Below are 228,473 nucleotides of genomic sequence, written 5' to 3'. Positions count from 1 at the left end.
CCAGGGCCCCGGCCCCTCCCTTCCGTAGTGATTTTACATAGTGGCCAGCTTGACTGGGACAGACCTTAAAAGTCATCAGATCTCCCCAGGGGAGAAAAAAATGTATTTGTAAACAAAGCATTGAAACTCCCCTCCCCTGATCACTGTTGATAACAAATCTCTACACCTTTGTGTCACAAGACCATGCTGAAACTCTGTTCTCACACCCTCCTTGTCCTAACCCTTATAAACTAGCCCCTGGCACCCCTTGCTTTTATGGAGCACTAACTTCCATCTTTCCTGGCTAGCTGCCACCATGGAACCATATCTCCTGTAAGTCCTAGCACATTCAGGTCTAACTCCATGTCTGGGATGTTGTTCAGTCTTGGGGCTAAGCTGGGGTAGAACAGAGTTTACTCCAGTGACTTCTACCACTGATTTCTGCCCTTCTGCCCACAAATGTACTCAAATCTCCCCTTTCCAGCAACTAACTTTTGTCTACCTTGCTTCTCTCTCAAGTGTCTTTCTCCCTCCTTTCACTCCTTGTCCTTTTTATTCTCCACTTTGAATTAACCCGCTTTGAATGAGTTTCTGCACCCTCTATTCTTCTGTACTTCTGCTGAGATCTCTGAACATCTTAAAGTCCTTGACTAGAAAGAATTGAGTGAACGCTGGCTAGAGGAAGCAGAAATGCGATTTATGGAGAAGGATGTCAGATGACTCCCAAGATTGAAGAGAAGCCTAGAAAAGCAGGCTTAGAAAACAAGAAGGAACCAAGAACTATCTACAGACTAGGACCTAGCCACCAGAACAGGCTACTTAGCCCTTCACTTCCTTTGAATCTCCTGCCACACCTCTGCCAAGATTGATCTGACTGCTCCAACTCTTAACGCCACTCAAAATAATCAAAGTGCTGGGTGGGAGCATCCTTCTGACTGAGCTTGGGTCATGGGTCTGTCCTGTCATCCAGGGGGCCAGGAAGAACTATTTGCCTCTATCACTCAGCTTTTTAGTGAGAGGCAGAGTTCTGCAAATCGGGTAGTGTTTGGATGAGTACAACCTTTCCGAACTGCCAAAACAAATGGCCTCTTTCTAGCCTTCTCCCACTTTACTTCTGCATCATTCATCTCCATCCAATCCCTCACTCACACCTTCTTAAATTTCCCTCTTAGCATACGCAACAGGGCTTTTTCCTGGGTCTTCTCTACTTCTGGCTACTCTACCTCTATCAGCCTCTTAATTGTTGGGGCACCCCAAATCCCTTCTTTGTTCCACTTTCATATTATACACTCTCTCAGGTAATTACATTCATTTCCTTGACTCTGTGACCCAAAGCTTTTTGCACCAGCCTTGACCCCCATTTTGGGCCTAAATCCAACAGGCGCTTCAAAATCAATATATTCCAAATGGAATTTTACTTTCAATCCTTGCAGGTCTGCTCCCCTTGCTGACCTCAAGTTACAATTGACTCATCTATAAACTCAGTCATCCTCATGAGCAGCCACCAATTTCTATTCATTCTACCTCAAAAATATCTCTTTACTTACTGAAGTCTTTTAAAAGTGTCTTAATGCTTCCATTCTGCTTCTCAATTAGCCCAAGCCCTTATCATCTCAGGCCTGGTGGCAGGATGAGGGATTGGGATGGGTTAGGAATGACTAAGAAGGTAAAGGATACAAATACATATTATTTAAGAGAGAGAGGGCAGTCTAGGATGAATCCAGGTTTCCAGCCTGAGCAACTAGATCAAACCAAAGGGAAAGAGAGGGACTTTGGGAAAACATTGGTTTGGAAGGTAGAAAAAGATGGTTCATGTTAGGGTGGAGTCATTCAGGAATCCACACAATGCAGCAAGTCATGGTTTAAGTAGAGAGTTTAAGGTTTATTAGATGAAGAAGCAGAAAAAGCATGTGGGAGCCAGCGAAAGAAAGAAAAAATGGCTCCGGCTCTCTAATCTGAGAGCAGCATTTTTTAAAGGAAAAAACCACATGGGGAGGAAGGGTGTCCTATGCTTTGAGTTGTGAGGACTTATCAACTTCTGAGCTGACTGGTTACTAGGGTTCTAACACACTACTCTTCTTTGATGTGCCTGTATTATCTATGTGGAGGAAGCAGGCCTTTTGGCTTGTTTGTGGTCATTCATCTTATGGACCTATCTGATCTTGCCCTTGGTCTGCCCCCTGGGGTCTAGGCGCCACTGTTACTGGTTTCTAAAACAGCCTTCAACCCTTAGTTTATGGTGCACCTGGTATCTATGAGATAAGCAGCAGGTCCCCTGGATCAGACATTCTTTCTATATGTTAGATTCTTTTTCTGGGATCTGACAGTTCAGTTTGGACATGTTATATTTGAGGTGGGACATCCAGATGGAAATGTCCAGCAAGCCTTTGATATAAGAACATGAAGCATGGGAGAAAGGACAGAGTTGGAGCCCAAAATTTGGGGGTCGTTAGATCAGATATCAGCCCATGGGTAAAATCATGAAATTCTGTGAGATTAACAACCGGGAGCAAATACAGAGGAGCAGTGAGCCAACCATTGCACCCTAGAGACAACACTATCAGAGGACAGGCAGAGAAGGAGAAGGAAAAGCCCCGGGAAGTAAAAGATAACTAGGGAACACAGTATATCAGAAGACAAGAGAGTGAGGTTCAAGAACAAGCTGCTCTGGAGACTTTCCCCTGTGAGGCTAGTTGCTGCAAGGGAGACGCTAAGCCCACTTATAATTGTGCCTAGGGGTCCCCCCTCTGCCCCCAAGAGATCCCTTTTATTGTTCAGATGTGCCCCGCACCCCCCCTTTAAGCCCACTTGACAGGTGAACTCACTGCCCTACCCCCTATGTGGGACGTGACTCCCAGGGGTGTGAATCCCCCTGGCAGCATGGGAAATGACTCTGGATGTGAGCTTGGACCCAGAACTGTGGAATTGAGAGGATGTTCTTGACCAAAAAGGGGAAGAGACATGAAACAAAATAAGGTTCCAGTGGCTGAGAGATTTCTAATGGAGTCGAGAGGTCACTCAGGAGGGTATTCTTATGCGCTATATAGATATCATCTTTTAGTCTTTAGTGTGTTAGAATGGCTAGAGAGAAATACCTGAAGCTGTCAAACTGCAACCTAGTGACCTTGATTCTTGAAGACGATTGTATAACCATGTAGATTGCATAGTGTGACTGTGAAAACTTTGTGGCTTGCACTCCCTTTATCCAGTGTATGGAAAGATGAGTGGAAAAATGGGGACATAAATTAGATGAAGAATAGGGTGGGATGGAGGGGATGGAAAGATTTAGGTGTTCTTTTTTGCTTTTATTTTTATTTTGGAGTAAGGAAAACATTCAAAAATTGATTCTGGTGATGAATGCACAACTGATGGTGCTGTGAATATCCGATTGTACACTGTGGATGACTGTGGGATGTGTGACTACATCTCAGACTGTATATAAAAAAAGCAAATGAACAATGGGAGGAGAGGAATAGGATGTTTGGGATGTTCTTTTTTACTTTAATTTTTATTTTATTTTTTGGAGTAATGAAAATATTCCAAGTTTGTGGTGATGAAAACACAACTATATGATGCTGTGAACAATTGATTGTACACTTTGAATGATTGTATGTTATGTGATTATATCCAATAAAATTGCATTAAAAAAAAAGAAGAACAAGCTGCTAATAGTAGGGTCCAGTGCAGTAAGGAGAACACCTTTGCCAAATGAAAGTCAGTGCAGCACACCTGCAAGAGCAGTTTCATCAGGGGCTAGGGCAGACTCAGATGGGAGTGAGTTCAAGAGTGAATGGGAAGTGGCTAGCAGTGAGTGCAGTCTTTTAAATGCCTAGCTGAGAAGGGGAAGAACTAATAGGGAAATAGCTGAGAGGAGAGTAGGATCAAGAGTCCCCTTTTCTCAAGGATGGGAAAGACTTAAACTTCTTTAGCATGAGATTGAAAGCATGATAGAGAGTAAGTTTGAAGAGAAACTGAAAACAGAGAAGTAGGTGGAATAACTGTTTGAGACACAGCTGAAAAAGACAGGGAAAATTCAAAACTCCTAAGCAGGAGCTCATCAGCTTCTATATTTCAGGGATCTTTGAGAGCATTTTATTTTATTTTTTCCCTTTTGTGAGTTTCATTTTTTATTATATTCACATAGTTCAAAAATTATAAAATGTGTACAGAACAAGCCTCCCTCTTACCCTTCATCTATCCAGTTTCTCCTCCTACCCCTGCCATAGGTGCCCTTCCAGAGTTTCTTTATGCATATACCATGAAGTACACGTATTATTCTTATTTTCCCCCTTTACCCCATATCTTTACCCCAAAGCTGCTCAGATATCCACTGTTCTGTATCTCACATTTTGTTACTTAACAATTTGCCTTGGAGAATCTTTCCATTTCATTTCACAGATAGCTGCCTTATGGCATTTCCTTAATGTGCTGGTGTCATGAATGCCTGGAAAGTGAGTTAGACATGTCTTTTCATTCCATCTGGTTGAACTGCCTGTCATTTAATACCAGAATATTCAGGCTTTTTTTGGGGGGTGGGGGGTGGGGTGGGGGGTACGACAGGTTTGACAACAACTTGATGGAAACAGTAACCAGCTTGGGTCTTTTCTATATTCAAAATCAGCTCATTATAAACCCAATCACTTATAAGAGAAACACAATTTTAATAAATATCAAAGAATGTTATTCCACAGGGGAAGACAGGACACTATAACATTTCAGAATAAACACCCTGTTGGGGGTGGGGGGTAGTGAGGAAAGTGTGAAGAAATCAGTCTTTGGGTTAACAGCAGGACATCAGCAGAAGTATAAGGCTAATAGTGGTCAGAACTTGGGATCTTGGAGAGATGAAAGCACTGATTCAGGGTTAAACAACTGGAAAACCACCATCAGTGAATAGCAACTGCAGAAATGGATATGGTGAGGTCTGAGTAAAAACCAGAACTGTCAAACATCTTAACTCTTAACTCTCACCTCCTAGACTGGAGATTTGTAATGATTTTCTTGAAATAAAATAAACAAAAGCATTAGCTACCTCTCCAGAAATGTTTGGATGGGAAAAGATTTATTTGAATTGGATTTTGTGCTTTGAATCAATTTATAGGATTATGTATCAATTTTAGCTATTGTAACAGTCACTCACAATTCAGTGGTCAGCTGTGGATTGGCTGAGCTAGGCCAGGCTCAGTTCGGTGGCTTTGCTTCAAGCTCTGGGCCTCTCTGAGCTTGATCTCCCTCATGTGGGTTGGACTCAGGTCTGCTCCACATGTGTTCTTTCTGGGGCCTAGGCAGAAAAGACAGCAGCCATGCAGGAGAAGCTCTCTTCATGGTGTTGGCAGAAGCACAAAAGGGCAAACCCAACCATTCAACATGTTTTAAGCCTCTGCTTGAGTCTAATATATTAAAATCCCAGTGGTCAAAAGGTCAAGCCCATAGTCAAGGAGTGGGGATGTATAATCTGCCTCCAATGGAGGAAGTGCAGAGTCACATGTCTAAGGGCATAGACATAGAGAGACATGAAGAATTGGAACCAGTAATTCAGTCACCCACAAATATCTTCCCTTTCTAGGTATCCTTTCTGTTAAGTGACCAGTGGACACACTCATTATTCTTCAGTCTGTTTCCTTCGCATATACACCATCATATTTCACTGATTCTAAGAAGTTATCTGTTATAATGCATGCCCTTGTTTTCTATATCATTAAAAAAGGAAAAATTCTGTGAAATAAACTATGATACAATACCTTAATAATAGTTCTGACATTTGGTGGTTTACTCTGTTTTTGGTTGCATTGCTTGGCATGTGACAGGCAATCCTTCCGTACATATTTCACTAACAAGATGTAATCCAGCTTCATCCACTTGTGATATCCTCCTTTCATAGGCTGGGGAAGGCATATGGTTCTTGCTTTGCAAGAAAATACAGAACTGTGATCATTCCTCCAACTACAAATTTTTGATTCACTAATTTGAAATTTACCATTTGCTCATATTACCATGACTTCCAGCTGAATCAAAGCACCATCTTTTTGAACAACTTTTAAGTTCCAGACAAAGTCAACACAGTGGTTAAGAACCAACAATGCAAATTTATATGCATTTATATACATATACACATTTGTAATGAAGTATGAAATTTGTACTTTTTTGCTCCAAGAGAAATTTTTACAAGAAAAATAATCAGAGAGATAAAAGAACAGTATTTCCCAGGGAGCAGAGGGGAACTCATATAAACTTAATTAAATGGACAAATTCCTGGAACACAACAACTTTACCAAAATGAAAACAAGAAAAATAGAAAATCTCAATAGTATTATATCTTTTACAGAAATTGAATCCAATATTTAAAAAAACCTTCCCACAAAGAAAACTTCAAGGTCAGATGATTTCACTAGTAAATTATACCATATGTTTAAGGAAGAAATAACACCCTGTCTTACTGTCTCACCTTTCCAGGCTGTTATGACAAATATCACACACTGATTGGTTTAACAGGAAATTATTGTCTCACAGTTTCAGTTTTAGTTTTCTAGGCTGCTCAAAGAAGAAACCATGGAATTGTTTTAGCTTAAATAATAGGATTACTTAGCTTATAAACTTATAGTTTTGAGGCTGTGTAAATGTCCAAATCAAGGCATCATAAAGGCAATGCTTTCTTCCCAAAGGCTGACTTTCAGCAATCCTTGGCTCCTTTGCCACATGGCAAGGTACATGGAAATGTCTGCTGGTCCCTTTTCTTCTGGGTTTCATTGTTTTTAGCTTCTTGCTTCCATGACTTTCTCTCTCTGTATTCATCCCATTTATAAATGACTCCAGTAAGAAGATTAAGACCCTTCCTAAATGAGGTGGGCCATACCTTAACTGACTGACTTATATGGGTTCCCACCCACATCAATGGATTATCTTTAAGAATATGCTCTTGTGGGGTACATACAGTTTCAAACCATCACAGTGTTGGAGGCTAGAAGTCCAAAATCAAGGCATCAGCATGGCCATGCTTTCTCCTAGAAGACTGTGGTACCCAGGCGCTGGCTTGGCGCATCCTTGTGGTTCCTTGGTTTGCATCTCTGCCTCCCATCACAGGGTGATCTCTTTCTCCTTGTATCTGTTTTCAGGTTTCCTCTGTGGCCTTCTATGGCTGAGTCTGTGCCAGTTTGGATATATTATGTCCCCCCAAATGCCATATACTTTAATGCAATCTTGTGGGGGCAGAAATATTAATCTTTTTGATTAGGGTATGACCTCTTGATTGAATGTTTCCATGGAGATTTGACCCCATGGGTCAAAGGTTGGTCTTGATTAGATCACTGGCATCCTTTAAAGGGAGCCCACACAGAGAACAGAGAAAACAAAATGCCCCAAGGGATGCTTGCTTATGCTTTAAGATGCTAGCCCAGAGTGTGCTCTGGAGAAGCTAAGAGAGACAAGCCAAGAGACATTTTGGAGGCCATTTTGAAACCAGAACTCCTAAGCAAAGGACCAGCAGATGCCAGCCACATGCCTTCCCAGCTAACAGCGGTGATCCGGATGCCATCGGCCATTCTTCATTTAAGGTATCCTCATGTTGATGCCTTAGTTTGGATGCTTTAATGGCTGTAGAACTTTGAATCTGTAGCCAAATAAATCCCCTTTATAAAATCCAGTCCATTTCTGTATTTTGCATAATGGCCGCATTAGCAAACCAGAACAGAGTCCAAGTTTCTTCTGCTTTTAATAAAGGACTCCAGTAACACAAATTAAGGCCCATCCTGATTCATTTGTTCTACATTTTAACTAAAAATAACATCTTCAAAAGGCCCTGTTTACAAGAGCGTTCATTCCTCCAGGAACACAGATTAAGATTAAGAACATGTCTTTGTTGAAGTACCTAATCGAGACTACTACCCTATTGCAAAACTTTCCAGAAAATAGAAAAAGAGAAAACATTCCCCAACTAATTTTATGAGGCCAGCATAAATTGCTTTCAAAATCTGACAAAGACATAAAGAGAAAAGAGAAAATAGAGACCATTATTACCTTATATGCAAAAATCTTAAACAAAATATTAATGAATCAAATCCAGTGATGCATTATGTATCTAAATATAATATGTATACATGTATGTATATATGTATATATTATTTATATTTCTGTGTGTATACAATCACAAACAAGGTAAGTTATTCTAGAAATACAAGAGTGGTTTATCATTTGGAAATAAATCAGTGTAACTCACAATTTTAATAGAAAGGAGAGATATCATATCACAATCTCTATGCATCTAAGAAAAAGCATTTCATAAAATTCAACTCTATGACTGTTTTAAAAACTCAGAAAAATATGAATAGAAGACAATTTTCTAAATCTGATAAAGGGTACATACAAAAATCTATAGCAAACACCATACTTAAAGATGAAAAATTAATTGAAAAATTTTCCACTAAGATTGGGAATGAAACAAAAGTGTCTCCTGTTCAACTTTATTCTTGAGGTCCTAGCCACTGCAGTAAGGAAAAAAAAAAAAAAAAGAAATAAAAAATCATAAGAATTGGAAAGAAAGAAATTATGCCAATTACCTGATTATATACAGAGAAAATACAAAAGAATCTATAGACAAAGCATTGGAATTGAGAGTGCTGTTGGAGGAAATTTAATACACAATATTTTAAAATCAATGGGGAGAGGGAAGAAGATGGAGGTATAGAGAGGAGTGGAAGTTAGTTAGTCCCCCCTGAGCAACTAATAAACAACCAGGAATAACTAGTAAATGATCTGGAATAACTGCTGGGGATGACCCTGACTGTCCACACATCATACACCAACCTGAACTGGGAGGAATGCCTGAGATCACAGAATGAAATCTATGAGTAGAAACTGTGGATCTGAGCTGGGAGCCCCCTTCTCCCACAGCAGCCCAAATGGCAAAGCCTTGCTGAGATAGAGAGCAGCACTCTCTGAAAAGCAAAGATACCTCAGTCCAGCTCCAACTGGGGTTCTAATTGGCAAACGTGGACTGCTCAGTTCAAGCTGCAAATCACCAACAAGCAAATAGAGGCTTTTAGTAACTGTTCACCTTAAAGACCCAGAGGAATTCTCTGTCTCAGGAGGGGGAGCCCAGAGGACCAGGTGCTATCTCTGGCTGATGGGTGAAACTGGGGGCCATAGACTAACTCTGAAAGAGGGATTTCTGTCCCTTTTTCTCTCTCTCAACCTGAGCAGCTCAGTGGAGAAAGCCTCAGCCGTTTTCAGCTCACAGTGCTCTGACCAGATAAGGGTGGAGACAGCAGAGTCGTAGAAACAAAGAACCTATTTAAATGAAAATGAAATCTCCCTGGGGGGGGGGTATCTTCCATAAGAGAAAAGAGATGGCACTCAGCTCTACTACCTGCCTTCCGTTTAAAACAAGACCCCAGAGCCTGGGGGCAAACAGCCATGGGCCACATCTCCTTACACCAGTCAGGAGCTACAGGCTGACAGGCACCACCTGCTGGGCAGGTTAGGAAAAGCACAGTGGCTTGAGGCCTCACAGGGTGCATCAATCTTCTAAGACACACCCTCAGGGAAACCAGATACTGAGTATTTCCTCCTCCTGGGACCTGAGCCTGTTCTGGTCTGGGAAAACCTGGTTGGGGTAACCAAGGAAACCAGATGCCTAACAGAAAACTACAACCTACATTAAGAAAAATGAAGTTATGGCCCAGTCAAAGGAACAAACTTACACTTCAAATGAGATAGAGGAATTGAAACAACTAACACTAAATTAATTCAAAAGTTTAGGGAAGATATGGCAAAAGAGATGAAGGCTATAAAGGAAACTGGGCATACATAAGGTAGAAATCAAAAGTTTGAAAAAACAACTGGCAGAATCTATGGAAATGAAAGGCACAACACAAGAGATGAAAGACACAAAGGAGACATACAACAGCAGATCACAAGAGGCAGAAGAAAACACTCAGGAACTGGAGAACAAGAAATCTGAAAACCTACACACAAAAGAACAGATAGGGAAAAGAATGCAAAAATATGAGCAACGTCTCTGGGAATTGAATGACACCATGAAACACATGAATGTACATGTCATGGGAGGTCCCAGAAGGAGAAGAGAAGGGAAAAGGGGCAGAAGCAATAATAGAGGAAATAAAAGCAATAATAGAGGAAATAATCAATGAAAAATTCCCATCTCTTATGAAAGACATGAAATTACAGATCCAAGAAGCATACCCCAAACAGAATAGATCTGAATAGACCTATGCCAAGACATTTAATAATCAGATTATCAAACATCAAAGACAAAGAGAGAATCCTGAAAGCAGCAAGAGGAAAGCGATCCATCACATACAAAGGAAGCTTGATAAGACGACATGCAGATTTCTCAGCAGAAACCATGGAGGCAAGAAGGAAGTGGTGTGATAAATTTAAGATACTGAAAGCGAAAAACCACCAACCAAGAATCCTATTAGCAAAACTGTCCTTCAAATATGAGGGAGAGTTTAAAATATTCTCTGACAAACAGACAATGACAGAGTTTATGAACAAGATACTTGCTCTACAAGAAGTACTAAAGGGAGCACTACAGACAGATAGGAAAAGACAGGAGTGGGAGATTTGGAACACAATTTTGGGTGATGGTAGCACAGCAATATAAGTAGGCTGAACAAAGATGACTATGTATATGGTTGAAAGAGGAAGGTTAGGAGCATGTGGGACACCAGAAGGAAAGAGGAAAGATAAAAACTGGGACTGTATAACTCAGTGAAACCTAGAGTGCTCAACAGTTGTGATAAAAGGGACAAATATGTTTTTGTATGAGGGAGAACAAAGGAATGTCAACCTTCCAAGGTGTTAAAAATAGGGAAGTATTGGGGGAAAATATATGTGGGAATACTATGGATAAAACATTTATAGTATGTGTTGCTTGCTGTCACTGATTCCTATCGCAAATGATAGGAATGTCACGTCTTTACTGATTCCCATCGCAAATGATGGGAACGTCCTGCTTCGCTATGTTCCAGCACCCAGCACCCACCGCTCTTAGTTTATCTACAAGCACATCGCTTCCATCATTTCTTTAGTATTCACAATGTGCTTTGTTTTTTGTAAACTTGCAGCACTGCATTCCCTCATGTCCCCGCTCTTGCTTTTTGATAATAAATACTTGAGAAACTGTGGCTCGAGAGGACACTCCCTCTGAGCTGTTCTCACTCTTGCAACTTGTGGTTCAGTCTCAAGCTATTTTCACTGTGTCACTGTGGGTCCAGCTGGTTCAGCTCCCACAAATATAATCAATGCAAACTAGAGACTATAATTAACAGAAACATTGTATTACGCTTCCTTTAGTGTAACAAAGGCAATATACCAAAGATAAATGCATATAATAGGGGGGCATAAGGGAGGAGTATGGGACTCTTGGCATTGGTAATGTTGTCTGATTCTTTATTCTACTTTAGTTTAATGCTATCTTTCCTTTTGTGCTTCTTAGCAATCATCTTTTTTTGCTGTTGTTTTGTTTTTTGTTTTTTACTCTTTATTTTTTCTTTTTCTTTTGTTTCTTTACCTTCTTTGACTCTTCCTCCTGCTTTGTGGAAGAAATGGAAATGTCCTTACATAGAAAGTGGTGAGGGTGGTGAATACATAAATGTGTGACTGTACAGGGAACTATCAAGTATTTACGGATGGTATGTATGGTGTGTGAACAAAACTGTCTTTAAAAAATGAGTTGATGAAGAAACCTTAAGGGCACTATATTGAGTGAAATAAGTCAGACATGTAAGGACAAATATTACAGGGTCTCACTGATATGAACTAATTATAATATGTAAACTCATAGACATAAAATATAAGTTATCAGGATATAGAATGAGGCTTAAAGAATGGGGAACGATTGCTTATAAGCACAATGTTCAACTAGGTTGAACTTAAATATTTGGAAATGAACAGCGGTGACAGTGGCATGTTACTGTGAGAATAACTAACACTGCTGAATGGTGTGTGAATGTGGTGGAAAGGGGAAGCTCAGAGTCACATATGTCACCAGAAGGAAAGTTGGAGGTTAAAAGATGGGAATGTATGAAACAGTGAACCTTGTGGTGGGCAATGTCCATGATTAACTGTACAAATATTAGAAATCTCTTTCATGAACCAGAACAAATGTATGACTCTATAAATAGAAGTTAATAATAGAGGGGCATATAGGGAAAAAAAATATACCTATTGCAAACTAAATACTACAGTTAGTAGTATTTTAGCATTCTACCATCAACAGTAACAAATGTTCTATACCAATACTATGAGTCAATAATGGAGGGGGTGGTGGTTACTGGTATGGGAGGATTTGAGTTTCCTTTTTTTGGTCTTTATTTCTTTTCTGGAGTAATGAAAATGTTCTAAAAATTGAAAAAAATATTAAATGTGGTAATGAATGCACAGCTGTATGATGGTACCAGGGGCAATTGATTGTACACTTTGGATCTTTGGATAATTGTATGGTATGTGAACAATCTCAATTAAAAAAAATCAATGGAATTTCTATATGCCAACAACAAACAAATAAAAACTGAGATTTAAAATAATACCATTTATAATAGCAACAAAAATATCAAATACCTAGGACTAAATCTAAAAAAATATGCACAATCCCTACACTGAAAACTGGAAAACATTATTGAATTGAACTAAAAAAGACCTAAATAAATGAACTGATACACCATGTTGATGAATTAGAAGAATCAAGATTATAAAGTTTTCAGTTCTCCTCAAACTGATTTGTACATTCAATGAAATTCTAATCAATATCTCACCAGAGGTTTTTTAATGGAAGTTGATAAGCTGATTTGAAAATGTATGTAGAAATATAAGGGTCGAAAATAGCAAAGGCAATCTTGAAAAATAATACTCACACTTTTATAGTCACTTGATTTAGAAGAGAAAGAGTGTGGGTCAATCGGATGTTCATATGAAAAAATATTAATCGTGACACCTGCATCATATCAGACACAAGAATCAATTCCAGGTGACTGTAGATATCAGTATGAAAAGTAAAATAAAAAAGTTTTATGAAGAAAATATATATGTTCATGATTTTGGAGTATGCAAAGTTTTCTTAAACAGAAAACAAAAAACACTTAGACCATAAAAGAAAAAAAGATATATTAAACTACTTTAAAAGTAAGAACATCAGTTAATAAAAAGACACCATTAAGAAGGTGAAAATGTAAGTCACCTAGTGAGAGAAGGTACTCCTAATACTTATATCTGACTTGTATCCAGAATATAAAAAGAACTCTTATGAATTAGTAAGACAAAGGCAGACAATCCAAAAGAAAAATAAGCAAAAGACCTGAACAAGTATTTTAGAAATATGCATATGAAATAACGCTCAAATAAACTTGTGCAAAGGTACTCAACATCAGTTATCATCAAATTAAAACCAAATGTGATACCACAACATACCCACTAGAATGGCTAAAATAAAAAAGAGCAAAAATTCAAGTGTTGGTCAAGATGTGAAGCAAATGGAATTCTCATGCCTTGCTAGCAGGAGGATAAACTGGTACAATTATTTTGAAAAACTATTTGGTATCATCTACTAAAGCCAAGCATATGCCAACGCTATGCCCCCACAATTCCACTTGAAGGAATATACCCAACATGTGTTCAGTAAATTTTTTTAATGTGTATAAGTAGCACTATTTGAGATAGCTAAAAGCTGGAAATACATATGCCCATCAGCAGTGGAATGGATAAATATACTGTGAAATATTCACATGATGGAACACTACACAACAGTGAGAATGAATGAACCACAATTGCTTGTAGCAACATGGAAAAATCCCTCGAACATAATGATTGTGCAAAAGAAGTCAGACACGAAAGTACATACTATGTGATTCCATGCATAAAAAGTTCCAAAACAGGCAACACTATAATGAATGCTGTTAAAGGTCATGATAGTGGTATCCTTGGCGAAAGGCAGTGAATGAAAAGGGGATGAAGGGAAGCTTCTTTGGTGCTGGTAATGTTCTGTTTCTTGATCTGTATACTGGTTACATGGGTGTATTCAGTTTGTAAAAATTCATTGAGCTGTAGATTTATGATATGTGTGTTTTTCTATGTGTATTCACATATCAATAAAAAGTATAAAGCCAAAAACAGTTGTGGGCTATTAAAGAATGAGAAAAAATAAGATTTTAGTCAAAGTTGCTCTGGGCTATTTACTTTCATATTCTTTATGTTTTTTAAGATAATTGAGTAAAAACTAGACTGCTCCCTCCTTGATAGTGCTGGACCCTAAATCATGCATAAGGTTCTGGTAGCAGAGGCCTGTGCTTCTTTATCCTTGAAAGTGGCATATCCTGTGGCATATACCAGTGCTCTAGAAGTGCAGTCAGAGGGCCAGTGCTAAGTCTGCAAACATTTTATTACTAGACCACAAGATAAAGAGCTAGTGCCAGAATGCAATCAACATACTGCTTACTACATTAAGAAAGTCTTGCTATGAAAAGATGTCAACCACCCTGTGCCAGTTTGGATGTATTATGTCCCCTAAACGCCATTATCTTTGTAGCAATCTTGTGGGGGCAGATGTATTAGTGTTGATTAGATTGGAATCCTTTGAGTGTTTCCATGGAGATGTGACTCAATCAACTGTGAGTGAAATATTTGATTGGATAATTTTCATGGAGGTGTTGCCTCGCCCATTCAGGGTGGGTGTTAATTGGATCACTGGAGTGTATAAAGGAATTCACAGACAGAAGGACCTCAGAGCAACTGAGAGTGACATTTTGGAGCAGCTGCAGCTAAGACAGGACAAAACACTCCAAGAGCAACATTTTGGAGGATGCCGTTTTGCAACACAACCTGGAAGCAAGCAGGTGCCAGCCACGTGCCTCCCGAGTTAACAGAGGTTTCCCAGACGCCAATGGCCATCCTTTAGTGAGGGTACCCGATTGTTGATGCCTTACCTTGGACACTTTATGGCCTTCAGACTGTAACTTTGTAACTAAATAAGCCCCCTTTATAAAAGCCAATCCATTTCTGGTATTTTGCATAACAGCAGCATTAGCCAACTGGAACAGATTTTGGTACCAGAAAAGTGGGGTGCTGGTGCTGCTGTGTTTGCAAATACCAAACATGTTAAAATGGCTTTTTAGATGGATAAGGAGAAGATTCTGGAAGAATTGTCAGGAGCTTGATAGAAACGGCCTAGACTGCTTTGAAGAGACTGTTTGTGGAAATATGGACTCTAAAGATACTTCTGATGAGGCCTTGAGCAGAAATGACAAATGTGTCATTGAAAACTGGAAGAAAGGTGATCCTTGTTTTAAAGTGGCAGAGAACATGGCAAAATTGAGTCCTGTTCGACTATATAATAATGTAGATTACAAGGGGTGACAGTGTGATTGTGAAAACCTTGTGGATCACACTCCCTTTATCTAGTGTATGGATGGATGAGTAGAAAAATGGGGATAAAAACTAAAGGACAAATAGGGTGGGATGGGGGGATGGTTTGGGTGTTCTTTTTTCACTTTTATTTTTTATTCTTATTCTGATTCTTTCTGGTGTAAGGAAAATGTTCAGAAATAGATTGTGCTGATGAACGCATAACTATATGATTGTACTGTGAACAGTTGATTGTATACCACGGATGATTGTATGGTATGTGAATATATTTCAATAAAACGGAATTTAAAAAAAAAATTGAGTCCTGTTGTGGTATGGAAGGCAGAATTTGAAAACAATGAGTTGGGATACTTAGCTGAAGAGATTTCTACACTAAATATCAAGTGTGGCCTGGCTTCTCCTTGCAGCTTAGAGTAAAATGCAAGAGGAGAGAGATAAACTTATAACTGAACTCTTGGGTTCAAAGAAACCAGAAACTGAGGGTTTAGAAAATTCTGAATTCCAGAAAGTGAAACCCCAAAGGTTACAGCCCTACCTGAGAATTTAACCAAACACGTAAACTGACGGCCATTCCAGTACAAGCCAAGATTGGAGATGGAATTATAAAGAAAGGATTTGTGGAAAGTCCTATTGTCTGATGGTTTTGACCCCTGTATGCTTCATGCCAAGCCTACAGAATTTTTACGTGGTCTGTATAGTTGGAGCCACTGCCGGTCTGGACTGGAGGGAATGGAAAAGGAAGAAATTGAAGGAAAAATTTCTTCAAAGACAGAGTCATGGATATTGAGGTCTGGAGTCAACAGTTCTCAGGCAGGGAGAGTGGAGCAGCCCATGCACGTCGAAAGGGTGAGTTTGCCCCAGAGGCAGAGCACAGGCCTTCCATGTAAACTATGGACTATAGTTAATAGTATAATTATAATACTAATGTTTCATCAATTGTAACAAAGGTACCACGCTAATGCAAAATGTTAGTAATAGGGAAAACTGCGCGTCCTTGTGGTAGGGAGTAACATGGGAACTCTGTACTTTCTGCAGGATTTTTTCTGCAAACCTACAACTGCTCCAATAAAGAAATTTTTTTTAAATGAACTGGGCATCATTGAACTGAGATAACCTTAAGTGACCTATTATATGTGTACTTAAAGTCCCTGAAAGGTTGGGATGGGTGAAGAAGGGCAGGGTGCTAAAAAAACTTTGGAAGAAATAATGACCAAATTTTCACAAACTTGGTGAAAATCTTAAACCCACAGATTCAAAGAACCAAACAAATCCCAAGCAGAAGAAACATGAAGAAAATGACATCAAAGTGATACAGATAAACTGCTCAAAACCAGTAAAAGCAGCAAAAGATACTTGATATACAGGGAAACAGAGATAAAGATGACAGCAGATTTCTTGCTTGGAAATATTTCAAGTGAGAAGACTGTAGAGGAACATCTTTAAAGTATTGAAAGAAAAAACTGTCAACCTAGAACTCCACTACAGTAAAAATATCCTTCAAAGCCAATGAAAAAATAAAGACTTTTTCAGACATGCCAAAGCTGAAAGAATTCATCACTAGCAGATCCACATTATAAGAAATGTAAAAAAAAAAAAAAAAAAAGGTCCTTCATGTGGTAGGAAAATGATGCCAGAAAGAAACATGTATCTACCTTAAAGAATGAAAAACACCAAAAATGTCAGCGATTCTTAAAATGTGGTTTGAGAACTCCTGGTTGTCCAGCTCAGATTTTCAAGGTCAAAATTATTACTTGATAATGCTAATATATTATTTCCTTTTCACTCTCATTCTCTCATGAATGTACTGTCGTTGAGTTTTTCCATGTGATATGGCAACAGATTGAGTGCAGAGGCAGATATGAGAATCTGGCTATCTTCTACTAAATCAAACATTTTAGAGGTTTGTCAGAAATGTAAAATAGAGCCACTCATCTCACAAAAATTTTTGTTTTGAAAAATATGGTTATTTTTCATAAAACATGTTATTTATGTTAACCCAAAATCTTTTATTATTTTAAATTAATAAATAAATATTTTAAACTTCTGTTTTAATTTCTAATGCAATAAATACTGATAGACAAAACCTGTATTAAAAAAAGCTCTATGGGGTCTGAATAATTTTTAAGAATAGAATAGAGGTCCTGAGACCAAAACATATGAGAATTGCTATTCTAGGGCAGCTTAGCATTAAAAGTTCTTTGACAAATATGGCTGAAAATAAGGAGGCTATGATGACACACAGAGATATGTGATAAAAATAAAGGATGAAGGAAGGGCTTTTGAAATGGAGGCAGAATAAGTCATGAAAACCCCATATGGAGGTTTATACAAAAGGCAGGAAGGACAAAAGCTTTGAGGAGATTGTCTCTGGAGTGTAAATCATTTACTTGTTCACCATGGACCAATTGTGCTGACAAAGATAATTACCAGGAAACCTCAGCTCTTAGTTGTCTGAGACACAGATTTGATTGAGGATTTATGGCTGCTTTTAATAATAATGCCATTTAACTTGCATCTGGCATGTAAGGACATTCTCCAAGGCCTGATGGCATCATTATTCAGTTACCTTTCTGCAACTATGTGCCCATTTTACTTATGAAGCAACTGTAAACTTGTAGAATTGAAAGAGTATGGGGCTTTGGATTCAGGTAGCCTTGGAATAAAAATCTTGCCTAATTCTGCCTTCATCCAGACATTGCTGTGTGTGATCATAACCTTTCCAAGCTCACACTGCTGGAGATACTTGCCTTGGAAGCAACAGTGTCTTCGCCAAAGTTACTGTGTCATGACTTTGGCTTTGGGTCCAGCCTACTATGTGAGTTTAATTCTCCAGCTTTTCCAATAAATCTTGCAGCCACTCAAACTTTCATAATAAATTCCTTTCCTTCTTACAGGATGAACGAGGGTTCCAGTTTCACCACATCCTTACCAATACTTGTTATTGTCCATCTTTTTTATTATAGCCATCCTAGCCATGGTTTATTTCTATTGTTTGCAACTAAGACACCTGATTGTGGATAATCTCAAAATGAATTAAATCATAAACCTTTCATGGGAAGCCCTTACTATATAGTGCTTTATCTTCCAAATTTAGGGAGTACTTTAGATTTGTGAGGACAGAGAAGTAGTCAAAATTGTTTAACTCCAGAAGGCAAGTAGCATTTGCCCATAAAGAACTTTCCACATTTTTGGAATGGATACTTCTTGAAAATATCTGTTTCAACTTCCAAGTGCTGACACTTGGAACCCTTTGTCTGAAGGCTTTCTCTGGCTCCTGGAGTCAACACACAAATCAGAACACAAGTTCCAGGGAATTAACACATCTCAGGCGAAGCCTTCAACCAATGACTATTGGGACTTGGTGGACAAATACTCCAGCTCCCTCACCCCTCAGGCAGGAAATTTTTTAATTATGGTTTTATTTTTTATTTTTTATTGAGATGTAATTCAATTACCAGTAAACTCACACATTTAAAGTATACATTTCAGTAGTTTTTGCTTAATAACTTGGTAATTCTGGGGGAGGGGTGGAGGAGAGAAGAGTTTGTTTGCCAATCAAACTTTTATAGTTCATTTGTTGAATTTTTCAACTCATAAAAAGATAGGTGGAAAGATTTTCACAAAATTATATGGATTAGGTATAGATGCTATCTAAAATTCTGGTTAAACATTGGGTACCTCACTATTTACCTCCCTCAAAGCCCACCTCAATTGCTTCTGATGAACTGAAGTTTTGGACTTTTCCACACATGTTCCATCTCAAATGTCACTTCCTATTTTAAGCCATCCTCAAATGGGTCTCATCAGAGTGAATTCTAGCACCTGTAATGATAGCTTTCAGCTTCCAGATAGGCTGGAGGCCTGGCACCTGAGAATGAAGCCAACATGGTGAGGAGAAAGGGAGAGAAGAGAAGTCCTGGGGACATCATTTGAATCCCTGGATCAAACTATGCCAAACCTTGCCAATCCTTTGACACTTCAGTGGCATGAGCCAAAATATTTCACCTTTTCACTTAACTTAATTTGAATTGGGTTGTTGATTTTTAAAATAAATCCAGAGCTCTAAGACTGAATCATCCATGAGACTGACTTCCAAGACATGGGCAGGACAGCTGTGGGGACTTCGCGTCCTACATTTCATCATAGTAGGAGTCCTGGAATGGCACAACACCTAAATCCTACATCAAGTTTCTTCTGGCTAGAACATTTTGTTAATTGAGTCAAATAACTTGGAAGTTTCTTTTATGTAATGATCCCTCCCCAAAACAATATTCTATAATGTTTTAACCAAGGGATTTGGCCAATCTAAAATTTTCTCAGTATCTTGCACTTAGTTGATATTCAATTACGATCTCTAGATAAGATTTTTCTACTTCTTAGAATACAGAATTTTAGAACTGGAGGAGATTGTAAGGGAGACAATGTCTGCCACACTCATTTTACAGATGATAAAATATTTGCTCAGAGAGGTTAAATGACTTTACTAAAGTCATGCAGCTAGCTAATAGTGGAACCAGAGAATAAACCCGGGTCTCCCAACTCCTATTCCAATGCCTTTTCACTATACTTCTACCCAAAGCACCTTTCACAGTAGTAAGCAAATAGTAAGTGCCCAGTTAATGAATAAATGATTGATAACCCACAGGGCCTGCAGCTCAACTCAGGTGGAAGTCTGAGAGTGTCAGCCTTGACTTCTCTAAAAGGACTGGATAAATGTTTGAAGGCCTTCCTAGCTGCGTTGATTGGGAGATAGCCATAGAAACAGGCAAAGGGAGCAGGTTCAGAATACATTTTTAGTGTAGAGACAACAAGATTCCCTTAGACATGTATCCTAAATCCTTCCAATAGCATCTCCTATGCCTTGATTTGTAATGACTTCATTATTTATCTTGCAAAGAAATTAAAGTGATACTGTCCAAATTCTCTATTAGTTTCCTATTGCTGCTGTAACAAATTACCACAGACTCAATGGCTTAATACAACACAGACTTATAGTTCTGCAGGTCAGCAGTCTAAAATGGGTCTTACTGGACTAACATCAAGCTGCCAGCAGGTTTGCTTCCTTTCTGGAAGCTCAGTGGGAAAAATCTTTCCTTGCCCTAACCAGCTTTCCAAGTCTGCCAGCATTTCTTGGTTTGTGGCCTCCTTACAGCTTCAAAGCCAGCACTTGCATCACTCCAAACGTTGCTTCTGTTGTCACGTCTCCTTCTCTGACTCTACTCTCCTGCCTCCCTCTTTCTTTTATAAGGACCCTGTTGATGACTTTGGGACCATCCAGATAATTTAGGATAATCTCCCTATCTCAAGATCTGTAATTTAATCACATCTTCAAAGCCTTTTTTGCCATGTAAAGTAACATATTCATAGGTTCTGGGGATTAAGATGTGGTCATTTTGGGAGACCATTATTCTGCCAACTCCAGTATTATACATTATCACATAACCATTGATAGACCAAACAAATACTATTTGCCAAAGTAGTGCTTGGAAAGAAATCCTTTACCTTAAACACTTTCATTTTTAACAAGAATAATGAAAATTAAGGAACTGAAAATATAATCCACAAGAAAGAACAATGAAATAAAATGGGAAAATAGAAGTTAAATTCACAAAATAAAAGCAGAAATCAACGAAATTTTTTCCCTTGTTGCTTTGCTTATTGTCACATTTAACTATCTCTAAAGTTCTGGAGTTGTTACAATTGTTACAATTAGTCCTCCCTTCCTTCCTTCCTTCCTTCCTTCCTTCCTTCCTTCCTTCCTTCCTTCCTTCCTTCCTTCCTTCCTTCTCTTATTCAACAACCATTTTCCAGACACCTCCATGTGCTGAGCACTGTGCCACGTCTGGTGGGGCTATATCTATGTATGCAGACTCTACACTCAAAAAATTTACACTTAGTCTTTCTGGATAGCTTTGTTACTGGTCCAAAGCAAAAATGAGCTACCCTTCATGAAAGGGTACTCTAAAGGGACAGAGGTCTTGCAAACAGCAATTACCATGCCCCACCCCTGCTGCTGCATTTCTACTGTGGTGGTCTTCACTAAAAACACTATCTCAAGATTCAGGAGGAAGCATCAATTGATTCCCCAAACCCTAACATCGGAAAAGTTAAGTATGGTCCAAGAGTTGAAATCCTTGTTTTCACAAAGCATCCAACTGATTGTCCTTAAAGTGGAGGCTAGGGCTCTAGTAGCTGTTTGCACATTCATTGTTTGCAACCCTTATCATCTCTTATCTTCATCAACTCTTATAATCTCTGACTTCTCTCAACACCTTCCAAATTAAAATGCAACTTTCTAGAAAACATCAGAGCCATTTCTTGGCAAATGTTCCCAAAACCAGTCTCAGGAAATACTTGACAAAATATTTGTTAATTTCTGGTGGGTATGGTAGGAACAAGTTCACAGAAATGTTACGATATTAGGTTATTGTCTTGGGGTAGAGTAGGAACATGTTGGAAGTAAAGAAATTATTTTAGGTTAGTTGTCTTTGTCTTACTCCCTTGTTACGGTTTGTTTGAAATTTTTTTTACTGTATGTTTTAAAAAAATTTTTTATATAGTTAATAGTTCATTTATAAAAATAGTTAATTAAAAAACAAAAACAAAAACAAAAACAATGAAAAAAATATGCAGAGCCCCCCTGAGGAGCTGGTGGAGAATGCAGGGGTGTTGGGCTTCCCCACCTCAGTGGTTGCTAATGTGCTCACAGACATAGGGAACTGGTGGTTTGATGGGCTGAGCCCTCTACCACGGGACTTGCCCTTGGGAAGACGGTTGCTGCAAAGGAGAGGCTAGGCCTCCCTATAATTGTGCCTAAGAGCCTCCTCCCGAGTGCCTCTTTGTTGCTCAGATGTGGCCCTCTCTCTCTAGCTAAGCCAACTTGGCAGGTGAAATCACTGCCCTCCCCCCTACGTGGGATCAGACACCCGGGGTATAAATCTCCCTGGCAACGTGGAATATGATTCCACGGGGAGGAATGTAGACCTGGCATCGTGGGATGGAGAACATCTTGTTGACCAAAAGGGGGATGTGAAAGGAAATGAAATAAGCTTCAGTGGTAGAGAGATTCCAAAAGGAGCTGAGAGGTCACTCTGGTGGACACTCTTACACACAATATAGATAACCCTTTTTAGGTTCTAATGAATTGGAATAGCTAGCAGTAAATACCTGAAACTATCAAACTACAACCCAGAACCCTTGAATCTTGAAGACGATTGTATAAAAATGTAGCTTATGAGGGATGACAATGTGATTGGGAAAGCCATATGGATGACACTCCCCTTTGTCCAGTGTATGGATGGATGAGTAGAAAAATGGGAGGAAAAAAGGCACCCAACATTTTTTTTTACTTTAATTGTTCTTTTTCACTTTAATTTTTATTCTTATTATTTGTGTGTGTGTGGTAATGAAAATGTTCAAAAATTACTTTTGGTGATAAACATACAACTACGTAAGTGTACTATGAACAATTGTACGCTTTGTGTGACTGCATGGTATGTGAATATATCTCAATAAAATTGAATTAAAAAAATGCAACTTTCTAGAAAACATCAGAGCCATTCCTTGGCAAATGTTCCCAAAACCAGTCTCAGGAAATGCTTGACAAAATATTTGCCGCCCCGCCCCTGAGAGTTCTTATCTTTTAGAGATACATCCTGAAATATTTACGGGTGAAATGATATGAAGTCTGGAATTTGCTTCTGAATAAAACAAGGTGAAAGTGGTTGGGATGTAGATAAACAAGATTGGCCAGAAGTTAATAGTTGTTGAAGTTGGTTGATGGGAACACTGGGGCTCATGATACTGATCTATATTTTTACATAACATAGTTAATTATTATATATCAATATATAAATTATATATTATTTTTATGTTAAAATTTTTCCATAAAGCAAGAAGTTAAGGGGGAAAAAGGCCCTACCTTTCACCTTATGTCATCAAAACAAAACTTATTTGGATATATTTTATTGACTAAATACTCAACTAGATTAGAAAATACATATAGGTATGCAAATATGTGGCAAAACAGTCATTTTCTGTGGTCACCGGAGTTACAGCAGGGATGAGAAAGTGCTAGATATTTTGGCTGCCGCTTGCCTTGAAACAAAGTGGTCCTGTCCTCCAGGAGAGGAACACACAAAACTCTTGAACATCATTCTAGTAATTGCATTTAAAGGGCTAAAGCTACCCTCTGGGAAAAAAACAGTTCAACTTTATTAAGAGATCACTGTGGTTCTTTATGATGGAGTTGATGAACCAGCTAATCTGTCTCAGAATTTTCATGTATTAATTTCCAGGCAGCATATTAGCACCAGAGTCCCTTCAGATCATGAACCCGTGGTTTTCAGTCTCAGTACAAATCTGAGAGAAACAACTGTGAAATGGATAGAATTTTGTTGGAAATTTCATCTCCCTTTTCAGCATTCCCTCGAGGTGACATTATATAGTATAGGGATTTTTAAAATTCTTCCTCTTTTTTAATAACTAAAAAAATTTTTAATATACATGAAAGTAGCAAGTGTAATGAAGTCCCATATACCCATCACCCAACTTTAGAGCCAAAGAAGTTGACTTCTCTCTCAAATACTTACCTGCTATGTGATGTTGGGCAAGTTACATAACCTCTCTGAACCTAAGTTTCTCCATCTATAAAATAGGCCCAATAATATCTACTTTGCAGCCATGCTGTAGGGGTTATGGGTATTACATATAAAATGCCTCTGCCATCACAGAAAATTAATGGTAACTCTGTTTATAATTGCATTTTCCTCTTTACCCCACTCCCCATATCCCAATACAGTGCTTGACATACAGTAAGAATGCATCAAATGTTTGTTGGTTAAATCAGGTTAAATTAAACCTTTGGATGGTAGGTAGAGAGAGTTAGAAAGAGGAAGTATTAAGACTATGTCAGAATCCTCCCTTGGCCAAGCACTCTTCCTCACGAAAGTTTCTCCATATAATTTCTCAAGCCAGAAAGCAGTGAAGTCACATTAGTGACTTCTGCCTCTTCCTCTTCCTCACATCTAATCAATTACCAAGTTCTATCTATTCAAATTCCCAACATCACTAGAACCTATTCACTTCCCTCAAATACTACTGTTACCACCTTAGCTGGAAACTTTATCTTCTCTCTCACCTAGTCTACAACAATGGCTGGTCTTCTCATATCTGTTCTTCCTCCTCTCCAATCCTTTCTCATCACTGTAGCTTGAGGGGTTTTCTTTTTTATTTTTTCTTCTATTTTAATTATGAAAAATTTTAAATATACACAAAAGTAGAGCATATACTGAACTCCCATATACCCATCACACTGCTTCAACAATTATCAATAATTGGCCAACTTTGTATCACATATACTCCACCCACTTCCTCCAATGTATTTGGATTATTGGAAGCAAATTCTAGATATCATAGCTTTTGGGGAGTGGGGGGCGGGGAGGGAGGATCTTTTAAGATCAAGTCACATCTCTGCATAAAACCCTTCACTGGCATTTCATGCAATGAGAAAAAAATTCTAAATCCCTCACAAGGCTTGCAGGGCCGCAAGTGATCCATCTGGTCCCTGTTGAATTCTGCCACTTCAGATCACAGTTTCCTATTATTCCCCCTACACAGTCCCAGTCAAAGCAGCTTTGTCTTAGTTCCTCCTATGTTTGACATTGTCTTCTTCCTGTCCTGAGGCCTTCAAGCTGTTTGCAGTGCCCAGTAAGCCCTCATTCACCTGCTTTGCTCAGTCAGCTTCTGCTTCTATCACCCTCAATATCACTTCCTCAAGAGGCTCCTGGGCTAAGGCTAAGTGCTCCCTTGTCTTCTCTCAGTACCCTGTGCTTCTCTTGCACCTCTCTCCCTCCCTCCCTCCCTCCCCACCCCTCTCTCTCCCTTACCACCCTGCTCTCTCTCCCTCACTGCATTATGCTAGATACTAGGATTCAAAGGTGAATAATACATGAACCTGCCCTGAAATAATTGAGAATCTAGTGGAAAAGAAAAAAGACAGTCATTTAATTATTTGCAAATTGGTAATTTCTTCATGCTATATTTTGGAACTAGAATATTTAATTAAACAGAGAACCTATAAGGAGCCAAACAACTAAAATAAATAGAAGTTTGCTATAAAAATAATAGCTAACATTTAGTAGGCTCTCCATTTGGACCAGGTATGGTGAAAAGTACTTCTCATACATTAAATCTTTATAACACCTTTTAAGACATGCTCTATTATTCCCATTTTAGAGATTTAAAAAAAAAAAATTACTGAGGCATTAAAATGTTAAATGATTTCTTCTAAGTCACCCAGGATTTGAAACCAGGATTCTGACTCCAGAGGGAGCACCTTTACCCTCTCTGCTAGGTTTGACAAGTAATATTTGAATACTGCTGCAAGAAAAAAAATGAAAGATCATATTTCAATTCATCAGTGCTTTCCACCTAGCATCCTGGTGTCAGAGCTATGTGTGCACGCTTTCATAGGAAAACTGATAAGGTCAGGTTCTTGTGTGGCCAAGGCAATAACCACTGAATTTGGACTTTGTAACAAATCTTTCCTATAGAGAGAAATAAATTAGAAACCCTCAAATTTTAAATTTACTGCTGTTATGGATTGGATTGTGTCCCCCACAATGACTTGTTCAAGTCCTAATTCCCAGTCTGTGGATGTGAACCTATTTGTAAACAGGATCTTCAAAGATCCTATTAGTTAAGATAAGACCAAACCAAATCAGTATGGGCCTTAACCCAAAGTGACCAGAGTCCTTATAAGCAGAAGAAATTTGGACACAGCAGTAGGAGACTGGGAGAGAGACAGCCTTGTGAGGGAGACAGAGATTGAGTGACAGATTGCCAGTAAGTCACCACCAGAATGTGGCACACTTCAGAGAAAGCACCATCCTGCTGAGACCTTGACCTTAGACTTAGAGCCTCCAAAACTGCGAGACATTAAATTCCTGTTGTTTAAGCCAACCAGCCTGTGGTATTTGCACAGCAGCCTGCCAAACTGAAACAACTGCCCACCATGAACTTAGCCTCTCCTCTTACCCAAACTGAAAGCTCACCATTGTTTTACTTATTGTAGTGTATCATGACTGCTTACCTACTATTTGTACAGATGGGTTCTGACTAAGAGGAAATGTATTATAATTTAAAGGGGAGAAATCATTAGGGTATGTTACAGGTGTGGAACCCAAACCATGAAAATCTGTTAATTTATTTTTTTAACTTTTTATTAAGGAAAATTTCAATTACATACAAGTGTAGACTGAATAATATAATGAATGTCCATGGGAGATTACCCAGCTTCAGCAATTATCAACTCATAGCCAATCTTGTTTTGTCTATTTGCCATCAACTTCCACCCATCTTATTTTATTTTGAAGCAAAGATGTTTGGGAATATTTTTAATGTTGGTTGGTAAAGAGTAGACTATATGGAATCAAAAGAATGTAATCAAAATGACTTGATCAGCAAGATACTTGGGGAAGCAGAACAAGAAATAGAAACAGACTGTGTGGTTTTGACCACAGAAAAGATGGGAGGACAGAGACATTTGCATAGACAGACAAAACACAGACTGTGAAAACTATCTGTAAAATCAGTGAAAGTGGTTTTCCAGATATGCATAATGAGTGGAAAATATGTTAGCAGTTCCTGAGAGGTTCTTTACTTAAAACAGATGTGGTAAAGTTCAGTGCCTCTAAACATTCAAATCCTGGTTCTGTTATTTACAAGCTGTGTGACTTGGCCAATTTACTTAATCTCATTGTGCATCAGGTTCCTCATCTATAAAATTTAGGGTGGTTGTAAGGGTTAAATGACATAATACATGTAAAACATTTAGAATCATGCCTGGCCCACATTAACCTCACCATAAATTTTAACCATTAGAAACGAAAACAAAGGAAAACCAACAACAACAGAATCGTGGGCAAAGAGGGAAGTGGGAACTGAATATGAGGGAGATGGAACTGATGATAAAACTGAATTCATAAATCAATTTTAGTTTCTCTGGGGTCTCGGTTCTGACTTAGTAAAGTTGTTTGGAGGTGGGAAAGAGAAGAAAGAGGAAACCAAAACTGGCTTTGCAGATGCTGTCTAGAGTCTATTACACTGTTAAACACAAAATCACTTGAAAAAACGCCTATTACCTGGGAATCTTTATGGGTCCCCAAAATATCCTCCTACCTAAGTGATCTGCTCACTTGGTGGGAGTTGTCCCATTGAGTAAAGTATAATATAGGTATTGTGGTTTGCTAAAGCTGCCAGAATGCAATATACCAGAAATACGTTGGCTTTTTCAATGGGGATTTATTAACTTACAAATTTATGGTTCTAGGGCCATGAAAATGTCCAAATTAAGGCATCAAGAGGAAGATAACTTCTCTGAGGAAAGGCTGCTGACATCTGGAGTTCCTCTGCCACATGGGAAAGCAAATGGCGATGTCTGCTGGTCCTTCTCTCCTGGGCCCTGGTTTCAATATGGCTCTCTCGGTTTTTGTGGGTCCTTCTTGCTTCTCCGAGGGTATTTTCTTTCTAAGCTCTCTCTCTCTCACCATGAGCTCTCCTAAAGGACTCCAGTAAAGGATTAAGACCCACCTTGAATTGGATGAGTCACATCTCCATGGAAACAACCAAAGCAAAATGTACCACCCACAACAGTTCTGCACCCACAAGAAAGGATTAAAAGAACATGGTGTTTTCTGGGATACATAATAGTTCCAAACCAGCACAATAGGTAACTTGAGGAGCGTATTCTGAAGCAGTATTTTCATTTTGTATCTGTCACCTACCCCCAGCTCACTCTACTGATCCTCTCCAAATTGTTTCTGAGCAAAAGGCAGAATCAGTTATAACTCTTCCCATATAGAGATGCATTAAATGCAGAAAGAATGCAACTTAAGTCATATACATAGCACAACAAAAGAAAAAAAGACAGATATAGAAGAGTATTTCAGATAAACACTTCGTTCTCAAGGAATTTTTAAAGAACCTATAGACTCTTTGCAAAAAAGCTACAGGAGGAAATATGAGAGATCAGAGATTAGAGAGGAAAATGAAGTAAGTGTTATCAATCAGCAGAGAAATGAAAGAAAACATTAAAATCATTTTGGAAATGAAAACCACAATAGAAGCAGTAAGACGTATCACAGATACTTCTGGAACAAATATAAATGCCATGGAAGATAGGCTTGAGAAAATACACAAGGTAGAGGAAAAGAAAAGATGGCAATTAAGGATGATAGAAATGCAGAGACAGAACTCAGAAAATATGCTGCCCATCAACCCTTCTTGGAAAAGTTAGTTGCAAAATTTAGACAGTCAAGAGACAAAATTCAAGATAAAGAGTTGCTTTAATGGACTATTGGTGAGCAATGAATCCATTTAAAGATGAACTAAGGTAAACAATAGCAAGAGTTGTAATTATAGGGCAGAACGAGTCGCAGGGTTGGCACTGTCAATATAAATGGGGTCTACGAGGGGAAGCTGGACATCTGGGCCAAGTGACCCCAGGTGTGGCGCCTTTGTTGGAGCACTGCTTAGGTGTGGTTTGGCATTGCTCCCGTCCGTGGAGGTGTGTCTGCATCTCTGCCTGCCCAGAGGTTCTGTGAGCTTCCCAATACTCTTTTAAAAAATCATTTTTTGGGGGTCTTTTGCTTAAACTAGCTAGAGTGGATTCTGTTGTTTGTCATTAAGAAATCTGACTGATAAACCATTCAAATAAAATTTAAGCAAGAGAATCTATGTGGTCAAAGTGGTGTGTTGTGGGAACAGCCAACACTTTAACACATGGTTGGTAGGAATGTTGTTCCAACCCTTTGAAAGGGCAATTTGGCAGTGTAGATTAAAAACTTAAATATGAATCCCGGTGACCCAACAATTCTACTTCTTGGAACTTATTGTCCAGATTTAAATGCACTTTCATTCATTCAACAAGTATTTATTAAGCACTCTTCTAGGAGCTGAATACAAAGTTCCTACCCTCTTGGAACGCGCATTCTGTGGTAGAAGAGTAGAGAGAAGACAGACAATAAAGAAGGTAAACACATAAAAAATACCATGTGTTAGAAGGTTATAAGTGCTAGGAGGAGGGAGGAAGCAGGGAAGGGGACCAGGAGTTGTCAAGCACTTGGTAACTTGAGATCAGGTGGCCAGGGAAGACTCACTTCAGAGTAAAGACCTGAAGGAGGTGAGGGATTAGGTCCTGTGGCATTTGGAAGAAGAGAGTTCCAGAGAGAAAACAGCAAGTGTAAAGGCACTTGTTAAACTAATGGACTAGTAATAATTCATGGCAGGTCACAACAAATCATGTACTTTTATTATTTTCCTTTTTTCAAAAAAAAATTTTTGTTAGAGTAGATAACATCTAGGAAATGAAGATGCTAATGAGATGCTAGACAAGTGGTGATTTTGTAGTGACACTTTCAGACTGACTTTGTTTTACATAGCATTTAAGATCTGAGTAGGCAAAAAGATTAGTTGAAGGGGTGAAACTGGGAATTCAATATGATTCTGAATCTATATATTGGCCAGGGATCCACTTGTGGGATGCTAGAAACTTAAACAATAATAGCCTAAATGATCATTTATTAAGCCCTCACCATAAACTAGCACTGTGCCTTGTGCTTTTAGGACAGTTTCTAATTTTACAATACATAATCTAATTTCACAAATTTGCCCAAAGTCATTAGCTAATATAAATGGAAGAGCTGGAACTCAAACCTGGGTTGTCTAATGCCAAAACCGCTCTCTTTCTGCTGTAACACCCCGTTTTAGGTAGGGTTGGCTAGATTGAGTTTTAAAGATTCGTTTGGAAAGGATGGTATATCTGTTAGGATTGACTTCAATCGCATGTAACAAACCCTGACCAAGAACGCCTTAAACAAGTAAGGGGATTATTTTTCCCATGTAGTAAGAAGCTTGGAGCGAGGCAGTTTGGGCGGTGCTGCTCCTCTTTCTCTCTGCCTCTCCCACCTTCCATATTATGAAGCTTTCTTCCTCTTGTGTGTTGTCCTTGGGGTCCCAAGACCCGTGTCCCACCTCCAGCCGCACAGTTATCTCACAGCAGGAAGAATAAAGGGGGAGAAAGGGGATGCATCAGGAAAGCAAAACTTTCCCCAGGACTCTCCAGCAGACTTCCTCATAAATCTCTTTGGCCAGACTTGTGTCACTTGACCATCCCCTACTGCAAGGTCGTCTGGGGAGCATTTCAGCTGGGCACCTTGCTTCTCTGAACAAAATCTGGGTTCTGTTAGCAAAGAAGAGAAGAATGCGTATTGAGGAGGTGGCTAGCAGTGTCTGCCGCAAGATTATCTGACAGATCAAGGATGTTGGGGAAGAAGCCTGCTGCCCCAGCAGAGCTGCTGGATCAAGTAGATTCTGGGAACTCTGGGCATCACTGTTGATGAATTGTGCTGCAAGGAATGCTGGGAAATGGAGTCTTTGTTCAAATCAGTCCTGCGCTCAGCTTCAATTGGATCAATTCTATTATTATAGAAGGAGAGCATGGCTATTGGAGACCAGCCAGACAGGGTTCCCCTTGGGAGGGAATCTGGCATGCTTCTGAGCCTTCTCTAGACAGGAAGGGTCTGAGGGCAGTTGTCAACACAGGCTTTGGGAAGGAAGAATATGCAGTGGGCACTCTGGAATACTTGGGGATGCTGGGGGCGTTTGAAGACAAATTCAACCTGGATTGGGCTGGCAAGAGGCATCAGGAATGCAGTCCTGCTCCCCAGAATCACCTAGTCCCAAACCCATCACTAGCAAGTTACCCCACCTCTCTGGGCTTCATTTTCCTCTTCTTTGAAGGGGAGTAACTGTCCCGGCCTGCGGGACGATCAATGGAAGCTCCAAGTCCTGCGAAGGAAGAATGGTATGGGACAAGAGACACGAAGAACGACAGCAAGACAGGTTTCTGATCAAGCTGCAAAATTTTATTGAAGAGGCAGGGTATATATACTCTAAGGGTGGAGGGAGTGGCTAGTAAGCACGGGTGGCGATCTAGGATTGGCTGCTGCTGTTGCTAGGGTGGAAGGCAGATGTAGGGGGATTGGCGGTTGCTGTTGCTGGGGATCTGGGATTGGTGGTAGCTGTTGCTGGGGTGGATGGCCAATGGGTGGCTACTGTTTAGGCGCGAACTAGCTACTGCTTAGGCGGGAACTACTGTTACTTCCTTGAAGAAGGCTAATTATAGCTTAGGCTGTTCTTGCATCAGCCCTGGTGGCCATGTTGCATGTTACCGGTATCGCTGAAGGTGAATATTATATATGCTACCTTAATTGTCCCCAACAATAACAACCCTACCTTTTAGGGTTGGTGTGAGGCTACTTTGAAATGATGTATGTCCAGCTCCTGTTCCACAGTCTATATGCCATTGATGGAGATAGCTATTTTTATTAGAAGAATGATCTAGCTTCTATGCCCCCCTGTTCCAATTCAGCTCCTACCCTTTCCCTCTCAGCTCTACTGTCCCACTTGCCATTCCTCTGTCAGAACTGCTCCCTCTGCCTGGCTATCTGCTTCTGACTTCGTCCGCAGTGGAATCTTGGTGGATCCAACTCACCTTCTGGTGAATCCTATAGCCCTTCATGACTCAGTTCAACCATCCCCTTCTCCCCGAAATCTTGTGACCTCCCCAGGCTGGGTGAAGCCACTCCTGGGTTCTCCTTGCAGCCCACATTTACTTTTATGAGGTTCTAATTGCACTCTCACGCCTGAGTTCCTTGCAAGGTCAGTCCAGGCTCTGTGGGAGGTTAAGAGGGGCCTAGTCCACTCCCCTTGTTTGAGGCTCCATGAAGAGGGGGAGGAGAAGGAAATTGTGCTACATTTAAAATGTTTAAATGACTGGCTAGCTGTAGATTCTCAACAAATAATTGTTGAATGAATATAAAAAACTATCACTTTGGACCCCAAAGCAATATAATTAAGTGCAAGACAAGTACAGGATTTATTTAAAAGCTGAATTCATAGTGCCCTACAGGAGGTTACCTAGTGCATGCAAATTTCAAGTTCTGTCACCCTGTGTTACACCCTCAACTGGGGACAACTGCCAAAAGTCTAAATTTGCGGAGGTTGGGAAAGGACTTGATCCAATGGGCCCCTGTCTACCCTTGCTGCTGGGGAGAAGGGACGCTCCTTGGGCTGAGACTGGGTCTTCAGAGCCCGACAAAGGGAGGGGGAGGGGTTTATCACTAAACGCCCAGCGGCTCCTGTTTCCCCCACCCCGCGTCCCGGAGTCGTCTGTCCTGCCAGTCTCTGCTCCGACCCTACCCGCAGGCCCTGGGTGGTGGCCTCAGTCACGTCTCGCCGCCCCACCGACAGGCGGCGCCCGTCAGCCGGTCTTTCGCAGGGGTCGCGGCGGGCCGGGAGCGCGCGAAGGCTGCCCCGCGCGGACCTCAGCACTTCCTGGTTACCAGCTGGCGGAGCAGCGGCGGGGTCGCCGCGGGGCCCCGGAGACCGTCTCCCCCGCCCCCACCCCTGCTCCGGGCAGCGCTCCGCCTCTCGCTGGGGCAGTCACCTGGGAGCGGGCGCGGCAGGTGCCGGAGCAAAGTCCCCGCTGTTAGGTCTGGCACCCGGGGCGGCGGGGACGCTGAGCGTGAACCAGGGCTGCTGCGCTGCGGGTGAGTGCCAGGGCTGGGGGGCGCGGCTGGAGAGCCCCTGGCTTGCTCAGCTCTTGCTTCCAGGTCTCTGGGCCGGGGTTGTTAACCTGTACCCACGCAGCTCGCGGCTTCCCCGGCTAGGCACTCAGGGCGCCGAGGAAGGAGAGGAATTACCCTTCCGGGAGTTTAGAGGCTGGGGCTACACCGTTGCCTAAAGGTCCCAAGAAGTGTGTATGGGGTGGAGTAGGGAGTGGGCTTGATTCACAGACACGAACGCTTTGGTTTGGGGTTATCGCTTAGCCTTAACCCCCGAAGTCTGGCGTGCTTTTGGAGCGGGGATGGGGGATGCAGTCTGGTGGCTCGGGTTGGGTTTATACACACCGCAAACTCGCCCTCCCCGTTTCCAGGTGAAATGATTTTTAAACATTTTAAAACAGGTGATGGTGGTGTTGCTGGAGCTCGGCTGGCACCTGTGAGCTCCGGTGCATGTTCCGATTTTCTTGTCTCAAAAAAGAATTCAGGGACAAGAGAAATAATAGCAAGCAGTGAAGTTTATTTGAAAGGCCGGCACATGCGGGTGGAAGATAGCAAAGGTTTGTAAGAAGGAGCACACACTTGAGAGGTCAGCGCAGGCGTGCCCAAGAGAGGGGACGCGCCTGGTTGAGCTATGCCCAGGTTTTATATCTTAGCCTGTTGCTATGCTTAACCCCTCCTTTCCCCTCCATCTGGCTATCTGAGCTGATTCTGAGAAACAGGGTTTGGTCTTCCTTTGCCCAGCCCCTCCTTGTTCTCCATCTGGCTATCTTGACTATTGATTGTCTGATGCTGACCCATCCTACATTTGGACTGACTGATGACGCCCCTGGCCTGCCCAGAGTGCCCTATTCTAGCCCTCCTCGTGGGTATGTGATTTTTTTTTTTTTTTAACTCTCCTTCCTGGTGCCGAGGTTGGTATAGCAGTCACGTACACACACGTGTATTACTTGGAGCCGACTTGCGTCTCCTCGCGCGCCTGGCACTGGGGTAAGCCGCAGGGCTTGGCAGGGCTGTTTATTCTCAGAGGCCGGGGCGTCCTGGCTGCTTCCAAATTCCCTCCAGATAAGGTGCGGCCGCCCTCCGGAATTTGGCGACTGAAGCTCCTTTTCTCACCTGGGCAGGTAGCCTCGGACGCGGTCTGCGGAGGAAGGTGCTTCGAGGAGGAAACGCTCCTGCTTTGTCCCCCACTTTTGCAAACGACTCGGGTAGGTGGTAGGCTTCGGTAAAATCCGGTGATAAACCAACTAACCACACCAATCAGAATTTCAAAGGAGGCGAGAATGAGTGTTGGGTTCTCGGGAGTGCTAATTGCTTCAGGTTAAAGATTTACTTTTAAGATTTTTTTGTTGTAACTTCTTTGACTACCAAAACTCCTTTGATTAATTTGATAACCTCTAAGACTGGAATTTTTTTGTGGTATCTCCAGAATTAGAATTAATTGGAAGAGTCAGTGGGGATCATCCTGGCTGCGCCGAGAGCCACAGGGCAGGGAACTTGTGGTTTAACAGCAATGTGGTGTGTACACCTTGGCTGGATCTTAATTTGATCAAAAAACGTTTTTTAAAAATTGAGATGATAGAGGAAATTTGTAGTGGTTATTTGATAGTATTAAAATTATTTTGTTTAGTTGGTTATGATAATGGTATAGTGATTATATTTTCTAAAACCCTTTATCTTTTAGATATACATATTGAAGTTGAAATAGAGGTTGGGGATTTGCTTCTCAATAATCCGATTTCGGAGGCGCTGTTGGGGGTGGGAGTAGGGAGAAAGAGATGAAAGGAGATTGGCTATAAATTGTTAATTGTTAAAACTGGGTTTATGGGTATGGAAGTCCTTATGCTAACGTCTCCTTTTGGATATGATTGACATTTTCCTTAATAAAAAGTAACAACAATAACAAGAACAAAACCTGTGGAGCCTTTTAGAAACCCAGAGGATGGGTACTGCAAGCACCACAGGTGAGTGTAAGATTTGTAAATTGGGTGTTAAGGTTGCCTCTCCATTTCTTTTTTCTCCCTCCTCGGAAAGCATTCAGTGTGTGCTGAATGTGATAAAGCTGTTGCCGGATCAAGTTGATGCAGGTGAATGCTTTGTCAGCTTTGTTCTATACAAAGGGTGGGGGTTGAGTTGCCTCCAATCTGAGCCAGTTGTGTGAAGTGTGTTAGCAGTTTTCTGAACTGCCCAAATCTCTTTTAAGTTATGCTCGTCGAAAAAACAGAGCTCAGAGTAACAAATACATCCATGTACATTTAAGATCTGAATATACTTCTGGATGTATTGTTTACATCAATAAAAAGCTCACATTATAAAAAACAGCACAAGGTGAGTGTGAGTATACTTATTACTTAAAACGGATCTTATCTGTGTGTGTGTTGCCTTGTTCGTGTCTACCTTGTTTGCTTCAGGAATTCAAGACATGTCTTAAATATTTAGCAAAGAACCATTTCCTAAAAATTTTGCAGTGTTAGCACCATTCTTTTCAAGAACTCTGCTTTGTGTGTGTGTGTGTGTGTGGACAACTTATTTTTGCCTCCTAATTTATTATATAATTTTTACTTTTTCTGTGATTTCAAGTTACTAAATTAGTAATTTGAAAAAGTAATGATTCTCAGAGACAGCTATGAATGTTCTGTAAAAGAAAGAGGATACATACTCTGGAAAGATAAACCCACGTTTCTGAGTGGCTTCAGTACAACTGAATTTAGTGCCTCTTTGATTTTAAGAGAAAACAAGCCAAGTAGATGATACCTATGACCAGTTAAAAAAGTTAACATGTCAGATGAGATGAATATCCTCTGCATAGACCTTTCCTGTGTAGATTTCCTGGTGTAAAAGAAATTGTAATGTCGTGAGGAAACACTAAAGCATGTCCCAATTTCACTGCAATATATGGGAAAATAAGGAGAGACGGACAAAAATCCCCATAGAGAGGGAAAAAGACTATCATATAGTGAATCATGGTCATATTTGAATGAAATTGTTTGGCTTGTAGTTTGGTTTCTTGTTATTAATCAAAGAAGTATGCAAAAGTATGGTGACTTTATTTTCAACCTCAGTTTCCTCACTAGTTCTCTGAAACAAGAGCATGAGGAGAGAAAAGAAGCTTGCCCTGCCCTCAGTGACCAGGCACCCACCCGTTGATTACTCTCTTCTGTGTGAGGCTGGAGGAATTGGACTCCTTGGGGAGCTGACTGCTGATAGCCATTTTAAGGAGTTACCACAAATACGACACCATCTTCTCCTGCCTCACGTTATTGAAGGGTATAAACACATTAGAAAGCAGATTGCTCTTTTGTTGGCCTAGAAATGAGAGGAGAGGGTGTTAGCAATCAAGGCAACCATGTTCTACATTTGTACAGTACTCTGCTTTCATCTCCATTGCCTCACCCATCCTGTTAGGTGTGGTGGCCGTGCTGGAGGACTATTTTGTTTTTTAACAGATAGGAGCATTAAAATCTAAAGAAGCTTGCCTTAAGGTCAAAGGGCAAAGGAAATTTAACATTTATTAAGAGTCTGTTGTAGTCTTCACACACTCATGTTTTTAATTCTCACAAATCTCTGAGTTGGGTGTTATTAACCCAATTTGCAGATGGGAATTGTTGCTTAGAGTGGTAAATAGTTATCCTGAGGTCTCGCAGCTAGTAAAAGTAGAGGCAGGATTCAAACTCAGATCAGTCTGATTTGAGAGTCTACATTATTTTCAGCCTCTGCTGTTGTCCGACCCTGTCTTCAGCAGATAGCAGAGCTACACTCCAGGACTGGTTAGTTATTCTAGGCAAGTGTGGTGGTTTGGAGCTGTAGGTACTCCAGAAAAACAGGTTCTTAAACTTAATCCATTCCTGTCAATGTGAACCCATTGTAAGTAGAGCCTTTTGATGAAGTTACTTCGGTTAAGACGTGGCCCAACTCAATCAGGATGGATCTTAATCCTATTACTGGAGTCCTTTATAAGAGAAATGAAATTCGTACATGAGAGGGAAAGGCACAGAGGGAGCAGCCAAAAGCTGAATTCAGTGGACCCCAGCTAAGGACCAAAGATTGCCAGCTGCCAGCCCCAGAACACCACAGTCTCTGGGGAGAAAGCACTGCCTTGATGATGGTTTGATTTGGACTTTTTTCCTCATCTCAAAAACGTGAGCCATTAAATTCCCATTGTTTAAGCAGACCCATTGCATGGTATTTTAGCAGCCAAGGAAACTAAAACAGCAAGCTATCTTTTCATCACACTAGTGCTATAGCCCGCATCCAACCAGCAGACATGTTTTACCAGGGCAGCATAGAGTTGAAAAGAAAACTGAGCCAGTGTTGAAAATTGGGAGACTTCTGATATTCTGCCCTTAAGAATTCCTGACGGCATTACCGGGGCCGCTGCCTCTTTAGAGAGTGCTGGTGCACTCCAGTACTCCCAGTCTCCACCCTCCCTAAAATCTCCCCCGTCCTTGGGGCGGGGTGTTGTTGCCCTCGCACTGTTGTTTCCCTTACAGTAGTAGACTCTTTCTCTACACATGTGTGTGTCTGTACTCTGCCTGTTACGTTCATTTTCAAAGAACTTAGGGGTTTACTGTCCCTGCCATAATATAAAAGTGGAGTACATGTGTGGGCAGGTTACAGTAGAGAAAAATCCCTCCCAAATCCCAGACCATTCACTCTTTGTGAGCGGGAAGATGGATTATCTGCTCTTTGGTGCTCTTTGGGGATGGGGCACCCAGATGCCCTTCTCTTGAAGCAGCCTGTCTTTGGGATCCACGTGGATTCAGAGGTTGAGCTTCAGCTCTCTGAGGCTGCTCTGACCTGGATCCCAGCCACCATGAGGGTTTCTTACCAAGCTTACAAAGGCTTCTTCCCCTGCTTTTGTCTACTTGCCCCTCTTCCACTAATGAAAGTGTTCTAGCACACTGCCCAGGCATTGCCTGGTCAGAATATTCTGTTGGGATGAGGAACTGAGACCTCACAAGGTTTCTGTGACGCAAGCCCAAGGGTGGCTTAATTTCCTCCTTATCTTGCAACTTTTGATTAAAGATCACAGGACAGATGTTCTCACCTCTGTCTATATGTGGAGTGGTCTGAGTTTATTACCGTTGAAGCTTCCGTTTAGATCTTTGTTTCCTTCCTCTTAATTCTGAGTGTTCAGAGCCCTGTGGTGGGGGTGGGGGTGTGTGTGTAGGTAATGACAGGAAAGAAGTACCGCAAATGTGGCCTGGTAGGGTGGTTTCAAGGAATCACCAGATGCTGTTTTGAGGCCTTTGTCACTGCATCTGTTAGTCTTGGTGTGTATGTATCCCAATGTGATAAGAAAAATAGAACAAACAAAGGCTGCAAATGGAATGCCTTGTTTTGACTGAAGTAGGTTTAGAGGCAGAGGTGTTTTTTACTTGCCAGACCAGCTGGTTGATTAGATCCTTTCAGGAGAATTCTGGGACTCAGGTTTGTGGGTGTGTGTCCCTCACTTAATCAGTAATTACTAACTCCCCGTGCCACATGGGCAGACTGCAAGGAAGAGTGGCTTGATTATTAGCCCAAGCAAACAAAGGCTAGGAGGAGCGGTGATGTGTGGGCTCTTTCCAGATCACTGACTTTTATTTCTGGTTCTTCTACCACCTAGCAGTGTGACCTTGGCCTGTTTTGTTTTGTTTTGTATTGTTTTAAAAACCTCTGTGCCTCTGTTTCCTCATATTTAAAATGGAAGTAGTAACAATTCCTACCTCATTAACATTAAGTGCTTATTACCATCCATGCCAGGGTGGGGTAAAGTTCACTATGGATTTGTTGTTGTTGTTAGAGCACTTTCTCCTTTACTTTTGCTTTTATTCAGGAACAAATTTTCCCCGTAAGTCTGGAAGGAAGGCTGCAGGGTAGAAGTGCTTTCTAGCTCTGACCTCCCTATTTTCAGAGTGAGCCATGGGCTGCTTGTCTCCATGACAAATACTAACACGGCATTTCATGTAGCAGCAACTTTGGAATTGATGAGGAGAGCTAGGACAGAGTCCAGGGCTTTGACTCTGTTATTTTGGGATTAAAATCTGCACTGACTATAGAAAGGAGATGGAAGCCCCGGGCATTCTGGTGTCAGCGTGGACTAGGAGTTGGACACAGGGTCCCAACCCCCGATCTGCCTCCGCCTGGCTGGGGCTAGGGCAGCAGGAGTTCTCTGGACGTCCACTGCCTCTTCTGTCAAGGGGAGGAGCATGTCTCGTAGGCCTACTGGAGCGGCTAACAAAATTTCGTGAAAACCCTAGGGCTTTGAAAGTCCAGTACAAACACAGTGAAGTCCTATGTTTGATTTGCTTCTCAGTGGTGAAATTATAGAACAGATGTACTAGAAGTTTACTTTTTAACTTGGAGAAGTGATACAGATGCTCTTAACTAATATTTATATAGCATTTTGTAGTCTTTAAAAGGGCCGTCTAATTTGATCTTTAACCAGTGACTGATTAAGGTTTTATACTCATCTTTATCTTGCAGAGAAGAAATTGGGGATCTTTCCCCAAAAGTTCAGGATCCCAAGTCATAGCCAGGGCTTGGGCTGACATTGGAGCATAGATCTTCTGATATGAGATCCTGTATTTATTTCCACTGACATTTGCTGCCTTCTGCTGCAGGTTGGGAGAGGTACAAAAGTGAACTTGAGATTCAGGCTAGAAATGGGAACATAGTAATGGATTACCTACTTTCATTTATCAGAGGAGGTAACTTGTCCTTATTCCTTACTTGCTTAAGGTATCCTAGGGAGGGTTGCCATCCTGGGGAGGGAAAGGAAGACATTGATTAGGTCTCCTCAGGAAGCTGAAAACATCCACTGTGTCCAGGGAGGCAATGAGTCTCCTCCAAGCAGCAGAGGTGGAAGTCTCTCCTGTTGACAGCCCCTGCCCAGATTCATTCATGGATGTGCCAGCCGGGGGTCCAGGAGGGGTAGCGGGGGTGCGGTGGGGTGCTGTTGGACTTCCCATCTCCGCTCCACCTGGTCCGCTCTCGGTGCCCTCACCCACAGCTTTATTGGTGACTACCAAATCTGTGTTTGCCCTGGACACCTGCCCTGAAGTATGGATCCATAGCTTTCATGGTTCAGCCAACCTTCACTAAACCCTTTATCTTTCTCCTACATTCATTCATTTCTCTTCTTCCTCCACTCCCAGCCATTTGCTCAAGCAAGAAATCAGACAGCCCCTCTTGCTGTCACTTCTCCTTAAACCCTCATCCCACCCACTCCACCCCAGCTAATGGGCCCCAAAGCCAGCTCTCACTTAATCAACCCTTGAATGGGTTTCTCTATCTCACTGATTTCCTTGGTACTGATCAAAAGTATGGGTTTCTCTGCCCAATGCACTCAGATGACCAAGTCCTGAAACAACAGGGTTTCGAAGAGAAAAAGAGTTTATTGCTAAGCATGAAGCTGATCAGGTAGCCTATCAGCCTAAGTATCTGTCTCCCCGAACTGCAGTAATTCTGATAGTTTTATAGAATCAAAAGATGGGCAGGGGGAGAGCTGGGCAAGATGGCAGCATAGAGAGGAGTGGAAGCTAAGTAGTCTCCCTTGAACAACTACGAAAAACCAGAAACAACTAGTAAATAATCCAGAATAACTGTGGGGGGACAAACGAGACCATCCACTCATCATACACCAACCTGAATTGGGAGGAATGCCCGAGATCACAGCATAAAATCTGTAAGTAAAACCTGTGGATACAAGTCGTGAGACCCCCTCCCCCATAGCCCGAGCTGCAAAGCCTCATGGTGCCAGAGAGAAGCTCTCTCCCAGCAAGCGAATATAGCTCAGCTGAGCTCCAACTGGGGTTTTAAGTAGCGAGTGTGAACTGCTCACTACAGGTATGAATCCCTAAAAAACAGACAGAGGCTTTGGGTGACGACTGACCTTGAAGAGCTGGAGGGTTGCCTTGGACTGGGTCTGAAGGGGACTATCTGTTTCTTTTTTGGCTCAGTGGAGAAAGCCCCAGTCATTTTCAGTTTCCAGGGCTGTGACTCAGAGAAGGGTGGAGACAGCACAAGCAGAGAGAGAGACCATTGAAATGCTAATGACCCCCCCAGGGGGTCTATCTTCTCTAAGAGGAAAGGGGTGGGGCCCTTTCCATTCAGAACCAGACCCCAGAGCCTGGGGGAACATGGCCATACCTCCTCACACCAGTGAAGAATTATAGGCTAACAGGCATCACCTGCTGGGCAGAAAAGCACAGTGACCTGAGGCATCACAGGGTGGAGCAATTTTCTAAGACACACCCTCAGGGAAACCAGATACTGAATATTTCTTCCCTCTGGGACCTGAGCCTGTTCTGGTCTGGGAAAACCTGATTTGGATAACCAAGGAAACCATGCCTAGACAACAGAAAATTACAACCTACACTAAGCAAAACAAAGTTATGGCCCAGTCAAAGGAACAAGCGTACACTTCAACTGAGATACAGGAATTTAAACAACTAATGCTAAATCAATTCAAAAAGTTTAGAGAAGATATTGCAAAAGAGATAGAGGCTATAAAGGAAACAATGGGCATATATAAGGCAGAAATCAAAAGTTCAAAAAAACAACTAGTAGAATCTATGGAAATGAAAGGCACAACACAAGAGATGAAAGACACAATGGAAACATACAACAGCAGATCTCAGGAGGCAGAAGAAAACACTCAGGAACTGGAGAATGAAACACCTGAAAGCCTACACACAAAGGAGCAGATGGAGAAAAGAATGAAAAAATATGAGCAACGTCTCCGGGAACTCAAGGATGAAACAAAGTACAATAATGTACATATCATTGGTGTCCCAGAAGGAGAAGAGAAGGGAAAAGGGGAGGAAGCAATAATAGAGGAGATAATTAATGAAAATTTCCCATCTCTTATGAAAGACATAAAATTACAGATCCAAGAACTGCAGCGTACTCCAAACAGAAGAGATCTGAATAGGCCTACGCCAAGACACTTAATAATCAGATTATCAAATGTCAAAGAGAGAATCCTGAAAGCAGCAAGAGAAAAGTGATCCATTACATACAAAGGAAGCTTAATAAGACTATGTGTGGATCTCTCAGCAGAAACCATGGAGGCAAGAAGGAAGTGGTGTGATATATTTAAGATACTGAAAGAGAAAAACCACCAACCAAGAATCCTGTATCCAGCAAAGCTGTCCTTCAAACATGAGGGAGAGCTCAAAATATTTTCTGACAAACAGACAACAAGAGACTTTGGGAACAAGACACCTGCCCTACAGGAAATACTAAAGGGAGCACTACAGGGTGATAGAAGACAGGAGTGTGTGGTTTGGAACACAATTTTGGGAGGTGGTAGCACAAAAATGTAAGTACACTGAACAAAGATAACTGTGAATACGGTTGAGAGAAGAAGATGGGGAGCATGTGAGACACCAGAAGAAAGGAGGAAATATAAAGAATGGGACTGTGTAACTTGGTGAAATCTAGAGTATTCAACAATTGTGATAAAATGTACAAATATGTTCTTTTACGAGGGAGAACAAGCAATGTCAACCTTGCAAGGTGTTAAAAATGGGGAGGCATTGGGGGAGGGATGCAATCAACATAAACTAGAGACTGTAACTAAAAAAAAAAAAAAGAGATGGGCAGGTTATAGGATTATGAACACAAAGGCTTGAGATGACAAGGTTAGAGATGATCTTATTATTGAGCATATGCAGATTGATTACATGCTTAGTCACAGAACTTATGTAAGAAAATAGCCTTAATATGAAGGGCGTGATTTTTGGTGTTATAATGAGGTATAGGTCACTTATGGGTTAAAGTTTAAGCTACTGAGCATGTCAGGTGGGCCTCTTTTGGTTAGATACAGCTTCGTCTATAAGATAGTTTAGAAATTGGGATGGGTTATTTTGGGGCTGACTCAAGTTTCTTCATTAATAAACATGAGGGGCTGTCTTTTGTGATCATAAGACTCTAAAGTTGAAAAACAGGATAAGGGGGTCCAAGTGGGACCAGTCACAAGGCTTTTATAATCACAAGATAAGTTATAGGGTTTTATGGTCATTATCAAAGATCTAGGCAGCTGGGTTATAATTCAGTAATTATTAGTACTTCCTTCTGGCTATTGTAATACACTAGAAAGTAAGAGCATCTATATGATTCATTAATCATAATTATTTGTTAATTCTTAATTTCTAGTTACATCCTTGCCTCCTGTCCCTCCTCACTCATCTTTCACAGGCGCTTTCTCTCCTTCAGCTTAATTTTATTCTGGAAAGTCAAGGGGAAAAAATCACTTAAGACTTCACCATCCGAGAGCCCCAAAACATTAACTTCTTGGCATATTTCCTTCCAATTTTGTTTTACCTTGCTTTTGTTTTTTTATAAATCTAATAAATTTAAACATTTTAAAAGCATTTAACTCTTTATGTTAACATTTTAATATAGTTGTCAGATGGTGATTAAAATTTATCATGGCATTTTCCCATGACTATAAAATACTGCTTTTAATGACTGCATATGGGTGTGACTTTTTTAGTCATTCTCTTAATATTAGAGAAGTAGGTGGTTTCTCATTTTTTGATATAGTAAATCATTCTAAGTTGAATGCAGTAAACCTTTGATGCCATTTCACATAATTTGGGATGAATTTCTATAAGAATAATTACTGAGTCAAAGGTTTTGAACAATAAAAAGTTTTTTCTTTGATTACAGAAGCAATCAATTTTCATTGCAGAAAATCTGGAAAATTTTCTGCAAATGCGCCTCCATACTCTGACCAATCAGAAGTAGTTGCTATTAGTGTGGCTGGCTCTCTCGTCCAGGATGAGTATTCTCCATAGCCTGGCTTTTTCACGTGTGGCCTGTGGACATGCAGCAGGGGATCACTTGAGAGCCTATTAGAAATGCAGAATCTCCATCCCACCCTAGACATCTTGAATCAGAATCTGCCTTATAACAGGATCCACATTCAAGTTTGAGAATCATTGGTCTACAAGGCCACAACCTTAAACCACAGATGGCCTGACATTAATTACCTCTGGGCTATGTATATACATACATAATTCATATTTATCAAGTGTTGGGATAATATTTGTGCCGGTTTGAAGTTGTAATGGACCCAAGAAGAGCCATGATCTTTTTTTTTTTTCTCATTTTACTTATTATTATTATTGTGAACTCTAACATATATACATAACAGTGATAGCTTTCCAAGTATGAATTCACAAGTAGTTAGCAAATTTCAAAGAATGTCATGGGTCAGAGTTCACAACTTCAGCCATTTCCATTTTGTAAAATATACATACAGACAGTTGTCATCTCTCGATGTACAGCTCAACAAGCAGTCATATAGATAATTTTAAAAATCATTATGGGTTACAGTTCCACACTTTCCATTCTTTCCTTATTATGCAAAACAAGGTATATACAGAAAGGTGAAGATCTTCAAGGCACAATTCAGTGAGCAGCTATAGAGCAAATCCCAAAAGATGCTATAGGCTACAATTCTACCGTGTCATTTACCTCCTTCCAGCCATTCCAAAACCCCAGCATCCAAAAAATATATATAATTATATAAAGTTTCAGTGTTCATAGACCTTTGCTAAATCTTATCTTGTTTGTTGTTGCCCCAGCCTCTCACTTAATCTTTCTCCACCTTCAGGGGTGTCTAGGCAGTGAGCACCCTAACTTGTTCATATTGAAAGGGGGTGCCGACAGTATGGGGAAGGGGGCCACATCCGAGAATTGATCTTAAAGAGGCTATTGCCTCTGGGTTTTAGGACTTGTCTGGTATAGGAACACTCTGGTGTACTTAAATTTCTGAAAGATAAAATGTAGTGAGTGCATCTTTTATAGACTCTCAGGTAGAGACCTGGGTATTTGGGGACTACTTTTGGGAAGGACATGGCATACTGTGTCATTTGGGTTATCCAGCTAGAGCTTGCATAAGAGAAACCTCTAGGATAGCCTCTCAACTCTACTTGGGAGCTCTCAGCTAGTTACCTTTCTTTTTTTCCCCCTTTTGGTTGAGTAGGCATTTTCAATCCCTCGCTGCCAGGGCCAGGCTCGTTCTTGGGAATTGTGTCTCATGTCATCAGGGAGATTCATGCCCCTGGGGGTCATGTCCTTTGTGGGGGGGAGGTTAATGAATTTATTTGCTGAGTTGGGCTTAGAGAGAGAAAGGCCACATCTGAGCAACTAAAAGAGGTACCCTGGAGGTGCCTCTTAAGCATAATTATAGGAGGGCTTAGCCTCCTATTTACAACCTTAAATTTCACAAGAGCAAGCCTGAAGTTGAGGCTTGATTTATTAAGTTGTGGGTTCTTAACTTCACTTAGTATATATTTTATCCTAAGATAAATGGTCAGTTTCTAACATTATCTTTACTTAGTTGTACAGTCATCATCACTCTCAACTTTAAACAATTATCACAACATAATACATCCCAGAGTTCTTATCAGCTGCTAATTATTCATCCCTAGTATTACTGTCGAGTTAGTAAAATATTCCTATTAAAATATAGTCATTACTATGTAATGGATAGTTTTTTCATACCACTTGGTTGTTAACACTCTGCACCAGCGTCACACCTTATAAGTGTATCATGCTAACACTTATTTAGGTTTGTGGTGCTACTCTGTGGGTTACATGGCTTTAAACAACGATTTACAAACATGTTCACCTTCAATGTGTCACTGATACTTATAATCCTGTTAACAAACCATAGTCACACCTGATCATTCACATATCATTAAGATCACCCTTATCATCAATGTTAGGTTATTGTTCCCCCTTCACTAGCTTCTAGCTATCTCTAGGTCTTCTATAGACTACATTATAAGACATTTATTTTACGTTTTTCACCGAGTTCACATTAGTGGTAGCATACAATATCTCTCCTTTTGTATTTGACTTATTTCACTCAGGATTATGTCCTCAAGATTCATCCATGTTGTCATATGTTTCGTGACCTCATTCCTTCTTACTCCCACATTGTATTCCATCATGTGTATACACCACATTTTGTTTATCCACTCATCTATTGAAGGACATTTGGATTGTGTCCATCTCTTTGCAATTGTGAACAATGCCGATATGAACATCAGTGTGCAGATATCTGTTCATGTCACCGCTTTCAGATCTTCTGGGTGTACACTGAGAAGTGAAATTGCTGGATTATAGGATAACTCGATATCTAGTTTTCTGAGGAACTGCCAAAACTGTCTTCCAGAGTGGCTGTACCATTATACAGTCCCACCAGCATGAATGAGTTCCAATTTCTCCACATCCTCTCCAGCATTTGTAGTGTCCTGTTTGTTTAATGGCAGCCATTCTTATTGGTGTGAGATGGTATCTCATCGTGGTCTTGATTTGCATCTCCCTAATAGTGAAGATGAAATTTTTCATGTGTTTTTTAGCCATTTGTATTTCTTCTTCAGGGAGGTGTCTTTTCATATCTTTTGCCCACTTTATAATTGGGTTGTTTGTACTATTGTCATTGAATTGTAGGATTTCTTTATATATGCAAGATATCAGTCTCTTATCAGATACATGGTTTCCAAATATTTTCTCCCATTGAGTTGGCTGCCCCTTTACCTTTTTGACAAATTTCTTTGAAGTACAGAAGCATTTAATTTTGAGAAGTTCCCATTCATCTATTTTTTCTTTCATTGCTTATGCTTTGGGAGTAAGGTCTAAGAAGCGACCTCCTAACACTCGGTCTTGAAGATGTTTCCCTACATTATCTTCTAGGAGTTTTATGATACTGTCTCTTATATTGAGGTCTTTGATCCACTTTGAGTTAATTTTTATGTTGGGTATGAGGTAGGGGTCTTCTTTCATTCTTTTGGATATAGATATCTTCCCATCTCTTTAGGTCACCTCCTATTTCTTTTAGTAAAGTTACATAATTTTCTGTGTAGAGGTCTTTTACATCCTTGGTTAAGTTTATTCCTAGATACATGATTTTCTTTGATGCTATTGAGAATGGAAACTTTTTCTTGAGTGTCTCTTCAGTTAGGTCATTTCTAGTGTATAGGAACATTAGAACATTACAGACTTATTTGCATTAATCTTCTATCCCGCCACTGTGCTAAATTTGTTGATTAGCTCAAGTAGCTATGTCATTGATTTCTCAGAGTTTTTCAAATGTAAGATCATATCTTCTGCAAATAGGGAAAGTTTTACTTTTTCCTTTCCAATTTGGATGCCTTTTATTTCTTTGTCTTGCTGGATTGGTCTGGCTAGAACTTCTAGCACAATGTTGAATAACAGTGGTTACAGTGGGCATCCTTGTCTCATTCCTGATCTAAAAGCAAAGGCTTTCAGTCTCTCGCCATTGAGTACTGTGCTGGCTATGGGTTTTTCATGTATGCCCTTTATCATATTGAGGAAGTTTCCTTCAGTTCCTACCTTTTGAAGTTATTTGATCAAAAAAGGATGCTGAATTCTGTCAAATGCTTTTTCAGCATCTATTGAGATAATCATTTGATTTTTCCCTTTTAATTTGTTAATGTGTTATATTACATTGATTAATTTTCTTATGTTGAACCACCCTTGCATGCCTGGAATGAATCCCACTTGGTCATGAAAGAAAAAATAGATGAATGGGAACTTCTCAAAATTAAATGCTTCTGCACCTCAAAGGAATTTGTCAAAAAGGTAAAGAGGCAGCCAACTCTTCTCTTTGCCATCTGGAACACCAGTGATTCTTCTGTTTTGCGCTTCATGTTGTCCATCATTTCCCTGATGTTCATTTCAAGTTTTTCAATTTTTTTCACCATTCATTCCTTGTGCTTTCATTTTCCATCACTGTGTCTTTGGGTTTGCTAATTCGTTCCTCTGCCTCTTCAAGTCTGCTATTATGTGTCTCAAGAATCTTTTAAATTTGATCAACAGTATATTTTATTTCCCTGTCTGCTGTGCACCCACGCGTCCCTGGGATTGGGGGAGGGCTCCTGGCACTGCCTCTGTGCTATGCACACTGCAGGCTTCCATGGAAGAAGGGTGGAAGCCATCACAAGCCTACTGAATCCTGAATTCCATCAAGGAAACTCTCAGCCATGGGGTTGTAAAGCATTGTATCCCAGCCAGCTGGGATGGCTGCATGGGGCATGGAAAGCTACATCCTTCTATGTTCATCTGCCTGCTCCAATGGCCAGTCCCTCACATGGGTGCTCTTGGCTGCAGGTCTTTGGAGGGTTATCATCCACACCAGGTGCTGAGGAGGGTGTCCAGGACGTGGAGGGCTGCTACCCCCTGGCTATCAGCCAGGTCCAGCTGCACATTCCCCACCAGGGTTCCAGTCCAAACACTTACCAGTCTCTAACCATAGCTTCTCAGTATCTTCAAGTTGACACTCACTATGGGTGTAGAAGTTTCTGCCCAGCTGGTGGAGCCCTGGAACTGCTGTTCTAGAACACTTCCTGTCCTTTAGTGTTTCTCATGGAGAAGAATTTTGCTCTGTCTCTCCTAATCTGCCATCTTGGATTCACCAAGCCATGATCTTTTAATCCAGTCTTGTGGGGTAGGACCTTTTGATTGAATATTTCCATGGAGATGTGACCCCACCCATTCCAGGCAGGTCTTAATTAGATCACTGGAGTCCTTTAAGGTTGCTCATGGAGAAAAGGAGCTCAGAGATGCAGAGAGAGACATTTTGGAGAGAAGCTATTTAATCCAGAGTTTGTCCCTGGGAAAAGCTAAGAGCTGACACAGACCCAGATGCTTGGAGATGCAGACAGAAAGACACTTGGAGATGCTAAGCTAAGATATGAGGCCCAGAGTTTGCCCTGGAAAAACTAAGAAAGGACCCCCAGATGCTTAGAGAGAAATGCTCTGGGAGAACAGGCAAGGTTGCACAGGAGTTGAGAGAGAGAAGCTAAGAGAGACAGAAGCCCATTGGAGAAAGCCACTTAGAAATGAGAACCCAGGAACAAAGGACCAGCAGATACCAGCCATGTGCCTTCCCAGCTGATAGAGGTGTTCTGGATGCCATCAGCCTTTCTTCAGTAAAGTTATCCTCTTGTTAATGCCTTAGTTTGGACACTTTTATGGCCTTAGAACTGTAAATTTGTAACCTAATAAATCCCCTTTATAAAAGCCAATCCATTTCTGGTATTTTGCATAACAACAGCTCTAGCAAATTGGAACAATACTATATGTACCTGTGCTTTTAAACCTTTCATCCCCCATAACTCATCTCAGAAATGTGGGCTCATTCAGGGATCAGTAAAGTCTCTGGGAGGCTGGGGGAATTCCATTCTATCCCCTCTGGGAGAAGCCCTGATGGACACAGCTTTTATCATGCTTCTGTCACTTAACATTATATTGTCAGCATCTTCCTGTCCTTTAATTTTTCTCAAAGGCTTGTCTTTCTTGGCTGCATGCATCTTATGTCTGCATCATAATTCATTTTACTAGTTCCACACTGTTAGACATTTAAGTTGTTTTAGTTCTTTTGGTTGGGGCTGGGGGCAGGTAGGGTGCGGTAGGCTATTATAAGTAATGCTGAAGTGAACTGTTCATGTAGTAACTATTTCCTTCACCTCCAAGGAGAGGAGTTACTGGGCCAAAAGACATGACCATTTTAAACACTCTTTAAAATGCACCAGGAGTGTAGGAAGTGTCTTGACACATACCCTCCCAGGCACTGGAAGGGAGGAAGTGCCAGCAAACTCTGGGAACAAGGGTCATGCCTGGCTCAGAGTCAACTCAGGGTGACTGGGTGAGTGAAGGGAAGTCCCTGAAGGGTGGGTGACTGCCTGTGGAGGTGGCTCTCCTTTCCTTCTGGCCTGAGTCCTGAGTTGTAGTAGATGCTGCTGACCAGGGAGCAGTCTCCTTCAGGGTGTGTCCACCCAGCTTAGCCTTTCCTCCCAAGGCCCATCTTCCAACTGTTGGTGTGTGTGTATAAGGGGCAGGCAGTTAGCCCTGCAGTGAGTGGAGGCCTGCAAGACTACCTGGTAAGTCCTGAATCTTCTGGGCCTGATTGAGGCCACACTTGTTTTGCTTCATAAGACTATGGGACTATTAGGTTATCTGACACTTTTTCTTCCCATGAACAGACCAGGAGACTTATATTAAGTAAACTTTATTCTGAAATGTACACCCAGATTTTTACATAAAGAAACTGTGAAATATCAGCACTGTTATCTGTTTGAGTCACAATTAGATTTGAATACCTGGAATATATTTTTGGTCTTCAGTAGATATTTGTGAAATAAATAAGTGAATGAATAAACAATTGATGAGTTGGATTATGTTTCAGAATTTATGTATGCCATGTTCTTTTATGCATATCATATGATATAATTAAAACCTTTAAAAATGAGTATTAAATCATCAGCCACCCATTTATATTAACTATTTGACATGGTATGATGACCAAACAGACACACACACAAACACACATGATTGATTGTGAGTTTATCTATTACTTAGTAAGGCTTTTGTGTGTGTGGGGGGGGGGGTATTTTTAACATTTATTGAGGTACATACAATAATTTGCACAGATCTTAAGTGTTGAGTTTTGATAAATGTACACACACATGTAATCAGCATCTCTGTCAAGATATATTACATTTTCATGCCCCAGAAAATTCTCTCATGCCCCTTTGCAGTCAGTTCCCCTACTCCAGAGGCAATTGCTGTCCTGATTTCTAGCACCATAAATGAGCTTTGCCTGGTCTTAAACTTCATACAAATAGAATACAATATACGGTACAAGGACAAAGGTGTCATATTTTGCTCAACATAATGTTTTCAAGATTTATGCATGTTTAATGTTTCACTAGTTTTTTCTTCCTTACTGGTAACTAATCCATTCTGTGAATATACCATGATTTTTTTCAATTTTCCTTTGAACATTGGGGTTCTTTGAAGTTTTGGGCTATTATGAATAAACCTGCTGTGAACATTCTTTCACAATTTTACAAGTTCTTTTCTTTTTTTTTTTTTTTTTTTAGTTTTATTGAGGAATAATTTACATGCCATAAAATTCTTCTCTGTAAGTGGACAATTCAGTGATTTTTAGTAAATTTATAAGACATGCAGTCATTGCAACAATGCAGTTTTAGAACATTTCTATCACCCCAAAAGTTCTTCATTCCAGTTTATAGGCAAATCCCATCCTTAAACCAGGTAGCTATTGATCTGTTTTCTGTCTCATGCCTTTTCTGGAAATTCCATATAAATGCAATCCTAGAATATGTTGTTTTTGTATCCAGCTCTCACTTAGCACAATAGTTTTGAGGTTCATCTATGTAGCTTATTCCTTTGTAAAACTGAATAGCATTTAATTTTATGGATGCACCACCTTTTTTATTCATTCAGCAGTTGGTGGACATGTGAATTGTTTCCAGTTTGGCCATCATGAAAAATGTTGCTGTAAACATTCATTACAAGTGTTTGTGTAGACCTATATTGTCTTTTCTCTTGGGTAGATTCTTAGGGGTGTAATTCCTGGATTTTATGATAACTTTATGTTTAACATTTTAAGAAACTGCTAAACTGTTTTTCAAAAGTAGCTGCATAATGTTAGAGTCCCACTGACAATGTATGAGGGTTCTCATTTCTCCCCATCCTCACCAACACTTGGTATTATTAGTGTTATTCTAGAGCTGTTCTAAGGGTATGTCATTAGATACCCATTGCACTGGATATCTCAGTACAGTATTAACTCACATTTTTCTAATGAATAATGACATTGAGCATCTTTCCATGTACTTATTAGTCATTTATAGATTGTTTGGTGAAATGTCTAGGAAAATCATTTGCAACATTTTAATTGGGTTATTTGTTGTCATCTTGTTGACTTTTTAAGAACTTTTTAATGCAATTTTATTGAGATACATTCACACAACATACACTCAAAGTGTACAATCAGTTGTTCACAGTATCATCATATAGTTGTGCATTCATCACCACGATCAATTTTTTTAAGTTTCATTACTCCAAAAAATAAAACTAAAAATAAGAATAAAAATAAAGAACACCCAAAACATCTCATATTCCTTTCCTCGCCTATTATTCATTTACTTTTTGTCTCCCCCCCCCTTTTTTTTTTTACTCATCTGTGCATAAACTGGATAAAGGGAGTATGAGCCACAAGGTTTTCACAATCAAACAGTCACACCACATAAGCTATATAGTTTTATGACCATCTTCAAGAATCAAGGATTCTGACTGCAGTTCAACAGTTTCAGGTATTTCCTTCTAGCTATTCCAATACAATAAAAACTAAAAAGGGGTTTCTACATAATGCATAAGAATAACCTCCAGAATGACCTCTAGACACTGTTTGAGATCTCTCAGCCACTGAAACTTTATTTTGTTTCATTTCTCTTTCCCCTTTTGGTCAGGAAGGCTTTCTCAATCCCACAATGCTGGGTCCAGGCTCATCCCCAGGAGTCATGTCCCGTGTTGCCAGGGAGATTTACACCCCTGGGAGTCATGTCCTATGTAGTGGGGAGGGCAGTGAGTTTACCTGCTGAGTGGGCTTAGAGAGACCACATCTGAGCAACATAAGAGGTTCTCTGGGGGTGACTCTTAGGCATAGTTATAAATAGGTTTAGCTTCTCCTTTGCAGTAACAAGCTTCATAAGGGCAAGCCCCAAGATCGAGGACTTGGCCTACTACAATGGTAGTCCCCAATGCTTGTGAGAATATCAGGAATTTCCCAGGTGGGGAAGTTTAATGTTTTCACATTTTTCCCCCGGCCTTCAACGGAGCTTTGCAAATACTTTTTATTCTCTGCCCAGATTACTCTGGGATGTATCAAGGTTTCATGTTAACCTGTAGAAATCAACCAGATCTCACCCCCTAACTAGGTTCCATGTAATTATGGTGTTCAAATAAACTGACCATTCAAGTTAACTTATATAGTGTGCTACAGAAAATATAAATTTTGTACCAAATAAACATCTCTTCCTTTGGTCTCACACAGAAGTTGAGGTTTTAAAATACAGTCAGTATCATCCTTTTCCCTTTAGTCTGGTTTACCTTAGTTCCAATCAAGTCCATTTCATTCATATCTCTAACTGACGTCTGATCTCTTTCAGCTTCTTTAACATTTGCTGTATGGGGTAATGCTGACATTCATAGCTGCTGAACTCTGGCTCTAAGTCTCAGGTGTCACACAGAAACCTGAAGTTACAGGGACCAACCAGGTTATACACAAACATCTCAGCATCTCAGAATTTAGAGACAACCATTACAACTCATGAATAGATGTGACTGCTGTAACAGCTTACAATCTAGGAACCGTTACCATAAGCCTTCCCCTGATAACCTATGCTCTCAGATTCAATTCTCAGAGTTTGCATATTATAGTTAGTCCATATTAGTAAGGCATTATAATGTTTGTCTTTTTGATTCTGGCTTATTTCACTCAACATATTGTCCTCAAGGTCTGTTCACCTAGTTGCATATCTCACAACTTCATTTCTTCTTGTTGCTGCTCAGTATTCCATTGCATGTAAACACCCCAGTGTGCCATTCCGTTTATCAGTCAGTGTACCCTTAGGCCACCTCCATCATGAATCATGAATTTTGCTGCCATGAATAACAGTGTGCAATGTCCACTCATGCCCCTGCTCTCAGTTCTTCCAAGTATATACTTAATAACAGAGAGTTTTTAAGACTTTTAAAAATATTTATTCTGGATTCAAGTGCTTTATCAGGTGCAAGATTTGCAAGTATTTCCTTCCAATCTCTGACTTATCTTTTTATTTTTCTTAATGCTGTCTTATGAATAGCAACAGTTAAATTTTGGTGAAGTCTTATTAATACATATTATTTTCTTTTACCACTTGTGCTTTTAATATCATATCTAAGAAACATTTGCCTAATCTTGTACAAGTCTTTTTGTGGACATATGTTTTAATTTTTCATAGGCAAATAAATACCTAAGAGTGGAATTGCTAGATCACAGGTTAGGTGAGTGTTTAACTTTGTAAAGAACTACTGTTCTGGTTTACTGAGCTGCCATTATGCAAAACACTAGAAATCATCTTGCTTTTATAAAGGGAGTTTATTAGGTTACAGATTTACAGTTCTGTGGCCATAAACGTGTCCAAACTAAGGCACCAACAAGAGGATACCTTCACTGAGGAAAGGCCAATGGCGTCTGGATCACTTCTGTTAGCCGGGAAGGCACGTGGCTGGTGTCTGCTGGTCCTTTGCTCCCGGGTTCTTGTTTCAAAGTGGCTTTTTCCAAAATGTCTCTGGGCTCCTCTCTCTCTGCTCCTGTGTGTCCTTGCTTCTTTCTCCCTAAGCATCTGGGAGTCCTCTCTTAGCTTGTCCAGGGCAAACTCTAGGTTTCATCTCTTAGCTTAGCATCTCCAAATGTCCTTCTGTCCTCATCTCCGATTGTCTCCAAGGGGCAGTGTCAGCTCTTAGCGTCTCTCTTAAATACTCCAGTGAACTAATCAAGACCCACCCTGAATGGGCGGGGCCATGCCTCCATGCAAATAATCTAATCAAAGGTATCGCTCACAGTTGGGTGAGTCACAAAGTTTCCACCCTAATCAAAAAACTAATAAATCTGCCCCAACAAGATTGCATTAAAGAACATGTCCTTTCTGGGGGACATAATATATGCAAACCGGCACAATTACAAACTGTTTTCCAAGGGGATATACCATTTTGCATTCCTATCAGCAATGTATGAGGCTTCCAGTTGCTCTACATCTTTTCCAATTTTTGGTATCACTGTTCTTTTGAATTTACCGTTCTGATGGATGTAAAATTGTATGTCACTGTGGGTTCATTTGGTTGTTTTTCTTCTTTGTAATTATTTTTTTATTACAGCAGTTGGAGCTTTATAGAAAAATCATCAGAAAGTACAGAGTGCCCAGGTCCCCCACATGCAGTTTTCTCTATTATTAACATTTTGAATGATACCTATGTTACAATTGATGAACCAATATTAAGTTAATTATGTTAACTATAGCCCACAGTTTATATTAGGGTTCACTCTTTGTGTTGTACAATTCTATGTTTATTTTTTAAAGTTTTTATTGTGGTAACATATATACAACATAAAATTTCCCATTTTAACCACTTTCAAGTATACAATTCTTTTGTGTTAATTACCTTCAAAATATCGTGCTACCAACACCACTATCCATTATCGCCCGAAACAGAAAACTGTGTACAAATTAAGCAGTAACTCTCCATTCCCCACTACCAATGCTGGTAGCCTGTATTCTAATTTCTGACTGTGAGTTTGCATACTCTCAGTATTTCATATAAGTGAAGTCATACATTATTTGTCCTTTTGTATCTGGCTTATTTTACTCAACAGTGTCTTCAAGGATCATCCATGTTGTCCCAAGTATCAGGACTTCATTCCTTTTTATAGCTGAATAATATTCCATTGTACATATATTTTTTTAATCACATTTTGTTTATCCATTCATCTGTTTATGGACACTTGGATTGCTTCCACCTTTTACAGTTGTGAGTAATGCTGCTATGAACATCAATGAGCAAATATGTGTTTGCATCCCTGCCTTCAACTCCTTGGGTTATATACCTTGAGGTGGGATTGCCAGTCATATAGTTTTACACTTAAACTTCTGTACCATTTTACATCCCCACCAACAATATATAAATGTTCCTATTTTTCCACAGCCTCATAAAAATTTATTTTCTCTTTTTTATATAGTAGCCATTCTAGTGTGTGTAAAATGGTTTCTCACTGTGGTTTTGGTTTTCATTTCCCTAATGGCTAATGATGTTGAGCACCTTTTCATGGGCTTTTTTGACCACTTGTATTCTTTGGAGACGTGCCTATTCAAGTCCTTTGCCCATTTTTAAATTGAGTTGTTTGTCTTTTTGTTGTTGAGTTGTAGGAGTTCTTTATATATACTGGTTAATAAATCCTTATTATGTACTGTGGTACCTCAGTACTCGACTGCTTTGAAACTTGTCAGATTTGGTATTTTGATGTGAAAATTTTGTCCTGGTACTCAACATGCAGGTTTAGAACTTTTGGGTGTCAGTTGCCTCCTTGTTTCCCTTTCCAGCTGAAACAAAGGATCATGCATTAGTCATGCAGTAGCTCTTGTCCTGTGCACATTCCCTTGCAGTCTTATTTTAGCTTCTGTGGTCATTTTATGTATTTTTGCACTTTTTTCTCATCATGGGTCCTAAGAAAATGAGCAGTGATAACACTGAACAGAAAAGAAAATTACTTCACACCACCTTTGAGCAAAAAACAAAAAGAAATAATAGGCAAATATGAGCAGTATTTTCATTATTGATCTTGCTAGGGAATATGGTATGCCCAGAACAAAGGTCTCCACCATCATTAAGAAGTGTTTGGTTTTTCTTATACCATTGTTGGATTATGGTTTGTTAATTTTCTCGGGGTGTGGTAGGAACAAGGAAGCAATGTAGTTATTTTAGATTATTTGTTTTTCTTATTCCTTGGTTTGGATATGGTTTATTAATTTTCTTTGGGTATGGTAGGAACATGTTGGAAGCAAAGTAGTTATTTTAGGTTATTTGTTTTTCTTAATCCTTTGCTTTGTTTTGTTTGAAATAGGTTTTTTTGTTGTTGGTTTGTCCATTTTAATTTTTCCATAAAAATATATATATATATATGAATAAGAAGTGATAAAAAGGCTGATGTTGTGAAAAGAGTTAAAGCAGTAACAAAGCAGTGTTCCCAAACACTCAAGGAGCTGCAGGAACTGCAGAAGGAGCAGCAACAAGAGGTGGCTGAAGAGATTTCTTCAGGTGAGGAGGAGATAAGGGAAGAGGTCCCCAGTTCCTTGGTAAAAGAAATGTGTGCAAAATGGGCAGAAGTTTAAAACTTTGTGGAGAAGTACCATCCGGACAAAGCTCTGACAAGCAAAATGTGAATTTATTGAATGACCAAACAATTTCACATTTTCGAGGAATTCTGAAAAGAGGAAGCAGTCTTTGTTTGATAAGTTTTTAGTGAGGTGACAAAGAGTGTGTCAAAGCCTGTGATGCAAGTTAAAAAAGGCAGAAAAGAGAAAGAACACCTGAAGTGCAAGTGCCCAGTGTTCTATTGGAGGGAACTCTCCTTCCAGGCATCACTGCATGTACCCTCTCTTCCCCACCACTCTCTTCCCACCAACCCATTAGACCGTGGATTCTTCTCAGTACAGGTAAAAAGTGAGGTTTTTATTTTATTTATTAATTTTTAGGTTTATTTCTCATGTAAAATAATACATATACAGCCATATCTTTTTACATATTGCCTTAAAAATGTGCATTGTCTTTGGCTTGAGAATGCACTAAATTTATTTACATTATTCCTTATGGGAAAATTTTGTTTGGTACTCATCGTTTTTGGTACTCATCACATCTCCTGGAACCAATTAATGACAAGTACCAAGGTATCACTGTAAATGGCTTCGAAATATTTTCTCGCATTCTGTAGGTTGTCTTTTCACTTTCCTGGTAATGTCCTTTGCACCTAAGTTTTTAATTTGGATGAAGTCCTATTTATCTATTTTTTTTTCTTTTGTTGCTCGTTCTTTTGGTAAGACGTCCAAGAAACATGAGTTCCTAAAGATGCTTCTCTGGTGTTTTCTTCTAGGAGTTTTATAGTTTTGGTTTTTATACTTAGGTCTTAATCCATTTTGAGTTAATTTTTGTATATGGTATGAAATAGGGGTCCACTTTCATTCTTTTGCATGTGGATATCCAGTTTTCACAGCACCATTTATTGAAGAGACAGTTCTTTCCCCATTGTGTGGACCCAGCACCCTTGTCAAAACTCAATTGGCCATAGATGTGAGGGTTTATTTCTGAACTCTGTTTGATTCCATTGGTCTCTGTGCCTGTCCTTGTACCAGTAGCACATGGTTTTGGTTTTTGAAGCTTTGTAATAAGTTTTAAGATCAGGAAGTGTGAGATCTCCAACTTTGTTCTTTTTCAAAACGGTTTTGAGAATTGGGGCCCCTACCCTTCCATATGTATTTCATGATTAACTTTTCCATTTCTGCAAAGAAGGCTATTGGAACTTTTATTGGGATTGAGTTGAATCTATACATTTCTTGGGATGGAATTGACATCTTAACAATATTTAGTCTTCTACCCATGAACACAGAATGTCCTTCCATTTATTTACATCATTGATTTCTGTCACCAGTGTTTTTTAATAAGTTTATAAATTTTCATAAATTTATAAATTTCCATTTATAAAACCTTTATATTCTTGGTTAAATTTATTCCTAGATATTTTATTCTTTTAGATGATGTGAGGGTTAGGTTCATGTGTCAACTTGGCCAGGTGATGGTGCCCAGTTGGTCAAGCAAGCACTGGTCTAATTGTTATTGCAAAGACATTTCACAGCTGGTTAATAAGCCAGAAGGCTGGTTCATTAAATCTTCAGTCAATGGCGTGCATCTGTAGCTGATTACATCTATGATCAACTAAGGGAGTGTCTTCTGCAATGGGAGAATCCAATCAGGTGAAGACCTTTAAGGGAGAAGAAAGAACTTTTAGTTCTTCAGCCAACCAGCCTCTCCTGGGGAGTTCATTGAAACCTTCACTGGAGTTGCCAGCTTGTGGCTTGCCCTACAGAATTTGGACTCATGCATCCCCATAGTTGCTTGAGACACTTTTGTAAAATCTCATATTTACAGATATTGCCTGTTGGTTCTTTTTCCCTAGAGAATCTTGACTATTATTAGATGCTATTGTCAATGGAATTGTTTTCTTAATTTCCATTTCAGTTGTTCATTGTTAATGTATAGAAACACCATTGACTTTTTTTTTTTTTTAATTCAGTTTTATTGAAATATATTCACAAACCATACAGTCATCCATGGTATACAATCAACTGTTCACAGTATGATCATATAGTTATGCGTTCATCACCACAATCTATTTCTGAACATTTTCCTTACATCAGAAAGAATCAGAATAAGAATAAAAAATAAAAGTGAAAAGAGAATACCCAAACCATCCCCCCATCCCACCCTATTTGTCATTTAGTTTTTACTCCCATTTTTCTACTGATTTTTTTTTCAATTTTTTAACTTTGTTTATCAAAAAATTAAAAACAAACAGGCAAACAACAACCAAAAAAACCCCACAACATTTCAAACAAAGCAATGGATTAAGGAAAACAAATAACCTAAAATAACTACTTTGCTTCCAATATGTTCCTACCATATCCCAAGAAAATTAATAAACCATGTCCAAACAGAGGAGTAAGAAAAACAAATAATCTAAAATAGCTACATTGCTTCCAACATGTTCCTACCATACCCCAAGAAAATTAACAACCCCTAAGAAAACAAAGGAATAAGAGAAAAAAAAAAACCTAAAATAACTCTATTGCTTCCAACATGATCTTACTATATCCAAGGAAGTTTACAAACCATAATCATTCCTGAGCATTCCCATAACATTGAGATTACCCTCCATAGTTTATCTGTTCTTATTAGATTATCATTCCCCCTACCCTAATTGGTATCTCTAGGTCCCCTACATTCTACAGTATAAAACATTGTACATTTTTCACAGAATTCACATTAGTGGTAACATACAATATCTCTCTTTTTGTGCCTGGCTTATTTTGCTCAGCATTATGTCTTTTTTTTTTTAATCTTCATTTTATTGAGATATATTCACATACCACGCAGTCATACAAAACAAATCGTACTTTCGATTGTTCACAGTACCATTACACAGCTGTACATTGATCACCCAAATCAATCCCTGACACCTTCATTAGCACACACACAAGAATAACAAGATTAATAATTAGAGTGAAAAAGAGCAATTGAAGTAAAAAAGAACACTGGGTACCTTTGTCTGTTTGTTTCCTTCCCCTATTTTTCTACTCATCCATCCATAAACTAGACAAGGTGGAGTGTGGTCCTTATGGCTTTCCCAATCCCCTTGTCACCCCTCATAAGCTACATTTTTATACAACTGTCTTCGAGATTCATGGGTTCTGGGTTGTAGTTTGATAGTTTCAGGTATCCACACCATTGACTTTTGCATTTGACCATGTACCTTGCCAATTTGCTGCATTGGTTTTGTTGTGGATTTTTCAGGATTTTCTGTATTTATAGGATCGTGTCATCTGCAAATAGGGAATGTTTTACTTCTTCTTTTCCAATTTGTATGCCTTTTATTTCTTTTTCTTGCCTTATTGGTCTGACTAGAACTTCGAATAGTTTTGAATAGCAGTGTTGACAGTGAGCATCCTTCTCTTGTTCCTAATTTTAGAGGGAAAGCTTTCAGTCTTTCACCAATAAGTATGATGTTAGCTGTGGGCTTTTCAGATATGCCCATTATCATGTTGAGTAAGTTTCCTTCTGTTCCTAGTTTGCTGAGTGTTTTATCAGAAGGCATGCTGGATTTTGTCACATGCCTTTTCTGGATCAAGATGATCATGTGTTTTTTTTTCTCTTCCATTCTGTTAATATCATGAATTACATTACTTGATTTTTTGTGTGTTGAACCATGCTTGCATTCCTGGGTAAATCACACTTGATTGTCATGTATAGTGTTTTTAATGTGCTATTGGATTTGGTTTGCTTGTATTTTGTTGAGGATTTTTATATCTATATTTATGAGGGATATTGGTCTGTAATTTTCTTGTGTATGTTTATCTGGATTTGGTATTAGGATAATGCTGACATCATGGAAAGAGTTAGAAAGTATTCCCTCATCTTCAATTTTTTAGGAAGAATTTGAGCATGATTGGTGTTGATTCTTCTTTGAATGTTTGGCAGAATTTGCCAGTAAAGCCATCTGGTCCTGGACTTTGGTGGAAAGTTTTTGATGACCGATTCAATCTCTTTACTTGTTATTGGTCTGTTCAGGTTTTCTATTTGTTCTTGATTCAGCTTAGGTAAATTGTGTGTTTCTAGGAATTTGTCACTTTCATTTAATATATCTAATTTGTTGGCATACAGTTGTTCATAGTATCCTCTTATGGTCCTTTTTATTTCACCAGGATCAGTAGCAATGTCCCCCTTTTCATTACTGATTTTCATTATTTTTATTTGCTCTCTTTTTTTCCTTGTCAGTCTAGCGAAATGTTAACTTCCCATTCCCTGTCCCCACCCCATCCCCTGCTAACCTATATTCTAGATTCTGACTCTGTGAGTTTGCATGTTCTAGTTATTTCATATCAGTGAAATCATAAAACATTTGTCCTTTTGTGTCTCACTTATTTCATTAACATGATGTCTTCAAGGTTCATCCATGTTGTCGCATGTATCAGAACTTCATTCCTTTTTATGGTGAAATAATATTCCATTGTATTAAATACCATAGTTCATTTATCCATTCATTGGTTGATGGACACTTGGGTTGCATCCAAAATTTAGCAATTATGAATAATGCTGCTCACTTAATCTAATTGGGACTCCCTTATACATGACACATTGCTTTTCTCTTGTTAGGTCCTCACTGTCTTTTCAGGGTCTGTGTGTTGTCCAGGTCTTGTGCTTGTTAGTTGTTTTGGAGTTCCTCTGGAGTTTACAGAAGTTTGAATGCCCCCTCTCTTGGGTGTTTAAAGCAAGCAAGCCTTTGCCCCAGGCTGTCCACCTCTGTAATTTTTTACACTTCTTTCATTGCCTCAAGCTCTAGGAGGGGGGCACTCCAGAGAGGACTTTCTCAAGTCAGTCTTTCCCAGCCAAAACAGGGCCAGGGACCCACAAAGGGGCACAGACCAGCTCCAAAGAGCCTTGGGGAGGAGGAGATCAGAAAGGGCACCAGGGACTTCTTCCGTGGATCCCCGAAGCTGAGTTTTCTTGACCTGACAAGTAGAATGTAGCCCCTTCAACTAAACTGTCCCTTGCAGCCCTCAGGAAGTGTAGCCACTTTCAGTCTCCTCCGCTGCTGCCCCTGTCTCAGGTAGGTTGGAACAATGACAGCCCTCATAACAGCTGTGATCAGGGATCGGTCGTGCTTACCCCTGGTCTTAGGGAAGAGAATTTTTAATGTCCCTTTCTGTCACCCATGAGCTAGCCAGGGACTGGACCTCTTGCGGTCTGCTGTGAGAGTGGGGGATGGGTGTATGTTAACCACCGTGCAGAGAGGGCAGTTTGTGGGTCTTTACCATAATTCAGCAGCCTCTTCCTCCTGCTTTTCCCTGGATGCTGTACAGTGTTCCTCTGTCCTCTGGAGTTTCAAAATCATGGTTTCAGACAGTTCCTACCTATTTAATAATTGCTATGGTGGAACGACTGAATTCTAGAGCTTCCTACTCCACCATCTTCCCACAACCCTTGTATCAGGCTGTTGTGATTTGATTCTTATACTGATTTAGCCATTCTCAACGTACTTCTGTGTGCAGGGCCAGTTCTGGGACAGTGAGCCAGAGATGAGTGTTCTAGTTCTGTGTTTAAGACTATTACCAGGTAGAGTGACACAGACATACATATATCCCAGTATGTGCATAGGGGTTATCCTGCTCCTTCTGGAACCAGAACTAGGCACCTGTATTGAGAGCATGGGCTGGCTCCACACCAAGCCAAGGAGGTGGTGGGAGGGAGGCTTGCAATGCACCCTGAGATTTTCTGTTTTTAAGTTACCTTTTTCTTGTTTCAGCACTTGCCCAGTTACTGCAACCCTTTAGCTATTTTCTGGCATTCTGAGAAAGATGGGCCTGCCAATTTTTGCTAGTTGTTCAAAGATTCTGTAGGGGAATGGGACCCTGGAGCATCTTGGTCAGCCATAAGTCCTTTGTTATTGAGGTTAATTAGGATTTTCTTGATGACTAATGATGTTGAATACTGAAGTGTTCAAGTATTTTGCTGTTTTTTTTTGTTTTTTTGTTTTTTTTTTTTTTTTTTTTTTTTGAGTGTTTGTCTTTTTGCTCTTGATTTGTAGGCACTCTTTATATAGTCTGGACACAAGCCCTTTGGGAGAAAATATTCATGATACACACATATAAAACAATCTGTTTCTTGGCTTTTTGTTCTCTTACAATGAGCAGAAGAGCATTTAAGGAGTCCACTTTATTGATTCTTTTCTTTTATGGATGGTGCTTGTTGTTTTCTGCTTAAAAACTCTTTACCTACTTCAAGGTTTTCTTCTAGAAGCTTTTGTCTGAGCTTTTGTGTTTGGGTCTGTGATCTCTTCTGAATTAATTGGTTTTTATGGTTATGGCATTGAGATTCTGTTTGTTTTTTCTTTTCATACAGTTATCTGATTTTTCCAGCACTATTTGATGAAAATACTTTCCTTTTCTCCATTGGTTGCAGGTGCTTTGTTGTAAATCAGCGTTTGTCCATTTTTAGACCAATACCACACTGTCTTGAGTTCTGTAGTTTGTAAGTCTTGATATCAGGTAATGTAATTCCTTCAACTTTGTTCTTTTCCAAAAATTTTTGGGTATTCTTGCACTTTGCATTTCCATATACATTTGAGAATCAGACTGTCAATTTCTAAAAAATCTGGTTTGATTTTGACCAAGACTGCATTGAATCTATAGATTAATCTGGGGGTCATTGACATCTTAACAATATCTTAACAATAATCTTTTCCGTGGACATGTTATACCTCACCATTTATTTAGGTCTGCTTTAATTTCTCTCAGCAGCATTTAAAATCTTTTAGTGTAGATGTTTTACACATCTTTTCAAAAATTTTAATTTATTTTAAATCTACTGTAAATGGCATTTTTACTTTGTTTTCAAATTTTGTTATATATATAATTTTTAGAATTAATCTTGTGTCCTGTAACCTTATTAAATTCACTTATTAGTTCTAGAAAGTTCTTTGCAGATGCCTTGAGATTTTCTATATTCGTAAATCTTATCTACAAATAGTTTTATTTTATTCTTTACAATCTGTGTGCTTTACTCTATTGGCTAGGACCTCCTAAAATGAGTAGAAGAGGTTAGAGGTAATATTCTTTCTCTGTTCCCAATCTTAAGGGGAAAGTGTTTGCTGTGTTTTTCACCATTAATTGTGATGATAGCTGTAGATTGTCAGGTTGAAGAAATTTCCCTCAATTCCTACTTTGCTGAGATGTTTTTATCATCAAGTGTGTTGAGTTTTGTCAAAAGCTTTTTTTGCATCTCTCAAGATGATTGTGTTGTTTTTTTTTTTTCTTTATTCTGTTCATGTGAAAGTGTTTTTTCATCTTTTGGCACTTTCTCCTTAACGCCATTTAGGGGAAAAAACACTGTTACTCAGTTTTAATACTTGAATATCTTGGCATGGTTCATGGACCTGTGGGAACTCAGAAGCATGATTTGGACACTTTGATTCAAATAAATCTTTATAAAATACTTTAGAACTAAAATACCAAATATATATTTAGGTAAAATTATTTGGTTTGAGGACACTGCCTGTCCTCCCCCAAACCTCACTTTGTCTCTAAAACTCTCTCCATTAGTTTCATGCTTTAAAAAATCAATCTGAGGGAGATGTATATATTTTCTGAATCCTGAGGGAATGGAAACAAAATAGGCAACTGTTTATGGTAGTGGAATAAGGTGGCATGGGTCTGGGATGCTGTTGTTAAGACTTTTTGGGACACTAAACCCTGGTTGATTGGGTGGGTGTAACAGCTTGTGTTGTGTGGAAGAACAAATCTCCCTCTATCGTTGCCTAGTTCACTTTCTCAGCAGTGACAGGGCCAGATTTTAGCATCCAGTAACGATGAAGCATGAACAGTGCCATAATCTCTTTGGTGGTTGATTCATTCACATTACCTGTTCAGACGCCAGGGACTGAAAGTGAGGTCTCAGTGGCCACTGAGCCTGGATTTCTGATTGTAACTTTCTGAGTCATTGTATATTTTTATTTTTTCTTTAAAAGCAAGACTAAAGGAGACAGTAATCATCGAGAACTAGGAGACAAGCCCTTATTATAATGTACTTTGTGAGGCATGTTTGCTAAGCAGTCATTCCATATGTATTTATACATATCCATTGATAGTGCAAAATACTAGCTTCCAAGCAAATATATCCTACTTTTGGATAACTCCGTTCTTATTATTCTTTATTGCTCTTTCACATGGTTTTGAATCCTTTTCCCATATTTGTTGACTTCTTTAGATATATTCAAATTTATTGATATCCTTCTTAAAGTGTGGTACCAAAAAACTGAATCACTAGTACAAGGTATGGAACCCTCACTCCATAATTCTGAACATTGTACATGTGTTAATTATCTGTTCCCACCAAAATGATGAAGGGGTAAATATATCTGTAGAATTTGCAATAAATAAGTTAGGAAGAACAGTCACATTCTGTCCTGTTTTTCTTATAAATCAGTCGTTGAATCCAGAGGCTTGATCAGGTTCTGATTTTTTGGCAAATCTACTTCCTGGGTAGGCAGTGGTGTATTCTTCCTCTCTCTCTTCAGATGTTTGTAGCGATTGATGACCGCTGTCTGCCTCCATTAAGTGTGTCAGGGGAGTACTATTTTCAAATTGTCAGTCCTTATTCATTTATTTGCTTGAATACTTCTGTAATACATGGAAACATCCCCTATTTCATCACCTAATAGTACAGTTACTATAGGAAAGGCAGGGAACATCAATTTTCAGTATAATGACCTGGCTCTCTGGTGTCCTTCAATATGACAAATTCAGTTTGCTTATTCATTTAGAATCAAGTTTATGCCTTTAAAAAAATCAGTTTACTATTGCTTTAGTGGCATTATCAGAGGGAGCAGAGGTAAGTGCATTTTTTGAAAAAGCTACCTTTCATTGGAAGTTGTACATTAATTTATATACCTGACTTCTGATTGTTGGGCATTTAAATTGATTACAGGTTCTCACTTTTATATCTAATAATGTGAGAAGAACATCCTTGAAAATAGATTAATAAAACATTTACTTTTAGTATACAGTTGAATTTTCACAAATGTACACATCTGTGGGACCACCACCCAGATTTAGATATACATATCCAGATATAGAATATTTCCATCTTTGCAAAAATTTCCCTGGTGCTTCTTTGCAATTAATTCTTCCCAGCCTGGCCGTAGGTTTCCACTGATGGGCTTTTTTGGTTTTATGCATTATTATGTGTTCTAGAATTCTGTATAATTGGAATCACATAATCTGTATTCTTTTGTGTCTGGCTTTTTAAAATTTAGCATGTTTTTGAGTTTTATCCATGTGTACCATTATCAGTACTTCATTCCTTGTATTGCTGAAAAGTATTCCATTGTATGTATATGCCACAATTTGTTTATCTGTACTATTATTAATTGAGTTATTTCTAGTTTGGAGCCATTTTGAATAAAACTGCTATACCCATTTGTGTAAAAGTCTTTTTGTGAACATATATTTTCATTTCTCTTGGATAAACATCTAGGAGTAGGATTATTGCATGAAGGTAATTGAATGCTTAAAATTTTATGAAACTGCCAGCCTGTTTTCCAAAGTGGTTATACCATTTTACACTCCCTTAAACAATGTATGCAATTTCTAGTTGTTTTACTTCTTTGCCAACATAAGTATTGTCAGCCTTTTTAATTTTAGCTATGATTGTGGGTGTGCAGTGGTATCTCATTGTGATTTCCATTTCCCTGATGTGTCTGTTCAAATTTTTGGCACATTTTTTTATTGGACTAATTGTCTTATTGTGAAAAAACTCAAGCCATTTGTCAGTTATTTATTGTATATTTTCTCCTAGTCTGTAGCTTGCCTTATTTTTTTAACTGAGTTTTTAAAAAAGACAAAGAGAAAGGGTTTTTTGTTTGTCTTGTTTTAACTGAGTCCAATTTATCAATTTGTTGGGGGTAGGAGGGTATGTGTGTGTGTATGCATGTTCCCTAAGAAATCTTTCCCTTCCCAGGAACACGAAGAATTTCTCCTGTTTTTTTCTAGAGGTTTTGGTTTTCACTTCTATATTTAGTTCTGCAATCACTTTTGAGTTTTTTTTTTAATCTTCATTTTATTGAGATATATTCACATACCACGCAGTCATACAAAACAAATCGTACATTCGATTGTTCACAGTACCATTACATAGTTGTACATTCATCACCTAAATCAATCCCTGACACCTTCATTAGCACACGCACAAAAATAACAAGAATAATAATTAAAGTGAAAACGAGCAATTGAAGTAAAAAAGAACACTGGGTACCTTTGTCTATTTGTTTCCTTCCCCTATTTTTCTACTCATCCATCCATAAACTAGACGAAGTGGAGTGTGGTCCTTATGGCTTTCCCAATCCCCTTGTCACCCCTCATAAGCTACATTTTTATACAACTGTCTTCGAGATTCATGGGTTCTGGGTTGTAGTTTGATAGTTTCAGGTATCCACCACCAGCTACCCCAATTCTTTAGAACCTAAAAAGGGTTGTCTAAATTGTGCATAAGAGTGCCCACCAGAATGACCTCTCGGCTCCTTTTGGAATCTCTCTGCCACTGAAGCTTATTTCATTTCCTTTCACATCCCCCTTTTGGTCAAGAAGATGTTCTCCATCCCACGATGCCGGGTCTACATTCCTCCCCGGGAGTCATATTCCACGTTGCCAGGGAGATTCACTCCCCTGGGTGTCTGATCCCACGTAGGGAGGAGGGCAGTGATTTCACCTTTCAAGTTGGCTTAGCTAGAGAGAGAGGGCCACATCTGAGCAACAAAGAGGCATTTGGGAGGAGGCTCTTAGGCACAATTATAGGGAGGCCTAGCCTCTCCTTTGCAGCAACTGTCTTCCCAAGGGTAAAACCTATGGTAGAGGGCTCAACCCATCAAACCACCAGTCCCCTATGTCTGTGGTCATGTTAGCAACCATGGAGGTGGGGTAGGCCAATATCCCTGCATTCTCCACAGGCTCCTCAAGGGGGCTCTACATATTTTTTTTCCTTGTTGTTTTTTTTTTTTAACTTTTTTTTTTTAATCAACTGTATGAAAAAAAAAATACAATAAAAGAACATTTCAAAGAGACCATAACAAGGGAGTAAGAAAAAGACAACTAACCTAAGATAACTGCTTTACTTCCAACATGTTCCTACTTTACCCCAAGAAAGTTACCTAATATAGAAACATTTCTGTGAACTTGTTCCTACTATATCCATCAGAAATTAACAGACCATAGTCATTCCTGGGCATCCCCAGAATGTTAAATAGGTTATCTGTTCTTCTTAGATTATTGTTCCCCCTTCCTTAATTGCTCTCTATCGCTAGTTCCCCTACATTCTACATTATAAACCATTTGTTTTACATTTTTCAAAGTTCACATTAGTGGTAGCATATAATATTTCTCTTTTTGTGCCTGGCTTATTTCGCTCAGCATTATGTCTTCAAGGTTCATCCATGTTGTCATGTTTCACGAGATCGTTCCTTCTTACTGCCGCGTAGTATTCCATCGTGTGTATATACCATATTTTATTTATCCACTCATCTGTTGAAGGACATTTGGGTTGTTTCCATCTCTTGGCAATTGTGAATAATGCTGCTATGAACATTGGCGTGCAGATATCTGTTCGTGTCACTGCTTTCCGATCTTCCGGGTATATACCGAGAAGTGCAATCGCTGGATCAAATGGTAACTCTATATCTAATTTTCTAAGGAACTGCCAGACTGACTTCCAGAGTAGCTGAACCATTATACAGTCCCACCAACAATGAATAAGAGTTCCAATTTCTCCACATCCCCTCCAGCATTTGTACTTTCCTGTTTGTTTAATGGCAGCCATTCTAACCGGTGTTAGATGGTATCTCATTGTGGTCTTAATTTGCATCTCTCTAATAGCTAGTGAAGCTGAACATTTTTTCATGTGTTTCTTGTCCATTTGTATTTCCTCTTCAGAGAACTGTCTTTTCATATCTTTTGCCCATTTTATAATTGGGCTGTCTGTACTACTGTCATTGAGTTGTAGGATTTCTTTGTATATGCAAGATATCAGTCTTTTGTCAGATACATGTTTCCAAACATTTTTTCCCATTGAGTTGGCTGCCTCTTTACCTTTTTGAAGAAATTCCTTTGAGGTGCAGAAACTTCTAAGCTTGAGGAGTTCCCATTTATCTATTTTCTCTTTTGTTGCTTGTGCTTTGGGTGTAAAGTCTAGGAAGTGGCCGCCTAATACAAGGTCTTGAAGATGTTTTCCTACATTATCTTCTAGGAGTTTTATGATACGTTCTTTTATATTGAGATCTTTCATCCATTTTGAGTTAATTTTTGTGTAGGGGGTGAGGTAGGGGTCCTCTTTCATTCTTTTGGATATGGATATCCAACTCTCCCAGCCCCATTTGTTGAAAAGACCATTATGACTGAGTTCAGTGACTTTGGGGGCCTTATCAAAGATCAGTCGGCCATAGATCTGGGGGTCTATTTCCGAATTCTCAATTCGATTCCATTGATCTATATGTCTATCTTTGTGCCAGTACCATGCTGTTTTGACAACTGTGGCTTTATAATAAGCTTCAAAGTCAGGGAGTGTAAGTCCTCCCACTTCGTTTTTCTTTTTTAGAGTGTCTTTAGCAATTCGAGGCATCTTCTCTTTCCAAATAAATTTGATAACTAGCTTTTCCAAGTCTGCAAAGTAGGTTGTTGGAATTTTGATTGGGATTGCATTGAATCTGTAGATGAGTTTGGGTAGAATTGACATCTTAATGACATTTAGCCTTCCTATCCATGAACATGGAATATTTTTCCATCTTTTAAGGTCCCCTTCTATTTCTTTTAGTAGAGTTATGTAGTTTTCTTTGTATAGGTCTTTTACATCTTTGGTTAAGTTGATTCCTAGGTACTTGATTTTTTTAGTTGCTATTGAAAATGGTATCTTTTTCTTGAGTGTCTCTTCAGTTTGTTCATTTCTAGCATATAGAAACATTACTGTCTTATGTGCATTAACCTTGTATCCCGCTACTTTGCCAAATTTGTTTATTAGCTCTAGTAGCTGTATCGTCAATTTCTCAGGGTTTTCCAGATATAAGATCATATCATCTGCAAACAATGACAATTTTACTTCTTCTTTTCCAATTTGGATGCCTTTTATTTCTTTGTCTTGCAGGATTGCCCTGGCTAGCACTTCCAGCACAATGTTGAATAACAGTGGTGACAGCGGGCATCCTTGTCTTGTTCCTGATCTTAGAGGGAAGGCTTTCAGTCTCTCACCATTGAGTACTATGCTGGCTGTGAGTTTTTCGTATATGCTCTTTATCCTGTTGAGGAAGTTTCCTTCAATTCCTACCTTTTGAAGTGCTTTTATTAAAAACGGATGTTGGATTTTGTCAGATGCTTTTTCAGCATCTATTGAGATGATCATTTGATTTTTCCCTTTTGAATTTTTAATGTGTTGTAATACATTGATTGATTTTCTTATGTTGAACCATCCTTGCATGCCTGGAATGAACCCCACTTGGTCATGGTGTATGATTTTTTTAATGTGTCTTTGGATTTGATTCGCAAGTATTTTGTTGAGGATTTTTGCATCTATATTCATTAGGGAGATTGGCCAGTAGTTTTCCTTTTTTGTAGCATCTTTGCCTGGTTTTGGTATTAGATTGATGTTAGCTTCATAAAATGAGTTAGGTAGTGTTCCATTTTCTTCAATGTTTTGAAAGAGTTTGAGTAAGATTGGTGTCAGTTCTTTCTGGAAAGTTTGGTAGAATTCCCCTGTGAAGCCATCTGGCCCTGGGCATTTATTTGTGGGAAGATTTTTGATGACTGATTGGATCTCTTTGCTTGTGATGGGTTGATTGAGGTCTTCTATTTCTTCTCTGGTCAGTCTAGGTTGTTCATATATTTCCAGAAAATTGTCCATTTCCTCTACATTATCCAGTTTGTTGCCATACAGTTGTTCATAGTATCCTCTTATAATTTTTTAAATTTCTTCAGGATCTGCAGTTATGTCACCTTTTTCATTCATTATTTTGTTTATATGGGTCTTCTCTCTTTTTGATTTTGTCAGTCTAGCTAGGGGCTTGTCAATCTTGTTGATCTTCTCAAAGAACCAACTTTTGGTAATATTTATCCTCTCTATTGTTTTTTTGTTCTCTATGTCATTTATTTCTGCTTTAATCCTTGTTATTTCTTTTCTTGTACTTGGTTTAGGATTGGTTTGCTGTTCATTTTCTAGCTTCTTCAGTTGATCCATTAGTTCTTTGATTTTGGCTCTTTCTTCCTTTTTAATCTATGTGTTTAGTGTTATAAATTTCCCCCTTAGCACTGCTTTTGCTGCATCCCATAGGTTTTGGTATGTTGTGTTCTCATTTTCATTCGTCTCTATATATTTAGCAATTTCTCTTGCTATTTCTTCTTTAACCCACTGATTGTTTAGGAGTGTGTTGTTTAACCTCCAGGTATTTGTGAATTTTCTAAGTCTCTGATGGTTATTGACTTCTAATTGTATTCCATTGTGGTCAGAGAATGTGCTTTGAATAATTTCAATCTTTTTAAATTTATTGAGGCTTGTTTTATGTCCCAGCATATGATCTTGATCTATTCTGGAGAAAGTTCCATGAGCACTAGAAAAGTATGTGTATCCTGGTGATTTGGGATGTAATGTCCTGTATATGTCTGTTAAATCTAATTCATTTATCAGGTTGTTTAGGTTTTCAATTTCCTTATTGGTCTTCTGGCTGGTTGATCTATCTATAGGAGAGAGTGATGTGTTGAAGTCTCCCACAATTATTGTGGAAACATCAATTGCTTCCTTTAGTTTTGCCAGTGTTTCTCTCATGTATTTTGTGGCACCTTGATTGGGTGCATAGACATTTATGATTGTTATTTCTTCTTGTTGAACTGCCCCTTTTATTAGTATGTAGTGGCATTCTTTGTCTCTCAAAATATCCCTGCATATAAAGTCTATTTTATCTGAGAATAATATTGCTACACCTGCTTTCCTTTGGCTGTAGCTTGCATGAAATATTTTTTTCCATCCTTTCACTTTCAATTTCTTTGTGTCCCTGTGTCTAAGATGAGTCTCTTGTATGCAACATATTGATGGCTCATTTTTTTTTTTGATCCATTCTGCGAATCTGTATCTTTTAATTGGGGAGTTTAATCCAATTACATTCAACGTTATAACCGTGAAGGCATTTCTTGAATCAGCCATCTTATCCTTTGGTTTATGTTTGTCATATATATTTTTCCCCTCTCTCTATTAATATCCTTTATTGTACCCATACCGTATCTCTTTAGTACTGAACCTTTCTCCAAGTCTCTCTGTCCTTTTTTGTTTCTCTGTCTGTAGGGCTCCCTTTAGTATCTCCAGTAGGGCAGGTCTCTTGTTAGCAAATTCTCTCAGTATTTGTTTGTCTGTGAAAAATTTAAGCTCTCCCTCAAATCTGAAGGAGAGCTTTGCTGGATAAAGTATTCTTGGTTGGAAATTTTTCTCACTCAGAATTTTAAATATATCGTGCCACTGCTTTCTCGCCTCCATGGTGGCTGCTGAGTAGTCACTACTTAGGCTTATGCTGTTTCCTTTGTATGTGGTGAATTGCTTTTTCTTGCTGCTTTGAGAACTTGCTCCTTCTCTTCCGTGTTTGACGGTGTGATCAGAATATGTCTCAGAGGGGGTTTATTTGGATTTATTCTGTTTGGAGTTCGCTGGGCATTTATGATTTATGTATTTATGTTGTTTAGAAGATTTGGGAAGTTTTCTCCAACAATTTCTTTGAATACTCTTCCTAGACCTTTACCCTTTTCTTCCCCTTCTGGAACACCAATGAGTCTTATATTCGGACGTTTTATATTATCTATCATATCCCTGAGGTCCGTTTCAATTTTTTCAATTTTTTTCCCCATTCTTTCTTTTGTGCTTTCATTTTGCATTCTGTCATCTTCCAGGTCACTGATTCGTTGTTCAACTTCCTCTAGTCTTGTACTATGAGTGTCCAGAGTCTTTTTAATTTGGTCAACAGTTTCTTTAATTTCCATAAGATCATCCATTTTTTTATTTAGTCTTGCAGTGTCTTCTTTATGCTCTTCTAGGGTCTTCTTGATATCCTTTGTATCCCGTACTGTGGTCTCATTGTTCATCTTTAGTTCTTTGAGTAGCTGTTCTAGTTGCTGTGTCTCTTCTGATCTTTTGATTTGGGTGCTTGGGCTTGGGTTATCCATATAGTCTGGTTTTTTCATATGCTTAATAATTTTCTGTTGTTTTTGGCCTCTTAGCATTTGCTTAACTTGATAAGGTTCTTTTAGGATTTGTAGACCAATTGAAGTCCTTATCTCTAATTTCTCAGATCTACAGCTTCATGGAGTACACTTTCTCTAACTAACCAGCAGGCGGTGTCCACGAGCCACCTGTTCTCCACAAGCCAGGTCTCCCCTGCTTTGCCTTTTTGGTGAGTGGGGGAGTGAGTCTTCTGGGGTCCAATTGGTGTACCAAGCTTGTGTGTGTAGTTGGTGTTGCCCGCCCTGTATATGGGGCGTGTTTCTGAGAGGTCAGGGAGGGGGAGTGGCTCTAACAATCAAATCTCCCTGGTGATCCTGGAGTTTTAAAGCTGCTGCAATAGTCTAATCCTTCAGTTCAGTCCTGCCACAGTTTGTCTCTGCCACTGACCCACAAGTCCTTGGTATTGGCGTATGGCTCCTGAGACTTGCGAGTGGGTCCCTCTTCCAGGCCGTGCACCCCCTGGTCCTCTGTTGAGGGATTACTGTGCTATGTCACAGGTGAGTGCCGTCCCCCCAGGGCAGTTCTGGGCTGCTGGGCTGTGTAGGGAGGCTCCCAGTTTGCTGAAATGATGGCTGAATGAGGCTTTGTTAGTTCACACTGCTTCACCTTCCGAACTCTGGGACAGTCAGCTGAGGTTGCAGGGAAGGCTAATGTCCATGCCCAGTTTTGTGGTGTGTGCCTGTTATTTGAAGCACTTCTGTCACACTGGGTTGTCTGGGGCAGCTCTGGGCTATGGGGCTGGCGTTGGGCAGGAGTGTTTCCTGTCCACCAGGATGATGGCTGTGAGCGGACACCCCCCTTTTCTTGGGAAGTTGTGGTGTTTAGTGAATTTTCTCAGCCACTGGATTATTGCCTTTTGTCTCAGAGCTCTCTTAGTTCTGCTCTTGTCTTGACCTGCCCAAATTGCAAGTCTTTGAAGCTTTCTGTATTGGGCTTCTTCGAGTAATTGTTTTAGAAAAAGGAAAAAAAAGGGCCCTCCTCACAGATCTAATGGGTTATTGAAATGCTAAGAGACAAAGCAATTAGGGCCATTAAGGAAAGGTCCACAGGGCAGAGAGATCCGCTTTTCTTCGGGATTTGCATATGAGCCTCAGGGCCTGAGCTTTGCCCTTCCCCTTTCTATGTTCACCAGAACTCCAAAAATCCTCCGCTTTTATTTTGGAGTTTTTCGTGTTGTTTTTTTTCTCTATGCCTGTCTCCTCTCTGCTGGGCTGGCTCCTCTCAGATTCTCTGGTGTCTGGTCTCAGTCTATCTATGGTTGGAGTTTGGATCAGTAGAATGGATTCCGATAAGGGCTGCCACTGCAGTTCTCCCTTCTCCTTCCCGGAGCTGACAGCCCCTCCTCCCACGGGACTGAGCCTGGCAGGGAGGGGTGTGGGTCCCCTGGCCACAAAAACTTACAGATTTCGCTGATCCCAGCAGTTCCACGTTTTCATGAGTGTTGTAAGAAGTATGCCCAAAGTCAGATTGCTCTGTGGTGTCCAGTCCACACAGTTCCTGGCTTTCTACCTACTTTCCTGGAGGAGTAACTAAAACATACAGCTCACCAATCCGTCATCTTGCCCCGCCTCTCTGAGTTTGTTTTTTAACAATAGTATTGGCATTTATATTTACCCACGTCATTACTCTCACCAGAGCTCCTTATTTTTTCCTGTCTTCAATCTATTGTCTGTGGCCCTTTCCTTTTGTTCTGTAGAACTCTAGCATTTCTTGTAGGATCTGTATAGTGGTGATGAACTTCCTCAGCTTTTGTTTATCTGGGGATATGTTAATCACTCCCCCATTTGGGGGGATCAGTTTTGCCATATATGGAAGTCTTGGTTGGCAGTTTTTTGCTTTCGGCACCCTAAGGATGTCATCCCACTACCTTCTTGCCTCCATGGTAATTGATGAGAAACAGGCATTTAATCTTATTGAGGCTCTCTTTTACATGTGGCTTCTCTTTTGTGGCTTTCAGAGTTCTCTATCTTTGGGCATTCAACAGTGATTATTATATGCCCTGGCATCGGTCTATTTGGGTTTATCCTGAGCGTCTCTTTATATCTTTTGTTAAATTAGGGGAGTATTAAGCCATTATTTCTTTGAATATTCTCTCTGCCCCTTTCTTTCTTCTTCTGGGACTCCAATAGTGTGTATATTGACATGCTTGATGGTTTCCCACAGGCTCCCTGGGCTCCGTTCACTTCTCTTCATTCATTCTTCTTTCTGTTCCTCAGATGGAATGATTTCAATTGCTTTATCTTGAAGTTTCCCAAATTTTCCTTCTGCCAGCCCCAATCTGCTGTTGAACCCCTCTAGTGAATTTTTAATTTCTCTTACTGTGGTCTTCAGCTTTGTTTGTTTCTTTTCATGATTTCCATCACTCTATTCATATTCTGGTTGTGTTCATCTTTCGTTTCCCTGATTTCCTTTAGTTCTTTGTTTGTGTTTTCCTTAGCTCTTTGAGCATCTCTAGGACCAGTTTAACAAAGTATTTTTCAGTTATGTCCAGATTTGTCCTCCTTGTTGATGGTTTCGAATGTTTTAATCATCTCCTTTGCCTAGGCCATTGCTTCCTGTTTCCTTGTATGTATTGTATTCTTTTGTTGAAACCTGGACATTTTGGTATCTTAATGTGTTCTCGCTGAAATTTAAAAGATGAAGTATCTGTTCCTTAAGCTTGTATCCAGCTAGTGTTACGATTGGGGTTGTCACTGTTGCAGGAAAGTGATTAATAACCTCTTTTTCAGGACATTACCTCCAGGGTCTCAAGAACCACTAAGAGGAAGGAAGCTGTAGCCTTCCAGATTTGGGGGTGGGTGGGGACGCCACCTGGAGGGGCAGGTGAGGGCAGAAGGCCCTGCTAGAGGCAGAAGGGAGGAAGGGACATTCCGGGAGCTCGGCCTCAGAGCCATTCCCCAGGCTCCAGCTTTGTTTTCATACTTGCTGAGAGGGTGAGATGAAGAGGCAAGGAGGGAGAACAAGGAAGAGAAATAAAGGAGAGATGGGCGAGTGAAGTGAGAGGCCTCCTGGTTACCTCAGAGCCGGGAGCCGGGGAAGGGGCCCTCTGCGCAGTCGCGGCCTCAGGGACTCCCGGGCTGCAAGGCTTAGGGTCCAGGCCTTTCCCTCAGCTTTGTCTGCAAACAGCCTCTGAGCCTGCGGGCTGTGTCACGCCTCTGCCCTCAGCAGCCTCTAAGGGCCCCAGCGAAGAGTCTAAGAGTCGCAGCAGAGCCCCTCTAGGGCCAGGACACTAAATGTGGAAGCAGCTGGGCCCCGACCCCGGGTTTATTGTTCTGAGAAACCGCCCGCAGGGCTGCATGGGGCGGCTCCTCGCCCACCCTCCCCTACCTACGCTCTGCCCAGGGAAGCGAGCTTGCCCACAGCTGAGTTTATTTTTGCAGATTGTGTGAGGTGACAGTCAAGGTTTTTTGTTTTGTTTTGTTTTGTTTCCCCATTTGAATGGCCACTTTTCAGCACCATTTTTGTAAATGACTGTCCATTCCCCCATTTACTTTGTTGAAAATTAATTGACCATAATTGGGTCTATTTCTTGACTGTTGTCTATGGAGTCGATCTATAGGACTATTCTTATGTTATAGTAACAGTCTTTATTACTGTACCTGGAAGGTGTGTTTCCTTCCTCTTCTATTTTGTTTAGTTTTTTATTTCTTCCTTAAATGTTTGATGAATTGCAGAAAGGATTTTAAATATGAAATGAGTTTAATGTGGGAAGTTTAGGGATCTTTTTGGATGAGATTTGGTAGTGTCTTTCCAGAAGTTTGTTTCATCACAGCTGTCTCATTTATTGGTATGAAGTTTTTTGTAGTAGTCCCTTATTATCCTTTTTAATGTTTGTACGATCTGTAGTGAGGTCTTCTCTTTCCTAATTTTGATAACTTCAGCTTTCTTGTTTTCTTAGTTTGGCAAGGCTTATCAATTTTGTTGCGTGTGTTATGTGTGTGTGTGTGTGTGTGTGTGTTTTTTTCCCAAAGAACCAGCTTTTGGTTTCATTGATTTTTGTTTTCTTTCCTTTTTTAACAGTTTCATTGATTTCTGCTCTTATCTTTATTATATCCTTCAGCTTGCTTTGGGTTTAATGTGCTCTTCTGTTTTTTAAGGCAGAAACTTAGGTCATTGAATTAAGACCCTTTCTTCTTTTCCAATACAGTCTAGGTAAATATAAGAACATCAGAACAAAAACAATGCAAAAGCAATGAATGTATTAGAAATTGAACATTGAATTTTGATTTTGCCAATTTTTTTTACATTTGTGCTTTGTTGCTTTTCAAAGTTCTTTTTACTACTGTAATACTTTGGTTCTGGTAATATAAATAATATATGCTGTTAACAAAATTTCAAATGACACAGAGAATGATAATTCTATTAGTCAAGATAGGCCATAACAAATAATCATGAAATCCCACTGCCTTAATACACCACAGATTTATTTCTTGATTATACTATATATCCATTGTGAATCACGAGGGTCTTTGCTCCACATGGTCACTCAAGGACCCAGGCTGACAAGCCCCACCATCTTGAGCTGGACCATCTAAAACACTTGACCTCTTTATCCCTTGTGGCAGGGGAACAGAACCCTGCCCATTAAATGCTTTGGCCTGACAGGTCATTGGCCTGAAATAGCCACATGAACTCACCTAACTGTTGGGATCAAGGAATTAAAATCCTACCATGTTCTTGGAAGCAGGGAAGAGGCAGGTATGGATGAGCACTATAATTCTGCACAACAGGGAAGAAAAAGTAAAAATACCCTGAGATAACTCCTGTTTGCTGTCTGGCCCCACTGACCTACCTTATGGCCAACCTTACATTTGGGTTAGTGGAAATTACCCCTGTAATCTGGTAAATCATTGATTAATATTTTGTTGATAGTCTACCTTTGCAACTCTTTTCTCTGATTTTATCAGTATATAAATGAGACTTGGGAAAGGGCAAATCAAGAATGCCTTGCTAGTTGCATTAACAACATAACGGACATTTCAAATTTCTTTTGAAAAGCTTGCTTTAGAATGTCTCTGGAAAGATACACAAGCAATTGGAAACAGTGTTGGTATCTAGGAAGAGAAACTGGACTGGATAGTAGTGGGGAGAAGTGTTGGTAGGAGGGGCAGTTTTCATTGTATACACTTCTGTAATTTACCATGTAAATTATTTTGCTAATTTAAAAAGTAAGTTCAATAAAAACATTCCTTTTCTGCATTTTCTCTGTTGCCTCTATTGAATCTAATTATACTGTAAATGAATGAAAACATCTTTCTTAAAAAGTTATTAGATGACATCTGTTTACTGAATTATGACACAAGTAAGGACCACACTTTGAAGAGTTTATTTATATTTACCTTTTAGAAGAATAAAAATATACTAACCAAATGGATTAGTCAGTCGTGGTACTATGGGTACTTGTTAGCAACATAATCCCTTATATTTGGATATTACTCTTTTAGAAAACTCTTTGACATTTATCAATTGTGTCCTTTTCTACAATTCCAGGTGTAAGTTGACCTGTAATTGTGGCTTACTGAAGAAAAGGTTTGAAATCTGACCTGAAGTTGAAATTCACCTTCAACACTTAACCAATCATTGTGACCTAGAGAAATGTGCTTATTAACTGCCTGAGCTTGTTTCCTCATGGGGCAAAATAATATATACCTTCCATGATTGTTGTTAAGGATCAGTGAAAAGGGTATATAAAACAAGGACAAGGCCCCATACAGTATTTCTCTGACAGGCTTTCTGTACTCATCAGGCTCAGCAAATAAGGCTACAGTGCCAATTCCACTTTCTTTACAACAGTAGACTAGGGTGTTATGTTAACTGGGCTTATTTCTTGTTCTGCAGTTTAATGCAGATGGTTTCATTAAAGTTTTCTGAGATTACGTATGAAGTTGAACAGCACAGCTATTTGATAACTGTTTTAAAAGGGAAAAGGACTGTTCAGAGCAGCAATTCTAAAGTGTGGTTCAGGTAATCCCAGGGGTTCTGAGACCTTTTTCAGGGGCTCCAAGATCAAAATTATTTTCATAATAATACTAAGAAGTTATTTACCTTTTTTACTTTCAAACTCTCATAAATACAAAGGACTTTTCCAGAAGTAGGTGATGTGTGATATCATGACTGATTACATATAGATGAGAATTCAGTTGTCTGTTATTAAGCTAGATGCTAAAGTGATTTATGAAAATGTAAAACAATGCCATCCATCTCACTGAACTTTTGTTTGGGCAAACAGTAATTTTTCATTAAAAAAAACAATTTATGTTAATATGTGATGAGTGTCAAGGGGCCCAAAACCAGAAAGTATCCCGTTCTTCCTTTTGCTAGAAAGAAACTAAGAAGATTGGCACTTAGTTACTGGCCTCGATCCCACAGAAAATTAGTTTTTCCAAGCAGGTAGCTGGAACAAGCTCCAATCAATTAAGATGGTTATTAATGATGGTTATTTTTTGTTTTCTGTCTTCCACACAGAGCTTACTCATATAGCATTTGGTATAGCAAAATGAAATGCAAGGAAACAAAAATCAAGATAACTGAAGGCAATAAAACAAATAAAATAGGAAAAAGATCAACAGCCAAGAAATACCCACTGCAGAAAGCATGGTAAGTATGGTGTGTCATTAATAATAAATTGCTTTCTAAATAGAAAAGCGGAGACTGGCTCAGTGAAAAGAAATCACAAAATCATGGTTTGTTTCCACTAAGCTCTGCTAATGCTCCCAAATTGGGCTTGATTCAGACCTGATCACAAAGCCGAGCCCATGGAAAAGAAAAGGTTCCATATGAAGCAGTGGAGTTGACTCATAAGTAGTTCAAAAACTCATGCAGGAAAATGACCTCATCTTACACATCTCTGAATCCACATAGCTACTGTGAACATTTTTCAAAGGAAAATTTGGAACAGGTAGCCTATCAAGTAGGGTTTTTGTCCTGTCCTGGGAGGTGATTTGAAGTCACAAATATTGGAATTTTGAATACATTTAATGGTTTGGAGGAGAAGGAAAAGAGGTAGAGCATATAAAATTGGTATCATCTAAGAATGTCTTGGTTGGTTCCCATTGATCATGGTATTCAGGAATTTTTATAAAATGACGAAAATCTTATTTTTCAGTATTTTCCTTTCAATTGCTTTTTATTGCCTCAAGTTGTGTATCTTTCCTGGGCCTTGTTTTTCTCATTTCTAAAGTTTCTTTTAGCTTTATCATTCTCTTACATATTCCCTTTCAGACTTGTCTCCTTTCTTTAGAATCCTCTTCTGAAGAGGTTCGGGGTTAGAGCCATGAGGGCTTTAGTTTTTGCGCCTTCTCCTCCTGTTGTCTTATGGTGACCTCCCTTAGCCCCTGGGAGGCATTCAGGGTTACATCCCTCCTCCAGGGACTAATCTGCTTTTCTGGCCTCCGGATTGACTCCATACCTGAGTCAATGACAAACGGAAACTTGGGAAAACATCCCTTGACTTAAACACAGATTTCTTTAAGCTGTTTGTTTGTTTTTGAATAGGAGTTATAAAAGCAGTATCATTTGACAAAGGTAAACATTTCTCTTTTATCCTGAAGATAACATTTTTTAAAAATGTGGCTTGGTAAATATGAACCCACAGTATTTCCCTCCCTCACTCCTGTTAAAAACCAACATTTGCTGTTTAAAACTAAGCCTGTTTTTTTCTGGTTCAAGAAGGACTTCATATGGTCTTATTTTTTTCTAGGCTTCCTTATCCAAGTAGCACCATTTGTAAGACTAATGGCATTTTTCAAAGTGCCAGCTTTGTTTCCATGCCCTTATGTATCAAAATCTTAACTAGAACTTTATGGGGGAGAGGGTCAAGTTAAAGTGTAATATTGTTTCAGTGTAGGAAAAAATTTTGAGTGTAGGAAAAAACTTGACTGGTTTTATGCTTCTAGTTTTGAAGGTAGGTATTGTATGATTTTTTATAACTACCTTTACACATATACATGTGTAAAAATCTACATTGTTTGTGTACTTGAATAAGTGAGCTCATGACCAATAAGATTACGGCTATGAAAGTAAGGTTTTAATCTGTCGACAAAACTGAGATTAATAAACTTCTCTCACCCTATTTTCTTTTTTACCCTCGGACAATATCCATACTGCTCCCTTGAAATTTAATCATCAATGATCTAATGCTTTTAGGCAAATTCAGAGTTTTCACTTTTCAGACTTGATACTCCTTTATTTCCTTAAACTTTGGGAAATAGAGAAAAACCTACAAGTATACTGCTAACATACTGATAACTTGATGTGCACATTTTTAGTCTTTTTTAGGCATGTATGTTTTTTTCCTTACAAAAACTAAATGACTTGTTGCTGTAGTTTTGTAACCTACATTTCACTGAACTAAGCATATTGTGGAAATTTGTATCATTTTTTTACCGGTAACAAATTTACAAGGCTGAAAATTTTACAAGTATAGAAAAGGTGGAGTACAAACTAAGTTTTCTTCCTATCCTGACATTTTTAATGGCTGCATAATAGCGTATCGTAAGGATGTGTACCATGTATCATTTTTAACTCACCTCCAATTGTTGACATTTGTGGAGGGTTTTGGTTTTGTTACTGTTTAGTTTGGCTTGATTTTGCTTTTTATAAAGGCTGGTCAAACAGTCTTGAATAAACAACTTTGAGTAAACCATGATTTTTTTTTTTTTTTTAAGGATAGATTTCTTGAAACTCCTCATTACCTTTTTATGCTCGCCTCATTTCTTCCTGACCATTTTTTTCATCTTCTTTTTCCTGCTTCCAATGACATTTCTCACTCAGGCCTCAACTCCTGTTCCTTTGCCTTTGCCCACTACTTCTTAATGTTCTCATATCTCGTTACCCAGTCCCTATTCCTTCCCAGCATTCTCTTGTCTCTCCAGGTGTCCTATCTGAAAAATCATATCCAGAAGATACATCCTTATCTTTCTTCCTTCTGCCAGTACTCCTATTATTTTTCACTTGACCCATTTGCTTTATATCTTTGGGCTTTAGAGAAAGATTTAATCTGAATGATGACCCTGCAGCTAAAAATCTTCAATGCTAACGGGAATCATAAGCATTGCCTTTAAATTTTACTAGTCTAATTGCTGACCATCCCTTGAAAGTACAAGTGATTGTTGTTATGCACAGTAGTTATGCTCCATAAAGTCGCCATGCTGAAATTAGTGCATACTGACCGCTGCTCCTAGGGGATATACAGGGTTAGGTTCCTGAGAGCCTATTTTCGGCTCCCAGTCAATACATAACCTTGTTTTATATGTGCTTTGGTTTAAAGATACCTTTATAGTGTTGATTTATTAACACTGAACTCACATACAACAGCACTATAACACATGCCTGAACCAAGCTTATCTAACAAGTGTATTTATCTATAAGGCACATCACAATCTTCTTGAGTTCAGGACCTCTAGACAGTACTTCAGCACTACACTTAGGGGTCCTTTTAAACAGTGAACTCACCAATAAAAAGCAGAAAAATGCAAAAGATATGGCACTAAATATACTGCAAAAAAAGGACATTTGTTTACAATATGAGAGCTGAAACAAGAAGGCAGAAACAAGAAGGCAGCATGTCACCTCATTTATCTTAGCTAGAAACATGAGCATTGGGCAACTTAGATTTTTCCTGCTTTGTGCATGTCTGTGAATGACCACGATAGTGCTGTGGGAATTGACTGGGGTTACAAATAAATTTTATAGTCAGTAGGCTAATTCATAAATATGGAATCCTCAAATAATGAGGATCCACTACTATTAAAACAAAAAAGGAGGGTGGAGTAATGTCTGGCATCAGGGAGGACTGCGTTAAAGTTATCCATAATTGTTTTGAGTGCACCTGTCAGGCTGCTATTTTAGGCATGTGTTTTGATTCCTGTATATAATAGATGTGATTGCTTTTGTAAAGTTTCAAAGTAGAGATAGCAAGATAACATACAGGTTTTTTCACTTTTTTTGCAGGGATGGAAAATAAAGTGACGGAGTATTTTATCATATGTATCTCAACAGACCTGAAATCTAACTAAAAATATGACTGCTCTCTCTTCAAAGAACTGCTCTTTTCAGTACCAGTTACATCAAACAAACCAGCCCCTAGATGTTAGCTGTCTGTTGTTCTTAATTATACTTGGGAAAACATTATTAAATATCCTTGTGCTAGGAATGAGAAGAAAAAACACTTATCAAAATTTTATGGAATATTTTTGCATTTCATTAGCATTTGTTGATCTTTTACTTTTGGTAAACATCTCCCTAATATTCTATTTCAGGGATTTTGTACTTTTAGGCATTAGGTTTACTAAATATCACATCTGCCTATTTACTCAAATTATTTCCTTTACTTACGGATTTTTGCATTATCCAGTTGTCCTGATAGCTTGTATAGATTATTACTTGAACTTCTCCAAAACTACGAAGTTTTCTTTTAAGTGTCAAAAACTGTTGTATTTCTTGATAGTAATTTTTATTTGGATTTCAGTCCTTGCTTATGTTTTGGGAGATCCAGCTATCTACCAAAGCCTGAATGCACAGAATGTTTATTCTTGTCAATGTCCTTTCTATGTCAGCATTCAGAGTTACTGGTTGTCATTTTCCATGATGATGATTTTATTTATTGCTTTTATAATCTCTTGGTCAGAAGTTGTTACCTTGGTACAGGCTATAAGGATAACTTCGTATATGAATGAGACTATCCTGTATTTTCCCTTTTCATCCCACTCTGGTTACATAGTGAGTTCTAAAAAAATACTCTTGCCCAAGCTCATTATCTGTTTTCTTGGTACATGGTTCCCCTTTGTGCTACTTCAAGTACTCATTCTTTTACTTAAAGTACAGATTCCAGCTTATATTGAGATGAACATTCCATGGTTGTACTTTGTCAATAGTTTTCTCATTGCTACAGTTTATTGGTTCAATTGTCACAAGCTTAGTTTAAGAGACATTGCATTACCTGTGGATCCATTTGTCAGCTGGAAATGCTGCTTCATTCCATTTATAATTCACAATCTTCAGAAAATTGAAAAGCCCATATCAATAATAATTTGTTAATATGTTGCAGGTTAAAACTAATTAAATCTTACAACTACAATAAGAATCACAGTTTTACTAACAGGAGAGAATGACTTAGGATACAGAAAAATGCTCAGTTGCATAATGATATAGTAAATGATTCAGAGTTTGATCCTTAATGATTTGAAGAACCAAACTGACCTGAACTGAAGCTTTTCCCCTCCAGCTTTCACGCCTTACAGAATGTATCTTTCGGCACTATGATGCATATTTTTTTAAATGTTTTCTTTAAAAAACAAAAGAATCCCAAGAAAAGTTGTTGTATCTCTTCAGAATGTTGCATATTACAAACATTAGCTATTAACACTAAAGTACAATGAGATGACATTTAGTCATATTGATGTTTGTGCAACTGAAGTCTTTAGATTCAATGCCAACTTTAAGGCATGAACTTAAAATATACATTTTTATCAAATTCAGAACAAAATCAAGTTTCCTTAAAATGATTTGTTATAGATCTTTAATGTAAAGGGGAAGACTAGCTGAAATTAAATTTAGCTAATTTTTATAATATATCCCTGTTCTTAATATGACTATTCCTGGAAGAAGAGTGTTTAGGTTGCCCACTTGATAGAACTGGGGATAGGAAAACCAGGTCTCTTGCAGTTATAACTGATGGCACATACTTGCATGTCACATCATAATCAAATTAGCTATGCATCAAACTCTGAAAGTACAGTGGAGTTCCAACCTTGGTACTACTGGCGTTTTGTGTCAGGTAATTCTCTCTTTTGGGAACTGTTCTGTACATTGTAGGATGTCTAGTGGCATCTCTGATTCCTACCCACTAGATGTCACTTCCCCAGTAGTGACAATCAAAAATGTCTCCAGACATTGCTAAACCTTCCCTGTTGGGTAAAACTGCCCCCTGGTTGAAAGACACTGCAGTAAAGCAATCTGAATGGCAAAATAATCTGAAGATACTTTGTGTATGATCCAGAGTAGATATTTTGATCACTATTTACAAATATTAATCTATGTTGCATATATGAAAGTAATTTAAAAACTTCTAAACCCAGCATTTCCCAAATTGATGGCTTTTTATTTTTCAACACCTATAGAAACATACATTTTTACATAATTACCATAACACATGGTTATATATGTATGTAAATGTATGTCATAACAATACTTAAGCTTACATGTTATATATACACCGATATATTCTATAGTGTAGTTTTTTAAAATGATAGTTGTGATTCAGTAAATTGAGTTCATAATCCACAAGTGGATTGCTTTCCATTATTTGAAAAATATTCTAAAACAATGCTATGGACTGTTAATAAATAACAGCAAAGGCTTAGGATGTGTTTCCTATGTGCCAAGCGCTGTTTTGATCCTCACAACAACTCTATGAAGTGGGTACTGTTATTATCCCCTTCTTACAGGGAAGGAAATAAATTAACTCACTCACTCAAGGTCATACAGCTAGCATACTGGGGGAATTGCAATTCAAATCCAGTACTGGCTCCAGGGTTCATGTTTTTCATCATTACATTACCTACCTGTCACTAATCCCACTCATTGTTCCTCAAAAGAACGGTTTCATGGTCAAATGTGAAGAACATTTTTCCTTTATTTTTCACTTGAAAACACACAATGCCCATGAACATCTTAAAGGCTTTTGAAGTTCTATAGTAAAGAAACCTGTTTAACTTTACTTGGCCACAGAAGCCTTTTTTAGTTAACACTAGTCATTTCTAAAAGACATTTGGGAAATGCTGCTGGATAATTAGTCATGAATTCTTTGAGTTACAAGTGTAAACCTGAGCCATTCAAGAACACATTGGATATCAGAAAAGACAACAGGGTAACTTACTTGGAGAATCTCTCTAGATACAAGTGACAGTTTTCCTTTTCCACCCAGTTGGAAAATAGCTTGAGGCTTTATTTTTCCAATTTAAAGCATCTCTAAGTTTCAAATGTAAAACTCCAGGGAATGACTATCTATCTGGCCTAGCTTAAATCATATGGCCACCCCTGTGGTCAGGGTCAGTTAACAAAACATATTACAGGGCAGAGAAATAAACACTATACTGAGAGACATGATATTAAAAACTGCTTAGGGAAAACAGGATAAAAATCAGATTGTTCTTTAAGAACCCAAATGCATAATAGTGCGCCTATTGCATCCAAAGGCCAGTAGAAATACTGATATGTTCAAGGGAACAACTGGGTTGATGAAACAATTGAGAATGTTTAAATTGGTCCCCTCTATTTTTGTGTGTCATTTTTTTCTCTGAATGTAGCTCTCTCAAACAATTGAGAATGTTTAAATCGGTCCCCTCTATTTTTGTGTGTCATTTTTCCCTCTGAATGTAGCTCTCTCTGGGTGGCCATAACACAGGCGTGAAATATTTTTAAATATCTTATGCTCAATTAGTAAAGGTTGATACTCTTTAAAAATTTTAAATCAAAGAAGTTATAACTATTTCAACCCCCCATTAAGAGTTTGTTTACTGCAAAAGAGGATTCCCCCCACCTCAAACTAAAAGAAAAAAAAAATTCAACAGACCAGCCAAATAGAAGAGGCTTTTATTTGTAAAGAAATGAACTTACAACTGGTCTACAATATATTATTGTAATATAAACAATATAAATAAATGATCCTGTAGGCCAACTAATCTTCCATCCAGACCCACATGAAGCAATGTTAACATTCTATGTGAAAATGTGCAGGTAACAAAGGTGCAATTACAAGCAAATTTAAGCAGCAGAATATAAGGTGCTTTAATTTATAGTTAATGTTGCCATCAACAAATATTTGAATGCTCATTTTTACTTCACTTGATACAGACACAACAAATGTGAAAATCTGAAATTCAAACGCATGCTACTTAATATGAAAGTGCTTTCTCTTTTTTTAAAAAAATACACCAACTGGACAATCTTTTTACATAGATCATGGTGTGCTCTTATAATGTAAAATTAACTTCATTTTCAGATTATATGTTTTACAACTGTAGCTACAGACACCAATCTAGGAACTCTAATCCTCTAAGAGTGCTAAAACTATTTCATTTCCTGTAAGGAGGACTCTACTCCAATGTAAAGAATACATCTATATATAATCTTAACATTTGTTTCTGTAAAGATAAAAAAAAAAAAAAAAAAAAAAAGATTTCTTCCCCTAGGTGGTGCTTTTTCATCCTGGGTGGGTCATCTTTTTAAGATTTTAATAATATGAAAGTCCGATTTTAGAACAATGGGAGGAACCAAAAAGAGGAATAAAAAATGTTAACACTTGCTCGAAACATCCAAAACGAATAAATCCCAACAGTTTGCCTTTGTTTAATTAATAATTAAAACAATGTTTAACAAGAAGAAACACAAAATATACTACTAATTCAGCAAAGAAGCCTGAAATGCCTCACACGCTGTCAGTATCCATTTCCTTGCTTACACTGCTGTCTACAACATCTGACCTTCACTACAAGCATAATCCTTACTGTGAAGATAGTTTATGGAACTTATTAGCAAAAACAAAAAGACCAAGATTCTGAATGAGGTTATTGGGAAATCTAGTTAAATACCTTCAAAATCAGACATCCTCAGTTTCCTTTTCAATATTTAACAATACATACAAAAAGTATATATGTAATAGGTATTTTAAACATGAAATATTTGAAAAATGAGAAAACATTTAAAAAGTAATTTTAACCAATACCAAGGAACAATTTTTTAAAACCCAGACTGGCTACTTGGATATTAGTTCCTTTTCTCAATCAGTTTGGTATAAATTTGAATCTAAGATTTATTTAGACATTTTCCTGCTTTTAAAAGCTACAACTATGATGCACAAATGATTTTTTAATGTTAGAAATTTTCATTTTTTTATCTTAATGGAAAGAGAATGTAAGTATCAACTAATGTTAAATGTAAAGTTGTTAATAGGAATTATTACAATGCGAATCACAGAACCCCTAAGTGGTAGGGGACCTTTACCCAATTTATGGTCCATTCTCCTATTCACTGTCTTCTCCCCAAATATTTGTCAGTTAAAGATTAGAACTGTTTTATGCTCACCAGTTCATCATTTTAAAGGATACCTTTTTACTATGCAATACATGTACTTTCTACTACTGATTCTTACCAATCTTTAAAAACTGGATATTTGTAATAACCTTAAAAATACAATAAAATTTATGTAGTTTTACTTGAACAACAAATCAAAAAAAAATTTTTTTAAATAAATAAAAAACACTCTGCTCCAGTGATCTCTCTTGAGATTTTTCAGTTTTGAAAAGTTGCCACACTGTCAATACTGGGTATAAAGTTTTTGTAATTAAAAATGTAAGATAATTGAGAACCGGCTTCTTTGTATTGTTCTGCCACACATCCTGTATTAGCAACAACTCTGCAACAGATTCAAGTGTCCAAATAATTCTATGAAATATAGACTGTCACAATAGTCTCAAAATGTTAAAAGTCCTTATTGTTAGGTACGCTTAATTTTCTAATCTGATCGTGTATATGTTTGTCATTTAGTATGTGAAACATGTTATAGGAATTGTGATGTGATCACTCAGACTTGTTAGATGTCATCTAGCTCAATCCTTTAATCAATGCTTAAATTTCTGCTCATTTCCAAGTTTAAAAATTCAGTATATGAAGTGGTGATAACTATGTGTTTATTTAAGCTGTAATCAAAATTATGTCTGAGAAGATTTTCTTTACTTACTAGCTCCTTAAATCATGTACAGGTACACCTGTCACCAAGTAAGTGCTCAAATGGTTTGCTGACTGAATGAATAAATACATGAATGACATGTTCAGTGCTTAACTAGCAATTAGCCTTTAGGAAAATGTCCTTACATGCTTATCTGTATCACTCTACTTTTATCTTTAGAAGAACAAAGACACTGTGATCCAGGAAAATAATCCTTAATAAATAACCATCTTTTAGTAAAAGCTCTCTTAAGTATAAAATGAACCATTAAAAAGGGAAAGAGAACTAAGTAGAAGCAACCTTCAAACTACCCCACTATGCTGGCCTAGAATCATGAGCTGTAAGGTAACTTAAAGATGATTTAACCCAAATTCTGAGCAGTGTAGGCCCCATACTGTATATTTAGAAGAGGAAATTCAGGCAAAAAGCTAAGTAACCACCCAAAGTGTCACACAGAGCTAATTAACCAACTGGAAGTAAAACTCCAAGCTCCAGGCCAGTATTTTATCTTCACCCTTCATGTTAATTCAATGATTATTATGCTCATCTATTATTTACTATTGAACTAGATTATTTACTCATTATTTAGTACTAAAATAAAGCAAAAGAGAATTATTTTTAAGAAAAGCATTCTAAGCAAACATTTTCAACACTGGATACTTCTGGTTTACTTGAGGCAAGACTTCTTTTTAACACCTTTCTAAAATGGATTGATGTTTATTTCACAGACGAAAATAAACCCCACTGATCTATTATAGACACTAGCTTTTTCACCTGTTAAAGCCTCACAAAACACAGATTTAACACTGAAAATGTTCTGTCGAGTATAACTTCTAAGCCAGTAAATGATGGCTATCAATTTTTAAGATTACTGGAGTCAGTTTAAATAGGTAGTCTAAAAGGACTTACTAGACTGCTCTTATATTTAAAATGATCCATGTTAGTATAACAGTTTTGAATTTATATATTGCTTTTTTTCCAAATTAAAATTCATTCGTTAAACACATTTAAAAATCCTTGCACAGATTTCTTTCTATGGATTCATATTGAACACCATCAAAGTCATTGAGCACAACAGCTGTACTTTGAAGAGACAGTAGATGAAATATATTTCTACAGTGTAAAGCTTTAGCTAGAACCTCGTTTTGTACCTCTTCTCCAATCATCTGAAATTAAAATTACCTCTAGTTCCTATAAAATGTTCCAAAGCTTTAAGAAGGGAGCAAAACAAATTTATCAAAAAAAAAAAAAAAATCCAAAAAGTTGCCAAAAACATGAAACTTGAGCGTATATGCATTTAAATCCAGGCCCAAAAGTACAGAGTAGGATAGAAGAGTTTTCATTAGAGAAGCTGAGCTTTAGATTTAAAAAGCAAGGAAGAGACTCTGTTTTAATGTGTTTTTACTAAAAAAGTCAAAGTTCAGAAAAAGCCAAATGGTTTTCTCTGGAATATGACGATTATACTTGAATTAGTGAGGTACAAATTTCCCCCCAAAAGCTAAAAGTCTAATTGTAAAACAGATTAAATAAGTTCTTATAAATAATATGTAAAACTGAAAATTCTTAGAAGGTTGGGGAACTCTTTTTTCCAAAGGAGAATATATAATTTTAAACACTTTTTTAACTGAAGAAATGGCTTGTATTGCTCCTCTTAAGGAAACTGCACACCAATACATTTTATAACCTCTAATAAGAGATAAACATCTTTCCAAAGAAATTTCTAAAACATGTACAGCTTTAACAGGTTGAAATTAAATTTTAGTAAGATTGCGTATTTACTTTCTTAATACTGTATTTGTGCTTATCTAAACTGAATCACAATCTTTAAGATGAAATCAAATACTCTAAAGATATTTACGAAACACTAGTATTGATGAATTCGGGTTAAAAAGTTCACCTCGTGATCATTATTACTGCTGTGTAGCAAAAAGAAAAAGAGGTAGGCTTAGAGTAACTGAAATCCAAACCAGTTAAGAGAAACCTGTAGCTCTTGGTTAAGAAATTCTCAGAGATACAGCCTAACAAATGAAATACTTCCTTATTAAAACAATCTACAAGGTTGTTATAGATTGTCTGCCTCTGGTTTCCCATTCTTGAGCTTCTTCACTAACATTTCTTTCCTCTCATTCCACCCTCGTTACCCCTGGGTGACAGCCCTTAAACTGGAACTAAGGGGAAAGAAGTTCTGTTTAGAGGATGCCAGGGCAAATTAAGAAATAGTTAGTTATATGCCGTTAGAAAAGCCACTATTGGGGTAGCACTCTATCTCATGCTATACTCATTAAAGTACACAAGGCTTGATGAAAACTGATGTCGTGTAAAAAATAAAAATTTCTACAAACCAGCTCTCTTTGTTTACTTTCTTAGGAACACAACACGGAAAGCAAATAAAATTTCAAATTTGTGTGTTTTCCCCCAATACAAAAAGAGTGCATTACTTAAAAGAAGATAGAAAATGCAAACTTGGGTAGCAAAAATAGGAAGATTATGCTTGTCATTACTTCTCCATAGTCAGAATCTGAAAACAATTAGTAGTGTGAAAGAAAATGAAAATAATTGCACTCTCCCCACATATATCACATATTAAATTGCTGAAACTACTTACAGCTCAGGAGAGAGGTGGACACACAAGTGTTATCTTAATCTACATATCCATTATATATAATTGAAGCTTTGAAATTAGGATGGTTAAATCATTCAGAAAGAAACAGCTGCATCAATGGCAAGACCTTCCAGTTTAAGAATGCAAATGAGACAAAAACAAACAAACCACAACTCAGTGTATTTTCTGGGTATGTTTGAAATGGGAACAACAGAAAATCTGGACTATCCTTAAGATTATGTGCTAGCCTAGGCACAGGGGCTTTCAGTAAGTATAAAGACTGATATTAGAAGAGGGAGTAAGTAAAAGGAGAACCTACAACACAGTTCAAAGTTAATACCTTAAAAGCTATAGATACTATAGTTAAAGGAAAGAATTATTGCTGAGGGAGTCTATCCACAAATAACCAATTTTGAACTAATTGTGGATTACCTATGATAAAGTTTTAATTTTCAAGGAAATTTTTCTCTGCACCCTACTCCCCTTCCAGTGGGCCATCTCCAACTAATGCTCAGCCTATAATTCTGTTCTGAGATTAACAAGATGATGAGGGGAAAATGACAACTCTGTCACAATGATTAACTGCTAATAAATGAAAACTGACTATAAAGTACCTACCTTTCCTTGAAACTTTAATCCAATAATTTAAAATGTGATATAAAGAAATATGTAACATAGACTACAAGCTATTGTAGGTCTGGAACATGAGCCTTACACTAAATTGCGCATTTCTAATCCTACACGTAACTATCAATAAACCTCTTTTTTAAAAACATTACTACACAAAAGAATCTCACAAAGCATACATTCAAACAAGAGGCATCTAAAAGATTAAAAAAATTACCCGCTGTATTTTGTATAAAAATAATCAACATTCTCTAATGTACACAAAGCCAAAAGATAAATACCTGACATCTTTAGTGACTTCTTTAGTCTTCTACTAGCTCAACACAATCTTTTGGAAAAGAGCAGTGAAAATGACTGAAACTCATGGACTTTTTTCCCCTCACTTATTAACCTTCTGTCAAATATCTGAGTATGTTCCTTCAATGATTAAAATATCTCAGTCATGTGGTCAAGATAAGACAAGAAAAATTAAAACAAAACCTGCATAATCTTGAATAAAATTTTTGACAACTAGACTACAATGCTCGCAGGGCTCCCATGAATGATTTTATTTCAGTGTCCTAATTCCATAGGACACTAATTTTTTTCAGTCAAAGGTTTTGCTTTAAATGTTTTTCCCCTAAAAGCTGCATATACAAAATTACATCCAGTCATCCAAGACATATCAGTTGGTAAGTGCTTTGTAGGAAACATGCAAGGGTTTAGTAAAAAAAAAAAAAAAAAAAAAGGAATGACATTCTAGCTAGACCCAGCATGTTCAACATTTGAAAACATTCAAAGAGCATATATCATCTACAAACTATTTCTTGCCAGCAAAGACTGTGCACTGGTTCATAAGGTATAATCATTATTTATGCTTTCATCAGTGCAGAGGAGGACAGATATGAAAGATAATATAATCAGTACTTTTTGAGAGTCAAAATATTTGTATGCTAGTCCTTATTTTTCTAGGCCAATTTAATAGAGATTTTTTTTTCTCTTTTTCTGATAGGTATGAATCTGGATAAAATACTTTAGCAAAACATTACTGTTCTCTGAATAATTATTCCATTATATATGTACTCCTTATTATGTACTATCTTTTCAAAATGTCCCTTTGGGTGGAGAAAGCAGTATTTGTCACTCCTCCTACATTATGGTTTCTCAATTCTTGGTATTGGTTGATGTTTTAGCCAGATAAGTCTCTGTTGTAAAGGGTGGTCCTTTGCACTGTGGGATATTTAGCAATATCCCTGCCCTCTACCCACTAGATGCCCACAGCAACTCCCCACCCCCAGCTGCAACAACCAGTCTTTATTTAGACATTGCCAAGTGTCTCCGAGGGAGAAAATCTCACCCACCCACTCACCCATTGAGAATCACTGCTCTACATGTACAAAAACAGCAAAACCTCGCTTTTCCTGCCAAATCAAACTCTTGGTCAGGTTTTGAATAGAAACTAATTCTTCTGACTTCGAGATCAGTATTGTTCATGCTAGAATACAATCCTTTTTTACAGACAAAAACATCTGTCTAAAGGACATGTTTTTTAAAATGTACACTCATACTGCATACAATTCTAGTCACTGGACTCCTAAATTATTCCATAACCTATCTCTTATGACAACCTTTAAAAAACTAAGTAAATAGGGTACAAAAATGTGTAAGAAAACTGAATCAATAGAGGAGAAATGTAAATAATTAAATTACCTTTAAAAGGACTCTATATTTATGATAAACATTGCCTTTAAAAAATTATCTAGTACAACAGTTTTGTTTGAAAAATATGACCTTCTATAACAAGTCTTTCAGTGTTGCATGTAACCTTTAAAATTAATTTCACCAGTGTTGGCAAATTATGAAAATGTATGATGAATTATTATATCTGTAGAAGATTTGATGCAGAGATTTCAATGTGCTTGGCTATCCACCATTATAAGTGTAATATTTTAGGTAGACTTGGGCTTTTACCTTACAAGTCTGTTTGAGAACAATAAAATTGCTGTTATCACAAAGCCTCATGTTCCTGTTACGATTCCTTCAAAGAGTTGATGCGTGCACAGATCTTTAGGGCTGGACCTAGCTTGATGTTCATTGCACTCATGAGATGGTCTTCTTTTAGCAAGAGAAGGGCTTGTCCATCAATCTCCTGTGCTCTGAACTCATCTGCAATATCCTGGCAGCCTGGAATTTGCCAAGAGGAAGGAAGTTAGAAGTAATACACAGCAATCAGACGTTAGTCTTAAAACTCACAGTTATGCTTTCACTGGCTCTGAGTATCTGAAATACAGGCTGAGAAATAAATGAAATTTATTTATGGTAGTCTTGGGTTCACTCCTGAAGAAGAGTGTTTGTTGGCATTTCTGAAAATAAGGATTAATTTGAAATCCAGGTAAAGCAATTCACTTGAAATTCTTTTTCTAAAAATATTACAGAGACAGTAAGAGTCAGGAAAAATACACACAGTGATCAGTCTAGACATAACAACTAACTCTTTCATGAGGAGAACTATGGTGTTACCTCAAAGCATGCCACAATATATAGCAGGTATGAACTAACCAGTTATAATACTTCATGAACTTTTCTTTATATGATATATCCTTCACATAAGGTACAGAGGAATAAAATACAATATACTTCCATTTACAAAACAACCTAGAAATATTTTCTTAAGAACCAGATTACCACATTCATTATCATTCATACCTTATTGTAACTTAAGACCTTCAATGTCTAGGCACGTCTGATACATTTTTATTCTTCACTCATTAAAGAACAAATCCATCAAGATTGTAGCATCTATCTACTACAATATTGCTGAAATGTATTACATTGCTTGACTTGCTATTTTAACTTAAAATCTTAATATTACTCATGCTCACTGGCAGGAATTGGACTCATCCCAACTTTTGATAAGAAAACAAATTCTCATTTGAATTATGCACTTGCTGACTAATCTCTTGCCAAATAACCAGTATTTTGTAGTCCTTTGTCTAAACCAGGTGTGTTAGCAACTAAAATGCTACCATCTACCTTAACCTTAAATGTTTTTATTGTCTACCAAATTTTTCAAGTCAAGGTTACTTACGAAACTTCCTCACAAAGGGTAAAGAAACCAATAAGGAAATCGATGAATTGAGAAACTGAGAGAATGCTAAAATATGGAAGCTTCTTTATAAGAGAGTAAATTATGAAAATGAAATTTAAGAATAAAAACTAACAGCCTAATATCTTTCTTATTCAAGTCAGTATTCTAAGGGAAAACACAAAAATGATGGGGAGGGAGAGATATATGGGAACTTTGTACTTCTGCATTTTTCAGTCAACCTACAAGTTCTCTAATAAAATAATTTTTAAAATGTAACAAAAAAGATAACAAAAAATGGAAATGTTACATTATACTTCTGTATATACAACTTTGTTAGAATGATTATCTTTCTATTGTAAATGGATCATCCTTTTGCTTACGTAAGTATAACGACATCTCCCTGTAACCCCAGCACTAAGCAGAAAGCACTATAGGTGCTAAATACATATATTTTTTAATAAAGGAAGGAATGCATGGATAAACAAATGAATAAATAATGAACAAAAATAGAATCTGCTATAGAAGAGCTATCTGTAAAAGTAATACATTTTTTTTCCAGTGTTAAGCTGGGTGGACATCTTTTTTCTTGATTATCTGTTTCCCCTTCTCTTCTGCTGGTTGTATCTTTCCGGTTTCTTATACAGCAGCTAGCGTTTCAATTTCTCTATGTTAATTATTTCTCAGAATTTAAAAAACTGATATTTTGTAAGCTTTTACAAAACTTTTATGGTTTTGCCCATTTACCATATAAAAGAAACTATGTAGTTAAAATGGGATTACTCACCAAAGAAAAGCCCCTTTTCTTTTCCCAGAGGTAGCTCTCAACAAAACTGGGCAGACAAAACTGACTAATCTTGCATCTAGTTGTGACTTCATCCTTCTTTTTATGAAAGAACTAATATTCTTCTCTCTTCAGTCTTACTTACAAGAACACAGAAAAGAAAAGAAGAGAGAGAAAGACAAGGTAGGACTTAACTTAGATTCAGAAAACAGGAGCAATGAGAAGTAATGAGGATCACAAGAGCTACATTTGGGAATAGAAATATGGAGTCTATACAAGGAAAATATATAGCATGTTTTTGTTTCTCTGTCTTATGAGATTCCTCTTCAAATGTGTTCTTGTAGGTGGACAGTAAATGTCAAGAAGTTTTTTGGGAAAGAACATGATCAAATAGGAATAAATTATCTTTGAAATTTTAGACCACAACTTTCTTAAGCTAACCACGGAAAAGGGAAGTTACATTAGTGTAGAAATGAAAAAATAAAGTGACTTAATAAAGTAGAGGCAAGTGTGCTTCCAGAAACTCATTAGAGAAAATAAAAAGAAAATTTTAGGTGCTTAAGGTATACTGAACTAATAATGTTCTGTGCATTTCTGACATTAGCATTTATTTCTGCCAAACATCTGGAGTCCTGAGGACATGTACAAAACATATACCATCTGAAGCACCCATGCAGCTGAGCTGGCTTTATTGCAGCAGAAACAAGTGCAGCACTGCTGTCAGTATGAGCACGGTCCTCTGGGCATGGGTCCCAAATGAATCTCACAAGTGTCCAGAGTCACTTTTCCAGCTGAACAAACCCAAAACAAAAACATCTCGCACAAAAACTGACCTCAGTAAGACTGATGAAAAGATCATCACCTGCCCTTCAACACTACAGGATAAAGGAAGTCTCAAGATTAGTATACAAAAAAACAGTAATATTTTTAGTTATATTCCTGAGATAATTCCAACTTTACATGCCTACAGAGAACCCAATTCCGCAGAGTCACAAATCATTATATACAGAATAAACTGATCTTTGCAAAAGGAATTCACTGTATCAAGAAAAAGTTAAAGAAGATAATGTATAGTTGGTTGAAAATAAGAGAATTATTCCTGTAAGATCTTTCTAATACACAAAAAACTAGAAGAAAATAATTTTTCACTCTGGTAACAGCTCTGAGATTCAGGTGTACAACATACAAACTCTAATATGATCTCCTAAAGGATAGTTCACAAGATGGCATTATACGAAGAGAAAAATGTAGTAGTAAATATAGGTAACCTAGTCAAAGAGGGAAGTCTATCCTCAACTGGAAAGAAATAAAATTCAAAAGAGATTACAAAATTTACAAACTTGTTCTATGAGAAAAGTGTGAGGGAAAACGACTTTTCAGAGTGAAAAACTCCTGAATGAGCAGAAAGAGGCTCAGAAGGAAATTTACAAAATCAAAAGGAATATGAAGAAATGAAGATAAAGTATTTTCTAGTATAAGATTTATCTTAAGATTTAGGAATTATTCAGCAAAAAATTTTTGAGAAAGAAGACATAACTGATTGCACAAATAAGCTTGTTATTGGGCCTATCAAAGTGGTTTGGAAATACTCAGTAAAAGAAAAGCAGAATTATATTAGGCAAACTCTTAACAGTCCAATCAATTCAAAATTATGCAGCTGTCTCCTTTAATGGTATCTAAATCTTCTCTACACAACTGGCAACAAAATTGTCTCGGTGAACTCAGTAAGACAAGTATGTCAAGTTATAAGCAATAAGAAGGCTTTAAAAAAAATGAAGCAAGAATGAAACAAAACAGTCTTTGTTCTAATAAAGCAGCCAAGAGAAGCCTCAAGACAACTGGATGTTGGGGAAAATTAGTAAATTAGTCCTAAAAAGTATACCAAGTGATAGAAGAATCAGCAATGTCTATTATTTGTTAATTATTCTGGCAACTACTTTCCTCAGAATAAACCAACAGCACCTCAAAAAAAGAAAAGAAATATTTTCCCCCAACTAAGAAATCAGGTTCACAACCAGAACACATGCCTCTTTTGGAAGACTGAGACTACTTCTGAAGATGACACAGAATCAAAGCTCAGCCACAATGTTAATTCTCAAGATATCTACATTGATCTGAAAACCAACATTTGTTTCATTAAATATTAAAACCACAACCAGGGAAGACTCATCATCCTCTAATACATCAGCAGTTTCAAAGCCGATTCTGAACACACACACCGTCAGCACTTAACTTGGACCCTAATTCTTCTCAGGCATGAGCTTAAAAATCTTCCCATGAAGAATGTATCCTTACTTTAAACAATTCCATCTTTCCTTAAAAGTGACCATACCTTGTAAAATATACTTATTTAGCATTTCTAAAACAAGCTGTTGATAAAATAATTCAATAAAATTTCTTAGAGTTCTATATATAAGGGAAAATGGCTGATAGATTTCTTTTAAAAAGCAGTGATTTTTCTGAATATATTTTCTTCTCTAGCACGGCACATTAGCTATTGGTCACCTTCAAAGAAAGATTAATTAGCAATAAAATAGCTGGATTAACTTTAAAAGCCTGGAAAAGAAGTTCAAGTGGGATGTTTTCTTCTGAAAGCTTATGTCAAGAAAAACAGTATGATTCACAATAAAGCCAAAAGAAACAAACATTTAAAAACAATCTTCTTGATTTCCGTATCTGTAAGGTCAAAGTAAGATTTGCTGATTTTTAAAAAAATACACATTGTCTTAGTACATATAACCAGTGTGGGTCTCATCACAAGCAAAAGTGCAGCTGTCTTTAACAGCCAGCCCTTTGGAGAAAGTGGATATAAAAGATTATTTTTGCATTAAAGAAAAAAGATAAAGAACATAAAGATTTAAGTTGATGGAAAGAGCACCAAAATGAGAGTTAGAGCAGGGAAACATACATAAGAAAGTTACCCTCAATATTGGAATGGAGTGTCATAATGGAATTTCAGCTATCTACTTAAAAAAATAAAATGTCAGAAGTGCTCCTGATGTTTATTTATTGTAAAGAAACAAAGAATGCAGTTCCTTAAAAAGAACCAGCTTGATTTAAAAAAAAAAAAGAAAAACAAAGACAAAATTTTACCATATTCTAAAAGGTCTTAATTATCTTTCAAAAATGTAAGAAAAAAAAGTCTCTCATTTTATTTTTTTAAAAAAAAAAGTTAAATTAGGAAATAAGGAGGGACCAGAATAGAAGATTAGAAGAGCAGAAAGGAAGAAGTGTCTGATTCAATCTCTCTACTGACCTCTCGAGAGAAATCAGACTGAAGAGAAGAGAGCACCTTTAATATCTTCACCGGCTGAGGTGTCACAGCAGAAGCAGGACTAGTCAGTTTTTATCGACTTGGGGGGTATAAGAAAATACCCAGTTGTGCTGAGGGAATAAGCAAGAGGAAACAGATCACATTTCAATAGCAAATGCCATATTAATACATACACATAGTATATCTCGAGCCCTTGTATGCAATAGATGTAGATGGATCTAACATGATTCCTGCATGTGAATGCACAAGAAAACTATTAAGGACGTGGTGAATTACATACCAGGCAAAGAATGGATAAAGGCCCAGACATCGTCCACTGTCCATATTGATGGTTCTGTTTGTGCAACTGGGAGCAAATCACTATTCTCAGGCATTTTCCTAATTCTCACGTCCCGAAGCTCACGTTCTCTTTCTCGCTCACTCTGCCTGCGCAGACGAGTTGTCATAGCAGATGGCATGGAATCTTCACGAGAAGCCAAGTCTTCTTCTGCAGATGGATAAGTAATTGGAAGCTGGAAAATGTAGTACAGGTAAAATACGGCATTGCAATTTCCTTGCATTTCTGAAAAGGGTATTGTACATTGAAACAAGGTTTCTACAGACCTGCCTAAGGATATGTTCTCTTGCTGCCCCATCAGGGCCACTTGGACGACGACCACGATGCCCAAGACTCTGATTATCAGGCTTACGGTTCCAACGACTAAGTGCAAATTTTTTAGAACAGCTAACATTGTACCTAAGAAATTCAAGTAAGAAAAAATATTAAATGATACAGGAAACACTCTAGTATTTAATTATGATTTTAAAGTGCAATTGGGAATCATTAAATGCCATATATTTCATTAAGGACTGTAATACCTAAATAACATAGACCATAGGGTTCAATAGATTTACTTGTGCTAAAGGTCAAATCATGGCCTCTGTGTACATAATAATGGATCTCTCAGTATAATACAAAATAGTTATATTTTCTCCTGATAATAGCATTATAGTGGGAATCTTTCTGCAAAATACAGAGGATAACAGCATTTCACATAGCAGCAAAATAATTTAGGGTTCCATGAGCAAAAAAAGTTAACACTTTAAAAATTCAGATGTTTATTCAAACTAATATTTTCCCAAGTAATCATTTCCGAAGAGAGATTAATAAAAAATAAACTAATATAGTAGGGATGAGGAAATCTCAAACAGCTAGTAAAAAGATTTTCCAATATTACTGAAATCAAAGAGTGAAAATGTGAAGTTGAGATTTCAAAGTTATGCTAGGAATTCATTGTTCTCACGATTCAGGAGACTCAGAAGTACATAACTCTTTAAAACTGGCTGAAAGATTATTTTCTTTTCTCAAAATATACTAATATTTTGGAACACAGTACTGTTTTTCATAAGGCATGATAAAAACCTTAAAGGGTTATGGCATGTGTTGGGTGCCAAAGCCCAAGAACAGGTCAGCAAACTTTTTTTGTAAAGGGGCAAATCATAAATATTTTTGACTCTGTGGGCCTATGGTCTCTGTAGCAACTACTCATCTCTATCACTGTAGCAAGAAAGCAGTCATAGACAATGCATAAACAAATGAGCATGGCTATGTTCCAATAAAATTTCATTTATGGACACTGAAATTTGAATTTTATGTAATTTTCACATTATAAAATATTACTTCTTTTGATTTTTTTCAACCATTTAACATCTTAAAAACCATTCTTAGCTCGTGGGCCATACAAATACAGATGGCAGGAAAGATTTGGACCCTGAGCTGTAGTTTGCTGACCCCTTCTCTAGAAAGTAGAATAAGAAGTAAGCTAAGGAACAAATTTCTGAAAAGCTATGTATGCAAAGGGTAAGAAAACTACATGCAGTTCCTCCTTTTTAACAATATAAAACTATCATTGTAATTTCATATTTTCAAAACTCTTTTGCTCTAAGAAAATTTTTAGGAAAATGACAAGAATGAATTCCAATTAATTTTGTCATTGACAGCTGTTCTAGGATCAGTATGCTGATACCAAAGTAAATTTTCCTCACCTATGTTTTATGAAAATATCAGGAGGGGGAAGTAAAAAGTATGAGAATGAACAGGCTGTTCTGCCCCTAAAAATATAGAAAAAGAAAACAGTGCCTTGATTGCCACTTCATTTTATCCTCAAAACAATTAACATTCTCCCTGCTCATCTACAAGCTCAGCTCAATAGGTTCTGATTCCCAATTATATCAACTGAAAAAATTTCTTTCTCCATGGAGAAAAGAGAGAATAGTTATACACTCCATATTCAGTCCTTAAATATATAGATCTCCAAGACAGTTGGCTAGGTAGAAGTGTGAACAGCAGCAGTTCTTTCCTGACCTAATTTGTTCTCTCCTTTTTTGCTCTCTTGTCCACATTCCTGAATGTTTCAATCCCTAACCCTCTAACGAGGCTCACTTAAAGGTGACAATTCAGTAATTATCTCTGAGGGAAAAGTTATGGTGGTGTTAAATGTCCTGAAATATTTCTAAATAATCAAAGTTTAAAATATTCTGAAAGGTAGTCCCTTTGCCAAGTTTTCAGAGAGTCACTCTGAATCAGAAAGCCACTCTTCTTTCTTTTATATGAAGTGGAAATATCTCAAGTTAAAACAGAAGTCACAGAACGTAATTACAGGGTTATCAATAAAATGAAAGAATATTTGAATAACAGTTTGACATCTGAGAAACCAATGAACCCATTTTGGGGTTCCATTATTTATTGTTTCTTTTTTTCTTTCTATTCCTTTATTTTGTTGCTTTTTTTTTTTTCTATCATTTAAGTTTTACTAAGTACATATTAGTGGCATTCATACCAAATAAAATGATCAAGAAATTCCCTACATGTATACCATCAAAATCTTAAATTCTTTGAAAGAATAATCACTCTTAATCAAAGAATAAATTTCAAAATTTATTCAACTTCAAAATTTATTCAAAATAATCAACTTTAGTGATGACTATCTAGACTATCAGGATATATTATCAGAATCAGAGTGGGTTTTTTTAATGTAAGCTAAACTTGGGAATTATAAGATCAATGAAGAAATTAAACTTTTTTGTCATTAATATTATTCACTTATAATAATTACTATTGAAAATACCAATTTAGACAGGACAGATATCTTGCTGTCTGATAATGTAACAATGTGGAGAAGTTATTGCTATAGCTATCTCACATAAATACATAAAATAGGGTATCATTAAAATAAAGGAAAACACTTCAAAACAAAACAGGTATCTCAATGTTGGCAAAACAATCAACTGATAAAACATTGTTTAGATAACTTAAGGACTAGTATTCTATAATAGCTTGATCATTTCACAGAACAGATACTCCTAAACATAATACCACCAGATTTCTACTTTAATATTAAACTATAAAATTCCCTGAAATGTTATGAATATGTAATTTTCACAGAGCAAACTTTAATAACTAAATACCAATGTAGCTCCAGATAAAGTTTATTTTATTCCTCTATATTATGTTATATGTTTTCTATTACATGATAAGATATATTATATTATAACTATTTGTAGACTATATGAGGTTTTTTTTTGGCTTTGTTGCAGTGGTTGTTTTGTGCTTTAGGAAATTCAAGAGAACAGAAATACCGTTTGGCACATGACATAGTACAGAATCGTTTTGACCGTAGAAATTCATTAGCATATCCCATCTTTCCACAGAATTCACACTTGAGCAACTCACTGTCCATTTCTTCCAATGTCTCTAAAAAAAAGAAAAGAAAAGAAAACAAAGGAAAAAATTCCAAAAATTTAATTGTAGTAAATCTTCCTTTAACCTATACTTTGCTTGGATGCTGCTAATTCAGACCAATGGTCCTTTAACTTTTCAATCCATAGCCACTTTGGCAGAATGAAAGCTTCCATAAACAAACACCTCCATCAATTGTCTCTTACTTCTGCATAAAAATTATATGGAGTTTTCTAGATATATAAATAAGAATTACATTTTTAAAGGCTCATTTTGCTAAGAAACCATGTCTAAAATGTGCAAATAAATTTATTAAGCAATGAAAAAAACAATGAGGAATAAGACAGTCACTGCCCTCAAGAAAGAACTTTCAAAAAGGAAAGCGTGGGATATGAATTTAGGAATATTGTGCTATGGGACTATACGGCAGGGAACACTTAATTTTAACTGGAGAGAATGAAAATCACCCCAAAAAGAAGGTGAAATTTTGATATGTGTGATTTTAAAGGATCATATAAAATAAATACTCTCAAAGATCCAGTGTTCCATATATATATATATATATATATATATATATATATATATATATGTAAATGTGGCATATCTATAATTATAATAGTCTCTTTTAGTTATACTGTATTAAAATTATTTTTAAAATAATTTATATTAATCTTAGAAATCACAAATAGTTTTATAATTTCTAATCTCTGTTGCTTTTTTTCAGGGTTCCCTGTTAAGTTAGAATGTCCTTCTCTCACCTTTACATCCATTATTTTCTTCAAGCCATAGCATAGGACCCAAAGAATCTTCCTACCTAAATCCCTAGGTACTAAGCAGCAGTCACTATAATCAAGCAGTCACTATAACCCCAAGTTTTCATATCTATAAAATGGGATTATAATACCTTTCCCAAGACTTGCAATGAAGATTAACTGAGTATCCAACAGATAGTAAGAATAAGAAAGTAACAGTTCCACTTCCTATTTCCTACAAAAGAATTAAAAAAGTACTAAGACCTGTAATTAGTGCTCAAGAAATATTTCAATGAAAACTGTTAAATTCTTTAATCGACCATATTTTGCCATATTCTTGCATCATCATAATTCCTATGCCAAGTAATATAAAATACACAACAAAAGCACACCACTAACTAAAGCTTTTAGCTGAGAACTCTATGTGCTCTTTCTATATTACTCATTTTACGATGTCTCGTTAAGATGGAGATGGAGACAGGGACTGAAATATAGACATGGACAACATAGTCATTAAGTACAGGCACTTACACCATCCTGGAGAAACAGATGGCAAAGTGCTAAATCAAGTGAAGACATCAAGAACTACTAAAAAAAATATGAAATAATATTTGAAGTTCCAGGAGCACCTATATACATTTTCATGACTGATCAAATTATAAACACATAGCCATTTTAAAGCAATTTTTAGGACTACTTGCATAAGCAAAGTCATCAACTCAGTGGTAATGAGGAAGATGTAGTCTCTTAGAAGTAAAATGAAAATCACTTCTTCCAATGGCCTACAGATGGCTTTCATACAGCTGTCTCCCAGTCAGAACAACCGCCAACACGTTCCTAGGACTTGACATCGTAACTCTCAGGAGCATAGTCTTTCCTTTATACTGTTTATAACCTGATCTGACCTTGTAAAGCCTGCACCTGAGAGAGAACCTCTCACTCAACCACCACTGCCATCAATCCAGCCCTGAAGAATCCCGAACATCCACATTGCTCCAGGGCCAGGCTATACTGGAAGTTCTGTTACAAAAGTCTTTGTTAATTAGCATAACAATGTGCAATACCTAACAAGCTAGAATACTTTCTGAGGGAGAAAGAAATGCTTTTGCTGGTCCAAGAGGGGAAATCCCAAACACATACGGGCTAAGAATTAACCACGTAACAAAAAATAGAACATCAGTTTTATTTCTCAAAAGAACACTAATAGATTTTAAAAATCTCTGTTCCATTGTTTGGTCAGATTTTAAGCATATCCGGTAATGTTATCAAGGCTACTTTTCATATTTGTGAATAAAAATACTACAGAACCAAATGAGCTAAAAAAAACTGTTGATTTACCTATTAAAGGTGAGGGATTCTATGGCAGAGACAGTTGGTAATTCTCTAACATCCATTCTTCACTTTATTCCCATTGTTACTAAGTCATAATTTTTAGCTAGATACATGGCCACCCAGAATAAAAACTACAGTTTCTGCCCTAGATGTGGCCAACTGTTCACCAATGGGATGGGAATAGCAATGCCTGCAAATTCCAAATGGTGCCCTTCCCCCATCTCATTGGGTAGATTACAATCATGAAAATCAGTTATCATGGAAATTAGATCAACATTCTAGGGATGGCAGAGCCACAAGACACTGTGAACTGGGCTCCCAACAGCATGGAACTACCACGTGAACCCTTTGGACTTCTTATCCTTGGGCAATGTCAGAGAAAATTAAACTTCTATCTTACTTAATCAAATATTACTCTGAGTTCATATTAGAGTGGTCAAACCTATATACCAGCTAATACAGGTCACCAATCCCTACCCCCACTTTTTTTCTGAGGAGGAGTTACTTTTCAATTTCCCTGAACACCTGAGAGCCCATTAGGATCAGCAGCAGAGAGATAATGAGATGGCAATCCTGATCAGTTTGACAATTTAACAGGGAAGATGATAAGTTATGTTTGTAAATCATAATCTGTTACCTGGAGATTCTGGTAATAGACCTGGTCCAAATGGAATTATAGTTTACCCCTTAAAAAGGGAAGTTTTTTAATAATGAATTGAAGTGTATATACTAATAAAACCACTAAATAAGTGACCTTACCATTTCTCTCTATAGTACTTCCCTTAAACATTGAAGTACAAAGTAATAGAGACACTAGAATTATAAAATTAACTTAGGAATTAAATTATGAAGTATTTAAAATTTTAGCACATTTTACGTAAATATTTCTCCACTTTGAAATATATTAAACATCTTTAAATTTTTGCTTTCCTTTCCCCACCATGACTACAGGTGTTGATTATATGTCAAAAGGTATAGGATGACCAGCAAAGTTTCCAGATACACTCTTTTGTTCCTGTCACCTGCCTAAAAGCCTTTAGTAACTGTGCCAGTTTGGATATTATGTCCCCCCAAAAGCTATATTCTTCCATGCAATCTTGTGGGGGCAGACGTATTAGTGTTGAATAGGTTGGAAGCTCCTGAGTGTTTCCATGGAGATGTGATTCAATCAACTGTGGGTAAACACTTGATTGAAGTATTTCCATGGAGATATGGACACTGCCCATTCAGGGTGGGTCTCGATTTAATCACTGGAGTCCTATAAAAGAGCTCACAAAAAGAAGGCGCTCAGAGCAGCTGAGAGGCACATTTTGGAGAGAAGCTAAGGGCTGACACCACGCTGACACTTGGAGACATTTGGAGATGCTAGCCCAGAGTTTGCTCCTGAGAAGCTAAGGGAGGACCCCGATGCTTAGATGCACAGGAGCTGAAGAAGCTAAGAGAGACCAAGAGACATTTTGGAAAAAGCTGTTTTGAAATGCAACCTGGGAGCCAAGGAACAGCAGACATTAGCCACATGACTTCCCAGATGACAAGAGGTGTTCTGGACACCATCAGCCGTTCTTCAGTGAAGATATCATGTTGTTGATGCCTTAGTTTGAACACTTTTATGGCCTCAGAACTGTAAATTTGTAACTTAATGAATCCCCTTTATAAAAGTCAATCCATTTCTGGTATTTGCATAATGGCAGCATTAGCAAACCAGAAGAGTAACCATCCTTTTGACAAGATAACTCCTAACTCCTTAACCTAATATCCAAAGTACTCTATAAATCTGACTCGGCTATTCTTATTGCCTACTACTTTTCTAACAAAAACCTCCGTTCTTCACTGCCTCCTGAAGTCACCTGGCACTTACACATCCTTTGCGCATTTATTCATGGTGTCACAACCTGAAATGTTCTTCCTGTTTGTTATCTTAAACCCATGTTTTATTATCCAAGACCCAGGTCAAACCCCATCTCCACAGGAATTCACCAAACTGGGAATAATCTCAGCCAATTTTAAAGTTCTAAGTTCTTACTGTCTACATAGCTCATTAAAATCTTTTGTTGTGGGGATTCTCCAGTTCAAAACTAGATTAAAAGCTCCTTGAAAGAAGAGAGGTTGTATTTTACTTCTATATATCCTCTTATATTATATAGCACAGTCTAGAATTTGCTAAATGTCTATTATATTGTAAACTGAGCATCATGAAATATGCCTTGTAACTTCCTAAGCAGTCTTCTAATATGTGTACACAGGGGTCACATTAGAAACACATTTTAGCCTTGAACTTTCATTTATTTGCTTATTGTAGATATAAGCTTATTGTACATACTACTTTTCATTTCAAATGAAAAATTTTTCTCAAATAAAATATGATGCATAAATAAAAGCAAGCCTTCAGGAATTAAATGAAATTAAGTTCATAATAACAAAAGACAAAATGCAGATCTTGTTTGGATCCTGGTTTGAATAAAATAACTATAAAAGGACAGTTTTCAAATAACTGGGGAAAACTGAATATGGACTAGATAATGGATGACACCAAAGACTTACTGATATTGTTATGTGTGTGTGATATGGCATTGTAGTTACAGAAGAAAAGGTAAATAGTTTTTAAAGATGCACAGTGAAGTATGTAGCAATGAAAAAAACTGAGGACTACAATTTTCTTTAAAACAGGAGGGAAGGAAAGGAAGGAAAGAAGGAAGAAAGAAAAGAAAGAAGAGAGGGAGGAAGAAAAACAAAAGGGGTGGATAAAGCAAGTGTGACAAAATGTTGAGACTGGGTGATAATGTGCCTGGTGATTGAGGATTCATTACATAATCTCTAATTGTATGAATGTTTGAAAATTTTCATTATTAACATTCTTGTAAGTTAAAAAATATAACAAATTGGCCTCAATATAAGTTAGAAGTATATATCAAACTTTATGCCACTATTACATTCTTTGCTGTTCAAATAGGAAGTTAAACAGTGATGACAACATTGCAACAGTCTAAAGTACCAATAATGGCAGACTGCCTTCTTTTTAAGAGTTAGGAAAGCTGTGAGCAAAGACAATACTTATTTTGCTTACCAACATGTTATTTTGCTTAATTTAACAAAATACAGACATACAGTATATGTTCAATTAATATGTGTAAAATGAATCTTTATTTTAGATGAAATATACTAACACTGAGGATAATTACTTACAAACAGATGTTAATTAACTAATTCACTAGCAGAACCGACTATACTGAATGCTCTTAAATTACTTAAATTGAACTATAACAATTGCAGGGCCATGATCAAAATCAATCAGGGATAGTCTCACAAAGATGCTCTCACAGAATAAAACAGACATTTATTTAATCAGAAATTAAGATCATCATCCGAAAAAATAGTACAAGTGTCTGCTGACTTTAAATAGCAAACTCAAGTTACAAAATATATCCTCATGTTTTACTTGTTTGCTTGTTTGTTTTTCTGCAGTCATTTTATATACCACTTTAACTTCTATGGGATATTTGCTGTTAGAATAAAGTCAATAAAAAAGGATTCTTTTTTTATGATATTAAGGAGATTTAGTAATGGTTTTCATTTTGAACAAACGTAATCACCAATGCTTCCCTAATAAAATTGTAATACCCACCGGACATCAAATATCAGAATGTGGCAAGTCTAAAACCAAACAACTCAGAAAGCTCTGAATTTTTAAGCAAATGCAATGAAATAACCATCTGTTTCTTAAGTCTGCTTTAAAAGAGACAAAGAATTGGCTATTTTGATGCTAAAATTTTTTATTACTTCCTATCATATATAATGGAACTTTTCCTACCCACACTCCCCCAAAAGTCAAACTGATCATGGAAATTAACACTGACCTTGCTATTTTAGTCATTTGGCCATTAAAATTCTGGTTAATTTTACCATCATTTTAGTCAAATAGTGCAATGTATGAGACTAAAGAAATGAATATTTCCAAGTGAAAATCTGTGTAGGATAAAAATCCATGTCCTTTTTCAAACAGTAAAGGTCAAAGTTAATTTAAAGGGTATCAAAACTGAAATCCACACACCTTCAGCAATCATGTCTTCCATCTCTGTGTCAGATGAATTATCTGCATGCTTTGTATTATTCTGTAGCTCTCGCTGAACACACACAGAATTTACTGTGTGATTATCCAAAAGAGGCCTTTTTTTCACAGGCTGTTCTATTAGCAAAGATGAACGACTCACCTTTAAAAGGGAGAGAGAATAAAATGAAATAATCTTTAAAAAGACATTGAGAAATAACTTGGTTTAAAAAAAAAAAAGACATTTGAAATGAGTGGTAACTGAGACAATTTATTTGTTCAATTAGTCAGATCCATTCATAAAAGGCTTTATTCCTTGAGAAAAGTTTAGGGAATGTGAACATAAATGCTTTCCTTCAGGTCAACAGAAGTGTGACTGTTTCAAAGCTTCTGTCAAGTGGAACCCAGTGTCCTAGTTCAGGCAAGGAGTTACAAAAAAGTCTTAAAATTTAGCATTTCTCTATGTTCAGAATTAATACTAATCATCAAGTTATTCTGTACCATGAAAATTTTAGTAGCTAAGTTCAACACTGAAAGGGAACAACTACCAGCATATTTAGGAGTTGTTAGGATTTTTTTTTTTTTTCCAAATGTTTAAAAAGTACAACAGAGACAAGGTCAGGAAAGCATAAGGAGCTGGTGTCACCATATCCTCTGCCCTCAGTTTCTGTGCTTTTTGCTGAGCCTCTATCAACACCACGTCGGGGCAGAGCATTCAGAGGTTCATGACCTCTGTGGTCCACAGGAGTCACTATGAGGAGGGTCCTGGGAAGAATTTGCCATTTTCAGTGGAAAACAAGTGGCAATTACTGATGACTTGGTACTTTGGATTTGAATTTGCCACACCTTTTGTTGTAAGAAGACACCAACTTCTTAAGAAATAAGGATGTTTTAGTTCATTCCCTATGAAGAGGTGCATTTTCAGAAGCTCAGTCCTGAAACAAGGCTCAAACTCTGTTAAACATACATGAAACTTCTATAGCATATTGGATAGGTTTGTAAATAAACTTACTACATAAAAAAAGTACTACTCAATCAATTCCTCTCTCAAGTTCTGTGTTAAAAATTAGAAAAAAACAATTTTTTTTCAAAAACTTGAGTTTTATCCATATAAGCGAAACACAAATAAAAGATCCACAATAAATTTTTCATTAGCCAATATCCTCAATTAAATGACTTTTTTCTGCAAACAACTTTTTTTTTTTTTTTTGGGGGGGGTTTCCATATTCTATTCCTTTTTAATACTTATCAGAATCATTGTCTCCAATTCACTGACATGTCCTAGTTTAAGAAAGTTCACAGCGTTCCCTGGGAAACGGTTTTATTCCCCAGAATTACCCGGTGGTGCCACCTCCCGGAGCTGCCGGCAGCCTCCGGACCTCTGCAAACAACTTTTAAGATTTGTTTTTCTTGCACAAAGCTTTTTATTTGTAGGGCTATTTCTTCAGGATAGATTCTCTGCAGAGGAATTACTACTTTAAAGGTGTGAACTATCAAGATGACTCAGTACATATTGTCAAATCAATTAAAAGAACTTTTAAATTAACTAGCAAGTTTTGTTTTCCCCAACAGAGGAATAAATGATATGTATTTTATAGATAAGGAAATTAATGTTCAAAGTGGTTTGGTGATTTGTTCACAAAAGAGGAATTGGAAACAGAACTTAAGTCCCATGGTCCTAATTCAGCAAACTAATTCACTATAACAACACAAAGAAATGGAAAAATCCTGAAAGATTAACATTAAAATCAACAACAACAAATTCACTTATGTTCAATACTTGGTTAAGTCATGAATACTAATTTTAGAAATATTTTCAACAAAAACAATTGAGACCAAAAATATTTACTGAACAGCTAGTGAGCCTTTAGTTATTCTGAAAAACAAGATGACAAGAACAATATCTTACTCCTCAAGAATGCTGGTTAAAAGTCTCCAATATCTGCTACTTATGGGAAACAATAGGTTATTGGAAATTTCTACATTTAATCTTAAAGAATAAATCACACACAAATTTTAATTTGTTTCATTTCAGTTAGTATATTTTGTATGTCTCAAGTAGAATTTATGGAAGTTATTGTCAGAAAAATTGTGAAATTGAATGCTGCTAAGGTCATACACTTCTGGAAGGTTAATAAATTTAAATAATCTTTTCAAAAAATAACTTGCAACATATATCAAGAGTCTTGTGAATATATATGGAATGTGACTACTTCTAGGAATCTATGCTAAGGAAATGATTTAAAATGTGGACAATTTATATAAAAAGATATTCATTTCAGCACTATTTGAACAGTATAAAAATGGAAACTTAAATGTCCAACAATAACAGGAGCAGTACACAAATTAAGGTTGTACATAAAGTGGAATATCACACACTTTTCAAAATATTTCCAATATACTATTAATGATATGGGAAAATAAATGCTCAAGATACACTAAGTGAAAAAAGCAGAACTAAATTCACAGTACTACCTTTGACCATATAAAAAGCAAACATATTTATAGATACACACTATGGAATTACTGGAAATGATCTGTTCTGTACATTTTCCAAATTTTCCATGTAGAAAATGTATTACTTTATTATAACCAGAAAAAACACACATTAAATTTGTCACTAGTACCTGTGATAATTGAGAATAATAGCAAAGGCTATTAAGTGCCAGCCACTACACAAAGCAATTTATACACATTTAATCCTGACAACAATCCTAAGAGCGAAGTATCATCTCCATTTGCCAGCTGAGCAAAATGAAGATCAGAAAGGTTAAATGACTTGACAAAGGTTACACAATATATGGCAGAGCCAGAATTCAAACACTGACTAGCAGGGAGAAAAAACTGCTCATCAACTGACTATACCATAATTCTTATAGATCCAAATTTAACATACACACAGTAAACTGAAAGCAAAAACCCTTTACTGGATAATTAACTATGACAATGCAGGATTTTCACTACCCATGAATGTGAAAACCAGGTGATTCAAAGGTCTTCAGAATAAATATCATATACTTTTATGTCGACTTCTCTTTGATGTATTTTCTAAGGAAAAATGTTCATCTCTAGTTATAAGCATATAAATTAAGTATAGGTAGTCTCAAATTATGAAACTTAGTGATAGATATAGCACCTCCATTTTGAGGTGAAAATTTTAACGCATTTTTAAAAATCTGATTGAAGGCTAAGATTTAAGAAAAATGAGAAAATCTATTCGCTAATTACAAACCATCAATTGGTTTTATTATATTATGATACATTAGGTCACTGGGAAGTTAATACTGTATCACAAAGCATCATATTAAACAAGAAACACTATTTTAAAAATAGTCCACTTTAAGTGTCATTTCTGGCCCCTTAAAAAGAAAAAGTTGATTTCATTAGGGGAAACTTCCAACTACCTTTATCTAAAAATTATAAACTGATATCCCTATATCATAAAAATGTTTTCATTTTTTTCCCTTAGTTTTTACAACTAAATAGCTAGCATAAAATTTTAGAAATACATTTGGAAATACATAAAGGATACAGAGAGATAAATCCTAGATTAAAAACTGACAACTTTTTGAAATAAAATTATACACTTTTTATTAGAGAACAATAGACAAAGCTAAAGTTACGAAGTTTTGATAACAGTGGCACAATATTGTAAGTGTAATTAATACCACAAAATTGTACATATGAAAGTGGTTAAAAACAGGAAATTCTGTGTTGTATATAGGTCATTGAAATAAAAATAAATAAGTAAATTAAGTTACATGAATAAAAATTTTTTAAATAAAAATTTACTTGTTACTTACAGGAAATGGCTCCAATCCCTCCTGAATCACAAAGCCTTCAATAACATGGGTCAAGATCTGTGGTTTAACAATAGCCTGTGGAGGTTTGTTTTCTATACTGGGAATACTACTGGGCACAGATGTACTATTACTCCTTGTGGTAGCAGCTGGAAGTAAAAGTGGAGGCGGAGGGATAGAAATATGTGAAGGATCTGATGGAGATTTAATTACTGAAGCACTGACTGAAGCCACAGCAGGTAAATCCACTTGCTCTGGAGGAAAAAAAAAAAGTCATTTTTTTTTTGTTCTTTAGCATTTTGCTCAGGCAAACATGAAAAAGGATAAAAGAATAAATACTAATAACAACATCTGATGCTTTAAAAACCTGCTCTAAGAACTTTAGTATTTTGTTTACCCTCTACAACAACCTTATGAGGTAGATACTATTATATCCCCATTTCACTGAAGGAGAGGGTTACTTGCTCAAAGTTACCATTCAGACCTCAATTTAAAAAAACTGTCCCATCAGCCAAGAAAAAGTTTTAGAACATTAACTTAAGGATAATTACTAAAATGGTTGCTTGTTTTCTTTTTATTTAAAAAACACAGATATTAAAGTCCCTTTGTTCCTGTTTATTATTCCAAATGGTGGTAGGGGGAGTGTGCTGGTTTGAATGTATTATGTCCCCCCAAACGCCATGTACTTTGATGCAATCTTGTGGGGGCAGGCATATTAGTGATGATTAGGTTGGAATCCTTTGATTGAGTGTTTCCACGAAGATGTGAATCAATCAATTGTGGGTGAGACCTTTGACTGGATAAGTTCCATGGAAGTGTTAGCCCATTCATTCACGATGGGTCTTAATCGAATCACTGGAGTCCTATAAAAAAGCTCACAAACAGAAGGACCTCAGAGCAGTTAAGAGTAACATTCTGGAGACCAGTTGCAGCTGAGACAGACATTTTGAAAATGGCCATTGAAAGCAGACTTATGCTAGCCCAGAGTTTGCTCCGGAGAAGCTAAGAGAGAACAAAACGCCCCAAGAGCAACATTTTGAAGAATGCACAGGAGCTGAGAGAGGAGCTGGTATGCAACCTTGGGAGCAAGAAGACACCAGCCACGTGCCTTCCCAGCTAACAGAGGTTTTCCGGATGCCAATGGCCTTTCACCAGTGAAGGTACCCTATTGCTGATGCCTTACCTTGGACACTTTATGGCCTTAAGACTGTAACTGTGTAACCAAATAAACCCCCTTTATAAAAGCCAATCCATTTCTGGTGTTTTGCAAACAGCAGCATTAGCAAACAGGAACAGGGAGTGTACTTTGAAAGTATGATTAAATAAAAGAGGATGATGAAGTCCACAGAAAAAATAGGAATTTTAATGATTTACATGGGTCATGACCCTTAACTTTAAGCAGTAAGACTACATCCAAATACTTAACATGAAAATTTAAAAGCTAACAGTTCACACTTAGTAAATCTGATCTGATTAATATCATCAGGTAGCTTATAATAGCACCATTATATCCACAAATTAACCTATTCCACCAAATAATCCACCAAGATAAACTGCACTGAAAAATCTGTTGAAAGTCATGCAATCCCTTATAAAAAACCTAAAAGAGAAAATCAGCATAAAATTCTAGTTAGCTGATTTCTGGGAACAAATGCACAACTGTACATATGTATTACCAAATTGAGGAACGCAACAAAAATCGTATCCCATTTACCAGATCTTCAACATACACTCCTAGGGGAAAAGGGATAAAAGATATAAAATTCTGAAGTGGGACTGAAAGACATTTTTTCTGTTAGAATGAAAAAAAAAAAGTTTATGGGGGACTGAAACATCAAATAAACTTTTAATGCCTCTTACACATTTAAGGATACTTTGTAACTTCAGAAATTTAAAACTGCACATAACAGTTTGAATGATTATGTACCCCTGAACAGATTGATGCAATCTGGTGTGGGCAGACCTATTAGTGTTGATTAGATTATAATTCTATTGATTGAGTGTTTCCATGGAGATGTGACTCAATCAACTGTGAACAAGACCTTGATTGGAAAATTTCCATGGAGGTGTGACCGCACCCATTCAGAGTGGGTCTGAATTAGTTCAATGGAGCACTATATATATATAAGCTCAGACAGAAGGAGCGAGCTTGCTACAGCCAAGAGGGACACTTTGAAGAAAGCACAGGAGCTGAGAGAGAAGCTGCAGTTTACGGAGACATTTTGGAGATGGCCTTTGAAGGCAGACTTTTGCACCAGAGAAGCTAAGAGAGGACAAACGCCCCAAGTGCAACTAAGAGTGATATTTTTGAGGAACTGCAGCCTAGAGAGGAATGTTCTGAGAGAAAGCCATTTTGAAACCAGAACTACAGAGCAGACACCAGCCACATGCCTTCCCAGCTAAACAGAGGTTTTCCGGACACCACTGGCCATCTTCCATTGTTGATGCGTTACGTTGGACACTTTATGGCCTTAAGACTGTAACTGTGTAACCAAATAAACCCCCTTTTATAAAAGCTAATCCATTTCTGGTGTTTTGCATCCTGGCAGCATTAGCAAACTAGAACACTGCATTATGTTATCACTTGGTTTGTTCAGAAAACACTGCTTGGTGTATGTGCTCTAATTAATTTTCAGACCATACATACAAATTTGCCAATCTTACGTAGTTCTAACTTTTGTTAAAAATAGAGCTATAAAATCCTTTTTGAAGAAGTTAATAACTTATTTTTGTCAGTATATAAGCTGTTACAATTGGAAACACGAGAAACTGATGCATTACAATATAACAAAAACAATTATTACACTCTCTAGATTTAAGAAAAGAGTGAGCAAAAATTCAAGTGACCTGATATGACTTTGCCACAGGTTACTTCTAATCACAGTCACATTTTCTGAGCAAGATGTATGAGCTTTTTCTATCTTCTTTTATGAATACTCCTTAGTTTTAAAGAATGCTTATAGTTTTATGAAAATTGAATCCTAGAGGGAAGTAAATCTCTTTTTTTTGCAAGCTAGTTTAGTTCATGATTTGGTGAGAGTTATTCTAAAATCAACCTGTGGCTCCTTGCCTCACTCCCCTAAAACACTACAGAAGAGTGACAGGTGTGAAGTAAATTACAGGGAAGATTTAAAAGTATACGTTTTACTCAGATAATTTAGTCAAAAGGATATGCTAATAGGAAAAGATGTGAAAATATTCTTGTGTCCCAACATTTCAAAAATGTTTACATTTCCTTTGAGTACCATGAGTAATGCTTTTTTTTGTAATTAAATCAGTTGCAATGCAAGTTTAGTATCCAGTTAAACATGTATTTCTGCCTTTAAATAAAAAAATCCAAGAAACCTACAGCAACATAAATCCATTTTCAGTGTCAGAAACTACATAAATTTGATACTATAGTTAAATTTTCCTAAATCTATCTATAAGGAATTACTTGGAATAAACAAAGGCAATAACATTAAACTTGTCTTAAATATTTTATATAATTTTGTCAACTAAATGTTTTCTTTTTGTGGGGATGGGAAAGTTTGGGAGAATATTGATTTTCCCCCATTCATGCTTTTCATCCACATTAGTAGTAAGGGAATAAAAGCTTAAGAGAAGGGAAGGGCAAAAGAGGTGGCATGCTGAAGAAAAGAGAGGGCAAGGGTTACTTTAGTAGCAGAACAGGTCAGTGTCCCATTATAATGTTTCCATGCCTACTGCAGGGTTCTTCTTAACTGCAAATGATCACAGGGACCATGAGATATCCAAAGAAGACAATACTTAGAACAAAGGCGGAACTAAAATTAGTCTTCTCTAGATCAAGGGTCAGGAAACCGTAAAGGGACATAACAGTTTCTGGTGTAACTACTCAACTGTGCCATTGCAGCATGAAAATATTTAACCAAATGAGCATGACTGTGTGCCACAAACCTTTATTTATGGACACTGAAATCTGAATTTCACATAATTTTCATGTCACAAATATCACTCTTTTGTTTTTTTTTTTCAACCATTTAAAAATTTTAAATCATCCTTAATCTGTCGGCCACACAAAAGCAGGCAGCAGGGAAGATTTGGACTGTGAGCTGTAGTTTGCTGACTCCTGATCTAGATAAACATTCATAAATTAAAAACAAAAGCAAAAAAAAAACCCACAAATATATCTTCTTTAGGACCTAGACATTGAGCTACAGGTTATAGTAAGGTTTTAGTAAAATTCCTAGGATTCACAATAACTTTGATATTGTGAAGAAGAGCATACAGGAGATTTACTTGAACTCGTAAGTAGCACTGAAGTAATGAATAAGAACATGAATGCCTGAGCTCAGGAATTTTTTTAAGAATTAGTGAGGCTTAGCTTGATCCTGGCTGAGAACACTTTAGAAAGCATTTACTCAGTCTGGATGACAGACAATTGTGAGGAATGTCAGATATGACTTAGAAAGCTTTGTGATTTTTGGAACGTATACTTTAAACCTTTCAAAAGAACTTCAATTTATTCTATTTTTTTAAGCTAGAAAAGTTTGACACATGAATCTGAATGAGCATATGAAACACATCTATACAAGCCACCAAAACTTAGAAGACTACCATGATATAATGTTTTTCATTTATAACCTACTGGGTTTCCCTACTGTTAAAGAATTGTTCAAGAAGGCAGAGTTCTTCATTCTTTAAAATTAATTGTTCCTCAACAACAACAACAACAAAAAAGCTTGAATTCTAATCTATCCTTTGCTGCAATTAACTACAGTTAACAAATTAGTTTAATATCATATCTAACGACAAAAAATAAACTTTTCCCATAACTAACTTTAACAAATATAAAATTCCCACAAATTTAGGTATTTTCTCACCTAACAAAGGATGTTCAGAAGTCAAATCTTCTCCTCTCCCTACAGTGATAGCTGCTGGAGACAAAGTAGGTGGTGGTGGGGTTCTATCCATCCGGACACATCCATCTGACTCTTCTGGCATGTCTTCTTCACATACATCTTCTACTTGATAAACCTGCAAAGACAAACCACACTGGTTTACAATGTTTTCAAAACCACATTTCAAGAGGTGTTCTTAATTTTAAAAAATTAAATTCCAAGTGTCTTAATTAAAAAAAAAAAAAAAAAAGCCAACATGACTATTCTGACAGACTGAGAGGATAACTTTGAAATTACCCAAATGAAGTTTTTTTTAAATACCACTTGACAGTATTTCACTAAAAGCAAGCTGTGGATCAGTACCTAGGCTAAAAAAAATCACTAAGATTTCTGAAAAGATAAGTACGGACATATTTTTAATTTTGAAAATAAAAAAGTCTTAACTGCACACTCAAATAACTATCTCAGGAATTGTACTTTGTTTCTGTTAACTTCCCATTATAAATCAAAACAGAAGATAATATTTTTTACAAGCACACCAAGTTAAATCTACAGCAAAACACAAAATATCAAGAAATCTGCTGCATTAAGGACTACAACCCAGAATCTTTATTATTATTATGTGAATTAAAGATTAAACTATGTAAAATAACGTCTGGGTGCCCACAAAAAAAGGTATGAAGTTGTATCTTTTCCTTCATTTTCTATCTACTCAAGAATCTAAGAAAAAAAATTTTATAAGCTAATATCAGATAAAAAGAGAATATCTGCCCTTCAAGTAATATTTACACACATATCCTAAACCATTTGACATATTATTTTTTAGTTCTCTATTATTGTTCCATACTTACAGGAAGTCCCTAACTTAAATGTTATCCAATTGTAAAGATTATGCTTAGGAAGGAAGATAGAATAAAAAGCATTTCTGTCCTGGGGGGTTTAAAAAAAAAAGCTATGTGACTTCAAATGTTTCATTAAACTTGAGGCTTAATTTTTAAAGTATGCTTCTAGAATCTGACGCAAGTATTTTAGTTTGTCATCATTTTATTATTTAACCATTATTTAGGAAGGATGATAGGTCACTAAAAGCAAAGCCACAAAACAGTCACCTCCCTTATTTTAGCTACAAAGCTTATTACTTAAATTTACAAAGGTTATGAGTTTAAGATAATTAAGTTGATTAATATTTCCAATGAAAGTTAATGAAATAAAAACCCTTCCAACATTCACAAAACTCTATGTAATATCTAATATTGTATGTATTTATAATCAATTGAAAAAGTTTGAGGATTTGAAGTATATGAATATAAAAATGATCAAGACTTCTGAAACCAGCATAAACCACATTATTTTAAAAGGGACTATGAAATTTCATTCACAAAGGTATCTAATAACAGGTGATAAGAGTTTAAAAATATAAATAAATAAAACCTAAGTTTTCAAGTTTTTACTAAGAGTAAAATATCTTTTTTTTTTTTTTTTTTGCCTTTTTTTAAACTTAAAAATCCTATGGCTATTGGTAATTTTACATCAAATATAATATCTAGAACTGTAATTCAAATTATTAAGTAGGCAACATTTTTAAAAGCTATTTGTTACAAATCTGCATCTGGAAACCTGTTTCACCAAGAGGGATTCCTTGTCTAATGTCAGATCCTCAGAAGTGAAACTAGTCATTGTACAGTGCAACTATGATAGCATAGCTGCTAATATCTGTTCATGATTTTTTGAAAATGATCATAGCACCCATAACAAGCCCCCTCCCCCAAGAAAAAATGTCCTGGGGGGGTTAAAAAAAAAGAGAGAGCTTTTAGTGAAGGGCATAATTACATTAATTTGGCAAAGAGTGGTGGGATGTTGATTCAGTGGTAATTAGACAAGTATAGTTTCATCAATCAGTTTAATTGTATCTGTCTAGCATTCCTTTATTAGATACTCTTTTTCTTTCAAAGACCATTATATTTTCTTAAAATGCTGAAACTCCCTTTAATCTTAATACCATTATAGTTATCTTTTAAGGAATCAAATTTTATCATGCACAGAATTCTGATTTTAAAAAATAATGAATGAGATTTAAAGGACTAAAAGAGTCAAAACACAAATATTTTTTAAATAATCCAAAGAATGTGTTAAAATACTTTTCACTGCTTATAATTAAGCTTAACTGTACATACTTTCTTCCAAATCTCCATGTAAGACAAAATAAGTTAATGAATACAAGCAGGCAAACAGTTCTGTCCAACATTTTAGATTTAAAAAAAATCTAAGTGCAACAAATAAAATATTGAATACAATGAAGAAATGGAGGTTCTGCTCACAAGATCACTAGGAAAATGGACAGAGCAATACTGTTTAGCTCATAACTATAACTAAAGAGTAAAGACTGCCAAACTTGCCTCAATAAAATACATTTATTCCCATCTGTCTCCTTTTACTAAATAAATTGAGGAACATTTGCTTATTAGTTCTACGTTATCTACCTCACCATATCTTACTTATCCTACCCAAATGTCAAGGAAGATGCTAAGTTAATTTTATAAATATATTTTAAAAACACACTGATTTTATGTTAATTTACTTTTTAAGTATGAAATTTCATACTCAAGAAATAAATCCAGCTTTCCACCTTGAAATATTTTGAAAAAACAAAAAAAAAAACAAAAAAAAAAACAGAAAAGTGCAATTCAAAAAAGAAGTTCTGATGAATAAAATTACATATGTGGTCAAAGATAAAAGAAAAATATAGTAATTTAATAATTAAAGAAAGGTCAAAGACAAAAAAGACAACATGGGAACATCTATAACAGGTTATAACAATGGTAACGGTGAAACCAGAGAAGATTCTTACTTTCATGGATTAAAAAAAAAACTTCCAAAATGAGATAACATAAAATTTCTTTAAAAATTACAAAGCGAGGAAGGTGGCAAGCAATGAAATAGGATCTTATTTTTAGCTTTAATTTAGTTTTTAGTTATTATATTTTTGATATTTCTATCCCAAATACGTTCTTCCAAAGCTATCCTTACAATAACAATTAGAGGTATAAAGAATATAAGAGATTTTATTTTTAACTTGTTAAAAACTGAGTCCCTAAACCAGAAAACGGGAAACTAAATTTTAATTAAATTTGATTTCTTTGAAGGTACAATACACTTCCTAAGCCCATGTTTTATGTTACGGTCTCCATTTTAAACTCTTCAAAAACCCATTAGAAGAAAATATAGACATGGTAATTAAATGACAAACAATTTCTAGATTTCCACTGTTGTTTTCGTCAAGTTGTTTTTAATAAAAGCGAATAGAAAAGTGGAATTCATTATCTTTATGCCTATTATAAGTCAGAAGGACAGGAATGAAAAATCTCTAAATTTGCATCCTGAGAACCAGAATGCTTCCCATGAAGGAAAAGAGTTTGAAATTCTTCTTTCTGGGTCTTTAAGTGATAACTCTCATCAATGAAGTTTGAAAGAATATTATCTCCCTTTGGGAAGATTCTTTTCCTCAGTTAGAAATTAATTATGAATTTGATCATTCTGACTAAACATTTAGAGGACTTACTTCAATTTTTATTGTAAATTATTTTAAAATTTTAAAAAATCCTTTAGAGAATGTTTAAAGAAAAATATTTTTCAAGATAATATTCCTTTCTAGGCAACATGAACCATTTTAGAAGTTTATTCAGATAAATTTCATTACACTCTCAATTATTCAAAACTTTTACTCCTGCCAATGGATTTTTTATCCTCAGTATTAAATTTATCCATTGAAATTTTGAGCTTTTTAAATAAGAAATATTTTTACAAAATTTCCCTTTAGTATAAATTAAAAATAAGTAGTTTAATGATTCTAGATGGTCTACAACTAATGTTTTTTGAAAAGTTGGACTCTTTCCTAGAATAAATTTTTAAAGAAAATTATAATTACAAAATACAGTTCAGCCAAAAAATTACATCATACAACCACACCTATACACCTTGAAACAAAAGCCCCTAAAGCCCCAGGATTTCAGAATGCATACGACCAAAAAAGTTAGCTAGATAAACCATACGCTTAAGAACATACAAGCCAACAAAAGGGATCTATGAAGGATAATCACCTTAAGAGAAAAAACTTTGTGTAGATGACACTGGTTCAAATGCATTCCCTTGGGGAAAAAAAATCAACTCTGTAAAGATAGCAGACGGATTTGTTTAAATAGTAATAAAATTAACTTTTATTAAAAGTAATAAAACTAACTTGATAATCACAAATTTTCAAGCATGCAACCATACTACAACAAACAATGGCTTTTTTGTTGTTGTTGGCCCATATAGCATGTTTGTCAGACACTGACATCTGGAGATTTCAAGCTTTTTAAATTCACAGGCATTCAGATCTAGCAATAGTACACAGTGTGGGAAACAATAGTTTTTACTTTCAGTTCAGCAAGAAAGTCAAAGAGCTTCCAAGGGCTTACCACTGGTGGATCAACAGGTGCTGGTGGTTGTACTTGTAGGTTTACTGCAACAGTCTGAGGAGGAGGAAGAGTCTGAAATGGCAACTGGACCAAAGCTTCTGCAGCTGGAAGCTCCTCTTCTGACACCAAAGCATTCTGCACCAAAACCTGGCCCTGGGATAGAATTTCAGGCTGCACTTGTAAAGACTGCATAGACTGCAAGGGTATTGGTGGAATCTGAGCTGGAGGAGATGTCGACATCTGTGGAGGGGTTGCAATTGGGATTGGAGAAGACTGAAGGGTTGAATATTGCTGGTGTGATGTCGGAGATACAATCTGCTGACCTGGGGACACCAAAGCAGACTGCTGAACTGGGCCAATGTGTAAGACAGGAGAAGTGGGAAGTGGAAGATGGGATGGAAGATTCAGCTGTGCTGGAGGTTGCAATTGATTAGCAGTGGACTGCTGCAAGTTTGGCCCTGGCTGGAGTGCTGATGACACAAGAGGATGTGGCTGAATAAGCGCTTGAGGATGAATAATTATAGTAGGAGACTGACTTGGTGAATGAGGTGGTGGAGGAGAGACCACTACCGACTGCTGTGCTGACTGTGACTGGCTAGGAGACATTGTTAAAGGAGGGGGATGACTCTGAATTGGTGAACAATGTTGTGGCTGGGCATTATTACTGGGAGCTGGGGGAAGGCCATGGTTTTGGAGTGGAATACAGTGCTGGGATGGGGGTGGCTCTTGAGTTGGATTTTGAAGTGTAATTGGCTGAATTTGCTGTTGCTGTTGTAGTATTAGCTGATGATGGGAAACCTTGGGAGGTGGTGAATGAAGAGGAATCTGCTGATGTTTTATTAGAGAATGAGGCTGAATTGGAGAATATGAAGCTGTGAGAAAAAAAAATGACAATTAGAACTTATTTCAAAAATAACAAGAATTCTAAAAATAAATCTAAAGGCGGAAGGTTTTCACATCAGAAAGTCATAACCATCAGAAATCTATTACAAGTTTTCTAGACAAGAGAGATTTACAAGCTTAATAACAAACAGCTTTTCCTTCGAAAACTATAAAACTGTACTATGATAAGTTCCAAAAGAAAACTGCCTAAAACAATTGACTCATAAATCTGAACCCACCCTTGATTTTTTCTTATTAAATTGTATAGGTCACCAGGAAATCCACATTTATCTTAACAAAGTTTATCTAGTTGAATGTTTTCTTTGAGGGCAGGGTGGAGGAAGAGGGGTATCACTGAACAAATTTAAATATATATATATATATATTTTCAAAATCCTAAAGACGCTACATTAAAATCCACAAAATAAAGATCTCATACTTTCTAATACATGTCTCAAAATTTTCCACCTAACAGTCAAGGTAATTACTTATAAAGCTTCCCAAAGAACTTTTCAAATTTGAGCTGAGATGAGGAGTTTGTATTATTTGAACTAGGAAAAGAAAATGTTTTGTGTAGAAAATTAATTTAACAAATTAAGCAAAACACATGTGAATCCTGTAGAGAGGTTAAATAATCACTTTAACTAAGAAATGAAACTTCACGGGACATTACAAAGCCATTCCAAATCTAGGAGACCACTATAGTTTTGATTGCAGAGAGAATGAGGCAATCAGGAGCCCATGCTTTCTAATAAAGGATATTGTTTACTCTGCCCTCCTCCTCTCACTCCTTCCCCTCCAAAGACCCTACAGAAACCTATAAGTGATGGTTTCATTTCCTTCCTAGAGGTGCCACTCACAACAGGGCTAAATATACTTAAGAATTGGCACAATCAAATCATAAGTCCTTTCCTCATGATTATGCCTCTTCTGTATTCTGGTACACTTGTTTACACAGAGAGAGATACTGGTGAAATCCTCCCTATATCTAAATAGACTGGAAACTGGGTTCACTCAGAAGATACACGGAAATGACTGCTTAATACTGAAATTGCACTTTTAAATATCGCATAAAAATCATACACTTTTTAAACAGATCTAAAGACAGGGCAAAGTATTTTTGTTAATCTCAGGATGTTAAGATAAAGACTGTAACACCCTGCAACTATTTTTATATTCGACCACATTTGTAACAACAGTCTAATAAAAACTTCCAACAACTTTTAAAAAATTTATGTATTTGGTTGGTATTATTAAAATTGGGGGGATTCTTTAAGGAAATTAACATCCGATTTACATCTCCAGAAAGAGGAATTTAGAAGGTTCAGAAGATATCCCCTAATAGTAAAAAAAAAAAAAAAAAAAGGAAACTAGGTCTAAGATTTCATCTAACAAAATAATATTCATTATTACCTAGACAAGGACTTCAAACTAATATTGGAAATTTAATGTCAGCACTTGAAACAGTTATTGTTAAAATGGCCTTATATTTGGAGAATAAATGATTGGCATCATCTCTCTCATATGTATAACTCTTTATCGTTTAAAATGGTACACACTATTTCATTCAATAGTTACAACAACCCTATGAGGTAGACAGGGTATAATCCAATATATTACAAGTGAAGAAACTCCCAGTGATTAAATGACTGGCCTAAAATTAATTAATGTCTGCAAAAAAACTGGTATATATTTTTTTCCTATTAGATTGATTTCATGAAAGCTAAAAAAAAAAAAATGCTGTAAAAAATCTTCAGCTCTAATATAGTAGTAGAGTTCTTGATAATTTCCAGACATATGGCTCACATTCACCTTTATTTCATGTATTAAAAATAGAACCATTAGCTATAAGTGGAAATTCCACCTTCAAGGAGAAATGGTGATGAAAATCAAATGTTTTATTCCCCTAAAAACATATTTAAGAAAACAATAACCATGTCCATTATGCTATGCTACACTAGAACACAAGTAAATTGTTTTATATTCGAAAATGACCTTTAGGAACAGGCAAGATTCAAATTGGGGAAAAGGACAAATTACCAATTTTTGAATCTCCCCAAAAATCTTAGCTTCAGATTAACTTCTCATCAGTAAGAGCAGGAAAACTAAAAGGGTATAAAAAACACAGTTTTTGCCTCTCCAGAAGATATGAATTGCTTTGAGTAACTGCTGTGTAAGGCTTAAACAGACTTGTAAGTTTGGTAGCTGCAAACGTTTATAAGGTTTAGAGTGTTCTGTTTGGTTCTGTTTCTAATCAACACCATCATAGAAAACTGCAGTTTGGTTAATAAACATAAAATCTGAATTTGGAATTGCAACTGTCCTACAATGCCTGAGACTCTTTAATGGTTTTTGGCTTACTGGTCTCCACCATACCTCATAAAATACTGGTCATAAGAAGACAAATGATAAGGATACTATCACACTATCAGTGAAAGGGGGAAGAATAATTGTAACTTGAAACGAGGTATTGGGATTCAGGGATACTACAAATCTGAAAGTAGACCTCCTTGCTTGAACTAACCCTGAAAGTTTCCAGCTTTTGCTGAGGGATGCAATGACTGTAAGGATATTAACCTACCCTTCATTATAATATATCAAAACTATAGGAATCACTAGAAATTATCTCCTGAGCAGTCATTCCAAGCACAACTGCTCTACACTGACTCTGTCAATACTGGCCAGAAACTGGTCTGAGGCAGAGAATCAAGTCACACACAGAGGAGAGCCTGGCACACAGATGTTTATACAAAGAATTCAAGCTTAACTATACTATGAATGGATTTATTAATTTATTCATATACAATGAATGGATTTATTAATTTATTCATCTCAACAAGCCTGAACTTATTAAGATTCAGATTTAACAACTATAAACATAGTATACCCAATTAGTGTGAATGGGAAAGACTGTGCTATAATTTTCAAAACCTAAATAAAAAATACAATCCTGAACTATTAATCCAACAAATATTTACTAACCACTATTGTATGTAAGTACATATAAAAGCAAACTAAGCGCTATCAGGATACAAGGAAGAAAAGGTGAAATCTGAAAAAGGATTAAATGAGTTAATGAATGCAAAGTGTTGAAATAGTGCCTGACACATGATAAATGCTCAATATTAACATCCTACCCTCAAGGAGCTTACTGTCTAGAAGGTAAGATCAATAAGTATATAAATAACTATAAAAGAAAAAGTACCATAACAGAGCATAAAAATGCTATTGAAATCCAGAGTGATGAGAGATTTCTAACTAGGAGAATCAGACAATACCAAGATTTTGAGGTTGGATGATACAGAAAATGTTGGCAATATTAACACATAGAGGACACATGAAACAAGAAACAGATTTAAGTGAAGCAGACTTTAGTAGTATAAAACCAATCTTTAAAAAGTTGAGCAGTTATAAAAGATAGAAAGAAGATGCTTACCTGAGAAGGCTGTTGGATTGAAGGAGAATTTTTTTAAATGAAATATATGTGAAATGTCTAGTCCAGTGCATGACACACACACATACTCTGAATAAACAGGTTTACTGGTATAAAAATATATGCAGATAGATAAAGAACAGGGTAGACTTAAATATGCTTGAGAAGTAAAGGAAAGGATTCAGCATGAGGGAGACAGATGTTATAATAATTGCAGGAGAAGGTCAAGAGCAGGTAAAAGAAGATAACGGAATCAATGACACAAGCAAATGGTACTAACTTTAAAGAAGATAGCAGGTAGTTCCTTTTCTTATTAGAAATAAAGAAAGTTCAACAGTGAGAAATTCTAGATGAATAAAAAGAAACAGTAAGGAAGCTCACCCTAGATGGCCCCAACATTTTTACCGTGAAAACAATGAGGCAAAGCTGTCTATCAAAATTGAAAGGCAGCACAAGGTGGGATTCAAAGTTTGATGAGAATGAGAAAGATTTAGATTGATTCCATGGCATCTTTCTCTAAAGATGAAATCAGAGAAGGAAAAAAAGCAACACTGCAAGGAAAATAATTACATATAATCCTTATTTTTGAAAAGTGACAAACTGCTCCCACTGATGACAACTTTACCTTAAACAAAATAATATATTTGCATTTATAAGCTTTTAATTTCATTCCACCAGAGTATATTAAATAAATTACAGGCAAATCATTTTTTAAAACTAAAATGATTTATCGATATAACAATAAGCTGTGTTAGCTCTTACAAATGTAAGACCAGTACATATTGAAGATGTTAATCAAATGTTAATTTCCAAAAAAAAAAAAAAAGTCTATTTTATTATTATAATTTGTCTTAGATGTTGGGCTTCTCTAATTTCTCTTTTTTGAAGCTACAATATTGAGCTGTTCTTTTTTCATAATTATGAAATTTCACATTTAAAAATGTTTTACAAGTATCATTCTCATGCAAGTAATGAACATCCTTTATTTTGCTCTGCCTGTTAAGAAATGAATAATGCAATCACTTTCAAGAAACTTTATCCCACCTGGTGCTATTAATTGGTGAATACTTGATGTCCGGGTGACAGCTGTGCTTCGTGATTCCAGACTTGGGTTTTCTCCTTTCTTATTATTTTCTGGAGAAGGATCTCGTTGGCTGATTTTAGAACTGGTCACTGTTGTTTTGTTGTGACAAATTGTCAATGATTGAGTTTGACCAGAGCTTTTTGGCGGACCATTCTGTGAGCTAGATAATACACCCAACTTCTGGCTGCGTAAGGTTAAATTTTGAACCTAAGAACCACGTAACAGAAAATTAAAATGAAAACAAATGGCTTTAATTGATGAGATAATCATTACCCATTTTAAAAATGACAACACATTTATACTATGGTTTTCATACATAAAGCTCTAAGCACTTGAAACAACTGATTAACCCTGAAGGAAAAGAGGGTGGTAATTCTAAGTAATCACACCTCAAATATTAAGTGAAAATTTTATAAAAACACATTTTAAAAAGGGGAAAAAAGAATCATGAAGAATTAAATGAAAACAATATAAATATCTTGCAAATGAACTATGACTATATGAGAAAATCACTCTAAACAACTATATTTTAAAGTTACCATCTTTACAGAGATTATAAGGGAACACTGATACATAAGAAAAGGAATTCATCAAATCACCTACCCCATTGTTATTAGCATTCTGAAAAATATTTTCAATAAACTTCTTTTTTCTGTTAGTTAAATTTGTTGTTACTGAACACTTGCTTGCTTTTTGAGGACTAGATCTTGTGAACCGAGATCGTGCATTTCAAATCGGTTTGTGTGATGGCTCCTTCTGACTACATCCAGGACTATTCAAATTATACGGCCAGTCTGGATGGTAGCAAGGCCCATCTCAGTTACTCTCACCTAAGGTTTGTAACGTTTCTAAACAGCAAGACAGAAAATGCTTCTCCAATGTGCCTTTCTGCCTATCTGGAAAGAAGGCACCAAATATATTTATGCTAGCACTGGCCCTGGGAGGGAAATCGAGATAAAAAAGATTCTAGGGTGACAAAGCAAATAATAGATTTCTGGTTTATAAATATTCTCTACAAATACATCATTACCTGATGCTCAAAGATTATACCTTCTCTTTCCAAGTGCCAAAAGTAAATAAATGTTCATTTCAAATCAGTCGAGATTCTAATCAATACCATTCTAAACTACTTAAAGAATTTTCTGAGATTATATGGAGTGTCTTCTCTGATCTTCCTCAAATATTTCATAGCAATGTAAACAAAATGGACTAATAACTGATCAAGCATATGTATTAATGTAATTTAATGCAAAAATAAAATATAATAAAATCCAGAGTTCTCAGATTACACTTAAAGCCTTCCACAATTTTGGCCAAAACCACTTTGAGCCCCACTTTCCACTACCCCAGTCCTGTACAAGACTCATATTCTACCAAATTTTTCCTCCAAAGATACCCTGCTCAAGTTCCTCTAGTCTAAAATGCCATTCTTCATCAAAGCTGTCTCCTGAGACCAATGCTGCTCCTTCAAGGCCCAGGAAAAATCCCACTCACCCCACCAAGAAACCTTCCCAAAGTCCTTGGTTAGAAATAATTTCTCTCTCACGTCTATAATGCTTCATGCTCAAAATGTGGATCATATCAGCCCATCACACTGACAAAAACTAGCTTGTTTTAGAATTGCTAATGTATGTGTCTGTGAAATACTGAGTCTCTGGATGTATGTGTCCGTGCTCTGGCCCTTGTCTATGATATTCATTTTTTTTAACCCCCATAGTCTGCTACTGCAGACATCATAAAAGTTCCACAGGGCTGCAGAATTCTCCTATATCTGATTCTGGAATATCTATTACATGGGTGTTCTCTGTAGGTATTTAATTCTATTTGTGATTTTCTCAGGCTAACATTAAAATCAATTCATATTAATCAAACAAATCGCAACAAATGTCTGGTGCAGATACATCAAAATTTCTCAGAAGCATAAAATAATAATCTGAAAATCTTGAAAACTTGAAAGCTCTCCTGCGATTGAAAGGCATATTCACAGTAAATGAGGATTTGACAAAACGAACCCTAAAAACTGCAGCACATCCACTTCTTTAAAATAACATTTTTCCTTCTAATTTTTCTTTCATTTTCTGGAATTCCGGAAGAAAATGTGTGTTTACCGTACTATATATATTATTATATATCATACAACAAATTGTTATTTATTATACACTGCATTATATTGTATATATTATTTATATTTACATTAAAAACATAGTTGTATCAACTATGGTCACTGTGGTTTAAATATTTATAATAAATTTCAAACGTTGGGGAAAATTTACCAACCCTTCTAAACAAAATAAACATGCAAATAAAAGATGCCCAACAAACTCCAAACAGAATAAATCCAAATAAACCCACTCCAAGACATATTCTGATCAGGTTGTCAAATGCTGAAGAGAAGGAACAAGTTCTCAGAGCAGCCATGGAGAAGAGATTCACTACATACTAGGAAAACAACAAAAGACTAAGTACTGACTACTCAGCGGCCACCACGGAGGCAACATGGCAGTGATATGACATATTCAAAACTCTGAAAAAGAAAAACTGCAAGCCAAGAATTCTTTATCCAGCAAGGCTCTCCTTCAAAACTGAGGAAGAGCTTAATATTTTCACAGACAAACAAATGCTGAGAGAATTTGTTAGTAAGAGACCTACCTACAAGAAATACTAAAGGAGCCTACCATCTGAGAAAAAAATACAGGAGAGGAAGGTCCACAGAAGGACACAGAACTGAAGAGTATGAGTAAGGGTAACTTAAAGGAAATAGAGAAGGAAAAAATAGATCTGACAACTAAAAACCAAAGGATAACATGGCTGAGTCAAGAACTGCCTTCACAGTAATAACACTGAATGTGAATGGATTAAACTCCCCAATTAAAAGATATAGACTGGCAGAGTGGATTAAAAAATATGAATTATCAATATGCAGCTTACAAGAGACTCATCTTAGACCCAGTGACACAAAGAGATTGAAAGGGAAAGGATGGAAAAAAAATATTCCATGTAAGCTACAGCCAAAAGAATGCAGGGGTAGCAATACTAATTTCAGATAAAATAGACTTTAAGTTCAAGGATGTCATAATAGACAAAGACAGACACTGTATACTAATAGAAGGGACAATTCACCAGAAGAAACAGCAATCATAAATATTTATGCACCCAATCAAGGTGCTCCAAAGTACACTGAGACAAACATTGGCAAAACTTAAGGGAGCGATAGATGCTTCCACAACAATCGTAGGAGACTTCAATACACCACTCTTTCCTAAGGACAGACCAACCAGACACAGGACCAATAAGGAAACTGAGGACCTAAACAATGTGATAAACAAATTAGACTTAACAGACTTATATAGAGCATTACATCCCAAAGTACCAGGATATACATTCTTCTCTAGTGCTCCTGGAACTTTCTTCAGGATAGATCATCTGCTGGGGCAGAAAACAAGCCTCAATAAATTTAAAAAGACTGAAATTATTCAAAGCACATTCTCTAACCACAATGGAATGCAACTAGAAGTCAATAACCATCAAAGATCTAGAACATTCACAGATATCTGGATGTTAAACAACACACTCCTGAACAATCAATGGGTCAAAGAAGAAATTGCAAAAGAAATCACTAAATATCTAGAGACAAATGAAAACAAGAACACAACATATCAAAACTTATGGGATGCAGTGAAGGTAGTGTTGGGGGGAAAATGTATAGCTCTAAAAGCATACATTAAAAAGGAAGAAAGAGCTAAACTCAAAGAACTAATGGAAAAACTGAAGAAGCTAGAAGTTTTTCAGCAAACTAATCCTAAAGCAAGTAAAAGAAAAGAAATAAGAATTAAAGCAGAAATAAATGATACGGAGAACAGAAAAACAATAGAATAAATAAAACCAAAAGTTGGTACTTTGAGAAGATCCTCAAGATTGACAAACCCTTAGCTAGACTGACAAAGCCAAAAAGAAAGAAGTACCAAATAAACAAAATAATAAATAAGAGAGGGAACAATACTGCGGATCCTGAAGAAATTTTAAAAAATCATAACAGGATACTATGAACAACTATATGCAAAAAAAACTAGACAATTTAGAGGAATTGGATAATGTCCTGGAAACACATGAACAACCTAAATTGAACAAAGAAGAAACAGAAAACCTCAACAAACCAATCAGAAGTAAAGAGATCCAATCAGTCATCAAGAAGCTTCCTACAAAAAGCCCAGGTGTTCTAGTTTGCTAATGCTGCCAGAATGCAAAACACCAGAAATGGATAAACAGGGGTTTATTTGGTTACACAGTTACAGTCTTAAGGCTATAAAATGTCCATCAACAAAGGGTACCTTCACTGGAGAAAGGCCATTGGCATCCGCAAAACCTCTGTTAGCCAGGAAGGCACATGGCTGGCGTTTGCTTGCTCCCAGGTGGTGTTTCAAAATGGCATTCTCCAAAATGTCTGCATCAGCTTCCAACGGCCAGCTTCACAATGTCTGTCTCAGGTCCAGCTAGCTATGAGCTCCTTCCATCTGAGCTTCTATAGTGCTCCAGTAAATTAAACAAAGCCCACACTGAATGGGCAGGGCCACACCTCTATGGAAATTATCCAATCAGAGTTATCACCTACAGGTGGGTGGGTCATATCTCCATGAACACTGAACCAATAAGTTCCAACCCAATCCACACTAATACGTCTGCCCCCCAAAAATGCATTAAAGAATATGGCTTTTTCTGGGGGACATAAATATACAAAACAGCACGCCAGGGCCAGAAGGCTTCACAGGGGAGTTTTACCAACTTTCCAAAAAGAACTGACACCATTCCTACTCAAACTCTTTCAAGAAAAATTGAAGAAAATGGGAAACCTCCTAACTCTTTTATGAAGCCAACATCACTCCAATACTCAAACCAGATAAAGATGCTAAAAGAAAGGAAAACTACAGCCAGCCTCCCTCATGAATATAGATGCAAAACTTCCCAAAAAAATACCTGCAAATAGAATCCAAAGACACATTAAAAAAATCATGCACCATGACCAAGTAGGGTTCACCCCTGGCATGCAAGGGTAGTCCAACATAACAAAATCAATCAATGTAACACAACACATTAACAAATCAAAAGGGAAAAATCAAATGATGATCTCAACAGATGCTGAAAAAGCATTCGACAAAATTCAGCATCCTTTTTTGATAAAAACACATCAAAAGGTAGGAATTGGAGGAAACTTCCTCAATACAGTAAAGGCATATATGAAAACCCCACTGCCAGCATTGTACTCAATGGTGAGAGACTGAAAGCCTTCCCTTAAGATCAGGAATGAGACAAGGATGTCCACTGTCACCACTATTATTCAATATTATGCCAGAAGTTTTAGCCAGAGCAACCCAGCAAGACAAAGAAACAAAAGGCATCCAAATTAGAAAGGAAGAAGTAAAACTGTCAATATTTACAGATGATATGATCTTATATTTGGAAAACCCTGAGAAATCACTGACACAGCTACTTGAGCATTATAATAAACAAATTCAGCAAAGTGGCAGGATACAAGATTAACGCACGTAAGTCAGTAATGTTCCTACACACTAGGAATGACGTAACTGAAGAGACACTCAAGGAAAAGATTTCATTCACAATAGTAACAAAATCAAGTACCTAGGAATAAACTTAACCAAGGATGTAAAAGACTTCTACACAGCAAATTACATAACTTTACTAAAAGAAATAGAAGGGGACCTAAAGAGATGGAAAGGTATTCCATGTTCATGGATAGGAAGGCTAAACATCATTAAGATGTCAATCCTACTCAAACTGATCTACAGATTCAATACAATTCCAATGAAAATTCCAACACCCTACTTTTCAGACTTGGAAAGGCTAGTTATCAACTTATTTGGAAGGGAAAGGGGCCTCAATTTGCTAAAAACATTCTAAAAAAGGAACACAAAGTGGGAGGGCTTACATTTCCTAACTTTGAAGCCTACTGTAAAGCTACAGTAGTCAAAACAGCATGACATTGGCAAAAAGATACACATATCGATCAACAGAATCAAACTGAGAATTCAGAAATAGACCCCGAGAACTATATGATTTTTGATAAGGCCCCCGAGAATTATATGATTTTTGATAAGGCCCCCAAATATAATGAATTGGGACAGAACAGTCTCTAGAACAAATGGGGCTGGGAGAACCAGATATCCATAACCAAAAAAATGAAAGAGGACCCCATCTTACACCCTATACAAAAACTAACTCAAGTGGATCAAAGACCTCAATATAAGAGACAGTACCATAAACCCCCCAGAAGATAATGTAGGGAAACATCTTCGAGACCTAGTATTAGGAGGTTGCTTCTTAGACCTTACACCCAAAGCACAAGCAACGAAAGAAGAAATAGATAAATGAGAACTCCTCAAAATCAAAAGCTTCTGTACCTCAAAGGAATTTGTCAAAAAGGTGAGGAGGCAGCCAAAGCCATGGGAGAAAATATTTGGAAACCATGTGTCTGGTAAGAGACTGATGTCACGCATTTATAAAGAAATCCTATAACTCAATAACAATAGTACAAATAGCCCAAGTATAAAATGGGCAGAAGAGATTAAAAGACATTTCTCTGAAGAAGAAATACAAATGGCTAAAAAAACACACGAAAAAATGTTCATCTTCACTAGCTATTAGGGAGATGCAAATCAAGACCACAATGAAATATCATCGCACACCAATAAGAATGGCTGCCACTAAACAAACAGGAAACTACAAAGCTGGAGAGGATGTGGAGAAACTGGAACTCCTATTCATTGCTGGTGGGAATGTATAATGGTGCAGCCACTAAGGAAGAGAGTTTGGCGGTTCCTCAGAAAACTAGATATCAAGTTGCACTATGATCCAGCAATTTCACTTCTTGGTATATATACCCAGAAGCTCTGAAAGCAGTGACATGAACAGATATTTGCACACTGATGTTCATAGTGGCATTGTTCACAATTGCCAAGAGATGAAAACAATCCAAATGTCCTTCAACAGATGATGGAATACCACAAGGAATGAGGCTATGAAAACACAGGACAACATGAATGAGTACTGAAGACATAATGCTGAGTGAAATAAGCCAGACACAAAAGTAGAGATATTGTATATTACCCCTAATGTGAACTCCATGAAAACTGTAAAATAAGTGTCTCATAATGTAGAATACAGGGGACCTAGAGATAGACAGAAGCTAGTGAAGGGGGAACAATAATCTAGTATGTACAGATATTATGATGAGGGTGATCTTAATGGTATGGGAATGGTCAAGTGTGACTATGGTTCGTTAATGGGATTATAAGTACCAGTAATGCACTGAAGGCAAATATGTTCGTAAATGGTTGTTTAAAGTCATGTAACCCACAGAGTAGCACCACAAACCTAAATAAGTGTTAGCATGATATAAGGTATGACACTGGTGGGCAGGGTTAAAACAGAGTGGCATATGGAAAAACTATCCATTACATATTAAAGACTATATTTAATAGGAATATCTTACCAACCCTGTTTGAATACTAGGGACGAATAATTAGCAACTGTTAAGAGCTCTGGGATATATTATGTTATGATAATTGTTTAAAGTTGAGAGTGATGATGATTGTACAACTAAGTGAAGATAATGTAAGAAACTAGTCCACTTATCTTGGGATAGAATACATATTAAGTGAAATCAGGAACCCACTACTTAATAAATCAAATCCTCGACTTGAGGCTTGCTCTTGTGAAACTTAGGTTGTAAACGGAAAGCTGAGCTATCCTATAATCATGCCTAGGAGGCACCTCCAGGGAACCTATTTTGTTGCTCAGATGTGGCCTTTCTCTCTCTAAACCCAATTCAGTAAATAAATTCTTTAACCTCCCCCCTACAAGGGGCATGACTCCCAGGAATGAGTCTGGCCCTGGCAGTGAGCTATTGGAAATGCCTTCTTGACCAAAAGGGGGAAAAAAGAAAGGTAACAAGCTGAGGTCACAGTGGCTGAGATCCCAAGTAGAGTCAAGAGGCTATCCTGGAGGTTTCTCTTATGCAAGCTCTAGCTAGACATCCGAAATGGCCACAGTATGCCATGCCCTTACCAAAAGTAGTCCCCAAATACCTAGGTCCCTACCTGAAATTCTATAAAGGATTCACTCACTAAGTTTTATCTCTCAGAAACTTAAATCCACCAGAGTGTTCCTATGCCAGACAAGTCCTAAAACCCAGAGGCAACAGCCTCTTTAAGAACAACAATCAGATGCAGCCCCCTTCCCCATATTGTCAACACCCCCTTTCAATATGACAAGTCAGGGTGCTCACTGCCTCGACACCCCTGAAGATGGGGAAAGAGATTGAGAGGAAGAGGTAGCAACAAACAAGATAAGATTTAACAAAGATCTATGAATACTGAAACTTTATATAAATATAAATATAAAATATGTGTGTATATATAGAGATAGATATGCTGGAGTGTTGGAATAGCTGGAAGGAGGTAAATTACATGGTGGAACTGTAAACAATGACACCCTTTGAAATTTTCTCTATGGCTACTCATTGAATTTTGCTTTGAAATTCTTCGTCTTTCTGTATATACCTTACATTGCATAATAAGGAAAGAGCTGAAACTGTGGAACTGTAACCATAATAATTTTTGATATTACCTATATAACTGCTTGTTGAGCTGTACATTAAATGTTAACACCTTTCTGTATGCATGCTATATTTTCTAATAATGGAAATAGCTGAAGTTGTGGAACTATGACCCATGACACTCTTTGAAATTTGCTATCTGTTAAATCGTACTTTGAAAGTTATCACTTTTATGTATATATGTTAAAGTTCACAATTTTAAAATGCATTAAAAAATCAGCAAAATGAAGCATAAATCTTTCAAACCTAACAGTCCTTAAGTTGAAGAAAGTTACCAGTAGAATGTAGAAGGTATGAGCATCACCTACCAATACAAGTTTCATTTACTGCCACTTCAAAAGCATGGCAAAGAAGACAACATTTGCAGAGAAATTCCCGAAGTTTGATCCATTCCTCTAGTTCCTTAAAAGTCCATCCTTAAGTCAGATGATCACATAGCCACATACCTGGATCACATCAAAATGGATCCAAAAGAGCCACTTTTAAAAATTACTTTGACTATGTTCATACTAAAGATGTTGTTAAAGACACTGTAAGACATTTTCACCATGAGAACCCACAAGACAAACTGTGTTCTAGAGAGCATGTTAGAAATAGATGTGTTTTCCTAAGCAACTGGTTTGTTTTACCTTGGAAACAATAAATCCTTTAAGGGGTTGTGTTTCTTTCTTCACTATTAACTACTTGAAAACTAATAAGCAAAGTTGTGACCTATAACAAAAATAGTAATTAGTAGCAAGTGAGATCCTATTATGTGCCAGTAACTATACTATGCAGTTTATGATTACTGTCTCATTTATTCCTTAAACCAACTCTGATCTAATATTTACAGTTCACAATGAAGAGACTGACACTTAACAAAGGTAATAATAATAGCTAGCATTTAGTGGGTGCTAATTATTTATTCAACATTTACTACTCACAACAATCCTATGAAGTTGGCATTACAATTATACCTATTTTATAAATGTTGAAATTGAGGCAAGAGATTAAGGATATATAATATGTAATTGGTAGAGCAAGTACTGGTAGACCCAGAAAGCCTGGCTCCAGAGTCCATACTTTTACATACTATGCTGCTATATTACGACCTTATCCAAAATCATTCAGCTGACCAATGCTAGAGCAGGCAACTGTGTAGCTGAAGTTAAGAATGTGAACCCAAGTTCGCTTTATCCCAAAGCCTTGCTCTTAAGCACTATGAGATAATGCCTTCCTGTTCTCCCTTTTGCAAAGAAAACTACTACTCATTGCCTGTAATGTTCTAAACGTAGACATTACTCATTCTTCAACTTACCCTACAAGTATGAATGAATCTAAGAGGTATTTGGGAAACTGTCTAAAGTGAAAATTAATAAATGGCTGAAGTTGGAGTTGAACCTAAGTCCATGTAGGACATCACGCAACTACATTCCTAGCTCCATGCCACTTTCCTACACCAAAATTTGTGCTTTTTTTCTTACATTCTTGTTATTTATTTTATCTTGTTTTATTGTATTCATCTCATATCTCATTTAAAATCTTAGCTGGAACAAGGCAAAATATAAATGAAAAAAATAAAATTTTAAATACTCTGGAAAGCTGATGATAGTCTAACTCCACTTGGTTTTATAAAACCAAAACAAAAGAGAACAGAGAGATCATTACTGCAAGAAATTCATTCCACAAGAGAGATTATAAATGTTTAGAGCCAAAAAAAAATTTTTAGAAATCATCAAAGATCTCATTTTATAAAAATGGAAACTAAAGTCCAACAAAGTTAAGAAACTGTGGAGGATCACAAAGCAAGTTAGCAGAAACCTGAGTTTAACTGGCCACCATCTTTATATACTAATACATGTATATCACCCTTTATTATTAAATAAAATAATATATGCAGAGGTTCTTCGAACAGTACCAATGAATATTATTACTATCTCATTTCTTATTTTTTATGAGAAGTTGAGATTTTAAATTAAAAACAAGGAGCCAACATTATTCACAATAGCTAAAAGGTGGAAACAACCCAAGTGTCTATCAACAGATGAGTGAACAAATGAGATGTGGTATATACATACAATGGATTATTATTCAGTCATTAAAAGCAATGAAGTTCTGATAATGGGTAAACCTTGACAACATTATGCTAAGTGAAATAAGCCAGACACCAAAGGACAAATACTGTATGATCTCACTTATATGAGTTATCTATAATAAGCAAATTCACAGACACAGAAAGTAGATTAGAGATTACCAGGGACTGAGAAGAAAGGGGAATGGTAAATTATTGCTTAATGGGTATAAAGTGTCTGTTTGGGATGATGAAATGTTTTGGTGATGACGGTAGCACAACTTTGTAAACATAATTAAAGTCACTGAATTGTACACTTAAAAATGGTTAAAATGACAAGTTTTATGTTATATATATGTCACCACAATAAAACATAATAAATAAAGCAGCAATAAAATCAAGTAGCAGGATGATCCTAAGATACACTAATTTCTGCCACATGCAGTCTAAAATATTTACAATGGAAAACACACCAAAATAATATACCAAGTAATATTCTATTCAATTACTTTAATTTAAAATTTACTCAGTTTAATTATCAATTTTACTGAGGTATAACTTACATACAAGAAAATGAATGAACCAGTTCAGTGAGTTCTGACATACATATACACTATGTAACCCCAACCCCAGTCAATAAACAGAACATTTTCATCCCCCAAAAGTTTCTTCATGCCCCTTCCCAGTCAAGTCAATCTTTCCCACCTCTTGCCCCAGGTAACCATTAATCTGATTTCTTTAATTACCGATTAGTTTTGCCTGTTCCAAAATGTCACATAAATGGAAGCACAGAGTATGCACTATCTTATGTCTGGTTTCTTTCACTAGCTTATTGTTTCCGAGATGCAACCATGTTTTTTTGTTTTTCTTTTTTATTTCTGAGTAATAGTCCACTGTATGAATATACCACAATTTGTTTTCCCATTCAACAGTTAAAGGATATTTTGTTATTTCCAGTTTGGAGCTATTCTGAACAGTGATGCTGTGAACATTCATGTAAATATTTTTATGTGAATATATGTTTCCACATCTCTTGGAAGTGCTGGGTCATATGTTAAGTGTATGTTTAACTTCATAAGGAACTGCTAAACTGTATTCCAAAGTGGTTATACAATTTCACATTTTACCAGCAATGTAAGAGAGCTCTGGTTGCTACACATTCTCATCAACATTTGGTATTATCAGCCTTTTTCATTTCAGCCATTCTAGTGAGTATGTAATGATACTCATTGTGGTTTGATTTGTATTTCTGTAATGACTAATGATGTTGAACATTTTTTCATGTGCTTACTGGCCTTTTGTATATCTTATTCTATGAAGTGTCTAAATCTTTGCCTATTTTATTTGAATTGCTTATGATTTTATTACTGAGCTGGGAGTGTTCTTTATACATTCTAGAGAGAAATCCTTAGTCAGATATATGTCTGGTGAACACTTTTCCTCAGTCTATGGCTTGCCTCTTCATTTTTGAAACAATGCCTTTTATAGAATAGTTTTAAATTTTTATAAAGCCCAATTTTATCATTATTTTCTTTTATGTTTAGTGCTTTTTGTGTCCTAAGAAACCTTTGCCTTGCCTAAAGTCATGAAGATATTCTCCTATGTTTTCTTCTAGAAGTTTTATAGTTTTGCCTTTTACATTTAGATCTACATTCTACTTTTATTTTTGTGAAGGTGCCAAGCAAAGTATTCTACTCAATTTTTAAAAATTTAAAATTAACCCAATTTAATACATTTTGAAACTTAAATCTATCTTTACTTATTACATAACTGTTTGCAAAGGAACCTACACAAAAGAATACATCTCACATAATAAGAGAAATAAATTTGCTTTATATTAAAACTAAACATACAATCTCATTAGCAAAAATTTTCATTAACTTCCACTAATGTCAAATAACCTAGTTATATGTGCTTAAGGGTATTACAGTTTCTACAGAACAAAAAATACTTTTTTGAAGTTCTCACTAAATTTTATTAAATTTCTGTCTGAAATGCATGACAAAGAGCCCTGAAACCATCAGTAATTTAAACACAGATAAATTTTTATCCTTAACCTAAAGATTCAGACCTCAAGTACCACATTATGAAGACAAGCTCACCTGAGTAGCTGCAGACTGACAGGAAGATGACGGTGACGACGAGACAACAGGAATGTCAGACGGTACAGCAGCCACAGTGGTAGCGGGAGTGAAAATCAGCTGTACAGACAGAAAACCAAAATAATACCCTAAGACAAAAGAACATGTCCCACACACAATGTATAGCAGGCAAGAAAAACTGAAATTTGTGACAGAAAGACAATGCAGTTTAGGATTGTCTCCTAAGCAAAAGATTTTACATGACCAAGAGAAGATTCTGATAATAGAGAACTCAAAAACAAAACAAAAAAAACAAAAAAAGAACAAAAAAAAACTCAGCTTTGAAACAGCTCATGTTTCTAATGAGTAGAAAAATAAATCAGCACTATACATTTTGGCAACATAAAATCCAAAGACTAAATTTTGCCCCAAATAAGCTAATAAATACACGTAAACTTTTCCGAGCTCAAAACTATATGGCAGGATTCCTAAAATGGAAGTTAAAAATAGAAATTACAGTCACTATTCTTAAACACAAATTAAATTTCAATGAGAAACATGAAAAGAAATTCCAAGTCGTTTCAATCCACTTACCACAAAGGATAACTATGCCACATACTACACTACAAAACTTCACTCAGCTACATAAGATCCATAGGACAAACCTAGATTGCTCTTGATTTTAAAACTATTTGTAAAGAAATAGTCATTCTAAATGTAAATGCTACAACATGTCAAAACTCAACAAAACAGCCTGCAAAAAAAAAAAAAAAGAAAGACTTTCTATTTACTCATTATTACCATCTCTTTTCAAATGATTTTTTCAATACTGAAACAGAATGCCATTAATTTTTTAGGCAAAACAATCTACTCGGACATTATGTTATTCAGCTTAGTAAGTTATCACACAGTTGTTTCAGAGAATCTGTAAATACTCCATTTCAAAACAGTATCAATAGTCACTCATCCAAAATAAAAAAAATAAACTTTTTGGATGTTGTGATGGAATGAATGCATTTTGGGTAGAGAAAGAACATGTCTTTTTGGGATCCAAAGGATGGAGTGTGGTGGTTTGGAGCTGTATGTACCCCAGAAAAACATCTTCTTAACTTAATCCATTCCCATGGGTGGGAGCCCATTGTAAGCAAAAAATAAAATAAAAATTAATTTAAAAAACAGTTATTCAAGTCCCAGAATAATTTCAGCAGAGAATAAAAAAGTATTTGCAAAGTCCTTCAGGGACTGGGGAAAAAATGTGGAAATATTAAACTTCCCCACCAAGGGAATTCCTTATATTCTCACAAGCACTGGGGACTACCAATTTAGTAGGCCAAGCCCTCAATCCTGGGGATTGCCTTTATGAAGCTTGTGGCTGCAAAGGAGAAGCTAAGCCTACTTATAATTGTGCCTAACAGTCATCCCCAGAGAACCTCTTTTGTTGCTCAGATGTGGTCTCTCTAAGCCACCTGGGCAGGTGGACTCGCTGCCTTCCCCACTACACAGGACATGATCCCAGGGGTGTAAATCTCCCTGGCAATGTGGGACATGACTCTTGGAGATGAGCCTGGACCCAACATTGTGGGACTGAGAAAGCCTTCTTTGACCAAAAAGGGAAAGAGAAAAGAAACAATATAAAGTTTCAGTGGCTGAGAGATTTCAAATGGAATTGGGAGGTCATTCTGAAGGTTACTTTTATGCATTATATAGATAACCCTTTTTAGTCTTTAGTGTATTAGAAAAGCTAGAAGGAAACACCTGAAACTGTTGAACTACAACCCAGTAGCCTTGATTCTTGAAGACAATTGTATAAGTATACAGCTTACATAAAGTGACTGTGTGATTGTAAAACCGTGTGGCTCACACTCCCTTTATCCAGTGTAAGCACAGATGAGTAGAAAAATGGAGACAAAAAATAAACGCATAATAGGAAGGGATGGGGGATGGGATGTTTTCGGTGTTCCTTTTTATTTTTATTCTTATTTTTAATTTTTTTGGAGTAATGAAAATGATCAAAAATTGATTGTGGTGATGAATGCACCACTATATGATGGTATTGTGAACAACTGATTGTACACTTTGGATGACTGTATGGTATGTGAATATATCTCAATAAAATCGAATAAAAAATTTTTTTTAATTTTTAAAAAGAGTTATTTGGTGTCTCAAAAACTTCACTACTATTTAAATTACCAATTAAGGGATCTTTTTAACTTCAGTTCTTTAGTATTCTAAATTTAAGTGAATTTAACAACAGAGTGTAAATTTCACAAAAAAGGTCCTCTCCAGTACAAACAGCATGAAAACAGTAGGTTTACAGAGAAAATATTCTACTTAGTTTGAAACATATGAAACTGCCAGTTTTAGACGTTAAAAAAAAAAGTCAAATAGCAGCCATTTCAAATGGTTCGACCTAATTTAAAAGCATATTATTAAAGAAGTAATTCTCATGGGAACAACAACAACAAAAAAAGGCTAGAAAAGTGGGAATGTCTACTGACTAATCTGTGAATCAAAGATGGATCAGGTCATTGTTTCTTGTTAGAAAAATGACTGGAAACTTTCTATGCAATTTTATGTGGAGAGCTAAGGATCTAGATATATATTTAGTTAACTGGACAAAAATAGAACATAAATAAAAATATATTAAGGCCAAAGTTTTGTTTAGCTTCTTATAAAGACATCAAATAAAATAAATGTCAACTAGTTTCCACCATTCCTTAAGAAGCTGAACAGTTAAATTTGGAAATCAATAAGCATTCAAATATAGAAAAACCAAATTAATGGTCCTATATTAAATAAAAGATTAAAGTTAGCACAGGAACACAAATAAACTTGTAGAATTAGATATGGGAATAAACAAAGCTAAAAATCATCTGGTAACTTTTCAGGAACCCCAATGTCAGAAGATCCCAGGATGTAATTTCTAATTCCTAATTAATGACCAAGTTTTTAATATCTCTATCATATTTCAATAAATCAAAGATGTCAAAAATATACAATGATTGTGTACCACTATGCATACCAATTATAACTGCAAGATGCCATCAATTATAAAATGCATCCCGATTCAGATATATTAAGTGAAAAAAGTTTTACAATCAATGAAATTTGATATTAAAAAAAAAATCACTCCTCTTTCCCAGAATTTCTGCTAGCTTTCTAACATTGCTGATTACCATCTGATACACCAAGATGGTCTACCAATTAAAGGTGGAATTTTTCATGACATCCATGTACAAGAGCTGAGCACAAAAAAATTTTTGGTAAATAATTCTTAAATATTAAAAATACTTCTTATTGCATCAAATCAAGAAACATTTTTGATCTTTCTCAAGTCCTTAAACATTGACAAAATTTGGTAGCTCATATCTTACCATTTGGGCTCGGAGATACATTTGAGCTTGACTTGCCGTTAGGGTAGGAGAGGTACTCCCTAGTAACATAGTCTGTTGGGTAATACTGCCACTGGTAGAACTGGAAGCCTGGGAACGGCTTATTAACTGTGCAGGTGTAGGAGAAGTGGAGAGGTTGATCTAAGGAAGAAAAAATATTACATCATAGGCCCCCATTTCTTGCTTCCATGTCACTGAACTTCACCAAGTTGCAGTTAGGCTATCAATGGTTTTAAACTGTGATTAAGGAACCCAAGAGAGGCCATCATCTTTGGGAGACCCCATCACTTCTTTGGGCAATTATTTGCACATATGCAAACAACAGCATGTACCTGTAAGTAATCAGGACAATTTTTAAGGCTAGCCACAATGTGTTTAAGTAACATTTCTAGTATCTTGAAATGTCATTTCTGTTACTTTCTAAAAATTAGTACTAATGTTCCAGTATTTTAATAACCCATATAATAGTTTAAAACATTCTAATCAGCTGTTATACACTATTTTGTTGCATTCTGTCACATATTTTGAGAGGTTTCTGAACTGATCAAAATTAAAACACAGATAATCCATTCACATATATAAAAACATACATGTAACATATAATTACTGTCACATTCTAACTCAAAGCTCTCAGAGCAATATGAGTATGGCTGAAAGAAGATTAGGATCATGTATGCCACCAGAAGGAAAGCTAGAGGATAAAAACTGGGACTGTATAACTAAGCAAAACCTAGAGTGGACGATGATGGTGGTTAATTGTACAGATATAAGATTTTACATGAACTAGAACAAATGTATGTCACTATTACAAAGTGTGAATAATGGGACAGTATACAGGAAAATGCAATTAATGCAAATTAAGGTCCACAGTTAACAGCAACACTGTAATATTCTTTCATTAATTGTTAACAAAGGCACTTTACTAAGGCTAAATGTCGATAACAAAGGGACATAAGGGAAGGGTATAGGATTTTTTTTTCTTTCAGAAGAAACAGGAATATTCTCATAGAGATTGTGGTGGTGAATGAATAACTATATGATTATATCACTGATTGTACACTTAGGATAGATTATATGGTGTGTGACTAAAACTGCTAAAAAAAGGCAATTAAAAAAAAGCTCTTAGAGCAGAAGAAAATACAATTGCTACTTATCAGACGGAAGACTCCTGAATACTGGTTATGAAATTAATTATAAATACTACTTTAAAGTTGAAAACTGTCAGAATAAACTGATGCATAGACTGTCTGTAGAAGGACACATAAGGAACTGATAACTGGCTGTCTGGGAAGGGAAATCAAAGTGGGTGAGGGACAGATAAAAGGGAGACTATGTATACCCTTCTGTATCTCTCCAGCTGACACCAAGGCAGTCTAGGAGGATACTGGGCCCACAAATAGAGAGACGACCTGACTCTGAGCTGGAAGTGAAACCCCTATATTGAGCCAAGATCATTAAAAGAGCTGTTCAATACGTGAAAAGGGAATTAGAAAATCTCTACCCATAAGCCCTGAGGCGCAGCAAGGAAGCTTGTAGCTGCATTACCCTCACTTGGGGGGTCAGGGAGGGACTCCTGTGAGAAATCAAAACCCCAGGCTTGAGGCATATGGGAAAAGAGAATCCAAATTTACACTCCCTGCATAGTTCCATACTCTGTCCCAAGACATAACATTAGAACTAGTCCAGGGCAATTGTCAAAACTGAACAGTGACTGAAGGAAGTTTAGTGAAAGCTACGTTAAGACCTCTCTGTACTATTTTTACAACTTCCTGAGTCTATAATTATTTTAAATTTTTTTAAAAATTAAAAAAAGGTTTTTAATTTAAAAAGTAGACATGTGAAAGTTGGTTATATAATTCTCTAAATTTATTTGTATCCTTTAAATATTTCATCTTAATAAAATACTGTATCAATAAATACATAAACACAACTAATATAATACAGAATTGTTCTGCAATCTTGCTTTTTCTTCTGCCACATCACTGAAATCCCATTAGCAACAGTCACCAATGACCTCTAACTGAAAAATTCAGTGGATTCTTTTCAGCCTCCTTTACTAGCTGCTCTTTCTGGACTACCCCCAAAATGTTCATGCTCTGTCTTTCTGGATGTCTCATACCAACTTAATATGTTCAAATGCCAAACTCATTATTCCTTCTATATCAGCTCCTCCTATTCCCCATCTCACAAATGGCACTGGCATCTTCTAAACTTCCCCAATGCTGATTATTTGGGAATCATCCTTCGTTCTTCCTTCTCCTTTATCACACACAAAATCATGTCCTTATTTTTTCTACATCCTTATTCTCCTCATTTCCATTTTGATTTTTCATTTGCTTAATTTGAGAGTCTGGGCCCATGTTACTTATGGCTAGATTTCTTTAACAGCTGCAAACTGATCTCCCTGCCTAAAATCTTATCTACTCCTACTTGCCAGGTAACCATTCCCTGATTTTATTAATTACCCATTTAAAAATCTTCTACAATTCCCCACAAAGGATTAAGTTCAGCCTCCCCTGACTATCTTTCTAGTATAATCTCTACTCACTCCTCTACACACACTCTTCAAATTAGCCATATGAAGCTATTTGCAACATCACAATGTCTCAGGTCTCTATGGCACTGATAACGAAGCTCCTGTCTGGACTGGGTAGTCTTCCCCACCCCCCCCACCCGCATTCTCACCCCATCCCCTCCTAAGCAGTGAACAACTCCTCCTAAAAAATTATCTGCCCTAGATGAATAATAAAATAATGACAAAAATACATAAACAATGGGGGGGGGCAAGAAGGGGTATGGGATGGTTTGGGTCTTCTTTTTTCTCTAAAAAAATTTTTTTTATTTTGGAGTAATGAAAATGTTTGAAAACTGACTGTGGTGATCAATGTACAACTATACGATGATACTATGAGCCACTGACTGTATACTTTGGATGGATTATATGGTTAGCGAGTATACCTCAATAAAATTGCATTAAAAAAAAATCATCTGCCCTAATAAGTTTTTTCAGGCATCCTATATCCTAAAGTAAAACTGACCATATCCCCTTCTTTTGTGCAAAACTTTATCTTACATATACTTCTAGCACATACTTCTGTCTATCTTGTCCTTCTAAATGCTTGAGTTTGTTTAGGATAAGGACCATGCATTTATTCTTCATATATCCAATATCTAATGAAGTACCTTCATTCAATAAAAGTTTACGTTAATGAATGCCACATTACTCCAAGGCATACTTCATAGTTTTAACATAATATTTATGCCCAAAACAAACAGAATGGGTGAGTGAGTGTGTGTATGCGTGTGAGTGTGTGTGTCTGAAAGAGAGAGAAAAAGATAAACAGTTCTGGCAACAAATCAGAGTAAAAATGCAGAGATGGTGTGATAATATTAGTTCAACTCTATTTTGGAGATACTGTATAATAAATTACTAAGCCCCCCAAAGTATTATTCTATACATACGGACATTTTGAATAAAGCCTTGCTCCAAAGATTAAACCCCTCAGGGTAGAACTGGACCCAGGTTTTCTGACTCCTGTATCTTGGCATTCAGAGCACTTTCCTATAATACCCTGATACCTTCTTTAATTTGGGTCCCTTTGAAGTAAAAATGTTTTAGCATTATTATTAGCAAAAATGTCTTTTATTCAGTCAGTGAGCCTTAGAAAAAGAAAGAGAGAGAGAGAGAGAGAGAGAGAGAGAGAGAGAGAGAGAGAGAGAGAGAGAAAGAAAGAAAGAAAGAAAGAAAGAAAGAAAGAAAGAAAGAAAGAAAGAAAGAAAAAGAAAGAAAGGGAAAGAAAGAAAGAAAGAAGAAAAGAGCCTCTAGTAAGGATAATCCACACACTTTAAATAAAAACTTAATAAAGGTCTTTTCAAAAAAATAATTCACTGATAGCTAAAATGCCTAGTGCTCTTTAAGAAAGTAGAACACAATGTACAAACAGAAATTGTGTCCTGTGTATTTTTATACAAGTTGCATTGAAAAAGAAGAATTTAAAAAAGGAAGTAAGAAAACTAAATAGTAACTTCCTGACCACCTGTATATTTCACTTTGTCTAAATTGAGATGAAGGAATAAGTATCATGTTTACTTTTATATTCCATCTAACAAGTAACATTTCAGGCAGTATCTACCAATAAATGTCCAACTCACACAGCCAATAAATCTGTAGCCATTTCTGTAAGAAATCCATCTCCCCAGCTGAGCTGACTAAAAAAAAAAACTTCTCTTCCTTTCCATAACTAATAAGGTTTTCCTTTATTTTCTGCTTTGCTGTGTTGACCTAAACCAGATGCCCTTAAAGTTTTCAATATTTTCTCTACCAATTTCATCCCACCACCCTTAATTCCCTTTTACTTAAAGCCTTAAAGCTAACCCTGTCATCTCATACCTCAAGCTCCACACTCCACAATGAAATTCATTCCTTGAGCTCTATAACTGGAAATTCTGTCCCCACTGACACTAATTCCAACAGTCACTAGAGAAAACCAAGTCTGACAGTAAAATCCACTGAACTCCCAAACTCCCCAACCATCTTCTGGTACCCCAAAAGGCGTTCCCATGAGATCTCAGAGCCAGAGTCCTCATCATAGCCAAAGCTCGTTTGAGAGCTGCCTCTGCCATTTGGGTGATCAGGTATATCCAAGTGTAACTACGCAGAGAAATACTACATGGATTTTAAAAAGATGATATATATCTGTATTCAATGGCATGAGAAGATTTTTATGACCCATTTTTGAATGAAAAAGGGCTGCAGAACATATACAGTATAATTACATTCATACAGTTACATACAAATGCCTTAGTGTGTGTATATACATATGTGTGTGTGTATGCAGGTATATATACACACATATACAATCACATGTATAAACAACATGTTTAGAGAGAAAGATGACTGCATTGTGTACACACGCAATGGTGCGTACTCATAAAACTGCATATGATTATATTTGCTACAGATATACACATACACACACATACACACACACACCTCTGTACGGATAGTCATGAAAATGTTAAAGGTGAATAATGCCTACTAGCGGTGAACTTTGACATGATTTATACTTTTGTTTTCCACATTTTTTTTCTTTTCTAGACACACATCAGCTTTAGAATCAAGGGGAAAATGCTATTTTCCTTTTTTCAGAAGGCCTGAGTTAAATGTGATTAAAGGCCTCACTTTAAAGCAGCTTATACATTTTCTTGCTTCATTATTCAGTGGAATTTGAATGTGAGTAATTAAAATATCTAGAAGTTTAAAATGCTTTACAGAAATTTCAGGTAATAATATCTACCCATGAAGGTTTTCCTATTTAAGAGACTGTATATTTTTAATAAAGGAATCAAATAAAATGCCTATCATGTTTATTATAGAAAACGATTATTTCTTGCTCACAATAAACTGGTAGAAACAAACAAAACAACTCACAGTGCTTTCAGATTCTGGCTCCCTAGAAAGTAAAGCTGCAATGGTGAAATAATTAAAAATGCAAAAGTAACGTGAAATGTCCACCAAGGAGGAATGATTATATTCATTTCTATACACTATATACACTGTACAGCAGCTTCAGTAAGTGAGACTGATCTGTGTGTGCTGACATGGGAAGATCTCAAGACACACTGTTCAGTGAAAAAACAAAATGTAGAATACCCACCTGTGTTTACAATGTACAAAACAATGAGTTAAATGCCTGTAGACATTGTTTCTTTATGACATATTTGTAAATAACACACAGAAAAAGATCTGGAGGGATATACATTAAACTGAGGAGAAAGAGGGACTGAAGGGGAAAAGAAGCTGAAGAGGAAATAACTCTTTTTTACTTTTTCTCTATTATTGGAATAGTTCACAAAAATGCAAAAAATCTGTTCATGTCCATTCAAATACTCCGTCTACAGCTTTATTTTAGATCAGGATTAAGTTTTAGAAACAGCTCTCTAATCTCAACAAGTACATTTTTAAAAATCCTTGAAAACAATAGGTTTCGAAACTTAAAAAGTACCTCCTAAAATAGATAAGAGGATGAGAACATTACCAATAGAACACTGAATATAATTGGTTATAAGTAAATAATTTTCTATCAGATAAATCAATAGTGGCTCAACAACAAAAAGATAAACAACCCAATAAAAAAAGTGGTAAAGGACATGAATAGACATTTTTTCAAAGAAGATATACAAATGGCCAATAAGCATACGAAAAGATGCTCAACATAATTAGCCACTACAGAAAAGCACATCAAACCATAATATGATACCATTTCAAATCCACTAGAATGGCTACTGGTTTAAAAAAAAAAAAAAAACAGAAAATAAGATTTGGCGAGGACATGGAGAAACAGGAATCCTCATACATCACTGGTGGTAATGTAAGATGGGACAAACATAGTGGAAAACAGTTTGACGGTTCCTCAGAAAGTTAAGTACAGACTTACCATATGACTCAAAATATTTGTGATGGTTGGGTTCATGTGTCAACTTGGCTAGGTGCCCTAGCTGTCTGGTCAAGCAGGCACTGGCCTGATGATTGCTGTGGGGATATTTGAGGCTGGTTAATAAACCAACGGGCTGGTTTGTCGGATCATCAGTCAATTGACTGCAGCTGACTGATGACTCATCAAGGGGCGTGCTTCCACAGTGAGAGAATGCAATTGGCTGGATTTGGTCCGGGTGATCAGTTGGAGGCTTATAAGCCGGACGGTTAGAGAACCTTCACTTCTTCTTCGGCTGCTCAGTGAAGCATTTCCTGGGGAGCTCGTCGAAGTTGCCGGTTCGTTTCCTGAGGAGTTCATCAAAGTTGTCAGTTCGTTTCACGGGGAGTTCGTCAGACGTCTTCCTTGGAGTTGACAGCTTGTTGACGGCTCTGCAGAATTTGGACTCGTGCGCTCCCGCAGTTGCGTGAGTCACTTTTACAATTTGATAATCAGAGACATCTCTCATTGATTCTGTTTACAAGGAGAACCCTAACTAATACAACTTGGTACCGGAAGTGGTTCTTGAGAAACGGAATCTTAAAACGGGCTTTTACAATTTGTTTTCTACTCTGATTAGATTCAGAGGCACGAATGACTCTATTTCCAATAACCAAGAGGGTACTAACAGTCCATGGCAGGAGTTGGCAAAGGAAATACGTGAAATAGCACCATTTGATTCTCCTAATTGTGCTCTAGTACGAAGCGAGGCTCTGGGTGACAGTGTTTTCGACACTTTCACGGAGTTTTGCAGTATTAAGAGGTATAATGATGTTGGCTGGCTGCTCTTAGATACTTTGGATACAGTTGTAAGAGAAAGGGATGAGCTAAAGGCTTCAAATTCAAAACTTGAACGCTGTATGACAGATGTAAAGGGTTCCATCTGTGCCCTGAAAGAAAATCTTATTTCCTGTGCCCGCAGACTGGAGGTTTCTGAAAATCAGACGCAGTCTCTTATTGTGCGAGTAGCACCTTTACAGCGTAAACTAAAATCTCAACCTCTCAGGGTGTCTGCTGTTAAAGTAAAGGCATTGATTGGAAAAGAATGGGATCCGGAAACTTGGGATGGGGACATATGGATTGATAATAATGACAGTGAGGACACTGGAACCCTGGATTCTGCTGGGTCATTGTTAGATTTACCTGTAGAGGGCTGTCCTGGGGAAACAGCTTCTCTGCCTCCAGTCTGCCCTAAGGAGCCTGCCACCCAACCCCCACCTAAGGAGATTAACCCTTCAATGCCTGCTAATCTTGTAATCACCTCCCCTGAGGAAGCAGCCCTCACTCTTTTTGTCTGGAGAGATTAATCCTGTTTTAAGAGATGAAAATGAAACAGAGAGTCCTGAGGTGAATGGCTTGAGAGATAATTCTAACTCTTTTCATGACCCACCCCCACCACCAGTTTTTGCTTCAAGACCTATAATTAGGCTCAAGTCCCAACAAGCCCCAAAGGGTGAGGTACAAAGTGTGACCCATGAGGAAGTACGCTATACTCCAAAAGAACTGTATGAGTTTTCCAACTTATACAGACAGAAACCAGGGGAATATGTGTGGGAATGGATATTGAGAGTGTGGGATAATGGTGGAAGGAATATAAGGTTGGATCAGGCTGAATTTACTGATATGGGCCCACTAAGCAGAGATCCTGCATTCAATGTTGTAGCTCGAGGGGTAAGAAAGGGTGTTAACAGTTTGTTTGGGTGGCTGGCTGAAACATGGATCAAAAGGTGGCCGGCCCTCTCTCTCTAGCTAAGCTAACTTGAAAGGTGAAATCACTGCCCTGCCCCCCTACGTGGGATCAGACACCCAGGGGAGTGAATCTCCCTGGCAACGTGGAATATGACTCCCGGGGAGGAATGTAGACCTGGCATCGTGGGACGGAGAACATCTTCTTGACCAAAAGGGGGATGTGAAAGGAAATGAAATAAGCTTCAGTAGCAGAGAGATTTCAAAAGGAGCCGAGAGGTCACTCTGGTGGGCACTCTTACGCACAATTTAGACAACCCTTTTTAGGTTCTAAAGAACTGGGGTAGCTGGTGGTGGATACCTGAAACTATCAAACTACAACCCAGAACCCATGAATCTCGAAGACAATTGTATAAAAATGTAGCTTATGAGGGGTGACAATGGGATTGGGAAGGCCATAAGGACCACACTCCCCTTTGTCTAGTTTATGGATGGATGAGTAGAAAAATAGGGGAAGGAAACAAACAAACAAACAGACAAAGGTACCCAGTGTTCTTTTTTACTTCAATTGGTCTTTTTCACTTTAATTATTATTCTTGTTATTTTTGTGTGTGTGCTAATGAAGGTGTCAGGGATTGATTTAGGTGATGAATGTACAACTACGTAATGGTACTGTGAACAATCGAATGTACGATTTGTTCTGTATGACTGCATGGTATGTGAATATATCTCAATAAAATGAAGATTAAAAAAAAAAAAGAAGGAAAAAAAAAAAAAAGGTGGCCGGCATTACCAGAGGCTGAAATGCCAGAACTGCCCTGGTATAATGTGGAGGAGGGGATTCAAAGGCTTAGAGAGATTGGAATGTTAGAGTGGATTTATCATTGAAGACCTGCTCACACAGCCCTGGAATGTCCAGAGGACACACCTTTTACCAGGACTGTAAGGAATAAATTTGTGAAACTAGCTCCATCATCCCTGAAGAGCTCTGTAGTCGCCCTTCTCTGTAGGTCAGATATTACTGCAGGAACTGCTGTCACTGAACTGGAATCCTTAAACACAATGGGGATAATCGGGTCCTGAGTCAGCAGAAGCCAAGTGGCTGCAGTTAATCGCCACAGACAAGGTGGGCATGGGCTACCATAATGGAAAACAGGCTCAAAGCAGCAATCAAAATAATATGACTCGCAGAGACTTATGGCGTTGGCTAGTGGATCATGGACTACCAAGTAGTAAAATAGATGGGCAATCGACTTAATTCTTGTTTGAACTATATAAGCAGAAGAATTGCAGGCCACGTGAACAAAAGTCTCCCTTGAATTACAAAAACAGAGAGTCATGGCCCCTTAATCAATTCCTAGACTTGAGACAGTTTACAGATCCAGAGCCCCTTGAATGAAGGGAAGGCCGGGTACCCTTGGAGAAGGACCCTGTCACACTGCCAAAAATTTATACTGTTAATCTTCCTCCCAGCCTTCCCCAGGGGGACCTACGGCCTTTTACCAGGGTGACTGTGCACTGGGGAAAAGGAAATGATCAGATATTTCGTGGATTATTAGACACTGGGTCAGAAGTGACATTAATTCCCGGAGACCCAAAACGTCACTCTGGTCCACCAGTCAGAGTTGGAGCTTATGGAGGTCAGATGATTGATGGAGTTTTAGCCCAGGTCCGTCTCACAGTGGGTCCAGTGGGTCCCCGGACCCATTCTGTGGTTATTTCCCCAGTGCCAGAATGCATAATTGGAATAGACATACTCAGCAACTGGCAGAATCCTCACATTGGTTCCCTGACTCCTGGAGTGAGGGCTATTATGGTGGGAAAGGCCAAGTGGAAGCCACTAGAGCTGCCCCTGCCTAGCAAAGTAGTGAACCAGAAGCAATACCGGATTCCTGGAGGGATTGCAGAGATTAATGCCACTCTTAAGGACCTGAAGGATGCAGGGGTGGTGATTCCCACCACATCCCCATTCAACTCTCCTATTTGGCCTGTGCAGAAAACAGATGGGTCTTGGAGGATGACTGTGGATTACCGTAAGCTTAACCAGGTGGTGACTCCAATTGCAGCTGCTGTCCCAGATGTGGTATCATTGCTTGAGCAAATCAACACATCCCCTGGAACCTGGTATGCAGCTATTGATCTGGCAAATGCTTTTTTCTCAACTGCTGTCAGCAAGAACCACCAGAAACAGTTTGCATTCAGCTGGCAAGGCCAGCAGTTTACATTCACTGTGCTACCTCAGGGTTATATCAACTCTCCAGCCCTATGTCATAATATTGTCCGCAGGGATCTTGATCATTTCTCCCTCCCACAAGACATCACACTGGTCCATTATATTGATGATACCATGTTGATTGGACCTAGTGAGCAAGAATTAGCAACTACTCTAGATTTGTTAGTAAGGTATTTGCGTGGCAGAGCACGGGCGATAAATCCAACAAAAATACAGGGGACTTCCACCTCAGTAAAATTTCTAGGTGTTCAGTGGTGTGGGGCCTGTCGAGATATTCCTTCTAAGGTGACGGATAAGCTGCTGCATCTGGCCCCTCCTACAACCAAAAAAGAGGCACAATGCTTAGTTGGCCTCTTTGAGTTTTGGAGACAACATATTCCTCATTTAGGTGTGCTACTCCGGCCCATTTACCGAGTGACTAGAAAAGCTTCTAGTTTTGAGTGGGGACCTGAGCAAGATGAGGCTCTGCAACAGGTCCAGGCTGCTGTGCAAGCTGCTCTGCCGCTTGGACCATATGATCCAGCTGATCCAATGGTGCTGGAAGTGTCAGTGGCAAATAGAGATGCTGTTTGGAGACTTTGGCAGGCTCCTATAGGAGAATCACAACGCAGGCCCTTAGGATTTTGGAGTAAAGCTTTACCATCCTCTGCAGATAACTACTCTCCATTTGAGAACAACTGTTTGCCTGCTACTGGGCCTTAGTAGAGACAGAACGCTTAACCATGGGCCACCAAGTTACCATGAGACCTGAGTTACCTATCATGAGCTGGGTGTTATCTGACCCACCAAGCCATAAAGTTGGGCGTGCACAGCAGCACTCCATCATAAAATGGAAATGGTATATACGAGATAGAGCTCGAGCAGGTCCTGAAGGTACAAGTAAGTTACATGAGGAAGTGGCCCAAATGCCCATGGCCCCCACTCCTTCCACCTTACCTTCTCTTTCCCAGCCCACAGCTATGGCATCTTGGGGAGTTCCTTACAGTCAGCTGACTGAGGAAGAGAAGACTCAGGCCTGGTTTACAGATGGTTCTGCATGATATGCAGGCACCACCCGAAAGTGGACAGCTGTAGCACTGCAGCCCTTTCTGGGATATCCCTGAAGGACAGTGGTGAGGGGAAATCCTCCCAGTGGGCAGAACTTCGAGCAGTGCACCTGGTTGTTCACTTTGCTTGGAAGGAGAACTGGCCAGAGGTGCGTCTGTATACTGATTCCTGGGCTGTTGCTAATGGTTTGGCTGGATGGTCAGGGACTTGGAAGGAACATGATTGGAAGATTGGTGACAAAGAAGTCTGGGTATATGGATAGACCTTTCTGAGTGGGCAAACAACATGAAGATATTTGTGTCCCATGTGAATGCTCACCAGAGGGTGACTTCAGCAGAAGGTGGTTTTAATAACCAAGTGGATAAAATGACCCGTTTGGTGGATACCAATCAGCCTCTTTCCCCAGCAACTCCTGTCATTGCCCAATAGGCTCATGAACAAAGTGGTCATGGTGGTAGGGATGGAGGTTATGCATGGGCTCAGCAACATGGACTTCCACTCACCAAGGCTGACCTGGCCACAGCCACTGCTGAGTGTCCAATTTGCCAGCAGCAGAGACCCACACTCAGTCCCCGATATGGCACCATTCCTCGGGGTGATCAGCCTGCTACCTGGTGGCAGGCTGATTACATCGGACCACTTCCATCATGGAAAGGGCAGCGATTTGTTCTTACTGGAATAGACACATACTCCGGATATGGGTTTGCCTTCCCTGCACGACATGCTTCTGCCAAAACTACAATACGTGGACTTACAGAATGCCTCATCCACCGTCATGGTATTCCACACAGCATTGCTTCGGACCAAAGAACCCACTTCACAGCAAATGAAGTGAGGGGATGGGCACATGCTCATGGAATTCTGTGGTCTTACCACGTTCCCCATCATCCAGAAGCAGCTGGGTTGATAGAACAGTGGAATGGCCTATTGAAGATTCAATTACGGCGCCAACTAGGTGGCAATACCTTGCAGGGTTGGGGCAGTGTTCTCCAGGAGGCTGCGTATGCTCTGAATCAGCGTCCACTCTATGGTGCTGTTTCTCCCATAGCCAGGATTCATGGGTCCAGGAATCAAGGGGTGGAAACAGGAGTAGCATCACTCACTATCACTCCTAGTGATCCACTAGGGAAATTTCTGCTTCCTGTCCCTGCAAGTACAAGCTCTGCTGGTCTACAAGTCTTGGTTCCAAAAGGAGGAGTGCTTCCACCAGGAAACACAACAATAATCCCATTGAACTGGAAGTTAAGACTGCCACCTGGCCACTTTGGGCTTCTTATGCCTCTGAATCAACAGGCAAGTAAGGGGATTACTGTACTGGCTGGGGTGATTGATCCTGACTATCAAGGGGAAATACCACTGCAACTACAAAATGGAAGTAAAGAAGAGTTTTCCTGGAATACAGGAGATCCCCTAGGGTGTCTCTTCGTACTACCATGCCCCATGATTCAAGTCAATGGAAAACTGCAACAACCCAATCCAGGCAGGACTACCAATGGCCAAGAAACTTCAGGAATGAAGGTTTGGGTCACCCCATCAGGCAAAGAACCACAGCCAGCTGAAGTGCTTGCTGAGGGTAAAGGGAACATGGAATGGGTAGTGGAAGAAGGTCGTGATAAATATGAACTACAGCCACGTGACCAGTTACAGAAACGAGGACTATGACGACATGAATATTTCCTCCTTGTTTTGTATGTTTGTATTTGTCTGTAAAGAAAATATTTTTGCTTTCTTCTCCGTCTTATCCCCTTGTCATATGGCATAAGCTGTAACGTTCATTTTGAAGGTATAGTTTTAGGTAATGTGTACAACTGCCAAGTTGACAAGGGGTGGACTGTGATGGTTGGGTTCATGTGTCAACTTGGCTAGGTGGCCTAGCTGTCTGGTCAAGCAGGCACTGGCCTGACGATTGCTGTGAGGATATTTGAGGCTGGTTAATAAACCAACGGGCTGGTTTGTCGGATCATCAGTCAATTGACTGCAGCTGACTGATGACTCATCAAGGGGCGTGCTTCCACAGTGAGAGAATGCAATTGGCTGGATTTGGTCCGGGTGATCAGCCGGTTTGTTGGATCATCAGTCAACTGCCTGCAGCTGACTGATGACTCATCAAGGGGCGTGCCTTCCACAACGAGAGAATGCAATTGGCTGGATTTGGTCCGGGTGATCAGTTGGAGGCTTATAAGCCGGACGGTTAGAGAACCTTCACTTCTTCTTCGGCTGCTCAGTGAAGCATTTCCTGGGGAGCTCGTCGAAGTTGCCGGTTCGTTTCCTGAGAAGTTCGTCAAAGTTGTCAGTTCGTTTCCCGAGGAGTTCGTTGGACGTCCTCCTTGGAGTTGACAGCTTGTTGACGGCTCTGCAGAATTTGGACTCGTGCACTCCCGCAGCTGCGTGAGTCACTTTTACAATTTGATAATCAGAGACATCTCTCATTGATTCTGTTTCCAAGGAGAACCCTAACTAATACAATATTGAACAGATATTTGCACAAGATGTTCAGAACAGCATTATTTATAATTGCTAACAGGTGGAAGCAACCTGGGCTTTTGAAATGAAAGCAAAAAACCACCAACCAAAACAAAGACAGAAAGAATTTTTTATATTAAGAGGACAGCAACATACAATGTGTGATCATTAATTAAATCCTGGATGGGGGGGGAAGGCTATAAAAGATATTGTGGGAAGTACTGAGGGAATCTGAATATGGACGATATACTAGATAATATTATTGTCTCAATACTATTTCTTGGGTTAATAATGGTACTGCAGTTATGTAGGAGAATCTCCTTGTTAGGCAAAACATGCTAAAGTACTCAGGGCCAAAGAGTCATGACATCTGCAACTTATTTTTAAATGGTTCAGGAAAATAGTGTACATAGAAATAGAGAGGAAGAAACAGCAAATATGGCAAACTTAACAATCAGTATACTGATATGAGAAATATACAAGAGTTCACTGTACCAGTCTTTCCACATTTTCTATGGGTTTAAAGGTTTTCAAAACAAAAATTGGGGGGGGGGGGATAAAAGAACATCAAACAAAAAGAATACATATATAAAAAGCAAAATGAAAAAGAGGAGGATACACCATCTGCATCAAGATATTTCATCACATTTTCATAAGACTCAAAGAAGATGGGATCATTTTGATAGATGAAACAGAGAAAGCAAGCTCCAATGTAGAATATGCAACAAAAAAGACCAGGGTGGATTTAGACCCTGAGTTTATAGGCATGCAGGCAGAAGTGAGAAGCAGGGCTAAAAACTGGAAGATTATCTAAAGGTTTACCCATGGAACAGACTCATTAGATATAATCCCATCTTTCTCCCACACAGAGCAAAAGGCTTCTAAGATCTTTACTTTCAAGTAAGAAAATAAAGTCAAAGACTGCTGGGGTACCAGCTAGAGGATACTGGTACCTTGAAATAAAACCGCCCGTATTCTAAAATTGCCCCTCCATTCCCAGGCTACTGGCAGCTCCCTATCTCATACTTTCACCTCTAAACCTGCCAAAGATATAGCCTTCCCCACTATCACCACCACTGATATCCATGTACAAACACAAAAATTCCAATCAGCCTTTCCATAAAGGAAGAAAGGTGTACTTCGGGCGGACCTACCTTCACAACAGTGGAGGAAACCCACCGTGATTAATCTACATAATCATTCACTCTTAAATATAAACAGAAAAACCAGGTTTATTAACTCTTATAAAAGGAAAACCATTAGCATGCAAAGAAGATAAAGATATTTCCCAAGGGAAACAAATTATTCAGGAGGAAGAGAAAAAGCTTTTTCAAAATCTGTAAATAGTACCATAAAAGATATCTAAGATATTTTACACATACAGAAAAACAGGATACTATGAAAAAAGAACAACTATAAAACAAGAAAAAGTTCTTAGAAATCAGAATGAAAAGATAAAAGGACCAATATTCAGCTAAGGAGCTCCAGAAAGGAGGAGCACAGGAAATGGAAGGAAACTATTTATTTTATTTTAATTTCACATACATGAACACTAGACACCAAGTTTTCAGACTGAGAAGACCCAACAAGTGTCCTCCACAATAAAACCTATATATATCCTCATGGAAGTCCAAAAAACTGAAGAAAACAGGCAAACCAAAGATTCTAGAAAAAACAAGTTAGTATAGAATGACAATGATACTGTCATTAGCCTTTTCTTCAAGCAACACTGAAATTTTGAAAACAATGATTCTTGCTTCCAAATTTCCTAAGAAAAATTATTTTCAATATGGAATTTATATAACAATTTTAAAAAGATTAAGGGGAGGAAATTTTTAGGATTCACTACAAGGATTTGAAGTTTATCTTCCAAGTACCCTTTACAAGGAAGTTATTTGAAGACACTTCAGCAAAACAAATCTCTTACCACACAGTCCTTTAACTGACTATTTACTTGTTTATGCCCTCCACTATACTCTAAAGACCCTTGTTCACTGCCGAATCATTGACATCTACCACAGTGCCTGGCACCAAGACGACACTCAATAAAGAAGTACTGGCACAGATTATACTCCATAATCACGTGAAGCTAACACAGAGTCTGACCCAGTTATAAATCCCTGACTAAACTCTGCTGTTTCAGGGCCATGACTTCATGATGAACCTTCTTTTCTACAAACTGTATTTTTTAGAACTCAGCCTAAGTCTCATAAAAGAAAACCCTCCCCAACTACTCCAATCACAAAAACCCCTTTTCTGTTAACTCCTATGGCATTTATACTTGATTATATACTGTTACATTGTATACTAACTGTCTGATACGTCAAAGCATAGCTTTTCAAATGGATACTAATGTCTCTGAGGGAAGGGACTTTGACTGATATGTACCCCCAGAGCAACTTGCACAAAGTTAGACAACAGATAAACCTGCTAAATAGCTGCCTGCCCATACCTGCAACCAAAGAATATCATTACCAAGGGCAGGGTTAGACCCTTTTTCTATTACCCAATTTCAGGCAATCAGAATATATTCTAAAAATCAGTGTCTGCATTGCAAATTAATCAAGAACATTAATATTATGCATTACATATTCTAGATAATTATAACTCCTACAATTCATCATTCAACAACTACTTATTACACACTGTTTCAGTTTGCTAATGCTGCAGTTTGCAAAACACCAGAGATGGACTGGCTTTTATAAAGGGGGTTTATTTGGTTACACAGTTACAGTTTTAAGGCTATAAAGTGTCCAAGGTAAGGCATCAGCAATAGTGTACCTTCACTGGAGAAAGGCCACTGGCGTCCAGAAAACCTCTGTAAGCTGGGAAGGCAGGTGGCTGGCGTCTGCTTGCTCCCAGGTTGCGTTCCAAAATGGCATTCTCCAAAATGTCAGTGTCAGCATCCAAAATGTCTGTCTTAGCTGCAGCTCCTCCAAAATGTCACTCTCCATTGCTCTGAGGTCCCTGTTTGTCAGCTCTTTATATAGGACCCCAATGAACTAATCAAGACACACCCTAAATGGGTGGGGCCGCATTTCCATGGAAACATTCAATCAAGAGGTCACACCCTAATCAAAGGTGCCACTCACAGTTCAGTGGGTCACATCTCCATGGAAACAACCTAATCCAAAGATTCCAACCTAATCAACACTAATACATCTGCCCCCACAAGACTGCATTAAGGAACATGGCTTTTTTCTGAGGGACATAATATAACCAAACTGGAACACATGCCTACTATATATGACAAGCACTGTTTCTATAATATAAATTATTTAAGAAACTGTGACAGAACCTTAGATTAACATCTAAACCACAGGTTCTCAAAAAAAAATATTTTTTTCAGACTCGCATTTTTATTTGTATTCTGGGATACACAGAAGAAGTGTTCACGTGGCAAGAAATGTTTGAAATCTCAGTTTTTATGTTTCATAGGTCCACATACTATTAAAGCTCTTCAGCCATTTTTACGTTTCAGTGATCAGACAGAAATTATTTCTATGAGTAATTCCTGTCTTGCCCACCTGTCTGCTGACAAAAGAATTGTTAACAGAACCCTTTCTTCACAGTGATAGAAATCACAAAATTACTCTGGCTAAAGCTTAAGGTAAGGCCCAGAGCCTCATCTATTTAATCTTCTCTTTGATCGAGATCCAGAGACAACTGTAATAAAAAGACTAAAAGCCATCTAATTAGATAACTTAGTTTTACAGAAAGAGAAAACTAGGGAGCAAAGAAGTTAAATGACTTGCCTTGAATCACAAAACTAGTCAGTCACAGAATTAAGACTAGAACCCAGACCCACTGTCTCCTCCACTCTACGAAACTCTATCAAACTCTGTCATGACATACAACTGGTAGTGAAGTCATCATGTACTCATGTGACCTGAATTTTCAATGAGCTGCATAAGACATCATCAATCACCAGATCTCCAGACTTACATACCATGCTGGTTTGAAGCTGTTATGTACCCAAGAAAAGACCATGTTCTTTAAATCCATTCCTGTGGGCACAGACCTATTGTGGATGGGACCTTCTGATAAGGTTGTTTCAACTGAAATGTGAGCCAGCCCATTCGATGTGGGTCTTAATCCTTTTACTGGAGTCCTTTTTGAAAGGATAAAGGACAGAAAAAGCTGAGAGAGCTGAGAGAGAAAAGCCCCAGAGAAGCTAAGAGAGGACCAACAAAAAATGAACGAGCCACTGAAGCCACAATCTGAAAGCAATGAAACCCAGGCTTGACGGACCAGCAGATGCTGGCCATATGCCTTGCTATCTGACAGAGGAACCCCAGATGCCAGTGCCTTTCTTCAAAGAAGATATCGTTTTGTCAATGCCTTAATTTGGACATTTTCATGTCCTCAGAACTGTAAATTTGTAAACTAATAAATCCCCACTTAAAAGCCAACCCATTTCTGGTATACTGCAATCCAACAGCTTTAGCAAACCAAAACATACAGCCAATGGTTATCTACAGGTAGATGGCTAAACACAGCACAGACTTAACATGTCTAAAACCAAACTCCTGATATTCCTCTCCAACACCTGACTAATCTTTCCAATCTTAATAAATGGATATTCCTTCCTTCCAAATGCTCAAGCCAAAAAACTATGGATCAAATGGAGTCAAGAGGTCATTCTGGAGGTTATTCTTACACGTTATATAGATATCCCTTTTTAATGTATTGGGATACCTAGAAGAAAATACCTGAAATTGTTGAACCCCAACCCAGTAGCCTTGATTCTTGAAGATGATTGTGTAACTATGTAGTTTACAAAGTGTGACTGTGTGATTGTGAAAACTTGTAGCTCACACTCCCTTTATCCAGTGTATGGACAGATGAGTAGAAAAATGGGAACAAAAATTAAATGAATAATAGGGAGTATTGGGGGGATAGGATGTTTTGGGTGTTCTTCTTTATCTGTATCTTTATTCTTATTTTTATACTTTTTGGGGGAGTAATGCAAATGTTCAAAAATTGATTGTGGTGATGAATGCACAGCTATATGATGGTACTGTGAACAACTGATTGTATGCTGTGGATGATTATAGGGCATGTGAATATATCTCAATAAAACTGAACTGGGGAAAAAAAAAAAAGACCACGGAGTCATCCTTGACCAATGGCCTTTCCTCACAATCTTTTATTCAAACCACCAGCATACCCTGTTAGCTCTACTTTGAAAACATTTCCAAATGCATATATACATAATTATTTCACTGTTAATGACTTCACTAAACAAGAGTGCTTCAGTAAAAGTGAAAGGACATGCATATTCAAAATTTTCATACACATTGCAAAATAACCCTCCAGCCCCAATTTACATTCCCATTAACAGTTGTATGAGTGTATCTACTTTCTCACATCCTTACCAACAATAGTTACTTTCTCAGTATTTCATTTTCTAATTTGACAGGTGAAAATATTATGTCATTGTGTTCTCACTGACACTTTTTTATACTGTCAATATGGTAAATACATATTCATTTAAATGTCTTTTGAAAATTACCAATACAGGTCTTTTGTGAATATTCATTGTTTTTCCTACCAATACAAGAGAGCCATTGATATTTTAGAGATATAAACTGTCTGACATAAATGATGCAAATAAATTTTTTCCCTCTTTGTCTTCTACCCCAGCAGCTTTTAATCCGTTTAGACTTCACCTTAGGAAATCAAGTTTACCTAAATCTTAGTCCCACTAAGTTGTGGTACTGAAAAGGCTCAGTTCCAACTAATTTTAGATGCAAATAAGCATAACCATTTCCCTCACTCTGATAAGAGTCTAGAATAACTCTTGCTATTCTAATAAGGGGGAAGAAGAGGATGCTGGATCCACTAATAAGCAATAGCCTGCTCCTCAAACCACATACATAGTTTCCCCAGGTGATACGATTGGACTTTTGACTACATTTTTTTTTTATATAATATTCCACTTCCCCACTGTAATCCCTTCCTACCCCAAACCCCAACCTATTTGGCTGATGACCTGACAACTTACCTTGTAGCCCTTTTCTCTCCTGGAGGTTGGATCCTTCCCCATGGCTGTCACTATTATCTGGAAAGCTACCTAAAAATAACCAAAATGCTGAAAACTATTTAAGATTGCTACTCAAAAGCTCATTATTATCACTACCTAGAGTGAAAATCTGCCCCCACGCTCTTGGTTACTGACCTAAATTTAATAAGCTACCTTAGGCATCATGTTTTGGACTGCTAGGTAATGTTCACCTGGGACAGAAAATAAAACAAATGCAAAGTACTGTTCCTTTTTTTCTGTGCATCAGTTCTCCATACTTACTCCTTTTCCCCCAACAGCTAGTCACATACTTCATAGTACAAGGCTGCCTGGCTTATGGCAAGTAATGCTTTCAATGTCATAAAAAAAATTAAGCATAATCCATTGAAGGACTGTATCAAGAAATTAAAGAGACAAAGAGAAAATACTTCAAAACCATATATCTAACAAGGGTTTATTATGCAGAATATATACAGAACTCTGATGACTCAACAACAAAAAGAAATGCTTACTGGCCAATGAAAAAATGGGCAAAAGATTTGAACAGACATTCCTCCAAAGAAAGTATACAAATGGCCAATAAGCATATGAAAAGATGCTCAACATCATTAGCCATTAGGGAAATGCAAATCAAAACCACAATGAGACACTATTTCACACCAATTAGAATGGCTAATATTAAAAAACAAACAAGCAAACAAACAAACAAAAAAACAGAAAATAACAAGTGTTGAAAAGGATATGGAGAAATAGGAACCCTCATACACTACTGGTGGAAATGTAAAATGGTACAGCCACTCACAAACTTAAGTACAGAATTACCATATGACCAGTCCACTTCTACATATATATCAAAATAAATGAAAGCAGGGACTTGAACAGATACTTGCACACGATGTTCAGAGTGGCATTATCCACAATTGCCAAAAGATGGAAGCAACCCAAGTGTCCATCAAGAGATGAATGGAGAAGCAAAATGTGGTGTATACAACAATAGGATATTTTTCAGCCATAAAAAAGAATGATATTTTGATGCATACTACAACATGGATGAACCCTGAAGAAACCATGTTGATTGAAATAAGCCAGATACAAAAAGACAAATATCTTATGATCTCACTTATACAAAATAATTAGAATATCAGAAACGAGAAAACAGGGTATCAGAGCCTGGGTAAAGGTGGAGAATGGGTAGTTAGAGTTGGTAAGAGTTCCTATTTAGAGTATGGAAAAATTTTCCCAATGATGATAGTGATGGAGGCATGATTTTGTGAATGTAATCAACATCACTGAATTGTATATATGAAAGTGGATAAAAGGGGACATTTTAAGTGTATATCAATTATCAGAAAAAAAAGAAACCAACATAAAACAGTACAACACAAAGAATGAACCCTAAAGTAAACTATGGTCTCTAGTTAATAGTATAATTATAACAATTTTCTATCAATTGTAACAAAGATACCATACTTATGCAAAATGTTAATAGGGAAATTAGGTGTGTGTGGGGAGGGTTATATGGAAACTACTTTCTGCATGTTTTTTGTAAACCTACAACTATTCTAATCTTTAAAAAAGCACAATCACTGGAATTGTAATTTCTGTGAATGTCACATACATAAAATCATAAGGAAAGAAAAACAGTTTTAAGGGAGACCTTTTAATAATGTGAAGGGTAAAAAATACAAAAACATGTAGCTATACATATATACCCTAATGTTACCCCAGTGTTTCACAGAATAATTTGTCTATAATTTTTTTCACCAGCACACAAAATGTGGTTTAGCAATCCTTCCCTTAACTATCAATGTATTAATTAAAGATATATCAATACCCCTAACTACACTATTAATGCTTAGGGCTAGATTACATTACTTAAATTTTTTAAAATTGATTTTTTTATTAAAGAAGTTGTAGGTTTATAGAAAAATCATGCATAAAATTCCTAAATTTTTCATTTTCTCCAATATAACATTTTCAAGTCATAATTTTTTTAACTAATTTTGTTCATATTCCAGGATATTTCCATGTTAAAAAAGAAAATTTTTAATTAAAAATTTCAGACCAATAGCCAGAAAAATAACTATATGCTGACCACAGCATGTACTTGGTCAGCAAAGACCATTCCCTTCGATAAAGAAATACAGCACAAGTTCACCTTCAATTCTTAAACAGCTTATATACTGTAATCTACCAGAGTCAATTTTACAAAGTAACAAAAAGTATTACCATTTGAACCAGGAAAAAATAGCTAGAAAGCACATTATTGGGATAACTCAATGGTTCTCAACTGAGAGTAATTCTGCCTCCCAGGAGACATTTGGCAATGTACAGAGACATTTTTGGTTAGTTACACTGGGGGAGGGAGGGCCAGAGTCTACTGGTAATCTAGCAGGTAGAGGATGGCAATGTTGCTAAACATCCTATAGGCAGAGAATAGCCCTCTACAACAAAGAATTATTTGGCCCAAAATGTCAACAGTGATGAAATTGAGAAACCTGGGACTACTGATGAAGTTTGAATATGAATTGTATTGTATGAATGTTAAATTTCTCGAATTTGATAATTTTCCTGTAGCTTCATGAAATAATGAGCAAAGTTCTTGGGAATAAAGGAGCATGTCTCAATTTAACCACAAATGGTTCGGAAAAAAAAATAATACATACAAATGCAGAGAGAAAGAATGAATGATAAAGCCATGGGGCAAACTGTTTACCAGTGGGCAAATCTGGCTTAAAGAGTACACAGAAATTCTTCTCCTTGCAATTTGAAACTATATCAAGATAAAACATTTTTAAACAAGATTACCACATTTGTGATCTTCTTTTAACTGGGCAACTTTGTGCAATTTCCAAGTATATACATGTGATACAGGAACTCAGCTTTCTTTTACTCCTTTCCCCCCCAAAAAATTACTCTATCTTGGGTGGATATTTGCTAATTAGCAGAGATTACTCAAGTAAACTAAAAAGCATAATTTCTAAAATATGAATTGCATGGACAAAGCTAGAAACATTTAGATCTGTACTAAGAGCCATCACAGTAAATCCAAGTATATCACAGTAAATGCATGGCCTAATATCCCCATATTGTTTATTTCAGGCTTTCAATACAGACTGAAAACTGAAATCATTTATAATCATATAAGATCTGAACACAGTGAAAAAGGATGTATAAGAAACAATGCAAAAAGATTTTTAAGACTTAGATTTTCAGAGGTTTAACATTAGTTTTAAATTCTTGAATATTATCATTCTTATCTTTAGACACTTGTCTAAAGACACTTGTCACTTAAATAACATACAACAAATAAACAACAGCTTCATAAATATCAACAACAATCTGGTTTTTGTAAACAATAATTAAAAATTGTTTAAATCCAGGAAAAAGTTTAGGGCACTTACAGATGTCTGAGACATACTTGACTGTTGTGTGACACTTCCTGTTGGAGATGTAGGTGGTCTTCCACTGGACAAACTTGCCTAAAAAAATCAGACCTTTATAATATTTCTGTAAAAACCTGAAGTTAAAAACTTTCTGGTACCAGGACAACACAAAACACTAAAAGTCAAAAGATCTATGTATGAACCAATCCATTTTAAGGTCAACACAGCTTAAGCTTTGGTCAAATAGATTTTTTTAAAACAAGAAAAACCTGAGTGGTAAAACAGAGGACCCAAAGGCTAATTTTATTAGCTGTACCCGCTGTCAGTTTCTCTACAGGTCTCTGTTGTCTTTGAAGTGGAATAATCACTCCAACCTTATGAAAAATAAAAACTGTAGCTACATCAAGCGCCAGTGGGTTTCAGTTTCATAACCTGTATCATGAACACAATGTTATTTAAAATTACACTACCAAAAAGAAGCAACAGTTGGGGATCTGAAGTCAGATTTTTACGATTTGGTCAACTGAGATACTGTATGAATCTGGTGAGAAAATTTAAGTTTAAACCTCACACATAGCTTTATTTAAGTAGTACAATAATGAAAATATTTGAAATGTTTAGTCATAAAATCATGTTATCAATAGGAATAATATGATTGGATTTTAGAAAGGTGCATATACATATTTTTGTATAGAAAATTTCTGGAGAGATATATATTAAACTCTTATAGTGGCTACCTCTAACAAGTGGGAAACAGTGTATGGGTTGAAAAAGGAACCCTTTTCCTTTATATATTCTTATAAACAATTTCACACTGGTTTTTTTTTTTTAATGAGTATATATTACATAATAAAAAACTTTTTTTTTGTTAAAATGCAAATACAACCCAGGTAACCCTGAATATACACTGTTGTACCTACACTTTTATACACAAAACTAAGCCACTAGCATAGCATTTCTGCAATGTAGATAAAAGAAGTGGGCAGAAGCTACCAACAGAATAATCTATAAAATATATCCATTATTTTTTTCTGAATTAACTTCTATTTGGCAGGCTATTGATACATTTCCTTAAGGAAAAATAATCTCAGGACATCCGAGAACTCGGATTAAATACCTGATATATTTACTTTCAGTAATCATCTGCAGGTAATTTAAACTTTGGCCTCATAAGTTCTTAACTTATTTTTCTCACCTGAACAGCTGCAAGGCTTTGAAGCTGGGAGCTGCTCAAATGCTGCTGCTGAAGAGCTGCAGTATGCAGCATTAAGTGCTGCTGCTGGGCTGCATACATCTGCTGAAGGTACTGAGCAGCTGAGCTGGGGGGGCGATGCAATGCCTGTTGAATTACCTGTGATAAGTCAATTGAATCAATGTCAAACCATAATCTTAATCTTAATCATAAAACAAAGGATAAAAAAAATGTGGCAATTGAAAATGTCATCAAATTTATTAATATATTTCTCTCCTAGTTATCACTAAATTTCACTAATTTGTACAAATTAAAATTACCCAGTAGACAGAGGCAACTCACAAAAGAAATTGCCTATCAATATCTGAAAAGATCTTCAATCTCACTACAGTCAAAACTTACAAATTAAAACAAGACACTATTTTCCAACTTTCAGATGTACAGAGATTTAAAAGACTATTACCACTAACTGGGTAACAGATACTCTCACTGTTAGTAAGAATGTAAACTGCTATAACCTTTCTAGATAAAACTTGGTAGAATTCAGGGCTTAAGTGTGGAGAGGAGTAATTTTACCATGCAGCCATTAGAAATTGTAATGTAGATCAACACTATTCAATATGATAGCCACCAGTCACACATGGCTACTGAATAGTTCAAATGTGGATAGTGCAACTGTGGAACTGAATGTTAAATTTTATTGAATTTTAATTAATTTTAATTTAAATGTAAATAGACACAAGTAGCTAATGGCTAATACATGGAACAGCACAGATATGGATCTATACTTAGTAACAGAAAAATGTTCCCTAATATATCACTAGGTGAAAAAAGCATGTTCTAAACAGTATAGAAAGCAAAATTTCATTTTTATATGAAAAAATCTGGAAGAATATTTATCAAAACATTAAAAGACCACCTATGGAGGGCTGGATTAAAAGCGATTTTTATCTCCTGGTTAGTACTTTTCTATGACAGTCTGAAAATCTTAAAATAAGTAGGTATTATGTCAATCACATAAAACTATAAGCTATTTCTTTTTTAAATTACTAAATAATTACTTTTAAACACGTCTCCACATTTTTATATTTCAATAATTTCAACACAGAACAAAACTATTCTTACTAAAGAAATATTTCCAAAGTGGTAATTACTGTAAATATTTATCAGTAACATGTAAAACCTAAGCCCGAAACTTCATAACAGATGTATGTTTGGAAAAAAAAGAGTATTCTAATAAAACCAGAGTAAAATATTCTATCTGTCTAAAAGGTAAGTTAGACTATTCCAGTCCTTTGCAACCACATCCCAAAGTCACATCATGCCCAGCTGAGACTCTAACACAACAAAGAATTCTAATCTCAGTATCAAACCAGAGAATCCCATTAAGTTTTCAAGGAGCTAAGGGAGTAACAGAGCCATAACTAGACAGCTTGAGGGTCTAAGTCAGAACATCCTGAACCAGAAAGCTATGAATTCCTGTATCCAAATTCCAAAAAAGTATATTTCCTTATATTTTTCTTTATTTTCATGCATTCATATCTCAGCTCTGCAACTATAGATTGCTATACCTGTTATGAAGTCCTGTCACAAAATCAGTGTAGGCAATTGACCCCTAGCTGCGATCAGCATTAAGTGATTTAGCATTATAACAATATGTCTTTTTGATAAGACAGAAATAACAAATGAATAATCTATTTGATACATTTTTGTCAGAGTGTAGTAATTTTTTTGTGTTGTCATTTATAGTTTTCATTACATTCAATGTTCTATTTATGGGAGAGATACTTAAATTTTTAAAGTACAAGTTCAAGGTATAGCACACTGTTCCTCTAAGGGATTAAGGACGGAAAAGAGAATTCATGGGATTGACAAAGAAAGCTGAAAGATTAAAGAACTACTTAGGCTTTCAATAAATACTGATTTGACTGCATTTTAGGGAAGCAATTCTATGAACTCACAGGAACTAAAGTTAGTGCTATTTGTGAAATATATCTATACATCTCCAGTAAGACTTTATTTTTTATTAACACATCCAGTTTAAGTAAAAGCTAGAAAACAAAATGACGTATTAAAATATCACATCTGTATGCTCAAAGAACTAGAGACTCTTCCCTATATCCCTTGCCTCAGAGAAAGGTTAAGAACACTAAAATCACACTCTGCATTCCAGCTTGAATTTCTGCTGAACTAGCTGGATCTCCAACAGTACTGATTCCAGCCCAGGGTGACTCAGGAAAACTAAAACCTAAACCACAGAAGAGTAAAATAGCCATTTTACTGGGACATCTACCCTAGAAGCACGTGGGGCAGGGGGAATGTATGGCAGACAGGAATGTTGTTTTCAGGGTACAATGCAATTATGAAGACTTGAGAGAGAGAAAGCAGTTATAAAGGAAAAAATAACTCACAGTGGGCTTAAGGATACAAACTCTGGAGTCAGAGAAGCTACCAGCTGTGTAAGTTTAAGAAATTTACTTGCCTATTTAAAACATCATTTTCCTATCTTTAAAATGAAGACAGTAATAGTAACTACTTCATAGAGGTGTGGTGAGGGTTAAATGAGATAATCTATGTAAACCATTTATCAAATGCTTGGCACATAGCAATTGTTCAATAAATATTAGTTGTTATTATTTTTGGGGTATCTATAACATGCCCTACACAGTTCTAGACACTTCATTTAATCCTATAACCACCATTGAAGTAGGTGGTCTCATCCTCATTTTACAGTTTCCCAAGGCTAAAAGAAATTATGCCTCTCAACAAAGGCTACACAGCTACTAATGTATAACAAAAATGGAATTCAAACAAAGGACATATCAGACTGCAATGCCCATGCCCTTTATGCAATACCAGAATTGCCTCAACCTCCATTATCATAAAAGTTAACTAAATAAAACTTTACTTTCTCAACTAAATGAAGAGCCTAAGACTTTTCCTAGTTAAATATTCCCTTCATCCCCATACCTAAGGCTTTAAAAATGAGTCCCTGCTAAGGGTTCCTAAGCCTCCTCGGTTTAAAATGAACCTAACACTTCTACAGACCTGAATAGCTCTCCCTAAGCCTGTATTTTGGGTTCAAATATGTGTTCCTAAAACAGCCCAGAAAAATCTAGAGCCATTCTGCATTTGGAGCTCTGGGTGGACTGTCTCCACATTGTAGCAGCATCGAGAGACCTTCCAATTTTAATTTTCCTGACACACAGTCTTATAACTTATATGTTGACAAATGTAAGCCCTCTCAACAGTATGACTATTAAAAAACTTTACTCATTATTTCAAACATTAACAATTCTTCAAACTGTACATTTGAGGAAATGAAATAATACATGTGTCTGGCTTTAAAAAATAATGTGACATCCTCAATCTTAGCCTACCCATCATTATATCTTAAATACCTGTACAGCATGTCGATCTGAGCCACTGTAGACAGAGAGCTGTGGTTGCTGCATTCGAGATGAGGAAGTGGTGATGGTGGTGGTGGTAGTGCTACTGGTTGTTGTTGACACAGAAGATGTTCCAGGATTTGGCTCACTATCCATAGTTGTACTGTGGTCCTTAAATCTGGCAGATAACACAGAGGGTTTATACCGGTAAAAGCATTATCTTGTGAGCGTTAAAGAACATCTAATTATTTCAAAGAAATAATCAGCAATACTCTAAATTTCTAGGTCCTCATAAAATATATATAGCATGCAATCACCAAAAACACTTAGAAAAGAAAAGTACATCACACACACATAGCATATTTAATAGTTAATACCTAGTAAGTTTGAATTCAAATGATTCAGGATATGTAACTCAGTAAAGCCTGGCCTAAAGTTTACCTTTGCATTACTGAAAGAAGATGAGGGCTTTGAAACCTATTCAGGAGATGAGAGAATATTACAGTATCAAGGAAAGTAAAAATTTAAGCAACATCAAAGTACTATAAAACATTTCTTTACATTCTTTTGACCATACTAATTACAAACTAAAATCATTTGTATCTATACATTAAAATGGAACTCCCAAGGACTTGTGTTAACTACCTTAGATTTGATTACCACATATACTTTGCTTGAAAAATAAGTTCTACATTTTTTATTAATTCACACTGGCTTTTCCCTAATCCACCTAATATCGCTGAACAATACTTAAAAACAGATTACTCAGACTGCGGAAATATAGAAGCAGATGACAACAAATCCCCACATCTTTCAAAATCTCTTTTTACAAAGAATTACTACAAATTTTGAAAATGGCATTATTTATGTCACGTACATCTCATGTATGTACAATAAAGTATATTTTTCCAGCAGACTTTTTGATTTTTGCCTCCAATATTGTAATCTTGCTTACTTCTGGTATGATATAAAATTTTTCTAAATATAGAATCTAATAAATTCAAACAACATATTGTTAGAAATTAGGACTTATGTAGTAGTTTTTATACGGTCAGAAACACACCATAATGATTAAAAGAAAACTTGAGATTATACTGGTTTTATTTGTTTTTTATAAGTCTTTTCTTCTGAGAAACACAATCTGACCCACCTCACATTAGCACCACTGACAAGAATGTAACAAGAACACTTTCTATTTTACAAAACGACAAAGGAATTTGGTGCTAATTGTATGAGCTATTTCCATACAGTCTTCTTTTAAGTACAAATTTTATTTGTTCTTTTTATCAAGAATGTAAATAGCATTCATACTCTCTTAAAGGAAACAAATGTAAAAATTCTCCATGTAATAAGAGGAAAAGTGAAAGGAAAAATGTAGGGGGGGTGACTCCAGTCACTTTTTTAAATTAGTAAATTATTTATACATCCTTATACTCATTCGGTATTTTTTTCTGAGTTTGTTAAGCTGCCTTCCAATCATCAAATCACAGCATCATATAGTAACTGTTCAACATCTTTATCTTATTTATCTAATACAGAATTAGCAGTAAATGGATAAAGCTTTTACCAAACTACTGCTTGTTATATGGTGGTATGCAACAATCCAGCTTAAATTCTGGTCCTTTTAGAGTGCTAATCTGCTCAACCATACCCTCAAACCCAAACCTCACTACTAACCAAGAATGGTCACACACACACACACACACAAACACACACCAAACAAATTCTAGGGACAAGTCTAAACAAGCATCGGTGAACGGAACTGACCAAACTATCGCATTGCATTTGAAGGCCTGGCACAATACAACAATTTTGGTAACTCCACTGTCTATGCATAGTAATGCCTGCAAAATACAGCCAGTAGTTCTGGCGCACAAGAGGCCTATCCAGGAAACAGTAAGTTTTAGAGTCTAACTAAGCGTGCCATCACACGGCCACACAAGAATGTGGCCCTCTAGGAAGGCATCAACACTGCAGCCGAAAACCCGAGGGAAAGATCTTTCCTTCCAGGGTGTTCTCAGCCTCACCAGACACCCTGCAGCCCCCGCCGCTCTAACAACCATGCTGGACACCCCCTCCACGCCTCCAGAGAAAAAGCAGTGGGCAGCCTCACGCCTCGGTTTCTCCGGTGGAGGAGAAGTGGGGTGGCGCGGGAAGGAAAGAAGCGCGAAGGAGGCCTGGCAGTGCCCGCCTTGCGCTGCGCAGCCTCCGCGGGCCTCCGGTTCGGGCAGCCGTAACAACGCTATCCACAGGGCCCACTTGCAGAGATTGACAGCGCCTGAAGCGCCCACCTGGACTCATTTCCCGGAAGACCCCAGCAAACCGGGTCCCAGGGGTGACACTGCAAAGGGTCCTACCGATTGGGGTTAGACAGTCGAAGGGGCGCTCCCGCCTGGAGGGTAACTGGACGCTTACGGTTCGCTCCGCCCCCTCCCCCGCCACGGGCCAAGAAGGCTCCTCCGTGATAAGGACGCTCTTGGGTCTCCCTTTCCCCGGACTACCTACGAAACACCCTAAACTCTCTCCATGGGGTATGTGTCGCTGCCCCCACTTGCCCCCAGGTTACGACATCAGTCACCAACAAGTCACTCACTCCGCTTCCGCCATCTTCTCTCCTCCATCACTAACACGGGCTGCGCATGCGCCCCCCTGACCGCGGGCGCAGGGGCGGGGTCTACACAGCCCGGGCCCCCTGAGTCACGTGGGGTCTTCACTTTCCAATCCCCCCTTCCCAGCTCAGGCCTAGCTCACTCTGGTTAGTGACTGGGTTTCCCTAATTTAGATACCAGCTTCTCTTCGAGCTTTCTCTTGTCCCCGGTCTTCTTCCTTTTGGAGGAAGGGTCTGTAACCAAGGTATGGAAACTTCTGCTTAGACTGTTAAATTACAAATTCGAAGAACATATAAAATACACCAACGTCTCTTTCAGCTGCGAAGAGTGCAGTCCAGGAGAAGTGAATGCTGAGGTTTGAGAGAAAAAGAAAGTGCCTTGGTAACTGCAAGGCTGGTTACTCGGGGCGCATTGGAGTTTAGGTCCCTGAATCAGCAAGTAAGGTGCCAGTAAGGTGATGCTGGAGAAGTCACAGACACGTGATCAGTGGCCATCTCCCAGCCATCCCCTCCTCTCTTACCCACCATCCCCTCGTGTTCTATTGTGTGCCAGTGTTTCAGTCTGTTCCCATTCCACAACCAGGGCAAGATATTAGGTCAAATGAAAAGACCCCACCACACCTTAAACCTGGAAGCCAGGAATAAGCAGTCCCAGATGCCTATCAGGGCAGGGAACTCTCAGTGGCAGGGCTTCCCCAAACACACACTCCACCCCCAGGGTGGGAGAATACTCTACACTTTAATAGCCCAGGGTTTCTCTTCTCCCAGGCAAAGTGGGGCTGCAAAGCTGCATCCACTGATCTTCACCTCACTAGTTGCCCACCCCCCCCACCACAAGAGGGTCCACGATGTGATCTCTTTCCCTGATCTTTCTACTCTCTGAGCCATGAAATTGCTTCATTTACTGAAGGTTGCTGATGTGCCTGAGCCTGTGTTCCCACCAACAGATGGACTTACCCTGTAGCAACTCGCTGCATAAGTGGGTGGTGAAAGAATCGCCCTGATTACCTAGAACATTCATGCCTTCTACATTAATTTACTGAGTGCTTAAGTAGAGACAGCAAACTTGAATATTACAGGGACCAAGCAGGAAAGGTCATCAGTTTGCCACGTGTGGTTTACTCTATGCCATCTACTCCAAGGTAGGATAAGGTAAACATAAAGATGAGTAAAACAAGTCCTTGTTTTCCAAGAAGTCCTAACCTGGAGCCTGAAGTGGGTTTAATAGAGAGAGGATTATAGGCAATATAATAAATGTTCTGGAACAGATCTATTAAGTACTTTGGAAACCTTAAGTTCAAGGAATAATAAATCTTTACCACCCTTCACAGAAAATAGCATACTGACCATAAACGATGTCTTTCTTATTTTTGCATTTCTTAAGAGGATAGACTCATATTAATTTCAAGAACTGAGAAATGAAAGATTGATATCCATCTTAAAGTAATGTGGTCTGAGGAAAAGTCTACTTAACTCTTAGAAATCCCATTTACAGAATCTGCCTAGGGAAGGGAAAAGAACACTTCCTTCGTAAGCTTAAATTATCCCTTTATCTCCTTTCCCTATCTGTTAACATTGTTTTCTTTACTTATTTTCCTAATAATGTCCTTCTTACTACACCTGAGAAAACTCACTCAGCAAGTGCCATTTGAAAAGTCCCTGTAGATGCTTAAAATTATTACTACTCATCCTTTCGTTTCTAACTTGCTCATATAATGTCATTCCATTCTCAAGAATAATCTGTCCATTATATTGCTGAAACTAATTTTTTAAGTTTAAAATAACTCTTATTTGTGTCTTGTAGATGATAAGATTTCTTGAGTTTTTATTCATACATACACTTTCACAAATATAAACTCTCCTTTCTTTGGATATTCAAACTAAATTACAATTCAAACTGAAATCTAAATTATGATAAGACTTCACATCTTTTTCTAGTCTTAAAAAAAGGCTAATTATAGCCTCAGTCTTCAAGTAGATCTGAAACTCTCAAGATACATTCTTTTGTTTTGTTTTTAGCTTTTTATTGTAGTAACATATAGATACCTCAAAATTTCCCATTTTAACCACTTTCAAGTATGCAAGTTAGTTGTAATCATTAAATTCACAACATTGTGTTTCCATCACCAATAGTCATGTCCCCAACTTTTTCATCATCTCAAGCAGAAACTCTGTGCTTATTAAGTAATAACTCCCTCTTCCCTCCTTCCCACCCCTGGCCTCTAATAACCTATAATCTACTATCTGTCTCTAGAAATTTGCTTTTTTGTAGGTATTACATATAAGCAAGATCATAAAATGAGTTTGGACTCCAACCTCGCACCATATATAAAAATTAATTCTAAATGGATCAAAGACCTAAACATAAAAGCTAAAACCATAAAACTTCTAGAAAAAACATAGGGCAACCTTCATAACCTTGGATTTGGTAGTGATTTCTTAGCTATGACACCAAAAGCACTTAAACAAAAGAAAAAAATTGATAAAATGGACTTCATTAAATAAAAACTTTTCTACATCAAAGAACCCTACTAAGAAAGTGAAAAGACAGTCTTCAGAATGGGGAGAAAGAATTGCTAACCATATATCTGATAAGGGTTTAATAAGGAAAATGCAAATTAAAACCTCAATGAGATACCACTTCATACCCTCTAGGATGGCTATTATTAAAGAAACAGAAAATAATAAGTATTGATTAGGATGCAGAGTAATTGGAACCTTTATATGTTGCTGGAGGCATTGTAAAATAGTGCAGCCACTGTAGAAATCAGTTTGGCAATTCCTCAGAAAGTTGAAAATAGAACTACCACGTGACCTGGCAATCCCACTTTTCGGTATACACCCGAAAGAACTGAAAGCAGGGACTCAAAGAAATACTTGTATACAAATGTTTATGGAAGCATTATTCGCAATAATCAAAAGGTGGAAACAACCCAAGTGTACATCAACTAATGAGTGGATAAACAAAGTGTGGTATATCCATACAATGGAATATTATTTACTCATAAAAAGGAATAAAGTTCTGATGCATGCTACAACATGGATGATGAACCTTGAAGACATCATATTGGGTGAAACAAGCCAGACACAAAAAGACATATGTGGTATGAAATTGTTTTGTTTAGAAAAACAAAAATGAAGAAAGCACAGTCTTAGACCTAAAGAAGGAAAATGCATAATGCAAAGGAGTGTTCAGAATAAATAAGCCAAAATTGTTCCTTTTCATCCCCCTTTCCCTTGAACATCTAAGACCTATGTCTATATCGTCACCTTATGCAGATTGGCTATAAAGTCAGACTATATAAGCTGTTATATAATTCAGACCAGTATTGCTTTTTGGGATACTCAGTATTTATTACAACAATAGTTAATATTACTATGGTTCTTAATGAAGTGCAAAGGATTTCCACGAACACATTTTATATTCATAACAGTCCTATAATATAGTTCTCGTCATATCCATTTAGCACAGAAGCACGCTGAAGCTCAAGATTATTAAGTGCCTGAGGTCCCTGCATCATTTGGCAAGCCATTGTGGGAAACTCTAGAGGAGACAAAGTACAATGAGGACGACTCTGAAGAAACTTATAATCTCTTATTTGGTCAAACAAAGGAAAGTATTTTACCTCTGTCATTTCCTAAGGTGGGGATTTATGGGGCATACTAGCAGTTTGGACTTGTTTCTAAAGTTTTCAGAAACCACTTGGGGATGTCATATTATCCTATTTGATTTTAGAAAAATCCCTCTAGCTTTGTGAAGAATGGATTGGAGGAGACAGAGAAAGTACTTGGGAAACTGGATTAATTCTTAGGAAAATGGTACGGCTACAGGAATGGAAGAGAGGGCTAGATTAAAATTTATTTCCTTAATTGCATTAGTCACATTTCAAGTGCTCAAATGTGGCTAGTGGCTATTATATTGGATAGTGCAGATAGAAAACATTTCCATTACAGAAAGTTCCGCTGGAAGCACCAGACTGACATGCTAGATCAGAGGTTGGCAAACTATAGCCCACAGGCCTAATCCAGCCTGCCACTTGTTTTTGTATAGCCAGCAAGCTAAGAATGTTTTTTCACATTTTCTAATGGTTGCAAAAAATCAAAAGAGGAATAATATTGCATGATGTGAAAATTATGTGAAATTCACATTTGTGTCCATAAATAAAGTTCTGTTGGAACACAGCCACACTCATTCACTTATGCATTATTTATGGCTGCTTTTATGCTACAAGGGCAGAGTTGATAATTGCTATCTATAACTATAATGGTCCAGGAGCCTAAAATATTTATCATGTGGTCCTTTACAGAAAATTTGCCAACCCCTTCTCTAGAACAACAAGCGCTGGGCCCTTTCAGACTAGGTTATCACCACACACACTGTCACACACACACAGTCCCACACTCTAACCAGACCATGAGCCCTGTCATAGGATCCTATGTGGTGAAACAAAAAGTCCTGACTTGAATCCTGGGTCCACTACTTTACAAAATGAGCCATCTTGGGCAAGTGATTAGCTGTTTCAAGTCTTAATTTTATAATATGAAAAGAAGAGGACAAAATACCTTACAAGATTGTTGTAAAGTCTAAAAAATCCAAAGTTTCGTGAAAGTTCCCTTTTCTTTTTTTTTTTTAATGTTTTATCCAGGATCTTCCTTTATCCAGATTTGCTTAATAAATATTATTCAGTATGCCTAAAACTCAATAGATTTTAAATACTTGTTAAGAGAATGAGTACTTGAATATTTGGACGGAGAAGGCATAAAATTTCAGTACTTCTTGTAAATTGGAATGCTTTTTCTTTTCCTTGAAAGTAACATGCTAAGATTTACTTTTACTAAAACCAAAAAATATTGAAACTGAAAATAGTCTCCAGTCTGGCCACCTCTCACCTATTCCTTTTTTTCTTTTTTTTTTTTTTTTTTGGTTTATGCAATTGTATTGAAGAAAAATAAATCAATTACTAGCAGAGCTATTAGGTGATCACTCTTTCATTGATAATTTGCATCATTTATTCAGCGCTATATTAAACAGTGTATTGGAAAATAGATTAACTAATAGCTCCAAGCTTCCTAAAAATTTAAATGAGAATTACAAAATGTTTGAGACTCTATTTTGGAATACAAAGGGTATTTGACTTCTGTGCCGGTTTGAGTGTATTGTGTACCCCAAATGCCATTATCTTTGTGGTCTTGTGTGGGGCAGACGTTTTGGTGATGGTTGGATTTGCTTGGAATGTGCCCCACCCAGCTGTGGGCAATGATTCTGATGAGATGTTCCCATGGAGGCATGGCCCCACCCATTCAGGGTGGGCCTTGATCGGTGGAGCTATATAAATGAGCTGACTCAAAGAGAGGGAACCGAGGGAGTGCAGCTGGGAGTGATGTTTTGAAGAGGAGCAAGCTTGCTAGAGAGGAACGTCCTGGGAGAAAGCCATTTTGAGGCCGGAGCTTTGGAGCAGACGCCGGCTGCCTTCCCAGCTAACAGAGGTTTTCCGGACGCCATTGGCCATCCTCTGGTGAAGGTACCCGACTGCTGATGTGTTGCCTTGGACACTTTGTGGCCTTAAGACTGTAACTGTGTAGTGAAATAAACCCCTGTTTTATAAAAGCCAGTCCATCGCTGGTGTTTTGCATTCTGCAGCATTAGCAAACTAGGACAACTTCCAATTTCCATTCTCTGTAGAACAAGAACAGGTCATTCCTTTATTGACATGCATAAAATACATCACATTTTCTGTTCCACTGATGCTATAAATTCAACACCAATTCTCCAGCCACATCAGTTATGAGCATAAAGTATATCGTGTAACCTCAAATTTCTAACAGTGGAAGACTTAAACAAGAATAGATGCTGCTATAGAGTAATGCTGCTTCCTTTGATGTGACAACTGAACATCCAACTCACTCCCCTTCAGATGACTTCTTCATGTTAGAGCGGTAAGGAATGGTTTTAGTCTCATAACCAAGTTAGAGTGAAGACATTGGCTACATAATACTCATGCTCAATTTTCTGAAAAATTCTGAATCTTGGGCAGTTGTTCTCTTGTAACTACTTTACAGTTTCTAAAAGCAGTTATCGTCCAAAGCTGGAAGAACTTAAGTCCTCACACATGAGCATGTGAATGAAGGGCGGGAGGTAAACAGAAAATAAAATTAAAAAAGATGAAGTCTAATAGGGGAGCAGCCAGATAAGAAAATCAAAAAAAGTAACAGTAATTTAAAGTTTATTCCAGCTATAATGCAGGTTATTCTGGCTTTAAGGTAGCATCACATAGCATACTTCTGACTCCATTCCTGGGATGTTCTGTTGTACTTATCTCTTTCTGTTTTATGGATCCATGCAATCTCTGGCACTAGGGGGTTATCTGGGTTCAAAACACATAGTGAACAAATGGATAAAAGAACTTTAGAAATAGTTAAAGCAGGATCTTAGAATATCGAGACAAATGCTACCATTACTGTTAATATTTGGATGATGAATTCTTGTTGTAAATGCAACCTTAGGTGGTTTGAACACCGCCTTGATATGGGCTGTCATCAGGTCCCATAATTGTGGTTTGCCAGTGAAACATATCATCCCCAACTGGACCTGCAGAACATTGGGCTGGGGTGGTCACGGGCCAAATCTCTAAGTTCCTTATTAATCCGTTTCAGCACCATAGTCTGGGCTTTTCGCCTGGCTTCGTGCTAACTCAGCGTGTGCTCAAAGGTCCAGACAAAACTCCTGATTATCAGGATGGCAGGGAAGGACTTTATCTTTGTCTCTGCCAACCACAGGCGCAGAGGGGCCGGGTCCTCCTTCCCGCCTGGCAGCTGGTGCCTTCCCGGCCCTACTGGGCTCAGGCACACGCATGACACAGCCACTCTCACCTACTCTTGAAACAATAAGAATGTTAATTATATGCTTATTCACTCTTATCTACCCTTGTATACCTGTGGGCAGCACTGTACATAGTCTCTATCTCCCCAGGTGCTGAAGAGTGGAAACTCAGAACATTAAAGCTGGAAAAGTCCTTAGACTTCTTGTGACTCACACAGAAGAAAGAAAGTCCAAGAAAGGAGTCCATGGCAAGAGCAGAATTTCACCCTTGATCCCCTATCCACACAGGCCAAAAGTTTTGTTGAGGACCACAAGTCCTTCCTACAAGTGTATAGGTGCTCAACAAACACTTGAAATGCTGTTTACTTTCATTTCCTCTCTGCTTTTATGCTTAGTGTTTGCTTAGCTTTGTGGCAGCCTAGAGTAGTTAAAACAAAGCTTTAGAATCAGACAAACTGAGATTTGAATCCTGCTTCTGCCATTCTCCATGTGACCTCTTGCAAAACTGTTGGCTCCACCTTCAAAGTATAACTTCTTTTCTGGCCACACCACCATGAGTATGCATGAAATCATCAAAATACAAATAAAATCTGACACTTCTCATGACCTCTCAGCCAAGCCACTGTCACCTCTCTCCTGGACCACTATGATAGTTTCCAAACTGGTGACCCCACTTCTCTTCTTGCTCCTCTGTAATCAATATTCCACCCAGCAGCCGGAGTAAGCTGTAAATCAGATGATGTCACTCCCCTGCTCAAATCCTCCAGTGGCTCCCTATCATGCTTAGCATAAAACCCTCAACTTTTCATTACAGCCTACAAGGCCCTGTGTGATCTTCCCTTTGCTCACTCTGCTCCAGCCACACTGGCCTCCTGGCTTTTTCTCCTTTGCACTTGCTACTTCCCCAGCCAGGAACATCCTTCACACAGATCTGGCAGCTCACTTCTTCACTTCAGGCCTCTGCTTAAACATGTCCTCAAACGCACTCCCAGATTAGAAGCTCCACATTTTATCCGCTCTTGAATTCCTGGTTCTTAAAATAGTAAGTGCCCAATACATATGCATTGAATGAATGGAGTTACTTAACTTCTCTTATCCCCAGTTTGCTAACCTGGACAATGAGGATAATGTTTACCACAAAGTTAATATAGAAATTAAATTTCAAATGAGATAATGTGTATAAACAATGTGGCATAAATGCTCAATAAATGTGGCATTATATATAATTCTTCACGTTTTTGTTATTTTGTCACATGTTATTGTGCTTCAGGTAAGGGAAAATAATCCTCCTAGTCTATTCTATTTCCAAAGGTTGTACTTTTTTAAAACTATGAGGCAGTCCCTAGTTAATTAGCATGATACATTTTTTAACTTGCATATGCTATATTTTAAAAATTTGCTTTGGAGAATAGACTTTTACCTGTATGTTCCTAATGTATTAAAACAAAGTTTCATATCAAATCTTATTCACAATGTGCTTTTTATGATAGATAAGTACCCCATTATTACATAAAATGTAATGTAATAAACAAGAGACAGAATGAAATACACAATAGGGAAAAAGGCAAGTTAAGGAACACAGGTAAAAAGTTGGGGAAAAAGTTATGTGGTAAAGTATACGAAGATACAGAATTTTTAAAATATCCATCTTTAGTATTTTCTGAATATAAAATTGTGAAAAAAAATTTAATGGGGAAGAAATACATATGAAATAGAAAGGAAAAGTCCAATATAGTCCACTCTTCCCATCCTCATGCACAGAAAATAAACATTATTAACAGTTTATTGTATATGAGTCAAGATTTTCTATGTACTAATATACATATAAGTATATATACGTATACATTAATCAAAAATGATATTGAACTACTCATACTCTTCTGCAACTATTTTCACTTAGTGGTATATCTTTCCAACGTCATTGTGCATGGCTTCTTTTCAGTTCCAAAATTTGCTTTCCTTTAAGCCTTTCCACACACATTCTTCCCCATACTTTACAAAGCTAGTTTCTTGTTTTCCTTCATTTCTTGGTTTAAATGTCATTTTCTTTCCCTGACCCACCAGTTTAAAGAGCACTCCCACCCACTCCTGTCATTCTCTATCACTGCACCATATTAATTTCCTTCAGAGCAGGTGCACAGTTTGTAGTTGTGTGTTTGTTTGTTTACTGGTTTTATTGCCTATTTTCCTCTCTGCACTGTAAATGTCACAAGAACAAGGACCAAATCCATTTTGTTTATTACCATATATTCAATATCCTGCACAGCCCTGAGCATAGAGTAAATTTTTAATAAAGTAGTGTTGAAAGAATAAGTAAACCTGTAAATAAAGCGATGGAAAAGTGTATTTGACGTTTTGCTTCTCGTGCATGGTAGATAAAACATTGCTTTCATTTCGTTTCAGTTCTTTATTCTTAGTCAAGAAACATCTATACTTGTTCTAGCTGAATTTTTATATAATGAAGATTCATTCACTGATAATATTTTTCGTATGAGTGATATAAGCCACTCTTGCTATATGGTATTTTAAATACATTACACACTTCTGCCAAGCATAGTATGCTATTCATTGATTTCAGGACAGATTTCTGGTATGACAATTTAATATATATAGCTTTTTCAAGTAATCTGCATAATATTAACATAATTATTTTTGGAAAATGCTTGCATTACTTAGTTGAAGTAATTTCATGGAGATAAATTTAGACACCAAAAAGCTGATAATTTTCTCTTAACCAATGCTCTACAATTTGATCTATAATCAATTTTTTTCTGTCTCAATATAGCATACCCAGAAGCAATCTACTCTGTTTTTTAAAGGAGTTTTATTGAGATATATACGATACAATCCCTCCAAAGTGTACCATCAACAGAATTGAATGTACTCACAGAGTTGTGCATTCATCACCGTAGTCAATTTTAGAACATTTTCATTACTCCAAAAATAAAACCCCAGTCACCTCTCAATCTCTCTACTTCGCCAGCCCTGCATAATCACAATTCTAATTCTATCTCTATAGATTTATTTATATTTACTTGTTAAACAAATGGAATAATACAATATGTAGTACTTTGTGTCTGGTTTCTTTATTTAGCCTAATGGGTTTTTTTTTTAATTATCATTTTTTTAATTAGAGAAGTTATACGTTTATATAAAAGCGAAGCAAAAATTACATTCCCATATACCCCCCTATTGTTGACACTTTGCATTGGTGTGGTACCTTTGTTACAAGTGAATGAATATTAAAATTGTTAACTTTAGTCCATAGTTTGCATTAGGTGTATTTTTGCTGTAAACCACCTGTTCCGGTTTGTATAGATTATGTCCCCCAGAAAAAGCCATGTTCTCTGATGCAGTCTTGTGGGAGCAGATGTATTAGTGTTGATTAGATTGGAATTCTTTGATTGAGTGTTTCCATGGAGATGTGACTCAATCAAATGTGAACAAAATGTTTGATTGGATGATTTCCATGGAGAGGTTACCCTGCCCATTCAGGATGGGTGTTAATTGGATCATTGGAGTTGTATAAAGGAATTCACAGACAGAAGGACCTCAGAGCAACTGAGTGACATTTTGAAGAGCAGCTGCAGCTGAGAGAGGACAAAACGCCCCAAGAGCAACATTTTGGAGAATGCCATTTTGAAATACAACCTGGGAAGAAGCAGATGCCAAACACCTGCCTTGAAAGCTAACAGAGGCTTTCCAGACACCAAGGTACCCTATTGTTGATGCCTTACATTGGACACTTTATGGCTTTAAGACTGTAACTTTGTAACCAAATAAACTCCCTTTATAAAAGCCAATCCATTTCTGGTGTTTTGCAAAACATTGGTTATAATTCATAAAGGAACATTCTTATATTTGCACTATTAACCACTGTCATCATCCACAACAAGATCCACTGTGTTATACAGTCCCATGTTTTATCTTTTAACTTTCCTTATAGTGAAATACACAACCCAAAACTTCCCCTTTCAACCATATTCACATGTGTAATTCAGAGCTGTTAATTACACTCACAATAATGTGCTACCATCATCACTATCCATTTCCAAACATTTACAATCAACCTTATTAGAAATTCTGCAAAAATTAAGCACAGCTTCCAATGCTCTACCCCCATTCTATCTCCTGGTAACCTATAGTCTAGTTACTAACTCTATGAGCTACCTTGTTATAATTAGTTGATATCAGTGAGATCAACATTTATCCTTTTGTGTCTGACTTATTTAACTCAACATAATGTCCTCAAGATTCATCCATGTTATCACATATATTAGGTCTTCATTCCTTCTTAAACCCGAATAATAGTCCATCATATGTATATACCACATTTTGTTTATCCATTCATCAGTTCATGGACACTTAGGTTGCTTCCATCTTTTGGCAATTGTGAATAATGACTCTCTGAGCATCAGTGTGCAAATATCTGTTTGCATTCCTTTTTTCAGTTGTGAGCATATACTAAGTAGAGGGACTGCCAGATCATATTGCAATTCTATACTTAGCTTCCCGAGGAACTGCAAAACTGTCTTCCACAGTGGCTGTATTTTCTACATTTCCACCAGCAGTGAATAAGTGTTCTTATTTCTCCATGTCCTCTCTAAAATTGCAGTTTGCTGTTTTGTTTTGTTTTTTGATAGTGCCCATTCTAGTGGATGTGAAATGATATCTCACTGTGATTGTGACTTGCATTTCCTTAATAGCTGTTGATGTTGAACATCTTTTCATGTGCTTTTTTGCCATTGGCATTTCCTCTTTGGAAAAATGTGTATTCAATTCTTTTGCCCATTTTAAAAATTGGGTTATCTTTTTTTTTATTGTTGAGTTGTAGGATTTTTCTTTATATTCTGGACATTAAACCCTTATCGAATATGTGGTTTCTGAGTATTCTCTCCCACTGAGTAAGCTGAATGTTCACTTTCTTGACAAAATCCTTTGAAACATAAAGGGTTTTAATTTTGAGGCGGTCCTATTTATCTATTTCTTCTTTCATTGCTTGTACTTTGGGTGTAAAGTCTAAGAAACCACCTACTACAACAAGATCTTGAAGATGCTTCCCTACATTTTCTTCTGGGAGTTTTATGGTCCTGGCCCTTAAATGTAGGTCTTTGATTCATCTTGATTGAATTTTTGTACAACATGTGAGAATTAGGTCCTTCATTCTTTTGCATATGGATCTCCAGTTCTCCCAGGACCATTTCTTAAAGAGACTATTCTGTCCCAGTTGAGTGGACTTGGCAGCCTTGTCAAATATCAAATGGCCATAGATGTAAGGGTCTATTTCTGAATTCTCAATTCGATTCCATTGATCAATATATCTACGTTTATGCCAGCACCATGCTGTTTTAACCACAGTATCTTTGTAATATGCTTTCAAGTCAGGAAGTGTGAGTCCTCCAAATTTGTTCTTCTTTTTAAAATGTTTTTGGCTACTCAGGGTCCCTTATCCTTCCAAATAAATTTCAAAATTGGCTTTTCCATTTCTGTAAAGTAGGCTTTTTAAATTTTTATTGGGATTTCATTGAATCTGTAAATAAATTTCAGAAGAATTTACATCTTAAAGATATTTAGTCTTACAATCCATGAACATGGAATGTCTTTCCATTTATTTAGGTCTTCTTTGATTTCTTTTAGCAATGATTAGTAGTTTTCTGTCCTTTATAACCTTGGTTGGATTTATTCCTAGATATTTTATTCTTTTACTAGCTACCATAAATGAAATTTTTTGTTGATTTCCTCCACAGATTGCTCTTACTAGTGTATAGAAACTCTACTGAATTTTGTGTGTTTGTTTTCTATATTGCCACTTTGCTGAACTCATTTACTAGCCCTAGTAGCTTTGTTGTAGATTTTTCAGGACAGTCCCAGTTTGCTAATGCTGCCCGAATGCAAACCACCAGAAATGGATTGGTTTGTATAAAAGAGGGTTATTTGGTTACACAGTTACAGTCTTAAGGCTATAAAGTGTCCAAGGTAGGGCATCAACAATCAGGTAACTTCACTGGAGGATAGCCAATGCTGTCTGGAAAACCTCTGCTAACTGGGAAGGCATGTGGCTGGTGTCTGCTTGCTCCCAAGTTGCATTTCAAAATGGCATTCTCCAAAATGTTGCTCTTAGGGAGTTTTGTCCTCTCCTAGCTGCAGCTCCTTTTCAAAATGTCACTCTCAGTTGCTCTCCAAAATGTCACTCACAGCTGCTCTGAGCTCCTCTGTCTGTGAACTCTTTATATGGCTCCAGTGATTTAATTCAGACCCACCCTGAATGGGTAGGGTAACACCTCCATGGAAATTATCCAATCAAAGACATCACCCACAGTTGGGTGGGTCATATATCCATGGAAACACTCAATAAGAAGGTTCCAACCTAATCAACACTATTATGTCTGCCCCCACAAAATTGCATCAAAGATAATGGTGTTTAGGGGGACATAATACATCCAAACTAGCACATTCCACCCCCTGGATCCCAAAATGACATGATCTTTCCATATGCAAAATACATTCATCCCATCACAATATGGTAAAATCTTAAACGATTTCAGTAACAATAGGTAAGTATGAGATCCTATGAAAATCAGTTATATGTGGTCTTTCCTAAGGCAAAGTTGCTTCTGGCTGTGTATCTGTGAAACTTAGAACAAGTTATCTGCTTCCAACATATAAAGGAGGGACATTTATAAGATAAACATTTCTATTGACATAAGGAGAAACAGTTAGGAAAACAGGGTTAACAGGACCAAAACAGTTCTAAAAACCCGCAGGGCAAACTCCATTAGATTTCAAAGTCTGAGAGGCATTTAGAGAATGATGTTTTATCTTTGGGGCTTCAGAGAGCAGGAGTCCAACCCTTTCCAAAGGCTTACACGGCAGCCCTTTTCTCTCCAAATGCTGGGGTAAGTGCTCCACCATATTCACACATTGGAGAGACCAACTTCTTCTCAGTCCCACCTTCCTCAAACATCAGGGTGCCACCCGGACTCTGCCTCTCTGTGGCAAAGGCTCTCCCCTCTCTGAACAGTGGGGTGGTGGCCAGGCTCTCCCCAATCCCCTGGGAATGTGCTCCACCTTCTCTGGGGCCTGAGGTGGCCACAGCACTCTTCTTGAGCATCAAGACGGAAGGCCCGCACTCTGCCTCTGGGACACACTCACCCTTTCCATGTGCATGGGCTGCTCTACTCTCCCAGCCTGAGATTTCTTGACTCCAGACCTCAACCTCCATGGCTCTGTCTTTGAAGAAAATTTTCCTTCAATTTGTTCCTACTCTATTCCTTCCAGTTCATACCAGCAGTGGTTTCGTTTATACAGATCTTGCAAAAAATTCATTGGCTTGGCATGAAGCATACAAGGGTCAAAACTGTCAGACAAAAGGATTTTCCACAAATCCTTTCTGGATAACTTCATCTCCAATCCTGGCTTGTACTGAAATGGCGGTTGAGTTCCATGTTTGGTTAAATACTTAGGTGGGGCTGTAGCTTCTGGGGTCTCACTTTTTGGAAGCCTGGAATTTTCCAAACCATCAGTTTCTGGTTTCTTTGAATCCAAGATTAGTTCTAAGTTTATCTCTCTCCTCTTGCATTTTACCATAAGCTGCAAGTAGAAGCCAGGCTATATACGCCACATGTAGTCTGGAGATCTCAGCTAAGCATCCCAGTTCATCGCTTTCAAATTCTGCCTTCCATTCAACAACAGGATATAATTTTGCCAAATTCTCTGCCACTTTAAACCAAGGATAGCCTTTCTGACAGTTGGCAATGGCACATTCATCATTTCTGTTTTAAGGCCTCATCAGAAGTATCTTTAGAGTCCATATTTCTACCAACAGTCTCTTCAAAGCAATCTAGGACTTTTCAATCAAGCTCCTCAAAAGTCTTCCACAGTCTTCCCCTTATCAATTTAAAAAGCTGTTCCAACATGTTTGATATTTGCAAACTCAGCAGCACCCCACTCTCAGTACCAAAATCTGTTCCAGTTTGCTAATGCTGCCCAAATGCAAAACACAATAAATGGACTGGCTTTTATAAAAGGGGTTTATTTGGGTACACAGTTACAGTCTTAAGGCCATAAAGTGTCTTATGGTAAGGCATCAACAATCAGGTACCTTCACTGGGGGATGGCCATTGGCATCTGGAAAACCTCTGTTAGCCGGGAAGGCATGTGGCTGGTGTCTGCTTGCTCCCAGGTTGCATTTCAAAATGGTGTTCTCCAAAATATTGCTCCTAGGGAGTTTTGTCCTCTCCTAGCTGCAGCTCCTTTTCAAAATGTCACTATCAGTTGCTCTCCAAAATGTCACTCACAGCTGCTCTGAGCTCCTTCTGTCTGTGAACTCTTTATATGGCTCCAGTGATTTAATTCAGACCCACCCTGAATGGGTAGGATAACACCTCCATGGAAATTATCCAATCAAAGACATCACCCACAGTTGGGTGGGTCATATATCCATGGAAACACTCAATAAGAAGGTTCCAACCTCATCAACACTATTATGTCTGCCCCCACAAAATTGCATAAGATAGTGGTGTTTTGGGGGACATAACACATCCAAACTAGCACAAGGACTTTCTATATTTATAGACTCATGTCATCAGCAAATAGTGAATGTTTTACTTCCTCCTTTCCAATTTGGATGCCGTTTATTTTTTTTCTTGCTTAACTCCTCCAGCTAGAATGTCTAGCACAATGTCAAATAATAGCAGTGACAGTAGGCATCCTTGTCTTGTTCCTGGTCTGAGAGGGAAAACTTTTTCTTTCAATTGGGATGATGTTAATAGTGGGTTTTTCATATATGCCCTCTATCATGTTCAGGAAGTTAGCTTTGATTCCTACCTTTCAAAAGTGTTTTATCAAGAAAGGATGCTGAATTTTGTCAAATGCCTTTTTTACATCAAATGAGATGATCATGTGGCTTTTCTCTTTCAATTTGTTAATGGGGTTTATTATATTAATTGATTTTCTCATGTTGAACCACCCTTGCATACATGGAGTAAAATCCCCATGGTCATGGTGCATAATTCTCTTCATGTGCCAATGGATTCAATTTGCAAGTATTTTTTTGAAGATTATTGCCTCTATATTTATTAGAGAAATTGGCCTGTACTTTTCATTTCTTGTAGTATCTTTTTTTATATATTCTGTTTTTTTTATTCAGTTTTATTGAGATATATTCACATACCATACAATCATCCACAGTGTTCAATCAGTTGTCCACAGTATCATCATATAGTGGTGCATTCATCACCACAATCAGTTTTTTGAACATTTTCATTACTCCAAAACAAATTAAAATAAGAATAAAAATACAAATGAAAAAGAACACATTAAACATTCCAACCCCATCCCAATCCATTTTTCAATTTTTTTTTCAAATACTGTCATTTTAGTGGTTACTCAGCAGCTCAATATATTAATATGTAATAAATTGCTTAGTCTTTTCTCTAAAATTGGATACTTGATTTGTTTCCAATATTTCTCTATTTAAATATTGCCACTGTAAGCACATGTGGGGTCAAAAAAAAGTTGAGTTAAGAATTTGCCTTCTTTTCTGACATGTTTCTTAACTCCTCTTCATCTTTTTTTTAAATTCAATTTTATTGAGATTGTTCATATACCATACAATCATCCAAAATGCACAATCAATTGGCCATGGTACCATCACACAGCTGTGCATCCATCACCACAATTAATTTTTTTTCAATTTTTAGAACATTTTCATTACTCCAGAAAAGAAACAAAAGCAAAAAAGAAATCTCAAATCCTCCCATACCCCTAACCCACCACCTACATTATTGACTCATAGTATCGGTACAGTACATTTGTTACTATGGATGAAAGAATGTTAAAATACTACTAACTATAGTACATAGTTTGTGATGGATATATTATTTCCCTATATACCCTTCTATTATTAGCTTTTAGTTATAGTGTCATATATTTGTTGGAGTTCATGAAGATTTCTAATATTTGTACAGCTAATCATGGACATTGTCTACCACAAGATTCACTGTTTTATACATTCCCATATTTTAACCTCCAACTTTCCTTCTGATAACATATGTGACTCTAAATTTCTGCTTTCCACCACATTCACATACCATTCATCACTGTTAGTTATTCTCTCAATAACATGCTACCGATAGAGTGCAGCTGTGAGTGACGTTTTGAAGAAGAGCAAGCTTGCTAGAGAGGAAAGTCCTGGGAGAAAGCCATTTTGAAACCAGAACTTTGGAGCAGACGCCAGCCACGTGCCTTCCCAGCTAACAGAGGTTTTCCGGACGCCATTTGCCATCCTCCAGTGAAGCATTAGCAAACTAAAACAGAAGGTAAGAGAAGAACCCAGATCTTAGATCCACAGGAGCTGAAGAAGGTAAGAGAAACAGAAGGCCAGAGCATTTTGGAGCAAACCATTTTGAAACAGCCCGGGTGCAAAAGCCCAGCAGACATCAGCCATGTGCCTTCCCAGCTGACAGAGGTGTTCCAGATGCCATCAACATTTCTTCAGTGAAGGTAAAAAGCCAGGAACTGCGTGGACTGGACACCACAGAGCAATCTGTCTTTGGGCATACTTCATACAACACTCATGAAAACGTGGAACTGCTGAGATCAGCGAAATCTATAGACTGAGGCCAGACACCAGAGACTCTGAGAGCAGCCAGCCCAGCAGAGAGGAGACGGGCATAGAAGGAAAACAACACGAGAAGCTCCAAAGTAAAAGCAGAGGATTTTTGGAGTTCTGGTGAACACAGAAAGGGGAAGGGCGGACATCAGGCCTTGAGGCGCATATGCAAATCCCGAAGCAAGGCTGATCTCTCTGCCCAGGGCACCTTTCCTTAATGGCCCTGGTTGCTTTGTCTATTAGCATTTCAATAACCCATTAGATCTCTGAGGAGGGCCATTTTTTTTTTTTTTTTTTTTTTTTTAAATCCTTTTTGCTTTTTCTAAAACAATTACTCTAAGAAGCTCAATACAGAAAGCTTCAAAGAATTGAAATTTGGGCACGTCAAGTCAAGAGCAGAACTAAGAGAGCTCTGAGACAAAAGGCAATAATCCAGTGGCTGAGAAAATTCACTAAACAACACAACTTCCCAAGAAAAGGGGGGTGTCCGCTCACAGCCACCATCCTGGTGGACAGGAAACACTCCTGCCCATCGCCAGCCCCATAGCCCAGAGCTGCCCCAGACAACCCAGTGTGACGGAAGTGCTTCAAATAACAGGCACACACCACAAAACTGGGCGTGGACATTAGCCTTCCCTGCAACCTCAGCTGAATGTCCCAGAGCTGGGAAGGGGGAGCAGTGTGAATTAACAGAGCCCCATTCAGCCATCATTTGAGCAGACTGGGAGCCTCCCAACACAGCCCAGCAGCCCAGAACTGCCCTGGGGGGACGGCACTCACCTGTGACATAGCACAGTCATCCCTCAACAGAGGACCCGGGGTGCACAGCCTGGAAGAGGGGCCCACTTGCAAGTCTCAGGAGCCATACGCCAATACCAAAGACTTGTGGGTCAGTGGCAGAGACAAACTGTGCCAGGACTGAACTGAAGGATTAGACTATTGCAGTAGCTTTAAAACTCTAGGATCATCAGGGAGATTTGATTGTTAGGGCCACCCCCCCTCCCCGACTGCCCAGAAACACGCCCCAGATACAGGGCAGGCAACACCAACTACACACGCAAGCTTGGGACACCAATTGGACCCCACAAGACTCACTCCCCCACTCACCAAAAAGGCTAAGCAGGGGAGATCTGGCTTGTGGAGAACAGGTGGCTCGTGGACGCCACCTGCTGGTTAGTTAGAGAAAGTGTACTCCACGAAGCTGTAGATCTGATAAACTAGAGATAAGGACTTCAACTGGTCTACAAACCCTAAAAGAACCCTATCAAGGACAGCAAATGCCACGAGGCCAAAAACAACAGAAAATTATAAAGCATATGAAAAAACCAGACGATATGGATAACCCAAGCCCAAGCACCCAAATCAAAAGACCAGAAGAGACACACCTAGAGAAGCTACTCAAAGAACTAAAGATGAACAATGAGACCCTAGTACGGGATATGAAGGAAATCAAGAAGACCCTAGAAGAGCATAAAGAAGACATTGCAAGACTAAATAAAAAAATGGATGATCTTATGGAAATTAAAGAAACTGTTGACCAAATTAAAAAGATTCTGGACACTCATAGTACAAGACTAGAGGAAGTTGAACAACGAATCAGTGACCTGGAAGATGACAGAATGGAAAATGAAAGCATAAAAGAAAGAATGGGGAAAAAAATTGAAAAACTCGAAATGGACCTCAGGGATATGATAGATAATATGAAGCGTCCGAATATAAGACTCATTGGTGTCCCAGAAGGGGAAGAAAAGGGTAAAGGTCTAGGAAGAGTATTCAAAGAAATTGTTGGGGAAAACTTCCCAAATCTTCTAAACAACATAAATACACAAATCATAAATGCTCAGCGAACTCCAAATAGAATAAATCCAAAAAAACCCACTCCGAGACATATACTGATCACACTGTCAAACATAGAAGAGAAGGAGCAAGTTCTGAAAGCAGCAAGAGAAAAGCAATTCACCACATACAAAGGAAACAGCATAAGACTAAGTAGTGACTACTCAGCAGCCACCATGGAGGCGAGAAGACAATGGCACGATATATTTAAAATTCTGAGAGAGAGGAATTTCCAGCCAAGAATACTTTATCCAGCAAAGCTCTCCTTCAAATTTGAGGGAGAGCTTAAATTTTTCACAGACAAAGAAATGCTGAGAGAATTTGCTAACAAGAGACCTGCCCTACTGGAGATACTAAAGGGAGCCCTACAGACAGAGAAACAAAGACAGGACAGAGAGACTTGGAGAAAGGTTCAGTACTAAAGAGATTCGGTATGGGTACAATAAAGGATATTAATAGAGAGAGGGAAAAATATGGCAAACATAACCCAAAGGATAAGATGGCCGATTCAAGAAATGCCTTCACGGTTTTAACGTTGAATGTAAATGGATTAAACTCCCCAATTAAAAGATATAGATTCGCAGAATGGATCAAAAAAAATGAACCATCAATATGTTGCATACAAGAGACTCATCTTAGACACAGGGACACAAAGAAATTGAAAGTGAAAGGATGGAAAAAAATATTTCATGCAAGCTACAGCCAAAAGAAAGCAGGTGTAGCAATATTAATCTCAGATAAAATAGACTTCAAATGCAGGGATGTTTTGAGAGACAAAGAAGGCCACTACATACTAATAAAAGGGGCAATTCAGCAAGAAGAAATAACAATCGTAAATGTCTATGCACCCAATCAAGGTGCCACAAAATACATGAGAGAAACATTGGCAAAACTAAAGGAAGCAATTGATGTTTCCACAATAATTGTGGGAGACTTCAACACATCACTCTCTCCTATAGATAGATCAACCAGACAGAAGACCAATAAGGAAATTGAAAACTTAAACAATCTGATAAATGAATTAGATTTAACAGACATCTACAGGACATTACATCCCAAATCACCAGGATACACATACTTTTCTAGTGCTCACGGAACTTTCTCCAGAATAGATCACATGCTGGGACATAAAACAAGCCTCAATAAATTTAAAAAGATTGAAATTATTCAAAGCACATTCTCTGACCACAATGGAATACAATTAGAAGTCAATAACCATCAGAGACTTAGAAAATTCACAAATACCTGGAGGTTAAACAACACACTCCTAAACAATCAGTGGGTTAAAGAAGAAATAGCAAGAGAAATTGCTAAATATATAGAGACGAATGAAAATGAGAACACAACATACCAAAACCTATGGGATGCAGCAAAAGCAGTGCTAAGGGGGAAATTTATAGCACTAAACGCATATATTAAAAAGGAAGAAAGAGCCAAAATCAAAGAACTAATGGATCAACTGAAGAAGCTAGAAAATGAACAGCAAACCAATCCTAAACCAAGTAGAAGAAAAGAAATAACAAGGATTAAAGCAGAAATAAATGACATAGAGAACAAAAAAACAATAGAAAGGATAAATATCACCAAAAGTTGGTTCTTTGAGAAGATCAACAAGATTGACAAGCCCCTAGCTAGACTGACAAAATCAAAAAGAGAGAAGACCCATATAAACAAAATAATGAATGAAAAAGGTGACATAACTGCAGATCCTGAAGAAATTAAAAAAATTATAAGAGGATATTATGAACAACTGTATGGCAACAAACTGGATAATGTAGAAGAAATGGACAATTTCCTGGAAACATATGAACAACCTAGACTGACCAGAGAAGAAATAGAAGACCTCAACCAACCCATCACCAGCAAAGAGATCCAATCAGTCATCAAAAATCTTCCCACAAATAAATGCCCAGGGCCAGATGGCTTCACAGGGGAATTCTACCAAACTTTCCAGAAAGAACTGACACCAATCTGACTCAAACTCTTTCAAAACATTGAAAAAAATGGAACACTACCTAACTCATTTTATGAAGCTAACATCAATCTAATACCAAAACCAGGCAAAGATGCTACAAAAAAGGAAAACTACCGGCCAATCTCCCTAATGAATATAGATGCAAAAATCCTCAACAAAATACTTGCAAATCGAATCCAAAGACACATTAAAAAAATCATACACCATGACCAAGTGGGGTTCATTCCAGGCATGCAAGGATGGTTCAACATCAGAAAAACAATCAATGTATTACAACACATTAAAAACTCGAAAGGGAAAAATCAATTGATCATCTCAATAGATGCTGAAAAAGCATTTGACAAAATCCAACATCCCTTTTTGATAAAAACACTTCAAAAGGTAGGAATTGAAGGAAACTTCCTCAACATGATAAAGAGCATATATGAAAAACCCACAGCCAGCATAGTACTCAATGGTGAGAGACTGAAAGCCTTCCCTCTAAGATCAGGAACAAGACAAGGATGCCCGCTGTCACCACTGTTATTCAACATTGTGCTGGAAGTGCTAGCCAGGGCAATCCGGCAAGACAAAGAAATAAAAGGCATCCAAATTGGAAAAGAAGAAGTAAAACTGTCATTGTTTGCAGATGATATGATCTTATATCTAGAAAACCCTGAGAAATCAACGATACACCTACTAGAGCTAATAAACAAATTTAGCAAAGTAGCGGGATACAAGATTAATGCACATAAGTCAGTAATGTTTCTATATGCTAGAAATGAACAAACTGAAGAGACACTCAAGAAAAAGATACCATTTTCAATAGCAACTAAAAAAATCAAGTACCTAGGAATCAACTTAACCAAAGATGTAAAAGACCTATACAAAGAAAACTACATAACTCTACTAAAAGAAATAGAAGGGGACCTTAAAAGATGGAAAAATATTCCATGTTCATGGATAGGAAGGCTAAATGTCATTAAGATGTCAATTCTACCCAAACTCATCTACAGATTCAATGCAATCCCAATCAAAATTCCAACAACCTACTTTGCAGACTTGGAAAAGCTAGTTATCAAATTTATTTGGAAAGGGAAGATGCCTCGAATTGCTAAAGACACTCTAAAAAAGAAAAACGAAGTGGGAGGACTTACACTCCCTGACTTTGAAGCTTATTATAAAGCCACAGTTGCCAAGACAGCATGGTACTGGCACAAAGATAGACATATAGATCAATGGAATCGAATTGAGAATTCAGAGATAGACCCTCAGATCTATGGCCGACTGATCTTTGATAAGGCCCCCAAAGTCACCGAACTGAGCCATAATGGTCTTTTCAACAAATGGGGCTGGGAGAGTTGGATATCCATATCCAAAAGAATGAAAGAGGACCCCTACCTCACCCCCTACACAAAAAATTAACTCAAAATGGACCAAAGATCTCAATATAAAAGAAAGTACCATAAAACTCCTAGAAGATAATGTAGGAAAACATCTTCAAGACCTTGTATTAGGAGGCCACTTCCTAGACTTTACACCCAAAGCACAAGCAACAAAAGAGAAAATAGATAAATGGGAACTCCTCAAGCTTAGAAGTTTCTGCACCTCAAAGGAATTTCTCAAAAAGGTAAAGAGGCAGCCAACTCAATGGGAAAAAATTTTTGGAAACCATGTATCTGACAAAAGACTGATATCTTGCATATACAAAGAAATCCTACAACTCAATGACAATAGTACAGACAGCCCAATTATAAAATGGGCAAAAGATATGAAAAGACAGTTCTCTGAAGAGGAAATACAGATGGCCAAGAAACACATGAAAAAATGTTCAGCTTCACTAGCTATTAGAGAGATGCAAATTAAGACCACAATGAGATACCATCTAACACCGGTTAGAATGGCTGCCATTAAACAAACAGGAAACTACAAATGCTGGAGGGGATGTGGAGAAATTGGAACTCTTATTCATTGTTGGTGGGACTGTATAATGGTTCAGCCACTCTGGAAGTCAGTCTGGCAGTTCCTTAGAAAACTAGATATAGAGCTACCATTCGATCCAGCGATTGCACTCCTCGGTATATACCCGGAAGATCGGAAAGCAGTGACACGAACAGATATCTGCACGCCAATGTTCATAGCAGCATTATTCACAATTGCCAAGAGATGGAAACAACCCAAATGTCCTTCAACAGATGAGTGGATAAATAAAATGTGGTATATACACACGATGGAATACTACGCGGCAGTAAGAAGGAACGATCTGGTGAAACATATGACAACATGGATGAACCTTGAAGACATAATGCTGAGCGAAATAAGCCAGGCACAAAAAGAGAAATATTATATGCTACCACTAATGTGAACTTTGAAAAATGTAAAACAAATGGTTTATAATGTAGAATGTAGGGGAACTAGCAGTAGAGAGCAATTAAGGAAGGGGGAACAATAATCCAGGAAGAACAGATAAGCTATTTAACGTTCTGGGGATGCCCAGAAATGACTATGGTCTGTTAATTTCTGATGGTTGTAGTAGGAACAAGTTCACTGAAATGTTGCTATATTATGTAACTTTCTTGGGGTAAAGTAGGAACATGTTGGAAGTTAAGCAGTTATCTTAGGTTAGTTGTCTTTTTCTTACTCCCTTGCTATGGTCTCTTTGAAATGCTCTTTTATTGTATGTTTGTTTTCTTTTTAACTTTTTTTTTCATACAGGTGATTTGAAAAAAGAAGGGAAAGTTAAAAAAAAAAAAAAAAGAAAAAAGACAAACAAGGGGAAAAAAAAAAAAAAAAGATGTAGTGCCCCCTTGAGGAGCCTGTGGAGAATGCAGGGGTATTCGCCTACCCCACCTCCATGGTTGCTAACATGACCACAGACATAGGGGACTGGTGGTTTGATGGGTTGAGCCCTCTACCATAAGTTTTACCCTTGGGAAGACGGTTGCTGCAAAGGAGAGGCTAGGCCTCCCTGTATTTGTACCTAAGAGTCTCCTCCTGAATGCCTCTTTGTTGCTCAGATGTGGCCCTCTCTCTCTGGCTAAGCCAACTTGAAAGGTGAAATCACTGCCCTCCCCCCTACGTGGGATCAGACACCCAGGGGAGTGAATCTCCCTGGCAACGTGGAATATGACTCCCAGGGAGGAATGTAGACCTGGCACCGTGGGACAGAGAACATCTTCTTGACCAAAAGGGGGATGTGAAAGGAAATGAAATAAGCTTCAGTGGCAGAGAGATTCCAAAAGGAGCCGAGAGGTCACTCTGGTGGGCACTCTTATGCACACTTTAGACAACCCTTTTTAGGTTCTAAAGAATTGGGGTAGCTGGTGGTGGATACCTGAAACTATCAAACTACAGCCCAGAACCCATGAATCTCGAAGACAGTTGTATAAAAATGTAGCTTATGAGGGGTGACAATGGGATTGGGAAAGCCATAAGGACCAAACACCACTTTGTCTAGTTTATGGATGGATGTGTAGAAAAGTAGGGGAAGGAAACAAACAGACAAAGGTACCCAGTGTTCTTTTTTACTTCAATTGCTCTTTTTCACTCTAATTATTATTCTTGTTATTTTTGTGTGTGTGCTAATGAAGGTGTCAGGGATTGATTTAGGTGATGAATGTACAACTATGTAATGGTACTGTAAACAATCGAAAGTACAATTTGTTTTGTATGACTGCGTGGTATGTGAATATATCTCAATAAAATGAAAAAAAAAAAAAAAAAAAAAAAAAAAAAAAAAAATGCTACCATCATCTCTGTCCATTTACAAACACTTAAGTTCAACCTAGTTAAACATCCTGCTCATAGTAAGCAACTGCTCCCCATTTTTCAGTCTCATTCTATATCCTGTTAACTTATATTTCATGTCTATGAGTTTACATATTATAATTAGTTCATATCAGTGAGACTATACAATACTTGTCCTTTTGTGTCTGACTTATTTCACTCAATATACTGCCCTAAGGTTTCTTCATCAACCCACTTTTTTTTAAAGATGGTTTGTTTACCCACCATACATTCCATCCTAAATAAACAATCAATGGTTCCCTATATAATCACAAGTTTATGCATTCACCACCATCACCACTATCTATATAAGGACATCTCCATTTCTTCCACAAAGAAGGAGGAAGAGTCAAAGATGGTAGAAAGACAAAAGAAAAAGGAAAAAAAGAAAAAGAAAAGACAGCTAAAAAGCAACAAAAGGAAACATGGAATTAAACTATAGCACAGTAAAAGAGTCAGACAATATCACCAATGCCAAGAGTCCCATCTCCCTTTCTTATGTCCCTCTCTTATAGGCATTTAGCTTTGGTATATTGCCTTTGTTACATTAAAAGAAGCATAATGCAATGTTTCTGTTAACTATAGTCTCTAGTTTGCATTAATTGTATTTTTTCCCCATACCACCCCATTTTTAACACCTTGCAGGGTTGACATTCATTTGTTCTACCTCATGTAAAAACATTTGTACATTTTATCACAATTGTTGAGCACTCTAGGTTTCACTGTTATACAGTCCCAGTCTTTATCTTTCCTCTTTCCTTCTGGTGTCCTACATGTTCCTAACCTTCCTCTTTCAACCATACTCACAGTCATCTTTGTTCAGTGTACTTACATTGTTGCACTACCATCACCCAAAACTGTGTTCCAAACCTGTCACTCCTTTCTTTCCCTATCTGTCTGTACTGCTCCCTTTGGTATTTCCTGTAGAGCAGGTATCTTGTTCACAAACTCTCTCATTGTCTGTTTGTCAGAGAATATTTTAAACTGTCCCTCATATTTGAAGGACAGTTTTACTGGATATAGGATTTGTGGTTGGTGGTTTTTCTCTTTCAGTATCTTAAATATATCACCCCATTTCCTTCTTGCCTCCATGGTTTCTACTGAGAAATCTGCACATAGTCTTATCAAGCTTCCTTTGTATGTGATGGATCACTTTTCTCTTGCTGCTTTCAGAATTCTATCTTTGATGTTTGATAATCTGATTATTAAGTGTGTTGGTGTAGGCCTATTCAAATCTATTCTGTTTGGGGTATACTGTGCTTCTTGGATCTGTAATTTTATGTCTTTCATAAGAGATGGGAAATTTTCATTATTTCCTCTATTATTGCTTCCGTCCATTTTCCCTTCTCTTCTCCTTCTGGGACAACCATGACATGTACATTCATGCATTTCATGTTGTCATTCAATTCCATGAGACATTGCTCATATTTTTTCATTCTTTTCCCTATCTGTTCTTTTTTGTGTGGGCTTTCAGGTGTCTTGTTCTAAGGTTCCTGAGTGTTTTCTTCTGCCTCTTGAAATCTGCTGTTGTATCTCCATTGTGTTTTTCATTTGTTGTATTGTGCCTTTCATTTCCATAGATTCTGCCAGTTGTTTTTTTTCAAACTTTCAATTTCTACCTTATGTTCACCCAGTGTTTTCTTTATGTCCTTCATCTCTTTTGCCATTTCTTCCCTGAACTCACTGACTTGGTTTTTGGATTGATTTAGCATATTTATTTGAAAATCTTTAATTGATTGTTTCATTAAAGTGAAACAATATCTCAACTGTATTTCAGTTGAGGTGTAAGTTTTTTCCTTTGACTGGGACATATCTTCATTTGTCCTAGTGTAATTTGTAGTTTCTGTTGTCTGGGCATCTGGTTTCCTTGGTTGCCCCAATCAGATTTTCCCACACCAGAACAGGTTCAGTTCTCAGAATGGGGCTATATTCACTGTCAAGTTTCCCTGAGCATGTGTCTTAGAACATTGACATACCTTCCTGTGATGCCTCTAGCCACTGTGTTTTCCTAACCTGCCCAGCAGTTGTGCCTGTTAGCCTGTCACTCTCAACTTGTGGTAAGAGGTGTGGTCCCTTTAATTCTAAGCTTAGGTTGTTTTTGTTTTGAAGGTTTTCCCCCAGACCCTCTGGTGAGTTCTGAAGGGAGAGCAGGCACTAGAACTGGCCCCCTCCCTCCTTCCTCTTAGGGAAGATACAATCCCTAGGACGTTATCTTCTGCATTTGAATTCTCCTTTGTCTCTCTGGCTCTGTTAATTCCACCCCTGTCTGGGTCAGAGCCCTGCAAACTGAAAATGGTTGAGGCTTTCTCCATTGAGCCACTCAGGTTGCGAAAGAGATAAAGGGAAAGAAAGCCCCTTTTCAGAGCCAGTCACTGGCCCCCCAGATTTGCCCATTGGTCAGAGAGAGCACCTGGTCTTCTGGGCTCCCTTTCCTGGGACACAGGCATTTTCTGGCTCTCTAAGGTCAGTCATCTCTAAAAGCCTCTGTATTATTTTTAATTAATTTTTTTTCCATTAGCCCTACCTCATCTCCACTGGTTGCAACCTCAGGGTACTTGGCTGCTTGTTAGGGGTTTGTCTATGCTTATAGCTTGTATTCAGCAGTCCACATTTGTTAATTAAAACCCCAGTTGGCACTAGGTTGCACTATATTCACTCACTCTGGGAATGCTGCTGTGTCCCACAGCGAGGTCTTGCAGCTCAGCCTGCCATGGGGGGAGGGGGCTCCTGGCATGGTTCCACAGTTTTTACTTGCTGTTTTTATGCTGCTATCTCAGCCATTCCACCCAATCCATGTTGGTGTATGATGTGTGGACCATCACAGTTGTCCCCCAGCAGTTGTTCCAGATTATTTCCTAGTTGTTCCTTGTTGTTTATTAGTTGCTGCAGGGGACTAACTAAATTCCACACCTCTTTATGCCACCATCTTGCCCCTGCCACCTTGTAGTATCTTTATCTGGCTTTGGTATTAGGGTGATGTTGGCTTCATAGAATGAGTTAGGAAGTGTTCCTTCCTCTTCAAAATTTTGGAAGAGTTTGAGCAGGACTGGTATTAATTCTTCTTGGAATGATTGATAAAATTCCCCTGTGAAGCCATCTGGTCCTGGGCTTTTCTTTTTGAAGAGGTTTTTGATGACTGATTCAATCTCTTTACTTGTAATTGGTCTGTTGAGGTCTTCTGTTTCTTTTATAGTCAATGTAGGTTGTTTGTTTTTACCTAGGAATTTGTCTATTTCATCTAGCTGTATAATTTGTTGATATACAGTTGTTCACAGTATCCTCCTATGATCCTTTTTATTCCTATGGGGTCAGTAGTAATTTCCCCCCTTTCATTTCTGATTTTATTTATTTGCATCATCTCTCTTTTTTCTTTGTCAGTCTAGCTAAGGGTTTGCCAATTTTATTGATCCTTTCAAAGAACAACTTTTGGTTTTGTTAATTCTCTCTATTATTTTTTAATTCTCAATTTCATTTATTTGTACTCTAATCTTTGTTATTTCTTTCCCTCTGCTTGTTTTGGGATTAATTGGCTGTTCTTTTTCTAGTTCCTCCAAGTATGCAGTTAGGTCTCTAATTTGAGCACTTTCTTTTTTGTAAAGTAGGCATTTATGACTACAAATTTCTCAGCACTGACTTTGCTGCATCCCATAAGTTTTGATATGTTGTGTTCTCATTTTCATTCATCTAGAGATATTTACTGACTTCTCCTGCAATATCTTATTTGGCCCTCTGATTGTTTAAGAGTGTGTTGTTTACCCTCCATACATTTGTGAATTTTCCATTTCTCCACCTGTTATTGATTTCCAGCTTCAGTCCATTATGATCATAGAAGGTGCTTTGTATAATTTTAGTCTATTTAAATTTATTGAGACTTTTTTTGTGACCCAACATGTAGTCTATTCTGGAGAGTGATCCATGGACACTTGAGAAGAATGCATATCCTGCTCTTTTCAGATGTAATGTTCTGTATATGTCTGTTAGGTCTAGTTCATTTATCATATTATTCAAATTCTCCATTTCCTTATTGATCCTCTGTCTAGATGTTAAATGATGAGAGTGATGTATTGAAGTGCCAGCTATTATTGTAGTGACATCTATTTCTCCTATCAGTTTTGCCAGTTTCTGCCTCATTTATTTTAGGGCACCCAGATTAGGTGCATAAGTATTTATGATTGTAATTTCTTCTTGGTGGATTGCTCCTTTTATTAATATATAGTGTCTGTCTTTGTCTCTTATGACAGTTTTGTATTTAAAATCCATTTTCTCTGATATTGGTAGAGTTGCTCCAGCACTTTTTTTGGTTACTGTGGTACGTCAAAGCTGTTATGTGCCCCATAAAAGGTCATGTTCTTTTAATCCATTCCTGTGGATTGGACCTTTTGATTACATTATTTCAATTGAGAAGTGACCTGTCTCTTTAAGGTGAGTCTTGGTCTTCTTGCTGTAGTCCTTTATAAGAGGGTAAATCACATACAGAGGCTAAGAGATGAAATAGAGAAAAACACCAAGAGAAGCTTAGAGAAAAAGCCACAGATGGTGAAGTCAGAAGCTGAAGCAACAAAACCCAGGGAAGAAGGACCAGCAGACATCACCATGTGCCTGGCTATCTGACAAAGGAGCCAAAGCTCACGGGTTGGTCTTCACAGAAAATATTGTCCTGTTGATGCCTTATTTGGTACATTGTCATGACCTTAAACTGAAGGAAGGCCAATGGCATCCAGAAAACCTCTGTTAGATGGGAAAGCATGTGGCTGGTGTCTGCTGATCCCAGGTTGTGTTCCAGCTCCACTCTCGGCTCTTGTGCTTTCTTAAAACTTTATCTCTTGGCTACAGCTGCTCCACATCTGGGCCTGTGTGGCACTTTTTGAAGTACTCCAGTGATCCAATAAAGACCCACCCTGAATGGGTGGGGCAACACCTACATGGAAATAATCCAAAAATCAACTGTCTCATCCACAGTTGATTTAGTCACATCCCCATGGAAACACTGAACCATAGTTTCCAACCTAATCAGCTCTAATACATCTGCCCCCACAAAATGGCATCAAAGAATATGGCTTTTTTCTGGGGGACATAATATGTACAAACTGGCACATTTGGAATACCTTTCTCTACCTTTCACTTTCAACTTATTTGTTTCCTTGCATCTAAGGTGAGTCTCTTCTAGACAGCATATATATGGATCATTTTTTTTTAATCCATTCTGCCAACTTGTGTGTTTTTATTGGGGAATTTAATTCAATGACATTCAATGTTTTGTAGATAATTGATTATTTTTTATGTATATCTGTGTGTGTGTGTGTGTGTGTGTAAATATTTGTCTAGTTCAATGAGGGATGATGGGTAGTACCTGAAATTTGGAGTTAAGAAAGCCTGAGCCAAGTCCTGGACCTTCTTATTTCCATGTGGGTGCTCTTAGGCAATTCATTTAACCCCTCTTAACATCAGTTTCATCATCAGTGAAACAGGAATAACATTAATCTCTACCAAGAGTGCTTATTGAGAGAACACAGTTTAAATATTATAATATATGTTAGAGTGTTTTGTAACTCCAATACACTATGTACAAGTGTTAAAAGTTACTTCTTACTGCAAACTTGATATCCATATGCAAAAGAATGAAGGAGGAGCCCTACCCCATGCCATACACAAAAATTAGCTCAAAATGAATCAAAGACCTAAATATAAAAGCCAAGACTAAAAAACTCTTGGAAGAAAACGTAAGGAAGCAACTTCAGAATCTTGTATTAGGCAATGGCTTCTTAGACAAAAAAGATACACAAATGACCAAAAAGCACATGGAAAGATGCTCAACATCATTAGCCACTAGGGAAACTCAAATAAAAACTATAGTGAGATACCATTTCACACCCATTAGAATGGCTACTATTAAAAAAATGAAAAATAACAAGTTGGAGAGGATGTGGAGAAACAGAAACAGCTCTTCATTGTTGGTGGGAATGTAAAATGGTGCAGCCATTGTAGAAAATAATTTGGTGGTTCCTCAGAAAGTTGAGTATATAATTAACATATGACCTGGTATATACCCTAAAAAATTAAAAGCAGGGATTTGAACAGATATTATTCATAATAGCCAAAAGATGGATCAACAGATGAATGGATAAACAAAATGTGGTATATACACTGTGTGGGTATGGAGCTGTTATGTACCCCAGGAAAGGCCATGTTCTTTTAATCCATTCTTGTGGGTGCAGAACTGTCATGGGTGGGACATTTTGATTTGTTGTTTCCATGGAGATTTGACCAAGCCCATTCAAGTTGGGTCTTAATCCCCTTGCTGGAGTCCTTTATGAGAGGATAAAAGGCAGATGAAACTCAGAGAGCTCAGAGAAGCTAAGAAATGAAATCCAGAGTTTGTCCCGGAGAAGCTAAGTGAGAATCCATAGACGCTTAGAGAGAAATGCCCAGAGACATTTGAAGACAGCCATTGAAACCAGAACAAGGAGAGAAGGACCAGTGGACATCACCATGTGACTTCCCATGTGACAGAGGAACTCTTGATGCCAGCAGCCTTTCCTCAGAGAATGTATCTTCTCTTGATGCCTTAATCTGGACATTTTCATAGCCTTAGAACTGCAAATTTGTAAGCTAATAAAACCTGATTGAAAAAGTCAACCCGTTTCTGTTACACTGTATTACAGCAGCTTTAGCAAACCAAAACATACACACAATGGAATATTATGCAGCTGTGAAAAGGAATGAAGTTCTGATACGTGCTACAACATGGATGAACCTTGAAGACATCATATTGAGTGAAATAAGCCAGACCCAAAAGGACAAATATTGTTTGATCTCACTGATAGGCAATAATTAGAATAAGCAAATTCATAGAGTCAGAAACTAGAATACAGATTACCAGGGGCTGGGCTGGGGTAAGGAACGTGGGAGTTAATGTTTAATTGCTACAGAATTTCTGGTTGGGTTATGGAAAAGTTTTGGTAATGGATGGTAGTAATGGCTGCACAACATTGTGAAGGCAGTTAACACCACTGAATTATATATTTGAATGTGGTTAAAAGCGGAACTTTTAGATTATATGTATGTTATCAGAATAAAAATTTGAAGAAAGCATGGGACTGTACAACACAAAGTATGAACCCTAATGTAAACTATGGACTATAGTTAATAATACAATTATAATAATATTCTCACAACAATTGTAACAATAGTACCACACTAATGCATAGTGTTAACAATGTGGAGAGTATATGGGAACTCAGTATTTTCTGCATGATTTTTCTGTAAACCTACAACTTCTCTAATTAAAAAAATGTATTTTTTTTTAAAAAAGGACAGCAGATACTATCATGACACATTTTTAAATTAAACAATTTAAAATTAAGTCCCATAATAAAAATATTATGTCCTACAATTCAGAACTTTTTAAATAAAAGTCATCCATAAGGTGGAATTCCAGGCAAAAAAAAAAAAGTTAGTTTGTACTACAATATATTGCAAGGACATTTTTCAAAATAAGGATTCAGAAGATTTTTGTTGTTGATGTTGTAATGATAGAAATGTTCAAAACCAAGACTGGAAGAAGGAACACTAAAAATTGATTTGGGAAAAGAGTAATCATTCACTGTCTATTTATGTAGTGAAGTTTTGGGTTTAATGAGTACATTCTATCGATGAACTTCAAAGAGTTTGAAACGTTTATTTATTTTCATAATATTTTGAAGTCAGGTTAAAGTTGTCACCATCTGCTCTTAAATAAATACACAGCAAGTTAGATAACCACCCTGAAGTTACAGTCAGTGGCTAAGATAAAATTAGAACCATGGCTCTCAATTTTGCCACATGGTGCTCAGACTTCAGATTCCACTGCTCTTAATGAAATGTATTGACTTTTGTTGGAGTGTTCTAATGTTTGGTTTTATCAGACTATTTGCTGAAGCAAACAATTAAAATATAGAAAATCTGTCATCGAATAATACTTAGCAAGTCATCATCAGCAAATAAACCACATCAAGTGCCCATAAGATGCAGGCTCAGATTGCAGTTAAGTTAAGAATCTGCATCTTCTCCTGAGGTCCTAGAGCTGCCATTTTTGTCAATTTTGGGCTACTCTTCCCCCTGCTATCATCTAAAGAACCAACATAGTTACATCCCTCTTCTCCTGAAAACTTCAGCAGCCTCCAGCAGCTTATAGGACAAAATCCAAAGCTCCTACTTAGGCTTATAGAGTCTTTATTTCCTAAAAACTCCTTCCAACTTTCCAATGCCTCCAACGGCCTTTATGTTTCAGCCTCTTTGGATGTCTCACCATTTAGGCACAAGCTAGGCCTTTTAACTGCTCCACCTTTGCACTTTCCATTAATTCCACCTAAAATGGCACTAAGGAGAGGTTAAAGGGAGAAAGAGAAGGTTACCACTTATTGAATGCTTTCTGAGTACTTTATACATAATTCCATCTAATTTGTACAGCAGAACCATGGCATAAGTTTTTTTTTTGTTTTTTTTTAATCATCATTTTATTGAGATATATTCACATACCACGCAGTCATACAAAACAAATTGTACTTTCGATTGTTTACAGTACCATTACATAGTTGTACATTCATCACCTAAATCAATCCCTGACACCTTCATTAGCACACACACAAAAATAACAAGAATAATAATTAGAGTGAAAAAGAGCAATTGAAGTAAAAAAGAACACTGGGTACCTTTGTCTGTTTGTTTCCTTCCCCTACTTTTCTACACATCCATTCATAAACTAGACAAAGTGGAGTTTGGTCCTTATGGCATTCCCAATCCCATTGTCACCCCTCATAAGCTACATTTTTATACAACTGTCTTCGAGATTCATGGGTTCTGGGTTGTAGTTTGATAGTTTCAGGTATCCACCACCAGCTACCCCAATTCTTTAGAACCTAAAAAGGGTTGTCTAAAGTGTGCGTAAGAGTGCCCACCAGAGTGATCTCTCGGCTCATTTTGGAATCTCTCTGCCACTGAAGCTTATTTCATTTCCTTTCACATCCCCCTTTTGGTCAAGAAGATGTTCTCCGTCCCACGATGCCGGGTCTACGTTCCTCCCCGGGAGTCATATTCCACGTTGCCAGGGAGATTCACTCCCCTGGGTGTCTGATCCCACGTAGGGGGGGGGGGCAGTGATTTCACCTTTCAAGTTGGCTTAGCCAGAGAGAGAGGGCCACATCTGAGCAACAAAGAGGCATTCAGGAGGAGACTCTTAGGCACAAATATAGGGAGGCCTAGCCTCTCCTTTGCAGCAACCGTCTTCCCAAGGGTAAAACTTATGGTAGAGGGCTCAACCCATCAAACCACCAGTCCCCTATGTCTGTGGTCATGTTAGCAACCATGGAGGTGGGGTAGGCGAATACCCCTGCATTCTCCACAGGCTCCTCAAGGGGGCACTACATCTTTTTTTTTTTCCTTGTTTTTCTTTTTACTTTTTTTTTTTTTTAACTTTCCCTTCTTTTTTAAATCAACTGTATGAAAAAAAAAGTTAAAAAGAAAACAAACATACAATAAAAGAACATTTCAAAGAGACCATAACAAGGGAGTAAGAAAAAGACAACTAACCTAAGATAACTGCTTAACTTCCAACATGTTCCTACTTTACCCCAAGAAAGTTACATAATATAGCAACATTTCTGTGAACTTGTTCCTACTATATCCATCAGAAATTAACAGACCATAGTCATTCCTGGGCATCCCCAGAACGTTAAATAGCTTATCTGTTCTTCTTGGATTATTGTTCCCCCTTCCTTAATTGCTCTCTACTGCTAGTTCCCCTACATTCTACATTATAAACCATTTGTTTTACATTTTTCAAAGTTCACATTAGTGGTAGCATATAATATTTCTCTTTTTGTGCTTGGCTTATTTCGCTCAGCATTATGTCTTCAAGGTTCATCCATGTTGTCATATGTTTCACCAGATCGTTCCTTCTTACTGCCGCGTAGTATTCCATCGTGTGTATATACCACATTTTATTTATCCACTCATCTGTTGAAGGACATTTGGGTTGTTTCCATCTCTTGGCAATTGTGAATAATGCTGCTATGAACATTGGTGTGTAGATATCTGTTCGTGTCACTGCTTTCCGATCTTCCGGGTATATACCGAGAAGTGCAATCGCTGGATCGAATGGTAGCTCTATACCTAGTTTTCTAAGGAACTGCCAGACTGACTTCCAGAGTGGCTGAACCATTATACAGTCCCACCAACAATGAATAAGAGTTCCAATTTCTCCACATCCCCTCCAGCATTTGTAGTTTCCTGTTTGTTTAATGGCAGCCATTCTAACCGGTGTTAGATGGTATCTCATTGTGGTCTTAATTTGCATCTCTCTAATAGCTAGTGAAGCTGAACATTTTTTCATGTGTTTCTTGGCCATCTGTATTTCCTCTTCAGAGAACTGTCTTTTCATATCTTTTGCCCATTTTATAATTGGGCTGTCTGTACTATTGTCATTGAGTTGTAGGATTTCTTTGTATATGCAAGATATCAGTCTTTTGTCAGATACATGGTTTCCAAAAATTTTTTCCCATTGAGTTGGCTGCCTCTTTACCTTTTTGAGAAATTCCTTTGAGGTGCAGAAACTTCTAAGCTTGAGGAGTTCCCATTTATCTATTTTCTCTTTTGTTGCTTGTGCTTTGGGTGTAAAGTCTAGGAAGTGGCCGCCTAATACAAGGTCTTGAAGATGTTTTCCTACATTATCTTCTAGGAGTTTTATGGTACTTTTTTTATATTGAGATCTTTGGTCCATTTTGAGTTAATTTTTTGTGTAGGGGGTGAGGTAGGGGTCCTCTTTCATTCTTTTGGATATGGATATCCAACTCTCCCAGCCCCATTTGTTGAAAAGACCATTATGGCTCAGTTCGGTGACTTTGGGGGCCTTATCAAAGATCAGTCAGCCATAGATCTGAGGGTCTATCTCTGAATTCTCAATTCGATTCCATTGATCTATATGTCTATCTTTGTGCCAGTACCATGCTGTTTTGGCAACTGTGGCTTTATAATAAGCTTCAAAGTCAGGGAGTGTAAGTCCTCCCACTTCGTTTTTCTTTTTTAGAGTGTCTTTAGCAATTCAAGGCATCTTCCCTTTCCAAATAAATTTGATAACTAGCTTTTCCAAGTCTGCAAAGTAGGTTGTTGGAATTTTGATTGGGATTGCATTGAATCTGTAGATGAGTTTGGGTAGAATTGACATCTTCATGACATTTAGCCTTCCTATCCATGAACATGGAATATTTTTCCATCTTTTAAGGTCCCCTTCTATTTCTTTTAGTAGAGTTATGTAGTTTTCTTTGTATAGCTCTTTTACATCTTTGGTTAAGTTTATTCCTAGGTAGTTGATTTTTTTAGTTGCTATTGAAAATGGTATCTTTTTCTTGAGTGTCTCTTCAGTTTGTTCATTTCTAGCATATAGAAACATTACTGACTTATGTGCATTAATCTTGTATCCCGCTACTTTGCTAAATTTGTTTATTAGCTCTAGTAGCTGTATCATCGATTTCTCAGGGTTTTCTAGATATAAGATCATATCATCTGCAAACAATGACAGTTTTACTTCTTCTTTTCCAATTTGGATGCCTTTTATTTCTTTGTCTTGCCGGATTGCCCTGGCTAGCACTTCCAGCACAATGTTGAATAACAGTGGTGACAGCGGGCATCCTTGTCTTGTTCCTGATCTTAGAGGGAAGGCTTTCAGTCTCTCACCATTGAGTACTATGCTGGCTGTGGGTTTTTCATATATGCTCTTTATCATGTTGAGGAAGTTTCCTTCAATTCCTACCTTTTGAAGTGTTTTTATCAAAAAGGGATGTTGGATTTTGTCAAATGCTTTTTCAGCATCTATTGAGATGATCAATTGATTTTTCCCTTTCGAGTTTTTAATGTGTTGTAATACATTGATTGTTTTTCTTATGTTGAACCATCCTTGCATGCCTGGAATGAACCCCACTTGGTCATGGTGTATGATTTTTTTAATGTGTCTTTGGATTCGATTTGCAAGTATTTTGTTGAGGATTTTTGCATCTATATTCATTAGGGAGATTGGCCGGTAGTTTTCCTTTTTTGTAGCATCTTTGCCTGGTTTTGGTATTAGATTGATGTTAGCTTCATAAAATGAGTTAGGTAGTGTTCCATTTTTTTCAATGTTTTGAAAGAGTTTGAGTAAGATTGGTGTCAGTTCTTTCTGGGAAGTTTGGTAGAATTCCCCTGTGAAGCCATCTGGCCCTGGGCATTTATTTGTGGGAAGATTTTTGATGACTGATTGGATCTCTTTGCTTATGATGGGTTGGTTGAGGTCTTCTATTTCTTCTCTGGTCAGTCTAGGTTGTTCATATGTTTCCAGGAAATTGTCCATTTCCTCTACATTATCCAGTTTGTTGCCATACAGTTTTTGATAGTATCCTCTTATAATTTTGTTAATTTCTTCAGGATCTGCAGTTATGTCACCTTTTTCATTCATTATTTTGTTTATATGGGTCTTCTCTCTTTTTGATTTTGTCAGTCTAGCTAGGGGCTTGTCAATCTTGTTGATCTTCTCAAAGAACCAACTTTTGGTGATATTTATCCTCTCTATTGTTTTTTTGTTCTCTATGTCATTTATTTCTGCTTTAATCCTTGTTATTTCTTTTCTTGTACTTGGTTTAGGATTGGTTTGCTGTTCATTTTCTAGCTTCTTCAGTTGATCCATTAGTTCTTTGATTTTGGCTCTTTCTTCCTTTTTAATATATGCGTTTAGTGCTATAAATTTCCCCCTTAGCACTGCTTTTGCTGCATCCCATAGGTTTTGGTATGTTGTGTTCTCATTTTCATTCGTCTCTATATATTTAGCAATTTCTCTTGCTATTTCTTCTTTAACCCACTGATTGTTTAGGAGTGTGTTGTTTAACCTCCAGGTATTTGTGAATTTTCTAAGTCTCTGATGGTTATTGACTTCTAATTGTATTCCATTGTGGTCAGAGAATGTGCTTTGAATAATTTCAATCTTTTTAAATTTATTGAGGCTTGTTTTATGTCCCAGCATGTGATCTATTCTGGAGAAAGTTCCGTGAGCACTAGAAAAGTATGTGTATTCTGGTGATTTGGGATGTAATGTCCTGTATATGTCTGTTAAATCTACTTCATTTATCAGATTGTTTAGGTTTTCAATTTCCTTATTGGTCTTCTGTCTGGTTGATCTATCTATAGGAGAGAGTGATGTGTTGAAGTCTAACACAATTATTGTGGAAACATCAATTGCTTCCTTTAGTTTTGCCAGTGTTTCTCTCATGTATTTTGTGGCACCTTGATTGGGTGCATATACATTTACGATTGTTATTTCTTCTTGCTGAATTGCCCCTTTTATTAGTATGTAGTGGCCTTCTTTGTCTCTCAAAACATCCCTGCATTTGAAGTCTATTTTATCTGAGATTAATATTGCTACACCTGCTTTCTTTTGGCTGTAGCTTGCATGAAATATTTTTTTCCATCCTTTCACTTTCAGTTTCTTTGTGTCCCTGTGTCTAAGATGAGTCTCTTGTATGCAACATATTGATGGTTCATTTTTTTTGATCCATTCTGCGAATCTATATCTTTTAATTGGGGAGTTTAATCCATTTACATTCAACGTTAAAACCGTGAAGGCATTTCTTGAATCGGCCATCTTATCCTTTGGTTTATGTTTGCCATATTTTTCCCTCTCTCTATTAATATCCTTTATTGTACCCATACCGAATCTCTTTAGTACTGAACCTTTCTCCAAGTCTCTCTGTCCTGTCTTTGTTTCTCTGTCTGTAGGGCTCCCTTTAGTATCTCCAGTAGGGCAGGTCTGTTGTTAGCAAATTCTCTCAGCATTTCTTTGTCTGTGAAAAATTTAAGCTCTCCCTCAAATTTGAAGGAGATCTTTGCTGGATAAAGTATTCTTCGCTGGAAATTCCTCTCACTCAGAATTTTAAATACATCATGCCACTGCCTTCTTGCCTCCATGGTGGCTGCTGAGTAGTCACTACTTAGTCTTATGCTGTTTCCTTTGTATGTGGTGAATTGCTTTTCTCTTGCTGCTTTCAGAACTTGCTCCTTCTCTTCTATGTTTGACAGTGTGATCAGTATATGTCTCGGAGTGGGTTTATTTGGATTTATTCTATTTGGAGTTCGCTGAGCATTTATGATTTGTGTATTTATGTTGTTTAGAAGATTTGGGAAGTTTTCCCCAACAATTTCTTTGAATACTCTTCCTAGACCTTTACCCTTTTCTTCCCCTTCTGGGACACCAATGAGTCTTATATTCGGACGTTTCATATTATCTATCATATCCCTGAGGTCCATTTCGATTTTTTCAATTTTTTTCCCCATTCTTTCTTTTATGCTTTCATTTTCCATTCTGTCATCTTCGAGGTCACTGATTCATTGTTCAACTTCCTCTAGTCTTGTACTATGAGTGTCCAGAATCTTTTTAATTTGGTCAACAGTTTCTTTAATTTCCATAAGATCATCCATTTTTTTATTTAGTCTTGCAATATCTTCTTTATGCTCTTCTAGAGTCTTCTTGGTTTCCTTCATATCCCGTACTAGGGTCTCATTGTTCATCTTTAGTTCTTTGAGTAGCTGCTCTAGGTGCTGTGTCTCTTCTGGTCTTTTGATTTGGGTGCTTGGGCTTGGGTTATCCATATCGTCTGGTTTTTTCATATGCTTTATAATTTTCTGTTGTTTTTGGCCTCGTGGCATTTGCTGAACTTGATAGGGTTCTTTTAGGGTTTGTAGACCTATTGAAGTCCTTATCTCTAATTTATCAGATCTACAGCTTCGTGGAGTACACTTTCTCTAACTAACCAGCAGGTGGCGTCCACGAGCCACCTGTTCTCCACAAGCCAGTTCTCCCCTGCTTAGCCTTTTTGGTGAGTGGGGGAGTGAGTCTTGTGGGGCCTAATTGGTGTACCAAGCTTGCGTGTGTAGTTGGTGTTGCCTGCCCTGTATGTGGGGCATGTTTCTGGGCAGTCGGGGAGGGGAGGTGGCCCTAACAATCAAATCTCCCTGATGATCCTAGAGTTTTAAAGCTGCTGCAATAGTCTAATCCTTCAGTTCAGTCCTGCCACAGTTTGTCTCTGCCACTGACCCACAAGTCTTTGGTATTGGCGTATGGCTCCTGAGACTTGCAAGTGGGCCCCTCTTCCAGGCTGTGCACCCCGGGTCCTCTGTTGAGGGATGACTGTGCTATGTCACAGGTGAGTGCCGTCCCCCCAGGGCAGTTCTGGGCTGCTGGGCTATGTAGGGAGGCTCCTAGTCTGCTCAAATGATGGCTGAATGGGGCTTTGTTAATTCACACTGCTCCACCTTCCCAACTCTGGGACAATCAGCTTCGGTTGCAGGGAAGGCTAATGTCCACGCCCAGTTTTGTGGTGTGTGCCTGTTATTTGAAGCACTTCCGTCACACTGGGTTGTCTGGGGCAGCTCTGGGCTATGGGGCTGGCGATGGGCAGGAGTGTTTCCTGTCCACCAGGATGATGGCTGTGAGCGGACACCCCCCTTTTCTTGGGAAGTTGTGTTGTTTAGTGAATTTTCTCAGCCACTGGATTATTGCCTTTTGTCTCAGAGCTCTCTTAGTTCTGCTCTTGACTTGACGTGCCCAAATTGCAATTCTTTGAAGCTTTCTGTATTGGGCTTCTTAGAGTAATTGTTTTAGAAAAAGAAAAAAGGATTTAAAAAAAAAAAAAAAAAAAAAAAGGGCCCTCCTCAGAGATCTAATGGGTTATTGAAGTGCTAATAGACAAAGCAACCAGGGCCATTAAGGAAAGGTCCACAGGGCAGAGAGATCAGCTTTTCTTCGGGATTTGCATATGCGCCTCAAGGCCTGAGCTCCACCCTTCCCCTTTCTGTGTTCACCAGAACTCCAAAAATCCTCTGCTTTTATTTTGGAGTTTTTTGTGTTGTTTTTTTTCTATGCCTGTCTCCTCTCTGCTGGGCTGGCTGCTCTCAGATTCTCTGGTGTCTGGTCTCAGTCTATCTATGGTTGGAGTTTGAATCAGTAGAATGAGTTTCCGATAAGGGCTACCACTGCAGTTCTCCCTTCTCCTTCCCGGAGCTGACAGCCCCTCCTCCCACGGGACTGAGCCTGGCAGGGAGGGGCGCGGGTCCCCTGGCCGCAAAAACTTACAGATTTCGCTGATCTCAGCAGTTCGACATTTTCATGAGTGTTGTATGAAGTATGCCCAAAGACAGATTGCTCTGTGGTGTCCAGTCCATGCAGTTCCTGGCTTTTTACCTACTTTCCTGGAGGAGTAACTAAAACTTACAGCTCACCAGTCTGCCATCTTCACACATAGACTTTTATAACAAAAACTTCTTCAGCTCTGGCTCTTCCTCTTACTCCACTGGCATGCAAACACAGTACAAGGAAAGGGATAAGTTTTATTATCCTCCATTTTGCTAATGAGGATACCAAAACTGGATCGATTAAGTAACCTGTCCAAAGTAACACAGCTGGTAATTGGCAAGACTAGCAATGGAACCAAAATCCAACTCTGAAATACATATTCTTGCCTCTTCCATATGCTGATTCTTTCTACCCACTGTCTTCATCTGATTTAATCTTCATAGCCTCTCTCAGATGGAGTTAGCTGTTTTCATAGCACTCTTTACACTCCTCTAATAGTACTTATCATGTGTTTTATTAACTTGAGATATAATTCACATACCATACAATGCACCTATTTAAAGTGTATGATCCGTGCTTTTCAGTATATTCACAAAGTTATGCAATAATCGCCACTAGCTAATGCCAGGACATCTTCATCATAACCTCTGCCCACATAAAACACATACACATTAGCAATTACTCTCCATCCACACCCCACTCTCCCATCACTCTCCTGCCCCTGGTAACCACTAATCTGCTTTCTGTTTCTATGGATTTGCCTATTCTGGACATTTCATAGAAATGGAAACATACAATATTTGTCCTTTTGTGTCTGGGTTATTTCACTCAAAATGATGTCTTCAAGTTACGTCCATGTTTTAGCATGTATCATTCCTTTATACTTCTTTTTTTTTTCTGAGAAGCATTTCTGACTTTCATTCTGTTTACACAGTTTATTTATCTATACCAGGTGACTCTAACATGGGAATCATGGGATGGTATTTTAAACATCATTTTAGCAGTCAAAAGTGCAAGAAGGTTTTTACACATTTGGCCATACTCTTGGTATCCTGATAGGTACATACTCCCCAAATCAGGATTATCACATTAAAGGTAAATCACATAATTTGATTCCACTCCATGGCATGCGTCTACTATTATGCTGAACGGACTTAGTTTTTACATTGTGGGAAAAACAGTGTTTAGAACCCCCATTTTCCTTTTGCTTTGTATTGCACTCCGTATTTATTTGTTGTAAGGGATCTGCCTGAGCCTACAGCGAGATAAGATGTAAGGTCACCATTCACAAAATCTGTGAATGAATGATGTCAGAAAAGATATTTTCAGGAGGAAGCAAAGCTCAGAAATCCTGAGCCTCAGTTCCCTGGGGCGTGGCCAGACCCTGGGGTGTTGCTTCCGGAAACTAAATTCCCAAGGGCTGGTGAGTAGACTGACCACACAGGCTCTTGAGGCTCTTCCCACTTTCCCTCTGCCCTCTTCGCCCTTCTGTAAGGGTGGGGCAGCGTTCACCACGAGAACTTTTCAGTGGGCTTGGTGGGTTTCTTGAGATTCAGTCCTGCAGGGGTTGGTTGTCTCCTCGAAAGGCTGCAGAGGACTCCTGGAGGTGGGTGGGGGGCTGCTCCTGCGGAAGGAAGCCTGGCCCTCTCTCCTGCTTGTCTTGTGTTCTGGCATGCTTCTGTCTCGGTGGGAACCTTTCCTCGTGGCTGACTAAAGGGAGCATTAGGGGATCACTTGCTCAGACGCTTGATAAACCTCTGCTGGGCAGCTCTAGGCTCTGGAACAGGCATGGCTCTCCTGCTCTTATGCTGGACTCTTTTTGATGACTGGGTTGCTTTCCTGGAACTGATTTTTTTAAAATAAGTTTTGTTTTTTTAAAGCGCTTCTAAATTTAAAGAAAAATGGCAAAGATATCACAGAGAGTTCCCGTGTACTCTGCACCCAGTTTTCCCTGTTATGGACGTCTTGCTTTAGCATAGTATATTTGTTACAATTAATGAACCCATAATGAGACATTACTGTTAACTAAAGTCCGTTCTTAGCCCAATGCCTTTTTTCTGTTCCAGGATCCAATCACATTTCACATTTATTTGTCATGTCCCCTTAGGCTCCTCTGGGCTGTTACAGTTTCATAGACTTTCATTTTTTTGATGACCCTGAGAGTATTTAGGAGTACAGGCCAAGTGCTTTGTAGGATATCCTTCAATTGGGATTTGTTTGATGTTTTTTCTTCATATTTATAATTAAAATTATAGGTTGTTAGTCTGGGAAGGAAGACCACAGGTGTAAAGTACCATTTTCATCTCATCATATCAATGGTACATATTATCAACATGACTCACCACCGTTGATGTTAGCCTTGACCACCTGGCTTAGGGAGTGTTGTCAGCCTTCTCCACTGTAAAGTCACTCTTCTTTTCCCCCTCTCTACCTCTGTACTCTTTGGAAGGAAGTCACAATGCACAGACTATGCATAAGGAGTGAGACTTATGCTCCCCTTCTTGAGGGCAGGCAGAGTATCTATATAAAGCATTTGGATTTTTTTGCACTGGTGATTTGTCTCTTCTGAATTTATTTATTTATTCAGTTATTTATTTGAATCAGTATGGGATCATTGATATCTATTTTTTTCTTTTTTACTTTGGGTTATAAATCAATGCTACTCTATTTTGTTGATCAAATTGTTCCTTTTTTGCCCATTTGGGAGTCCTTTCAGTTGGCAGTTGTGCCTGGGGATTGACTTTTCATCATCATCAGAGTGTCAGGAATATCCCAATTCAGGGTCCAGTCTGAGTAGGGGAAAAGTGTGAAGAAAGCAGCTCAGCCTGCTCTGGACCTGCTTCCAGCCCTGGTAGGTGCATTGGGTACATGTCTGTTTCCTAGGAGATGGTGCTGGGGCTTGGAGGGTTGGCCTAAAAGTATAGCAGATTTTCCCTGGCAGGCCTGTGCTCTGGGGGTCCCTAACTTCTGTATCTTCTCCAAGTTGCTGTGGCCAGAAGAAGATAGGATTCAGGAACTCAAGATATCCTGACCATCAACATCTCTTTCTTCTCAGTTCCACTCACACAGTAATCACTCCCAATGGGAGATACACTGGGACAAAGAAGGACTCAATGTGCCAGGCCAAGGCATCCCTCTTAGGATTGAGGAGTCTAAAACTCCTACACTATAATCCAAAGGCTAAAATATATTTCTAAGGAGATTCTAAACAATTACACCTTCATAAAGTCCTTAATCCACTTTGAAAAAAATAAATTATTCCTCACCATTAATTTTCAAGAGGCCTGAGTGATTAGGTTTATGAATTTATTTTAGTTTTATTTTTTTTCTGTAGTATCTCAGGTCTCAACTTTGTCTAGGTAGGATTCAAAAGGAGAAATGAACAGATGGGAAGCCAGAGAGTGTCCCTTGGGGCATTCTAGAGACTTCAGACTGAAATTCTACTTCCAATAATTTTGTTTGAAAAGATTTTGGAGTCAATCATTTCCAAAGAAAAGAAATAAAACTGAAATATGATATTACATAAAAAACTTATTGCTGCCTCAGCTGCTTTTTACATCTTCATGATGATCAGATTTTCTTCATCTTTTTGAAAAGGCTCTTAATATATTACAGAATAAATTCAGAAATGGAAAGTTTAAATTTAATAGCTGGTACCTGAACAAATTAAGGATTTGTAAGATAGGTCACAAAGGAACTGACCTGCTTTAACTGCCTAGAGTGGTCAGTAACCTATTTATCATTTATAATTCACTAGTTCAGAAATTGCTCCACTTGTATTCTTTTCTCTCTTTGTTGCCCTTTATGCTTTTCTATAGTTGAATAATATTCCATTGTATGGATATGCCACATTTGTTTATGAATTCATCAATTGATGGATATTTGGGTTGTTTCTACCTTTTGGCAATTATGAATATTGCTGCTGTAAATATTTGTGTACAAGTTTTTGTATGGACATATGTCTTCAATTCTCTTGGGTATGTATCTAGGAGTGAAATAGCTGAGTCATATGGTAACTCTATGTTTGATGTCATGAGGAACTGCCAAACTGCTTTCCAAAGTAGCTGTACCATTTTACATTCCCAGCAGGAATTTACGAGGGTTTTAAATTCTACATATCCTCACTAACACTTGTCTTTTTATTATAGCCAATCTAGTGGGTAAGAAGTATTATCTCATGGTTTTGATTTGCATTTCTCTAATGACTAATGAGTATCTTTTCATGTTATTATCCATTTGCATATATTCTTTGGAGAAATGTCTATTCAAATCATTTGCCCACAAAGTCAAATTTGTTTTCTTATTGTTGAATTGAGTTATTTATATTCTCGACACTAGTCTATTATCAGATATAAGATTTGCAAATATTTTCTCAAATTATGTGGGTTGTCTCTTAACTTTTTTTGATAATGTCCTTTGAAGCACCAGCATTTTTAGTTTTGATGAAGTCCAATTTATCTATTTTTTCATTTCTTTTGTTACTTGTGCTTTTGGTGTCATATCTAAGAAACCATTGCCTAATCCAAGGGCACAAAGATTTACTATTATCTTTTCTTCTAAGAGTTTTGTAATATTAGTTCTTATATTTAGGTCTTTGATCCATTTTGAGTAAATTTTTTTATAAGGTTTGAGGTAGGGATTGAATTTCACCCCTTTGCATTTGGACATCCAGTTTTCCAGAAGAGTATTCTTTCCCCACTGAATTGTCTTGGCACTTACCACATGTTTTTAAATAAATGCTGACTTGCCTGGTATTGTGAGTGCTTAAGGGCAAGGTTTTTGTTTTCCTACCTCCATGTCTAGCATTGGTTTACTATGTAAGCCCTCAACAAACATGTTCAATCAATGAAAAGCTAATTGGAAATTCTTAATATCAACCAGTAAATACCACGTGCCATAAACTCTGGCATATACTGGGGAAGTATTATTTTACATGAAGTTCATAGTCTAGTGAATTTTTCAAACCAAAAGTTTCCCATGGTCCCAGAATCTAACAGTGCTAGCCTGGAATGGGTCTTGGAGATAATCAGCCCTTTCATTTCCCAGTGAGAAAAAGCAGACCCCAAAAGGCTAAATAGCAGCCTGTGCCCTAACTCATGTAAAATTGCCAGAGAGTTTCAGATCTGTCTGAAATAACAAACCAAACTAACATTATGACTATTACAAGTTAACAAAGGATTTTTTCAGTTAGTCTTTGATAAAGCATTTTTTCAGTTAGTCTCTGATAAAGGCCTTTCCAGATGAAAGACAACTACTGCTGTTTCATAGCAGGCTTATCTCCTGAGATAACTGCTATCAGAGATTTTTTTTTAATTCCTCCACCCTAGCTGTACATAATTACTCCTCTCTCTGAATTTCTATAGCTCTTACTTGCTCTTCCACTAAATAAGCAATTTGTTTTGTACTGCTCTATTGCTCTGGATTGTTATTTGCTTTGTCACAGATTTATGTGTGGCCACCCCATCAAGACTGAGGAGCAGAAATTGGATTTTACATTTTATTTTTTGAAATATAGAGCCTTGCATGCAGTGGATATGAAACAGATTTTTCTCTATATTATTTGTGCATTCAAATACTTGATATTTAAAATAAGAAGCTCTAAGCTCTAAGCTTCATTCTGTTTTCCCCATTCTGTAGAAGATAAGGCAGCTTACTCTTAGATTGCTCAGAGTTGTGTGGGGGGTGGGGGGAGCTCTAGAAGAGAAGCACCTTCTCCCATTTGGAAATTTTCTAGTTACACACTATTTGCTTTCTTAGAGGCTTAATAGTAGATGTATTTTGTTTGTTTGTTTTTTACTTTTACTTAAAATATCTGAAGTAACCACAAAACATTAAAATTCAAATGCTGGTCAGTAAGTACACAAGTGTTTGTTTATTGTGTCAGGCGTTTATTTTAAAAATACTTGTAATAGTAAAATCTATTTTTAAAATTCTATTAAAAGTGGGGGAGGGGACATAATTCTCATAATTGGTTTTATTTCATAGTCAAGGGATGTGGTACTAAGTAGTTATCCCTGTTATTATAGGTTTGCTGCTAATTAACTTGCAGTGTTTTTGTTTCTGATAATTCACTTATTTGACACTCATTTCTGAAGACTGCTTTTGTTTAATATAGAATTCTAGGGTGACAGTTATTTTCTTTCAGCACTTGGAAGATGTCATTTCATTCTCTCCTGTTCATGGGTTAGTCCTCAATTTGACTGTTCTTCCTTTGAGGAAAATATGGCAGCTTTAAAGATTTTTTTCTTTCCTTCTTTTTGGTTTTCAGCAGCTTCATTCTGTATGCCTAGTTGTGATTTTCTTTTTGGTCATTCTGATTAGAGTTGGTAGCACTCTTGAAGCTGTGCTTGCTCTCTTTTAGCCATTTTGGAAAATCAGATATTTGATTTTCAATCGAATATTTGATTCAGCCATTTTCTCTGCAAATATTGCTTCTGCTCTATTCTCTCTTTCTGGGACTCCATTTACACATTTATTAGAGATCTACACAATGTTTTTTTTTTTTTTTTTTTTTACTTTTTAAAGTATTTGCTATTCTTTTGTCTCTTCATGCTTCAGATCGAATATTTTTTCTCACATATCTTCTAGTTTATACTTTTTCTTTTCAGCTCTGTCTCTTCTACTGATAAACCTATAGACTACCTTCTTAATTTCAGTTATTGTGTATTTCTGTTGTGATTTATTCATTTTTGTATTGCTTTTAGTTCTCTGCTGAAATTCTCCATCATATTATTTAATTTCTTTTAAACTATAATCAGTTATTTTAAAGTTCAATTCTGGTGACTCCAGTATCGATATCATCTTTGGGCATGTTCTCTTTGTTATTTTTTTTCTCCTTGTTTTTAAGTTAATTCTTTTCATTTCATAGACTAAATTGTTATTTATTAACTGACATATACTGAATGTGGGTAATTTTATAGTTAATCCCAGGTTCTGGATGATTGGCTTTTGCTTCTGTCATGCGGTTAGGCTAGGACAGATTAACTTAATCCAGTAGGAACTGAGCTAATCTGCAGTTGGGTTTCATCTTTGTGAAGGCTTCCTATTTCCAATTTACCTTTATTTCTGGTGTGTGACCATCCTAAGGTCTCCCACTGTTTGGCCGTTTGGAGTTGGTTGTAGCTGGAAACCTGTAATGTTTAACAGGGCTCTCCCCCCTTGATGCGTCCTGAAATCTAATTTTTGTCTTTCCAGTTATGTCAGACAGCCCAAATTCCTGCTCAGTGTATCAACTCCTCTACTTTTTGCTCAGTTTCTCTGACTCTAACCAACAAAATTTAAATTAGTAAAACCTCAAGTGGAAAAGTAGGGACCCAAGTGCAGGGTCAACCTCTTCACTCTAGGGTCTTGGCCCCACTCTTGCTTTTCTTTTCTATTTGTTTTCTTTCCAGTGGATTTAAATATATATTGCTTAAATATGTATTATTTTAATTTTTTCCATGTTTCTTTTTAACTTAGGAGAGTTGGTCTGAATTAAATTTGCCCACCCATGCCAAAAGTGAAAGTTTTTTTTCTTTATGCTTGAAAGATATTTTAGCTGGGTAAAATTTTCTTGACTCATACTTTATTTTTTCTCAGAACTTTGTAGATATTGCCATTGTCGTTTGACACTGAGTAATGCTTGGAGAAGTCTGAATCTCACCTTGAAATGATATAAGTCTTATGTTTGGATACTTAAAAAGAATCATTACATGTTCCTGACATTTTATAGATTACTTCAGCCATGTCTTGGTAAAAAAAAAAAAAAAAGCTCTTAGAATAAAATTTTCTTAAACATGAAAAAAAAAAAAGTGGGGAGGGGAGATTGCAGCACTTCCGGTAACAAACTAAATTTCAAAGGGACTCTGGGTTGTAGTTTTAAATTACTGAGTCAAAAAGTAGAACAGCATGTTCCACGTTTCTCTTCTTAGCTCAAGCTTGCTTTCTAGTTATAAGGTGGAGGAAGGAAATGGAATAATTCAGTCTCATATTGAACAGTGCCTTGCTGAACATAACCAGAATCTTTGAGATTGAGTTAAAATATAATATTTAGACTAAATGAAAGTTTGATGTATGAGAAAGAATATCATGATATGATTCTAAGTACACTCTCATGTACCTTTGAGAATAAAGTGAGCTGCTTGATTGATTTTGATAACAAATTATTTGTGAAACTGATCCTTTATAGGGAATCCAGACAGCAAATTAGCAAGTGGTTAGATCATGGAAAATAAAAAATGAAACTAAAATTTTGCGAAGTTACAGAATTTTTTCCTCATCTACCAGAAATCACTCAGCCCTGTTTCAAATTCATGCTAGTTTACAGTTATGCTATAGAATGAAAAAAATCATTGGAACAATTATAAAATCACAAAGTCATTTCATGTCTCTGGACCTCACTTTACTCATTGTACTCTAGGGAGTTGATCTAGACTTTTTCCTCTTGAACTGTAACCTGTAGGCCAGCAACATCAGCATCACAGAGGACCCTGTTAGAAATGCAGAATCCGGGGCCCCATCCTAGACTTACTGAACCAGAACCTGAATTTTAACAAAGGCCTCACCTAATTTGTGTGCATAGCAGAGTCTGAGAGAGCTGACCTAAATGATATTTAAAGTAACTTCCAGCTAGTAACTGCTACCATCCTATGATTCTAGTTAAAAGATTCCAAGTTAGGTAAAATGACCATGACTTCCTTGGGAGTTGTGTTTGATTTGAGCAAACGGCTACTTGGCAAGCCAAACTCAGTTTCCACAGCTTTAACAAGGGAAGTGGAAAATAATGTAGGGACTTGCTCTTGTTTGGTTTGGTGGCTAATTTTCTCTCACACTAAGACTGATTTTAGTATTTAGGTGGATATAACCATGGGCTAATTTAATATTTATTAAATACTTACAATGTTCTAAATGCCAAAAGAACATAAAAGGTAAGATTCCTGTTCTTATAGAAGATGGTAGTTTTGTTTTAAAAGGCTCGGCGTCTGGAGCTGTATGTTGATTTAATTATAGGCTGCTTCATAATTTGTTATTATTCTCTGGAATAGCTGTATCAATACAGAAAAATATCTCGTACTTAAGTAGCAGGGTGATAACACGGTGTGCAGGCAGCTTTATCTCTGGAGTTCTTTTCCCGTTGACATTGTACGTATGATTAAGCAGCTGAAAATCGCCAGAGACCATGAGTCTTGCTTTTTCCATGATTTCTCTGTCCCCCAAAATGGGATATGGTTTAATTCAAGGTCAGGAGAAATTCAGCATGAAAATATTTTGTCCAATGGGAAGCAGATGCAGGTGGTAGAGAAAATGAGCTAGTTCTCTGTAGGAGGGAGGAGGTGTCAGCAACCTTGTGGACAAGAGGAGTTTACTCCAGATAGGATGAAAACGACTATGGGAGAAAGCTACTGTATTACAAAGGACACCAGTGCTGGTGGGTGAATTGATGGTGTGGAGTGGATTTTATTAGATTAGATTTACATTTTCATTTGAATATGCCATCCTCAAAACAGGTTTGCATTTCCAAATTGGAGGGCAACTTACATTTAATGATGGATTACTGCTAGTGACAAAGTACATCCCATTGGACTTAAAGTACTTGGTATATAAACATGATTTTTTTTTTAATTCAACTTTATTGAGATATATTCCTGTGCCAGTTTGAATGTATTATGTCCCCCCAAATGCCATTATCTTTGATGTAATCTTGTGTGGGCAGACCTATCAGTGTTAATTAGATTGTAATTCTTTGAGTGTTTCCATAGAGATGCACCCCACCAACTGTGGGTGATGACTCTGATTGGATAATTTCCATGAGGTGTTGGCCTGCCCATTGGGTGGGTCTGAATTAAATTACTGGCACACTATATAAGACCAGACAGAAGGAGTGAGCTTGCTACAGCCAAGAGGGACACTTTGAAGAAAGCACAGGAGCTGCAGATGAGAGACAGTTTGAAGATGGCTGTTGAAAGCAGACTCTTGCTCCGGAGAAGCTAAGAGAGGACAAATGCCCCAAGAACAACCGAGAGTGACATTTTGAAGAGGAGCTGTGGCCTAGAGAGGAATGTCCCGAGAGAAAGCCATTTTGAAACCAGAACTTTGGAGCAGATGCCAGCCACATGCCTTCCCAGCTAACAGAGGTTTTCCTGACACTATTGGCCATTCTTGAGTGAAGGTACCTGATTGCTGATATGTTACCTTGAACACTTTATGGCCTTAAGACTGTTAACTGTGTAACCAAATAAACCCCCTTTTATAAAAGCCAATCCATCTCTGGTGTTTTGCATTCAGCAGCATTAGCAAACTAGAACAATTCCCATACCATACAATGATCCACAGTGTACAGTCAATTGTTCACAGTACCATTATATAGTTAGTTGTACATTCATCACCACAATCAATTTTTAAACATTTTCATTACCACACACAAAAAAGAATAAGAATAAAAGTTAGAGTAAAAAAGAACACCCCAAACATTCCATTACCCCCACCCCCATCCCTCCCTATTATTCATTTACTTTTTGTCCTGATTTTTCTATTCTTCTGTCCATACACTGTATAAAGGGAGTGGGAGCCACAAAATTTTCACAACACACAGTCACACCATGTAAGCTATATAGTTATACAATCGTCTTTAAGAATCAAGGCTTATTGGGTTGCAATTCAACAATTTTGGGTATTTCCTTCTAGCTATTCCAATACACTAAAAACGAAAAAGGGATATCTATATAATGCATAAGTGTCCGGCGCTGCCCCGCTCGGTCCCCGGTTCCCGGCCGGCGAGGGGAAACAGGGAAGGAGAGAGAGAGATGCAGACTGCGCGAACTAACCTGGTCATGAATCACGACTCGAACCACACGGCAGTTGTGAAAGCAAGCCCTTTACTACAGCTAGATGAACATTCTGTGTTACTGGTTCCCACACGGGGCACGGCGCCTCGTGGGAGAGCAGCCTCGATGTGGCCGTCAGGCACGGCTCCTTGTGGGCTGTCTCACCCTACCCCGTCCGGGTAAGACCTTTTATACACAATTAACAACCAATAAGCTTCTAGGCTAGTATCGCGTATACAGGATTTCGATTGGTAGGAGCGGGTGGCGGATACATGCGTCACTATGCGGAAACAGGATGCAGGCGCCATCTTGGCTCACTCGATGGGCGGGGGTAACTCTAGAGCAGGCTGCAGCGCATACGCTAGGCCCGATTCGGGAGGCGGCTTTCCACATCTCCCCCTTTCTTATTTATTTTTGACCCAGTGTCTCCAGTGATGAGCGTGCTCCCGTGAACCCAAATGGTTCACAACCTCTTTGGTGCTTTGGGGAGTCTGGACTAGGCCTCAGCCATCCAGCGGCGGAGCCTCTAGCACCAACCAGAATGCTCACGTCATATGGAGACCGGAGAGTCCGTAAGCTGGAAGCAACGTGACTCTCCCTGCAGTGCTTTGCCTGGCAACTGGGGAACAACGACGGGGGCAGGAACAGCAGTAACCAGAGTCGGGGGTGTCACTAGGTGTCTCTGTGCAATGGCTAGGGTCCAGTCTGGCCACAACTAGGACTCTGCCCTAGAGACCCACCTGAGACAAAATTATGACTACTGGTGTCGCCTTTTACACCCGAGAAACAGCCATGCGATTCGCTACAAATTTTGCTCCAAAGCGCCCCACCTGAGGCGACCAGGAAGGGGTATGGTTAATAAATCGGTCACTATCGGGGGTAACAGAGGTGGGAGTCATAGCCATCATAGTGGTAACACGCAATTGCTGCTGCGCTTGAAACAGGCGTTCTAGCAAACATTTAACAACGACTAATCCCACCAATAATCCCACTGCAATGAGGATCCAATTAGTTAAATTGGGCCAAGAGAACCAGGAAGAAACACTGTGCAATAGTTTCTGTAGAACCTCGCCTAACCCGGAGAGATCGACTTTAACGGGTTTTAACTTGATCCCCCCAATTGTGTCTAAACTAGATTCCACCTGTTGGGAGAGATTAACAAATTCAGGAAAATATGACCTTTTCAGCCAGTCAGAGACTCTGGAAATGCTTCCGGTCACGTTGGCCCTGACAGGAGTGACACAGAGTTTAACCGTAAGCCACCGGGTGTCACATGTTTGCTGAAGCACTCTCCAGAGTCCATCTATTTCCAGTCCAAGTTCATCTATCTCCGCTTGGAGTTTCTGAATGGCCTGGAAATTTAAGTTCAGCATCTGATTGTGGCGGCGTAGCACGTCTCGGGTAAGGTTGACCAAGCCATTTACCGTTTCCATCGTTATGGCGAGCTGCCGATCTGTCCATGCTTGTAGCACAGCCTGCCCGATCGTTGGGACAAACAAAGAGGAAGCTACACTGGCAGCATTCGATAGCCATTCTTTTATGCCTCTTGGACGCCTAGACTTAGAGAAGGGGATATTGTTAAGTGAAACAACTTGAGAAACAGGGCCAACCCAGTCGGTTGCCTTGACGGGGAGCCAGACATAACTTGGGCGATACACTAGGATAGCGGGGCGGCGAGGCATCCGGGTCTTTGGAACGGTTGCAGACTGTAGGAGCAAGCCTTGGAAGGAAAAGGCACCTTTGAGTCTCCTTTTTACTCAAGATCCCTTCACAAGACTGGCGGCTCTTCCCTGTAACGTTAAGAAATTCAAGCAAGACTCCCTTACTTAACTCGCCATTACCAGTTTCACAAGTAGCATTCGCCGCAACTGTGGTGTTGACAACCTTGACAGAGAGGTTAGCAAAAGAGAGGATCAGTGTGTCATTGGTGAGGGGGAAGGACTCGTTGAAGCTTGTGGAGGAAATATAGTTCCACTAAAAAGAAAAAGGCAGATTAGAAGGATTGCTATAGGAGAGCAAAGAACAGAGTTACCGATCCTCTTTTTGGGCAACCGCGGGGTGGTCAGTCCTACTATTATCGTCTTGTCGGTCGTCGCCATCATCAGCAGGGTCGGAGGCTTGGTCTAATGGTTCAGGTTGTATATTCGTTGGCGTTTCTGACAGCTGTTCCTTGGCTTCTTCAGGTGATGTCACGGTTCTCACCAGTCTTTCCGGAACCCACACTGGTTGACGTCCTGGTTCCTGGGGAAAAACACAAACAGAGCCTCTGGCCCAGCTGAGCACCGGGTCAGGGCCTTTCCACTGCCCCGACAGGACATCCTTCTAACGGACTAGACCTCTATGCGGAGGACTCGGGGTGGTGTGTTGCAGGGCAGGTGTCATTCCTTGTGAATTTTCGTTTAAAAAATTATATGTGAGCAAGGCTACAGACAGTCGAGCTTTTGGGGACAGGCCGTGGCCTATACC

General features: G+C 37.6%; 2 protein-coding genes and 1 pseudogene across 17 annotated transcripts; 1 reads left to right on the top strand and 2 right to left on the bottom strand.

The window, feature by feature from the left end:
* The first annotated feature begins 32,721 nt into the window (after positions 1-32,721).
* GPR160 (G protein-coupled receptor 160) lies at positions 32,722-89,960 on the top strand. 8 transcript variants are annotated; one of them, XM_037841013.1, is made up of 4 exons: positions 32,722-32,966; positions 34,107-34,186; positions 79,437-79,568; positions 82,923-89,960. In XM_037841013.1, the coding sequence occupies exon 4, from the start codon at positions 82,992-82,994 to the stop codon at positions 84,006-84,008; it is 1,017 nt and encodes a 338-aa protein (XP_037696941.1). In that variant the 5' UTR covers positions 32,722-32,966; positions 34,107-34,186; positions 79,437-79,568; positions 82,923-82,991; the 3' UTR covers positions 84,009-89,960. The 8 variants fall into 8 exon arrangements, with proteins under 8 accessions (XP_037696941.1, XP_037696928.1, XP_037696933.1 ...); XM_037841000.1 differs by having other exon boundaries at positions 34,103-34,186; XM_037841005.1 differs by having other exon boundaries at positions 34,103-34,942.
* Positions 86,548-174,088, bottom strand: PHC3 (polyhomeotic homolog 3). Of its 9 annotated transcripts, XR_005217520.1 has the most exons (17): positions 174,054-174,088; positions 171,473-171,638; positions 168,075-168,230; positions 166,898-166,975; positions 143,549-143,707; positions 140,196-140,294; positions 127,375-127,621; positions 122,016-122,887; positions 121,656-121,703; positions 117,541-117,694; positions 112,700-112,950; positions 108,900-109,059; positions 102,668-102,782; positions 99,653-99,785; positions 99,330-99,561; positions 99,032-99,159; positions 93,962-94,090 (listed from the first exon to the last, which is right to left on the bottom strand). XR_005217520.1 is itself a non-coding variant. In XM_037840933.1 (16 exons), the coding sequence occupies exons 1-16, from the start codon at positions 174,065-174,067 to the stop codon at positions 93,936-93,938; spliced, it is 3,039 nt and encodes a 1,012-aa protein (XP_037696861.1). In that variant the 5' UTR covers positions 174,068-174,088; the 3' UTR covers positions 86,548-93,935. The 9 variants fall into 9 exon arrangements, 7 of the variants coding, with proteins under 7 accessions (XP_037696861.1, XP_037696871.1, XP_037696880.1 ...); XM_037840933.1 differs by lacking the exon at positions 99,032-99,159 and having other exon boundaries at positions 86,548-94,090; XM_037840943.1 differs by lacking the exon at positions 99,032-99,159 and having other exon boundaries at positions 86,548-94,090; positions 168,075-168,218.
* A 6,247-nt stretch (positions 174,089-180,335) lies between these two features.
* LOC119527245 lies at positions 180,336-180,728 on the bottom strand (annotated as a pseudogene).
* Between the last annotated feature and the right edge of the window lie 47,745 nt (positions 180,729-228,473).

The sequence above is a fragment of the Choloepus didactylus genome, chromosome 1, assembly GCF_015220235.1.
Source record: "Choloepus didactylus isolate mChoDid1 chromosome 1, mChoDid1.pri, whole genome shotgun sequence".
NCBI classification, from domain to species: Eukaryota; Metazoa; Chordata; class Mammalia; order Pilosa; family Megalonychidae; genus Choloepus; species Choloepus didactylus.
Note: the sequence above shows the minus strand (reverse complement) of the source record. Positions and strands in the feature narration are given on the sequence as shown.

Coding starts and splice junctions, on each gene's coding strand:
- PHC3 (XM_037840933.1), bottom strand. Junction 99,562..99,652: donor GAGAACATATCCTTAGGCAG/GTCTGTAGAAAC, acceptor TACATTTTCCAG/CTTCCAATTACTTATCCATC. Junction 94,091..99,329: donor CTTTATCCATTCTTTGCCTG/GTATGTAATTCA, acceptor GGCAAATTCCAG/GCTGCCAGGATATTGCAGAT.
- GPR160 (XM_037841030.1), top strand. CDS start 82,992: ATGACTGCTCTCTCTTCAAAGAACTGCTCTTTTCAGTACCAGTTACAT.